The sequence below is a fragment of the Mercenaria mercenaria genome, chromosome 12, assembly GCF_021730395.1.
Source record: "Mercenaria mercenaria strain notata chromosome 12, MADL_Memer_1, whole genome shotgun sequence".
NCBI lineage: Eukaryota > Metazoa > Mollusca > Bivalvia > Venerida > Veneridae > Mercenaria > Mercenaria mercenaria.
This window is the reverse complement of record NC_069372.1, coordinates 34061988-34329516: the sequence shown is the minus strand read 5'-3', so window position 1 is coordinate 34329516 and position 267529 is coordinate 34061988. Positions and strand designations below refer to the sequence as shown.

General features: G+C 34.9%; 8 protein-coding genes and 2 long non-coding RNA genes across 20 annotated transcripts; 8 read left to right on the top strand and 2 right to left on the bottom strand.

Moving 5' to 3' along the window:
• Positions 1 to 8189: 8189 nt before the first annotated feature.
• LOC128547115 (uncharacterized) lies at positions 8190 to 10780 on the bottom strand. The gene is made up of 2 exons (XR_008366322.1): positions 9958 to 10780; positions 8190 to 9645 (listed from the first exon to the last, which is right to left on the bottom strand). It is a non-coding gene; the product is annotated as an uncharacterized LOC128547115 (long non-coding RNA).
• Positions 10781 to 32551: 21771 nt separating this feature from the next.
• Positions 32552 to 47489, top strand: LOC123534441 (aspartate dehydrogenase domain-containing protein-like). The gene is made up of 8 exons (XM_045316691.2): positions 32552 to 32694; positions 33576 to 33711; positions 37724 to 37808; positions 38002 to 38145; positions 39567 to 39672; positions 39997 to 40117; positions 43966 to 44123; positions 45503 to 47489. The coding sequence occupies exons 1-8, from the start codon at positions 32652 to 32654 to the stop codon at positions 45538 to 45540; spliced, it is 831 nt and encodes a 276-aa protein (XP_045172626.2). The 5' UTR covers positions 32552 to 32651; the 3' UTR covers positions 45541 to 47489.
• Positions 47490 to 48226: 737 nt separating this feature from the next.
• On the top strand, positions 48227 to 69478 carry LOC123533983 (uncharacterized). 2 transcript variants are annotated; one of them, XM_045315995.2, is made up of 14 exons: positions 48231 to 48808; positions 59013 to 59103; positions 59347 to 59646; positions 61690 to 61829; positions 62188 to 62308; positions 63026 to 64045; positions 64257 to 64448; positions 65866 to 66066; positions 66340 to 66492; positions 66783 to 66933; positions 67279 to 67510; positions 67898 to 67988; positions 68333 to 68412; positions 68763 to 69478. In XM_045315995.2, exons 1-14 carry the CDS (start codon positions 48806 to 48808, stop codon positions 68787 to 68789), a joined length of 2802 nt encoding a protein of 933 aa, XP_045171930.1. In that variant the 5' UTR covers positions 48231 to 48805; the 3' UTR covers positions 68790 to 69478. The 2 variants fall into 2 exon arrangements, with proteins under 2 accessions (XP_045171931.1, XP_045171930.1); XM_045315996.2 differs by lacking the exon at positions 66340 to 66492 and having other exon boundaries at positions 48227 to 48808.
• Positions 69479 to 74797: 5319 nt separating this feature from the next.
• On the bottom strand, positions 74798 to 104440 carry LOC123533753 (serine dehydratase-like). Its single transcript, XM_053519596.1, has 8 exons — positions 104407 to 104440; positions 101031 to 101199; positions 97902 to 98054; positions 96296 to 96374; positions 94154 to 94193; positions 91219 to 91446; positions 80224 to 80351; positions 74798 to 78994 (listed from the first exon to the last, which is right to left on the bottom strand). Exons 2-8 carry the CDS (start codon positions 101184 to 101186, stop codon positions 78807 to 78809), a joined length of 972 nt encoding a protein of 323 aa, XP_053375571.1. The 5' UTR covers positions 101187 to 101199; positions 104407 to 104440; the 3' UTR covers positions 74798 to 78806.
• A 19-nt stretch (positions 104441 to 104459) lies between these two features.
• LOC123533216 (non-structural maintenance of chromosomes element 3 homolog) lies at positions 104460 to 140514 on the top strand. 3 transcript variants are annotated; one of them, XM_053519594.1, is made up of 8 exons: positions 104460 to 104694; positions 120971 to 121132; positions 122657 to 122736; positions 123784 to 123884; positions 124907 to 124989; positions 125707 to 125749; positions 127439 to 127616; positions 128866 to 140514. In XM_053519594.1, the coding sequence occupies exons 2-8, from the start codon at positions 120997 to 120999 to the stop codon at positions 128959 to 128961; spliced, it is 717 nt and encodes a 238-aa protein (XP_053375569.1). In that variant the 5' UTR covers positions 104460 to 104694; positions 120971 to 120996; the 3' UTR covers positions 128962 to 140514. The 3 variants fall into 3 exon arrangements, with proteins under 3 accessions (XP_053375569.1, XP_053375568.1, XP_053375570.1); XM_053519593.1 differs by having other exon boundaries at positions 104461 to 104694; positions 120968 to 121132; XM_053519595.1 differs by lacking the exon at positions 104460 to 104694 and adding an exon at positions 105231 to 105652 and having other exon boundaries at positions 120968 to 121132.
• Positions 140515 to 145595: 5081 nt separating this feature from the next.
• On the top strand, positions 145596 to 163807 carry LOC123533649 (kelch domain-containing protein 8A-like). Its single transcript, XM_045315383.2, has 7 exons — positions 145596 to 145711; positions 148252 to 148475; positions 149528 to 149680; positions 154202 to 154366; positions 154889 to 155095; positions 155707 to 155799; positions 157304 to 163807. The coding sequence occupies exons 2-7, from the start codon at positions 148253 to 148255 to the stop codon at positions 157552 to 157554; spliced, it is 1092 nt and encodes a 363-aa protein (XP_045171318.2). The 5' UTR covers positions 145596 to 145711; position 148252; the 3' UTR covers positions 157555 to 163807.
• Positions 163808 to 168185: 4378 nt separating this feature from the next.
• On the top strand, positions 168186 to 185837 carry LOC123533677 (uncharacterized). 4 transcript variants are annotated; one of them, XR_008366448.1, is made up of 4 exons: positions 168186 to 168356; positions 169348 to 173707; positions 176014 to 176157; positions 185070 to 185837. XR_008366448.1 is itself a non-coding variant. In XM_045315435.2 (4 exons), exons 2-4 carry the CDS (start codon positions 174240 to 174242, stop codon positions 185237 to 185239), a joined length of 519 nt encoding a protein of 172 aa, XP_045171370.1. In that variant the 5' UTR covers positions 173358 to 173617; positions 174235 to 174239; the 3' UTR covers positions 185240 to 185837. The 4 variants fall into 4 exon arrangements, 3 of the variants coding, with proteins under 3 accessions (XP_045171370.1, XP_045171369.1, XP_045171368.1); XM_045315435.2 differs by lacking the exon at positions 168186 to 168356 and adding an exon at positions 174235 to 174444 and having other exon boundaries at positions 173358 to 173617; XM_045315434.2 differs by lacking the exon at positions 168186 to 168356 and adding an exon at positions 174238 to 174444 and having other exon boundaries at positions 173358 to 173707.
• Positions 185838 to 209464: 23627 nt separating this feature from the next.
• LOC128547307 (uncharacterized) lies at positions 209465 to 217337 on the top strand. 3 transcript variants are annotated; one of them, XR_008366447.1, is made up of 5 exons: positions 209465 to 209623; positions 210092 to 210298; positions 212610 to 212753; positions 213799 to 214279; positions 216936 to 217337. XR_008366447.1 is itself a non-coding variant. In XM_053519590.1 (4 exons), exons 2-4 carry the CDS (start codon positions 210094 to 210096, stop codon positions 213879 to 213881), a joined length of 432 nt encoding a protein of 143 aa, XP_053375565.1. In that variant the 5' UTR covers positions 209468 to 209623; positions 210092 to 210093; the 3' UTR covers positions 213882 to 214529. The 3 variants fall into 3 exon arrangements, 2 of the variants coding, with proteins under 2 accessions (XP_053375565.1, XP_053375566.1); XM_053519590.1 differs by lacking the exon at positions 216936 to 217337 and having other exon boundaries at positions 209468 to 209623; positions 213799 to 214529; XM_053519591.1 differs by lacking the exon at positions 216936 to 217337 and having other exon boundaries at positions 209469 to 209623; positions 210089 to 210298; positions 213799 to 214529.
• A 17051-nt stretch (positions 217338 to 234388) lies between these two features.
• Positions 234389 to 236929, top strand: LOC123534667 (uncharacterized). The gene is made up of 2 exons (XR_008366321.1): positions 234389 to 234539; positions 235383 to 236929. It is a non-coding gene; the product is annotated as an uncharacterized LOC123534667 (long non-coding RNA).
• A 5522-nt stretch (positions 236930 to 242451) lies between these two features.
• LOC123533768 (claudin-1-like) lies at positions 242452 to 265778 on the top strand. Of its 3 annotated transcripts, none has more exons than XM_045315621.2 (4): positions 242452 to 242541; positions 253659 to 253875; positions 257010 to 257156; positions 262255 to 265778. In XM_045315621.2, the coding sequence occupies exons 2-4, from the start codon at positions 253671 to 253673 to the stop codon at positions 262419 to 262421; spliced, it is 519 nt and encodes a 172-aa protein (XP_045171556.1). In that variant the 5' UTR covers positions 242452 to 242541; positions 253659 to 253670; the 3' UTR covers positions 262422 to 265778. The 3 variants fall into 3 exon arrangements, with proteins under 3 accessions (XP_045171556.1, XP_045171554.1, XP_045171555.1); XM_045315619.2 differs by lacking the exon at positions 242452 to 242541 and adding an exon at positions 248943 to 249102; XM_045315620.2 differs by lacking the exon at positions 242452 to 242541 and adding an exon at positions 249747 to 249861.
• The last annotated feature ends 1751 nt before the right edge of the window (positions 265779 to 267529 follow it).

Sequence of the window (267529 nt, the reverse complement as noted above, 5' to 3'; positions counted from 1 at the left end):
ATTGCATTCTAATATGAAATGGAATTCATCTTCTAACAAACCACAAGCATAACATTTTCTTTCATTTATAGGTGAACTGTTTGGCTTAGTCCATCTACCAGTTTCTACATGCAATCTATGAGAAGATACTCGTAAACGTGCTAGTTCGCAATAAAATTTTTTAATATTGATCAAATTGAGGTATGGCTGGACTTTAAAACATGAAATTTGTCTATAGAAAAGCGCTCTACTAGAGTTTTCTAGCCTACTTGACCAGTTTTGTACAAAATGATCTTTCAACCTGGTTTTTTACAATCGATAAAAACATATCAACATTTCCTACATTTTGCATAAGCCAGGCGTCATAAAAACCTAAAGAACACAGTAAAGATTTAACTAAAGAGCACCAATTTGTTTTATTTCGTCTGATTTCCAAATCATGTTTCAGTAAAGTATAAACTTTATTAACATATTTATTACTACCTGTATGCATAATTTTTATCCAGTATTTCAAAATATTGTAATGACGTTGTGTTTGATAAGCAACTCTACTAAGTTCACCATATATAAAATCGTTTTGAGTGCTTTTTTTAACTCCTAAAATACGTTTGCAGAATTGCAAATGAACTCTTTCTATAGCATTACCCGGTACAAAGCCCCATACTTCACTACTATAATTCAAAATCGGGCTAATAAGTCTATCAAATAATTCTAGTCTATGTAACGCAGATATGTTTACAAATCTATAAAGATATTTGTTCATTTGAAATATAGATTTCATTGCTTGGCCTGCAATTGTGTTCTGTGCTTCAGAAAACGATCCTCCTGTTGAAAATACTACACCTAAATATGTAAATTTGGTAACAATGTCTATAACAGAGTCTTTATACATAAATTGAGTATCTGCAGGTAATCTACCACCTTTCCTAAAAATCATTATTTTGTTTTTGTAGGGTTGACACTAAGCTTCCACCTGTGACAATAGTCTGAAAGAATATTAAGACTCTTTTGTAAATCTTCTTTGGTACTAGCAAAAACAACTATGTCATCAGCATATAAAATCAAAAACATTTTGAACATATCAATATCTATTCCAGGCATATCGCTGCTGATAAAACTGTCTTCTAAGTCATTGAGAAACATGGAAAAAAGAAAGGGAGATAAGCACTCTCCCTGTCTTACACCGAGTGTACATGTATATTCATCACTAAGTTCGTTACAATATTTTACTCTTGTTTTTACCGATGTATACATTGAACGTATAATATTTAAAATTTGACCACGTATTCCAAGTTTAATCATTTTATACCATAAATTGTCTCTAACAATGTAATCAAAAGCCTTTGTGAAATCTATAAAACCACAATAGAGTTGTCTCCCATTATTAATCATATGGCTATTTAATGTAAATCTATTGGTCTTTATGTCTTAATCAATGATGTTTTTTTCTGTATTTTCTGTTTTTATCGAATCATTTTTCTTCGTTCTGTATTTTTTCTTCATCAGATCAAGTTGAAAAACATTTCGAACACACCCGCCCAACCATATATCTTCTGCATAATGTTTTACAGTATTGTCATTTTATTTTTGCTTTTGGCTTAATGTGTATGGCTTAATGTGTATGTAATGATGTATATATAATTCTTAGTTTAATTCATACATTGCATTGCTACATTTTACATACAGATGCCATTTTTTATATATATTCATATACTTATTTGTAATAAGCATTTCTTTTAATATTGAAAATAATTACTGTCTTATCATTTAGTATAATCTGTATATCGTGATTATATTTACTAAGTAACCTATTAGACATTTATTATTTGATCAGCTCTTACTTCTTCTTTAAATGAAAAATACAAGTGAGCAGTTAATTGTAAAGTAGAGTATTTTAACTGATGCGTCAAAAGTAAACCTGTTGCTTGCAAAGGATGAAACTAAAAAGACAGCATACATTGTACGTTAAAAAAGACAAACATCCCACGTTTATATCCATGTCCAAATTTTACATTTTTATCTAGATGTAACTTATTGTAAAACTGACACTTGGTCATCGAAAAGAGCTCCTATCTCGATAACCATTATTAATTGCCTAGTCCCTTGCCACTTCATGTTGCAATTTGAAATGAAGACTGCCTCCCCAGTTAGACTTACAAAGTCTGTTGAGATCAAGTTATCTGTAAAAAAGTTTATTCTTTCTTCATACTGACACTAATATTATCTAAGTAAACCATTTTCTCTCTCGGCTCATCTCAACAACGTCAGAGTCAGAGGATAAACATATTGTAATTTTTTTCAGAAAGTGCCATCAAAGAGGCTTGATTTTATGGCCAAGTGCTTTACATTTCATTATTCTAACGACTGATGCCAGTCTACCTTCCCAGTATGCATCAATATTATTATTTCTATCTAACATTATGCACAAAAGTCCTACCTTTGCTTACAACGTATACACACAATTTGGAAAAGCTGTAAATAAAACTGAGATGGAAATATATCTAGCCTAAAGTGTACTTGAAGGAATAAAACTAACTAGAAAACATATGAGCCGCGCAATGAAAAAACCAACATAGTGCGGTTGCGACCAGCATGGATCCAGACCAGTCTGCATCCAGACCAGTCTGCGCATCCGCGAAGTCTGGTCAGGATCCATGCTGTTCACTTTCAAAGCCTATTGCAATTTGAGAAACCATTAGCGAATAGCATGGATCCTGACCAGACTGCGCGGATGCGCAGACTGGTCTGGATCCATGCTGGTCGCAAACGCACTGTGTTGGTTTTCTCATGGTACGGCTCATATCTAGAATAAATTGTACATAAAGTAGACTTGGGTGTTCTTATTTTGATATATTTTATACTCGTCCGTGTTATTTCATTATTATTATTGCGTTGTGTAAAAAACTTATATTACCTATACGAGATATTAAACAAATATATTGGATTATATATGGTTAATATCTAAATTCCGTTGCTATAGTTTTGGATAAACATAGCCCAGAAGAATAACTAAGCATGTCAAATCAGCCATCCAGTATTAATGTATAATCTGCTTATTTTGTATCATGTTCGAGTATAGAGCTGATAGATATAATACCTAATTGCATTCTTTACACTAAGTAAGTAATAAGTATTATTTAATATTAAAAATATATAATTAAGTCCGATTACTGATCTTATTTCATTGTATTAAAACGCTATAAAAACAACACTTGCAACGCCCTTTTTTCTGATATAAACATACATAATAACTTTAATTAATTAGGAAGAGAATGGAATTACCAAATAGTATTAATTTACACTTCAAAGCCTTCCGATTACAACATGGAACCATTAATTTGATCCGCATATCTTCAGATAATCACCATTTTCTGTGAAGCTGTCGTCAAAGTTGATTCAGATCGCATTGACATTAAAATTAAAACTTTTTTAACCATCAGCTTTACAATATTCCCTATACTCTTGATTGATTTTACTACTCAGAAACATTCTGGTGATATGAGATTCAGGATAAATATATAATTAAAATCTCTGCCTGTCGTTGCTAGCCTCTGGCATTTTAATATTAATTCGAAATGAATTAATGAAGTATTGTCAGGGTATACATGATTTAAACCTTGACCCGGTTCGTAACTGTTTGACTTGTCATAAATACCAAGTCAAACGTAAAGTATCGCTTAACCTTTTGAAAATGACAGAAAAATGAGGTTAAATTATAATGTGTTTTTTATCTTTGCCGCAGTAACGATGAATATAAACAAATGATACTTAAATAATGCTTAAAAGAGTAAATGTTGCATAATATGTAGCAAATAGCTCCATAGCTAGTAAAGACGTATCTGGGAATATTACAAATGGTTGTTTAAAGCGACTAACCCACACGTTGTGATTTGTGATTTTTAAACAAAAAAATCACCGAAAGGCAAAATGCCGCCACTGTTTCATATATTTACATGAAACTTAATGGTTGATCAGTTTCTAGTTTCTAGAATTACGGGAACATTCAAGTTTTCGCAGTTTTTCTCGTGCACTTTTACAAACCGTTGCAATGGTTTATTTTTGTAAACATTGATAAATATAGAACGAGAAGCGACAGTACTAATAAACTTTGATAATGTGGCAGTTTACCTCAATACAATCGACACTGTTTTTTTTCCAGTACAGGTAACTAATACTTACTTTACAATATAGCCCCAAGATAATTTTATGATTGATTATCTTTGAACACCCCTGGACTTTTTTGACTCAACTGCCACATTATCAAAGTTTATTAGTACTTTACGTTGGCAGCCAATCAATACTGCGCATATTTTGCTTCCGTCACTAATAATAGAGCGCACACGTAAGTATAGGTACTCAAATTATTATGGCCTTTTTATTTTTAGCAAGTCAGTAGCACTCTCTTTTAAAATAAAACATATAGATCTACGAAGTAAAATCAATAATTTGCTTGATGGCGCAGTAGGTTGAGTGGATGTATATACATATTCATTTTGTAGTGATAGTTTTGACGGTTCGAATCTTGCATCCGACCAACATTTGTTTTACCGGTTTGCATTACATACAGTGTGTAAGTTTGTTTTTCTCTGGTTTCTAATTCACTGTTTTGTTCTTATTTTCGTATAAAATCGGTGGTATCTTTAAATCAGTCGATACTGAAATTATGACCCAGCAATGCTTTTATAAAAGTGAAGTGTAAGATTGTTATAAAATTTATAAAACTAGCCCGTACAACTTTAAAATATCACAGGAAAGCTTCAAAAACGTAAGATCATATTAAAGGCGGAGTGTATTTAAACATAATTACGTGTCAATAGTGACAATATATAAGTTAGTGAACAAGTAAGAACTAGATTAACTAACTCGTTTTGTCTACGGTGAATCGTATTGAAGAAAAAGAAGTTAAATACAGTATTAAAAGCAACATGTGTACGGGTCTGAGAATCGAACTCCTAACGAAAAAGTATAATACGAATACAGTAACCGCTAACGAAGAATCACTGACTGCATCGCAAACTTAGTATACTGACTTCTTTTTATATTACACCACAATACTGTGCGATACGTGTGCGCTCTATTGATTATCATGTTTGGTGTTATTTTCTCTCACTACGTATTCGCTGACCGGAATTCCGTTGTTTTTTTTTTTTTTTGTTTTTTTTTTCTATAAACCGGGAAACCCTTATCAGAAATAGTAGACGGATGTTTTTATTTTTAATTTATTAGGAAAACAACGGTGTTCAACAGAATTCTATGAAACGTTCATTATTAGAACATCAAATATGCGACATAAAGGTGAATATAGGAAACGTTTGATTCTTTAAAAGCTTACACCACGATATGTGAGTTACTCGCTTTAAGTAAAATAACAGGTTTGATTTCAAAGTATAGACAAGTTAGATTTTTTTGCCGATAGTCTCAAACATTCTAGAAAAAATTATACATATTAGACCTTGAGCTGACAATTGACCCTGCTCCCCCCCCCCCCCCCCCCCCCCCACACGCCCCACTCCAACACCATGATTTTCTTAAACCTTATGGTAGTTGGCATTCACAGACAAAAGTTTGCAAGTTTCTGTTAGGGCTTTAACGAGTTACGGAGACTTAAAATACGTTACCATTAAAATTTTCACTTAAATCACTATTTATGCTAATATAATTATATTTTGAATATGCCAGTTGTTCAATTACTCATAATAAATAAGACATTTACACATGTTTATGTATTTTAAATTGAAATTTAAATGTATAATCATTTGTAGATATTATTTTAGGCGGACAAATGTTATGTATTATCCGTAACTTACGTTATTCTGATAATGACCAATACACAGATCAGTAATTAATATAATTATAATACAACTACCCCCAAAGTTACTTGATCCAAAATGTCATGTTTAATACGTTACCTTTCCAAAATAGGACTAGTTTTGTTAAAAACATTTTTTTTTATTTAAAATTTTGGTATTGCACATATGGTTAGGACTTTTATACATTGGACTAAGACAATATTATTTAAATATGTTAAAAATATATAGCTCTATGCATGTACCAGTATGACTATATATCATAATTATAATGCGTTTTCAGAATTCCAACATTGCCCGACATTATTGGATTTCTTGAAAATGCCCGAAATGGGCAATTCTAGAACGGTCCGTATTCTCATTAAGCTACAGTCACACATACGGATATGTCCGTGCGTTGAGGTACGGTGCGGATAGGATTAGTCTGTGGGCGTATAACTACGGAGCAGTACGTCTTAGTACGGGAAAATGGTGAGAAACAGAAAACAAACAAAACAATACAGGACGCGAATAAGTACGGATAGGTACGAGGTACTACGTTGAATTACGTTTTACTGCGCCTTGCAACTTGCCCAGCGCACGGACGGGTCTGCGTTAAACTACGTTGAACTATGCTTAAGTACGAGCGGCCTCGGATAACTACGTTCGGCTAGGCGAGGTACGTAACAGCCCGGATAACTACGTTTAAGTACGTTTAACTACTGATGAATAAGTTTCAGCCAAGTTGGACTAAAGTCACGTTCAAATGGCTACGGTTCGCTCAAACTTTTGTGCATGTTCAAAAGTTGGAGAAACTTGCAAGTTTGGAATAAGTTTTGAATACGTTTAGACCACGTTTTGGTACGGATTAATACGAATGACTACTCTGAAGTACGGCTCAGGTACGGATCGATACGGATTACTACGTTTCTGTCCGTAGCTAGACGTAGCTATCCGCGCCGTATGTGTGACTGGGGTATAATGCGCATAAGCTACGGATCAATACGGTAAGGTACGTTTCAATACGGATAACTACGTTTTAGTTCGTATAACTATGGCTGAATAAGTTTCAACCAAGTTGGACTAAAGTCACGCTCAAATGGCTACGGATCGCTCAAACTTTTGTGCATGTTCAGAAGTCGGAGAAACTTGCAAGTTTGGGATAAGTCTTGAATACGTTTTGACCAAGTGTTGGTACGGATTAATACGGATTACTACTTTGAAGTACGGCTCAGGTACGGATCAATACGGATTACTACATTTCTACCCGTGGCTAGATATCTGCGCCGTATGTGTGACTGGGTTCTGAAAAGTAGATCCCTCGGAAGCACCGAGAACAAGGGAAACAGTGAAAATTGTAGACTCTGTTTGATTTCCGCAGTAATGGAAAATGCAACACTGCCCACGCCCCCTAGTACCGGCTTAAGCAGTATTCAATCTTCAAATCTAAATGAGTTGAAATCAATGATACCGAAGGACCAGAAAATATAACAACACTGAGATGAAGTCGGGGCGACATTTTACGGCCGCCACACGGCACTTAACACCCGCTGTTGTGAAGTAAATAAAATCTGAAAAGTAGATCCCTCGGAAGCAGTATTTTGTTTTCAGTCTAAATATTTATTTATGAAACAAAAATGTCCATTAGATTCTGTCAACTACCTATTATATATTTTGTTATAGCTCACCTTGAGAACATTTATATTTCTTTTGATTCCATTTAAATCGGATTTAGGTCATGTAAAAGATTTGTTTGAAATGGTAACATGATGAGACTGAAGATTCCCATCTATTTCCGTTTACTAAGCATTTAATTATGTGGGGTATATTTTAAAAATTGATTTTCCTACCCTTGTTGCCCAACCAAAATAGAGTTATTTTGGCGTAAGTTATTAGATAATAACTTACACTAATGTGACTGCAATAATTTCCAACATTACCGCAGTAACAGCCGACAGTAATAGCAGTTGCACTGCTGAAGGGGGAATTTGGCTCCTTGTTACACACTCAGGGACCGCTAGAGCTTAAATGGAAATACTTTTAAACGACTTATTCTCAAGAACTGCTGGATGGTCTTCATCAGACTTTAGCATTATTATAAGGATTTTCCCCAGATTTGTTCAAATGGGGGCTTTTAGCCCCTTTCAAGGATCGCTAGAGTTACAAATACAAAAATGACATGTTGAAGGATCTTCATTAAACTTGATCTGTAGAATTATTACATGGTCTTCTCTCTAACTTGTCAATAGGGGCACTTGGTCCCTTTTAGGTGCTGCTAGAGCTAAAATTAGAAATACTTTTAAGTGATGTATATGTTACCCGTTCAGATAGTCGGGATTTGTAGGTTCTCTTCAGGTCTGTATGTTAGTGACCTGAAAGGGGCACGCAAACAGCACAAATAAATAAATAGTCGAGACACAAAGATTTTACGTCCTCACGTATAATCTCTCTACTGATGTGCGCATTACAACAAATGCATAATTTCAAAATACAACGAAATATGGAAAATGATGAATAGCAAAATGAAGAACATTGCTTTATATAACTAAACATGTACATAGGTTACCTGAAAGGGGCACGCAAACAGCACAAATAAATAAATAAGTCGAGACACAAAGATTTTACGTCCTCACGTATAATCTCTCTACTGATGTGCGCATGCGTGACAAACAATTGGCGGTTAGGTAAATAACGGAGGCCCGTCACCTATATTAGATACATGTTAGTTATAGGACTCTATTGGATTTAGTGATGAAATGAAAATTATGGGGTTTATAGGAGATGAATATGAATATAATGATAAATGAAAGTGGAATATCATGATATATACCTTGATGAAACATAAATAACAGAAAAGACAAATGACCCCGTGACATCCTCCCCCCTCCAGTAAAATGTCGTCCCGACATTTCTAGTCGTCCAACTACTCTACTTCTACATTATATTTTATCATTACTTACGAGAATGCACAAGAGCCAGTACTGTCTATACTCTACAATTATAGTCAATATCTCAACTTTTCACCAACATTTAAACTTGGAGAAATTTAAAGAGATTTATGTCAATATAAGGTATGAACATTTGCGTATGTTAATACGGAAATGTTTGTAACACCTTAATTCCAAATATTCGGTGTTTAACTGCCGAACTGGAAATTGATTAAATGTGGGGAATTATAATAGTCTGCAGTACTATCATAATTCAGGTTATATGAATTCCTTATTCCTCATGGAATAAAGATGGTAAACTCAATTTATTGTCTGGTAACAGCTTATATCTTGTTGTTTTATTTCAGCAACATAATCAACTGACAATGAAATGCAAGACTGATTGTACACAAGTACAATAATTACACACATATCCACAGTACTTCAAGTATTGAAGATTTAATATGTCTAATTGATATCCGGCATGAATAATTAAAAACTGAAAGAACAGCCCGAGTTATAAAAAAAAATCCAATTAAGATCCAAATTGCTGTCTATACATGACTATAAAATACAACTATACGTCTATTCACACAATGAATTATTGTAGTCACTCACTTATTAAAAGTGTCAAATACACTAACATACTGTCTGAAATGAAAGCTGTCTATCATCATAGCTGGTAGTCAAGGTAATGGGCCTAAGTAACCCAGTCAGTTGATGACAACCAAGCTGGTTTAACTCTGGTACGACTACTATTCCTTGGTCCTGAGGGTTAATATTAGTCTCACCAACACCAAATGTTACTGTAATACTTCATGCAGCTCCGTGTACTCTGTGTAGGGACTGTGACTCTCTCGGCTTTCAACACACACCAGCTTCAAACAACAACCAACTCTAACACAATTCAGTTTTAAGAAAATGTATGCAGAGTTTAAGCATACAGGAGCATCCTGCAATGCACAAAAGAAAAAGAAATCAAACACTAAAATATATATACAAACAATATGGTGTAGTGTAAAATAATATAGTCCTTATTTAATACAATGTTCAATAAAGTACTAAAATTTTAAACTGAGGTCACTGATTAACTCAACTTTGAAAGGTAACTGAATAACTACATGTAGAATTCAAATAGCTGTTATTCCTGTCAAACTGAATTTCCTAACTGCACAGTCTGCAGTGCATCAATTAGATTTCCTTGAAATTGAATGAATTCTGACGAAGAGCTGTTTATCTAAATGTAACTCTGGAGTGATTCCTACCGATAACGAAGTTTATATCCGGATATATTATTCACAATTCTAAAATATTTAATAGATTTTCAAAACTGCATGTATAAATTCCTGAGGATATCCGTGGAAAGTGTAACTATTGTATGACGTATGCACAATTTGTGCTTCACCACTTCTGGCGTTTTGATTGGCTGAATGGAGGAATGCCCTCTGACGTCATGCCACTTCGGTACCCTTTCGCACCTATTTCTGTTCGTACCGTAACATGTCGACCCAAAGTAACACTGGCCACCAATTTGTTACCCGTTCAGATAGTCGGGATTTGTAGGTTCTCTTCAGGTCTGTATGTTAGTGACCTGAAAGGGGCACGCAAACAGCACAAATAAATAAATAAGTCGAGACACAAAGATTTTACGTCCTCACGTATAATCTCTCTACTGATGTGCGCATTACAACAAATGCATAATTTCAAAATACAACGAAATATGGAAAATGATGAATAGCAAAATGAAGAACATTGCTTTATATAACTAAACATGTACATAGGTTACCTGAAAGGGGCACGCAAACAGCACAAATAAATAAATAAGTCGAGACACAAAGATTTTACGTCCTCACGTATAATCTCTCTACTGATGTGCGCATGCGTGACAAACAATTGGCGGTTAGGTAAATAACGGAGGCCCGTTACCTATATTAGATACATGTTAGTTATAGGACTCTATTGGATTTAGTGATGAAATGAAAATTATGGGGTTTATAGGAGATGAATATGAATATAATGATAAATGAAAGTGGAATATCATGATATATACCTTGATGAAACATAAATAACAGAAAAGACAAATGACCCCGTGACATATAGTTATGGACTGCTTCATGGATCTTCATCAAACTTGATCTGTAGCATCATTATGAGGTCCTCTCCCAATTAGGAAAACTTGGCCCCTATTAGAGGTCACTAGAGCTAAAAATACAAATACCTTTAAATAACTTCTTCCCATGAACTGCATATTGGATCTTCAACGCACTTGGTCTGTAACATCACTGTAAGTTCTGTTCCAATTGGTTTTCAAATGGGAGCCCCCACATGGTCCTGCTAAAAATAGAAGCACCTTTAAACGACCTTTTCTCATCATTGAACAGCTTGCAGGATCTTCATCAAACTTGGTGCGTAGCATCAATGTAAGGTTTTCTCCCAAACTTTTTCAAGTGGAGGCACACAGCCCCTTTTTGGGGGACAACTAGAGCTAAATAAGAAATACCTTTAATAATATCTTCTTTTGCATCTCTGGATGCATCATCATTAAATTTGGTATGTACGATCATAATTATGTCCTCTCCTATTTTATATGAATGGGAGCCCTTGGCCCCTTTTAGGGGCAAATAGAGGTAAAAAGTAGAACCATCATAAATATACCCTCAAAAATTAAAGAGGTAAGAACTATTCAGCTCATCTATTTTTCATCTGTCACACTAATTCATGTAGTTAAGTTCTACTGCCTGGAACTTTTCGATACTTGGAGCAAATTATGTACGTTTTACAAAGTTGTGTGCTCTCTAGCTCTGAAAGTCAGGTGAGCGTTCAAGGGCCATCATTACCACTATATCTGTACCTTGTGTACTCAACTTCTACAGTTTCCACCTTGTCTTAAATGAACCTTGGTATAAATCATCAACATATATATTGTTGGGACTTTACCTTTTTTAACTTTGAAGATTTTTCAATAAACCATTTTGATGGAGCATGCGTCATACAATGTTGACGTTTCTCTGTTGGCAAATATTTTTAAATAACTGAGTTGCTTTCATCCCGAACTTCTTGTTAGATTGCCTAATCATCAATATTAATCTTTGCTACAACTATTACAGTCAATGTCTTTTGAAAGACTCTCTTACACGTGACTATAAAGTGACCACCTGAAAAAAAACAGCCACTTGTCTTAAGCAGCAAGTCACCTAACTTTCAAAGTTGACTTTTTGTTCTTCCATTTTATTTTCACCTGATTACCCTGATTACTTGTCATAGTAAATTGATATGTTTTGTTTAAAAACAAAAGATTCTTCTTACTAACTGAGACACTCACAAAAAATGTTCTTGAAATTAGACTATTTTATAATCCCTGGCAATTTACAGTACAAATATAAAATTAACTTCCATTCGACAGAATATTGAGAGGAAAACAGAATCGATATTAGACCTATTTCTACTCAAAAAAAAAAATGTTCAAATTAGACTTTTTCCATATTCTCTGGCAAATTAGGCAAACTCACTTCCTTTCCACAGAATTGTGAGGTTAAAACGTAACCTACATTATACTTATGTCTTTATAGACATAGAATTTTATCTAATAGATCATTGATTGTTTGTCCTTCCATAAATACCAGTTGACTGTGGTAAAGGGGTTTATAGTAGTGAACTGTTTAGACAATATTCATTGCTGCGTATTCAGAAGCTGTTCTCCTAAGGAGGAGGTGAAGAAAACAACAACAACTATACCCTCTAAGTACATACACCAGCGTTATCGTCAACATGTAACACGTGGGTTATAATTTTTTGGTTCCTTTTAAACTGAGTTTCCGCCCCTAGGCCGGATAAAATGATGTTTGTTGTGTTTCATTCATTGTACATCTTAGTCCTTCCTAATCATTTAACTTGAAAGTATCATATAGAGTTCACATTCCTGATTAGACATTTATCAGAATAATGGTCTTGATAACATCTGAGCTAAGTTTGAAACTCAAACATTTCGGATGAACAACTAAGTAAGTCTGAATTTAAGCACAATCTTGTGTATGCAATACATTTCATTCCATATACCGAAACGTAGAGGTCAATTTCGCATATGGGTCATGATCAATCAATAATTAGGTCACTAAATACAACAATCAAAATCCTGCTCACACTACAAAAGCAATGTTTTTTTGTCTCTAACATTCGTGAAACACCATCAGACTGTCTGTTTGCCTAGGGTCTACAACAAAGACACCAGTAAGGTCTCCTGTTCTTATCAGTACTACATACACTGCTTTGTTTGGCGCCGAGTTTCCTTTTGCTGCATCTTGCAGCTACCCGAGAACCCTCGTTTCCGGATAGATTTTTCTATCTAGGGCTAGAGACTTGTGGTCGGTCTCATTTTGTAACTAAATGTATACGTGAAATGGTGATACGTAGTTTGTGTAATTGTCTGGAGAATTTGTTTCACAACAGTATAGGAAGTAAACCGATTTGTAGGCTCGAACCTCTGGTTTATAACCTGTACATGGAATATATCATTTGAAAGGGGCTCATATTTCACTACGTGTTCTTCACTTTGGCTTGATTTAGGACGAAAACAGGATTTTTTTTCTGTCATCATATTTCTTCCATTCGAGGTACGATACTCGTGTCTGTGTTTATGACAACGATTTTTTTCGGCGACGCCGTCTAATTTCGTTTTCGTTACCTATGCCACGTGACTTCAGTTAGCAAATCAAACTACTTGATAACGCATTCTAGATAATTTATCAAAATGGAAGATTTATGCAACACTCTGCCTGATTGGACGAGAGTGTCAATTTCTTTCACTCTGTTGATTGTGCTACGCTGAGTGAAATGTAGACAAAGCGTTTATCCTAAACGACGCTGTTCACAGTTTTAAAGCTAACTTTGGCTAAGTATATTTAGCAAGAATATTGGTATATCTAAAAATGATAAGTAAGTTTAATAAATATGATAAAAACCTGTTCAAATACCAACATGTATCAAATTAAAGAAAGAGCTGAATACGGTCTGCGTCCCACATGAATAAGGGTGTGATAAGAGTCTTTTATGTAGAGAAGTGCTTTTTAAAAGATTTTCCTTGTTACAATTGTCGTCTGTATATGAAAAAGTTTCTTGCTTTTGTGACTTATTCAGATTGCATATTAAAATAAGTACTTGTTTGCTTTGATATATTTGTTATAAATTATTTAACTGATTTATTATATATGAATATCTTTCTTTAGTATGGTATGCAAATATTGAACTCAGTTGAAATCTGTTTTATTATATATATGCTATACAATGACTGAATCTCATTACATTGAAATGAAGGTACGCTGCATACAGTTTATCTATGTGATATGACTACGGTCAAACTTTGCTTATGAAACAGAAATATTGAAATAATTACAATTGTATGTTTTGCTTGACCTTCACTTTTTTATAGGTGTGACGTCATTGTCCAAAGATTCATGAATAACGAATATGCATTTGTTAAAGCGGGATCGGTTGGCCTATTTTAGAAATAAATAAAAATAATAAATAAAAAAATCCTTTAATTGATTTTTTCTCATGTATTCTAATCAAACTTGATTTGTAGCATCTTTATTAGGCCCGCAGCCAACTTTGTTCAGCTGGGACATTTAACACCTTTTAGGGGCTGCTAGAGCTAAAACTAGAAATGCCTTTATACAGCGTCTCATGAACAGCTTGGTGGATCTTTGTCATACTTGGTCTGGAGCATCATTATAAGGTCCTCTTCCAAATTTATTTATATAGGAACTTGGGCCCTATTAGGGACCACTATAGCTAAAAGTAGATATGCCTTTCTTCGCATTAACCACTAAAATGTAATGGATTTTTATCAAACTCGATGTGTAACAATATCGTAAGGTCTCTTGCTATTTTGTTACAAATGGGGATAGGGACCAATTTAGCTAAAAGTATAAACACGTTTAATGATCTATTCTCATGAACCGCTTCATGAATCTTCATCAAACTACTGCTGTAATTATTCGTTTAAGGATAAACGAAACAACGAAACCTTTGCGAAAATTTAAAAGAGAACCATTTAAATTGTTAAAGTGCGGTGTTTAGTTTTGCAAAATGTTAGATGAAAGATGAATGTTAGATGAAAAATTCATAAACTTCTTTCCTAATTACAATTCGCCGACCATCATTTTTAAAGATATTTCTTGTTTATCTTAAAACTCACAAGAATGTAGGAGATAGCGCGTACAATATCAAATATTAGCCCGAATCATGGATTTTCAGGAAGTCCCAATGTGATTTATACCCGAAAAAATCGCGCAAAAACAATTAATTCTAAAATATAGCTTATTTTATGGAGCACACAATCAATATGTTATAATTAAATGCAAAAATAATATGTTATTATTGTATCTAATTATTGTCTGGCTAAAACACATGTGCTTGTAATTTAAATGGTGGAAGATGACTACTGCAATCCACTGACGCAGCTGGCGAAATTACAGATAATGCCGGTTAAGTGTTATTCATTGTATTTTGCATTTTAATGAAATTTATTTGTATATGACAATGTAAGTAATGAAAAATATGTAATAACATAATACCATTTAAACTGTGAAATGCAATAAGGAGCATTTATGAAATAAGAAATTATGTATTACATTGTCCTTATCTGGGCCTATTTTTATCGTTGATTAGCAGCACACTTATGTTTAAATACATTTTTATATTAATTTCTTCAAACTTTTTTTCTTACCTAGATGGCATTTATTTCAGACATGTGGTTATGTAAAGGCAAACGTTTACAATAATCTTATAAAGAAATATTTTTATGACATAAGTATAGCATTTTTAACTGGTGCTCTTTTGTGTATTAAAAGCTTACTGACAGTTATCAAATTTACCAGAGCCTGGGTTTTATTATTATCATTTAATGAATATTAGTCCTGATAGGTTTAAACTATTCTTGAGAACCGTGAAATGTTTACATATTAATTGTGTTCTGGATGATGTTTGTTGCTGAACATGAACTGTTTCTGTGAAAATTCTTATTATAATAAACTATAGTGTAATTGCTAAAGGGATTGATAATTTCTGTAATTGAGTACAAGGAAACCTGCCAGCCTTAGTTACCTCCTGTTTGTTTAACATAATTATAGAAGTTTCCCCAAGGGCTTACTACCAGCATCCTTCTCATCTCAACACTCTCCGGCTAGCAATATTGATACAGTTGAAGATCAGTATAGCGCATACGTAGAAAACGCTGTTAACATGTTTTTACAGTTTCAAAGTGGTCACGAACAGGGCTATAATCCACTACAGGATATATGTTAGGCTGTACATAGTATTGCAGGAATACTCAAAGATGTGGTTAAAGAGTTGCACACATTGAAGGAGGGCCACATGAAGGAGCATAACAGCCACAAGTCATACCTGCAGCGCAAAGTCAGCATCAATCTCATACAGCATATGAGAGACAACCGGTCAGCTGTGGCAATTATGGTATGGGATACAGCTATACAGTAGCTGATGAACATGCTTATCGTTACATGTCTCAGAGTAACAACAGGTGGGTACCTACAGATGATGCTATGAGATGAAGCCCATTTAGTAAGTATCGGGGCCAGGCAGTCGGTGAACCACAATTCAATATCAGCACACTGAATACACCGCAGTATGAGCCTGGTGAGAGATCCTTAATGCGCTCTAGAACAGATGTTAAGATACCGTCATTTACTGGAAAGGAACTGTTCTGTATGGCACTCGAGGTTTGAGGACATTGGAACCAGGTATGGGTGGAGCACTGAAGATAGGTTAGACCAACTCCTCCCTAGACTTGAGGGTCAAGCAGCCCAATTTGTGTTTGCACAATTAAGGCCAGCCGTGTTACACAACTATGCTACTTTACTTTCTGAGATGAACAGCAGGTACAGGGTCATTGGGATCTCTAGGGCATTCTCTGCCAAGTTCAGCAGACAGGCGAAACAGCAGAAGAATTTTCAGTTAATCTCAAGAGACTTTACGATAAGGCCCATGGGTTTCGTAACCAAAAAACCAGAGATGAAGATTTGATTAGGCGTTTTCTTGATGGCTTATATGATGATGAAGTGACGTTTGAAGTTGAATACCACAAGAACCCGAACAATATAGATGAAGCGGTGTATCATGTTGTCAGCTTCATACACACAAGAAATACAGGTAAAGGTATTACGACAGAAGAAATAGAAAAAGCACAAGAAGAGCAGATACAGACTGTGATGTTAGCAGTGATGAGGAAAGTTATAGCGAGGACTGTCGCCAAGCAAGAATAAGCAGAGAACAGTTTAGAGAAAATAATAAAACTCTAGTGCATAAGGGACACAAACCATGACAGAAAAGCTGTTGTTACGGATAGTCGATCAGGCAGCTATCGTACATCAACTTCTGAGAAGACTAGAGAAGCTTGAAAAAGCACTAATACAATCACCACTCAACAATACCAGATTTAATGAAACCAAAGGCCGAAAACGGAATAGTGAGTGTTTCAACTGCCATGAAACAGGTCATTTTGCCAGGGAATGTCCTAAGTCAAAAGGGATAAGAACACACAGAGAAGAATCAATGATTGGACTAGCTAGTAATCAGAAGACAGAGGAAGAGACTGATCCTTTAAATTCCAACGGACCAACCTTGCTAGAGGGAGGTCCAACTAAAGGATGAGGGCCAAGACATAGAGATACACCATGGCAAAATAGATAGGGTAGACAGAGTAGGTGTAGGCAGGGACGTAGAAACGCTTTCAGTGGATCAGGGGTCAGAAATGGAGAAGAGTCTCTGTAATGGAGTATAAGTAAGCGGCACTGTTCAGAATGTGCCTGTGGTATTTACAGCAGACACAGGGGCCTCTGCAACTGTTATCTCAGCGAAGGTTTTTGACAAGATTGAAGAAAATGCCCGTCCTGAACTCAGACTGGCAGGATGCTTTAAGGGAACTGGCGGTATACCCATTAAAGAACATGGTAAGGAAAGGTTTGCTTTGAATTAGGGACCTCTGGATGTCATTTGTGACGCTATTGTAGCTGAAATAGAATGATGCTCTATTGGGATATGATGTTCTAATGGGTGGTAAACTGGGACTAGCAGATATTCTCCTAAGTCAAAGTAAGATCATTCATGATGGTCATGAGATTTCTTGTATACAGACTGGCAAGATCCCTAAGATAAGAAAGATTGTCACGGCTGACATATCAAATGAAAATGCTGAAAATGAAGGTAAAAAGAAAGGAACATACACTATTGATGAGGCTAAAAAAGTTGAATGTATCTGGCAACATTTCACATGGACGTGAACATGCTAAAGATCAGCAAGTAGTTAATACTGCTTCAGAAAACGGATCTAGGTTTGAAGCACACGTGCTGTTCCATCCTTAGCATGAGACCTTGCAGACAGCACCAAAGAATCCCAGAAGAAGTCTCTGACCTAGATGACAATCATCAAACAAGGTACGACACCAGCAAGGACAAAGTCCTCTCAAGATTTACTAAACAAGGATCTCAGTTTCTTAAATTGGCTTCTTATAGTTAGCATGTAAACCTTGCTGTTTTTCAGTTCAATAAGCTTCAAGCTGTATTTTAGTCTTGACATGACACCAGAAAATGGTTACTGACTTGATACCGTTTGGTTTAATCATTGGCTGTATGAGTGTTCCCAATGTGAATTGATGGTCAAGTCAAAATATAAAGTTACTATAACTGAGAACTGTTATCAAATATTCAGTTCAAAAGTTTGAAAATGTAAGCAAATGGCCTTGTACAGTTAAAACAGGAAACCAAATGTTTAGTTTCTTAATTCAGATGAAAGCAGGTGATTCGTCAAGACTTGAGCCTCACACCTTGCATGCGCTGTATGAAAATCCAGGACCACAAGTTGGAGCATTGAGATATTGAGCTTACTTTAGATGCTAGTGGCAGAACCAGTGAATGGAAATATCTCACTGATTTAATCTTTTTTCAAATTTCTGCGTTGACTTTTTTTAAAAATTATAATAGGATTTATTAATGCAAAATATGACATTGACTGAAAATTTAACTGAAACATAACTGAAACTTTTTAAGTACATGTTTGGTGGACAAATAAAAGAAAACACTTTTAACAATTAAGATACTGTAATAAGTTTCTAAAATAGTGTATGGTAAAAAGCTGTAGTACAGTCGGTTTATAATATCTTAATTGATCATATTATCTGGGAATGGAAAAATAGTTCCTGATTTTTTTTCTATGCTTTAGTACGCAGGTAAATCTCTCTTGACAAGGAACTACATTTCTGAAAGATGTGCATGTTTCAGTGCACCACAACAGAGGCACTGAAGAGGCGTTTGAGCACCAATGAAAACCATTCTCCAGATGGCACAAGTTTAAATGCAGTAAAGCAGATACTACTTTAGGCACCTGACAATTATTTTGCAGTCACAACAGTTTCAACCAACCATCCTTTGGAGGAGTCGTATATAACTGTCTGGGAGGCAGTCTATTTTTACCTCACCTGTCACAAAGTGACAAGGTGAGCTTTTGTGATCGCGCAGCGTCCGTCGTCCGTCCGTGCGTCCGCCCGTGCGTATACTTTACTCTAGGGGTCATATTTTTCATGGGATCTTTATGAAAATTGGTGAGAATGATCACCTTGATGATACCTAGGCCAAGTTTGAAACTGGGTCACGTGCGGTCCAAAACTAGGTCAGTAGGTCTAAAAAAAGAAAAACCTTGTGACCTCTCTAGAGGCCATACTTTTCAATGGATCTTATGAAAGTTAGTCAGAATGTTCAACTTGATGATATCTAGGTCAAGTTTGAAATTGTGTCACGTGCCATTAAAAACTAGGTCAGTAGGTCAAATAATATAAAAACCTTGTGACCTCTCTAGAGGCCATATTTTTCATGGGATTTGTATGAAAGTTGGTCTGAATGTTCATTTTGATGATATCTAGGTCAAGTTCGAAACTGGGTCACGTGCAGTCTAAAACTAGGTCAGAAGGTCTAAAAATAGAAAAACCTTGTGACCTCTCTATAGGCCATACTTTTCAATGGATCTTCATGAAAATTGGTCAGAATGTTCAACTTGATGATATCTAGGTCAAGTTTGAAACTTGGTCACGTGCCATCAAAAACTAGGTCAGTAGGTCAAATAATAGAAAAACGTTGTGACCTCCCTAAGGGTCATATTTTTCAGGGATCTGTATGAAAGTTGGTCTGAATGTTCATCTTGATGATATCTAGGTCAAGTTCAAAACTGGGTCAACTGACCTCAAAAACTAGGTCAGTAGATCTATAAATAGAAAAACCTTTTGACCTATCTAGAGGCCATATTTTTCAATGGATCTTCGTGAAAATTGGTCATAATTTTTATCTTGATGAAATCTAGGTCAAGTTCAAAACTGAGCTCAAAAACTAGGTCACTATGTCAAATAATAGAAAAAACGACGTCATACTCAGTTCAAAACTGGGTCACGTGGGGACAGGTGAGCGATTCAGGACCATCATGGTCCTCTTGTTTCAGGACCTCGATGACACAATAATAACGCAAGAGCTAGATGTAAACTAAAAGCAGTGGGTGATTCAAGGGCTTCACAATTAAGTAATCTAATGCTAGCACTCCTTATGAAGAGTATAATGCAGCAGCCGTTAGGGGATATTCTTGAGCCATTACTGTCCGGCATGGCTATTCGTTACCAAATCTCGAACCAAAGCAATCACCATAGACTCACGGAATGGCCGTGTTAGACCACTACCTAACGAGAGCGAGGAAGGGTGATCAACGGAAGGCATCTAAAGAGGTACGGCGGATGATATTGCTTATTTTTTTTGGAGCAGTGACGTAATGTATCAGTTAAAAACTGCCATTCAAGTAGTTGATGTATGGATGAGGATTGCGGTGATAAGCCCCTGACCTGCACATGCCATGGGGACTACACATGCCAGGAACCAGGAAAATTCTGCACCGAGGAGGTCTTACCAGGAAACCTCAAGCAGTTGTGAACAATAATGACTTGCTAAAATTTGAACCTGTTCAGAGAAGTTACATTGACAGAAATACTATGATTGTCATAGATCTATTTTCCTGAAATAAACAATTTGGGTAAAATCAAAATTTGCAATGAATTACATATAAGAACTTTAAAAAGATTAGTTTAAATTGACAGTGAAAATAGTTGCTGTGCTAGACATTAGTTATTACGGATCAGATGATTTGAATTTTTGACATTGGCAGTATGATACTTTGTGAAAATATAATTTATCCACGGACATTTTAAGATGTTAAAGTTGCATGGTTATTGAAGCTGAGTATGAAAAAGACAACTGACATGATTGGAATAGATGGTTGATGAATCTGATGATTTTGTATTGAGATTTTGAACTTTAACTATTATTATTTTCACAAACAAGGGGATTTAAACGTTCACAGCCATATTCTCATCCGATCTACTGAGATTATGTGACTTTATTTAAAAACCGAAATTTATTTTCTTGTTCATGCAAAATGAAATATAGAGTATGAGTAGAAAACTCATGAACTGCGCCAGCGATTCATGGTGAATTTGGCGATCATATTCTGGCGTTTATTTGACATGAACTCTGAAAAAAAAATTCTTATAAGATACAGTAGATCTAAGGTTATCACGAACCTCTTTGTTTTCTTCAAATCTACACGTACCTTTTCTATTTGTTATATGTCATGAAAAAAGGTCCATGAAATGTTGAATTCCAAAATAAAAATTTACTTGTGGTAACAAACCTAAATGAGGATTGAGAAAATTTCGACTTTGGGGCCAAAATGTCAGTCCCATCCCCGCTGTCTATGATAAGGAAAAGATCTGCACCGTGGTGGTAGAATGCAACTTTCCCTGAGCGATGTCTAGAAGTCTAAGTACAAAAAAGTCTATTATGCTGGTCAATGAACTCCTTCGATTTTTGATTAATCACAATATCATTATTATCAGGTATTCTGGGATGGAGCATAAAAAACACAATCAGCTCATGAAAACGTGCATGATTACATTAACTAACTTAGAACAGATTACGCAAAAAAGACTATTCAATTTACAGGTTTTATAAGCAAAGCTTAATGACTCTTTATGAATAACAGCAGCGCTGATAACAGATTTTAAAAACTTCTAAAAGGACAACAACCCTGTCTTTATACTGGGTGAAACGCCATTATCTTCAGGGGCGCAACATGTGCGCAAAACTTGTCCTTAACAGAAGGGAATTTGACAGTTCTAAACAAGCACGTATGACCTACATTGGTTGCCGGTGAAAGCAAGGATTGAGTTCAAGATACTTTCTTTCATGTATAGCTGTCACCTTGGCAGCGCAGCAATGTATTTAACAGAATTGGTTACAGAGTATATTCCTAGTAGACAAGGTTTGAGATCGTCAGAAAATTCTGAATGTCGTTATGTTGTTCCGTACAACAAGTGCAAAACATTCAAATAATCTGTGATGCACCATTAACCAGAGAGTCTGAACCCCTATATGCAGCCCGTCTGGGCGTACCATGTAAGGCTTTAAGCACTGGTATTCGCAATAGGTGAAAATAACCTCGGGGTGAAGAGTGCGGTCATGATTTTTTGTTTAAATAAGGCTGTTATGATTGTTATTATTATTATTATTGTCGTTATTATTACTGTTATTATTATTATTATGTACAACGCCATTGAATTTGTCATTGTTCAGAAATAGGCGTTTAATCAAATTATGCAGTTTAACTTTCAGTTTCAGTTAGCGCAAAATTTCACAACCAATCCCGACCATTAATTTACACCGTTAACCGTTTGCAAGCAAATTAGTTCGCGGCGGATAAAACAGTTATCAATTCAGATCATGAGTGTTTGGTCCAGATATTATGCCCGTAATCATTTTAACCAAGTTTGGTGAAGATTGGATAAAAAATATTCAAGTTAGAGTGCAGGCACCGTCAGTTTTCGCAACTTTTAGTAATGCAAGTGCCATAACTCCTTAGCCACTATGACAATCCATCTATTTACGCTGAGACATTTCTTACCAAGTTTGATGAACAATGGATAAGCATTGTTCAAGTAAAGCGGACAATCTTTTCACGCCGAACTCCGCAGGTGATAACATATAAGGTCATATGGCGACTTTCTAGCTTTTCGTGGAGGAGAAAGACCTCAGGTTCACTTTCAAGCATCATTCAAAGCACGAACAGACAACTTTCTTTAAGATTTTTTTATTTCGAAAGTTTTTTTTTCAAATTTATATTCATATCGGGTTTCTGCCTTAACAGACGCCAGTAAGTTACAAAACAATCGGCACAGGTGTGTTGCTACTCTAAAAACTATCTAACATTAAAATGTTTGACGTAAATCAACAATGTCTTTTTTTCGCTGTAGAAAAAGCATTATCCTATTAGGATATAAAATAAGTTTTTTAAGGTAGGATACTGTTACCATTGACAGGCTGATTTTTTTTTCTGTGATTACATTTTCATACAGACATTTGCTATACATAATAATAATCCGATCCATTTCGTTTTTTTACTTTTAATTATGTATTCTCCGTTAGTGATATTGGGATTTAACGGTATGTGCGTTGAACTATATTTACGATAGAGGAATATCGAATTACGTACTCACATGGAAATACCAAGCACCATTATGGGATGACTGTCTGAAATTTCAATTTCTTGTTAATTATAAACAGATAAAACAGCTGCCCAGAGAGTACACATAATGACATGGTTAGAAAAGCACTACTTTCAATATTGCACGTGATATACGATTGCAGCTATAAAGGGGGGTAATCAAAAACAAAAGGGTCATGAGTGCCCTATATCGCTCACCTGAGTTTAGTTGCTTGCTTGAACAAATTTCTTTGCTAAAGCTTCAAAAACAAAAATCTAGGTGAGTAGGTCATGGTTAAGATTATTCAAAATAACTGCTGAAATCTGTAATATAATTATGCATGTAGTCCAAATCTCTTTGCTGTAGCTTCAAAAACAACAAGAGCCATGTTAGACATGGCCAATCCCCCCGCCGGGCATATTATAATTGAAGGCTAAAGTTCCTGGCAAGTTAGTGTCTGAAAGTATTAATTTTGGGGAAAACTTTGAAGAACCGCTTCGTTGTGGTCCGCATCAGGGGTTTTAAAGATGTGGAAGAAAGAATAAGTCAGTGGTGAGGTGGTTTACTGCTAAATTTTATTAATTTTCATGAACAGTATAGCTATGATGTGTTTCTATATGGCTACTGTAAAAAGAAGGAATGGAAAGCTAACAGGGAACAAGAGTGCCAGAATGTCACAATATACGCCCGTCACGGCAAATTTCTTTACTCTAGCAGCTGTATTTGCAAATGGAATTTTAATTTTGTGGTAGTTTAGTAATCATTGTAAGTCTTTTGTCTTTCTAAGTCCACAAAAAACTCCTTACCAGGTAGAGATATCTTTAAATACACCTAAAATTGGAAAGTAACATCCATGTTGTACCACAGAAAAGTGGTCTTGTTTTTTCCCTACAGTCAATTACAAAAATGTTACAATATAAATTATTTATAGTAACAACTAAGGGAAGTTAATCTTAAAAAAAAAAAAAAAAAAAAAAAAAAAAATTGTAAGTCCACACAAAAATCTTTACCAGGTAGAGATTGGTCAAAATACACCACAAAATTGGATGTAGCATGCATGTTGTACTACAGAAAAGTGGTCTTGGTTTTTCCCTACGACTAGTAATGAAAAAGTTACAATAAAAGCTATTTAATGTAACAACAAAGGGAAGTAATTCTAAAGAAGGGAACTGCGCATGACACTTCGTCTCATGATGGTGTATAATTGTGCCAAGTTACATCAAAATCCCTCCATGCATTAAGAAGAAATGCTTCGGACAAAGTCATTCTTGTATCTGACCTTTGGCCTCTAAGTGTGACCTTGACCTTAGACCTAGGGACCTGGATCTTGCGCATGACACTCTGTCTCGTGGTGGTGAACATTTGTGCCAAGTTATATCAAAATCCCTCTATGCATGAAGAAGAAATGCTCCGGACAAGGTTTTCATTCTTGTATCCTTTGACCTGTATGTGTGACCTTGACCTTAGACCTAGGGACTTGGTTCTTACGCATGACACTCTGCCTCGTGGTGGTGAACATTTGTGCCAAGATATATCAAAATCCCTCCATGCATAAAAAAGATATGCTCCGGACAAATTTTTTTAAGAAAATATGATAAAGGGGAATAACTCAAAAAATAAGCAAGGTAGAGTTATTGTTCTTGCACACTGCACTTCCTCCCAATGTGTTCTATCAGTGTATGAAGTTTGAAGAAAATCCCTCCAATACTTTTGGAGTTATGCTCCGGACAAATTTTTTTAAGAAAATAAGATAAAGGGGAATAACTCAAAAAATAGGCAAGGTAGAGTTATTGCTCTTGCACACTGCACTTCCTCCCAATGTGTTCTATCTGTGTATGAAGTTTGAAGAAAATCCCTCCATACTTTTGGAGTTATGCTCCGGACAAATTTTTTTAAGAAAATAAGATAAAGGGGAATAACTCAAAAAATAGGCAAGGTAGAGTTATTGCTCTTGCACACTGCACTTCCTCCCAATGTGTTCTATCAGTGTATGAAGTTTGAAGAAAATCCCTCCAGTACTTTTGGAGTTATGCTCCGGACAAAGATCGTTGCGGACGGACGCACGGACGGAGAGCATTTCTAATATCCCCTTCGCCTTTGGCGGGGGGATAAACAAAGTAGGTCAGTAGGTCAGGGTTAAGAATATTAAAGTTGAGTATTGAAAATCAAACGTTATACATGTGGTCAAAATTTCTATGCTGTACCTTCAAAAAACGAAAGTAGGTCAGTAGGTCAAAATTAAGACCATTCAAACTGATTATTGAAATCTGTATCAAAAATTATACAGGGGGTCCAAATTTCTACGCAGTAACTTCAAAACAAGAATGTAGGTCAAGCTTAAGACTATTTGAGACACGTATTGAAATCTGTATCAAACATTTTACATGTGGTCCAAATTTCTTTGCTGTAACTTCATAAACAATAAAGTAGGTCAGTAGGTCACAATTAATACTATTCAAGATGAGTATTGAAATCTTTATCAAAAATTATACATGTGGTCCAGACTTTTATGCTGTAACTTCAAAAACGAAAAAGTAGGTCAGTAGGTCAAGATTAAGACTATTCAAGATAAGTACTGAAATCTGTATCAAACACTATACTTGTGGTCTAAGTTTCATTGCCATTGCTTCAACAATGGTGCCAGACTGCCACAAAATACGCCCGTCTAAATATTCAGTTATGTAAATTCAAGGTCCATAATCCAAGAGTGCCTGGGGCGATTTGGGTGATTATCTAACTTGGCCGAGATATTATGCCCCTAGTTTGGTGAAGATCGGATGAAAACTGTTCGACTTAGAGAGCGGACATGCTTTTGGAGGCTGACCGAACGCCCGCCACCCTCCACGGGTGTTCACATATTACGCCACGCTCTTTCAGAGACGGACGTATAAAAACAAACAAGTCTATGTAAAACAAGGGACAGTCTGGGCATGGCCTGTATTGACCCCATGGTCTAGATTTGAACAAAATTGATAGGTGACCATTAGACAATACTAAATATCTAAGGTCTGGGCCTTATGGTTCTGGACAAGACGATTTTTAAAAGATATTTCCTATATAAGTTAATGTAAAACAAGGGACCCCATGGGCATGGCATATATTGACCCTAGGGTCATGATTTGAAAAAAATCTTGGTAGAGAACCACTAGAGCATGCCAAATACTAAATATCTAAGCTCCGAGCCTTATGATTTAAGACAAGAATTTAAAAGGTTTTTCCCTATACAAGTCTATTTAAACCATGTGCCCCCGGGGCGGGGCCAGTTTAAACCCGAGGGGTATAATTTGAACAATCTTGGTAAAGGACTAATACACAATAGTACATACCAAATATCAAAGTCCTAGGCCCTGTGGTTTTTGACAAGAAGATTTTCAAAGTTTTCCCTATATATGTCTATATAAACAATGTGACTCCCAAGGCGGGGCCATATTTGACCCTAGGGGATTCATTTGAACAATCTTGGTAGAGGACCACTAGATGATGCTACATACCAAATATCAAAGCCTTAGGCCCTGTGGTTTTTGGCAAGAAGATTTTCAAAGTTTTGCCCTATATAAGTCTTTATAAAACATCTGACCCCCAGGGCAGGGCCATATTTGACCATAGGAGGATAATTTAAACAATCTTGGTAGAGGACCACTAGATGATGCTCCATACCAAATATCAAAGCCCTAGGCCCTGTGGTTTTGGACAAGAAGATTTTCATAGTTTTTTCCTATATAAGTCTATATAAACCATGTGACCCCCAGTGCGGGGCCATATTTGACCCTAGAGGGATAATTTGAACAATCTTGGTAGAGGACCACTAGATAATGCTACATATCAAATATCAAAGCCCAAGGACCTGTGGTTTTGGACAATAAGATTTTTTAAAAATGTTCCTTTCGGTTGCCGTGGCAACCAGAGTTCTACATGGAATTCAGTTCTTTGAACAATTTTAAAAGACCATCCAAGGAACATCCCTGTGAAGTTACATCGAAATTGGCTTGGTGGTTTAGGACGGACGACGGCCGGCCGGACGGTGAGCGATCAAAATAGCTCACCCTGCTGAGCTAAAAACAAAAGGTCTATGTAAAACAAGGGACCACCCGGGCGCGGCCTATATAGACCCCAAGGTAGAATTTTTTGAAGGTTTTTCCCTATATAAGCCAATGTAAAAACTGTTGACCCTGAGAGCAGTCAATTATTTATAAGTCCAGGCGTGGCATATATTAACCCCATGGTCATGATTTGAACAATCTTGGTAGAGAACAACTAGAGTATGCCACATACTAAATATCTAAGCTCTGGGCCTAATAGTTTAAGACAAGAATTTTTTTAAAGGTTTTATATATACAAGTCTATTTAAACCATGTGCACCCACACCCAGTCTGAACTTGGGGGATAATTTGAACAATCTTGGAAAACGACTACTATACTATGTTACATACCAAACATAAAGACCTCGGCCATGTGCTTTTGTATAAGAAGATTTTCAAAGTTTTCCTTGTATAAGTCTATATAAACCATGTGACCCCCAGTGCGGGGCCATATTTGACCCTAGTGGGGATAATTTGAATAATCTTGGTAGAGGATCATTAAATGATGTTACATAAAAAATATCAAACCCCTAAGCCCTGTGGTTTTGCACAAGAAGATTTTCAAATCTTATCCCTATACAAGTCTAAATAAGCCATGTGACCCCGAGGGTGGGGCAATATTTGACCCAAGGGTGATAATTTGAACAATCTTAGTAGAGGACCACTACACACTCTAGTGACGATGGAGTCCATCAGGAATGAGGTGTCGAGAGTGATTAATATAAGTTGTACAACTTCCTTCACAATCGACCTAAAATAAATTATGTATAAACTAAACTAGATGATGCTACATACCAAATATCAAAGCCCTATAAGACCTGTGATTTTGGACAAGAAGAATTTTAAAGTTTTTCCTTTAGGTTGCCATGCAAGCCAGAGTTCTGTATGGAATTCAATTCTTTGAACAGTTTTTAAGTGAAGTTCATCAAAATTGGCCTGGTGGTTTAGGAGGAGATGTTGTTTAAAGGAAAGTGTGGACAGACGGACGGACGATGGACGAAGGCCGGACGGTGAGTGTTCACAATAGCTCACACCGAGCACTTTGCGCTCAGGTGAGCTAATAAGTGTTTCAATAATACTTCCTATTAACTGAATCATATATTCAAACCTTTGACAAATATATGTCAAAACGATTATCGAAAGTAAGATTTTACCAGAAAATGACAGCGGCCACAATATCAACAAAGCCACTGGCAGTATGCGCCCTTAGAGAAAGTATCTTTGATACATCGGTTACTGCACCATCAAAGGTCAAACCAGATACAGTTTACACACACATAGGCTAACGCTGAGCTGTAGTACTAAATGTGAACGATTTGTTTCGTGGCACGTTTACTAGATCTAAGAAATAACAATAATTTAGCTGGTATCTCTAAGGCGATTAAGCCCCGGGTTAATAACAAGATTACTAAGAATTTACCAGTATAAATATTGTAATCAGGCAGGGTGTCAATACACATCATTATCAAACAATCCTTATACATTATCTCATTTAATTAATCATCATTAGTTATCAGGTAACCTATTATGGGATGAAAATACAGAAAAACATCGCCAGCTTATGGTTACAAACGTGCATAGCTTCCTTAATTAACGTAGAAGAGATTATACAAAAATACATTATAAACACCAGGATAAAAATCACACATCGAAAGAACATCCAATTATTACAACGTGCTCTTCAATGTCGGTAGTTTTGGCATTGATTTAGTTGTATTCTGCAATATGAACAAATTAATATTCGGTAAAACATCACAGACATGCCCAGTCCTGTTTCCAATTCTATTTGGTATTTTGTCGAGGTACATATTCAGTTAAGTGACATACATTCTTCAAACATTATTCTTTCCAATTTATATAAAGAATGTGGACAGATAAAATAAATAACATACAAAACATAAATTTATGATTTCTGATGCTAACAGTTGGCATATCAACGGGTAATCATTCTCCTGATTCAGGTAAAGTACAAAAATTGTCGTTGTCAAGTTTTGTCGGCAGTTTTGTAAATTTTCTTCTTCCAACCACTGCACACAAATCGCCGTCGTTTATTTTGATTTGTACTGCAAGAGATAAATAAACATCGGGTGTACTTTCTCATATAAAAAGTGTTTTATATCAAAAATTAATATACTATAATGTTCTCAATCAAGTGTTTTATGACCGTTATTTGCTAAAGAGAATGTATTGGCCAAATATGCAATCACTTTATTAACTTTAAATACAATATTGGCTAGCAAAAACACCTGTTACTTATACTATAGCAAATTGTTTGAGTCTGGTGTCATTATGCAATTCATTTTCTCTGTATTGGCTCTTTTTAAATCAAATACAAAAATTATTCTCGTATTGGCATTGATTTTCTTATATTGGCTCAGCTAAGTTTGGTATTAGCTCTACATATTGCATATGATGTGCACGCTTGATCTAATAATGTATGTCCTTAATGTGAAGTTGAACAATAATTAACAAATGAAAAAAAACTTTAAATAGTTATAACATTTCATTAGATTTAGTTTATTAACTTGTAAAAACAATATACGGTAGCATCTCAGCATCTCAATTCGCTATTAATATCTTATTTTAACAGACGTGTACGGCCGAAAATCGGAAAACCTGAGGACGCAGGTTCGGATGCAGTTCGGACAGCTGCTGGCGCGAGAAGCGTCAAAATGCAGAAAGTACCGTAACGACAACCAAGAAAACTGCACTCATTAATTGAAGTAAACTAAAGCCACCAAGCAAAAGCCAAAGGGTCAGTTTATTATACATTAAACACCAGGTTTACCTACTGGTTGATCTCCTCTAGTTACATGAAAATAACCCAATAACTACATTGCCCACCAAACAACTAGACAAATTTGGTTCAGCTTTTGTTTGTTTGTTTGTTTTGGGTTAAACGCCGTTTTTCAACAGTATTTCAGTCATGTAACGACGGGCAGTTAACCTAACCAGTGTTCCTGGATTCTGTACCAGTACAAACCTGTTCTCCGCAAGTAACTGCCAACTTCCCCTCATAAATTATCAGAGGTGGCGGACGAATGATTTTAGACACAATGTCTTTTATCAAATCGTCACGGAGAACATACACCCCGCCCGGGGATCGAACTCGCGACCCCGCGATCCGTAGACCAACGCTCTCCCTATTGAGCTAATGGTTCAGCTTCAGTACACGTTTTGTGTACTTTTAAATTCTTCTTTAAAGGGAAGTAGCAAGATATAGACCATAGAACATGCGTTTTGTTGTCCTGCTAAAGATAAAAAAAATGATATTCACCTTGTCTAGAAGCCATTTGGAGTCCTCTAAAGATCTTGAAATTATCTGCTGGATTCTTTCTGGGTCAATTTCATCTCCATGACTTTTGAATTGCTGAAAAGAAAGACTAATATTGAAAGATGGGGAAAAAGCTCGTGTTGCGTACTGGTTACTAATAATGCTTAAATGTTTATGTTGCCGTCTACCTGTTATATTTTTCTTTCTTTGTCAAGTTCTAAAGTATTGAATTAGGATTTGCCACTGATATTATCTGACAGGTCAGATGGATGATATTATAAAGGGCAGCTGATCGACACATTACATGACAATCATTATTACTTATCAGTCCCATATGACACATGAGTATTTGCACGAGTTCAGGGACTAAATGTTCAAAGGAAAAGAAATGTATTTGGGTACTCCGAACTAGTTTTCAGAAAACTTAAATGGGACTAATGCTTCAACATGTTATATTTCATTAAAATGTATATTCGTGAATAGACGATTAAATTGACAACAAGAAGACATGATCTCATGTTTGAAATATCGATTACTTTGCCCAGTTTTCACGGTCACCGTGAAAATAGCCTTTTCGAGTCATTTCCGGCTATTCCGAATCACGATCAGTGAAATTGGCTTCGGAATGCTATGTCAACTTTATGTCAACTATATGATCTGACATGCAAAGCATACAAAACAATAAAATTACATTAAAATATAAGACCATTATGAGCGCTGAAACTTTTTATTGATATAATAATTACAATTTCAACCATTATCCAATGTAGCCCATCATGAGTATGATAGTAGCATGAAAAATTATCCAGACTAACCACTGACAGGAGATCAAGACATTTTCAAATATCTCTGGGATAGTTCGAATATCTATGGGTGATGAAAAAGATCTATTTGGGATAGAACAGAACAGAAAAAAGTATTGTGATACGGAAGTTTTTTTATATGATTTTTTATACAAACACCTTTTCACAAACGTTTTAAATCTTGTCTTTACTTTTAAAAATTGTGATACTCATAGGTATATAATGTCCTTCATCTATTTACGTACATTATCAAACAATAAAGTAAGCCAGCTCAATCGAGAAAAACATACTGAATCGGTATACGACATGCTTAAATCGTGCATATCACTTGAAAAAAATGACAGATCATAATAATCTATGGTTGTTTACTATGCAAATAGTGAAAGTTTACAAAATAACTTTAAAAATTTCCAAAATGGGAGTATAAATTTGTTGTCATCTGTTGCAAAACGTGGTCCGCATTTTAAACAGATTTGGAATACCAAAGTAGACTATTATATTTAGATATTGATGAACTCGCCCTTTGGAATAAATATTTCTTGTTATAGATCTGTTGATCATAATCTTGTAAAATGTTGAATTCTGTATGATACTGAATAGATAAAATTATTAATTAGATCAAATTTAAAATTATTTAAAATGTAGCATATTATGTAGTAGCTGTTGGGAATAATTAGAAATAAACATACTGGTAGATCATATTAGAATTTATATATAGATGCAGTGTTGAAATGTTTTAACAGTTTAACTCGGCGTGCTTTAATCAACAGATCAATACATGGTCTGAAATAGTAGACTATCTTAAATGATCCGTAGTGTTTTCATACTTCATTTGTTAAAATTATTTACCTACAAAACCTGTGAAGTAAGTTTAAAACATAGTCATAGGTCGAACAAGGCTGAGTACGAAATCATTTTCTACGTACCTGTCTGACATGGTGTTTGTAGTGACCTTGAGCAGACTTTGGTAGTTGTTTAATACATCTAAGCAGATATCTGTATAGTTGAACAGGCGTTTTAACGTTGTTAGACATCGTCATCACATAACAAACAAAAAGACTCGCAGATTATCTAACCGCATAATATTTTGTTTACATTTTTCTATGTACATGCAGCAAGGGAGACAATCGGTGTCGTATACATAATCTGACACGGCAGATTAATCCGATAACATACAAAGTTTATAAAAGAATAACAACGAACAAACTTGAGTTGGAAATGGGTAAACGACGCATTGGAATTGTCGGTTACGGGAATTTAGGTAAGTATGGTTACTTCTTTTACGTATAATTAGGTAGGAGGTGAATTACTCACATATACTAAGTGTGCTGTCTATATGCAAGGGCGGACAAGGGCGAATATTGAAGCCCCCACTCCATCCAGCTATCCTACATTTTGATAGCCCCTCAAACTTAATATCTGCTTAAAGGGAACCACCGAAAAAGGGTCTAGCGACTGTCAAACCGTTGGTCAAATTGCTGTTTTAAATATGACATTCACTGTCAAAAAATGCGGAGGGGACCGGCCTCCCTCCTACTCCATGACTCTAATATCCTAGGTTCGCCCCCCGGTAATATACACCAGTGTTGGTGTAAATTTAAGCAATAAATTAAAAGTTCACAAAAAAATTTCTTTACTGTTTCTGAATACCACTGTAATATCTAAATATGAACAGCATTTATAAAATAACACATAAGAGGGATGATACAGTTTCGAAATCTTATCTAAATATTTTTGGAATAAATATGTAGCCTAGCCTATAAACTTGTAGTACGTCTGTGAAGAAAAAATGAAACTGACGTTCTTAAAAAGTTTTAAGTATTTAGTTTGTAGGCATATAAAACTTACTTAATTAACAGAAATAGGCAGCCGTTTTTGAATTTCAACTTTGCATTTATTCTTTTGAATTTCCTCTACCAGATAATATTTGATGATGAAGCGTAAGACATGTTATAATTATTTTTAGTAGGCCTATTTGGCTAAATAAACTTACTCCGTCAAGAGTGTAGTCTCAGTTAGAAAATTGTTGACACGACACAATGTACTTTGTGGTGCGGCGTTCGAGTTTCATTTGTTGGTAAATAAAAACTGCTGTTTGCCTGCAGCATCTGTTTGGCTACATCTTCCTTCAATGTATTACAGGTCAGTACCTTGTGCAACAGATACAGTCACGTGGCGATTTGGAACTGGCGTTTGTCTGGAACAGAACTTCGTCTGCTCTAGAGGGAAAAGTGGAAAAACCGTGTATTCTAGAAGATCTCAATAATTTTGCTGAAAGGTATCGCATATCTGCGGTGTTTTCGCTTAAGGGCTAACATACGGATAGTCTAAATAATGAGACCTCGGGCAGACCGATTTTACATTTTGATATTTTACGTTGTCTACCTCGACAAGTCAAAATAATATAACGATATTCAACTCTCGAGTACAATTATTTGGACTAACATACGGAGAATCGAAAGTACGATTCAATGGCAGGATGCCATTAGAGCTACCGTTGTTTCGCCCCATTCAGATTGGTAAAAGCCAGATTGGTAAAAGCGATATAGTACCGTGAATAATACGACGCGAAGAAACGATGCGATGACGCAATAATAAGATACGGAATCACAATAACACAACACGTTAACATCGTACATTTGCATCGTGTTTTCACATCATATCAGTATCGCACTTTGTAACACACCTTCGAACTAAGGGTCATGTTACGAAAGTAAGATTGTGTAAGTAGGATTGTGTATGTTGATATCGAGCTTTTGCATCATGTTATTGTGCCCACAGGTGGCAGTAACGTACCTAGGATACAGTATGGGTCCATGAGCCATATGCACTTAAATTTATTACAATTATAATGTTTTCTTAGGAAAAAAAAATGACAAAAATCCATTTTGAAAAAAAAATTGCTCCTGTGACAATGAGCCATCTACAAGGTAGATATGAACAGTTTGACACGTGCATTGCTTCCAGGTCCGTTTTTTTTTCAAAACAATATTTCCTTATCAATGGTTGGCCGCCATTTTGGCAAAAGATTAATCTTGCAGAAAAACCTTACTTCAAAACCCAGTTCCAAACCGTTTACGCATCACGAGCGAGCAACGGCGTACAAAACGATACTGAAACTGAAACTGAAACTGGTTTATTTGCTTAAACGCCTATTTCTACATTTAAAACATATTCAATGGCGTTTTACAATACAAGTTGAAATAAAATATTAAATATAAAATATTTTAAATAAGATTAATTAAAACGAATCAAAATAGCAATTATTAATTTAAAGTCAATGATAATACTATATTTTAAAATACTACTAACATACAATTATCACAGACAAACATTAAATTTCTATCACTGTCACCAGCATCATTGTTTAAAACTCAGTCAAAACTTAGAATAATGCAAAGTAGTCTCTGAAGAAATGCGTTTTCAACCTTTTCCTAAAGATAGTGATTTCTCCACCCGAAACAATCCCACACATTTTTCGCACCGAAGTCTCCCCCCTAAAACACACCAAGTACTCCGTCCCAGTTAAAAATAACGTTACAACCTGTCAGAACAGCCAAATGCAAACTAACAAGACCGAACATCAGGTTTAACTCTTCGTAATTACTTACACATTTGCAATTTAACTTTTTCGCTTTCGAAAATTATCTTCGCCTGCCATGATTACCGTTGACAAGACGGTGGTTGTAAGGAACGTTTTCATTGGCGGAGACAGTTTACGTATTTCAAACGTAGCGATAAAATCCAAAGAGTACCCGAATATAAACAAGCAGCGATGGCTCACGAAGATTATTTACCAAATTCAAATAAATAACAACTGGTAAGTAATTAAGTAGAATTGAACCTTATTTTTAGTCTTGTTAGTTTACATTTAGCATATTCTGACTGCTTGTAGCGCAATTTTTAACTGACAAGGTGTACTTGATTTGTTTTAGGGGGTAGACTTCGGTGCGAAAAATGTGTGGGATTTTTTCGGATGGAGAAATCACTATCGTTTTGTACGCCGTTGCTCGCTCGTGATGCGTAAACGGTTTGGAACTGGGTTTTGAAGTAAGGTTTTTCTGAAAGATTAATCTTTTGCCAAAATGGCGGCCAACCATTGATAAGGAAATATTGTTTTGAAAAAAAAATACGGACCTGGAAGCAATGCACGTGTCAAACTGTTCATATCTACCTTGTAGATGGCTCATTGTCACAGGAGCAAATTTTTTTTCAAAATGGCTTTTTGTCATTTTTTTTCCTAAGAAAACATTATAATTGTAATAAATTTAAGTGCATATGGCTCATGGACCCATACTGTATCCTAGGTACGTTACTGCCACCTGTGATTGTGCCATCGCCTTTCTAACTTTTTGGCCCTATTACGAAAGTACGATAGTGAGATGTTAATATCGCATTTCTGTATCAAATTTTTGTGATTTTGTCCTTAATTCGAGAGGGCGAAATCGGCGATTATACGCGTAAACACGATGTGGAAGTGTGATGTAGATATCACGTTTTCACATCGTGTTGTTATGTTTTCGCACAGTTTTTAAATAATCACGTCATCATGTGATCGTACCTTTGCATATCCGCATCGAATTATTGTACTGTCGCTCTTATTAGCTCATCTGATTTTTTGAAAAAAAAAATGATGAGTTATTGTCATCACTTGAGCGGTTGTCGGCGTCGGCGTCGGCGTTGCCTGGTAAAGTTTTATGTTTAGGTCAGCTTTTCTCCTAAAATATCAAAGCTATTGCTTTGAAACTTGGAATACTTGTTCACCATCATAAGCTGACCCTGTATGCAAAAAACATAACTCCATCTTGCTTTTTGCAAGATTTATGGCCCCTTTTGTACTTAGAAAATATCAGATTTCTTGGTTAAGTTTTATGTTTAGGTCAACTTTTCTCCTAAACTATCAAAGCTATTGCTTTGAAACTTGGAATACTTGTTCACCATCATAAGCAGACCCTGTACATCAAGAAACATAACTCCATCTTGCTTTTTGCAAGATTTATTGCCCCTTTTGGACTTAGAAAATCAGTTTTCTTGGTTAAGTTTTATGTTTAGGTCAGCTTTTATCCTAAACTATCAAAGCTATTGCTTTAAAACTTGCAACACTTGTTCACCATCATAAGTTGACCCTGTACATCAAGAAACATAACTCCATCCTGCTTTTTGCAAGATTTATGGCCCCTTTTGGACTTAGAAAATATCAGATTTCTTGGTTAAGTTTTATGTTTAGGTCAACTTTTTCTCTTAAACTATCAAAGCTATTGCTTTGAAACTTGCAACACTTGTTGACCATCATAAGCTGACCCTGTACAGCAAGCAACATAACTCCATCCTGCTTTTTGCAATAATTATTGCCCCTTTTGGACTTAGAAAATCATTTTCTTGGTTGAGTATTATGTTTAAGTCAACTTTTCTCATAAACTATCAAAGCTATTGCTTTAAAACTTGCAACAGTTTTTCACCATCATAAGTGGACACTGAACATCAAGAAACATAACTCTATCCTGCTTTTTGCAAGAATGATGGCCCTTTTTAGACTTAGAAAATCATGGGTAGGACAATATTTCTATTACACAAAAAAAATCAGATGAGCGTCAGCACCCGCAAGGCGGTGCTCTTGTTAATCTTCAGGGCGAAGGGGCGAAACAACGATGGCTAATGACATCTCGCCATTGCACCATACCTTCGCGTCTTTGCATCTCACGATTGTCTTATAGCAGAATGTCGGCGTTCGTCACGTCATAAAGTCTTTTATATAAAATTATTATCATAATTGTCACACGATATTTACTGTCTATACATAATTGAGATAATTTCTTCAGAAATTAGAAATAAGTGATATTTCTTATATACGGTAAAATGAAATGAAAGCGGTATAAATGTTGAATGTGAACTTCCTATTATACCGCTATATTTAAAACCTATTTTAGACTCTAAGAAAGGAACGAATCATATATCTATTATACTTATTAAAAACAGATTTATTCCTATTTGTCACGATAAATGTATTAATATTTTGATATTAATTGCTTCTGCGGAAGTACGTTATACCAGGCTTTGAATTAATAAGTTCTAGTTGTCTTTTTTTCTAATTAAAAGGAAAACAGTTATAAGCAGTGAAAATCACGTGGCTGCTATGTAGGCCTACATATGTCATTTTAGCATTTTCCTGGCGTATCCATTGAAATTCAAAGTTAACACTGCGTAATTAATTAAGCTGGATTTAATTTTGATCCTTTGCGTTTTTCACGATTATTCATAGTCCGACTTTTTTGCACATTGTTCCTTTCCAGAGAAGCTGATCTGATTGTTGAAGTTGCTCATCCATGCATTACCAGAGATTATGGCGAAAGATTTCTTGCACATGCAGATTTCATGGTAAAAAATGGCATACTATCCTCTTTTGGAAGACTTATCTTACACCTAAACAAAATTCTTCAGTAGAAGGTTATAGACTAAGTAAATGTATTTTGTGTGTGTGTTAAATTGTTGCTGTACACTACAAACCGTTAATTTTACAAACTGTTTTATATTTTGATTTATCATGGTACATTTTTTTAAACTATCAAAGATCGGATCGCCAACAGCAATGGCGGATGCTAGCACTGAGCGGAAGTTGCGAGCGGCAGCCAGTCAGAACGGGCTGTATGTTCCAAGTGGTGCATTATGGGGCGGGGAGGACATAAGGCGTATGGCAGACAGAGGAACTTTACAGGTTTACAACAGAGACATTTGAGGTCAGGTCTCTACCTCATCATCCTGCCCTGTCACGTGCCCGTCAGTGTCTGAAAAGTGCCTTAGTTTGTGAAAAATATGCAAACTTTCTATAATGAAACATGTTCTATAATCTCGCCCTTTGTTCAGTCCGTTTTAAAGTCCATTTTGAAACGCTTAATCAGTATTGGCAGACAGTTGGCAAGGGAGGAGAAGGTGTTGGGGACGTGACCCAAAATATCGTTAGTTTGCAACTGTTTATGTACAGGAGTATAAGCTGTTTTTCAGAACATTTCTTGAATTTAGGCATCGCGATATGCTTGTCATAAAAATATTTACAAGAGAATAATGTCATCAACACAAACCTTTCACGAAACATGTTTATTATTTTGTTTCCACTGTCATAAGATTTTAATTTACTCACTGCTAAATCGTTATTTTTGAAATTGTATATATAGAACTCAAAAGCGAAGCTTTTACACTTTAGACAGGGTATTTTGCGAAAGTCTTCAAAGGTGTTTACCTTTCTATTATATCTAGAAAGTATATAAAACTCTACTTTTTGAAAGATCTTTTAACCTCCTTATAGATAAAACTGAATTATAGTCGTTATGGTTACAAGAAGATGTAGTCACTAAAAGTAATCTGTTAACCCTTATCATGCTGGACAAGGTTGATTCTGCCTTTGCGACCAGTGTAGATCATGATCAGCCTGCACATTCGTGCAGTCTGATCATGGTCTGCACTGTTCGCCATTCAGTCAGTATCTTTTTGGTAAACACCCCTTTTAACAGATAATGGTATTGTCCAAATTGAAAAATGGACAAGTTCATTATAGGAATTTAGCAGGGTAAGGGTTAATAAACTGATTTACAGGTCATCAGTTCTTGATCAAGGAATGACCCATTGTGTCCATTTTATACAGTATTCCCGGCTCGAGGGAACCATTGCTACAAAAGTTTGATGTTTTTATTCAAATTGATTTAATGCCCTTACATGTGCAGAACATTTTAAACCATACAAAAAGTCATAAAAACTGAAACAAATGTTCTTTTTTAATATTCTGTAACACGGTAGGGAATACTGTTAGTATATTAAATGCAGAAAAAAACTTTATTGTGTAGAGGGTTACCTGTAGATATAAGTCTTATTAAAAATTAGTTGTATATAATTTAGTGATCAACATCTCTTTGTAGGTATAACTCTCTGATCAAATTTGTTTTTATCTGTATGTGTGCGTTTATTTACTTCCGAACAGAGCAAAAAATAAACTTTTGAAGTTCTTAGCAAATAAAATTTTGTAAAGCGTTTTAGTCAGACACGTGTGAGCTGTGGACTTGTACTGCAAGATCTACTTTTCTTATCCTTTTATATAGTAACCTTTGACCCTTTGTCATGAAGTGATTCGTGTGTGTTTTTCAGGCATTAAAGGTGACAATGAAGAAGCCACCAGAATCTTTCAAATTGAACGAGCCTCTGAAGAGTAAGAATGACGCTGTAAAGAGTGATGCAGTGATATTATATGATGGTAATAGTTTTTATTATGTAAGTTATTTCAAAGTTATTTTAAAATTATTTAAATTATTTACGCGGCAGTTGAACAGTTTGATATATACACATTTATTATTTATGATAAAATGGATGAACTTATATAATGGTTCCTACATTGACCTGACAGTTGTAATGAATTCACTCATATCAAATAATAGACGTGTTTATATCGAGCTGTCCAACTGCCACGATTTCCTGACTGATTTATACTACTTTTCATTTCATAAAAAAACTGTTTTTATATGATTGTGCAAAATTGTAAATACGACAATTTTCCATAATTCGAAAGATATGCTTACAGGTCCCGTTCGTGAGTTGTGTCCCCTCGCTCCAAACAACGTTAACACAATGGCGGCAGCGGCAGTTGCAGCACACAACCTCGGCTTTGATAAGGTGCAGGGCTCTATTGTCTCAGATCCCAGGTGATTTTAGCTCGACTATTCGAAGAATAAGTAGAGCTATCCTACTCACCACGGCGTCGGCGTCGGTGTCGGCGTCGGCGTCACACCCTGGTTAAGTTTTTCGTACCAGTCTACATTTTGACAAAGTCTTTTGAGATAAAGCTTTGAAACTTTCAACACTTGTTTACCATCACCATGTCCAGTTATAGGCAAGAGTACATAACTCTGTCAAGCATTTTGACTGAATTATGGTCCTTTTGACTTAGAAATCGTGGTTAAGTTTTTCGTACCAGTTCATATTTTGACAAATTCTTTTGAGGTAAAGCTTTGAAACTTTCAACACTTGTTTACCATCACCATGTCCAGTTGTAGGCAAGAGTACATAACTCCATCAAGCATTTTGGTTGAATTATTGCCTCTTTTTGACTTAGAAATCTTGGTTAAGTTTTTCGTACCAGTCTATATTTTGACAAAGTCTTTTGAGATAAAGCTTTGAAACTTTCAACACTTGTTTACCATCACCATGTCCAGTTGTAGGCAAGAGTACATAACTCCATCAAGCATTTTGGCTGAATTATGGCCACTTCTGACTTAGAAATCTTGGTTAAGTTTTTCGTACCAGTTTATATTTTGTGTAAAGTGTTTGACATATGGCTTTGAAACTTTTATATCTTGTTCAGTATTATAGTCTCTATCAATAGGCAAGAGTTCATAACTCTGTCATCTTTTTTGGCTGAATTATGGACCTTTTTGAACTTGGAAATTGGTTCTGTTTTCGTATACATGTATATCCATGTTTTGTCAAGACTATTTGACATATGGCTTTGAAACTTTAGACACTTGTTTATCATTATGAATTCCATCTGTAGGCAAGAGTACATAACTCTGACAACTATTTTGGCTGAATTATGGCTCTTTTTGGACTTTGAAATTTTTGTCAAAACTGTTTGAACTGTGGCTTTGAAACTTTTAACACTAGTATATCAACATGATTTCCATCTATAGGCAAGTGTACATAACTCTGTCAACTATTTTGACTGAATTATGACCCTTTTTGGACTTGAAAATTAGTTAAATTTTTCATACATGTCCATATTTTGCCTAACATATAACCTAACATATTTGCCATCATGGTCACACATTGCCATTTAGTGCAAGACTAATTGAAATCCACAAATACAGGAAAAAATTTTGTTTAATCCATTTTTTCTTTTGTCTGAAATCTATGGAAATATTTTGACCCCATTCTTTAATCAGTTCTTCGAATAGTCGAGCGCGCTGTCATCCGACAGCTCTTGTTTATTTGGCTGTCTACATATCTGTATCGAATTGTAAATCCAGATTTCAGTATTTCTTTATTTAAAAAAGAAACTTGTATGATAGAATCGTGGCTATATAGCTTTGTTTGTTTTTGGTTTAACGTCGTTTGTGAACAGTATTTCAGTTATGTAACGGCGGGTAGTTAACTTAACCAGTGTTCCTGGATTCTGTGCCAGTACAAACCTGTTCTCCGCAAGTAACTTCCAACCTCCCCACATGAATCGGAGGATTTCAGACACAATACCTTTTATCAAATCATCTTGGAGGACATAAGCCCCGCCCGGTGATCTAACTCATGACCCCGCGATCCGTAGATCTGCGCTCTACGTATCGAGAAAAGCAGGCGGGCTTTTGGCTATTGGCTGTCTCAATAGATTAAGGGAATCGGTGCGCTAGTGGTTGGGTGTCGGCCACTCAGCCCAAAGGTCGTGAATCCAAGCCCCACTGGGGACACGACCAACCTCTCTCATATGACACCAGTACTGGATTTTCCAGGATAATTGGATTCCATAGTGATTCAACTAGTTTTCAAGCCGTTTTATTACAATCTAGTATAAAGTAGTATAAACTAAAATCAATTAATAATATAATATTTCGATATTTGGTATACTTTTATATCTATTTTAAAAGATGTTTATGTATGGTTCTCCTGCGGCACAGCTGTATGATTGTAGCTATACAACTGTCAAAACAAGCAGTTGTGTCAATTGTGGCGTTTAATTTTAGGTGGAGTAGTTAAATTCATATGATTAATGCACTGTGACGCTCACATAGAATTAGATATACCGGAATCTTTATAGCCAGTATAATTGTGAGGCATGAGTTTAGGAACGTTTTGCAAAACGATTCTCTGTCTTTTTACTATAGTTATTTTCGCCTAATATCAAACTGAAATGAAATGAAAGTGATAATTACGCAACGGGTTGGACTAATTTTCGCCCGTTCGAAAATGTAGCATGATTTGTCTTTTTCTTGCAAGAATAGAGATATTCAGCAAATGTTTTGAAGATTTATTATGCTTGGCCTTTGTCTTCAGTCATGTTTTCGGTTTTAAAGGTTCACGGTGGGCTATTAAAATCAGCTGATGGTCTGATAGACACGTCGTCAACAGTTTTACTGTTAATGCCATAAAGGTCATAATTTAGGTCAACTTTTAATATTACTTTGTCAGTTTTTCGGATCATTTTCTGAGTTATCTAGGGTAAAAAAACACGTCACTATGTAAAATCACAGGAAAATCTTGTTAACATTCTAGATGCCACATTTACCTTTTAGTTTAAGTGAAACTAGGTCAGGATATTTTCTCTTTTATGAAATCTTGGTCAGATTTGAATATGGATAATTTGGAGTCAAAAACTTGGTAATAAGGTCAAGTGATAGAGAAACTTTGTCCTAGAGACCACATTTTCTATCTGATCTGCATGAAATAAGGTCTGAATACCGGCCTTTATAAAATCCAGGTCTAGTTTGAAACTTAGTCATCTTGGTCACAAACTAGCTTACATTGTCACGTCATAGAAAACAATTTATAAATATTTTATATTTGATATTCATTAAATCTGGTCAAATGTTTGCCTTTCTGTATTACTGGATACGTCATGTTTGAAGCTGGATCATCTTGGATCAAAAACTAGGTCATTATATCAAAACATAGGAATACTTTACTGTCACACTAGAGGTCGCCTGATCAACATGAAATCTGGTGAGAATATTAATGTGGCATACTATCTATATAACTATATCAAATTATGGAGAAAAAAATGTTAACACTTCAGGAACGACATTTTTACCGGATATTCATGAAGTAAGTTTTTTGCATTGTAGTTCCATACTGAACGCAGTTGTTACCTCTTATGAAACAGTATATCCCGTTAAAGGGTCAATGTCAGGTTAGCGACTTAGGCCTATGATGACCTCTTGTTTCGTCTTCATGTGAATAATTTGGTCCTGTTCTGCTGATTTTAGTGGAGTTTTGGCCCTTGCATCCTCTGTTGCACTTTTTTTCGCCATATATTGGCATATTGAGCTATTTTTGGGTCATGAAGATGTGTAATGGGGGATCTGTAGATCGGTGTTATTTTGATTCCGTTTAGAATGTAAAGCTTTTTATCACAAGTTAATGTAAATGAGCCGCGCCATGAGAAAACCAACATAGTGGGTTTGAGACCAGCATGGATCCAGACCAGCCTGCGCATCCGCGCAGTTTGGTAAGGATCCATGCTGTTCGCTAACAGTTTCACCAATTCCAATAGGCTTTAAAAGCGAACAGCATGGATCCTGACCAGACTGCGCGGATGCGCAGGCTGGTCTGGATCCATGCTGGTCGCAAAGCCATTATGTTGGTTTTCTCATGGCACGGCTCAAATATTATACGGGCGTATTATGCTACGTTGGCCTTGCTCTGTTGTGAAAGTGTTGCGAAAATCTCGATAAATAAGGATAGATCTTTCTTTAAACACAATAGATGACATTATCATACATTTTAAGAATCTTAAATCGAAGATGTTATAATTCCACAAGATGGGAATACTTATATTTGTAATTTTCAGTTTAACGGACTGGCACGTGGTGCAGGTTGACGCCTGGGGACCAGGAAATATAGAAGACGACACTGCGTTCCATTGTCAGACTATCCGTAGAAATCCCGCCAAAATTGGTTTCGTCACCGGATCAGCAACTTATGCCTCATTCTTGTCAAGCATGATTGGTAAACATATCTTGTTCTATATTTTAAGAAAACTTTCGAAATAATCTCTTAAGAATTACGAAATAGATGAATAGTTTAGTAAGAAATGAATGGGTAGACGAGGGCAGCGTTGATGCCCACATCGACCTTTGACCGAGATATGATGAGTGAATCGGAAACTGATGACGAATTAGTTCAGACGTATTGTTTAGTACCATCGTCACGTTCAACATTCACGTGGTCATTTTTAGCTCATCTGATTTTTTGAAAAAAAATGATGTTATTGTCATCACTTGATCGGCGTCGGCGTTGCCTGGTTAGGTTTTATGTTTAGGTCAGCTTTTCTCCTTAACTATCAAAGCTGTTGTTTTGAAACTTGCAACACTTGTTCACCATTAATAGCTGACCCTGTGCAGCAAGAAACATAACTCCATCCTGCTTTTTGCAAGAATTATGGCCACTTTTGGACTTAGAAAATCATATTTCTTGGTTAAGTTTTATGTTTAGGTCACTTTTCTCCTAAACTATCAAAGCTATTGCTTTGAAACTTGTAACACTTGTTCACCATCATAAGCTGACTCTGTACAGCAAGAAATATAACTCCATCCTGCTTTTTGCAAGAATTATGGCCCCTTTTGGACTTAGAAAATATCAGATTTATTGGTTAAGTTTTATGTTTAGGTCGACTTTTCTCCTAAACTATCAAAGCTATTGCTTTGAAACTTGTAACTCTTGTTCACCATCATAAGCTGACTCTATACAGCAAGAAACATAACTCCATCCTGCGTTTTGCAAGAATTATGGCCCCTTTTGGACTTAGAAAATATTAGATTTCTTGTTTAAATTTTGTGTTTAGGTCGACTTTTCTCCTGAACGGTCAAAGTTATTGCTTTAAAACTCAGAGCAGTTATTCACCATTAAAAGCTAACTCTACAGAACAAGTACCGTAACTCTACATTGCTTTTTGCAAGAATTATAGCCCCTTTTGGACTTAGAAAATCATGGGTAGGACAATATTTCTGTTATACAGAGACAAAAAATCAGATGAGCGTCTGCACCCGCAAGGCGATGCTCTTGTTTGCATCGTACTAGAAACCTCTTTAATTGTTAGGTGAAGGCATTTGCTATTATTATAGTGAATGTTGGAAAAGAGCTGACAGTGGTAAATGGGGACTGGACATTGTCATATTATGTCGCTTTCAAACTTGTTGTCGCAGATTGCTACATTTTATTTCATATTATTTAAAAAGTGTTATTAAAATGTAAAGAAAACAGTCTGCTAGACAATCTAATTGTTATTGCCTACTTAGCAATGCAAATAGTCAATGTAAAAGCAAACAAACTCATTGACTTGCCATACATTTCACATGTAAACATTTTTGTTTTCTGATATTTTTCAGGTGCACGTGGCAAAGGACCGGGTGTGCATTTATGTTGAAAGTGCATTCACTAGATGAGAAATGTATAAAAGTATAACCTAAAAATCAAGGACCATAAAATACTTCACTTAAGTGATATGATGGCATTTTCCTCAATTTTCGTAGTGTTAATTTAATCAGTAGTATTGATATATTCTGGTACGGTGATACAGAAGTGTTAAGAGATGTATTTATACTAACACGTGCACACGTATTAGTTACTGTTTGTGCACGTAAATACTAATACGTGTGCATGTAGTAACTTTTACGTGTGCACGTAATAAGTAATACTTGGGCGCGTAATAACTAATACGTGCGCAAGTAATAACAAATACGTGAGCACATGATAACTTAAACATGCCCACGTACAGCTTATTACGTACATATGTATTAGCTATTGCGTGCGCTTGTATTGTTTTTAAAAACATCGGCCCACGTACTACTGTAAAAATTTGCGCAAGTAATAGAAACAAAAAAGAAACATATATCTGCGCACGTACCACTCCCCATGTTGTAAAGTGTCAGTAATTGGCTTCTTGTCACGTGCGCACATACTAGCTTTTACGTGCGTACATGTTACCGTAAGTTTGTAGGGATAACGCTGTTTTTTTCGTGTTATAATGCTGTTTTAATACGAAATGAACATGCGTTAACACTATCCTGGCATAAAACGCGTAAAAACTGATAAACGGATAAATTATCAATCAACTTCATTAAATTTCCATGAACAACGTTTTAGCTCATCTGAATTTTTGAGAGAAAAAAACATGATGAGTTATTGTCATCACTTGATCGGCGTCGGTGTTGGCGTTGCCTTGTTAAGTTTTGTGTTTAGGTCAGATTTTTCTCCTAAACTATCAAAGCTATTGCTTTAAAACTTGCAACACTAAATGATTGTCTTGTTCACCATCATAAGCTGACTCTGTACAGCAAGAGACATAACTCCATCTTGCTTTTTGCAAGAATTATGGCCACTTTTGGACTTAGAAAATATCAGATTTCTTGGTAAAGTTTTGTTTTTAGGTCAGCTTATCTCCTTAACAGTCAAAGCTATTGCTTTAAAACTTAAAGAAGCTTTTTGCCATTAAAAGCTGACTCTGCGCAGCAAGTACCATAACTCTACATTGCTTTTTGCAAGAATTATGGTCCCTTTTGGACTTGGAAAATCATTGGTAGGACAAATTTCTATTTTACAGAGACAAAAAATCAGATGAGCGTCTGCACCCGCATGGTAGTGCTCTTGTTTCACGTTGACGTTATTTCCTTGCAAATTATCCGTTGTGGGCCGTCATGCGTTTACTCTTTGCCACGGAATGCGCATATATAAATAGGTGTTTTAGCAGCTCGTGAGCGCGAGAATCTCTCTGTTAGGCTTATACACGTTTTCTCTCCTGTCACCCCCGAAAAGTGACAAGAACAACAGTTTTTATGCTAGAATTTATACTAATACGTGCGCAGATGTTTTATACTAAAACTTGCGATGGTATAAAGTAGTACAAAACATCTATCTCTGAGCCACTATGGATCAGTTGTAAATATTGTTTTGTATATTAAAATTACTTCCAATGCTTGGTTGGCATTTTAAAGTATGCATTTAAGGTACAAAAATGAGGCAAATTCCTTATATACGCCTTATCTGTGTTGAAATTCGTTTCGTTTTTTTTATGTAAAAGTAAAGAATACAAAAGTATGTGTCTAAAATTTTAGGTTGTTTTTGTTTGTGTTGATAGGTTGCCAACTTTAATTCGCAGTGTAAATGCATTTATCATCTTCGTTAATGCCTGGGTTTTGCTGCGATTTAATGTGTAAAGAATTATAGTGAGAATGAAAATGAACTTGTATTTGAAAAAGTTAAGGCGAAAAAAAATGTTTGTTTCCGGTATCCCGACCTACCCTAAATTTTTGGCCCGACCCTAAATGTTTTTATGGCCTTGGAGAATATATTTTTCAACTGCACTTTTTATGCTTTAAACATGGACAGTGATGTTAGAAATCAACTTACCGATGCCCTAAAGGCATAATCCCCATATTTGTAATCATTTTTTGACAAAAATATTCCGAAGTCTCTAAAAATAAAAATTCAAAAAAATTCCGCTACCTACCTAATTTTTAGCACGTTACCGACAAATTTTAGTAATGTTCGTAACATTGAATTACCAATGAGATGTGATAATTGACAAAACTTTTTAAGACATTTGTTCTTTGTATCTTCCTATAGGCTGTAATTGGGCGATCTGGAAAGTTTAGTGATCGCTTATATCAGATTTTTTTTCAGAAATATTCAGATTTTCACTCGGAATCTTAAAGATCCTAAAATAGGTTCAAGGGATGGACATAGATGATTCCTTTTTTCGTCCTTCCTTCCCGAAACCAATGTTAAAGTTTCCCATTCATCAGGTGGAATATTAAGTCTTAAACTCGAAATATTATGGGAAATATAAATATTTCTGCTGAAGAAGATCTTTAAACCGAAGGATTTATAAAATAGAAATTTTTCACCCGAAGAAGGCTTGAAGCCGAAATTTTGTGGAGAAAAAAGAGTGTTTTGTGCATACCAGAAATGCCTTTTAAAAAGGGCCATAGTTCGTTTGCTTATTGGTTTTTAAACTTTTTGATCGGGCTTTTGATAGACATATTATTATTATAAGGAAGATCGCTCTCTGAAATATTTTAAAACAAAACGTCATGTAGGAATCTTAACTTTGCTTGATGTACAGTATATTTTACAGATTGTAATGATGTCATGTAAGAACATCAACAATGTTTCATCATCAGCCGATACACGGAAAAAATGGAATATGTTTGCATTTTCGTGTCTAAAAAAAGATTTTCATGTAGAACTTTAATGAAAACAAAACAAGAACCACAATTATAATATTTGCACGAAGAACTCTTAAAATACTTAATCGCTTGACATTAGTATTAATATTTAATATCCTTTGACATTCAAATGAAAACTTATAGATTTGTGGTTCGTTTTACGTTCTCATTAAAATAGAGTACGAAATGCACGAAGTATATACGTTGCATGCATCTTTTGCTTCAAACAATGCGAATAGACATAAAATATTAAGTTGACGAACTAGTGACAAGATGATGTGGTGTGTTTAATCGCTAGAGTTATCACGACTTAATTAATTAACACGCATTAAAATTCATAAATCCTGGATAATTTTGCAAGTTGAAGTTGTTGGGCTCCGTGATGATTAGATATAGGAAGAACTTCTGTTGACTTTTTACTTTTTATTTTGCCGGCTGTATTTATAGGGATATAAAAAAACAATCATGGTAAGTTTTTAATTTGTAAGCGCTGTATATATAGAATATTCATGCATCGTTGGTGATTACTGTATACTGATATTTTCTTTCTATATACTCTACATGTATATATGCCCGTCCACTTAGCTCAGTAGGGAGAGCGTTGGTCTACGGATCGCGGGGTCGCGAGTTCGATCCTCGGGCGGCGCGTGTGTTCTCCGTGACGATTTGATAAAAGACATTGTGTCTGAAATCATCCGTCATCCACTTCTGATAATTCATGTGGGGAAGCTGGCAGTTACTTGCGGAGAACAGGTTTGTACTGGTACAGAATCCAGGAACACTGGTTAGGTTAACTGCCCGCCGTTACATGACTGAAATACTGTTGAAAAACGACGTTTAACCCAAAATAAACAAACAAACAAACATGTATATATATTTATTTTTTTACTTAAACGTGCTTCCCGCATTCAGCGGTTTAAACATTTATTGGAATTGTGTGATCATATTGTATGTTATACTATATTCTTGCAAGTTAACTTTGGTTTAGGCATTTCAGTTGTGCAAAGGGACGCACTTTCAGGATTCTGACAATTTAATGTAACATAATCAAAATAACGTTCCGAATTTTATACTCGGGGATTTAACTCTGCACGTGTGTAAAGTTGACTGGGCCCGTGTATAAAGTTGACGTGGCCCGTGTATCAAGTTGACGCGGCCCGTGTATCAAGTTGACGTGGCCGACGCGGCCCGTGTATCAGGTTGACGTGGCCCGTGTATCAAGTTGACGCGGCCCGTGTATCAAGTTGACGCAGCCCACGCGAATGAAAACGTATTGATCTACGGTACCGCCATCCCTACAGTAACAAAAACTGACGAATGCACTTTGCACAACGTCAAAACTTTTGACATTCAAACAATAAATCAATTTAATTGTTCAGAAGCTCGTCTGTAAATCAGCTTTTAAAACCTGTCATTGTGATAACAATAGCTGTATTATTTTAGAACGGCACTCGATATTGACATTTCAATATTGCACTTAGATCTGATATTTTTCGGACTTTATTTTCAACATTTTGTGTAAAACAGTCTTCACATTGTAAACTATTTGTCGTGACATGATTTTTTTTTCATTTTGATGGAGACCACCAAAGTTGAAACTGTCCGGAAATACAGTAGTAAAATGTTGTGATTTCTAAATATAGGAAATAACAGTTTTTTTTTCTCGTTACTATTTATTTTGGCATAAATACAACAAATACCTGGGTTTCTTTATTCTATATAAAAAAACTAACAAAATTACAAGGGCTGCAGTGAGAGCCGTTTTAGATTTCTAAAACATACAATTCTTTCTTAAATATTGCCAGTTCAGCTCAAAAGAAGAGTACTCTCGCAGAATGAGTGGTGGTTTTCTTTTTTTCTGCGCTAGCTGAATATTGAGTGGATGTGTCCCTTTTAATGCGTTTAAAGGTTTTCCTGAAAAAAAAAACAATTTTTTTTGTTTATAATCCAGCAATAAAGGTCTCCTCGAAAATTTCTATTACTGCTCCTGGACACCTGTAGTTTGATGTATATTAAATGCCAGGCTCTAACAAAACGAAGAAGAAATTCAAATAAAAGCTTTTTATTGAAACCTATTTTTCAAATAGATTCGTGGTCATTATACATTTGAATATGTAGTGAGAAGTCCCAAAAGGTCGATCCACGAGCGTGTCATTTCAGGAACTGGGCGGGTAGAGCTAATACTTCTAAGAGATCATTCAAATGCTTTATTTGTGCTGGAACCACAAGTGGTTACAATGACAAAGCTGCGATCATCACCCCCTCGGCCTCGACACAAAAATATGATGATATGCACTAGTCTCACCGCATAATGATAGATATGTACAAATAGTCTGTTTTAATAAAACGTGTTTTCACTCAAGATTTTTTCTTTAAACATAACGTTGAATCATGCATATCTTTAACATCGAAAACCTTTGTGACAAATACCTATTTTACAGTTTTGTATGAAAGACAATCTGTGCCATGTAGTGAATCAATGTGCTTTTTGACATATTTATTACGCGATATTAAATGACAATTGAAATAACTGACATACTGTTGTGTGATTTAGGTTTGAACGTTCTAATTAAACCAGGGGTTGATGACTTAAGTTATTGTACCAAGTAATAAAAGGGGATCGAGTATGGCAGGTCGAACGTTGCTAAATTCTATACATGTTATTCTTGTTGACCTTACATTTTCTAAAGTAAAAAGTTTATCTTAGTGTGATATCATGTCAATTTTTCATTCATAATTCTTGTTTAATATTTTTTATTTGCTAATTTCTTTCTTGCTTATTTGGTTTCTTTTTAAGAAAGAACAAAGTACTAAGAATAAGAAATATTCAACATTTTGAAACAAAAATTTAGGATGTTGAACTAGAATAACAAGTGTTTAATTTAGCAACATTTGGTCTGCCATAATCGAACATCTTAAATTTACATCACAGAAAACATTTTATGATGGTTATTTAAATAGATTTATGTCGGGTCGAAATATGATTAAAATTATTGTTTCGTTCACGCGTTTCAGAAAATATTTTCCCTAGATCTCCTTTTTGAGAAATAACATAAAATGGTAAGTCATCCAAAGAAAACATAATTATGTATGTAAGACCATTTTTTTCATTGTTCTATGCTACTCGAGCATTTCTGATCGATCTCCGTTTTTTATGTTGATTCTGTCACTCTTACAATTTATACCTTTTTGACAACAGAATGCAATTCTGAATCTGTTTGTTGAGTACAAGTCGTAAATTTTGAGGTTATATCGTATTTTATTAGTCAAAGTATTTGGACAGATTTAGATATATGTGTGAAGTTCTGTCAAAATAACTTTTTCAAACGTTCAAGGGTCAACAACTTACCAAGCAACCTTTGCCATATAACGAAAGACTTGAAGATGTTTTCAAAATTTTAAATGTTTCTAGTACCACTCCAGCAGTAATAGTTGCGTTCAGGCAAACTCTCTATGAAAAATAATGTTACGAAGTGAGTGAATCAAACAATATTGAAATGCAAGCATGTTTAAGGAAATGGGCGTAAAGCATATCTGTCAGTGCTTTAACATCGAATGTTTAAGAATAGATCATGTTAATGAACACTTGTTTATCCAGACTTGTCTTGTTTAATCAGCAAAAACGCAGTGGCAGCCCGGCTTTCAGATTTTTTTTCTACAATACATTGGTGGTTGATTTCGTCCAGCTTCCACTGTACCTTTATATGTAGCTATTTCGTCTTTTCAGCGGTCGTTGATACTCCCGCGATAAGACGCTAGCAGAATACATTACTATACACGGTGTTGGATTTACAATGGTATATCGGCATTGTGGCAACGTTAAATGTCGCAACGCCGCTAAATGTCGCAACCACCGTTAAATGTCGCAAGGTTGACGTTAAATGTCGCAACCACCGCTAAATGTCGCAAAATCGTCTGCCGCTAAATGTCGCGCCTTTAACGTTAAATGTCGCAAAAATTTGCCCACCGTTATATGTCGCAACACCAACGCTAAATGTCGCACTTCCTATTTGACACTATGATTATCAATTCTTTGTGTATATTTACTTTTTTGAGGGAAGAAAAATTAACAGGTTTATGTAATACAAATAATTATCTTAATGATAAGTGTTGTTACGTATAGCAACGAGAGGGCCTTGTTGGCCCTAGTCCGCTCACCTGAGTTCCACACCTTGCTTGAACAGTCACACAAGAAAAATATTTGTGAAATTATTTTGTAATAGGGCCAGTGTTTTAGGACAGAAGTATTCTGAGGTTTCTTCTAACTAAATACGATTTGGTCATAGTGTTGTATGTGTGTGTGGGTTGGGTATGGGTGGGGAACGGGGTGAATAACGACACAGAAATCTAAGACACAAACACACAGCACCAAGACAATTAATAGAACATATAAATATTTACATTTTTGAAGTGGGGGAGGGGCGGGGGGGCGGTGGGAGAGAGAGGGGGTTATGTGTGGGTAGGCGGAAAAGTAGGATAATGAGACTAAAGTAAAATAATGATTAAATAAATAGATTAAATGTAAAATAATATCAAAATTCCCGCTTTACCTGAAAGAATGTACAGAGGGCCACATAGGATCTTTCTCTGCCATTGAAGCTTGATAGTTACCTTATGACTCTAAATGTAAACCTCCAAACAAAGAAATAGAACCCATGGCTGATTAATAGAAAATCTTCGTTTTCTACAGCTGGTACAACACACAGTCTTCGTGTCGCGTAGTTGAACATCCATTTGTATAACAGGCCTGGATTGTTTCCCGAGCCGATTCCCCCCACCCCAAACCCCAACCTTGTTGGCTTACTAGTGACTTATTCTCATCAAAGTTGCACCCAACTATTTTGGAAATCATATTTTCTCAAAATGTAGACCCAGAACGCCCCAGAGGCGAACAATTTTATACTTATATTTCAAAATTCCCCAGGGGGAAGAACCATTGACCCCTTAAAATGGGGGGAGTACCCCTCCAGTACCTTAAAATGAAGAAAAAAAGTGCACCAGAGGCAACCATTTTATACCTGTTTTTCAAACTTTCCAGGGGAGAGACCCTGAGCCCTCAACAATGACAGGGATAACCCCTCCCATACACCGAAATTTTGAACAAAAAAAAAATCAATTTAGGTCCAGCATTCCATACTTGTACTTCAAAATTGTCAATGAGAAAAGACCCTAACCACCTAAAGTAAGGGGAGTGCCCTTCTAGTACGTACCTAAAAATAGACAAAAATGCACCACAGGCCAACATTTCCTACCTGTATATAAAAAACTTTCCCACAAATACGGACAGAGGAACCCCGTACCTACCGCACGTCTCCGGTGACGCTTTTGTTTTAAACTGGTGCCCCACATTCCCCCCCCCCCCCCCCCCCCCCCCCAATCTCAACAACTTCTGGCCCCCGGCCTGTTGTGTTACGAAATTCAGGTCGACTTAAGACATGCGATACAACGCGCGACAATACGGAGCGCGAGCTTAATGTCTCATGAGCTAAACAGGACTCCATAGAATTACATAGTTCAGACCTGAATTAAATCTAGTACTGTGGCGAGTACCACGTTAGTGCTCAAACCTTAAGATATGAATATATAAAGTATGTATGATGCGGAACCACTGAAAAGCAAACGTGCAGATTAGAATGAAAGGTCAATTCAGCCCTTCCCAAATCAAGCATGCATTACCCAGTCTTATCTCTAAGTTGTAAAGACTGTTTAACTTAGCTTATTTTGCTGTGCGACATTTAGCGTTGGTGTTGCGACATATAACGGTGGGCAAATTTTTGCGACATTTAACGTTAAAGGTGCGACATTTAGCGGCAGACGATTTTGCGACATTTAGCGGTGGTTGCGACATTTAACGTCAACCTTGCGACATTTAACGGTGATTGCGACATTTAGCGGCGTTGCGACATTTAACGTTGCCACAGGCATCTAAAAGTACAAAATCGGCAATAAACAATTCAATATTTGACGTCTTAGCAGTAAGCATTAAGGGGGAATAGCACTTTGTAATTTTTAATAACCCGCGTATGATTTTTATATCATATTAAAGTAGAAGTTATCCCCGGCATGAATGTGTAACTGTTTTCTTTGTTATAAGTGAAACTTTTTAGCTGTATTTAGCATTATATACATGGCATCAAGCATTTATTATTTTTTGGTTTTAAGCATTTGACAATCGGCCTAACATAGCTATGGCAGACATTTGTTTTTAAACATTTTCCTACAATGAATGCAAGTATATATTATAAAACAAAAACACTTGCGGAAAGTACATTCGTTAAAGAGTACGTTTTTTAGCAAAATGTCTGTTTTAGTCTACCGTCGTACAATTATTTATAGAAAAACTTCTGTAGTGTCTAGTTCGAAAAACATACAGAAATCCCCGTACTGCGTTAGACATACGGTATATCTAGCTTGCACCAATACAAATGAGATGGAAATTGTGTTTGCTTTTTATGATACTAATGACATATCAATAAAATTCATACTGATTTATGAGTATGTTGTTACTGCCTGTTCTGAAAAAAAAAATTTTGAATCCATTTAAACTTGAAGGTTTTGAGCTTCATATCGTTGGGTTTTTTGCCTGTGATTTTAAATATGGGGCAAACACATTTATATATGTGATGTTATCGTTGGAGACATATATAAGTGAGTCTGAGTTGAGTCTGTCCAATACTTTAATACAACTAAAATAAATCAATGAAATCTTAAATAACACCGAAATATTAAGCATATAAAGGTTAAAAAATAAATCAAAATGGCGCTGGTAATTTATATTCAATTTGTTCTAGTTAAAATTTGAAAAACATATAAACTTTAAAATTATTCGCGTGTTTTCTTTTGTCAACGAACTATTAATTATTCTTGGGTGTTGTGAATTATTGCGAATGCATTCATCTGTAGATAACCTTGTACAAAAACGTTGTGCAATGCTAAAATCTTTCACATGAAAGTCAAAACAATTTATCTCGCCTTTTCTGAAAATGAACAGCTTCATTTATCTTATCTACTGCAATACGCCATCGTCTCATTTGTAAAATTCATCCACAGCAAAAACGTGAAATACACATATACTATACTGTCTATTTCAACCGTAATAAGTTTGCATGTTTGAAATAGAAGTACGAAGTAAAAACATATTTTTAGCTCACCTGAGCACGAAGTGCTCAAAGGTGAGCTTTTGTGATCGCCCTGTGTCCGTCGTCCATCGTCGTCCGTCCGTCGTCCGTCATTTAATGGAAATTTGTGCGAATTCAAAAAGCTGTCTTGAAAATGATTAATTTTATGGTAACTTACTTCATTACAATGATCCTGTAGTATTACGATCCTCTACAATGAGCTTGTATAGATACGATCCTCTACAATGATCCTGTATGAATACGGTCCTGTACAGTTATCCTGTATGAATACGATCCTCTACCATGATCCTGTATGAATACGGTCCTGTACAATGATCATGTATGAATACGGTCCTCTACCATGATCCTGTATGAATACTATCCTCTTCAATGATCCTGTATGAATACGGTCCTGTACAATGATCATGTATGAATACGGTCCTGTATAATGATCCTGTATGAATACGATCCTCTGCAATGATCCAGTATGAATACGATCCTCTTTATTGACCCTGTATGAATACGGTCCTGTACAATGATCATTTATGATCATTTATGAATACGGTCCTGTACAATAATCCTGTATGAATACGGTCCTCTACAATGATCTTGTATGAATACGGTCCTGTACAATGATCCTATGTGAATACTATCCTATTCAATGAGCCTGTATGAATACCGTCCTGTAAAATGAACCTGTATGAATACGATCCTATTCAATGAGCCTGTATGAATACGGTCCTATATAATGATCCTGAATGAAAGCGATCCTCTACACTGATCTTGTATAGATACGATCCTGTACACTGATCCTGTATGGAAACGGTCCTGAAAAATGATTCTGTATGAATACGATCCTCTACCGTGATTTTGTACGGATAGAATCCTCTACAATGATCCTGTATGAATACGGTCCTCTACGATGAGCTTGTACAAAAACGATCTTCTACAATGATCCTGTATGAATACGGTCCTGTACAATGATCCTGTTTGAATACGATCCTCTATAATGAGCTTGTATAGATACAATCCTCTACAATGATCCTGTATGAATAAGGTCCTGAACAATGCTCCTGTACGAATATGATCCTCTACAATGATCCTGTATGAATACGATCCTCTACAATGATCCTGTATGAATACGACCCTTTACAATGATCCTGTATGAATACGGTCATGTACAATCCTTATGTATGAATACGGTCCTATACAATGATCCTGTATGAATACGGCCCTGTACAATGATCCTGTATGAATACGATTCTGTCCAATGATCCTGTATGAATACGTTCCTCTACAATGATCCTTTATGAATACGATCCTGTACAGTGATCCTGTATGAAAACGATCCTCCACATTGATCCTGTATGAATACGATCCTCTTCAACTATCCAGTATGAATACGGTCCTCTACACTGATCCTGTATGAATACGATCCTTTACAATGATCCTATATAAATACGATCCTCTACAATGATCCTATATGAATACAGTCCTCTATAATGTTCTTGTACGGTGTTCTTGTACGATACGATCCTCTACAATGATCCTGCATAAATACGGTCCTCTACAATGAGCTTGTATAGATACGACCCTCTACAATGATCTTGTGTGACTACGGTCTGTACAATGATCCTGTATGAATACGATCCTCTACCCTGCTTTTGTACGGATATAATCCTCTACAATGATCCTACATAGATAAGATCGTCTACACTGAGCTTGTATAGATACAATCCTCTACAATGATCCTGTATGAATACGGTCCTCTACAATGAGCTTGTATAGATACGATCCTCTACAATGATCCTGTATGAATACGGTCCTGTACAATGACCCTGTATGAATACGATCCTCTACCATGATCCTGTATGAATACTATCCTCTTCACTGATCCTGTATGAATACGGTCCTGTACAATGATCCTGTATGAATACGATTCTGTATAATGATCCTGTATGAATACGATCCTCTGCAGTGATCCTGAATGAATACGATCCTCTTCAATGATCCTGTATGACTACTATCCTCTTCAATGATCCTGTATGAATGCGATCCTGTACAATGATCCTTTATGAATACGGTCCTGTATAATGATCCTGTATGAAAACGGTCTTCTGCAATGATCCTGTATGAATACGATCCTCTTTAATGATCCTGTATGAATACGGTCCTGTACAATGATCATTTATGAACACGGTCCTGTACAATAATCCTGTATGAATACGATCCTCTACAGTGATCTTGTATGAATACGGTCCTGTACAATGATCCTATTTGAATACGATCCTATTCAATGAGCCTGTATGAATACGGTCCTGTACAATGATCCTGTATGAATACGATCCTATTGAATGAGCCTGTATAAATACGGTCCTATACAATAATCCGGAATGAAAGCGGTCCTCTACACTGATCTTGTATAGATACAATCCTCTATAATGATCTTGTATGAATACGGTTCTGTACAATGATCCTGCATGAATACTTTCTTCTTCAATGAGCCTGTATGAATACGGTCCTGTGCAGTGATCCTGTATGAATACGGTCCTATACAATGATCCTGAATGAAATCGGTCCTCTACACTGATCTTGTATAGATACGGTCCTATACAATGATCCTGAATGAAAGCGGTCCTCTACACTGATCTTGTATAGATACGACCCTTTACAATGATCCTGTATGAATACGGTCCTGTACAATGATTCTGTATGAATATGATCCTCTACCGTAATTTTGTACGGATAGAATCCTCTACAATGATCCTGTATGAATACTGTCCTGTACAATGATCCTGTTTGAATACGATCCTCTATAATGAGCTTGTATAGATACGATTCTCTACAATGATCCTATATGAATATGGTCCTGTACAATGATCGTGTATAGATACGGTCCTTTACAATGGTCCTGTTTGAATACGGTCCTGTACAATGAGCTTGTGCAGATACGATCCTCTACAGTGATCCTGTTTGAATACGGTCTTCTGTAATGAACTTGAGTAGATACGATCCTCTACAGTGATCCTGTATGAATTTGGTCCTGTGCAATAAGCCTGTATAGATACGATTCTTTACAATGGTCCTGTTTGAATACGGTCCTGTACAATGAACTTGTGCAAATAAGATCCTCTACAGTGATCCTGTTTGAATACGGTCTTCTGTAATGAACTTGAGTAGATACGATCCTCTACAGTGATCCTGAATTTATACAGTCATTGACAATGAGCTTGTGCACATATGATCGTCTACAATGATCCTATATGAATACAGTCCTCTACAAAGATCCTGTTTGAATACGGTCTTCTGTAATGAACTTGAGTAGATAGGATCCTCTACAATGATCCTGTATGAATATGGTCCTGTGCAATAAGCTTGTATAGATACGATCATATAGAATAATCCTGTTTGAATACGGTCATCTATAAATTAAATGTTCTTGATACGTTCTTGTATGGATACGATCCTTTTCAATTGACCTTATGTCTATCTCCAACATTAAACATGAAATGCCTTTACGTATAAACTGACTAGTTTTTTGTTTTAATTTTCAGGTTCCTAAACTGCTCAGGTCATGTTTTTTCGCCGTTACATGTTTCATCCAATTGTCATCCTTATCTCTTGCCCAGGGACCACCAAAGTCAGGTAGGGGCCTAGACATCTTCTATTTGTATTTACATTTACATTTGAACTATTTTTACCCTTCTGTGACAAAACCCTACTTTGCTTTTCAAACGAAAATTTTATTTTTATTTTTTTATTTCAAACTTTACCTCAGTGTAACTGATTGAAATAAATAGCTTTAATTTTCTTGGTACATGCGCACATATATTGCATTTAACAATACTTCGTTTGGCTTAAAATCATATTCTACAATTCTTTTTTAAGCATGTCGACCAATCGCAGATGTCATATTTCTTTTGGATGGATCGGACAGTATATCCGAGCAGGAATTTAGTGAACAGCTTCAATTTGTACGAAGTTTTGTCCAACTTTCTGACATCAGTCCGGAATCGATACGTGTCGGCTTGACTGTAGTCAGTAGTACCATTGGCGACGAGTTCCCGCTATCGCTAAACTCAACAAAAGAAAACTTGGTGCAAGTACTTAACAGTTTAAACCAACCACAGGAGGGGAGCAGGACCGATCTTGGATTGGTGGAAATGGAACAATTATTTAACAGACATGGTGAGTTTTCCCAGTCAAAATATACATTTAAAGATTGCATCGCAGGCTGGAAAATAAGAAAGCACATAGAATATGGTACAAAAAATAAAATAATAAAATTAAGAAGACAAAGTCTTAAAGCTATTACCCCCTAGTAAACTGGATTTAGTACTAAAATAAGGTACTTGCTAACTTTATTCTTACACTTAGCTCGTTAATTGTTTCTTTATTGTATTGAGAATTATACACATGGTTTCTGTGTAGTCGAACTCGAATGTAGGTATAAGACGAAGCCCTTTCCTATAAAAGAACTTGAAATCTTCCGATGGTTCCCGCCTTTAGTACTGTCATGCCTCAAGGATGGGGACCCCTAACTCACGGTTTTCGTATACTAAATCAGCAGATTTTCTCGAACGAGATTATCCGCAATCTTCGCCGCTAAAGCTCGGCGATTTACTATACAGCTGTTACAAACTGTCATAATCAGCATTTGAGCCGCGCCATGGGAAAACCAACATAGTGGCTTTGCGACCAGCATGGATCCAGACCAGCCTGCGCATCCGCGCAGTCTGGTCAGGATCCATGTTGTTCGCTAACCGTTTCTCTAATTGCAATAGGCTTTGAAAGCGAACAGAATGGATCTGCAGGCTGGTCTGGATCCATGCTGGCCGCAGGCTGGTCTGGATCCATGCTGGTCGCAAATGCACTATGTTGGTTTTCTCATGGGGCGGCTCCTTTGTTGAAACGTATACAGTACATGAATTTCAAAAAAAGCTACTATTTCCGTAAAAAATAATTAACGGTTACGACAACATTTGATTTTATAATTATAGTTTTATTCCTGTGACAAAATTAGATAACGCCCAACAGTCCTGCCGATGTGGTTTTTGCCCTAGATACTGCGTGTTCTGACGTAAAATAATGCAAATATGTTAATTTTTGCATAATTAACAAATATGAAAATAATTTCAAAAACAAAATCTCATTTTTTTTGAAAACCAGATGTCTGGTTTAGATCTCTATGCCATAATATGATAATAAATATGCCACATGACCAGCAGAAGTCGATAAACTTTAAATAATTCACCAGTTTGTGTCACCTTATGACACCAAAACCTGTCCGTTCTTGACAAACTTCGGTTTTATGCTTGGTTTGTTATATACACAAGGTAGACTCAAGCCATTCTACTGTGAGTGACAGTCTTAAATCGTATACCACTCGCACATATACCATATATATCGCATATTTGCCCGTTTCACGAAAGTTAAAAAAAATCTTTCTAAGTTCTGTCTTAAGTATGGACTTTTAAATCACAATTATTCCATAGAATATAACTTTTATCTTTTTGAAAAAAATGTGTTGTTTATTCAGTTTTAGGAAACATCTATCTTATTTTTGTTAAAAGAAATCTACTTGAATCGTGAAACGCCTTACTTCTAAGCTCTGACTTTGCCGTGAAACGGACCTCAGAGGTTTATTGTTAACTATGCACCATTAATTAATGTCAAGAAGTTTTTTATTAGCGTTATTTCATATCAAAATATATTTTTTAGTTGCCAGATTGGGATAAGTGTTGTAGAAATTGAGACCACACAAGACTGTTTCTCCTTAATGCTTCATTACTTTGCAAATGAAGCAGGTTCTTGAATAACTCAAATGAAAGTTTTCAACTTTTCCTATCTTCCAAGAACCTCGCTAGAGAGTAGTTCAAACAATGTAACGATTGAGCTGGAAGTAACTGATATATACTAAGAAAACATTAAACAGGAAAGGATAATAAAAACTAGTAATTAGGTCGGAAATTACGTGTTAGATGAAATAGAGAAAAGTGAAAACTTCACAGGTCGCTCAACACGACAAAAATGAAAATGTTGCAGGCTCGGTTTTATTGAGCCTGTTCATGGACGGTAGTGGAAATGCATGCTACCGTCCACGCCCTCTAGAAAGACTGTATTTTTAAGTAGGAAAGGAAATGTACTGGCCTCTCTATAAAAATAGTATACTGCAGATTCAAGTCAAGCATTTTCAACATGTATATAATTATGATACATGCGCTATTTCAGCAAGACGTGGTGTGTTACGTATTGGGGTCATTCTAACAGACGGACGGGCCAAATATGTCCGGGCAACTGAGGGTGAAGCACGAGTTATAAAAGACGCTGGCGTCTTTCTAATCGCCGTCGGTGTTGGTAGACTTATCAAGGTATAAATACAGTTTATGTATATTAGAGCAAGGTCTGCCGTAAGCCTTAAGGCAAACAGAGGAAAAAAATGTTTCTACAAGAGAACAAACATACATCTCGAGTAACAAATGTAACTGGCCCTGCTACAGTTGATTTTTATTTGCGAGCGGAGTGCTAAATAGTTTACTGCTGTAGGAAATTGGCCCATTACATGAAAATCAGATATACTAAAGTCTCCTAACGCAGCCATTCAAACATACTGTTGTTTATGGGAAATTTCAGGTATTTTCTAAATATTGTAAAGAAATTAAGTTTATAAATTTGAATAAACTGCTCGAACCAAGGGGTACATCTCGGTATACATCACTTGTTTTTCAGTTCACTGAATTAGAGAAAATCGCATCAACAAAAAGAAATGCATACAATTTGGAACCAATTGCTGAGTCAACTAAATACCTCGCTGACACTGTCAACTTCCTCGGCAAGGAGGCGTGCACAGGTAAGGTGTTTGTGCAAACTTTTGATATAACGTTCAGTGCTTTTGGTTTTGTTGGTATTGAGTGTGTGTGTGTGTGTGTGTGTGTGTGTGTGTGCGTGTGCGTGTGCGCCTGCGTGTGTGTGTTCGGGTTTAACGTCTTTTTCAACAATATTTCAGTCATATAAACCACGGTGTCTACTTGTAGCAGTGAGCACAATGCCCAACTTTATAGTGCTGCCTCCTGGAATATCACGCCGTAGACACATGGCATGATACCTCACCCAGTCACATTATACTGACACCGGGCTGGCCAGTCCTAGTACTATCCTCTTAATGCTGAGCGCCAAGCGAGGAAGCTACTAGTACCATTTATTTTACGTCTTTGGTATGACACGGCCCTGGATCGAACCCACGACCTCCCGCACTCGAAGCGGACGCACTACCACTAGGCTACCGAGGCGGTTTGTTGGTATTGAATGGTGCCTGTATACTGTTGTTGTTTTTGTTGTTTTGATTTGTTTATTTTTGAACAACAAAAGATTATTGTTCTAGATTTCCAGAAATGTACGATGTATCTTCTACGTTCATTGTAATAGCCGTTTGTTCCTTACACAACACTTTTTAAAGAATTTAGTCAAATGTAAACGCAATTCACGTCATGGGGCCAATACATGCTACTAATATTTTTCTAGCTGAGTACTTCAGTTAATCAAAATATATTCTCTGTCTTTTTTTCAGGTCATATACTTGTAAACGAGTTAGACATGAAGCCCCCAGGAAGGGCTTCCGGAAGTAGCATGGCAAAAAAGCCAGTGCAGACTTTAACGAGTAAAGCACCATCATTAACAACTATACCGGCAGTGCAGATAGCAGATTATTCACTGATTGATTTGAACACTTTAACTGGTGGAGTCAGTGGACATAATGTTATGGGTGATATGCTTAAAGCAAACAGTCTTATGCAAATAAAGAACACATTCGACGTAAAAATGGAGCCATTTGAAGCACTGAAATCCATAAAGTCTAAAATTCCAATACCACAGCCTGCAGAACAACTAAAAGATGTTTTACAAACAAAGTTTGCAGGACCAAATATCAATATTCAGATGTTAGGGCCCTCAAATACAAAAATGCCGTATGTTTCCTACAAGATGGGTGATGGACAGAGATCTTTCACAAGGTTTACGGCTCCTCATTTAGTAAACACTCCATCTCCTTTTTCGATCAACCGCACAACGCCCTCGAAGACCACAACGTCTGCGGCTATAAACATCCCCGTTATTAACACTACGCCAAAGTCGCCACCTACAACAATAGCCGTCACTAAATCTCATGCAAAAGTCGTGCAGTCCCGAGAACAAAGTCCAACACCAAGCGAGACAGCGGATATGATCATTAAGTCACTGACTGCCAGTAAAAACACATTTAATGATTTTCTTCTGGATATGGGTCCCGCGAATGGAGTCACACCTAAAGTAAAACCTACTATAGATATTTTTCCCGAAATCACTCCTACGAGGGGTGTTGGTGTTGAATTTCAAGGACCGACCGCTGCTGAAACTTTAGCATTCCTTAAACAGGAAATCACACCCCCGAGAACCTATGAGGAACACATGAACCCAATTTTTCAAATGTTTGACGTCACAGACCCAAATAGAAATACTAACTTGAGAACAAAAGCAGTGACTGTCCAACCAACTACGACGACAGTATCACCAAAAGAAGCCTATAAGAGGGCAGAAATGGCCGCCATGAGAGGTTCGTCTCAATCAGTTACTAAGTCATTTGCTCAAGTAAAAAATAATGTCTTCCGTTTTTGTAAAGCCAAAAGCTTTTGCGCCAGGTCAGGTACGCGGAACAAACATACTCTTCTCAAAGTGCACTTTTCTATATGTAACCAGCTTTATTGTTTTGTCACCCTCAAACTATGAAATGAATACATATACCATGTACATTTCACTTCTTTCAGATCGTTGCTCAAAAGGACGTTTTGTAGATGGTATTGCGTACATATCTAAGCCGGGAACATGTTCTGAATTTTTGCAATGTTACAAAGAAGCTAATGACTTACACGTTCGGATCGCTAGATGTCCTTTCGAAACCTTCTTTGATGACGTACACTCTGTATGTAGACATCACGAACAACTTACGTGTTTGACAGGTAAATATTTCATGCATTGCTTTCGTCCGTTCTTTATTTGAAATATAATGACAAAAATGTGTGCACATTTCCTGATCACTAAGGTTTCATTGGTAGATAATTTGAAGTTATTCTTAGGGAAATGAAAATTTCTTTCGCAAAGGTCAGTTTCTCCTGTAGCGTGCTGGGTTTAGTAAAACTTTTTTCAGTTGGGGCCTCCTCGAAGAGGAAAAGCGGTGCTTACCAGTGTTAAAGTGGCTGATTAAAAAACTGTTTGCGGGAAAATAATTTCTCTTTTGATATGTTATGATGGTAAATACACGCAAAAAACTCTTCTTTCATTGGTGAATATCGCTCGACCGCGGTTATGCAATACTCTTCTTGAATTTTATGACATTTAAAGTTATTTTAATATTTCAAAACAAATAATTTTATTGTTTACATTCATTTTAACAATTTATGAACGTCAGACAATAAAACCCGCCCGCTTAGCTCAGTAGGTAGAGCGTTGGTCTACGGATCGCGGGGTCGTGAGTTCGATTCTCGGGCGGGGCGTATGTTCTCCGTGACTATTTGATAAACGACATTGTGTCTGAAATCATCATCTGTTTCATGTAAGGAAGTTGGCAGTTACAGAATCCAGGAACACTGGTTAGGTTAACTGCCCGCCGTTACATGACTGAAATACTGTTGAAAAACGGCGTTAAACCCAAAACAAACAATAAAGTTTTCTAATTTTGTGTTGTTAAAAATGGGTCCCGCCGGTTTTTGTAAACTGGAGAAGGTAGAACAACTCGAGTTCTTCACAAATGCACAAAACGGCTGTTAAATCATTTTAGAGGATTTTTGTGCAAATGATTTGTACATCTAAATTAATCCACAGCGTTATTTTAACCTTTAAAAATAATTCACTCAAATTTTAATATTTGAATGTCGGACCCGAATTTTATGAAATTTTTAGTTATTTGACATGTTCTCTTACAAAATAATTATCAAATACAACCATCTTAATAATCTTTCACTGTTTGAAAATGCGATTTAAAATACACTGTACATGTATCTGTTTAGAAGGTAACGAGGCTATGCAGAGATTCCGAAAACAGTCACCCGAGAGCCAGTTATTCCCAACCACACATACAATGCGGTGTTAGATCCTTTGTCTTGCATACCGTATTCTTCAAATACTAGGAAAAATATTTAACAAAACGAAAACTTTTCTTTCAAGCACTGTTTTATTAAAGAAGAATACAAATTTACGCATTCATTCTTAAACTACTGCACGTGAGCCGTTTACACCCCAGGGTTAGGACGAGTTTTTCAAGCATTTTCAAAAAAACCGCGGAAAAATCCTGTTCGATATGCAATAATTATTTTTCTACAAGACAGTACAAATAAAAGCATCACTGCACCTTTTTCTACCTGAAAGAATTTTTTTCAGATCCGTGTGTCGACACTACTGTAACATCCTACGATCATCCGGGCAGCTGTCGTGCATACTGGCATTGCGAAAGAAGAAGGTCCAGACCCGCATGCTGTCCATCCGGTACATCATACGTCCCTGGGTTTGGATGTGCACGTAATGCCACGTGTTCAGACACGTGCATGGATTTCGGAAACCTTAATCAAGTCATACATGCATGTACGTTCCATACGATATCAGGCAATAATGTTTTTTAGTATCTTTCTAATAATTTTTTCAACTACATGACTATGTATATGTACATAAATTTGATAAGTTAATTATTGTGCATTGAATAACCAGTGTGAAAAAAAAATGAAAATTGCGTTCCTTATTTTGGGAAACATTGACAAATGAGAAAGTATGACATTTTTTTCTATTAATATAAGGAGTTCCTAGAAGTTCAGGAAACTGTGATAGTTATTCGGAAAATATCCTTTTTGTGTATTTTAGCAAAGTGCAAGCTGCTGGCAATGGATGCTGATCCTCATTTTTTCTTCGAGCACGTGGCCGGCATGGGATGGGTAGTGCGCACGTGCGCACAGGGGTCAAAATTTGATCAGATCCTTTGTAAATGTAAAGGGGCAAATGAAATTATAGTGGATGGTAAGGATGCATTTGACTTATTAAAAGTTACGTGTTCAAGAAATAAGTGTAAGCTATTTAAACCATTAATATAATGTTGCTGAACTATGAAAATAGACAATGATCATTTATAACAGATCACACATAGGCTTATATAATAACAACAGTTCAGTCTGTCTTTCGTATGAAATCTATCTGTACTAACTTCTGCCTCTTCAGTCACTTACACACTGAGGTGGATAATTACGTCCGCATGAAAGAATGAAAAAGATGCAATACAACTAATATGACCTTTTGAATGTTTGTTTTAGTGTGCAAGCCAGAGTTGTACATGGACTTCCAGGGTGGACTAGTAGATGTTTCAGGGAACAATCTCGCTATGGGTATATACAATGTCGAGTTGGACGGCGGCACGGGAGCATTCTTTGGGAAATCTCATCTGAAGCTGTGGCGATTTTCTGGGTAAAAATAAACATCTCATTTTCTCCGTGCAGTTTACCTTTTGCTACAAAATTGTATTGACCGAATTAATATGGCCAGACGAAACAATAAATCAGAGTCGTATTTGAATGCAGTGAATCGTAGAACTAAGGGGTAAGGAATGCCTAAACAGAAGTTAATTTTGTACGACTGAAAATAAACTGAAAAAAAATAAAATCGGGTAATTTTTGAAATTTGGAATTTAGGAAAATGGCTAATAATGGAGAAAGCCAATTTAGTGTATGGCATCATTTTCATATTGCCCAGTTATCTTTTTACTGTCAAATAAAAATGTCAATAACTTTAAGTCTTTTGTCAAACTTTCAGAATGTCTCTGGGACAGCACGTGACTATTAGTTTCCGGTTCCGGATAAGCGTTACAGCGAAAAAGGGCAGGTTGATGCACATAGTTTCGAACTGCTGTTACAGTTGTGGAGCTGAACCACAGCCGTCACTGGATATTGCTATAATTCCTGCGGACCAAGGAGGCGTGGCCGTGTTCAGCACTACGACAAAAGAAGCTGGGGAAATATTCTTATTTGTACCCTTTAAAGACACTGTAAGTATACTGGGTGCTTTGTATAGGATAGAATAATTGGAGTAAAAGCTTTAATTTATACATGAAATGAGTCCATGATTTTAGGTATACTGTCATTTTCAGCTAAAAATGGTAAACACGTGTTTTACTTTTTCACATAAGATATATTTCAGACTCGCTTTGGGAAAATTTAGATATTTGAAGATTGCTTATTCTATCGGCTAATAACTATAAGTTTAACAGTTTGAATCAAAACAGAAAGGACGTTCAAAAAAGCAAATAACACAAGCAGTGAGCTTTCAAAAACATCTACAGGTGATAAATTACAAGTTGTGTTTTGAGTACAAGGAAGTAGAGTTTAAGTTTTCAGCCTTGAACAAGAACTTATGTTTTAGTTTGATATTCTAGTTTACAGGTTGGAATAAATTAGAGTACAGATACGATGGTCAGAGTATACGAGGTACAGTAAATGGACAATCTGCACAGAAAAACATAGTCGGCAAGTCATTTCATTTTTAAGTATAACATGTTAGTTAAAAATATTTAGGTACATGTATTTCATTTTCGGGTGTATAAAACACTTGTTATAAAGAATAACTCCAACGTTAAAACACTCTTTTACAATTTCATTTCTAACATGATTCAGCTTGAAGATTTTGTCAGAGAAAAAATAATAACTGATAATGTTATGACGTAATTTGAAAAAAATATATGGATATAACATACCCACCAACTGGATATAGCCTCGTTTTGATTGTAAGGACTTTGGAAGTCTGTCAGGTAGATATGTATGTTCGCTTCCCAGGTATTACAGTTCATAAATAGATTATATATATTTTACAGGCAACATACTGGGTAGGTCCGAGCCTTTGTTGATCGGATCATGCGGGGTATCAAATGCTTACGACGGATTTCTAGATGAGGTACGACTAACATGAAGTTTCTTAAATAATTATCGCCTTTGCCCATTTTGTTTTTGTTTGAAATTCATACATTTTGTTCTATTGCATTTGCATAAATTATTGCAATAAACATAATAATGTGCGAATATAATTGAAGCGCTACAACATATTCATATTAATGAAGTTAATTAATGTTATGGAAGAATTCAAGTTATTTTACGGATATATTCTCATTGCCTCAATATAAATTTATCGTACTGTTATATACTTGGTAAAGACAGCCTTTGCTCTAAGTGGAAACTGTCTACAATTCCACTAAATGTCGAAAGTCTAGATCTACCAGTAGAAATTTATCTTTTGACTAATTTCAGTTCAAGTTCTACATGTGTAACCCCTGAGGAATACAGATGTTAGAAAGTGTGGACTTTACTGAAACTGAAATGGTGGCATCGTCGGCATGGAGCAGATTATTTGCCTCTCTTTTGAAGCCTTTATAGTTATAGTATATATGAAGAATGAGAACACTGCTCCATACATCAGGACATGTGTAACATATCTTTGTTATTTAATTTTTATTTCATCATGCAGTTATTCAGTGTGTAATAATAGCATTTTATCATAAATGCTTGTCATACTCATTAAATGAAATGTCAATAAAATGTCAGCTATCTACACATTTGTAGAAGTAAGAGTCTATTTAAATTCAAATCAAATGTTTGAAATAAATTATGAATATAAAACTGCAAATGTATTGCAGCAGAAGTGTCAAGTATGCAATGATTTACACATAAAAATGATGCAAATATGGTTATCTCTAATACCATCATTAGCACTTTCTAGCCAGAGCAGGCCAGAACTATTTCGTCACTTATGATATATTGAAAGATGGACTTTATTTTTTTTTTTTGTAAAACCGTTCATTTTGATGCGTTGAAGCATTTTTGTTATCTGTATATATTTATTATTAAATGGTGTAATGTTGTTTATGTATACATTGATAATGAAAGAATATATATATTATTATATTATATGGAATGATTATTTGATAAATGTTGCATTGTATTCATTACAAGTATGTCCGAATGGTTTTGGATTCGTGTTTTTACTGAGTACCAATCCAGAACATGTAACATGGCACCAAACAGGACTAAAAAATTGGTTTCTCATCTCATTCAAATTGTAGATGTACTACACTGAGGTATGGAATACCTGCTGGAATCACAAGTGGAACAGCAAAACCAAATGCCCAGATTCTGTAAGACCCCTCTTTCGATCATGCAAGGGTATGAGAGTGGTTCCAATTATCATAATTTGTTGGAACCTTAAAGAATGGTACCTTACAGTATACAACTGACTTCAAGGTATAAAAGAAATATAGAAACCAGTCTAAGAATGCAGCTTTGCCAGTTCAGAAACAACCAAGCAGATACAGAATTTTGAGACTGGTTTCCACTGGTATACCTTTGGGTTCTGGCCTTTGCAGAAAAAAAAACAACTTAAACGTACTGAATAACAATCTTGAGGTCTGATGGCTCCAAGTTAAATGGTTTTTTTTTGTGATAAGCACAACACAAAGTTGGACAGATGTATGGACAAGGGTAAATCTAACTTAGTACCTCCCCAAGATTTTTTGGTTGAGAGGAGTGGAGCACAAAAATGCAGAAACTGAACATTAAAATATTTGGCAGATTAATATATCACTGGAATTAGTTTTAAGATACTAACATAGAATCTATAAAGCCTGCAAGCAAATATTAAAGAAACTTTCCATAACTTTAATGGCCAGTTGTTATAACATGTACCAATACTTCCAGACCTGGCACTGTGACTAGACCAGGCAATGCAACACATTCACCAGACCTAATCTCTCACTAACAGGCACTTAAACACATTCATCCAACAACTACCTCTAGACCAGGCAATGCGACACATTCAGAAGAACAAAAACCTCAAGACCAGGCAATACAACACATTCACTAGACCTAATCCCAAAAGATCAGGCACTACAACACATTCAACGGACAACTACCTCTAGACCAAGCACTGCATTACATTCACCAGAACAATTACCTCCAGACCAGGCACTGTGCCACATTCACAAGAACAAATATTTCCAGACCAGGCACTGTGCCACATTCACAAGAACTAATTCATCCAGACCAGGCACTGTGCCACATTCACAAGAACTAATTCATCCAGACCAGGGACTGTGCCACATTCACATGACATATATACCTCTAGACCAGGCACTGTGCCACATTCACAAGAACTAATTCATCCAGACCAGGCACTGTGCCACATTCACATGACATAAATACCTCAAATACCTCTAGACCAGGCACTGTGCCACATTCACAAGAACTAATTCATCCAGACCAGGCACTGTGCCACATTCACATGACATATATACCTCTAGACCAGGCACTGTGCCACATTCACAAGAACTAATTCATCCAGACCAGGCACTGTGCCACATTTACATGACATAAATACCTCTAGACCAGGCACTGTGCCACATTCACAAGAACTAATTCATCCAGACCAGGCACTGTGCCACATTCACATGACATATATACCTCTAGACCAGGCACTGTGCCATATTCACATGACATTTATACCTCTAGACCAGGCACTGTGCCACATTCACATGACATAAATACCTCTAGACCAGGCACTGTGCCACATTCACAAGAACTAATTCATCCAGACCAGGCACTGTGCCACATTCACATGACATATATACCTCTAGACCAGGCACTGTGCCACATTCACATGACATATATACCTCTAGACCAGGCACTGTGCCACATTCACATGACATATATACCTCTAGACCAGGCACTGTGCCACATTCACATGACATATATACCTCTAGACCAGGCACTGTGCCATATTCAACTGGTGTTGCATATTTAACATGTGATGCATATTTAATATACAGACAAATACCCAAGTGCTATTACTGAATTTCAGAGAAAGTAACAGAATCTTCTGACTTGTATGAAAATGCAACCTGATTACATACCCTACAATTACTGGTAGTTCACTTCCAACCCTTGAACATGGAATTCCACAACAGCAATAAAACCTAATGATATATAAACAAGAGGGCCATGAAGGCCCTGTAATGCTCACCTGGCCTATTGACCTGAAGATCATCAAGATTAACATTCTGACCAAGTTTCATTAAGATATGTCATAAATGTGGCCTCTAAAGTGTTTACTAGCTTTTCCTTTGATTTGACCTGGTGACCTAGTTTTTGACCCCACATGACCCAGATTCGAACTAGACCTAAAGATCACCAAGATTAACATTCTGACTAAGTTTCATGAAGATACAGTCATAAATTTGGCCTCTAAAGTGTTAACAAGCTTTTCCTTTGATTTGACATAGTGACCTAGTTTTTGACCCTACCTGACCCAGAATCAAACTTGGCCTAAAGATCATCAAGATTAACATTCTAAACATGTTTCATTAAGATACAGTCATAAATGTGGCCTCTACAGTGTTAACAAGCTTTTCCTATGATTTGACCTGGTGACCTAGCTTTTGACCTCGGATGACCCAATATCGAACTCTTCTAAGATTTTATTGAGAGTATCATTCTGACCAAGTTTCATTAAAACTGGGCCAAAATTGTGACCTCTAAAGTGTTAACAAGCTTTTCCTTTGATTTGACCTAGTTTATGACCCCAGATGACCCAACATCAAATTCGTCCAAGATTTCATTGAGGGTAACATTCTGACCAAGTTTCATTAAGACTGGGGCAAAATTGTGACCTCTTAGAGTGTTAACAAGCTTTTCCTTTGATTTGACCTGGTGACCTAGTTTTTGACCCCAGATGACCCAATATCAAACTCGTCCAAGATTTTATTAAGGGTAACATTCTGACCAAGTTTCATTAAGATTAGGCCAAAATTGTGACCTCTAAAGTGTTACCAGTCAAATTGTTGACGACGACTGACGACGGACGACGGACACAGGGCGATCACAAAAGCTCACCTTGAGCACTCAGGTGAGCTAAAAACTAAATTTGCAAATCAAACAAATCAGTCGTAGCTACTTAAAATCATTAGGGAAATGGAGCTGTCATCATTTCTGTCTGAGCTATTGTGTGAGAAAAATATACAACCAGACTGAAGCTTAAACTTGTGGCCTTGGAATACTGTTCCTATGCTCTACAGACTGAGCTACCAGGCTGTTCACAAATTTTCTTCCAGATTTACATTACATGTTTCTCAACTACATTGAAATTCTTCCTCAAATTTCAGTCATATGAATTTATTACAGGTGTTGTAACCAAGTTAGAGTCGCATGTTTGATACCATATGTTACAGGGTCAGATAAATATGCAGAAGGACTTTGACTCAGACCCAGGGTTGAATGCTGACCAAACTACTTGGACTCCTGCACATTTTTCTTGCAGATTTTTTTTAATTTTTAGGAATGAGTTATTAGAACATTCAAAATATGGTAACAAGAGGGCCATGGAGGCCCTTAATCGCTCAACTGACCTATTCACCTAAAGATCATCAAGATTAACATTCTGACCAAGTTTCATTAAGATATGGTCATAAATGTGGTCTCTAGAGTGTTAACTAGTTTTTCCTTTAATTTGACCTAGTGAACTAGTTTTGAACCCGCATGACCTAGTTCGAACTTGCCTAAAGATTCATAAGATTAACATTCTGACTAAGCTTCATTGAAGATACAGCCATAAATTGAGCTCTAGATGTTAACAAGCTTTACTTTTGATTTGACCTGGTGACCTAGTTTTTGACCCCAACTGACCCAGAATGGAACTTAACCTTATGATCATTAAGATTAACATTGGTAGAACATGGTAATTCTGACAAAATGCATTCAAGTATTTCTGCTAACATGTCAACTAATGTGATAACAAGTGGCTAAATTTCAAATTGTAGTCTTAGATTTTGAAACAGGTGGCCTAAACAAAATTTTAACCAAGAAACAAGAAACTAAAATTTTCTAAGTACAAAAAGGGCCATAATTTTGCCAAAATGCATGTCAGAGTTATGATTCTTGACCTAAGTCACCTAATGATGACAAACAAATTTGCAAAGTTTCAAAGCTGTAGCTCTTATGGTTTTTGAGAAAAGGTGGACCTAAACAAAAATTTTAACCAAAGCCAACCCCGATGCATGATCAAGTGAAGACAATATCTCGTAGATTTTTATCAAAAATCAGACAAGTTAAAAATGGCACTCCATCATAACAGTAGGGCTTGATAGTGCTGTGCCTCAAGTTACATTATATTTTGCATAATTCTTTTTAGTGACAGTTTATACATACAATGTCAATTTTTTTGCAGGCAATCTTTCATGCAGCTAAATGTTTATGCATCACAATCTTAATCTTAATATGTAATAAATCAAACCTATTAGAAGATACTTTGATAGCAAATAATGCAACCAACCGAAATAGTTTTGATTTAATCCAGCCAGTCAAATGTCCATGCAAGTAAAAATAGTCTCAGCACCATTAGCTATTTCAACAGTAGAACAAAAATATTTTATACATCACTTCATTGTCCATTAAATTCATTTATTGAAAATATAATTATGTTAGAGTAAGTTAAGTAAATGATACCCAGTTATTTACTACAAACTCAAATTTTGCTATAGCACCAAACAAATTGCTCGTAATGTTTTAATTTGAAATAACAAAAGCATATTAACAAGGGAAAACAGTGTCAGTTTGACCTTCCAGCTTTGGTAGGGTGAAAATCTACTTAAACAACTAAAATTATCTGCTCTTTTCTCACATCATATTTGTTCGTCTTGGCCAGTCAGGCCTCAGGGAATCGATAAATTGGTGGTGGACTCACTTCTGCCCTTGGACACAGCTTTTGTACAATTTTATAAGACAGTTAAAAAGAAATTTTAGATGGACCTGGCAAACAATGTGCCTGGTACAAGTATTAGAAGTTTTGGCTGTAATTCTTGATTAAGATGATCAAGCACTTTTTGCTGTTATTACACTGACTTACCAATTATGCAATACTTAACATGAAAGAAATCACATTTTTGTTCACTGATAAGTTCAACTGAAGTATATTGGTAAAATCAACAATTTTATCAGTGCAATGTAAGTCCAACTCAAGTTACACTTGTCATAAAACAAAATTTTCAGTGAAATATTAGTCCAACTCAAGTTAGACTTTTATTGAGGTGATGAAAACCAACATTATAAGATAGACCTATATGTTTCTTGAGGGTAAAAAAGGGTATATTTCCCTAAGTTTTTCACAGACTGTGTATTTGATCTTGGTTTATAAAAATAGGCAAAAAAGTGATTTTGTGAAAAAAATGTCACTTGGACCAGTATTGTGCTAAGTCATCGAATTTTTAATTGAACCAAGAAAAAAAAACAAAAAGACAAAATATTGTCAAAATGTATTTATTTTCGGAATATCAGGATAGTTGCATATTTCATTAAAAATTTACCACATAATACTTCTTGCTAAAATTGCTGCTCCCAATAAATATGCATATACATCATAAACAAAAAAAGTGATTCATAAGATAAAAACTTAATAAAATGAATCAATAAAATATCAAAATGAAATGAGCAATGTTATCAGTTAAAATAATTTTGTCTCTGATAAACAGAAGTAGTCAATGTTCAAAACATTTATTTTAATATATAAAACAAGAGCTCCACCTAACAGGGCATAATAGGCCCATTTACAAGGAGAATGGGGACAGGGCAGTAAAAACAACAATTTTAGTAGAAGTATGGGGATTGGGGACTGAATGCTCAGTGAATGAGGGAAACTAAGATACACAATCAAGAAACTGAACAGAAATTGAAAATACAAGGGCAGAGGTGTGGGCAGGGGCTGGGGAAGGTCAGGATATAAAGACTTATCAGAACACTGGAACTGTAAGTAGCAAATACAGAAGCAAGAAGTGGGATAGAGAGACTGGAGGTTTGGTACAGTGAAGTTGGTGGTGCGAATGAGGATGCTAAGATACAACAACAAGAAAATGATTTGAAACAGTTGACAGCACGCCCGACTATTCTCAGTGCTCGATAGTATAATATAAGCTATGAGTAAAACTTTAACATTACAATAAGCATATTCTAAGTCGAAAAGGAGCCATAATTCAGTCAAAATGCTTGATAGAGTTGTCTGCTCCTGTTTTCAGACTGGGGTCATGATGGTAAACAAGTATGCAAATTATGAAAGCAATATCTCAATGGACTTTGAAAATATTTGGGGTGGTACACAAACTAACATTACAATAAGCATATTCTAAGTCGAAAAGGGGCCATAATTCAGTCAAAATGCTTGATAGAGTTGTCTGCTCCTGTTTACAGAATGGGGTCATGATGGTAAACAAGTATGCAAAATATGAAAGCAATATCTCAATGGACTTTGAAAATATTTGGGGTGGTACACAAACTTTAACATTTGTGTGACACTCACGCTAACGCCGACGCCAGGGCAAGTAGGATAGCTCCCCTATTCTTCGAATAGTTGAGATAAAAAAAATGCAGGGAGAGATTGGGGAAAAGAGGTGAAAGTACGTGTGTATGCAGGAAGTGGGGTACAGCATGTGGTTGAGAAATACTTAGATGCGATATCAAGAACTGAACTGAGTTAAAAATAATTGGTGGGGGATCCATGTGACCTTGACCTTTAAACAACTCTTCCCCAATATCAACAGGGATCTTCCCCAATAGGTACTTTGTCACTGGATTAAGTGTTTGAAAGCCGTAGCTATAACACATCCGACTACAGAGCCTGGAAATTAAATAACAGATATGAAGTAAGGTCCCTGTGATCTTGACCTATGAGTCAACGACTCCAATATCGGTATGGGTCTGGCTCTAATAGTGCTTAGTTATTGTGTAAAGATTGGAAGCTGTAGCTATTATACTTTATGACGGAGTCCGGAAATCATTTTCCGTCTCCTGATTACTGCTAGCTTTACCTTAAACTACTGACCCCATAATCGATCAGGATCTTCCTCTAGTAGAACTTAGTCACTGTATTAGTCTGAAAGCAGTAGATGTTATCCTTTATGCCTTAGGGTCTGGAATTGCAGGTCACTATGACCTTTAGCTTTGATCTATTAATAAAAAACAAAAAGGATCCTCCTTAAGTAGTGCTAAGTTGTTGCGTAAAGTTTGAAAGCTATAGCCATACACTTCCTGGTTTAGAATCCGAAAACAGAAAATGTTGGCTGTCAGGCAGATAAAAGGACGACAATGCCATTCCAAAATATGCCATGCTTTTCAACTGGCAAATGAAAAATTCACAAGCACAAAAACAATAAACACCATTGTAACATTGCTCCATATGTTTGTCAGTTAAACAAAGAAAGAGGTCAATCATTCTATATTCTGCAATAAACAACCTTTGATCCATGGACTGGTTAGAGAACATTACAGTATCAATTACAATGTCTGACAGCTACATAAATTTCAGTTTATTACTAATCAAATAAAAGATCAGCGTGATTTCTATCATTATGCTTTAATGAGCATTTTAGAATGAATTTAAACAAGGCCATCTTGTGATTTACCAGGTGATTTACCATGGTTAAATGTTATTGAATATTTAACCATTGGAGCTGACACACTTCCTATTTAATTCCTACTCATCTGAACTGGTGTAAATCAGACAACAAACAACACAAAATACCTGATTATGTAGTAAGTAAAACACTTCAATTCACACTTTTTTAATACATTACTGCAACACACTATCAATTTCTGGACTAACAGCTGAAGAAACTTAAGTCCATTTAACTAACATCATAACATCAACTCAGAATTCTAAAGTATGTTTTAATAGCTACAGTTTCAAAATTTACACTTCAATTACGAGAACCCTATCTATTTTAGGAGACCAAGGTCACTGGGACCTGACTTAATTTCTGGTCAATATTTAGTTTCCGAGCTCTACAGTCAGAAATTGAAGTGTAAATTTAGAGAATTTAGCTAACATACTTTATGACCTATGGTCCAGAAACCATTTTCAGACTCCTGGTTACTTTGACCTAATCATAAGTAGATTGATCCTTCAAAAAAAAGAGATCCTCTTGAAATAGTGCTAAGTTATCAAGTAAAGTGTGACAGCTGTTGTTACTATACTTTTTGACTTAAAACCTGGAAATGAAAGAAATACCCAGAAATTAAATCAGGTCCATGTGACCTTGACCTTTGAGCCAATAAAGCAAAATGCAACAAGGATTTTCCTCCTGTAGCACTAAGTCCATGTTTTAAGTTTGAAAAACATAGTCATTATTATTATTTATACTTCATGATTGATAGTCCATAAACAATTTTCAGTCTCCAGGTCAAACTGACCTGACCTTTGACTTTTTAATCCCAAAAGCTAAACCGGTCCTTCTCAAATTTTTCTCAGTTATCCTGTAAAATCTGAGTGCTGTAACTATTATACTTTGTGACTTAAGAGCCCAGAAACGGAAAATATTGACGGATGGACATTGCCATTCCATAATACATCAGTATTTTTTCAAAACGTGTTTAAAACAAACTGAAAGTTTTCTGACAATTGGCTGTTTCTGTGTGGCATTTAATTATGACTGTAGCTCTACATAATTAGTTTGTATACTTAGTGAAGTTAAACAAATCTGAAGTAAATATCTTAAGATGAAATATTTCGGTGAAAGATTGGCTGGATATCTTTAAATTTGTACAAAATTATGGCATGAATTTAACATTTTACTCCAAAATTATTTCCAGAAAAATATTCACTAAATAATTTCTTTAAAAAAAGACAAGTTTCTTTCAAATTGGTGCATTCATGTGTATTTGGGATTTATTTGTGTACAATATGAACTTAACCTGAGAAAGTAATTTCATTACAGGATATTAGTGATTATATTGTTGGTCTTTTCCTGAGAACGTAATTTCATTACAGGATATTAGTGATTATATTGTTGGTCTTTTCCTGAGAACGTAATTTCATTACAGGATATTTGTGATTATATTGTTGGTCTTTTCCTGAGAACGTAATTTCATTACAGGACATTTGTGATTATATTGTTGGTCTTTTCCTCAGAAAGTAATTTCATTACAGGACATTAGTAATGACATTGTTGGTCTTTTCCTGAGAAAGTGATTTCATTACTGGACATTCGTGACTATATTGTTGGTCTTTTCCTGAGAAACTATAAACTTCAGAATTGCCTTATTAAGATGCACAGAAAAATATAATTTTGATCCTGTGTTTTTAGAAAAAAAAATGACAAAAAGACTATTTACTGATACCAAAACTGACAAAACTTCCACTTTTTATGTCTTAAATATAAAATAAATCTTAAAAGTTTTTCGTCTTTTGTAAATTCTTCTTGAAAAAAGGCAAGATATTTAAAATTGATGATGATTATCTTAAAGTCAAACACTGTCAATGTTTCACAATTTAAACATTTCTCTCCACGTTTCTAGCTGTTTCAGTGTCACAGAACTACCGCCACAAACAATGACCAAGGCTGACTTAATGGTTCCTAATTTCCCGCTAGATTGTAAGTCCTTTATAACACTTCCATACACAGCTGCTAGGCTGGCACCACATGCTGGCTCCACGAGGAATCTGTGGTCATCTAAACAATAAAGGCATAAAGTAAGAAACAATGACTCTGCAACCTAATCATTCAATGTTTATAATAATTAAAATTAACACAATGTAAAATTTTGGCATCTGACCCTTACAAAATTAAGATTGCAATTAGTACATTCAATTTGAATAAATTCAAATGTAATGGATCTGACTGTATTTTTGATTCAATTGACAGATATTCAGTAAGTGTGGAAAAAATCACTGAATTATAGTACTTCATATGGATTATTTGATGTAACACAGACAAGGTTAGCACCTGAATATTCTCTCAGAAAGGGCATATCTGATGAAACTAGATGCTGGTGATGATGTTGAACAACTAATTTAAGTTTGAATCATATTTATTAATAACCGAAATAGAGTGAAAATGAACAAGAGCTTGTGGAACACGAAATGCCCCCCTTGATGCATTCAGTAATTGCACAAGGAACAGAAATTATTTGGTCACTGTACACAGTTCTACTGTTCTGGGTCAATGTGACCTTGAACTTTGACCTATTGATCTCAAAATCTATAGGGGTTGTCTGCTGGTCATGACCAACCTCCCTATTAAGTTTCTTGATCCTAGGCCCAAGCGTTCTTGAGTTATCATCCGGAAACCGTTTAACTGTTCCGTGTCACTGTGACCTTGACCTTTCACCTACTGACCTCAAAATCAATAGGGGTCGTCTGCTGCTCATGAACAACCTCCCTATCAACTTTCATGATCCTAGGCCCAAGCATTCTTGAGTCATCATCCGGAAACCGTTTAACTGTTCCGGATCACTGGGACCTTGACCTTTGACCTCAAAATCAATAATGTCATTTGCTGGTCATGATTAAACTCCCTATCAACTAAAATGATCCTAGGCCCAAGCATTCTGAGTTATCATGTGGAAATCCGTTTAACGGTTCTGTGTCACTGTGACCTTGACCTTTGACCTACTAACCTCAAAATCAACTGGGTCATCTGCTGGTCATGATTAACCTCCCTATCAACTTTCATGACCCTAGGCCCAAGCGTTCTTGAGTTATTATCCAGAAATGGATTGGTCTACATACACAACTGAACAACCAACTGACAGAGCAGACGACTGACCGACAGACATTTGAAGGGGGGCATTATTAACAATTTAACTTGAAATTCAATGTTTGCGGTGTGGGTGGAGGTTTGGGGGAATGGGGGTAACTACTATTGTCCCATAATACCCCAATCAATGTTACTGAACATACCAGCAAACTTGAGACAGGCAGAGACTGCATCTTTATCTTCTACGAGGACGGACTGGAACTTCTCATGCAACTGTGTGAGTTCTAGAGTTTTTGAAGCAGGTGTGAGAGCTCCGAGACATTTAGCTACACTGAAAAAAAAAACAAGATGGCCGTGTATAGCTCTCATCAGAATTTTACAACACAAACAAATATAATAAAAAACATTTCTGCTAAATAACTTTGAAAATAGCTTCTTCGAATAGTCGAGCTTAAAACGAGTGTGGTGACCTGTGCCTTTTCTGCCCTTACCTGTCTTAGAAACTAATGTTCTTCAAGCTCACAGAGAATGAAAAACTTCTTAACAATAGAAAAAAGTTGATAGGCTACAATGTCATGATGGACTTACGTGAAACAGTTTGAACAAAACAAGAGGGCCAAGATGGCCCTAGGTCACTCACCTAAGAAACACACCATAACAGTGTAAAACATGTTTGACCTAGTGATTTCATGGAAACAAATAATCTGACCAATTTTCATTAAGATTGGACCAAAAAATTGGTCTCTTATGATAAAACAAGCATTTTCTTAGATATGACCTAGTTTTTGACCCTAGACGACCCATGTTCAAACTCGACCTAGATTTCATCAAGGCAATCATTCTGACCAAAATTCATGAAGCTCAATTGAAAAATACAGCCTCTATCACATACACAAGTTTTTTCTTTGATTTGACCAAGTGACCTAGTTTTTGACCTCAGATGACCCATATTCAAATTAGACCTACATTTCATTAAGGCAATCATCCTGACCAAATTTCATAAAAATCAATTGAAAAAAAAAACAGTCTCTATCGCATACACAAGATTTTTTTTTAATTTGACCTAGTGACCTAGTTTTTGACCTCAGATAACCCATATTCATACTCGACCTAGATTTCATCAAGGCAATCACTCTGACCAAATTTCATGAAGATCAATTGAAAAATACATCTTCTATTGCATACACAATGTTTTTCTTCGATTTGACCTAGTGACCTAGTTTTTGACCCCAGATGACCCATTTTCGAACTCGGCCTAGATTTTATCAAGGTAATCATTCTGGCTAAATTTCACGAAGATCAATTCAAAAATACCGCCTCTATCGCATACACAAGGTTTTTCTTTGATTTGACCTAGTGACCTAGTTTTTGACCCGAGATGACCCATTTTCGAACTCGGCCTAGATTTCATCAAGGTTATCATTCTGACCAATATTCATGAAGAATAATTGAAAAATACAGCCTCTATCGCATACACAAGGTTTTTTCTTTGATTTGACCTAGTGACCTAGTTTTTGACCCCAGATGACCCATTTTCGAGTTCGGCCTAGATTTCATCAAGGCAATCATTCTGACCAATATTCATGAAGATCAATTGAAAAATACAGCCTCTATCGCATACACAAGGTTTTTCTTTGATTTGACCTAGTGACCTAGTTTTTGACCCCAGATGACCCGTTTTCGAACTCGGCCTAGATTTCATCAAGGTTATCATTCTGACCAATATTCATGAAGATTAATTGAAAAATACAGCCTCTATCGCATACACAAGGTTTTTCTTTGATTTGACCTAGTGACCTAGTTTTTGACCCCAGATGACCCATTTTCGAACTCGGCCTAGGTTTCATCAAGGTTATCATTCTGACCAACATTCATGAAGATTAATTGAAAAATACAGCCTCTATCGCATACACAAGCTAAATGTTGACAGACAGACGACAGACGACAGACGCCGGACATCGAGCGATCAGAAAAACTCACCTAAGCATTGCTCAGGTGAGCTAACAAGGTCAATCCAAGGATACACGTTAGGCCAAGTATGGTAAAGATCTTCCAGGCAAGTCATAAGAAGCTGTTTTTAATCATTTTTTCTATCATTAGCTCTGGCAGCCCTCAGTGAGTCAAACGGAACCATTTGAAAAAGTTGAGAGATGCTACAGACACAGTTTTGAGTAATTCTGATCAGAATTTTCAGGGTAGATATGATGAGAATTGCTGGATACTTGACTGTACCTTTGGATTATGTGAGCTTGAAAATGATTGTTTTAACATTGGACAGCAAACATTATCATGGGATACGTATATACTTTTTATGTTAAATATTGTATATTTAATATACAGCAGAATAATGGTGAAGGGACAACACCTATGGAAAAATTCAATATGTGTAAAGATGAGATTGTTTCCCTTGATGATGGGGAAGTTATCTTCCAAAATATCCGTGTTTTTTAACCCTTAGCCTGCTGGCGGCGATTGGTTTTGCCTTTGTGACCAGTGCAGACCAAGATCAGCCTGCACATCCGTGCAGGCTGATCATGGTCTGCACTGTTCGCTATTCAGTCAGTAAATTTTTAGTGAACACACCTTCAAATAACAAATGGTATTGCCCAAATTGAATGAAGGACCAGTCCATTTTAGAAATTTAGCAGGCTAAGGGTTAAAGGAGGAAATACTTAGGTACTAAATTATCATGTAAGGAGACTGTAATAACTTTATTCTTGCAAGGAAGTATATCAAACTTTTTAAATATTGCAGGTAAGAAATAAAACTAAATAAAAAAGTTTAATAAGATCAAATTATACCTTAAACTTTTTTATGCATTATTTTCCTTGTTATAAACACACTTTCATTTTCCTTGTTTTAAATGCATTTTCATTTTTAAGGACCTCTTTCTTGTAGCCTCATACTAAATAACAAAGATATGCAAAAACAAAATACCTCACAGTTAACTTTAATTACAGTTGAAGAAAAACTGGCTCAAATAATTGAATGAATGAACACGATTTATTAACTGTTTGCATAGCACAAAGCCTTATAATGGCTAGATGACATTTTAATAATATACAATTATATTAATTACTTGCAGAATGTTTTCTTTTCCTAACATTCAACAGAACCTGTCCCTGAGACTGTCTGAGGTCCTTGATGATATTGGAGTTAATGAGAGGATGGTACGTAAATGGAGAAGGGTAGTCTTATTGGAAGAAACTATGAGCACAATTACAGGACAGTATATAGGCAGGCAGTCCATTTATAAGTTTGGTAGTCGGTCTGAGGGGACGACAACAATAGGACTTCATTCAGATGCAGACTGTCTAATATGTTATCTTGATGATAATGTGATACAGGACTTTGAAGAATGGAAACATGGCTTCAGAAATCAACTGATGATCCAGGATAATACCACATCACCTGGCTATTGTCTTCTACAACTGATTGCAGGGGATGTTCCTCTTCCTGCTACACACGCACCAGATCTTTCAGATAAACACTATGTAAGAGATGCAAGTGGGAGGCTATTGCTAAAGAATACTGTAAATCAACCTAATATGCCTGCAGGTACTGTGCAACATGGTCCAGCATGGGCTGAACAGGGGAAACCTGGTATGATGGACATGGATACAGTTCCAGCCTCCCTTTGTAATTCATGGCCCTATGAAGCAACAGCCTGGTTAGACAGGCAAGGACTGGGAAAATGGCCAACAGCAGACATGAAGAGATTTGCAGCAAATAACGGGTGTTTTGTTGTTCCTGTTGGTAGTAAAGTCAGCCAGAATCCAGAGCTTGAATGGAGAATTTCTACTTCACAAGCAGAGAGATGTCTGATGTTTAGTTTAAACATTACACAGATATGGTGTTATGTGTTGATGAAAATGATTATCAAAACATTCTTTCATCATGCTGGTGAAAATCACATTTCAAGCTACATGTGCAAAACAGTTCTGTTCCATTGTATTGAAAACACATGTTCAAATGCATGGCAAGAAAGTAATTTATTTACATGTTTGTCATGTTGTTTAAGAGTGCTATACCGCTGTCTACAGCAAGAAAACTGCCCACATTTCATTATACCTGCAAGCAACCTGATGGCAGGACAGTTTTCACCTGAAGTCAAAGCTCTGTTGCTAGAGAGAATCTTTTACTTGCTAAAAAGTAATGGACAAGCATTGCTTGAGGTTAAGATTGATGACCTTGGTCGTAGACTGCAAATCAAACTGGACATATTGTATCAAACAGCAGAAAATATAGGTTCTAAAGAGGAAATGTGTTTAACCATTTCAGCAGGTGTAACAATAAATGTAGCTAGTACAATCACTTTCTATAGTAGTACAATGCTATCGAAAACAATTCAAAATAGCTCTGTAACAACTGTACAGTATTTGCTCAAGGTTTTAACAAATTATGTGAGATTTTATAGGAAAGGAAGTAGATTGGAACAGAAAGCAAGCAGTCTTCTAGCACCACTGATGTGCTCAACATTGGGAACTGTAATAGCATCATTAAACATTCAGACAAATAAGGCTGTATCTTCTGAAGCACTGACCTGGTTATCTGCAGGTTTGAATTCTGACATCACCTCAAGTAAACTGAAGCTTGCATCTGTGTTCTACAGTGTAGGAAATATGGCAGACACAGAAGTCATTCCTAAAGACACAGAGGCCCGTTATGAATTCCATAATGTTAAAACTGTACCATTATGTGGCTGCTATACAAAAAGAGGACCTACATTAACGGAAAATTTTGCCAGAGTTGCATATAATCAGAATGAAGAAGCTGTAAGAAGTGCCTGTGCATTCTGTGTCAGATTCATCCCTGCTGAAATTAATTGTGTTCCACATGAGCTGCAGTATGAGATGTTCAAATCAACCGAAGATGAATTGCAGAACAGAGCTGAAGATGGTGGTAACTGGAATAACATGGCTATTGTAGATTCTCTCCCTTATCTCTATTTCTTACAGTACAAGACCTATAGAAACCTTCAGAGATTTCATGATCAGCATCAAGCACTTGATAATCTTGTAAAATCAACTGAAAAATTAACAGACCTTCATCACAGGGAAACAGCTCTCAATCTTCTAGGGCAGTGTCTGGAACTGGAAAACCTACCAAACAAAGCCTTACTCTGCTACAAGAATTCACTGAAGGTTACAGAAAAAAATAATGCAGCAAGGATCCACATCTGCAGACTTCTAGCAAACTTAGTGAGAGCCGAAACACATAAAATAATGTCAATAAATGCAGAGTTTTAGCAAACCTTGTGAGAGCCAAAACATGACATAACGCTACAAGGTACAATAAATGCAGACTTCTAGCAAACTTAGTGAGAGCCGAAACATGAAATAATGTCAATAAATGCAGACTTCTAGCAAACTTAGTGAGAGCCGAAACATGAAATAATGTTCAATAAATGCAGACTTTTAGAAAACTTTGTGTGAGCCAAAACATGACATAATGCTACAAGGTTCAATAAATGCAGACTTTTAGAAAACTTTGTGTGAGCCAAAACATGACATAATGCTACAAGGTTCAATAAATGCAGACTTTTAGAAAACTTTGTGTGAGCCAAAACATGACATAATGCTACAAGGTTCAAGAAATGCAGACTTCTAGCAAACTTAGTGAGAGCCAAAACATGACATAATGCTACAAGGTTCAAGAAATGCAGACTTTTAGAAAACTTAGTGAGAGCGGAAACATGACATAATGCTACAAGGTTCAAGAAATGCAGACTTTCTAACAAACTTAGTGAGAAGTGGAAACAGAAATAATGCTACAAGGTTCAAGAAATGCAGACTTTTAGAAAACTTAGTGAGAGCGGAAACATGACATAATGCTACAAGGTTCAAGAAATGCAGACTTCTAACAAACTTAGTGAGAGTGGAAACATGAAATAATGCTACAAGGTTCAAGAAATGCAGACTTTTAGAAAACTTAGTGAGAGCGGAAACATGACATAATGCTACAAGGTTCAAGAAATGCAGACTTCTAACAAACTTAGTGAGAGCGGAAACATGACATAATGCTACAAGGTTCAAGAAATGCAGACTTCTAACAAACTTAGTGAGAGCCAAAACATGACATAATGCTACAAGGTTCAAGAAATGCAGACTTTTAGAAAACTTAGTGAGAGCGGAAACATGACATAATGCTACAAGGTTCAAGAAATGCAGACTTCTAACAAACTTAGTGAGAGTGGAAACATGAAATAATGCTACAAGGTTCAAGAAATGCAGACTTTTAGAAAACTTAGTGAGAGCGGAAACATGACATAACGCTACCAGGTTCAAGAAATGCAGACTTCTAGCAAACTTAGTGAGAGCGGAAACATGACATAATGCTTCAAGGTTCAAGAAATGCAGACTTCTAGCAAACTTAGTGAGAGCCAAAACATGAAATAATGTCAATAAATGCAGACTTCTAGCAAACTTAGTGAGAGCGGAAACATGACATAATGCTACAAGGTTCAAGAAATGCAGACTTCTAGCAAACTTTGTGTGAGCCAAAACATGACATAATGCTACAAGGTTCAATAAATGCAGACTTTTAGAAAACTTTGTGTGAGCCAAAACATGACATAATGCTACAAGGTACAATAAATGCAGACTTCTAGCAAACTTTGTGTGAGCCAAAACATGACATAATGCTACAAGGTTAAAGAAATGCAGACTTCTAGCAAACTTTGTGTGAGCCAAAACATGACATAATGCTACAAGGTTCAATAAATGCAGACTTCTAGCAAACTTTGTGTGAGCCAAAACATGACATAATGCTACAAGGTTAAAGAAATGCAGACTTCTAGCAAACTTTGTGTGAGCCAAAACATGACATAATGCTACAAGGTTCAATAAATGCAGACTTTTAGAAAACTTTGTGTGAGCCAAAACATGACATAATGCTACAAGGTTCAAGAAATGCAGACTTCTAGCAAACTTAGTGAGAGCGGAAAACATGACATAATGCTCAAGGTTCAAGAAATGCAGACTTCTACAAACTTAGTGAGAGCGGAAACATGACATCATGCTACAAGGTTCAAGAATGCAGACTTCTAACAAAACTTAGATGAGAGCGGAAACATGACATAATGCTACAAGGTTCAAGAAATGCAGACTTCTAACAAACATTAGTGAGACGGAAAACATGACATAATGCTACAAGGTTCAAGAAATGCAGACTTCTAGCAAACTTAGTGAGAGCGGAAACATGACATAATGCTACAAGGTTCAAGAAATGCAGACTTCTAGCAAACTTAGTGAGAGCGGAAACATGACATAATGCTACAAGGTTCAAGAAATGCAGACTTCTAGCAAACTTAGTGAGAGCGGAAACATGACATAATGCTACCAGGTTCAAGAAATGCAGACTTCTAGCAAACTAAGTGAGAGCGGAAACATGACATAATGCTACAAGGTTCAAGAAATGCAGACTTCTAGCAAACTTAGTGAGAGCGGAAACATGACATAATGCTACAAGGTTCCAGAAATGGAGACTTCTAGCAATCTTAGTGAGAGCGGAAACATGACATAATGCTACAAGGTTCAAGAAATGCAGACTTCTAACAAACTTAGTGAGAGCGGAAACATGACATAATGCTACAAGGTTCAAGAAATGCAGACTTCTAACAAACTTAGTGAGAGCGGAAACATGACATAATGCTACAAGGTTCAAGAAATGCAGACTTCTAACAAACTTAGTGAGAGCGGAAACATGACATAGTGCATACAAGGTTCAACAAATGCAGACTTCTAACAAACTTAGTGAGAGCGGAAACATGACATAATGCTACAAGGTTCAAGAAATGCAGACTTCTAGCAAACTTAGTGAGAGCCGAAACATGAAATAATGTCAATAAATGCAGACTTCTAGCAAACTTAGTGAGAGCCAAAACATGAAATAATGTCAATAAATGCAGAGTTTTAGCAAACCTTGTGTGAGCCAAAACATGACATAATGCTACAAGGTTCAAGAAATGCAGACTTCTAGCAAACTTAGTGAGAGCGGAAACATGACATAATGCTACATGGTTCAAGAAATGCAGACTTCTAGCAAACTTAGTGAGAGTTGAAACATGACATAATGCTACCAGGTTCAAGAAATGCAGACTTCTAGCAAACTTAGTGAGAGCGGAAACATGACATAATGCTACAAGGTTCAAGAAATGCAGACTTCTAGCAAACTTAGTGAGAGCCAAAACATGACATAATGCTACAAGGTTCAATAAATGCAGACTTCTAACAAACTTAGTGAGAGCGGAAACATGACATAATGCTACAAGGTTCAAGAAATGCAGACTTTTAGAAAACTTTGTGTGAGCCAAAACATGACATAATGCTACAAGGTTCAAGAAATGCAGACTTCTAGCAAACTTAGTGAGAGCGGAAACATGACATAATGCTACAAGGTTCAAGAAATGCAGACTTCTAGCAAACTTAGTGAGAGCAGAAACATGACATAATGCTACAAGGTTCAAGAAATGCAGACTTCTAGCAAACTTAGTGAGAGTGGAAACATGACATAATGCTACCAGGTTCAAGAAATGCAGACTTCTAGCAAACTAAGTGAGAGCGGAAACATGACATAATGCTACAAGGTTCAAGAAATGCAGACTTCTAGCAAACTTAGTGAGAGCGGAAACATGACATAATGCAACAAGGTTCCAGAAATGGAGACTTCTAGCAATCTTAGTGAGAGCGGAAACATGACATAATGCTACAAGGTTCAAGAAATGCAGACTTCTAGCAAACTAAGTGAGAGCGGAAACATGACATAAATGCTACAAGGTCAAGAAATGCAGACTTCTAAGCAAACTTAATGAGAGCGGAAACATGACATAATGCAAAAGGTTCCAGAAATGGAGACTTCTAGCAAACTTAGTGAGACGGAAACATGACATAATGCACAAGGTTCAAGAAATGCAGACATTCTAACAAACTTAGTGAGAGCGGAAACATGACATAATGCTACAAGGTTCAAGAAATGCAGACTTCTAGCAAACTTAGTGAGAGCGGAAACATGACATAATGCAACAAGGTTCCAGAAATGGAGACTTCTAGCAATCTTAGTGAGAGCGGAAACATGACATAATGCTACAAAGTTCAATAAATGCAGACTTCTAGTAAACTTAGTAAGAGCTAAAACATGAAATAATGCTACAAGGTTCAACAAATGCAGACTTCTAGCAAACTTATTGACTGAGTTGAAACATGAAATATTGCTACAAGGCTCAACAAATGCAAACTTAGTGAGAGCCGAAATATGAAATAATGCTACAAGGTTCAATTTATACAGACTTCTAGCAAACATTAAAACTGAGATCTGAAAGATGAAATAATGCTACAAGATTTGATAAATACAGTCTTCTAGCAATGCACACATAGACAAGTTAGTGATGTTGCATTGGTATGCACATGGTTTATATAACACAATTAGCTGTGTTATCTTGGCGCACATGTCAATAGGCACACATGTCAACCAGACATAATATAAAAATTTTGCAAGTTTTGCTCTGTCATTATGGTACACTGAGTTTTACTTTGTTGTGCTGGGGCCCATGCCAATACAACACAAATTTAATTATGGCACTTTTGGGCCCTCACCAGGATGAAACAATGAAATCTGCTATATAAATTGCAAACACACCAACAAGACAGAATACAAGAGCTGTCCGTAAGACAGCACGCTCGACTTTTTTCAGTGCTTGTCTCTGAATTAGAGCTTTGCCAGTACAAAAAAATCCAAGTTAAGAAGGGGCACAACTCTGTCAAAATTCAAATCAGAGTTATGGGAATTGTGTCTCCTGGTGTAGACTTAAATAGTAAATAACTATTTTGAGTTTCAAGTCAAAAGCTTTAATAGTAACTGAGATATTTGACTTTATCAAAAATTTTAACAAAAAAAATCTAAGTTAAAAAGGGGCATAATTCTGTTAAAATTCAATCAGAGTTATGGGGATTGTTTCTCCTGGTGTAGACTTTGATGGTAAATAAGTATTTTAAGTTTCAAGTCAAAAGCTTTGATAGTAACATCATTTTTCATAGAGAGTTTGCCTGAACGCAACTATTACTGTTGGAGTGGTATTAGAAACATTTAAAATTTTGAAAACATCTTCAAGTCTTTCGTTATATGGCAAAGGTTGCTTGAACGTTTGAAAAAGTTATTTTGACAGAACTTCACGCATATATCTAAATCTATCAAAATACTTTGACTAATAACAGGCTGTCTAGCATACCCCGACAAAAAATTAGGGCTAATTTTAGGGCAATTTGTACAAAAAAATAGGGCTAAAATAAGGAATTTGGTACAATTTTAAGGAAATTTTAGGGCTAAATTTAGGAATTTTCAAATCAAAATATGGACTTTAAAGACCATGTAATGTGCTTATCTTATGTGATTGACATAAAAGTAACTCAGAAATAGTGCTTTATTTACAGAAAAGACGTCTCCTAGCTTTCCACTGTTTTGAACTGTGCTAAATTGTTTTTTTCTGAATTAGAACTTTTAAACAACATTTAAAACATTTTCTCTTTTTGATCATTGCAAAAAAGTTAAAAAATTAGGAATCTTTGTGAAAAAATAGGGCCTTTTTAGGAATTTCCTTTGATTTTTTAAAAAAAATAGGAATTTTAGCCAAATTGAAAAAAAATAGGAAAAAGTAGGAATTTTAGGGACGCTAGACAGCCTGTAATAAAATACAATATAACCTCAAAATTTACGACATGTACTCAACAAATAGATTCAGAATTGCATTCTGTTGTCAAAAAGGTATAAATTGTAAGAGTGACAAAACATAAAAAACGGAGATCGATCAGAAATGCTTGAGTAGCATAGAACAATGAAAACAAGAGCTGTCCGTAAGACAGCGCACTCGACTTTTCTCAGTGCTTGACTCTGAATTAGAGATATCTTGACTTTATCAAAAACTTTAACCAAAAATTCTAAGCTAAAAGGGACATAATCCTGTCAAAATTCAAACCAGAGTTATGGGGATTGTTTCTCCTGGTGTAGACTTTGATAGTAAAAAACTATTTTAAGTTTCAAGTCAATAGCTTTGACAATAACAGAGATATTTGACTTTATCAAAAACTTTAACCAACGGCGATGCTGGGGCAAGTACAATTAGCTCTACTTTTTCTTTGAAAAGTCGAGCTAAAAATGTCCTAAATCAGTAACCATATATTTTTATGCTCATGGACGTACCTCACCTAGTTATGTCTGGTAGTGTAACGAGTTTCCCAGCCTGTAGCGAGGCATTTAGACAGTCTGCTCCAACTGTTTCCATAGCAACACAGGGGACATCACTCCAGCCTACTTTCTGCATTCCAAGCAGTACACCATTGAGTAGTCCCCCTCCACCAACAGACACTATGACAACATCTGGTTTACATGGCAACTGCTGGGCAGCCTCATCTATCATAGTGGAATGTCCTTCCCTGATATAAACAAAATAATAAATATCTGTTAGTTTTGTTCAGTAAATGGTTTTCTTGCCAATTTTCAAAAATACATTTGTATGAAATTGAGTGCTCTTCCAGAGAAATTATTTATGATTAAAACTGAGCAGTTCAAACTGGTTCTGATACACAGGTGTAGGAATCGAGTCGAAGTTGGACCAGGTCATCATAAAAATACCACCACCTTTTAATTCTACATCCAGCACATCCACATCTTAGTACTGGTGTAACCATTAGTGACTCTAAAGATTAATTTGCAAGTGTCCATTTCAAGTCAGTCTTTTACAAATGTAAAGTCTTTAATGACACTGCTGAGAAATGTTCCATAAGTGCAATCATGTATAAGCTGTAAGTTAATATAGTAAGTGTTTCTGGATTCTGAAAGCAAATGACAATTTGGCACATGAATGAGTAACAGCAAAAACTGAATTTGACTAAAGTGGTAGTTTTAGGTTTTCCTAGTTAATTATGTTAACAGGCAAAGGAAAATAATAAATGAAATTTATAATGTAACAACAGTGTCATGATGACCCTGGATCGCTCACCTGAGTAATTGGGCCTACAGCCTCTAGAGTGTTAACAGGCTTTTCCTTTGATCTGACAGGGTGACCTAGTTTTTGATCCAACATGATCCAGATTCGAACATGGGTGGAGAGATCATCAAGGAAAATATCCTGACCGAGTTTCATAAATATAGGATCATAAATGCATTTATTAAATGCGGCCTCTACAGTGTTAACAAGCTTTTCATGTGATTTGAGCACGTGACCTAGTTTTTGACCCAACATGACCCAGATTCAAACTTGACCTAGGGATCATTAAGATAAAATTTCTGATCAACTTCCATGAAGACAGGGTCATAAATGTGGCCTCTAGAACATCAACAAGCCTTCCTTGATTTGAGTGGGTGACCTAGTTTTTGACCCCACATGACCATGATTAAAAATTGGACCTAGGATCATCAAGATAAACATTCTGACTGAGTTTCAAGAAGATAGGATCATAAATGTGGCCTCTAGAGTGTTAACAAGCTTTTCCTTTGATTTGAGCGGGTGACCTAGTTTATAAATCCACATTACCCAGATTCAAACTTGGCCTTGGAATCATCCAGATAAATGTTCTGACCAAGTTTCATAAAGATAGGGTCATAAATGTGGCCTCTACAGTGTTATCAAGCTTTTCCTTTGATTTGAGCGGGTGACCTAGTTTTCAACCCCACATGACCCAGTTTCAAACTTGACCTAGGAATCATCAAGCTAAACATTCTGACCAAGTTTCATGAAGATAGGGTCATAAATGTGGCCTCTAGAGTGTTAACAAGTTTTTCATTTGATTTGACTGGATGACCTAGTCTTTGAACCCACATAATCCAGATTCGAACTTGACCTAAAAGTCATCAAGACAAATATTCTGACCAATTCCCATGAGTTTCAAACTCAAACTATGGCCTCTAGAGTGTTAACAAGCTTTTCCTTTGATCTGGCCTACTGACCTAGTTTTTGACCCCACATGACCCAGTTTTAAACTTGACCAAGAGATCGTCAAGACAAACATTCTGACTAATTCTCATGGGTTTCAAACTTTAAAAGGTGGTCTCTAGAGTGTTTACAAGATTTTGCTTTGATCTAGTCTAGTGACCTAGTTTTTGACCCCACATGACCAAGTTTCAATCCTGGCCTAAAGATCATCAAGAAAAACATTCTTGACCAAGTTTCATGAAGATATGGTCATAAATGTGGCCTCTAGAGTGTTAACAAGCTTTCCTTTGATTTGACAAGGTGACCTAGTTTTTGACCCCACATGACCCAGGTTTTAATTTGACCAGGACATTATCAAGGCAAACACTCTGACCAATTCCCATGAGTTTCAAACTTAAACTGTAGACTTCAGAGTGTTAACAAGATTTTCCTTTGATCTGGCCTACTGACCTTAAGTTTTTGGCCTTTTTTAACCCAGTTTTGAGCCTGAACTTGAGATCATCAAGAAAAACATTATGACCAAGTTTCATAAAAATGGGTCACAATTGTGGTCTCTGGAGTGTTAACAAAGCAAATGCCGATGCACACCGCACGACGCTGGACAATGACCCGTCACAATAGCTAGCTCACCTTGAGCACTTCATGCTCAGGTTAGCTAAAACTAAAACAACTTAATCTTAACTCAGGGAAATAATAATAATTACTGGCACTTGAATACAAAGTATAAAATAAATAAGTTCCCCATTTTTCTACTTATTAATAACATGTGCTGACATTTCTATAACACTGTTTTCATCTAAAGGGATATTGAACATGTAAAGACCAGATATCTCATGCTTTTTTACTTCATTAACATTTTGGCCTCATGACCTCTGTCAAAATGATAAATTTCAAGTATTATTCTACATCTAGACATCCCTTGAATATAACAGTAACTGAAATGCAAAGCCGGAACTAAGCAGTAATTTTATATACATGTGCCACTTTTTTAGTTTAAAAGGAGGTTCTCATATGACTGAAAGATAATGTCATTTCTAGTACAACGAAAATGACATTTATACATTAGAGTGGTTTAATCTACGTTCTGCTAAGCTGCCATTTCAATCTGGTGACTACTGCCGTTTGGCAGTATGGAGGTACATAAAGTGGCTACGAGCTATCGTGTCTCTCCAGTATCTAGTCATACTGATGTCCATTCTGTTACTTACCATATATCCGGGTGATCGAATGGATGTACATACAGGCAATCTGAAATATAAATCACACTCTTACACAACACCTCATATAAATCCCAAGTCAATAGTTTGTGCTATTGACAGTTTATTGTTCAACACAGGTTTGGTGTGCTAATATCAAAACTTCAGAAAAAAACACTCTGAAATTTAGATCTGATGTTATGTAATAAAATACTTTTTGGCTTGCCAGTCAATAGTCAAAACTATTACCCTTGGTTGTTCTGATGTCTAGCAAATAGAATACACTTACTGAATGTCTTGCCGGCCAATAGTCAAAAATACAATTCAAGAACTGAAGGGCGGAGGCCCTATAGTTTTGACTATTGACAAGGAAGCCATTCAGTAAGTGTTTTATTACAATCAGAAATTGATTTCACAGTTTTATTTTTAAATGCTCGACTTTCTAGCTCAGTAATCATGTGCTGAATAATAATTACAGCACAATCATACAAACTATGGACCAGTAGCTTATATAAACAGTCATGTAATATTTTTGATAATTTTATGACCCTTAAACTCTGCTTACCTCATTGGTAGATAACTGATTACATGGAGGTTTAGAGAAAGAGATTTTCACAGCAAATAAATGATATTTTTGTAAACAAACAAAAAAGCAACTATTTTTTCAAAACAAACTAGTATGCTATACTATATATAGATCTGTCAAACACCAGTCAGTTATATCCAGTTTCTATTAATGCGTAACCCAATCAGCCGTCTCCTCACATTTCAATAAAATTGTGTACTGATTGTAAACATTTTTTCTTGACAAGTGATCTTTCTAAACAAGACACAAGAGCACCCACTACGGATGCTACCACTCGTCTGCAAGATCTTTCTAAACAAGATACAAGAGCACCCCCTACGGATGCTACCATTCGTCTGCAAGATCTTTCTAAACAAGACACAAGAGCACCCCCTACGGATGCTATCTCTTGTCTGCAAGTGCTGGACATTATGTAAGGAATGAGTTACAGTTCAGGATTTCTAAGTACAAAATGGGCCCTAATTCTGACAAAATGCTGGTTAGAGTTATGGTTCTTGGCCTACACTGTCACCTAATGATGATAAAACAAGTGTGCAAATTTTCAAAGCTGTAGCTCTTATAGTTTTTGAAAAAAGATGGACCTAAACAAAAAATTTAACCAAGAAACCAAATTTTCTAAGTACAAAAAGGGCCATAATTTTGCAAAATGCAAATCGTGTTATGGTTCTCGGCCTACAGTCACCTAATGCTGCTAAACAAGTGTGCAAAGTTTCAAAGCTGTAGCTCTTACAGTTTTTGAGAAAAAGTACATTTAAACAAAAATTTTAACCTAAGCCGACGCTGACAATCAAGTGACGACAATACCTCGTAGATTTTTTTCAAATATCAGACAAGCTAATAAACCACACTGCTGTAATAAATTAAGTCATAAAATAAAACTTATTTAATATTATAATGTCTTTAAATATCAAAGTGACTGTGTATGACTTTGTGCTAAATTTCTATAATGAACTTGTCCATCTTCCAATTTGAACAGTACCATTAACTGTTAAAAGGGGTGCTTACCAAAAGGATACTGACTGAATGGCAAACAGTGCAGATCATGATCAGACTGCATAGATGTGCAGGTTGATCACGATCTACACTGGTCGCAAAGGCAGAATCAATTGTGACCAGTATGACATTTAACATTGACTTACTGCAGTAGCTGACAGTTATGTGACTAGATTGCTAATCTTTCAAAAAATCTTGCTCCCAAACTGCTTCATTTACAACCTGGTCAGGAGACATTTAAAACCCATATTCTCCAAAGTATAGGTCTGTCCAACACTGATGTTTAGCTGACAGCCAACAGCCAATGAAGCCGAAATGCTCCAACGAAGATTATCCAGCTTCAAATGGTTACTGCAATTAAAACTGCTGAAAACTATTTACACAATGTTTCACTAGAATCCAGCTAAGTGACTGTTTGGAGGTCTTGTCAAGTCAAAACAGCTTTAAACTCAGTTTGAGCTATAAAAATAAGAGTAATCCAAACATTTGCACTGAAAGTTACATTCTGAAACACATGTTCAGCTGGTTTGGGGTTGAATCAGTTTGCAGCAACACAGGTTAGCCATTAATTATACCTGAATCTTTTGCCAATTCTGTGGCATGTTTGTTGCTTTCATCCCAAACTTTTCCATGAATCTTAACTTCTGCTCCATACTGAAAACAAACCAAAAAGCGTTAAGATATAAATCTTAAATTATCACCTAGAGAGCAATGATTAACCCTTACCGTGCTAAATTTCTATAATGAACTTGTCCATCTTCCAATTTTGACAGTACCATTAACTGTTAAAAGGGGTGCATACAAAAAAGATACTGACTGAATGGCGAGCAATGCAGATCATGATCAGACTGCATATGCAGACTGATCATGATCTACATTGGTCACAAAGGCAGAATTAGTTGTGTCCAGCATGATAAAAGTTAACAAAGCCATTTTTTACTGACATAAATTTTGAAGTTACTATAGCCATGTCGGCAGTTATCAACACCATAACCATTGGCGGAGGAAAACAGATTTTTTACTAAATATGATAACCTTAGTTAAAACTAATTTTCAATGTCAATAATCATTCATCCATATCAGCAAATGAGCTGCGCCATGAGAAAACCAACATAGTGGCTTTGTGACCAGTATGGATCCAGACCAGCCTGCGCATCTGTGCAGTCTGGCCAGGATCCATGGTATTCACTAATGGTTTCTCTAATTGCAAAAGGCTTTGAAAGTGAACAGCATTGATCCCGACCAGACTGCGCCGATGCGCAGGCTGGTCTGGATCCATGCTGGTTGCAAATGCACTATGTTGGTTTTCTCATGGCGCGGCAAAAATATTCAGTAGAATAGCTCAAGACTATTCTTTGAATAGTTGAGCTAAAAAGACATGGAGGCATTTACAGACACCCTAACGAAAAAGTCAAATAAGTCAAACATTTACTCAGCAATTTTTTCAATTCTGAGCAATCATTATGTAAACTTAGAAACATCCACAATTAAACTTAGAAATGAAGAACTTGTGAAATCATAACAACGTCACAGAAAATGTTAAAGACCATGGTAGTAATATCAATAGACACTTTGTTAACTCTGTAAAATGCACAGGACACTGAATCTTAAAGTAATATACCTAATAATAGACTTCTCTAAAATTAGTTTTATTACCGGTACATAGCTATCAGAGAATCCATAAAAATTACCACTAGCTGTAATGGTACATCAATTTATTCTGTTAATTTGTACATTTGCCATTGCAATTATCAAACAATTTCAAATTATGTAAAATAAATTAATCAATCAAGTTAAGACGTCTCTAACCACATCCCAGAATCATAATCTGTTTCACGTTGTGTCCTAAAACTAGTCTGTTAATTCTTTATACCCACATATTGGCTGACAGGCAGTCTATTACATTTTCCAGTTAGTTGGCTAACACGACATGTGTCAAAGATGTGATAAGTCAAATATGTATAAAAATGCTTGGTTCTTTCAAAGACTATTGTATTTAATTTGATGGAACAGTCATATTTTCAGACCTGTTGGAATCAATAAACAAAGTGCTCAGATCCTATGAGTAATCTGTTACAATCATTAAAGGGTAAGGCAGTGGTCTGATTCTTTACATACACCATTTTCCATCCAAGAACAACATGGGACTTCTAATATGAGAAAGCTTTAAATTATTTTTACCTCATCTCTGAGTTTGTCTGCCACAAATCCTGGTGTACTCTGAGGCAGTACAATTGTAGCAGGAACACCGAGTGTTTTAGCTGCATAAGCTGCTGCTAGTCCAGCGTTACCTCCTGATGCACAAACAATCTTCTTACAGCCATGTTGGGAGGCCTGTAAACATTCACAATCTCACTGAATACTGTACAGTCATCAACAAAAACCTTCTGCAAGCTTTCTGCATGGATTACACAATCATAGGTTATTACATCTGAATGTAGATATCATATGCAAGGGTTCCAAGAGCACAATATTACTCCATGAATGAACAACTACAACATTAATTTTCATTTTCTTGATGGATAGATAATCATATTTTTAACATTATACTCATCTACACTTATTATACTGGTTGGGAACCATTTTCCGGATACATTTTCATATTTTGGCTCCATTATTCCCTCAAAATATATTTGACAAAAATGAAGCCCACACTGCTCAAACTTCATCTCCTTCCACATCCGATGTTGTAATCAGCATCGCGTTGTTACGTAAAATATGGGTTCCATGGGACCTCAAATGGGGTCACAAAAATAAGTTATTTTTCCCGTCAGGTAAACCAGTATCTGGACAAATATTTTGACAGTGTTTTGACAGTGTTTTGTTGTTAATTTGATATCAAAATAAGTAATTAAACTATTTTTACACATTTCTTTATCATTCATCTCTACAAAATTGCACATGAAACATAACCCGACGTTCAATAGCAGCTACGAAAGTAGACCGAGGTTGACTATAAACAAGAGGGCCAAGATGGCCCTAGGTCGCTCACCTAAGAAACACACCATAACAGTGTAAAACATGTTTGACCTAGTGATTTCATGGAAACAAATATTCTGACCAATTTTCATTAAGATTGGACCAAAAAATTGGTCTCTTGCGATAAAACAAGCATTTTCTTAGATATGGCCTAGTTTTTGACCCTAGATGACCCATGTTCAAACTCGACCTAGATTTTATCAAGGCAATCATTCTGACCAAAATTCATGAAGATCAATTGAAAAATACAGCCTCTATCACATACACAATTTTTGTCTTTGATTTGACCAAGTGACCTAGTTTTTGACCTCAGATGACCCATATTCAAATTCGACCTAGATTTCATTAAGGCAATCATCCTGACCAAATTTCATAAAAATCAATTGAAAAAAACAGTCTCTATCGCATACACAAGATTTTTCTTTAATTTGACCTAGTGACCTAGTTTTTGATCTCAGATAACCCATATTCAAACTCGACCTAGATTTCATCAAGGCAATCACTCTGACCAAATTTCATGAAGATCAATTGAAAACTACATCCTCTATTGCATACACAATGTTTTTCTTCAATTTGACCTAGTGACCTAGTTTTTGACCCCAGATGACCCATTTTCGAACTCGGCCTAGATTTTATCAAGGTAATTATTCTGGCTAAATTTCATGAAGATCAGTTGAAAAACACAGCCTCTATCGCATAAACAAGGTTTTTCCTTAATTTGACCTAGTGACCTAGTTTTTGACCCGAGATGACCCATTTTCGAACTCGGCCTAGATTTCAACAAGGTTATCATTCTGACCAAAATTCATGAAGATCAATTGAAAAATACCGCCTCTATCGCATACACAAGGTTTTTCCTTGATTTGACCTAGTGACCTAGTTTTTGACCCAAGATGACCCATTTTCGAACTCGGCCTAGATTTCATCAAGGCAATCATTCTGACCAGTATTCATGAAGATCAATTGAAAAATACAGCTTCTATCGCATACACAAGATTTTTCTTTGATTTGACCTAGTGACCTAGTTTTTAACCCAAGATGACCCATTTTCGAACTCGGCCTAGATTTCATCAAGATTATCATTCTGACCAATATTCATGAAGAATAATTGAAAAATACAGCCTCTATCGCATACACAAGGTTTTTCTTTGATTTGACCTAGTGACCTAGTTTTTGACCCGAGATGACCCATTTTCGAACTCGGCCTAGATTTCATCAAGGCAATCATTCTGACCAATATTCATGAAGATCAATTGAAAAATACAGCCTCTATCGCATACACAAGGTTTTTCTTTGATTTGACCTAGTGACCTAGTTTTTGATCCGAGATGACCCATTTTCGAACTCGGCCTAGATTTCATCAAGGTTATCATTCTGACCAATATTCATGAAGATTAATTGAAAAATACAGCCTCTATCGCATACACAAGGTTTTTCTTTGATTTGACCTAGTGACCTAGTTTTTGACCCGAGATGACCCATTTTCGAACTCGGCCTAGATTTCATCAAGGTTATCATTCTGACCAATATTCATGAAGATTAATTGAAAAATACAGCCTCTATCGCATACACAAGCTAAATGTTGACAGACGACAGACGACAGACGACGGACGACAGACGCCGGACATCGAGCGATCAGAAAAACTCACCTGAGCATTGCTCAGGTGAGCTAAAAACTCGAATTTCGTCTTATACGAATTCTTGATAATTCCAATGGATATAGAATAAAATTAGTGCAAAAATCGACAGCCTTGCATCTTACATAACTTTTAGCGTGAAATTAAAAGTAGAACATGTTATCAGCGGACAATCATTATGTAGTTTGATTATTTCTTCTCACTTGATACCTCGGCATGTGTGAACTACTGCGCAAGCGCAATGCTATCTTCATGCCCCGTTAAGACAGAAAGTTGTTTTGCAAACGCAGGTGAGTTATCATCAAAAACCCAAACATTATACAGCCTTATAAAATAGTGGTTTGTTGTAGACATGAAGAACAAACATCTAAATGATCTAGATGAAACAATCACATGAATAACAATGAAATAAAGCGGATATTACAACTGTCCGGAAACTGGTCCTGTCTGGAAAGTGGCTCCCAACCAGTATATTATAAAAAGATTTCTTTGTAAATTTGAATTTTAAATTTAATGTTCCAAATATCAATGTTGATAAATATTTTAAAGTTACAGCACACATTAAACTGATATCATTAATAAAAAAAATCTTGATGTTCAAGTTTCCACTGAAGAGCTGTTGGAGGACAGCAATGCTCAACTCTTCACTTATGGAAGATCATATTAACTTTAATCAGATTGCATGCATATGTACCTTTTTTATCAAATTTCCAATACCTCTGATCTTGAAAGAGCCAGGTATCTGCAGGTTTTCTAGTTTCAGGTATACATTGTAGCCTGTGATCTTACTTATGGGCATACTCTGTATTGTTGGTGTAACCATGTGCAGCTGTCTGTCTCCTGTTGCCATAGTGATATGGTATCTTAAAATACAGTTACGTCTACATATAATTATATCAGATTTTATACAGCACCTTTTTCATGATAAATGTGTTAAAAGGTGATATACACTACAATGGTTGCGGCCACTTAGAGTGCCAAATTTATCCTCTACCAGTACAAACACTGAGCAATCAGACCACTGCCAGGGACAGAGTGAGAGAAAGCCACCAAAACAGAGAGAGGGAGAAATGACTATGGTACAGACTTGTCTGGCTATCCTAGCCTAGCTCTTTGCAAAAAGACAGCCTGGTTTTTTAAAAAAAAAAAGCTCTGTGTAAAGCTTTGATACATGCATCTAGCTTTCTTTCCCGGGAAGTACCTGTGCCAGTGCCTAGGTTGGCTGGGAGACCCTCAAGAGAATCCCAAAATATACAGTGCTTGCACTGCACTTCATAAAGTTATGCTCCGGACACATATTATAACAGACAGACGGACAGACGGACACATGCACGCAGCGCCATCTCATAATATGTCCTATTCTTCCAAAAATTTTTTTCCAAAATGGTCGCATAAAAAGAAATCATTTTTCTAGAAAAATGCCCAATGTAGAGCCACTAGAATGGTTTGCGATCTGCACTAGATTTCATACAGCTACAGATTAAGAAATTTAGGTTTACCTATGCTAGAGTACATGAGGTTAGGGCTGCAGATATGTTACAAGTTTATAACATTCTTCATGGCATTGATATTGTTGACAAAAGTAAACTATGTCAGATATGGTCATAGTATGAAAATTTATAAAAAAAAAAAAAAAAAGAGAGGGTACAAACAAATTTAAGAAAATGTACGTATGCTATCCCAAAGGGTTGTGGACATGTGGAATAGCCTCCCAAACCAAATAGTTACAGCACCATCAATAAATGCATTCAGATCTAGATTGAATAAATTCTTGGTAGGTCTAGAACAGTGAAAAGTTATCAAATGCTGAGTAGATATAGTGAACAGTGAATTTTAACCTTTCTAACATATCATGACAGTATTGTAAATAATCATTGTGGTTTGTAAAATATTTTTTATCAGAAGTCATAAGCTTATAATTATATATATCAAACATAAAACAATGAACACACAATCAAATGGGACTAAGAAACTGAAATTTATGGTTTATATGTAGATTTTATTGTGAATGTGTTCTCCAACAGGACTGTCTAGGATTTCGTCGTTTTTACAGATATTCTGTTTAAATATATGGACAACCCAATGGCATAAATTTAACGATTTTTCAGTCTATAAATTTACAGACTGGGTATACGAAATTTGTTAAATTTAAAATTTTAAATCAAAACCGCAGGTTAAAATGAAATGTTTCACTTAAACAGTTTATAGATAAAACTAAAGTTGCTTTTGACAAAAGTACATGTCTCCCACAACTGCCTAATCGTCTGAATATAGTTATGTATCTGAGTCAACCATGCACCATGATACATGTATCACTGGCATCTGCGTGCAGAGTGATTTTTATCGTTATTCAAGGGCCATAATTCTGAACTGCCTGGGCCGATTTGGCTAGTTATCGAACTTGGCCGAGGACTTATTGGCAAACACATTTCGTTCAAGTTTGGGGAAGATCAGATGAGAAATGTTCGACTTAAGAGTGCGGACAAGTGTGTACAGAGCGATTTTCGGTAATTCAAGGGTCATAATTCTGAAGTGCCTGGGCTGATTTGGCTAGTTATTGAACTTGACCAAGGACTTTTTGGCAAACATATTTTGTTCAAGTTTGGTGAAGATCACATGAGAAATGTTCGACTCTAAGTTAGGGCACCGACAAGATTTGTGACAGACACACGGACATACACATGGACACACACGGACGCACACACAGACAGTAGTAAATCAATATGTCTGCCACACCCTGTGTGGTGGGAGACAAAACTACTATGAGAATTACAGACAGGTAGTTAGTTACTTTGATTTTTTCACTTTTTCCAAAAATTCAGTCATATATTTCTGACAGAAAACCATACAACATTTTATGCACACAGTCTTAAAACCTGTGGCTTTGATTTATATTCTGATTTTAAAAGATTTCATTTACCAAGTCTGTAAATTTATGCAAAGAAGTATAAAATACACAGAATGGCAACAGGAGATAATCTTGCGTAAGCTTGTGTCAGCGCGTTATCTTACTGAAGGGTTTGCCGATGATCAAATCAAGACGCTTATTAATGTTTTACACTGGCGATACTGCCAGCACGTAATAAACCGAATCGGGTCCGATTTTCAAATGACAACTGTTGATTTCTCGTGAGTGCACTTCCAGTCATAAATTCATTCCTTAAGTGTAGAAAATACTAATTTTAACATTAAAAAAAATTATATTATAAACAAACAATCTGATAGAAAGTTTTTCACGACACAAATTTTTATCCTTCTGCTCTCTGTTTCATACACCGGTAAAACAAATCTCATTCAGCTGCCACGTGATATTAGCAAGATTTGCTCATATGCCTTTCAAGTTGCTGGTCTATTTATTTTTATAGCTCTTTGATAAATTTATGGAATGTACAAACTTTAAATCTGGATTGTCTGTATATTTACAGAACATCTGTAAAAACGATGAAATATCCTAGACCTGTCTAAAACTTTGTGACCGAGGTAGGATTAAATTGGTACCTCAATAGTCAAATTCTAGTTATACAGATCAGATTTTTTACAAGTAAAAAAACAATGAGCATATTATAGACTACAACATTTAAAACTACATGACATTTGCCTATCTAGGGTGTCACTTAAAAGGCGAGAAATGAATCACAGAAAGCTTTAATAAAAATTGTTATATAAAAGTATATATAATTTACAGTAAGTGTATGTGGTTGTGTTTTGAGCATAGAGACCCAAGAGTGATGTTTGCAACAGATTGGCAGATATCATAGCTATAAGTAAAATTACAAACACTTCCTTCGCAAAACAACAGACAACATCCATACTGATCCTTAAACAAGGAAAAACATATAACATATAACATGACGACAATGTGAATGTTAACCGGCTGCTGGTAATATCCGTATTCTATGCTGATTGTCTTGTGACATGTCAAAGTTCACTTCCAATAAATCGTGTTTACAAGAACTTAAAAGACATCTAGAATGTTATAAAATGTTACATGAATCAAAAATAACGTTATCTCATTGGAATAAAGTGTTGACAAATAGAAATCATAATAAAACTTGATGAAGAAAAGTCACCTTGTTTGTTGTGATGGAGTTGTGGAACTTAAGAAGGTACTCTTCACAAAGAAGTTGCGCGGAAAAAAAGAAGTACATTTGATACAGAATATTATTATTAATCCCAGATTAGTTTCATTCGCTAAATGCAGTAACGTTTAAAGCGACCTCTTAACAGTTGTTTATCATTGTTATCAATATAAGGAACCGTCAAATTAAATAGTGTCTGAAAAGACTAAAAGTAATCTGATTTCGCGATGCAAACAATTTGAAGGAGGGGAAGAAACTTAAGGAATTCTTTATTATAAGGTCAGTAATTCGTCCGAAAATATGCTTCCGTGTGTTGTCGTGAGAAGTCCAAAGTAAATAGATCCTAATTTACCCATTTTTGCACAAAGTCGTGTAGAGGAGTGCTTTCATCACAGTCTTTCACTTGTTGAATGAAATGAGACAGGCCCGCTGTTTTAAAATTGGAAGTGGCTAGGGGTCTGGTAACCGGACCTCTAGACCTGGAGTCTAGAGGTATGGTTACCAGACCTCAGACAACCCATGCAGGGCAGGCTAGAAGTCTGGTAATCGATATGAATCTTGAGTTGAGAACGTTCATTTCAAAGAGCTAGGAGACAATTCTTCATCTGTAAAAACAGGAATTGATTTCAAAAATTAGTTTTCATATTTTTCTCGTTTCACATACATGGTAACTCACAGTAAACAGAAGTTGTTATCATTTTTTAATCCCGGGAAAAATATAATTGCAAATTAATCAACAAATAATTAATAGCAATTTGTACGCCGTGATCGGACACTTTTATTGTTTTTCAGGACTGATTAATTAAAATAAACTTACGTTCTTAGTATTTTAGGCTTGTATTGTGAGCATGATTGATGCAAACTTAAAAGAATTGTTCGACATAGGGTTGCATACCGGTTCCCGGTATCGGTACCGTACCGAATAATCACTTCGTAAAGTACCGGTATATACCGTTTCGTAAAGAACCAGTTCCGATTCTGGTATTTCCATAAAAGTAAATAAACAAAATAATTACCAAATCCGCGGCAAAAGAAAGCAGAAAATAAGCAAATAGTATTTGAAACACAGTAATAACGCGATCGACATTGTTTACTGTGACACCGCTCCGAGTAACATCACGGCCTGTAAACACTGGCTCGTCCTCTTTGAGGAGATGAGTTGAAAAAAGAGCCAATGATACTTCCGAGGAGGCGCTAATGACCGGAACTTTATGCAGAATGTAAACAAAGAAGAAGGGTGAGTTGATTGTTTCCTTTCTCTGATAAATATAAGGCCCTATTTCAAAAATTAGCCAATGTAGTTCCACCCACAAATAATTATACTTTTTATATATGCAGGCCATTTTGCAAGGTAAATGTATTCTTTGACGTGAGAACGTTTGAAAGTTGGAAAATGGGGCAAGTTCGAACCAAAAGTGGAGATTTACCCATATATTCCACTCCAGTTTATCCAAATAAGGGTAAACATACATTGTACCAATTTTTCCCATAATGGTATGTTAAATCTGAATTATTTATGTGTTTTAATGGCGGGTTTTACCCCTCTATGCTCAATTTTGGCTAAGAGAAGGAGCCAAAGCCTTGAAGGAGGCGCAAAAGTCCAGAGTCAGAGCCACTGACCAGTTCTTTTCCTGAGTGATTAACACTGGTATAAAGCGTTTTCGTTCTCGCAATGTAATATCTATTTTGTTTAAATGTTTGTAATTTGATGCTTTAAATTGTATTATACTATCCAAATGCACATAATCTACCTAAAATAACAAGAGCTGTCCATAAGACAGCGCACTCGACTTTTCTCAGTGCTTGATTCTGAATTAGAGCTTTGCCAGTAAAAACTTTATAAAACTTAAAAATCTAAGTTAAAAAGAGGCATAACTCTGTCAAAATTCAAACCTGAGTTATAGGGATTGTTACTCCTGGTGTAGACTTTGATAGTAAATAACAGTTTTAAGTTTCAAGTCAATAGCTTTGATAGTAACAAAGATATTTGATGCTATCAAAAGGGCTAACCAAAAGGTTAACCAGAAATTCTAAGTTAAAAAGGGGCACAATTGTTTAGAAATTTAACCAAGAGCACCCAAAATAAAAAAGAAGCGCAAGAGAACGGCTGTCACCAGCAATAAAGTGCATTCAGATCTCATTTGCACAAAAAATGTATTATCACCAATTGTTCGCTTGTACAATACACACCAGGACCGGAAATGGTAATACTTCTTGCGAAAATGATGGCGATTTATTCTGCAAGGCCATTAATCAGCTTAGTATGTGTGTAAATTAAGCAAAACAGTTGTGCTATTTGACATTTGGTTTTATACTTGCTACTAAGTAAAATGTTTGATTAAACTTTGAAGCGCTATTTCTGGGTGCATATACACGGGGCTAAAGACAACGTCCATGTGACGTAAACACAATATCATTTTGACGATTTAATTGCTAGTCATGTTAGAATGTACACTTTATTTATAAAACTCCCTCGATATTTTTGCTAATATGTTTGGGTTTTTTTATCTTTTCAGTATATTTATGTCTTTTCTAGATCATTTAGATACAATATTTTAAAGAATTATTTGAAAACATAAATAAAATCGAGTAAGGCAGTGATACGATACTATATAATATAAGCCCGCCCGCTGTGCTCAGTAGGTAAGGGCGTTGGTCTACGGATCGCGGGGTCGCGAGTTCGATCCTCGGGCGGGGACTATGTTCTCCGTGACTATTTGATAAACGACATTGTGTCTGAAATCATTAGTCCTCCACCTCTGATAATTCATGTGGGGAAGTTGGCAGTTACTTGCGGAGAACAGGTTTGTACTGGTACAGAATCCAGGAACACTGGTTAGGTTAACTGCCCGCCGTTATAAGACTGAAATACTGTTGAAAAACGGCGTTAAACCCAAGAGAAACAAACAAACAAACTGTATAATGTAAATATAAGAAATGATTTTTTTCGGTTTTCCGCAGAATAGAACCGGCAAATCAATGAATCGCGCTAGCTGGAAATTAAGTATCAATATACATGTTTCCTTACGAACGTTATTTAAGTAAAAATAGAAAACTGTATTTATAATGCTGCAACTGTAAGCTCAGTAACGGTCAATACCCATTCTTACTATGTAGCATTAATCAAAAACAAATCTGACAGCAAATATTGCCTCAACAGATGTCACCCTATTTACAAACTCCCAGTACCGTTGAATAAATATCTAACGTTATCAGTTTCATTGTTATCGTTAGAACATCTGGGAGAAGTATTTTGAGTGTTAGAATTATCATATATATGTAATCGAATTAAGCAATTTACAAGTAAACAATTATATTTATTTAGCATTTGTAAGTACCTAGTGAAGCACATATTGCAATTGCATTTCAAGACTACCACAAAGTTAACACTATTAAAAAATCCAAAATGCGTTGGACATGAACACAGTTGTGCATTAAGAAATGTCCCTTTCACAGAAAGTATCATAATTATACAACCTATAACGCCATGGTAGCCCATCATTAGACAAGTGCAAAAGAAAAGAGAAGTGCAAATATCTCAAAATACATTCTAAGGAAATGAATAGGATGTTGTTACAATATCATTCATCAGATGTTTGTCACAATCCAAGGGAATCATGATAAAGCTCTGGTATGTGAGAATTGATGATACATTAAAAACATCTCAATTTCAAAGTGCATTGGCTCCCACTCGGGTTCTTAGCGCCTCCTCTGTGGCGGTGGCTCTTCCACATGGTAATAAATGCACATATACGGGATAAACACGCTAGTAAACCACATTAGTCATGTAGTAGTAAGATATGCTTTTCAGCAAGATTGATGTAGTGACTATAAAATCTTAAATTTGTGTAAATTAGGTTGAAATATATGGGGAAATGTCTACTTTTGGTTTGGACTTACTCTATTTTCCAACTTTCAAAAGTTTTCACGTCAAGGAATGCATTTACCTTGCAAAATGGCCTGCATATATAAAAAGTATAATCATTTCTGAGTGGAACTACATTGGCCATTTTTTGAAATAGGGCCTTACATTTATCTGAGAAAGGAAACAATTAACCCACCCTTCTTATTTGTTTACATTCTGCATAAAGTTCCGGTCATTAGCGCCTCCTCGGAAGTATCATTGGCTCTTTTTCCAACTCATCTCCTCAAAGAGAATGAGCCAGTGTTTACAGGCCGTGAACATGGAGAGCTGGCCTTGCGAATTATTTCGTATGCTAAATATTATCATAAAAACTTCTTTTCCCGTTGTTTTAAACTACGTAAATCATACTTAATTGCAAAATATACGACATTTTTTGCTCTTTGTCATATTCTATCAAAACAAATGAAAAAAAATTATTTTAATAAAAAGTTACGAAACTAAGCTGTAACCTACGTAAACAAGTCATCGGTTTTCGCGAACTAATAGAAATACGTTATTGCTGGTTGTTTCAGGCGTTTTGAGGGTTATTTTTCAATGAAAATTGTGTTGAAAAAAATGTTGCAATTTAAATACAGTACTAGTTAACCTGGTTGAAGATTTATTATGAGTGACAACGAGTCTGACTTGTTAAATGGGTTATTTGAAAGCTAGTAAGTGTTGAATTTCACAGTTCTCGTCAGTGCAGAGTAAACATTAAGTTAACACAGTCAGTGAGTCCTAAATTTAAATTGCACAGTGAGCGATGTATCTACTCTTTTTTTTATTTTGGAAAACTAGTTTGTAAAATATGTTTATTTTTTTTACTCTTTCATAGTTTTAGTACAACATCAAAGTAACAGACTTAAAATGTTTATATATCAAAGCAAATTTTCCTGTATAACTACTTAAAAGGGTGTATTTAATACTAACCAAATCATTGCTTATGTGATATACTTCAAAGCTTGGTATCAGTATCGGTATCATTAAAAATACCATATCGTTTCGTTGGTATCGGTATCGGACCGCTTCGTCCTTAACGATATCCAACCCTAGTTCGACATCATCACCCTCATCATAATGACACATATTGGTTCATAACACTGGCTCAATTTTTTCATGAATTATTCCCCTTTTTACTTAGAATTTCAGGTTTAATAAAATTTTGGTGCACTTTCACTCTTTCTCAGTTACTAATAAATGGATTTCATTCAAACTTAAAATAGTTGTTCCACCTTATCACCAACATCATGTGACACAAGGTCCTTGACTCTGGCACCTATTTTTCATGAATTATGCCCCCTTTTACTTAGAATTTAAGGTTAATTTTGATGCATTTTCACTGTATCTCTATTATTAGCCCACCATCATCAGATGGTGGGCTATTCAAATCACTCTGCGTCCATGGTCCGTCGTCCTTCCGTCCGTCCGTCCTTCCGTTAATAATTTCTCGTTATCGCATCTCCTCAGAAACTATCAGGGGGATTTTGATCAAACTTTGTCAGAATGATGTATTGGTACCCTAGTTGTGTCCCCCTGAAAATCAGACTGGTTCAACAATTTTTTAGTAAGTTATGGCCCTTTGTTTATTTCTATAATTTACATAGACTTATATAGGGAAAAATTTTGAAAATCTTCTTGTCCAAAACCACAGGGCCTAGGGCTTTGATATTTGGTATGAAGCATCATCTAGTGGTCCTCTACCAAGATGATTCAAATTATTTCCCTGGGGTCTAATATGGCCCCGCCCCGGGGGTCACATGGTTTATATAGACTTATATAGGGAAAAACTTTGAAAAACCTCTTGTCCAAAACCACAGGGCCTAGGGCTTTGATATTTTGTATGTGACATCAACTAGTGGTCTTATACTAAGATTGTTCAAATTATCCCCCTAGGGTCAAATATGGCCCCGCCCCGGGGGTCACATGGTTTACATAGACTTATATAGGGAAAAACTTTGAAAATCTTCTTGTCCAAACCACAAAGCCTAGGGCTTTGATATTTGTAATGTAGCATCATCTAGTGGTTCTCTACCAAGTTTATTAAAATCATCCCCCTAGGGTCAAATATGACCCTGCCCTGGGGGTCACATGGTTCATATAGACTTATATAGGGAAAAGCTTTTAAAAACTTCTTGACAATAACCTACAACATTCAAATTTGGACCACATGTATGGTTTTGAGTGGCAAGATGAACCTTGACATGAGTTGACCTTCACTTTGACCTAGGCCAGCATTTTTTTAGCTCACATGTCACAAAGTGACAGTGTGAGCTTTTGTGATCGCGCAGCGTCCGTCGTCCGTCCGTGCGTAAACTTTTGCTTGTGACCTCTCTAGAGGTCACATTTTTCATGGGATCTTTATGAAAGTTGGTCAGAATGTTCATCTTGATGATATCTAGGTCAAGTTCGAAACTGGGTCACGTGCGGCAAAAAACTAGGTCAGTATGTCTAAAAATAGAAAAACATTGTGACCTCTCTAGAGGCCATATTTTTCAAAAGATCTTCATGAAAGTTGGTCAGAATGTTCATCTTGATGATATCTAGGTCAAGTTCGAAACTGCGTCACGTGCCTTCAAAAACTAGGTCAGTAGGTCAAATAATAGAAAAACCTTGTGACCTCTCTAGAGGCCATATATATTTTTCATGGGATCTGTATGAAAGTTGGTCTGAATGTTCATCTTGATGATATCTAGGTCAAGTTCGAAACTGGGTCAGCTGCGGTCAAAAACTAGGTCTTTAGGTCTAAAAATAGAAAAACCTTGTGACCTCTCTAGAGGTCATACTTTTGAATGGATCTTCATGAAAATTGGTCAGAATGTTCACCTTGATGATATCTAGGTCAAGTTCGAAACTGGGTCACGTGCCATCAATAACTAGGTCAGTAGGTCAAATAATAAAAAAACCTTGTGACCTCTCTAGAAGCCATATTTTTCATGGGAACTATATGAAGGTTGGTCTGAATGTTCATCTTGATGATATCTAGGCCAAGTTCGAAACTAGGTCAACTGTGGTTAAAAACTAGGTCAGTAGGTCTAAAAATAGAAAAACCTTGTGACCTCTCTAGAGGCCATATTTTTCACTAGGTCTTCATGAAAATTGGTCAGAATGTTCACGTTGATGATATCTAGTTCTAGTTTGAAACTGGGTCATGTGCCATCAAAAACTAGGTCAGTAGGTCAAATAATAGAAAAACCTTGTGACCTCTCTAGAGGCCATATTTTTCATGGGATCTGTATGAAAGTTGGTCTGAATGTTCATCTTGATGATATCTAGAATAATTTCGAAACTGGGTCAGCTGCGATAAAAAACTAGGTCATTAGGTCTAAAAATAGAAAAAGCTTGTGACCTCTCTAGAGGCCATACTTTTGAATGGCTCTTCATGAAAATTGGTCAGAATGTTCATCTTGATGATATCTAGGTCAAGTTTGAAACTGGGTCACGTGCCATCAATAACTAGGTCAGTAGGTCAAATAATGAAAAAGCCTTGAGACATCTCTAGAGGCCATATTTTTCATGGGATCTGTATGAAAGTTGGTCTGAATGTTCATCTTGATGATATCTAGGTCAGGTTCAAAACTGGGTCACATGAGCTCAAAAACTAGGTCACTATGTCAAATAATAGAAAAAAATTGACGTCATACTCAGTTCAAAACTGGGTCATGTTGGGACAGGTGAGCGATTCAGGACCATCATGGTCCTCTTGTTATTTTCTGGTTTACGGGAGATTTTTAAAAAAATTTGGGTCGGGGGGGACAAATAAAAATAAAAATCCCAATTTGGAGCAGTCGACCAAATAAATAAAAATAAAACGTCCAAAAGGATACAATTTTTTTATTTTTTGTACACCACAAAAAACAAAAGCTTGCAAGCTTAAATTGCATACACACTTCACAAATGAACTATTCTGAACTGGTTTATATCTCATCATCTCAGTGTAATGTTGTTTTCTTAATGTGTAGCTTGTATGAATATTGCCATTTTCAAAGTCACCAAGGATATGTATTATTTGTGTTTTTGTATGTATCTATTTTGTAATTAAAATAGACTTGTGGAAACATTTTTCATAATAAAATATACAGATACTACAGTTGTCATATCATAAGAACATTGCCTAATGTTTATTATTTAAACATGAATAAAAACTGCTATTAAAATGGGGATATGCAGGGACTACTTTAGGTCTTCATACTGCATATGTGCATATTAATTGGCCGGAGATGCAAAGTCTTAAAAGACAGGCATTGTCATACTAGAAAGCAAAAATTACAAATTGATAAAAATTATGCACACTGGCTTTAAAATTAAATTTATGGCTTTGGTTAAGTTTCAGTGACTTGAATATTGTTTTATATTTTGCCGATTGTCAGTGCCACCTATATTGTACGACAAGTGAAACAATCTGAATTTTGGTTCAGCTAAAATGTGTACAAAATAAAAACCTTATCGGCTGATGTTCAAACAACAGTATCGGAGATTTATAAGATTCTTCACCGAGATGGGACTTGAACTTAGTAAATTATGAGTTCGAAAAAACATTCATTACTGGATATGTCATTATGTGTTCCTCAGTGTCAAAGGCACATGTGACATATAGTGTCTGAATGTCTGTCCCAAACATACTTTCAAAGGGTCTTCTTACAGATTTTATCGGATTGAACATGGGAATGTTGCTGGGAGTTTCATGTTTGATAATTATGTTTTGAGTTACAGTACCTGGCTAGAACTTTAGTCAAACTAATTTGACCCAATCCTGATTAGATTGCCTGTCAAACATATTAAACAACCATTAATCTGACTGTCCAATTATTTTGACTACATCATGTACATGTAGTTTGAATTTTTTATCACATGTATCTTTGTCAAGCATTTGCATGGACATGTGTCATTGAAATTGCACTTTGTTTTGAACAGAACTGCTGAAAATTGTGTAATTAGTTATTTTATCTTCTCTAACCCCCAAGACTTCAAAGTAAAAAAAATGTGTTTAGCAAGTTGATACTCACTTTTGCTCCTCCATTTTGCCATTTCTTTGGTTTCTTTCCTTTTTATCAATTGTGGTATTTTTCTGACAGTCCCACATGAATTTGATCGTTGTCCAATTATAATATACAGACAACAAATCTCCTACATGTGATACGCCAGAATTTTCAACATCTGGACAGCGTTGATAGTGAAGGTCATTTTTCATAGGTGATTATTCCTAATGTTGAGCTTTATGTGCTGTAATTTCTACTCAGATCCAATTTCTTTACAATACTGGTTATCTCTGCCAACTTATTTCAAAGATTATTGTCTGTTAACTTGTATAATTTCCCACAATTTACATTCATGGAGGCCGCCATTTTTCATGCGTCTGTTGATCTTGATTAAAAACCTCTACCTTACAGTTAAACTTTTATTTTTGGCAGCAGCAATTATGGACGGTCGGCGGGTAAAATGAAAATAATAGTACTGAAAATGACTTTTATTTTTATTTTGTTTTGTCAGAAAATAGGGTCGGCGCTCCCGTAAACCAGAAAATTAAAAAATGCTGGCCCTAGTGACCTACTTTCACATTTCTGTAGCTACAACCTTCAAATTTGGACCACATGCATAGTTCTGTGCTCTGAAAAAAACTTTGACCTTGATATTGACCTAGTGACCTACTTTCACATTTTTGAAGGTACAGGCTTCAAATTTGGACCACATGCATAGTTTCGGGTTACGAAATGAAATTTAACCTTGATTTTGACCCAGTGACCTACTTTCGTATTTCTCAAGCTACAGCCTTCAAATTTGGACCACATGCATGGTTTTATATACCGAAACAAACTTTGACCTTTACATTTACCTAGTGACCTACTTTCACATTCTTGAAGGTACAGGCTTCAGATTTGGACCAGATACATAGTTCTGTATTCCGAAATAACATTTGACCTTGATTTTGACCTAGTGACCTACTTTCACATTTCTCAAGCTACAGCCTTCAAATTTGGACCACATGCATGGTTTTGTGTACCGACACAAACTTTGACTTTTACATTGACCTAGTGACCTTCTTTCACATTTCTGAAGGTACAGGCTTCAAATTTGGACCACATGCATAGTTTTTTATTCCGAAATAAAATTTGACCTTGATTTTGACCTAGTGACCTACTTTCACATTTTTCAAGCTACAGCTTCAAATTTGGACCACTTGCATAGTTTTGTGTACCGAAATGAACTTTGACCTTAAGATTGACCTAGTGACTTACTTTCACATTTCTGTAGCTACAGGCTTCTAATTTAGACCACATGCATAGGATTGTGTACCAAAACAAACTTTGACCTTGACATTGACCTAGTTACCTACTTTCACATTTTTGAAGGTACAGGCTTCAAATTTGGACCACATGCATAGATTTGTGTTCTGAAGTGAAATTTGACCTTGATTTTTTGACCTAGTGACCTACTTTCACATTTCTCAAGCTACAGCCTTCACATTTGGACCACTTGCATAGTTTTGTGTACTGAAATAAACTTTGACCTTAAGATTGACCTAGTGACCTACTTTCACATTTCTCAAGCTACAGCCTTCAAACTTGATGCACATGCATAGTTTTGTGTACAAAGAACTTTTGTCCTTGAAATTCATCTAGTGACCTACTTTCACATTACTCAAGCTACAGCTTTCAAATTTGGACCACATGCACAGTGTTGTGTATGGAAATGAAATTTGACCTTGAGCTAGTCAATAAGTCTTGAAATTTGGAACACTCAAAAATGGCACATTGGTGGGCGCCAAGATCACTCTGTGATCTCTTGTTATGAAGAGGATTTAATTTAAATTTAAAATAGTTGTTCAACATCATTCACATCATATGACCATGATGACACAAGGACCATAACTATAGCACCAGAATTTCATGAATTGTCTCCTCTTTTTACTTAGAATTTCAGGTTAAATTTTTGGTACACTTTCACTCTATCTCAGTTATTACTTTAAATGGATTTGATTCAAACTTAACATGCTTAAAGTAGTTGTTCCACATCACCACCCATATCATATGACACAAGATGCATCACTCTTTCACCAATATTTCATGAATTATGCCCTTTTTTGCTAAGAATTATACTTATTTAATGTTTTGATACACTTTATCATTATCTCTGTTATTACTTAATACTTTTGAGGCAGATTCAAACTGTTGTCCAATATCTTCATCCAAATTGGAGTCATTAAACACTCAAATGACAGCTCCAGCTCCGCAGGTATGCCCAGTTTCACAATCCAGCATCGAAATAGTTGAGCGTGCTGTCTCCTGTGACAGCTCTTTTTGTGTGAGAAAGTAAAAAGTTATAAATAATTTAAAAATGACTGACCACAGTTGAATTTTCATTCAAAAAAATCCTTAAAGGGATTTTAATATTACTTGGCACAAATGTTGACCACCATGTGACAGTGTGTCATTCGCAAGAACCAGGTTCCTAGATCTAAGGTCAAGGTCACACTTGAAGGCCAAAGGTCAGATACAAGAATGACATTGGAGCATTTCTTCGTCATGTATGGAGGGATTTTGATGTAACTTGGCTTGACAAAAATGTTCACCGTCATGAGACGGATTGTCATGGACAAGAACCAGGTCCCTAGGTCTAAGGTCAAGGTCACATTTAGAGGTCAAATTCAAGAAAGACTTTGTGTGGAGCATTTCTTCTTCATGCATGGAGGGATTTTGATGTAAATTGGCACAAATGTTCACCACCATGAGACACCCTTGTTTTTAGAATTAATTCCCTTTGTTTTACTATAAGTAGCTTATATTGTAACTTTTTAGCTATTGTGACGGCTTGATGTCCGTTGTGCGTAGTACATTGTCTGTCGTCCATCAACAATTTGTAAAAAAAACTTCTTGAAAACCACTAGGCAGAATTACACCAAACTTCACAGGAATGATCCTTGGGTGGCCCCTTTTCAGAATTGTTCAAAGAATTGAATTCCATGGAGAACTCTGGTTGTCATGGCAACCGAAAGGAAAAACTTTAAAAATCGTCTTCTCAAAAACCAGAAGCCCTACAGCTTAGATATTTGGTGTGAAGCATTGTCTAGTTGACCTCTACCAAGTTTGTTCAAATCTTGACCCCCGCCCCAGGGGTCACTTGATTTTACATAGGAAAATCTTAAAAAATCTTCTTCTCAAAAAGCAGAAGCCCTAGAGCTTAAATATTTGTAGCATTGCCTAGTGGACCTCTACTAAATTTGTTCAAATTGTGACCCCGGGGCCAAAATGGACCCAGCCCCAGGGGTCACTTGATTTTACATATGAAAATCTTCAAAAAATTTCTAAAAATAAACCAGAAGGCCTAGAGCTTAGATATTTCACATGTATCATTGCCTAGTGGACCTCTACAACATTTGTTCAAATCATGACCCCCGGGGTCAAAATTGACCCCGCCCCAGGGGTCACTTGATTTTACATAGAAAATCTTCAAAAAATTTCTAAAAATAAACCAGAAGGCTTAGAGCTTAGATATTTGACCTGTAGCATTGCCTAGTAGACTTCTACAAAATTTGTTCAAATCATGACCCCCGGGGTCAAATTGGCCCGGCCCCATGGGCTTACTTGATTGTACATAGAAAAATCTTTAATATTGTCTAAAAATAAACCAGAAGGACTAGAGCTTAGATTAGCTCAGTAGGTAAGAGCGTTGGTCTACGGACCGCTGGGTCGCGAGTTCGATCCTCGGGCGGGGACTATGTTCTCCGTGACTGATAAACGACATTGTGTCTGAAATCATTAGTCCTCCACCTCTGATAATTCATGTGGGGAAGTTGGCAGTTACTTGCGGAGAACAGGTTTGTACTGGTACAGAATCCAGGAACACTGGTTAGGTTAACTGCCCGCCGTTACATGACTGAAATACTGTTGAAAAATGGCGTTAAAACCCAAAACAAAACAAATAAATAGAGCTTAGATATTTGACATGTAGCATTGCCTAATGGACCTCTACAAAATGTGTTCAAATCTTGACCCCCCAGGGTCAAATTGACCCAGCCCGAGGGGTTACTTGATTGTACATAGGGAACTCTTCATAAATTTGCTAAAAATAAACCAGAAGGCCTAGATCTTAGATTTTCGACATGTAACATTGCCTAGTAGACTTCTACAAATTTTGTTTAAATCATGACCCCCGGGTTAATATTGGCCCCACCCCAGGGGTTACTTGATTGTACATCGGAAAATCTTCCAAAAATTTTTAAAAATCATCAGTTTGACATATGAAACATGTAGCTCGTATTACTCAGGTGAGCGAACCAGGGTCATCATGACCCTCTTGTTAATTACTGGCCATAGGGAAAAATCACTTTTCTGTGGTACAACATGCATGTTATATCCAAATTTTAGGTGTATTTTGACCTATCTCTGCCTGGTAAAGAGTTTTGTGTGGACTTACCGTATGTTATATATGTCTTTTTAGCATTGCTCAGGTGAGTTTTTCTGATCACTCGATGTCGGGCGTCCGTAGTCTGTCTGTCGTCTGTCAACATTTAGCTTGTGTATGCGATAGAGGCTGTATTTTTCAATTAATCTTCATGAATATTGGTCAGAATGATAACCTTGATGAAACCTAGGCCGAGTTCGAAAATGGGTCATCTCGGGTCAAAAACTAGGTCATTAGGTCAAATCAAAGAAAAACCTTGTGTATGCGATAGAGGCTGTATTTTTCAATTGATCTTCATGAATATTGGTCAGAATGATAATCTTGATGAAATCTAGGCCGAGTTCGAAAATGGGTCATCTCGGGTCAGAAACTAGGTCACTAGGTCAAATCAAAGAAAAACCTTGTGTATGCGATAGAGGCTGTATTTTTCAATTGATCTTCATGAATATTGGTCAGAATGATTGCCTTGATGAAATCTAGGCCGAGTTCGAAAATGGGTCATCTCGGGTCAAAAACTAGGTCACTAGGTCAAACAAAGAAAAACCTTGTGTATGCTATAGAGGTTGTATTTTTCATTTGATCTTCATGAATATTGGTCGGAATGATTGCCTTGATGAAATCTAGGCCGAGTTCGAAAATGGGTCATCTGGGGTCAAAAACTAGGTCACTAGGTCAAATCAAAGAAAAACCTTGTGTATGCGATAGAGGCTGTATTTTTCAATTATTCTACATGAATATTGGTCAGAATGATAATCTTGATGAAATCTAGGCAGAGTTCGAAAATGGGTCATCTCGGGTCAGAAACTAGGTCACTAGGTCAAATCAAAGAAAAACCTTGTGTGTGCTATAGAGGATGTATTTTTCAATTATTCTACATGAATATTGGTCAGAATGATTGCCTTGATGAAATCTAGGCCGAGTTAGAAAATGGGTCATCTGGGATTAAAAACTAGGTCACTAGGTCAAATCAAAGAAAAACCTTGTGTATGCGATAGAGGCGGTATTTTTCAATTGATCTTCATGAATATTGGTCAGAATGATAACCTTGATGAAATCTAGGCCGAGTTCGAAAATGGGTCATCTCGGGTCAAAAACTAGGTCACTAGGTCAAATCAAGGAAAAACCTTGTGTATGCGATAGAGGCTGTATTTTTCAACTGATCTTCATGAAATTTAGCCAGAATGATTACCTTGATAAAATCTAGGCAGAGTTCGAAAATGGGTCATCTGGGGTCAAAAACTAGGTCACTAGGTCAAATCGAAGAAAAACATTGTGTATGCAATAGAGGATGTAGTTTTCAATTGATCTTCATGAAATTTGGTCAGAGTGATTGCCTTGATGAGGTCTAGGTCGAGTTTGAATATGGGTTATCTGAGGTCAAAAACTAGGTCACTAGGTCAAATTAAAGAAAAATCTTGTGTATGCGATAGAGACTGTTTTTTTCAATTGATTTTTATGAAATTTGGTCAGGATGATTGCCTTAATGAAATCTAGGTCGAATTTGAATATGGGTCATCTGAGGTCAAAAACTAGGTCACTTGGTCAAATCAAAGAAAAAACTTGTGTATGTGATAGAGGCTGTATTTTTCAATTGATCTTCAGGAATTTTGGTCAGAATGATTGCCTTGATAAAATCTAGGTCGAGTTTGAACATGGGTCATCTAGGGTCAAAAACTAGGTCATATCTAAGAAAATGCTTGTTTTATCGCAAGAGACCAATTTTTTGGTCCAGTCTTAATGAAAATTGGTCAGAATATTTGTTTCCATGAAATCACTAGGTCAAACATGTTTTACACTGTTATGGTGTGTTTCTTAGGTGAGCGACCTAGGGCCATCTTGGCCCTCTTGTTTAGGATTTACATCCCTCTGTTGTTACTATAAACATGATAAATAACAGTAGAGAAAATAAGGTGTCCAGTAGAGGACTTATGTATCTTTCACTTATTTTTAGCTCGACTATTCGAAGAATAGGGGAGCTATCCTACTTGTCCCGGTGTTGGCGTTAGCGTTAGCGTGAGCGTCGCACAAATGTTAAAGTTTGCGTACCACCCCAATATTTTCAAAGTCCATTGAGATATTGCTTTCATATTTTGCATACTTGTTTAACATCATGACCCCAGTCTGTAAAAAGTTGGAGGTAGCTCTATCAAGCATTTTGACTGAATTATGGCCCCTTTTCGACTTAGAATAAATGTTAAAGTTTGCGTACCACCCCAAACATTTTCAAAGTCCATTGAGATATTGCTTTCATATTTTGCATACTTGGATACCATCATGACCCCAGTCTGTGAAAAGGAGGAGGCAACTCTATCAAGCATTTTGACTGAATTATGGCCCCTTTTCGACTTAGAATATGCTTATTGTAATGTTAAAGTTTTACTCAATGCTTATATTATACTATCAAGCATTGAGAATAGTCGAGCACGCTGTCCACTTACAGCTCTTGTTTGACTAAGCAATTGTTGGTTAACTTTTTGTATGTGAATTGGTATCTCAGTACCCACTAATGGGAATGGATTGAAACTTGAAATGCTTGTTAAATGTGATAATCTAACATGCACTCACAGGTTCCGCTACTCTACTTTGCATTCTTGCAAAGTTATGGCCAGTTTTTGACATGCATTTTATAGGTTACAACATTAAATAGCTTTTCTTTATTAGATATTTAAAACTGACATATTTCCAATGGCTGCAGCGCACATCAGGACCAATTTTAAATGTCTGTTACTTGCATTTTCTTGAAGAATATTGTCAGTGATGAATAAAAATCAAAAGGAAAGTGGGGGTCATGTTTGATGCAAGAAAGCTATTTTCAGTGAAACAAACTGCAAAATCAGCTAAAAACTGAGACTCGAAATTGTAGTGGTTGTGTATACATGTTTCCATGACAAATTCTGTCATGTTATTAATTATTTACATGTCAAGCATAGATCTGTCATGTTGTTCAGCAAAAAAAATGCAATGAAAATATATATAAAAAATGGCTCTATAGACAAAAAAAAAACCGGAGACTGTTTGAATCCATCAAACAGCTCTTGTTTTCTGTTCTTGTCTTATGTCAGTTTACCAATCTACATCAACATGTTACTACATACTGAGCTTGCACTTTTTTGAAGACTCCAATACAGTCAAAATAGTAAGTCAGCATGTTCTGTTCTAAATAATTGATTATCCACTGCTTAACAGATTTATTGACTATTAGCTATCCAAGAGCAAATTTCAAGTTGATACTTTTATATCATCTTTCAGTAGAAGAAAAAGTGATAAAAGACAGTACAATGGCATCACAGTCTTTAACACAATCCCAGAAGGCCATTGCAAGTATGGACAGAGGAGAGCAAGAGAGAATTGTAAATGATACAGTGAAATTCCTTCTTGTTCTCGATCAGAAAAAAATGCCTATCAAGAAAGCAGGTTTGTTAATTTCTCTGCTACTAGTATTGTTAAATGCACATTGAACTACCAAAACGTCACTGAAAAAGTTTCTTGATAGCTCAGTGCTCGTGGTGAGCCAACAAAAAAAATTCTAAATAGTGAAGCCATCATGGCAGTCTTATTTTACTAGTTCATCTGAACATTGGGTTGCTTATCATGATATATTAGTCTGATATGTGGTGTATGAAACAATATTTTTAAGATTTTTAACATGGAATATAGTTTAAAGTTTTTCCAGCCCGATGTTAACAGCAGAAAATAAACACACTATATTGACAGTGCTTAGTGGTAATAGGAATGGTGTAAAGTCAGCAAAGTATTGTTTTTTAGGAACAGATGAAATTTTTTTTACATCATTTAGTACAGTATTTCTTAAAATAAAGTTTTAACCTTTAGCCAGCTGACTGCAAGTGATTCTGCCTTTGCAACCAGTGCTGACCAAGATCTACAAGGCTGATCTTGGTTTGCACTGTTCGCTATTCAGTCAGTACATTTTCAGTGTATAGCCCTCAGAATAAAGAATGGAACTGCGCAAATTGAATGATAGACCAGTCCATGTTAGAAATTTAGCAGGGTAAAGGTTAAATTACTTATCCTCTAACTTTGTTGGATACTTATGATAATATGAGCCGTGCCATGAGAAAACCAACATAGTGGGTTTGCGACCAGCATGGATCCAGACCAGCCTGCGCATCCGCGCAGTCTGGTCAGGATCCATGCTTTTCGCTTTTAAAGCCTATTGGAATTGGAGAAACTGTTAGCGAACAGCATGGATCCTGACCAGACTGCGCGGATGCGCAGGCTGGTCTGGATCCATGCTGGTCCCAAACCCACTATGTTGGTTTTCTCATGGCATGGCTCAATTAATTATATGAAATTATATGGATGCACATGATTAATGTTACTGTATATACCACAATCAACCAACACTGATTTACTGTTGAAAACCAATCATTCCTAGTTTATATTGTAAAATATATATAATACTGTTCAAAAAACCTTTGAGTGAATTCTAAGGAAACTTAACAAAAAGACAAGATTTGAAATTTGTTAATATAGTCATTTTATACAAATCAGGAAGCTGTATTAGTGTTTGAAGTTTATAAGAAGAGCGTTTATTTTATGACTTTAGTTTAAAATTTGTAGTTATCAACATAAAAGATACGTTTGAAATTCCCGAAGATATACTGCTAAAATTTGTTTGCACTATGACTTATCAAGTCAAGTTCGATGAATCCTGGCTTAGAGTTATGAAAATATGGGAAATGAATAAACTATATAATTATAAACTGTGAAATTATTTCTATTTTTTGGACATTAATTTTGGCAGATTTTGCCATTTCTTCAATCCATGACATTAAATCTCTATGAAAAAGGCAGAAAAACATTTTATAATTATAAATACCGCTTTGGTCAAAATTCTTAAATTTTATGAAAACAATAGATTGAGGATTCCTAATTACCTACTCTGAGGGTTTAAGTTGAATTCTGTTGCATTTTCAGATATAAATAAACATGTATTGAAGGAGCATTCTAAAGCTTTTCCAGTTATTATAGCTGAAGCTGCTAAACGACTTTCAAAGGTAAGTCTTTACTATGTTGCCTAAAGCTATAATCAATCAAGCCAGGTATTAGGTTCAAACACCAATTCTAAAAGTTACACTTCACCGAATCTGGGTAGGTAATTCCTAACCCTGTTTCCAAAAGTTGTACTTGTCCAACTCAGGGTAGTTAGGTGCTTAGCCCAATTCCCAAAGTTATACCTGACCAGACTAGAGAAGGTAAGTCTTGACCATATATCATATGACTTCCTAAACCTATACATGAGATAAATCTTAAACCTATTTCCCAAAGCTATACATAAGTTTAGACTAAAGGTTTCGAAGTAGGCCTTGAGAAACAAAAATCAAACAGCACCAAATCATCAAAACGAACATGTGTAACTGTTTTTTGAAAATGGTGAGTTTTTAAAGGCGTTTAACTGTCCGGAAGTGGGGCCCCTATAGGCAGTCATTTTCTGGATTTCAAAGTTTCTATTAGTATACTGACACTTGTTTCGTAAAGTAATATACATGTTTTACCTGCTGTTCAATTTTCATGTCAAACAACTCTTTCTTTCAATGATTTGGTGTTGTTTGATTTTTGTTCCTCAAGGCCTACTTCAAAACCTTAAACAGGGTTCCCGCAGTCATGTATACTTAAGTCTTAAACATACTTCACAAAGCTATACTCAAGTCTTAAACTTACTTCTAAAAACTATAAAGTCCTAAACCTGGCACTGCATCTGTATATATTTTACTTTTGATTGGTTGGAATCAGTGATATATCAATGTTATTTCTATAATTGGCAGGTCTACTCTGTGATTATTATGTAATTTACTCAGTGTGTGGCTTGCCAGTCAATAGTTAAATCTATTGCTCGAGGTCTGAAAGACCATGGGTCAATAGTTTTGACTATTGACTGGTAAGTCATTCAATAAGTGTTTTACTACATGACATCAGAAATTAGTTTTCACAGTAATTTTTTAAAGTTTTTACTTTTAAGTCTAGACAATTAAATATAGTCACTGTTATAGCACAGACAGGCTATAAATATAAGGAGTGGTGTAATAATCACTATTTTATTGAAGGTGTTTGGTATAGAAGTGAAGGAACTAGAGGAGAAACAGAAAGGAAGTTATATATTACTGAACAAGTTAGAAATCAGTTCTGATGATAATCATCTCATATGGTAAGACACGTTTTGAATACTTCTTACTTTTTTGTTTTCACTAACATTGTCGTCAAAGATCACAAACAACTTCTTCAACTTTTAAGTGTGAAGGAAGATGCCCTCTGTGCATTATTTCATTCATAAATTGTCATTTGATATTGACTCCTCCAATTTTTTTTTGTTGGGGTGGTAGGGGGGGCCCTTGTCCATCAGTCCGTCTAATTTTTGTTATGCTTATCTCAAAACATATGTGACCTAGAGTCATCAAACCTCACAGGGTTGTCATTCAGCATGTGAAGTTTTGCACCTTGTGTTTTAAATAGGATTCCACATAGCCTCAGCAGAGTTATGGCCCTTGGCTTGGTCTAAACTATGCAGAAGAAAGCCCTAAAAGTTTGTGTTGCCTGTATTTCAAAAAGTATTTGACCTAGGATTATGAATTTCAAACATTTTACGAATATTATTGTGCACTTGGGGTTTTGTTTTGAGATTTTACTCAAAGATTTAAAAATATGCATAAAAGAGCATAAAAGTTTGTGTCACCTGCATCTCAAAAAAAGTATTTGACTTAGAGTCATAAAACATTACAGGATTGTTATATAGCCTGTGATGTTGTGAACCTAGACTCAAGAAATCTTGCAGGAATGTTATTCAGCGATTGAGAGATTTGTGCAACTGAGTTTTGTTTTGGATTTGACTCTGCAAGACCAGAGTTGTGGCCATTGACAAAGTCAGAAATATGCATTAAGGGCATAAAACTTTGTTTACAAAAAGTATTTGACCTAGAGTCATAAAATATTGGAAGATTGTTATATAACATTTGTTGTGCACCTGGTGTTTTGTTTAGGATTTCACTCAGCCAGATCAGAGTTATATTCCTTGACTTAGTTAAAAGTACACATGAAGTGCTTAAAAGTTTATATTATAGTTATTTTGAAAAATATTTCACCTAGAGTCATGAAACCTTGTACAGTGAAAGAGAGGGATCACCGGTATCCTCACCAGTTTGAGATAATATTGTGTAATGCAATGTGTTTCAGGGGAGAGGAGGATGATAGCAAGAGGGGTTTGTTGATGGTTGTACTCAGCCTGATCTTTATGAGTGGCAACGTTATCACTGATAGTAAGTATTTATATTTTATCAAGGGTTTATTAGGGCCAAGTTCAAAATTGATAGGTCAGAAACCAGATCACAAGGTCATATCACAGAAAAGGCTTAACAACAGCCACAGACTTCATTTTCTATTTGATCTTTATGAAGCATAGTCAGAATATTTGTCTTTAAAAATCTAGGTCAGGTTTGAAACTTGGTAATCTGGGATCAAGAACTAAGTTATCAGGTCAAAAATTGTTAATACTTCAGTGGCAGAATCTACCTGATGAAACTTTGTCACAATGTTTGTCTTAATGATATCTCGGTCAGTTTGGAAACTGAGTTATCTACGTTCAAAAACTAAGTCTGTACGTAAAATCATAGGAAAAAATTGTTTTATTAGCACTCGTTAGGCCACATTTTCTAACTGATTTACATGAAATGTCGTGAGAATGATTTCCTTTATGAATTCAGTATTAACTGCAATGCCACGTCACACTTGCTTAAAATCAAAGTGTCTCTGTCAATTCATAGAAACACATTGTTAACACTAGGAATCTCATTTTTGATTGGACCATCTAGTTTCATACTAAACACAGGTGTTAGTTACCTTTCATAATTCAGTGTGTCATAACATATTTCTAAGGGCAGTCAAGTTTAGGTTAGCTATAGGGTCATCATGGCCCTGTCATATTTAAAGTATAGCTACTGCTTTAGAGAAATGATGAAGCAATCAACTCTTTTCAGACCAGCTATGGAGTGGATTGAAGAAGTTCGGCATAGAGCCTGAGTAAGGCAATATTTTTGTTATATTGTTAGAATGATTTGCTTAACATATAAAAATCTTACTTATCATGATCATTACATCTGAACACAGTAAAAAGTAACTATAAAAAGGTTGATGTAAGAGGTGTACCATCAGCTACTAGCTACATGTTGAGTTCATTAAGAATGTTTTTATGAATATTTTTAGTTTAAAATTGCTAAAAAGTGTTTTCTGTATGCGGCTTTCCCAGGGATTCAGATCTCAGACAATTATATTGGCACATGCAGATTCCACATAATTTATCTGATCAGTTACCTTGGTTACTGACATATAAACTTTACCAAGCAAAACATTGAGAAATATCTATAAACCATAAGTTCTGCAAAATGTTTACCAGAAATAGTTCATGAGCTTTACACCCTGACATATTTATCTGGAACTTTCTCATCAAGCAGGACCTTCTGATTGGTTGGTCGTTATTATACCCTTGGATACAAAGTGTATTGGGGCTATATTGGAGTCATTTAATGTGGATCCTTTACCCTCACCGTGACTGCTCCATATCTTCTTAACTGCTTGGAAGATTTTCATAAAACTAGCACCAGTTGTTAATCTCATCAAGATGATTTGCAGAGCTCACAATGCAAGTCAGTAGGGCCAAGGTTAACGTCAAACTTGGAAGATCAAAGGTCAAATAGCTTAAGTACGTGTCTGCTCCATATTGCCTAACCGCTTGGAAGATTTGCATAAAACTAACATTTGTTTACCTCACCAAGATGATATGCAGAACACACATCCTAGGTCAGGTGGTCAAAGGTCAAGGTCACTGTTGGAGGTTAAATTTCAAATAGCTTAAATTATGTCCTCTCTATATCTTGTAAACAACCGAGAACCTTTTCATAAAACTACATACCATTGTTTTCTTCATCAAGATACATGCAGAGCCTACAACCAAGGTCAGTAAGTCTAAGGTCAGGGTAGCCTGTTTTAAACCGCTTGAAAGATTTTCATAAAACTTTCATCAATTGTTTACTTATCTAGACAGTGTGCAGAGCACATGACCTGGGTCACTAAATTTAAGGTCACACTTCAAGTTTTTGTCCACTCTATATTGTCTTAACCACTGGAAGATTTTTATAAAACTGGCATAAATTGTTTGAAGAAATTTTCCTGGAGCATAACTCCAACAGTTTGTAAAGATGCATTATAGCTTTATAGGCTAAAAATGTGGTTCTGTATAGTAACAGTATTTGATATATGCCTGGAACTTCAGATAATATATTTTAGGGTCTCTGTGGCTGAGTAGTTAAGGTCTCTGCCTTGAATCACTTGCCCCATACCTCTCCGAGCCAAGCTTGGGTCATCATGTAAGGAAAACACACAAGCTTTCTCATACATTACAGCTGAAAAAGCCACCATATAAAATGTACATGGTCCATGTGACTTAAAAGATAACATCATTGCTTACGAGAGATACAGACAGTTTCAAGCAATTGAATATATCGAGGGTTGAACACAGTACTGTCGTAAGTCCTTCTTTATTTAATAGGAGTTACTACAGTATTGCGTTCAGCCCTCGATATGTAATACCTTTGGCAGATTTTGTTCTGGTCTAGCATTCTTAGAATGGATCTTTCATCTGTAAAAATAAGCATTACGAAAAGTTCTCTTTTAAAGATCTTGCTTTTAAAACTATATATTGTATGTTAACAGTGTACCCCATGAAGTGTTCAATGATGTAAAGAAGTTGATAATGCAGGAATGGGTGAGACAGTGTTACTTAGAGATAACAAGAATGCCAAATACTGACCCACCACTCTCAGAGATTAAATGGGGTCAGAGGGCACAACAAGAAATCACAAAACGTAATGTGCTCAGCTTTGTCAGTAAGGTAAGTCAGTTACGCTTTTAATTTCAATTTAAACATATTTATTTTACCTTAAAGATAAAGTCATGAGTTCATCATGTTGGGTAAAGCTTACTGTAGTGTCAGAATAGGAATTTCAGACTTGTTAGCTGCAGAAATAGCAGTCAGTAGTACTTATTGATATTCTTTTCCTTAAAAAGAGCTGTTGTATAACAATAACCTGTTGGCAAAAATGGCAAGCATCAAAACAAATGATCCACATCAAGCAAGAGTAATGAATATTTTGTGCGGATCATAAGGTTGGACTGTACATTTTCTTCATATGTATTAATGGAAGTCATACTTACATAAGATAGAAATGCACCATCATGTTTGTTGCAAAATTATTTCTGTAACTGTTTAGTAAATATTTAATAATCTATTTAGAAGTTATTTTTAAAAATAATCAAGGTGTTTGCAATGTTTATTGTCTGGTTCACCATTGTTCAGAGTTCTCATAGGCTGGAATTGAACCGCAATTAGCTCAGTAGGGAGAGCGCTGGTGTGCGGATCGCAGGGTCGCGAGTTCGATCCCCGGTTGGGATGTATGTTCTCCGTGACGATTTGATAAAAGACATTACGTCTGAAATAATTCGTCCTCGACCTCTGATAATTCATGTGGGGAATTTGGCAGTTACTTGAGGAGAACAGGTTTGTACTGGTACAGAATCCAGGAACACTGGTTAGGTTAACTGCCGGCCGTTACATGACTGAAATACTGTTGAAAAACAGTGTTAAACCCAAAACAAACAAACAAAGATACACTACAAGATGGTTTTGTTTATTTTCATTAGAGCATGCTCATTGAAATATGATAAAAATTGTGTTGAGGGGTCTCAGTGGCCAAGTTGTTAAGGTTTCTGACTGAATCACTAGCCTGTCGCAGCTGTTCATTAGAATCTCTTCACTAACTGCAGAGTTATTTGCCCTTTAATTGTTTTGAAATTCATAAATTCCCAGAAAACAAAGTAATCCATTGATGGATCTTCATGAAACTTGTAGATCACTATAGGGCAGAGTTTTTCCCTTGATTTTGTAAAAAAAAAAAAAAAAGGAACGAACAAACCATTGCACAGTCCTTTAGAACATAACTTGTGTATATCTGGAAATTAAATATTTTTCAAAATATACTCCACTCATTCACAAAACAACTTATTTGGCGGGGGATATAAATTCACTGTTTGCTTGCTTATCAAAAAGTCATAAACAAAATGGTATCATGTTTATATTTCAGATATACAACATTGAAGAATTGTCACAGTGGACTAGTCAGTGGCAGGATGTCCTATCATCCGAAGGACAAGATGAGAACCAGCCAGCTAATTCTTAGTGAAAACTGTATTCTCAGACACATTTGAATCCGACTCTTTCCTGAACAAAATTCTCATGAACAGGGGACATGAAGTGAAAACTGAGTGTCATGTTCTGATAACCATTCTTGTCAGGGATTCTGGGAACCAGTCAGTGAATTCTGGATATTGATGCTTCCAGATACGAACAAAAAAGGGACCTGATTGTATAGAATTATTGTATGGATGTTGTACCTGACAAGTGAATGTTAAATTTCTGTACAAACAGATACTGTTTGACAGGGATCCACTGTTGTAACTACAAAAGGTTATTAAATTCTTCATGTTTATATTTTATATATTTCTGGAAGAGTTATCACCCTTCAATTGTTTTCATATTTCAGTTTATGCTGAACTGAAAGTGAGAGATTTTGTAGTTGTGCTTTATATAAGGAACTTAAAGGACATGTGTTCTATCAGACTATCACAAGTCATGTATGTTTCATGTGAATTTTGTCACTTAGCCATGGCCCTTTACAGACATGTTTAGCAGGGTATTGATTTATTTTTCAAAAAAGAAATCATCATGTGTAGATACTAGTTCTTTTTATCAGCAACAACTTCTTCATGATATCTTAGGTTGTGTATATTTTCATACCAATGTTAAGCAAGACATATCATGCCTGTGTGATGATTCTGGGCTCTGGTGGAAGGGCTAAAGCCCTTTTTAAGCCCCCTCTTGATCTGAAATTGATGCTGCATTCATCTCAGTTTATATATTAGAAAGGTGACAGATCTGCTCGTATTGTCAATTTAACTGTAAAAGCAGTTTACAGCTCAGTGGTTTAGTGTCTTATTATGCCCCCCTTCGAAGAAGGAGGGGTATATTGTTTTGCAGATGTCGGTCGGTAGGTCAGTCTGTCTGTCGGTCGGAATGTAGACCAATCCGTTTCTGGATGATAACTCAAGAACTCTTGGGCCTAGGATCATGAAAGTTGAAAGGGAGGTTGGTCATCACCAGCAGATGACCCCTATTGATTTTGAGGTCTGTATTTCAAAGGTCAAGGTCACAGTGACCCTGAATAGTAAAATGGTTTCCAGATGATAACTCAAGAAAACTTGGGCCTAGGATCATGAAAATTGATAGGGAGGTTGGTCATGACCAGCAGATAAACTCTATTGATTTTGAGGTCAGTATGTTAAAGGTCAAGGTCACAGTGACCCTGAATAGTAAAACGGTTTCCAGATGATAACTCAAGAACACTTGGGCCTAGGATCATGAAAGTTGATAGGGAGATTGATCATGACCAGCAGATGACCCCTATTGATCTTGAGGTCAGTAGGTCAAAGGTCAAGGTCACAGTGACCAGGAACAGTAAAATGGTTTCCGGGCAATAACGCTTGGGCCTAGTGTCAGGAAAATTGATAGTTAGGTTGGCCATGACCAACAGATGACCCCTATTGATTTTGAGGTCATTAGGTCAAAGGTCAAGGTCACATTGGCCAGGAACAGTTAAACGGTTTCTAATCTTCTTGTCCAAAACCATAGGGCCTAGGGCGTTGATACTTGGTATGTAGCACAATCTAGTGGTCCTCTACCAAGATTATTCAGATTATTTCCCTAGTGTCAAATATGGCCCTATCCTGGGGGTCACATGGTTTATATAGACTTATATAGGAAAAAAAATTGTAAAACCTCTTGTCCAAAACCACAGGGCCTAGGGCTTTGATATTTTGTGTATGACATCATCTAGTGGTCCTCTACTAAGATTATTCAAATTATTCCCCTAGGGTCAAATATGGCTCCGCCCTGGGGGTCACATGGTTTACATAGACTTATATAGGGAAAAACTTTGAAAATCTTCTTGTCCAAACCACAAAGACTATGGCATTGATATTTTGTAATGTAGCATCATCTAGTGGTTCTCTACCAAGTTTGTTCAAATTATCCCTCTAGGGTCAAATATGGCCCCGCCCCAGGGGTCACATGGTTCATATAGACTTATATAGGGAAAAACTTAGACTATTCATGTCCATAACTTACATCATTCAAATTTGGACCACATGTATAGTTTTGAGTGGCAATATGAACCTTGACATGAGTTGACCTTGATCTTGACCTAGTGACCTACTTCCACATTTCTGTAGCTACAGCCTTCAAATGTGGACCACATGCATAGGTTTGTGTACTGAAAAAAAATTGACCTTGTTATTGACCTAGTGACCGACTTTCACATTTTTGAAGGTAAGGCTTCAAATTTGGACCACATGCATAGTTTTCTGTTCCAAAATATAATTTGACCTTGATTTTGACCTAGTGACCTACTTTTACATTTCTCAAGCTACAGCCTTCAAATTTGAATCACAAGCATTGTTTCGTGTACTGAAATGAACTTTGATCTTGAGATTGACCTAGTGACCTACTTTCACATTTCTGAAGGTACAGGCTTCTAATTTGGACAACGTGCATAATTTTGTTTTCCGAAATAAAATTTGACCTTGATTTGACCTAGTGACCTACTTTCACATTTCTCAAGCTACAGCCTTCAAATTTGAACCACATGTATAGTTTTGTGTACCGAAATGAAGTTTGATATTGAGATTGACCTAGTGACCTACTTTCACATTTCTGAAGCTACAGGCTTCAAATTTGGACCGCATGCATATTTTTGTGTTCAGAATTGAAATTTGACATTGATTTTTACCTATTACCTACTTTCAAATTTCTCTAGCTACAGCCTCCAGATTTGAAGCACATGCATAGTTCTGTCTACCGAAATGAACTTTGACCTTGAAATTGATCTAGTGACCTACTTTCACATTTCTCAAGCCACAGCTTTCAAATATGGACCACATACACATTGTTTTGTACCAAAATGAAATTTGACCTTGATTTTGACCTTGAGCTAGTCTTGAAATTTGGAACATTCAAAAATGGCTCAATGGATGGCACCAAGATCACTCTGTAATCTCTTGTTAGGTTAATAGGTTGTAATCTCTTGTTAGGTTAATAGGTTAAAGGTCAAGGTCAGATTAAACCAGAATGGTAGAACTTTTGTTTACAGTGAGCATATAATTTCTGTTCCATGTGCAATTACTGAATGCACCAAGGGGGGCATTTCGTGTTCGACGAGCTCTTGTTTTGTATAGTCTTTCCCGGACGGTGCTTATCTAATCTTTTTGTGCCCCCCCATGAGTGGTGGGGGCATATAGATTTGGTCTTGTCCGTGCGTCCGTCCGTCTGTCCGTCCGTCCGTCCGTCCGAAGTTCGTGACACTCCTAGCTCAAATAGTATTTGATATAAATTCATGAAACCTTGCATGAGTCTTTATCATGATATGAACTTGCGCACCTCCTATTTTTCGTCTGGCTCCGCCCCCTATTTTTAGAGTTATGGCCCCTGAAATAGTCAAAAATGCACATTTTCACCTTGTGACACTCCTAGCTCAAAAAGTATTTCATATAAATTGATGAAACCTTGCATGAGTCTTTATCATGATATGAACTTGCGCACCTCCTATTTTTCATCTGGCTCCGCCCACTATTTTTAGAGTTATGGCCCCTGAAATAGTCAAAAATGCATATTTTCACCTTGTGACATGCCTAGCTCAAAAACTGTTTGATATAGATTCATGAAACCTTGCATGTTTATTAATCATGATATGAACTTGCGCACCTCCTATTTTTCATTTGGGTCCGCCCCCTATTTTCAGAGTTATGGCCCCTGAAATAGTCAAAAATGCACATTTTCACCTTGTGACACGCCTAGCTCAAAAAGTATTTGATATAAATTGATGAAACCTTGCATGAGTCTTTATCATGATATGAACTTGCGCACCTCCTATTTTTCGTCTGGCTCCGCCCCCTATTTTTAGAGTTATGGCCCCTGAAATAGTCAAAAATGCACATTTTCACCGTGTGACGCGCCTAGCTGAAAAAGTATTTGATATAGATTCATGAAACCTTGCATGTGTATTAATCATGATAAGAACTTGCGCACTTCCTGTTTTTCTTTGGGTCTGCCCCCTATTTTTAGAGTTATGGCCCCTGAAATAGTCAAAAATGCACATTTTCACCTTGTGACACCCCTAGCTCAAAAAGTATTTCATATAAATTGATGAAACCTTGCATGAGTCTATATCAAGATATGAACTTGCGTACCTCCTATTTTTCGTCTGGCTATGCCCCCTATTTTTAGAGTTATGGCCCCTGAAATAGTCAAAAATGCACATTTTCACCTTGTGACGCGCCTAGCTCAAAAAGTATTTAATATAAATGGTTGAAAAATTGCATAAGTCTTTATCATGATATAAACTTGCACACCTCTAATTTTTTGGCAGGTTCCACCCCTATTTTTAAAGTTATGGCCCCTGAAATAGTAAAAAAATGCACTTTTTCACCTAATTATGTGCCTAGCTCAAAAAGTATTAGATGTAAGTTCAGGAAACCTTGCAGGAGTCTTTATCATGATGTGGCCTTGCACACTTGGCATTCTTCTTGAGAATCTTACTCTTATTACAGAGTTACGGCCCTTGAAATAGCCAGAATAGTGGATTTTTTGTTTGTGATGCTCATAGCTCAAAAAGTATAGGGCCTAGAATAATGAACCCTTTTCATAAAATGTTTGTTGAGGCTATACCCCATTAAGACTGCAAACATTTGAATTATTGCCCCTTATTTGTGACTAATGTACCTGTGGGGGGCACACCCTGTGTCCTACAGACACATTCTAGTTTTAACGTCATTTACAGTTCTGGCATCTAACAACTTGTGATGGTAATTCATTCCATGGTTTAATCACTCAACAAGAAAACTGGTTCAAGCAAAATGTTGTTCTAGAATGTGGCTATTCAAGTTATAGGTTATGACCTGTCGTTGAAAAAATTCTCAAAAGGACAGTCACCAATTCCTTTAACGATTTAAAAAAAAACCTGTATTAAGTCACCTCTTAATCTGCGATGAGCAAGGATAATTTCAGGGTTTTTTGTTTTCAACCGAGATCAAAAGTTAAATGGCAGAAGGAATTGTCAGTAGCACTGTGACTATCATAAACATGACTAGGATTTTTAGTATACTGTCCAGTATCCCTTGATCAAAGTTAATGAGATCAAAATTAAAAATAGGATTAACAGAATTACTATCTGAATTAACATCAACAGTAGTAACAGTACTATTTACACTTTGTCCATGTTGTACATGTCCTTTAATCACAAGTCCTCTTACAAACGAAATGACACAGAGCCAGTCGCAGGAGATTTATCCCTGGCTGACCCGCTCACTGCTGAGTTTACAGATGCATTTGATCAGCACTGGCACAAGCTTTTGGTTTGGCGTTCAACAATCCCTCCACGAAAAATAATCAAGTTGGGATTTTTTTTTCATCCTTCTTTTTGCAAGTTCTTTTTTCAAATTAATACTCTTTTCCCTTTCTTGTTTAGCCTGGTCTGGTGTGATAAAGATTTTACTCCACCCATTAGCATATTCGTGGTCCTGTTTTTCCCTAAGGTAGTTTGTGCCCTCCAATACTCTGTGTTTATCTCCTGTTGACTTTAATTAATTTTGCCTTAGACCCTGGGTTCCCCAAAAGAAAGCAGACATTTTCAACATCAGGGCACCTAACTACTCTAAAAATCCCTCTCAACGCATCAACATTTTTCTCGCATTCAGTGATTTTAACATTTTATCTACTTAAACCCGTCCCAAATTCTGCAAGTTTTGGCAATACTCTGGTGCAGCCATCACAATTAAAAGGCAAGATTTTAGTTGTTTCGTACAACTTGACAGAAATATTGCTACAATCAAAACAGAACCAGTAACTACAGATCTGGCAGTTCATTGCCGCCGCCCCCCCCCCCCCCCCCCCCCCCCCCATGAGTGGTGGGAGCATATAGATTTGCTCTTGTCCGTTCGAAGTTTGTGATGCGCCTAGCTCAAAAAGTATTTGATATAAATTGATGAAACCTTGCATGTGTCTTTATCATGATATGAACTTGCGCACCTCCTATTTTTCATGTGGCTCTGCCCCCTAATTTTAGAGTTATAGTCAAAAATGCACATTTTCACCTTTGTGACATGCTTAACTCAAAAAGTATTTGATATAGGTTTATGAAACCTTGCATGAGTCTTGATCATGATATGAACTTGCGCAGCTACTATTTTTAGCTCACCTGTCACAAAGTGACAAGGTGAGCTTTTGTGATCGCGCGGTGTCCGTCGTCTGTCGTCCGTCCGTCCGTGCGTCCGTCCATCCGTCCGTAAACTTTTGCTTGTGACCACTCTAGAGGTCACATTTTTCATGGGATTTTTATGAAAGTTGGTCAGAATGTTCATCTTGATGATATCTAGGTCAAGTTCGAAACTGGGTCATGTGCCTGCAAAAACTAGGTCAGTAGGACTAAAAATAGAAAAACCTTGTGACCTCTCTAAAGGCCATATATTTCTCAAGATCTTCATGAAAATTGGTCAGAATGTTCATCTTGATGATATCTAGGTCAAGTTCGAAACTGGGTTACATATCGTCAAAAACTAGGTCAGTAGGTCTAAAAATAGAAAAACCTTGTGACCTCTCTAGAGGCCATATATTTCACAAGATCTTCATGAAAATTGGTCAGAACGTTCGCCTTGATGATAGCTAGGTCAGGTTTGAGACTGGGTCACGTGCCATCTAAAACTAGGTCAGTAGGTCAAATAATAGAAAAACCTTGTGACCTCTCTATAGGCCATATTTTTCATGGGATCTGTATGAAAGTTGGTCTGAATGTTCATCTTGATGATATCTAGGTCAGGTTCGAAACTGGGTCACGTGCGGTCAAAAACTAGGTCAGTAGTTCTAAAAATAGAAAAACCTTGTGACCTCTCTAGAGGCCATATATTTCATGGGATCTGTATGAAAATTGGTCTGAATGTTTATCTTGATGATATCTAGGTCAAGTTTGAAACAGGGTCATGTGCGATCAAAAACTAGGTCAGTAGGTCTAAAAATAGAAAAACCTTGTCACCTCTCTAGAGGTCATACTTTTGAATGGATCTCCATAAAAATTGGTCAGAATGTTCACCTTGATGATATCTAGGTCAAGTTTGAAACTGGGTCAAGTGCCTTCAAAAACTAGGTCAATAGGTCAAATAATAGAAAAACCTTGTGACCTCTCTAGAGGCCATAATATTCATGGGATCTGTATGAAAGTTGGTCTGAGTGTTCATCTTGATGATCTCTAGGTCAAGTTCGAAAGTGGGTCACATGCCGCCAAAAACTAGGTCAGTAGGTCAAATAATAGAAAAACCTTGTGACCTCTCTAAAGGCCATATTTTTCATGGGATCTGTATGAAAATTGGTCTGAATGTTTATCTTGATGAAATCTAGGTCAAGTTCGAAACAGGGTCATGTGCGGTCAAAAACTAGGTCAGTAGGTCTAAAAATAGAAAAACCTTGTCACCTCTCTAGAGGCCATACTTTTGAATGGATCTCCATAAAAATTGGTCAGAATGTTCACCTTGATGATATCTAGGTCAAGTTTGAAACTGGGTCACGTGCCTTACAAAACTAGGTCAGTAGGTCAAATAATAGAAAAACCTTGTGACCTCTCTAGAGGCCATACTTTTCATGGGATCTGTATGAAAGTTGGTCTGAATGTTCATCTTGATGATATCTAGGTCAGATTTGAAACTGGGTCAACTGCGGTCAAAATCTAGGTCAGTAGGTCGAAAATTATTTAAATCTTTTGACCTCTCTAGAGGCCATATTTTTCAATGGATCTTCATGAAAATTGATCTGAATGTTCACCTTGATGATATCTAGGTCAGTTTCGAAACTGGATATCTAGATAAAGTTCAAAACAGGGTCACGTACCTTCGAAAACTAGGTCAATAGGTCAAATAATAGAAAAACCTTGTGACCTCTCTAGAGACCATATTTTTCAATGGATCTTCATGAAAATTGGTCAGAATTTTTATCTTGATAATATCTAGGTCAAGTTCAAAACTGGGTCACATGAGCTCAAAAACTAGGTCACTATGTCAAATAATAGAAAAAACGACGTCCTACTCAAAACTGGGTCATGTGGGAAGAGGTGAGCGATTCAGGACCATCATGGTCCTCTTGTTCATCTAGGTCTGCCCCCTATTTCTAGAGGTATGGCCTCTGAAATAGTCAAAAATGCACATTTTCACCTTGTGACACGCCTAGCTCAAAAAATATTTGATATAAATTGATGAAACCTTGCATGAGTCTTTATCATGATATGAACTTACGCACCTCCTATTTGTCGTCTGGCTCCGCCCCCTATTTTTAGAGTTATGGCCCCTGAAATAGTCCAAAATGCACATTTTCACCTTGTGACACGCCTAGTTCAAAAACTATTTGATATAGATTCATGAAACCTTGCATGAGACTTAATCATGATATGAACTTATGCACCTCCTATTTTTCATGTGGCTCTGCCCCCTAATTTTAGAGTTATAGTCAAAAATGCACATTTTCACCTTGTGACATGCTTGACTCAAAAAGTATTTGATATAGATTTATGAAACCTTGCATGAGTCTTAATCATGATATGAACTTGCGCAGCTACTATTTTTCATCTAGGTCTGCCCCCTATTTCTAGAGGTATGGCCTCTGAAATAGTCAAAAATGCACATTTTCACCTTATGACACGCCTAGCTCAAAAAATATTTGATATAAATTGATGAAACCTTGCATGAGTCTTTATCATGATATGAACTTACGCACCTCCTATTTGTCGTCTGGCTCCGCATCCTATTTTTAGAGTTATGGCCCCTGAAATAGTCAAAAATGCACATTTTCACCTTGTGACACGCCTAGTTCAAAAACTATTTGATATAGATTCATGAAACCTTGCATGAGACTTAATCATGATATGAACTTGCGCACCTACTATTTTTAATCTGGGTCCGCACCCTAATTCTAGAGTTCTGGCCCCTGAAATAGTCAAAAATGCACATTTTCACCTTGTGACATGCCTAGCTCAAAAAGTATTTGGTATAAATTGATGAAACCTTGCTTGAGTCTTTATCATGATATGAACTTGCGCACCTATTATTTTTCATCTGGGTCCACCCCCTATTTCCAGAGTTATGGCCCATGAAATAGTACAAAAATGCACATTTTCACCTAATTATGTGCCTCACTCAGAAAGTATTAAATGTAAATTCATGAAACCTTGCTTGAGTCTTTATCATGATGTGACCTTGCACACTTGGCATTCTTCTTGAGAATTTTAGCGTTTATTACAGAGTTATGGCCCTTGAAATAGCCAGAATAGTGGATTTTTTGTTTGTGATGCTCATAGCTCAAAAAGTATATGGTATAGAATAATGAATCCTTTTCATATTTTTTTTGAGGCTATACCCTATTAACCCTTTACTCCATATACATTTAGCCTAATTAGGCTTATCATATCCGTACAGCTTTACTGATAATCAGTACACTATCTCCATACAGGATATTGGGGAAAAATGCAGAATTTATACCTGTGTTATTCAATTCAATATTACTATATTTAATATTGTTTTAAACACTTAGTAACCAACATAAAGTTTTTTCACAATTAAATTTTCTTTCTAATGGTACATTTTACATAAAAGTGTGATAAATATTTCTTGACATACAAAGCTTTAAACCCATTAGTTTACTTTTCTATAATAATTTTAGCTACTTTTCTATTGATGGTACTTATTTATTTCTGTTTTTTTCCCCTGGTATATTAGTTACATAATGTTTTTATAAGAATAATTGATCAAAAGCAATTTTATCAGCTTATAAAAACACTTATCAGTAAAATTTCTTCTCAAAGTTGCCTACAATTATCCATAGCACACGCCAATTATCCAAAGATCACCCCAATCAACCATACCCCACACTGATAGGTAATATACAGACATATGTCATAAAATTCCTTAGTGCAGCAGGTAATTAGCTATTAATTTGTCTTCAGGGTAAATCAGACCAATATGTATTTGCAACAGTTACTTTTTTAATCCATCATAAAGTGTATATCTTTTTATATCCATTGAAAAAAAAAAGTTCCGCTTTCTAAATCACCTGGGAAATGCAGAAACCTAAAAAAAATTACAGTACTATTTTTAGCTTGCACAAATACACAATTTGTACAAATAAATACTACACAAATTCATAATTTGTAAAGATAAACTTGGGGGTATAATTAGCCTTGATCAGGCTAATTTTAGCTCAAGATGAAACTTTCCTCACAGTAATTTTCCATAAATACACTACCTCATTTCAGGTTTAAATTACCATTAAAAATCAAATATAAACCATATATTTTTTTGACAGATATCATTTGTACATGGTTTAAACTTTACAAAAATGCTTTTATGGGATTCCTTGATGTTGTACTTTATTCATAATTTGCTTTTAAACTTGAAGGCGTCAAAAAGAGTATCTATCAGGGAATGGATAGAGGTGGTAAAAAGCGTATCTATGGAGTAAAGGGTTAAGACTGCAAACATTTGAATTATTTCCCCTTATTTGTGACAAATGTACCATTGGGGGGCACAACCTGTGTCCTACAGACACATTCTAGTTTTAACACCACCACACCAAGCACAGCTCTTGTGGTTTGGGGTAGGGGTTGCCATTGTTAAAAATTTATTGCTGTATGATGGGCAATTGTATGATCTGTCACCAGCACAATTTTCAACACAAATAATTATAAGTCTGTTGCACAGGATTGGAGAAGATTCCACCGTAACTGAAACCTGTGGCAGCAGGGGGTGTCACAAAAATTATTTACTGTCTAACTTGACCAGTTTTTATTGAATGTTCATATGTTTATGGGCATAGTGTATCGACCAGATTCAATAGTAAGCTCGATCTTCTCAAGTTTTTCTGTAGTTATGGCCCTTGAATTTCTCAAAAACTGACTGGGTCTGCTCTTTAACTGGAATAGTTCATATCCAGTGCATACCAAACAGTGTTTATTGGCATAATATCATGGAAAAGTTTACTGACCAGCCAGATTCTTCTAGTGTCTTGAATGGCTCTTGAATTACGTAAAATTGTGAATATTGAAAGTGGCCAGCAAATTACCTAAGCAGTTTTTATCAGATGTTCACTAAACTTGGAATGTTTATGTACATATTGTCTTGGTCAAGAATCATACACACAGCTAAAATGTTATTTTTGCATACATGTTATGGAATTTCATTGGTTAAAAATTAAAATTGTTCAGCAGCTGTTAAATGACTTTAGAAATATATTTGGTCTTGATAAACAGTTCTTAAATCTTCATGAAGACATATCTTGAAACTAAAAACTGGTATAAAAGATTGTGATCTGTAAAGTATTCTAATGCAGCCAGACTTCATTTTTCTGACATCACATATTACGTCAGGCTGCACAATCGTGATTTAATTTCTTGGCATCTAAACTCCAGACAATGATTTATTCAAAGACAAATCACTGTTTAGGATATATTGTTTCTTAATTTTAACTTTATACAGTCATTCTCCTATAAATTTATTTGTAGAATTAGTTTTTGTTAAAGAACTGAAATATTATCTTTTACATCTATGTTTGGAACTTTACAGTTGACAGAAATTAAATGTTTGAAATGGAATATGTTTTGGTTTATGCAACCAAATTACACTTTGCTCTCAATCAGTGGACCACCATGTGACACTGAAATTGTATATTAAGATAATTACTGGAGTAACTCTGCCTGATAAACCAAGCCAGCGACTGGACAGTGCTGCTCTTCCTTGTTCATCGTTACACATTAACAAAATTCCAAATTTTGCACACACATGACCAGGTCTACTTTCATTTCATTTTGTGTACACCAAAACTTTTGGGGATGCACTTAGATTTGCCGTTGTCTATCCGTCCGTCTGTTTAAATTTGTGCTATGCATGTACCATAACTATTTCACCTGGAGTTGTCAGACCTCAGAGGATTGTTATTCAACATAGCAGTTATGTACCTGGTGTTTTAATTGGGATTTTACACACCAAGACCAAAATTTAGACCTAAAAATGCATCAGAGGCCGCCACTTCATGCCTGTATTTCAAAAATTTCCAGGGGGAGAACCCCCTGACCCCACCCATAAATTGAGGGCAGTACCCTCACCAGTAAATGCACCAGAGGCCACCATTTCATACCTGTATTTCAAACATTTCCAGTGGGGAGACTCCGAACCTATTAACATGGGCAGAGGCTCCCCCTTCAGTACCTACCCGCTCTCGGCGCTACGCGCCTCGGCCATCCAGTCAAATATTTCTGGATCCGGGCCTGAATAGCCTACCCCTTCCCAAACCCACTCCCTCCGCCGCCCCAATGCTCAAATCGTCCCTACGCCCCTGCACTTGCAAGTCTTACGGAAATCTTCAAATCATGCTTTAGACGTGGTTCCTGACAAAAGGGCAAAGCCCACTCTAAATGAAATTTGGTCAAAGTGACTGACTGATATGAAATGGATCAAGTATGAAATGAATCATCTGTTCAAAATCTAGGTACTATCTTGGAAAAACCTTGTTGACATTCTGCAGGCAATATTTTCTTCTTTATCTATGTGATCAAAAACAAATCTGGCCAGAGTGTTTGGCCAGGTCAAGCTTGAGACCGTTTCATCTGGGGTTAAATTTTTGGCCACCAAGTTAGATGATAAAGAAAAATTTTGTAAGCTCGCTCGAGGCCGGAGTTCCTACCTAATATATATGAAACCTGGTCAAAATCTGCATAAAATCTAGGTCAAGGTCGAAATTGGTTCATCTGGTGTAAAAAAGTGGATGGTTATGTCAAATCATAGAAAACCTCATACACTACAATGGCCATAATTTCTACCTGATCTTTACGAAATCTGGTCAAACTGTTTGCCTTTACAAAACAAGGTTAAAGTCGAATTGGATCATCTAGGATCAAACACAAGGTCATTATGTAAAATCATAGAAAACCCTTGTTAACACTAAAAAGCCATATTTTCTACTAGTCTTCTGGAAAGAATGATTGTCTTTATGAAATATATGCCAGTTTTGAAACTGGGTCATCTAAGGTCAAAAATTGGGACACCATGTTAGCTCAAAGAAAAATATCCCTTTTTGCACTAGAGGCCCGATTTTCTACCTGATCCTTATAAAACTTAACAGAATGTTTGCATTTAGGTCAAGATTAATTTGGGGTCAAGAATGTTTGTCTTCATGACGCCTAAGCTGAGTTCTCTATTAGGTCATCTAGGATCAAAAATTAGGTCAAATAAAAAAACACTTTGATATCATTCTATTGGCTATATTTTGTACCTGATTTTCATGAAATATAGACAGAATGTTTGTGCTTTCGAAATATGTCCTGTTTGAAACTGGTCTCCTAGAGTGAAAAACAAGGACATGTGCACTATACAAATTAGAAAATCTTTTGCAACACTATAGGCTATATTTTCTACTTGATTTTTATGAAACACAGTCAGAATTTATTGCTTTAGGAAATTCAGGTAAAGTTTGAAACTGGGTTATCTGGGGTCAAACACTAGGTCACTGGAACAGATCGTCATAACTTATGCCAGATGATTTTCGTTAAACTGTCAGAATGTTTGCCTATATGAAATCAAGTTCAAGTTTTAAACTGAGTCAGCTGAAGCTAAAAGAAGTCGGTCACATAGTAAAACCTTGTTGAGAATCTGCCTAAACCACCCTCAAAACTTGGGTGTTCAAGAATTGTGTCAGCTTTAAATAAACAGAAATTAGATGAGCTAGTATCAAGTCATGTACCGAGCAATATTGTCTCAGATAGACAACATCTTTCATGGTTGAACTCTGAAATTAAAAAACTAATAAAAAAAACGTGACAGACTTTATAGTAAAAAAATAATGTCTCATTGCTTTCTAAACTTAAAAAGATTAAAACACTTATCCAAATGAAAACACGTTATTCATACTGGGACTACATGAATAATATTGTTTGTAGCTCAAAAGAACATAAACATGGCACAACTTTAAAACGTTTCTGGGGTTTAATTAGAAGTTCGAAAAATGACTCTTGTGGTGTTGCTCCTCTGAGAGGAAATGGTGTCTTGAAATCTAGTGCCAAAGATAAGTCAAAATTTTTAAATAAACAGTTTTCTTCAGTATTTACAAATGACCCCAGTCCAAGCTGATCTTGGTCCTAGCCCATTTGCTAGCATGCCCAGAATAAAAGTAACTGAAAATGGTGTTAAGAAATTGCTTGAAAATTTAAACCCATACAAAGCAGCAGGTCCAGACCAAATCAAGCCTAGAATTTTAAAAGAATGTGCCACTGAAATAGTCCCAATCTTTACAATATTGTTTCATAAATCTCTTGATCTTGTGGTATTGTTCCCTCAGATTGGTCTTAGGCTTACGTAACACCAATCTTTAAAAAAGGTGAAAAGTTTCAAGCTTCAAATTATAGACCAGTCTCATTGACATGTATAGCATGCAAACTATTAGAACACATTGAGGTCAGTAATATCTTGGATAACTTAGACAAATCTAACATCCTGGTGGACAACCAGCATGGTTTTCGTGCCCGGCGGTCTTGCGAACTTGTGGGTTTTATGCATGACTTAGCTAAATCAGTACAGCGAAGCCAAGTTGATGTTGCCACCATGGACTTTAGTAAAGCATTTGATGTAGTTCACCATGGCCGGCTCTTATTAAAATTAGATCATTATGGCATCAGGGGCTCTGCACATTCCTGGATCAAAGCTTTCCTAGGACATAGAACACAAAGGGTAGTGGTAGATGGGGCAACATCTGGCATGGCTCCTGTTATATCAGGCGTCCCCCAGGGGTCCGTCCTGGGACCTCTGCTATTCCTGCTTTACATAAATGACCTATCTTCCAATGTGCGTCTTTTTTGCAGATGACTGTGTTATCTACAGAACAATTATGTCACAGGCAGACTCAGCTCAGCTGCAACAGGACCTTAACAGTCTGTCATTATTGGGGCAGAAATGGAAGATGTCCTTTAACGTGAGAGCAAACGTCATATTATGTGTTTCTAGATCCAGAAAACCAGTAAATACTGTCTATACCTTACATGATCAGCATCTGTCTGTTGTCAGTCAAGCTAATTACTTACCTAGGTGTAGAAGTAACATCTGACTTATCTTGGTCCCCTCATATAAACAAAATATCTAGTAAAGCATGTCAAAGTCTTGGTTTCTTAAAACGTAATATACATTCCGCTAAGAGTAGTACCAAAACAACTGCCTATAACACCATTGTTAGACCAACTTTAGAGTATAGTTCCAGAGTTTGGGATCCTTACCATCAGAAGGATATAGATAAATTAGAAAATATTCAGAGGCAAGCTGCGAGATTTGTAGTAAATAATTATAGCAAGACCCCGAGCACAGTCACAAATATCCTAACAAGTTTAAGTTGGAATTCCCTCCAATCCAGAAAGAAATACAGTAGGTTCAGGTTTTATTTTATTTTATAAAATGGTTCATAATCATGTTGATGTCGATCCTAAACAATATCTCGCTCCAATCATTACCATCACTTAGCTCTGCAAATACCTTGTACCACAGCTGACTACTACAAGTACTCATTCTTCTCCAGAACTGTAGTAGAATGGAACGTCTTATCAGTGCTGTTCAAAACAATCTTCGGATTCAAATCAGCACTGGCTGCATCGATGTTCCAACCACAATTACTATATATACTTGTTTTTATTCTGTTTTTAACCTTATTAATATTTCTCTTTTCCTGCACAACAGCTTATAAATGTATGTACATGTTTTACACTTAGTGCTATAAGGTGTTAGATCTTTGCATTTTTTTTATCACCAACTGTCAGGGAGTACTATATAGGTGGACTGAGTAGCTTGGAAAACCTGATAGACTTTCACTTTTTTAACACCCCCTCCACGCATGGCCAAAATGTATTAGTAATTGAAGGAGGCCATTATCGTAAAAGAAAAGAGCTTGACTTCCTCTTTTTTATCTGGCAGTCAAATTAAACCATGTTAGAATTAAATGTTAATTGAATTATATATAGTGCAAGGTATAGACTCTCCAATTCCAAGAGATTCCCTAGTTCTTTAACGTGCCAGGTGTAAAGCACAACTATTGGTAATTTAGTTAGAGGACTCGCAAGTTTCCTAGACAAAATTTACTTTTACCGAACTAAAGTATTCAGGCATGAAGGGGGCAATTAGCCGGATATGCCTCCGTGGTCCACCTCGAATGTAGTCCATATCAATATATAGTGCAATTTTCCCTCCTAGTAAAGGCCATTTTCATGCCAGATATAAGCTTTATTGATGCTTGATTGTAAAAAGGAATGTCCGCAGATGATTTTAAGCTACGTTATATGCTTCAAAAGTTGATTGGAAGCTGCCTTGTAAAATGAAAGTGAAAGTAGGTATTTCCTGATGTCTACCTACGCAATATTAGCGTTTTCATCACGTGTCTCAGTCACGTGACCATGGTTTCACTGCATTATGGTCAACCCCATATGTTCTGGGTATATTTTGATTGCCTAAAGAAAGACCTTCAAGACAAGGGTAGTCTCGCAGGAAGTGAAAGGCTAGAAATCTTGATAAAAATATGTTATAAGTTGTTAATTTTATATAGAAAATAGTAGCGGAGACATTTAATACCTTCATACCTTCATATGTCTGTAGAGCGCAAAATATTTAGTATCATCTAACCATGACCATGGAATTTTACTAATTTCTTACAACTATCAAGTCTCACAAAGCACCTGTCATTTTGAGCCGGATGTAAACAAAGATAAACAAACAGTTTCTAAAGGGTTTTAAGAAAAGTTTCTGGTATTTCTTTTGCGCAAGGTACTTAACATTTCATAACCGTATAACTTGAACTCATTTCAATGTCATGCAGCTTTATTAGAACCACAGTTTTTAACACCAATGTAGTATCATAGTAATCGGATACTATCACTTCTATAATCAGCTCGCTTAATTCGCTTCTTTAAAAATGTTATTTTGACATCTAGAATCATGTCAGATTTTCAGAGACCAATAGTCCCATAAAGAACTGGTCGCTGGCTAGATAAACTTTTTTCTATGGAAATGTCTGTAAGCATGAAGTTGTGAAGGGATTTTTCTAGAGCGGAATAGCAGGGCGCTGCGCCCTGCACTTTTTTAGCGCCGCCCTTTTGCCTTTCTTCAGCGCCCTTTTTCCGTTTCCACACTGCCCCTTTGAACTTGCCGCAAATCATTTGTCAAAATAGTAGACTTCCCAAAAAACTGTCAGCCGATATGCAGATATGACACTCGCTGACTGCTGTGTATTTGCCCGAGATGTGTATGCAGAATAACTGTAATTACAACGATTAAAAGATGATGACCTACTGAAGTGGAAACAACAGTTAGAGAGGTCTGCAATCAAAGCAAACTGGAAAACATAATAAAAAGGGAGGAAAAAAACATAATTAGAACAAAGTCAGTCAGTAATTATCGGCAGTTAGCGTGACACCTCGTGCCAGTTTTGTTGTTCACAGCAGTGTTTTTTCCCACTAATTTGGGAATGGGGCTGTGGCCTTTACAGTTGGGAAAAATGCATCATAAAAAAGCCTAAATTGGGAATTGTAAAGTCATATTTTTATTAAAATGTCACATTTAAGAAAAAAATTGCCAAAAAAAGACAATAAATTTAACTTTGGGAATCTAAGCTTTGAAATTGGGAAAAAAAACATACTGTTTGCCATTGTGATTAGGGCCCAATTTCGGCCACAAATTGGCTAGAAAGAAACACTGCACAGTTTGATCTTGGTTGAAGATAATACTCGATCTTTAATTAGTATCATAATATCTATGATTATTTTTATATTTCTTTCATCAAAATGATATTAAATTTATATAAAATTAAAATTGTTTAAGAAAAAACAACAACAAAAAAAACCCCACTTGATCTTTTACATTCGGCAATCTTAGATTTTAGCCTAAACAGTTAGTGCGAAGAGTAGTTTCCCTTTACAGAAATTGCGAAAATCATAAAATAAACTTATTTTGAAGTTGGAACATCATCTATACCTATGTATACAATTATGCACTCACGATTCGGGGGTGGTCCGGAGGTAAAAATCTGTGCATTTTACACGAGTATCAATGGTATGTTCATTAATATGATAAATGCATAATGACATTAAATTTTATTGAAAATGTATTCAGATTTGCACTAGAAGAAGCTTGCAATGAATTTGAATGAAAAAAAAAACAAACAAAAAACATTATTCCTGTTTGTTTAAATATAACATTCTTATGATTGATAAATACATACTGTTTGTTTAAGATTGCATTCATTATATAGTAAAGACCTAATTTCACAGTCCCGTACTCAATACCACATGAACTCCTTCTTCCCCCGTACAATCAGACTATGGAATGGCCTTCCTCAATATGTACAGTCCAGCCCCAGCCTCAACATATTTGCTGAGCGGCTGGCTACTGTACATCTGCAGTAACTTCCTTCACTATGTTTTTAACTTAGCACCTGTAGTAATTTTTATTCTTTGCACCTAATGAGTTTTCTCATTTTTAACACTGCCCAGACAAGCGCCTTCCAGTCATAATTGTTAATGATTGTTGGAAGAATCATGTAGATGTAGATTTTTGTCTTGCAAGTTTTCTTGAATAGAAATACCATAAAATGTTAAGTTCTGCATAAAGATTGTATTGCACAACCTAATATACAACATAGTAACTTACAAAATAGACATTTATAACCAAAAACTATGAAAATCTACCTTTTGATTTTTGTAGACAAAGGTGCGCAATGTGAAAAATGCACCCTGCCCCTTTTTAGCAGCACCCTGCCCTTTTTAGAGCTTTAGAAAAATCCCTATTGTGTTGCTTTTTTTCTTATTAGCACGACAGTCATGCAGATTAGGATCCTTTAACAGGTGTTGAATATGTTTTTATATTTTGGCATAAGGTATACTGCAGACCTGGGGTCATTTACTTTAAAATGTATTTAATTAAACTACAATTACATTGTGAAATGCTCAGTTAACTTACAATTACCATTACATGAAATTTAGCAATGTAATTAATTGAATTTCAATTACACTGCAAATTGTAATTAATTACATTCAATTACAATACCAGATTTGGAAACAATCTAACATCCTTCTTAAATGAACAATGTTGCAAAGTCTTTACTTTGTACTACATGTACATCTGATAATACACCCACCTATAAACTGATTTCAGTTATTTCAAAATTTTCAGCCAAACTTCCCAGGAATATTCCTTGCGTGTCCCCTTTCATATTGCTTCATATCTTGGTAATCTGTGCTGAATTCTGGTTGGCATGATGATGTAACTGAAGAATTTGTAGAGATACATAATTATTACCTTTATTTCAGGATGGCTAGCAATAACAATTGTGTCTTTAAGTCCGAGTCATTACGGAAGATGGTTTATCCCCGTGTGTTTTCTAGTCCAGTGGTACATGAAAATACAATCTATGTAGTGGGTGGATGTGACCAGATGGGACAACCTGTGGACAGCTTTGAAATGTTTGATATCACTAAGAAGAAATGGACAACATTGCAAAACATGCCAACAAAACGTGCAGCCCCTGCTGTTGGTGAGTGCTTATTAAATGTATATTGAGAATGATCGCATGGTTTTAAATCTGATTGAACTAAAAAGGATCACATCATAGTGATTTTTATTCACTTTACATGTACGCAATTTTAAACCAGATTTTACTGAGAATCTTTGTACTGTAGTGATTTTAAATCAGTGTTTAAAAAATCATATTCTACTGAGACTGACCATACTGTAGTGATTTTAATTGATACATGTAGTTTTGACAGTCAGTAGTCAGAACTCTTGATTGAGGTCTGAAGGACAAGGGCCAATAGTTTTGACCCTAGACCAGCAAGCCATTCAGTAAGTGTTTTATTCCATGACATCAGAAATATTTAAATATTTTTCACAATTTTTGTTTTAAATTTTTGTCTTATTAGCCAAGTAAACATGTGTTGAATATAGACAGTCATATAGCCCAAACTATGTACTGGTGATGTAAATAAATAGTCATGCAATAATTTGCTAAAATGACATCAGATGCCCTTACCTGTTCACACTTTTTAGGTGAAAATGTTTTTCTCTTAGAAATCCATAAAAATATGGGTTCTGCAAAAGTGAACGGTGATACAGTCTCATTAACATATGATTTTGTCAGAATGTTGAATACCCCCCCCCCCCCCCCCCCCACCCCCAGACAAAGCCTCCCCGTCCTCCTAAGTTTGACAAAGGCAGACAGAATCCCCTCTCTGTTTTTGTTGAATAAAAACTTTGAAACTTAACAAAGAAAGACAAACAGAAATGAAAAAAAAAATATTCAGAAGTAATAATTGACTCTGAATTGAGTGAGGTAAAAATTTAGATATTACTGGAAAAAATGAAAGTGGGGATTTTGTCTGCCTTGATCAAATTGAGCACGGGGGACTTTGTCTGGTAGGGGGTTGGGGGAGGGGTTGTACCCAGTTTCATGCATTGTCATACCAAAGGCTCTTGTTGCCTATGTTCCAACATCAGTTGTAGGAAGTTTCAATACAAATGATGTGAATTAAATTTAAAAGGAACAGATAAGAATAGCCAGAAATGCATCATTTATCTCTGATATTCCAGGACTTGTTGGAGACAAGATTGTGGCTATTGGGGGAGTTGGAGATGTACAACAACCTGTTGATGCTGTTGAAATGTACAGTATCAAAGAGAAAAAGTGGACAAAAATGGAGAGTTTGCCTGATGGTCTTCTTGGGATCTCATCTGTGTTGAGAGGTAAGTAACAGTTATAAGATATCTGACCTGAAGTTAGAAGTAATATACATTGATCTTGGAAATTCACCTGCGATGAAAGATAAGGTATCTAAACTGTGCTGTGAGGCTGATATTTGTCTACGAGGTATCTCATCTGTGCTGTTAGACTGCTATTGGTCTGTTAGGTATCTCAGCTGTGCTGTTTGGCTGATACCAGTCTGTTAGGTATCTCAACTATGCTGTTAGGCTAATATTTGTCTAGGGGGTATCTCAACTGTGTCATGAGGCTGATATTGGTCTGTTAGGTATCTCAACTGTGCTGTTAGGCTGATATTGGTCTGTGAGGTATCTTAACTTTGCTGTTAGGCTGATAATGGTCTGCAAGGTATGCTGTTAGGCTGGTATTTGTCTTCAAGGTATCTCAACTATACTGTTAAGTTGCTATTGGTCTGCAGGGTATCTCAACTGTGCTATTACGGTATGCTGATATTGGTCTGTAAGGTATCTCAACTGTGCTGTGAGGCAGATATTTGTCTGTTAGGTATCTCAGCTATACTATGAGGCTGATATTTGTCTGCGAGGTATCTCAGCTGCTATTAGGCTGATATTGGTCTGTGAAGGTATCTCAACTGTGCTGTTAGCCTGATATTAGTGTGTGAGGTACTAGTATCTCAAATGTGAAATGTGGCTGATATTGCTCTGTAAGCTGTCTCAATTGTGCTTTTAGGCTTATATTGGTCTGTTAGGTATCTCAGCTGTGCTGTGAATCAGATTCTGATCTGCTATATGTATCTCAATTGTGTTTGAGACTGATACTGATCTGCTAGGTATCTCAATTGTGCTGCAAGGCTTATATTGGTCCGCTAGATGTCTCAGTTGAGCTATGAGACTGATATTAGTCTGCAAAGAGTCTCGGTAATGCTGTCAGGCTTTTTAGCTCACCTGAGCACAAAGTGCTCGGGGTGAACTATTGTGATCGCTCACCAGCCGGCGTCCGTCCACACTTTCCTTTAAACAACATCTCCTCTGGAACCATTTGGTGGAAGTTGATGAAACTTATCCTGGATGTTCCTTGGGTGGTCGCCTTCAAAAGTTGTTCAAAGAATTGATTTCCACACAGAACTTTGGTTGCCATGGCAACCGAAAGGAAAAACTTAAAAAATGTTCTTGTTCAAAACCGCAAGGCGTAGAGCCTTGATATTTGGCATGTGACATCATCTGAAACTGAAACTGCTTTTATTTGATTAAACGTCTAATTTTACACATAGTATATTTACCGGCGTTGTACATTAAATTATACCAGATTTATATAGCGCCAAAGGCGCTTTACATAGTTCAAATGCAGCCACACAGGGAGCATAATTCATCCTCTACTAGTACAGACACTGAGCGATCTGACCAGAGGGACAGAGTGAGACAAAGCCCCCACGACAGAGAGATCAGAAATCAGATACAGGCTTATCCGGCTAACTTAGCCTAGCTCGTTTCGAATCGACAGCCTGGTTCTTTAACGTGCCCAGTGTATAGCACTGATACACGCAAGGATTGCCTGGGTTCCTGACCAGTACACCTCTAGTTGGGTGGGAAACACTGAAAAGCGTTTCTGAAAATTCCCAAGTAGCTGTCGGGGATCGAACCCCGACCTCAGGATTGGAAGGCCAGTGTGCAAACCACTGAGCTATCCGTCCACCCATCTAATGGTCCTCTATGAATATTTTTCAAAATTATGCCCGAGGTGAAAAAACGCCCCACCCCGGGGGTCCCAAGTTCTACATAGACTTGTATAGAAAAATCTTTAAAATTCTTCTTGTATGGAACCACAAGACCTAGGCCTTTGATACTTGGTGTGTATCGTTGCATTTTGGTCCTCTACCAAGATTGTTCAAATAATTACCCTGGGGCGGAAAGAGACCCCGCCCCGGGTGTCCCAAGTTTTGCATAGAGATATATAGGCTGAAACTGCAAGGCCTAGGCTTTTGATGTTTGATATGATGCATTGTCTTGTGGTCCTCTACCAGAATTGTTCAAATTAAGTCCCTAGGTTGAAAAGAGGCCCTGCTCTGGGGGTTGCAAGTTTTACATATACTTATATAGGAAAGAACTTTAAAAATCTTCTTGTTTGAAAGTTCAAGGCCTAGGCCATTTGATATTGGGTATGTAGCAGTGCCTAGTGATTCTCTAACAAGATTGTTCAAATTATGCCCCTGGGATGAAAAGAGGCCCAGCCCTGAGGGACACTTGTATACAAGTTAAATAGGAAAAAATACTGAAAAAATTATCTGAAAATATTTCCTAGACTGCTTAATTATAATTACCTAATGACCCCAGTAATTAGGGGTCACTTGACTATGACCTTGACCTACTGACCTACTTTATTGTTTTTAGCTCGACTATTCGAAGAATAGTCTAGCTATTCTACTCACCCTGGTGTCGGTGTTGGCGTCGGCGTCACACCTTGGTTAAGTTTTTGCATGCAAGTATATACAGCTATCATTTAAAGGCATATAGCTTTGAAACTTATTTTTCTTTTTCTAGGTCAATTACCAACCTCACTGGGTCAAGTTCCATAACTCTGACATGTATTTTGAGCAAATTATGCCCCCTTTTGGACTTAGAAAATTATGGTTAAAGTTTTACATGCAAGTTACTATTTCCAAAACTAATGCAGATATTGAATTGAAACTTCACATGTGTCTTCGGGGTTATAACACTAATTGATAGCAGCAAGTCCCATAACTCTGACCTTCATTTTGGCAAAATTATGCCCCTTTTTGGACTTAGAAAATTCTGGTTAAAGTTTTGCGTGCAAGTACATACAGCTAGTACTTAAAGGCATATAGATTTGAAACTTATTCTTTCTTTTTCTAGGTCAATTACCAACCTCGCTGAGTCAAGTCTCATAACTCTGACATGTATTTTGAGCAAATTATGTCCCCTTTTGGACTTAGAAAATCCTGGTTAAAGTTTTACATGCAAGTTACTATTTCCAAAACTAATGCAGGTATTGAATTGAAACTTCACATGTGTCTTCGGGGTTATAACACTAGTTGATAGCAGCAAGTCCCATAACTCTGACCTTCATTTTGGCAAAATTATGCCCCTTTTTGGACTTAGAAAATTCTGGTTAAAGTTTTGCGTGCAAGTACATACAGCTAGTACTAAAAGGCATATAGATTTGAAACTTATTCTTTCTTTTTCTAGGTCAATTACCAACCTCACTGAGTCAAGTCCCATAACTCTGACATGTATTTTGAGCAAATTATGTCCCCTTTTGGACTTAGAAAATTATGGTTAAAGTTTTACATGCTAGTTACTATCTCCAAAACTAATGCAGGTATTGAATTGAAACTTCACGTGTCTTCAGGGTTATAAAACTAGTTGATAACACCAAGTCCCTTAACTTTTACCTTCATTTTGGCCAAATTATGTCCCCTTTTGGACTTAGAATATCCTGGTTAAAGTTTTGCGTGCAAGTACATACAGCTTTTACTAAAAGGCATATAGATTTGAAACTTATTTTTTCTTTTTCTAGGTCAATTACCAACCTCGCTGGGTCAAGTCCCATAACTCTGACATGTATTTTGGCAAATTGTGCCCCCTTTAGGACTTAGAAAATCCTGGTTAAAGTTTTACATGCAAGTTACTATCTCCAAAACTAATACAATTATTGAATTGAAACTTCACATGTGCCTTTGGGGTTATAAAACTAGTTGATAGCAGCAAGTCCCATAACTCTGATATGCATTTTGGTCAAATTATGTCCCCTCTTGAACTTAAAACTCTTTTGATATTTAACCTTTCTGGGTAATATTTTCCTGCTTCTGGGACAATATTTCGAATAGTCGAGCTTGGCTGTCTTATGGACAGCTCTTGTTTAAGTTACAGCCTTGAAATTTGGATGACATATACAGTTTTGCATACCAATCTTAACACTGTCTTTCAGTGACCATGAATGTGACCTACTTTCTTAATATTTTAGCATCAGTTTGACATTTGAAATATGTAGCTCATATTACTCAGGTGAACGACTTAGGGTCATTATGACCCTCTTATATTGGTCTGCTAGGTATTTCAGCTGTTCTGTGAGGTATGTAGACATGAAAAGTTTGGTTGAAGTTTTTATAGAAGAAGCCTCAAATGGAAAGAAATTCATCTTTTAACTTATATTGAATTTCATGGAAACTGAAAAAATATTAAAAATAACTCGGATGTACACAGAATGAAATTTATTTTGAAAAATACCAAAATTTAACAGCTGAATAAGTGATTTGCATCTAGCTAAATTCATTAAGCTGTTAGCAGGTTTTTATAATTCTACAAATATTTCTAGTTTTTGTAATTAGTCAGTTGTACATTCTGAATGATTTTTCAGACATTTGCAAACAAAGATTCTAAAAAGCATTGCATAATACAAATCATGAATGTATTCTGTTACATTATACTTGCTGAAGAATTTCAAGCATAATTTTGAATTTCAGTAAGAAATTACAGAATGTAGACACACAATGTCTGCTAACATAATAAATTCACATTTGGTTTCAGATGGCAAGGTCCTTGTAGTTGGAGGCATGGGCACTGACACAAATCCACATGATTACTTTCGGACGATTGATCTCGAGGAGAATAAATGGAAGGAACTTAAACCTATGCCTACTGGCAGATATGCTACTTTCTCTTTCCTTGTCAATGAAAGGTTGTATGTAATTGGTAAGTCAGAACCAAAATTCAGTCTTTATTTATAATAAGTAAAGGACGTCTGAAGGGGAAAGGTGGCATATTGGAAAAGGTGTAGGTTGGTCAACCTTGAAAGTTTGAACCTCAATGGTGTCAAACCTCTACTTTCTCATTTAACAGCAATTTGAGCATATCTTTTTGTTATATTTTAAATGAAAAACATTGATAACATTTAAACACTGACTGCTCTACCGTTACAAGGGGATTAGGAAAAGGCTTGATTTTTCCAGGGCATTGAGTGATCCAAGCATAGAGAAATAATATAGAATATAACAGGGAGTCCACATGAATTGCTCAAGGGGGACTGGGTAGTTTATGCTACGAGGAGCAGTATTTCATTGTTGTATAAACTAAAGTTGAAAAAACTGGCTGCCCTGGAAAAGGTATATATTTGATTTTGAAATATGACGATGGATTAAAGCATATTAACTTGATCTCATGAGGCGTTTATAATTACCACGGGTGGTTACTCTTAATTGAGACTTTGTTTTCCAGGAGGAAGAGTAGGAAAAGAACCTTGTCTTGCCTTTGAGGTTTATGATTTTGCTGAGGATACGTGGCGTAAACTGCCAAATGTTCCATCTAAACGTGTGTTTGCAATGTACGCTGCCACAGATAAATATATTGTCAGTGTTGGAGGTCTGATTCAGCCTGGGAAGAAAGGCTTCTCAGATGTTTGTGAAGTTTTTGATCTAGAAAAAGGTAAGGTTTCCACAACCATATTGTGTTTTTTCTTTGGTCATCAGCTGTAGTTCTACTCCAACTTTCTAGGTTTAATAAGAATGATTCCTCCAACTTTTCAGCAGGCCAGCTGGATGGCTTCCTCACTAGAAAGATGTGTAAGGCAGAGGTTGTTCAAATTAAGTAATTATAAAAACTTTAAATAACTTTTGTAACAGCATCAGTGTCAGGATTCCAATTTGGTTAAGTTTTTGTATTTAAGCTGGAAACTCAGTAATCATGTCCAATGTAATGATAGGACATGCGTTGCACAGGTTCCACAACTCTACTTCGCATTTTAACAAAATTATGTCCTTTTTTCGACTTTGCAGTTTTTGGTTATTTTTTTTGTATGTAAGCTAATGTCTCAGTACCCACTGAAGGGAATAGATTGAAACTTCAACCACATGTTAACTGTGATCAACTGATATTTAGTGCACAGTTATTGCATGTGGATAAAATTACGCAGCCCTCATTTTTAGAATTTTGTATTCTTTCATTTATCTTTCTTTAGTGACAAGGCTGTTGAATAATTGAGCGTTACTGTCCTCCAACAGATCTTGTTTTAATAAAAATATGTTATCTTTTATCAGAGGTGTGGAAAAATGGCCAGAACATGCCAACTAAACGTGGAGACTTTGCTATAGGAGTTATAGAAGATAAGATTGTGTGTGCTGGAGGTCTAGGTATGTGATGTTTCTTCATATTTGTGTGTTGTCATAAAAAAAATCCATCTGGTCAAGATTTAGTTTAGAAAGTGCAAAAAAATGCTAGAGAATCATGATACATCCATATTGTTTTTGGTTGATTTTGACTTATTCTTTTATTAGTCCCCATCTGTTACGGGGTCTATAGGATTGTGTTTTTCCATCAATTTGTCTGCATTTTCGTGTCTGGATGTAAGTGAGATATGAAACCAAAATTTGTAGTCCTGTTTGACGCCATATAACCTATACTGTGTTGGTGCACCGTAAAACCCAAATAAAATAAATAACTTTATCATTCATCAAGATAATTTTAATGTTACTTGGCACAGATGTTCTCCATAATGGAGGACATATCAGCCACAAAATTCTGACCACTGACTCAAAAATCAAGATCACACTAAGAGGTTAACATCTATAGGACTTTTCTTCTGTTTGTTCCATAACTCTGTCATCCGTTAAGGGATTTGATAGTACATGTACGTATTTCCAAAATGAGACAACATGTCTTGTGCAATACCAATATCCCTAGCTTAAAGGTTAAGGCCAAAGTCGGAGGTTGAAGGTCAACAGGGTTTTTTCATATATCCATCAAGGGATTTTAACATTACATTGGGAGGTTAAAGTTCAGTAGTGTTTTTTTTTCCTGTCCAGTCTATAACTTTGTCATTCATCAAGGGATTTGAATATTTTTTGGCACGTGTGTCCCCCATAATGAGACTAAAGATCATGTACAAACCCAGGCCCCAAGCTCAGGTTTCAGGGTCACACTTGGATGTCAAAGGTCAGTAGTTTTGTTTCCTGTAAGCCCATTATTCTGTTATTCATGATGGATTTTAATATTACTTTGCACAAAATTTTAATGTTCCCCATAATGAGATGATGTGTCATGCCCAACATAGCTCAAAGCTCAAAGGCAAGGTCACAATTGAAGGTCAAAAGTCAACATTGATCTTTTCTTGTCCAGTTTGTAAACTTAAACATGCATGTATTATGGAGTGTGCTGTCATTCTAAAAATGTCAGCAACAAGGAAAAGGCATTTTCATCTCCTGTGTTTTATTCCCTGATGTGAGTAATTTATCTCATTTGTCTATGTTTTATATACATTTTCTTTTTGTTTGCTTATCCTGGTGAATTTTACCATTGATAAAAGTGAGATGTAGGTGCTACTTAATCAAAGCAAATCTGTTCAGTTTATTTATTTACAAATATGAAATTTATTGGTGTAGTAGGTGAAAAAAGTGAAGTGATTTTTTTGTCTTTGAGTTGTATTTGTACCCACCATACTGATATATATGTATGACTTGATTATTTAAATCAAGATGTTGACATCTGATGTCTGTAAAATCCCAACGAAAGCTGTGATTTGGTTTGTCAGAGTGCAATATACTGGTATTACAAGGTTGCAGACAAGAATTTTTCACTGTCACTAGAGCATAGATTTGTAGAAACAAAAAATCTATGATTCTCTTGTTTTTCTTACAGGTAATACAGGGAAGCCATTTGAATCTGTAGAAATCTATGACATTGAAACTGATACTTGGTCAAAGGGTAATGATATGTCAATGACACATTGTTCATGTGCCTATACAACACACCATGGGAAACTGTATGTGATAGGTGGCTTATCAGCACAGGGCCCTACTAACTGTATGGAATGTATCAGCTTTGGCCCCATGGAAGATGACAGCAAAAATAGGAAATCCCAAAATGCCAGAGGAAAAAAGAAACAGTGATAGTTATTTCTTAGTTCGTAGTTTGTAGTGCGTTTTTAATTGACTCCAATACTCTTAACATTGGTTGATTTATTTGTTATTTAAACAAAGAAGGATGTCCAGTGTTATATATTCTGCAATAAAGCATGGATTTGAAGCATGACCTAGCAGGAGACCATTATTATATTGAGTTTTGCAATATGTCAAGTATGTTACTATTATATGAATGTAGATCAATTTATTTGTGGTCACAACATTTTTATTTGCCATTGATATTAGAATGAAAATAATCAAGGCCTTATAGTGGTTTATCATCTGATATACCACAGTTAATTGTTCTGATGTTTATATATCTATCCACTACAGCTAACACCCTCATGGTTAAGTTCCTGGGTTTCTGAACTGTAGTAAACCAGACAATAAGCCATGCAGAGGTCCCGTTTATTCATTCTACATGCAGTATCCATAATGTGCAGCAGATTGACTTAAATATCTAAATACAGGGGTGTTCAAAAAATACCTGAAAAATCCTCTAAGATTTTTATTTTTGGTTCTTTTTTTTTCTGAATTTTGAAAATGTTATAGATAAGAATATATTGAATGTCAGTGCAAAGGCAGAAGCATTTGTTACCATCCAGTTAAATGCTTTTTTACACCTTCCCTCAAACAAATTGAAATTGTTCTTAAAATATTTCTGTTGTATTGATGAACACTGAACTTTAATGCAGCTATCCATATCAAGGACCTTTTAAATTTACAAAACTTTTCTGACGTCTGAACTGTAAATGGTCAGCAATACTGTACCAGCCCCTTTCAAACCGCCAGTGCCATTTACAAAGTATTTTTTTCTTTAGGCTTTTGCCCCTTAAACATTTAGATGATGTCACATGAAGTTGCCATGAGGACTAGCATTTACTTACTATTTTTCCAAAGAGAGTATGATTTTGACATATCAACTAAAAATGCCTTTTGTATACATTTTGTAACAATTGCATCATTTTTTCATGATATGAGAGGAAATGAGAGCACTTTTCTAGGAATTAATTTCAAACCTCTGGTGTTTGTGTGTATATAAGTTCTAACTCATAATATTTATTTATGAGTGTGTGTTTACGTTAGAAAACATGAAAATTGATTATTACAGTCTAAGCCAAATGATTAAAGTGTATAGAGGAGCATCTTAAGGATATGCCATTTTGTTTGTTAAATATTCTAAACCATAATTATGGAGTCATCTGTAATTAAATTAGAACCAAGAGAAAATCTGTACGGAAAGAAGATGGTTGTCTGTCTGATGTTTATTTATAAATTTTTTCATATCTGTAGAAGTATTAGAATCTGTACACATATTATTCTTGGCACTGCTTGATAGAACTATTTGAGTGAACATTTTCTAGTTGCAAATAGAAAGTGAATATAAAACCATAATAAATATCAGTCTACTTTTATATTCAATATGATTAAGATAGTTGACCGATAATGATGTTCTGCAATTCTCTATATGCAATTTCAGCTTTCTCCTGTCTTTACAGAGAGTCGTGCTGGCTTTCAGCTACATATACATATAAATATATAATGTATGAAGAAATGAAAGTACGTAATTGAGCCATGCCATGAGAAAACCAACATAGTGCATTTGCGACCAGCATAGATCCAGACCAGCCTGCGCATCTGCGCAGTCTGGTCAGGATCCATGCTGTTCGCTAACAGTTTCTCTAATTGCAGTAGGCTTTGAAAGCGAACAGCACTATGTTGGTTTTCTCATGGCGAGGCTCAATAATACAAAAACTGCCGAGTACCATTATAAGTCCACTACCTTATAATTTGTATGAATGTTTACAGAAAGTCTGGGTTAGGATCTAAGCTGTAGTGACTGTTGGTATTAGATGTATCAATTTATAGGATGGAGAAAATTTGTCAAATATCGTAGCTATGTTTTCCTTGTTTAGAGTCAATATCTTTTTTATGCATTGAAATTTTTTGAAGTGCCTTGTAGCCATGGTCACCATCTAGTTTTATTTTCTTATTGAATAGTTGTACTGTGATTATTATGTATCTACCCGGTAGTTACCATGGTTACATATAAGAGCACATGTATGATTACTTCACAAAAGTGATATCAGTATTAGTGCATCTAGATCGTATACTGCTCACTTAACATGATTGCCATATTATCAATGTTCTTAATGTATTCGTGCACTTTGATTATAGGAATATTGTATTAGAAATCCTTTTTCAGTTGTATTGATTTTTTCGATCTTTGTTTCATTAAAATATTGTACACAGATTGTGAAATATGCTGTTACAAATGTAATTTTGCAATCAGTATTAAGTGACTGTTATTGATCTAGGATAGCAGACTGCCTGGTTACCATGGAAATTGTGCTCCAAGTGTTTCCTACACTTCTTAACACACACACACGCCATAATGTAGTAATTAGACCGTCTGTTCATCTATCCACTCGGTCTTGGATCAAGAAATTGGTGTGCTGGTTGTTTGTGACTTGCAGATGACCCCTGTTGATTTAGACTTTGATTGTTCAAAGGTTAACATCACAGTGACCTTGATAGGATGATTGCCTGTGGCTCGTTTTTGGGGTCAAAGGTCAAGGTCATAGTGACGTTGAGCAGAAACTCAATCAATAAATGCTGAACACTTTGGCCCGTAGTCATCAAACTTAATAGAATGATTGCCTGTAGATATTAGGTGATTTCTTTAGTTAGGAAGTCAATAGGGCAAAGGTCAATGCCACAGTAACCTTGAGACTGAAAACAGTTTCTGCTTAATAACTAAAGAAAGCTTTTTCCTAAGTTGTTAGACTTCATGTTTAATAATTGCACATGACTATTGGCAGTTGCCATTCAGTAAGTGTAATACATGTATGCACAAAGTAGAGTAAAGAAAAAGCTAGTAGATGTTTCTTACTTCCCTTACATACTTTAGTTCCAGAATTAAATGATTCAAGCACATTTGCATAGTATTTAAGTGGTACATAAACAAGTTATCAGAAGCCAGATAGGTTAATTGCTATTTTTTCTTTCCAAGATAACCACATAATCTGCATGCTTTTTAATGTATAAAGCTATCTGAAAGATGACAGACAAACATTGTCTTTAACCTGTAGCCTGCTGGCAACAAGTGATGCAGCCTTTGCGACCAGTGCAGACCAAGATCAGCCTGCACTTTAGTGCAGGCTGATCATGGTCTGCACTGTTCGCTATTCAGTCAGTAAATTGTCAGTGAACACCCCTTTGAATAATAAGTGGTACTGCCCAAATTGAATGATTGGCTAGTCCATTTTAGAAATTTAGAAGGGTAAGAGTTGAGGACACATCTGTAAAAGAATATATTTATCTTTGATAATGAAATACATGTACCAATGTATACAGAAGCTTTTCTTTGCCCTGAGGTTTCAGTGGAAAATAAGCACCTACGTATATACAGTGTATCTTAAATTAATCCCCTATCCTTCCTTTTGATAATTTCTTTGAAACCCTGATTGTGTTTCTCTATTGTCAGGTGCTTTTTACTTATTTTGTATATCATTTTATAACCATATATTACATTATTATATTTCATCTGATAATCATATTTATTGCTCATCTGAGTACTTAGGTAAGCTATTGTGTTACCCCTGTGTCTGTTGTTGAGGTTTGTTGTCTTGTGTCTGTAACATTTTACTGTTAATACGCTAGAAATCGCAGTTTCGGCTCTATGGTAATGAAACTTGGTAAGAATGTTTGACTTAATAAATTCTTGGTTAAGTTCAAAACTGTTCCATCAAGGATCAAAAACTAGGTCACAGGATCAAATTATAGGGAAACATTGCTTACACTCTAGAGATCATTTTGAAAGTGGACATTCTTACAGTTAAAAATTAGATCACAAAGTCAGACCATAGAAAATGTTGTAAACTCTCTAGAGGGCAAATTTTCTACCTGATTTATATGAAACCTGATGTTCTAAAAGAAACTAGATGGTCTATATGGCCACAATATTGGTTTTTAGGAAACTGATACCAGGTTAGAAACTGATATATCTAGGGTTAAAAAGTACACCAGCAAGTCAGATCTTAGAGTTATTTTCTGTCTGATCTTTGGCAAAATGTTTGAATTTATGAAATCCAGGTAAATTTCAAAACTGGATTATCAAAGATAAAAGTAGTCCCTTTTTCAAATATGCCTTGTTAGCTGACTCACCAGAGACTAACATTTCTATCTGATAGTTGTCTTTCTGAAAGCTAGGTCAAGTCTGGAGAGGTAAGAAGTATGTCAGGTGAGCAATACTGGACCTTCATGTTATCTAGTACTATTTAATATGTAAGGAATGATTTGTGCTACTTACATCAGTAGTTTCTTATAAGCAGGCTGAAACTTGAAAGAACTTTTTTTTTCAAAAGGTAGTAGAAAACACAAGTACATAATTTTCCTAATAATTAGTAACAATGGTTATTTTTGGGGAGTTTTTGGGTTACGTTAAAAGCATATAGGAAAAAAATCAATATGTCTTTATAGTCTCCTCTATTTTAAAGGATTTATTTTCATGCAGAATCATTCTGTTTAACCTTTAGCCAACTGGCGGCAGGTGAGTCTGCCTTTGTGACCATTGCAGACCAAGGTCTTGGTCTGAACTGTTCACTATTAAGTCAGTAAATTTTCAGTGAACGCCGCTTTGAATGATGCTGCCCAACTTAAATGATGGACCAGTCCATTTTAGAAATTTAGCAGGGTAAAGTTTAAAAGAGATCATGGTTGTGCTTGTTTATGTCAAGGTTCATGTGTTGTAAAAGACTAGTCTTTAAATTACATAAGTCAGTTACATAAGCCTTGCCAAGTTATAGCCTTTGTTTGACTTAAAAGCTATTGACTAGTCAAGCACAGGCCCCATGGACAGCTTTTGTTTATCTTGCGATCTTTTTTTTACCATGTTCTGAGGTGTTTCATTGAAGGGAGCTTTTGATTTGTCCCCTGTCTGTCTGTCATATGAAGTGGTATCCTGCGATAATTTTAAAATACATGTGAGCCGCGCCATCGCGCAGTCTGGTCAGGATCCATGCTGGTTTCAAATGCACTATGTTGGTTTTCTCATGGTGCCGCTCATATATTATAATATTTGTCAGTAACTTTGCCCATCTTCCAGTCACAAAAGATAGATACTGTAATTTCAAAAAAAAAATAAAAATTGTATGAAATCTAGGTTGTAGTTGGCGGCTGTTAGAAAACTTGCAGGTTCTTTATTTTAATGTCAGTATTAAAAAATGTGGCTTCTGTGGCAGTAGTTTGACCATTGGCCCTTTCTTGAGAGGACATTTTTTGGGCAATAGTCTTGTATTATTTTTGTTTCTCTTCATTTACAGGATCCCATCACATTATTTAAAACTTAAATCTTTTTGTCAGTGTTTTTTTTTAATCCCTTGTGAAATATCAATTAACTTTATTATATTGTTCAATGTTGACCCTGTTGTAGGCCAGATAATTTTCTTCTACTGGCCTCTTGTTTAGAAAACCACTCGTACAACTTAGCTTGTAACAACTTCGCAAGTGTTTGTTTGAAGCAATTCATTTACATTTTGTCATGTGAAGATGAAGATCTTTTGACACTTGTTAAAATTGTCTTTAGTAATAGTTGCCTTTGGTTTAACCTTACCAATGTGTGGAACAGTTCTGAAACAATATTCTGTAAGATTGTAAAGCAAATTGAAACTGATCTGTAATAATGTTTTCTTCCATTCTCATGTGATATGCTCATTTTATCAAAGTCAATAATCATATGAGCCGCACCATGAGAAAACCAACATAGTGGCTTTGCGACCAGCATTGATCCAGACCAGCCTGCGCATCCACGCAGTCTGGTCAGGATCCATACTGTTCGCTTTCAAAGCCTATTGCAATTAGAGAAACCGTTAGCTAACAGCATGGATCCTGACCAGACTGCGCGGATGCGCAGGCTGGTCTGGATCCATGCTGGTCGCAAAGCCACTATGTTGGTTTTCTCATGGCCCAGCTCAGTTATTAAAACATCATCACAACTGAGTATGGGTAAACTTAAAGACATTAAATCCCCTCTTCTGTATTTTTAAAAAATTATTTTAATGGTAATATACTGCTTTCAGCTTTTTCCCTGTTATTGTTAGTGCTTCTTTAATAAAAACAGGGGAGTAAGTATTTTCCTTATATTTAAATGCTCAATATATATTTCAAACCTCGTTGTGTTTGATGCATTTATAATTCATAATACATGTATTATCTTAAATAAATTGCAAAAACACCAGTTTTACAGAGTTTGTTTGCTCTTTATGGTACGTTTTCCCCCTCTGACCAGACAAGTATATAGATTTCTTTCAATCATCTGCATTTTGATTGAGGTCTTACAAGAATTTTATTACAGAATTCCAGTAACCATTGTTTTATAGTAAAACGAACCTCATTTCTTTAAATTACTGCAATACGCACACTCCAGTATATATTTAAACGGAACAAATAGGGCAGTTAGGCTCACCAGTTATTTTCCCTAAGAAGTAAAGAAAGTCATAGACTGTTAATGCAGTGGCCGTGGAATTGGCTTCCATGGTCCAGTGTTTAAGGTTTAAGATTTAACAAAAAGCATTTATCCTGCACAGCTGTTTAAAGTTGAAAGAATCAGACTGGCAATGCAGATGTAATGGCAAGTGCTGATCATAGTCGCAAGTCCTATATCAAAAAGGTAATTATTTATTTAATAATATACTTCAACAATGATGGGAAATTTTTTGCAAACATAACGCATTTTGATACACTGTAGGTCTAGTTGCGTTTGTGCAATGGCGCGTAAATATGATCGGAACGAGTGTTTATTTTAATCAACACTATCCATTAGCCCATGTCGCATGTGTTCGTTTGTTTGTTTTTGCTAATGTAGACTGAACGAAGCCTCAACCGGAAGTCCCTCATTATTCACGTGTTTATGAATTGTTCGAAGTTACCATGTAGGCGGATATCATATGATCAGTTATATTCACATGAGTAATTGTGTATTAATTAAGTCATACTCTTAACCGCAATATAAATTGCTAAACATAATTGTATGTTTCTTGCTATAAGCTAGAGAGAGTGTAAGTTTTATGTGTTTCGGTATAGTGAAGAAATATGATAAAGTTTCATAAATTAAGATATGCACACTCATTATGCGAGCACACAATAACTTATAGCGCAACACTGTTATAAATTGCCGCAAAGTTTATTAGTCTACCGAGTCTGACCAGGCGACTGCCACCCACTCTCCTGTTTGTCAATCCTTTCGTCTTTGCTATGATTGAAAAGTTTTAAGTATTTTTAAAGAAAAGCTGAGTGATGATTAAGGACCACGAAGAAATTATGCAAGTCATTTTATTGTTATGCGACGAATAAAATCTGGTTGCTGTGGCAACAAGAAGTTAAAATCAATTTAAATTATTTTGTCCATTTTCTGCCCGTTCGTTTGTTTGACAGACAGATCCTGATGTCGTCCATGTTTTAATTTACACGATTTTTGTGTTAACAATAACGATTCATACAGCGTATCTCAACATGTTTTTTTTCCTCTGGAGTTATTCGCTCGAACTATGACTAATAAACTAAAAATAAACTACAGTTATTGTTTTTAATTGTTTTTTTTTATCTCGTGATTAACTCATCTCAACAAACAATTTGCTTCCGCGTTCAACTCCGACTGGACAATTTAGACTTGTTGATAATACGTTTGGTGAAGGTAAGACACTATTTCAGAGATTCGTTTTCTTAATTACATATGTAAAGAATAAGTAACATTCAAGGAAGACTTCTTAAAGGTATAGTTGACATTATTGAAAATATTATCAATTTCTACATGTGGTTTACATGTACTACCACAGTGTTTAACAGTCGACTGTTATTGCACGTAGCTCTGCATAACCAATTTATTTATATATTTAGGAAATACAATGCACTTCATAATGATTTTCTACATTTAAAAGTAAATATCTAGACAAATCATTTGAGTGAAAGATATTAATTCACGTTCTACTCGTGTTTGGGGACTGTGTTAATTTGTTTAGGTCTACGATGTGATGGTGTCCGTTTCAAAGTATTTTATTTCCAGAAATGTAATTTTTCATGTCTTACGACTTTGTGTTTAAACATTAACAGTGTCTGTCTTTATTACAGAAATATTTACGATGAATAAACTTTTCATTGCGGGGTTAATCCTGTGCGCTGTGGCTACCATAACCAGTATAATAAGCACAGCCATTCCATACTGGTTATATGTCAGTGTTAGCCGTGCAGGCGTAGAGGTGGCAGTTGCTACGGGTTTATGGAAAGTATGCGCAAGATATACTGACCATTCCTCGAGCCAAACATCATGTGTCAATAATATAAATGGTAAAGTATCCATTAATTAACTCAATTTCTATGTATCTTTACATGTGTCATGATTGGTTTAAACATACACGCAATATATATTTAGCAAATAAGCAAGGCTTTCGAGTTGTTTATCGTCTGATTTACCACGGTTCAGAGTTCAGATGCGTAGGAATTGAACCACGAGGGCGTTAGCCCGAGTGGTTAAATACTGAAGCATCTGAACGATGAACCGTGGTAAATTAGACGATAAATAACAAGAAGGCCTTGATTGTTTTCATTCTGACATGCTCATTGATATATTTTAATAGATATTATACTGGACTTCGTTTACGCGAGGAGTAATGTATCGAACATGTGGCAATATGACGTAATAATTGACGTCATAATGCTCTCTTACCGGTCCGCGCGTCAACCGTTGTTTATCGCAGAATATATAGAGCTTGATTTTCTTCTTTGTTTAACTGGAAATAAAATCGAGCCATGTTAGAATAGGCCATTTTAAGACAATTTAAAATTGCAAAAAAATATAAAAAAATATAATAAAGTAACTATGAAGGAAACTCTTAAATCTTTATAAATTATGAAAATTATACCTGTCACGTAGTGATAAAGTGAGCTTTTGTGATCTCCCTTCGTCCGTCGTCCACAATTTCTTGTGAATAGATAGAGACCAAATTTTGCAATCGATTTCAATCAAACTTGCACACAACTTGTATTGGCATAATATCTCAGTTCCTTTCGAAAGCTGGACAGATCCCGTAATGGGTTCCAAAGTTATGGCCCTTTAAGCCTTAAAGGGCCAAAATTTGCTATTTTGGCTTTTGCAGCCATATCGAGTTTGATTTGATACAAACTTGCGAATTATCTTCCACAACAATAGATCTTGGATTCCTTGGAAAATCCCTAGACTGACCCCTGAAAGAGCCAAAATTTGTTATTTTTTAGCTTGAGAACACGAAATAAGTGACATTTTACATTCGATTTTAATCATAGTTACATACAACTTAAGTCACAGTAAGATCTCGGTACCTTTCGAAAACCGGCTAGATTCCATCATGGGTTCTAGAGTTACTGCCCCTGACAGGGGCAAACATTTTTATTTTGGCTCTTCCAGCCATATAGAGGTTTCATTGATACAAACTTACACAGCATATTTATCTTGATGATCTCTAGGCCAAGTTCGAAACTGGGCCATGTGGGATCAAAAACTAGGTCACCAGGTCAAATTAAAGGAATAGCTTGTTAACACCCTTGAGGCCACAATTATGATCCAATCTTCACAAAACTTGGTCAGAATGTTTATCTTGATGATTCCTATGCCAGTTTTAAAATTTGGTCATATGGGGTTAAAACAAGGCCACCCGGTCAATTCAAAAGTAAAGCTTTGTTAACACTCTTGAGGCCACATTTATGACCATATCTTCATGAAACTTTGCCAGAGTCTTTATCTTGATGATTCCTAGGCCATATTTGAAACTGGGTCATGTGGGATCAAAAACTAGGTCACCACTAAAATCGAAGGAAAGGTTTGCTGTAGAGGCCACATTTTTGATCCTATCTTCATGAAACTTGGTTGGAATGTTTATCTTGATGCTTCCAAGACCAAGTTTAACAGGTGAGCTTTATAGGGTCATCATGATCCTCTTGTACAAAGGTGTTTAAATATTTCTGATGTCATAACAACATCAATATTTGTTTTTGTAAAATGTCGTAGAGTTTATTTTGTCTTTGATAACTAAATTCCAGTGTTCTAGTTTCTAGTTTCTGCATGAACATAAAAGCACTGATGTAATCCAGTGCTTCAAACTATTTATTACGGAATAATTATACCATGTCGAGATGATTTAAGGTAAAAAGAGCGTATCCTAAATACCAGCATAGAATATATCTATTATATGATAATATTAAAAAAAGAAGTGGCAACATAATGTCACCCTGGCTAACAGATTAAGACATACATGTAAACCCTAAATTACACGATTGTTCTGTGTTGTACAAAAAGGAGTCCGTGTATCGGTATTTCTGATACTTTCCATAATTTGGGATGTAACGGAATACGGATCATCGGATTGATCAGTCTCAAATATTAGTATCTATATTTGTAATTTCTGGAAAACCGTTTGTGAATGAGTTAATACAATGATAATGACTTGTGTTCTTGTAATTGTTGTTTTACGCGTGAATCAGTCATGTCGGAGTCCTAGACAAAATTGACCACTGTTTAGTTATACTTCTTGTTTTTATGCATTTCTCATCAACAACACATTTTGAAACAAAATAACTATCTCAAATTACCACACGTTGAATTTTTACAGCCGCACCTGACTGGTTGAAAGCTGTTCAGGCACTGATGATCCTTGGGATTCTGGTTATGGCATTGAGTACACTTCTTGGGTGCTTGTTTTCAAAATACAACTCGAAAAAATATTTGTATTTAAGCACGATTCTTACGGCTGCTCTTGGAGGTTTGTATTGTGTATAATCATTTGCATACAGACTAATGTTTAGGCTTGCTCAAAACAATGAACAGTGATGTCAAAATACGAGGGATGTTCGAAAATATATGCATTCAATCTTCGAATTGTCCGTCTTTTAAAATAGATAAGGAACTGGAACCAATTAACGTTTTAGTTATATTCAGTACAAACTTCGACAATAATTTTGTTATATGTTAATGTCATACACCTAGTTTAATCACCCCGCTGATTTGACGCAAATGCTTTGAGTGACTATGAAATGTGGTTTAACAAACAAAGGTGGAATTATGTAATTTTGTCTATAGCAAACTCAAGAGTTGTTATTGACTCTAAAACGTAGTAAAAATATACAAAAATCCGAAGATACGTTTTTCGTAGGAGAAAAGAAACCTTAATAAAATAGATATGCAACAAAAAGGATCCACACACATGATTTTAGACACTTTCTGATGATGTTTTTCCAAACATATGTCCTATATCCGCACTGTTTTTTTTAGAAAAGTAGATCTACATTCTATACATTGTTATAGGAGTGTTCCATTTGGTAGGGTTTTTTTGTATATGACGTTTAGTGCTGTTTGTGTAATATGAATACACATCTCACTACAACATTTTTTTCTTTTCTTATATGTAAGATGTAATATATTTGGGCCACGCCATGAGAAAACCAACATAGTGGCTTTGCGACCAGCATGGATCCAGACCATCCTGCGCATCTGCGCAGTCTGGTCAGGATCCATGCTGTTCGCTTTCAAAGCCTACAGCAATTACAGAAACCGTTAGCGAACAGCATGGATCCTGACCAGACTACGCGGATGCGCAGGCTGGTCTGGATCCATGCTGGTCGCAAAGCCACTATGTTGGTTTTCCCATGGCGTGGCTCATTTCATCTCTGATTACTCATATAAAGCAATAAAACATTTTAATTAAGTGATCATGAAATACCATGCATGTACATATTTTTTCTTTTCTTTTAAAGGTATTGTAATCATTATAGCGGTGGTAGTGTTTGGAGCTGAGGAGACAAAGTTGCGTTCCCAGTTAAGTGCTGGCTTCTACTTGGCAGTCGTTTCTGGTGTGCTGTCGTTGGTTGCTGCTAGTCTTCTGGCTGTTTCATCAAGATCTACCGGAGGATATAGCCTTATATAACATCCACGGTCGTCTCTGAAACATGTCTATATCACAAACTGACAAATTGTGGAATTTATAACTTTTATACGTTTGATTACTTTAAAAATCTTCTATTTTGTCTTGATTAGAAGTTATAATTGAAAAACAAATAAGATGCATGCGTATGTGTTTTTTTGAGAAAGCTAAATTAGATATGAAAAAAAAATAAATTAACAAATATTAATAAGAAATTAAAAATTTTAAATCTTAAATTGAGTCGTAGAACAACATATGTTTAAATAGTATATAAATGTTAATTTGAAAGCTTTTGCACGACACAAAACTATCCTGTTCTTTGAAATTTATACGTCTAATGGTAAGGATGTGATGAAAATCTCTGATAACCTTTGTTTGATTGTACTAATACAATGCGTAGTAACTAGAGAGTAACTGCGAGTCTTGAAAATAAATAGTAAAATAGTGCATGGAAATTGAAATATAACATGGTATGTTTTGCTGCCTTTATTGACTTTAAAAAGGCATATGATTCGGTCAGTACGTGAAGCGATGCAATATGAGACAGCCTCATATACCGCAAACAGTAACAACAGAGTGTTTCACCGTGACAACAGGCCTCGTATTCTTTACTATAAGATATGGGTAATTAAGAAAATGTATTTTAGAATTTTACATATCATTAAATTTGTACATGTACTATATTGATTCACACATATTTGTTCAGGTTTTGCATATGAACCGCATTGACATTTCCACTTCTCCACTTATTTTCAGAGGTAGTTCATATATGTAGGAACATACGCACGCAGGCAGGCACGCACGCACGCATGTACACACGCAATTCATACAAGTAGGCACATACGAATGCGCGGGCACACACACGCACGCACGCACACACATTAGTTTTACTGTGATTTATCCAAATGTTTTATGTAAATAAAGGACGATAATTAACATTTTATGGAAATTGCAATTCTTTATTAAAATGGCGATTTACTTGTATGATATGTGCGCTATTTTATGGTATTATATGTGTATAAAATGTAAATGGATGAAGCTTTCATTGAACAAACGATTTAAATCAATCTGTGAATGGTTTGTGTAAACGAAAATCAGATAAAAACCATGTTCCACGGAAGTTGCAAGTGAAACTATCACGAGCATTGTCAGTCAAATCGCAACTATCATAGCCAGTCAAATTGCAACGAACGTAGCCTGTAACCCAATGCGACATATGTATACACAAAAATACACAGACAATGTCACGGATACCTCGATTGCAAGTTAGCTCGGCATGCACTATCAAACATACCTCAGATTCGTATAAAGTGTATTTTAATGCATCGCTAGCTAAATAGGCTAATTATTATTCAAGAAACAGAACATACGGGTATTCATTTTTATTATACGAAAGTATTAAATTCCGTAGTCACAAAAATGCAAATCAAGAAATGTAGTTGTAGTTCATCTAAATCCAAACAGTTTGTGAGTGTTTCTTCGGTGACTAGATGCAATGTTTTTTTTTAGTTTTTTTTTTTAAATACATAAACAATCTGTTGATTCTTCTTTGTTTAGATTAAAGATTTATATGCATAATGGTTCATGAATGCGTTTGATATCGTAAAGATGTATCTCCTGTACTCACGTGCATTTCTCTATACATTGTATAAACTTCATTTATTGCAATAGGTTACAGCATGATGATATACCCCTAAATATCACATAAGCCGTAAGCAAACACATTTGAAAATGTTAATACCACTTAAAATAGCACATAAATAAAATATAAATGTTAGGTATGTTTTGATACTTATCGCCTGGGTTGACAGTGTATTGATACACTCAAATGCAAATGATATAAACTTTTAAAGTTGATATTGGTTTGTTTCGGTGTAAGATTGCAATATTAATTTGTCAGAGACTGTATTATCACGAGTGGTGAGCCACGAGTAAAAATGTAAGATATGGTGTTCACGAGTGAACGATATTCTTATCTTGCATGCATGAAAACACCATTTCTTTATGTTTCGTGATTTTGTCATTTGGTTTAACCAAATTTTACCCAGATTTAAGTTCCGTCAATAACTCTAAGAGAACATATAATAAATATTTTTTTTATTCACTACTACTATAGAAACATGCTGAAAATTGACCATATATAGATTTATGCATACACACATTCGAAGACCTATTATTTTGTAATATGATAGAGTCATACACATTGAGTTGTTATCAATAATCAGGGATAATCAGGGGCATAACTTGCCAAGTCAACGATATTTTAGAAGGTTCGTGGTCACCTCCCCTAGCAAAATTCTATAGGTTATAACACACTAAATAGTTGTTGTTCTTTATTCTATATAAAATTGACCTAATTCCAATGACCGCAGCACACATCAGGACCCATTTTAAATTTCTGTAAGCTATATTTTCTTGAAGAATATTGTCAGTACTAACTAAAAATCAAAAGAAAAGTGGGGTCATGTTTGATGCAAGAAAAATAATTTCAGTCAAACACACAAACTGCAAAATCAGCTAGAAAATGAGACCCCAAATTATACTGGTGGTGTATGATCTACGTTTCCATGAAACATTTTGTAATGTTGTTATTTCATTATGAAAATGCTACTTACACGTCAAGCATAGATCTGTCATGTGATTTTAGCAAAAAAATTGCAAAGAAAATAAGGAAAATAGCTCTACATAGCAAAAAAAAACTGAGGACTATTTGTATCCGCCATTATGCGACTACCATTTTTTCTCGCGCCATTTTTCTTTTAGTGTCTGTATGCCTCTATAATTCTGTTTCACCACAACAGCAGATTGGGGGCATTTTGATGCATACGAGACAGTGGAGAAAAATACAATAAGTAATTTCACAGTTTTTGTCATGCATGTAAGAAAGTATTTTTCCATACACATGATACATGTGCTCATGATATAAATTTAAGACATAAATGGAACCGAAAACTTTACGTTCTATATTATACATACTATAATAACATAATATAAATAACATAATATAATAACATAATATAACTAACAAGCCCGCCCGCTTAGCTCAGTCGGTAAGAGCGTTGGCCTACGGATCACGGGGTCATGAGTTCGATCCTCGGGCGGGGCGTATGTTTTCCGTGACTATTTGATAAACGATATTGTGTCTGCGATCATTAGTCCTCCACCTCTGATTCATGTGGGGAAGTTGGCAGTTACTTGCGGAGAACAGGTTTGTACTGGTACAGAATCCAGGAACACTGGTTAGGTTAACTGCCCGCCGTTACATGACTGAAAAACAAACAAACAAACAAATAATATAACTAACAACGACAAGAAATGTATACCTACCTGTCGAAGTCCAAGCAGCACAAAAATGATCAAAAGAGCTTTGCACCCGTTGTTATAAGGCCGACTGTTAGATATCATTGATGAACGGATTACGCCCATTTATTATCTAAGTTTTTAATATCTTTTTTGTTGGCGTTATTGTAAATGTTCTTTTACGATACAGTTTAAATTCCACGTAAAGTTATCAGCCAGTTTTCGAGGAATTACACAAAATAATGCATATCTTATTATCATGTATATTTTATTTTTTTGCGAAAATGACTGAAATAGTAATATAGCGAGTTAGCGGCTTCTTCGGATTGGTATAATATTCATACTTTCAGTAATTGAAGTGTAACGCAAAGCTCATAATAACATATGTTATGGTTTTGTTATGGTTTAATAATAGATATGCAGTCATTTTACATAAAGTCAAGCTTTCTGCACTTCCTTGAATCAAATGCATTCATTTAAACATTACTGATTTTGACGTCAATGTGATTGTGCCTAATCAGTATTGCCGACGTTGACACCCAGTCGGGCGCAGTTTGTATTGATGGTTGACCGCAATTAATTAGTTATTGATTCGTTCAATAGCAATAAATAATTTTATCGGGATTATGTCAAAAGATTTTACATTTTTATCAAAAGCTCATTACTGGGCAAGGTTAATAGTTATAGACACCGAGCCTGACTGTGTTACAAAACCATTATAGTACCTGGTCGATATCTATTTTCACTGTTCATTTTAGTACATATATAAGTTTACTACAGCGTGAACACAGAACACAGAAGTGGTAGGTAACAAACATAACTGTGTATGAGATACTTGTAACAGCTACTGAAAACGGTGAATTATTAATGTGATTTTAACTTGTCAACTGAAGGTTAGTAGATTTTTATGCTTATGCATTGTTCAGCAATTTATCTCATAATGTACCATTTGTATTATGAACATGGAAGACTAAGAAAAGACACCCTATATTCCATTTTAAAGGTTTATTTAGGCGGAAGCAATCAAATATATTATGCGCACTTATGCCTATACGAATGCATTTTGAAATACATCTTCGGTTTGTATAATATGACAGTCACATCATTTAGGAAAGGTGTTTTTGATTTTACGTAATATACTGATACATCAAAAGAAGTTCATAAAACTGACATATTCAAGATTAAGTCTGCCTTGTTTCAGGTTACTTAAAGATTTAAATGACACAGTTTCGGTATGTAAATAGTGAAGGACATACTGAATGTATGTAGGCTTATCATGTTCAGTGAAATTGTTTGTAATCTACTGTTATTTATCAGTATTTCAAAACTATTAATTTCATATTTTATTTAGCGAACACCTAATACATTTCGTTACATAAACTTTTTACATACTGAATATCAGTATTATATTCCTTTTAAGCAGCCATGAGTAAATTGTTAGTTGTTGGTATACTGGCGTGTCTATCGGCTACCATAATCAGTATAATAAGTACAGCTATTCCATACTGGGAATATCTACATGGCAGTTTCCTTGGTCAAGAGGGTACACTCAATATCGGATTATGGAGAACATGCATAAAATATAAAACCTCCATTGTGAGTGGCTCCGCATGTTCTGATACACAAAATGGTAATACTTTATGTTCTATGTTATATATTTGTTATATTTTTTTTGCCTAGGTATGTAATAGACATTTATTGTATGACCTATAAATAAATGAATTCTAACTGGCCAGAGTGACCCCTTACTGTAGAAAATATCACATGATATTGCAATATGTTTAGATCGGCATCATTACTGAAAAACACTGTGCATAAATTTACGATATTAGACAATTACTATTAATACTCTATGAAATTCTTGTATAATGACGTGAAACGCATTACACATGGCATTGAACATAACTAAAAGACTGTGCGTAAAGCTGTTGATACACCGCATACTAAACAACTGAACAACTGAAAGACTTATAATTGTATTAAATCAAATGAATGTGCCTCCAAGTTGGCACAATGCAACCGTAATTTATCAAAATCTTGCAAACTTGGCCCTTGGTCGGAAAGAAGTTACATCGTCTCGCTTGCAATTTTCGACAATGTGTTTTGATGTTTGCTAGGTGTATTAATTTTGTAAGCGTTTACTAAAAAGCCGACAAATTTAATATCTTTGATCAGAGCGCATGACAGAATAATTGACACATCATATGACATAGGCGTATCACTGAGTAATATCGCTGTTTCACTATGCATAAGAAAAGTATTCTATCCTGTTAGCTTCATTTTCAAAGTGATTCTATATCGAGAAATGGAGACTGTACAGTACCGTATTTGTTAATTGTACTTTAGTATATTTGTACAGTAAATAACAGTTAATATATTCAAAATAAACGGAATCGTATAGTATACTGATCAATTACGACATTTTCTCGGATGTTTAAACACAGAAAGTATGTTTCACTTGATTGTAGCTGTGATTGTAGATAGTTATCAGTATTACATAGATTGATACTGGCATGTATTAGAATTCACAGCATAAATATGCATTCATAATGCACCTTTTGCAACCAGTGTCCAGAAGCCTGCTGTCCGAGTGGCCGCTGATTTCAAATCACTTGCTCCTTACCGATGCGAGTTAGGGCCTCGCTTTGGGCGTAGAATTCTTCATGTTAGGAAGCCATCAACTACGGTGGTTCAACCCAGGTGTCTGCCCGTGATGAGATAATGCCCGGAGAGGCTGCAGGGGTATTCCTCCACTATTAAAAGCTAGAACGTTGCCAAATCACATAGAAATGTGTCACTGTGACGTTAAAAAAACATAGCAAAAGTAATCACTGTCCACTAAGATTCTACAAATTCTCGAAGGTTCTTTCCCTATAATAGTATAAATTGCTTCAAATCCTGATTTCTCAAGAATGCCTTGTCTGTCAAATTAAAGAATAAAAGAGACGCGAATATTTCCTGTTTTGTAGTATTTCATTTCATAGGAATATATTTATGTATTTTGGGGAGTGAATTATGAAAAAAACCCAAAAAACATCTAAAGTAGAGATCGTATTTAAAATGGATATGTATTGAATAGTATGCTAATTTATTGATTCATGCGTAACAGTTAAATAGGTTATACATTAAAGTGTGTCATTATCTAACTATGTATTATACTAATATAATATTGATGTTTGTACATTTTGTATTAACACAGACGAAGACTGGTGGAAAGCGGTTCAGTCATTGATGATATTGGGAAATGTGTTTTTGGCACTGAGTACGCTTCTCGGCTGTCTATATTACAAAAACAGCACACAAAGCTTCATACAAGGCACGGTTTTCACGGCTTTACTTGGAGGTTTGTTTATCGATTATTATACGAGCCGCGCCATGAGAAAACCAACATAGTGGGTTTGCGACCAGCATTGATCCAGACCAGCCTGCGCATCCGCGCAGTCTGGTCAGGATCCATGCTGTTCGCTAACAGTTTCTCCAATTCCAATAGGCTTTAAAAGCGAACAGCATGGAGCCTGACCAGACTGCGCGGATGCGCAGGCTGGTCTGGATCCATGCTGGTCGCACACCCACTATGTTGGTTTTCCCATGGCACGGCTCAATTATATTAGTTATGAAACAAAGACAGCGTTAAGTGAGCAACAATGCTTATGTATTTGTGTTGTAAATTATGCTAGATGATGTTCACTCGCTTAATGCACTGTGTACGTGTACTGATTCGAATTGAAAAACAGCGGTGTTGTTCAAATATTACTGTTGATATTCCATTCTATTCTTTAAGGTAATCTTAAATCATTGCAGGCAGTGAAAAGATGTTCAAAATAGGGTATGAGATAATTAAGGAGTTTAGGGACATTTACAAATGTGATGGGAATGACAGCCATTTTGTTTCCTTGACAACATCAAATAAAAAAATGGCGGATTAGATTATGCACAGATATTTGTTTGAACTGTATTTCCTTAGTTCTGTAAACTAATTTCCAACTAAAACAAATTAATACATTTCAAACGGTACCTGCTAAATAAATAATTCGACAATATACAAATGATGTCATAAACACGCAAACAATGCTGCCTCCATGATTACGTATTTTCTAAAATTTCAATATGCATGCCCGTAGCCAGAGATATAAAATAGGGAGGCATTTGGTAGGGGGTGTGCTCCTCTGGATTTTTTTTCGAGGGTGCCATTTCGTGCGTTTTTCTGCATTTCAAACATGTTTTTGTTGCTTTTAAGATACCGATTTCGGAAAAAAAAAATGAATGACGTTAAAAAGATTCCCGTACATTTTAGTTAGTATAGTTAATATAGATCTACAGAAAAATAAGAATTTTGAAATAGCCAACGTATTTGCGATTATTGTCACTCTAAAACGCTAATTTAAAGGCATATGGTCATGTTTGCTTGGTTCTTACATCTTCAGTTGAGTAAATGTATATATGTTCATGTATAAACCTTTTAGCATGGCTGATATGAAACGAAAATTTAAAAGAAGCAACACAGTTTATGCATTTACAAACTCAATACAGACATGTAGTACAAAATTAATGTATTTAATACATAATGTATTTTTTAAAATAATATTACATTTTAGAAATTCAGCACTTTGGTAAAAAGTGCGTATCACATGTCAGATCTAAAAGATCAAATGTTGTCATAAAGTTATACTTACAAGTTAATCAAAATGTAAAAAGTAACACAGATATAAAAAGGTATAAACGGGAAGATTCCATACTTACGAACAATTAATAAGTGTATCTGATATAAGTTCTTAACTTTCAAGTGAGAGAAACCTTATAACGAAGTTTTGAAATGCTGTACGTATAATTGTGACTTTTGAGAAATGATATGTTCGAAGGTGTGTATAAAGAACAAAACCGCATGATTGCAATACTTCATTCTGTTGTAATGTCAAAATGAATCAATTTAGAAAAAAACCCATCTACATTCAGTCAGATAAGCGCCACGTTTTATTTAGGTATGCATACCATAAAACTTCTTTCGCAAGAAAATGGACCAACTGTTCAATTTTCATGTGAAACAACTCTTTCTTTCTATGATTTGGTGTTGTTTGATTTTTTTCTCTCAAAACGTAAGGCTAATGTTATGTATCTTTCTAGTGTCTTATTGTTGTAATCTACAATATTTTCATCAAGCTTGTTAAGAAAAAAAAATGCAGGAAGTTGCTGAGCACTCTCGATGCACTTTTGACGACTTAATTGCTGATATACACATATTTCGAAATTGTCAGCAAAACACCTGTCTTATACGTCTTTTTTTAATGTTTTTATTCTTCTATATTATGTCAGTAAGAATATAAGACACATTATAATCCAACAAGTTCTTGCTTATATACATAAGAGTAGACTAACCTAATCATAGGCTAACGAATAAAGTCAATTTGATTATATTAAAATCCAAAGAATTACTATTACACAACTGCACATTGTGACATTAAAACAAAAACAAACGCACATGTTCTACACAGCTGTTTTAGTAGGTCATAAACTTCTAATAATACCTGTATTATAGTATATAAATAGAATATTTATAGTCTATTTGAGTTTCAAAGAAGGCTATATAATTGGTGATTACATGTTTACAACATTTCACCCTCTCCCTCTCTCTGTTCTTATTACATAGTTTCCTTCTGTAAGCATTCAATTTTTTCACTCAGTTACTTTGAGCAATTGATTGTTACTTAATGTGTCTTATTTTCTTTCCCGAAATTGTACCATGCTATATGTAAACCTTTTTTTCCCAATGTACACACAACAATCACCATGTCATGTGAATCTGTATAATTGTATTGCATTGTATACTCATATAACTGTAATGGTTTTTTTGAGTTAATAAAGGTATGTTCTGTTCTGTTCTGTTCTGCTAAACGTTAAGGCTTTGAATTGATTATTTTGCGCATGTTGTTTTAATGTTTTTAATTTCCATGTAGCCGCTGCTGCAGATAGTCCTACCTATCAAGCTATTGATAAATATTTCGTCCCGATTATTGCGGGAATAACTTCTCTCAATGACGGAAAAGTGTAAGATACATGCATATTGTATGATTTCAGAAAATGTTGTAAGTCTAATAAAACAAATTCAGATCCACTATTTAATCTGAAATTTAGACTATAATGTTATTCGAACCATATCATATGTCATTTATAAAAGAGATATAGAAAGAATTCAAGAAACCGATATGTAAGAATATTTATTGCATTATAAGCACTGTATGTGAACGGTTGAAAACCGATATGTATAATAATAAAGTAAACTGGTGAAATGCAAGTTACCTCAGTATCGTAAGTGATAAAAGATACCGAACATTGTTAACATAATTCAGAGTATCTGCACATTATCTAAAAGTTAAAATTGGACGTTATGGTCAAACAGAATTGACAGAAGTGAACGAACCTGTGATGTCTGTGGTTCTAGAGACATAGAAGATGAGTTTCATATGATATATGTTTGTCCGCGTTGTAAAATGTTGAGAAAACGTTATACTAACAGATATTACTATGAACGACCAAATATGTGGAAATTTATTAAATTTTTGTCATGTACAAACAAAGAGACACTTAATAATTTAGCCTGTTTTATCAACTGTGCATTGAAACTAAGAAGGAATACGTAAGGACATTAAATAAGTATTTCAAAATGTATATATTCAAGTACATGTTATTTATCAATACCTTATACTGATAATACCTTTATCTTACAATTGGTGAATGTTTTATATTTTGTATTATAACACATTTAATTGACACTGATAGCGATTACTATATTTTAAATGTTTTGAAAATATGTTTTAATATTTGATGACCTTGCTTTAGTATGTATATATTGTAGGCATGAGGAGCTCAAAGCTCAAATCTGAATAATGCTTTCTGTATTCTGTATAAAAACAAGAAAAAACTATTCAGTATTTACCAAGAAAATTAACATTACATTGAAATTTCTTTTCACTAAGCTGTGACATACAGATGACTGTATGGATGAATGCAAGGTAGAGTCATTATTTGAGTCATTGGTTGTTGTGGTCTCTCGGGCAAGTTTGATCGTACTTAAAATTAAAAATCTAAAAATAGCACTAAAGGCTACCTTCCACCCTACTACCTTATCACATTCTTACTGACGTTTAATTTGTACAGTGAGTGATTTTCAACAAATGATTTTACAACTATAACAATATATTGATGTAGGTTGACATATTAACATATCATTTCATGATTCAGATACGCAAGTAAAGAAAAGAAATTTTAATAATCTTCAAACGGTTTACCAAATATAATACTAAATCAAATTTTGCAGTCAAAAATGTTACTCATTAAGTTACACTTTAATCGTAATCTAAATCCGTTAAATGGAATAATATATACAATACTGTGGGGAAAAAATGATCTTAAAATGTATGAAGCGTAATGAATGCCGCAAAGTAAGTTTTTATGCCTTTTTAGTTTTTTTGATCTCATTACATGGTAATATGGGCATAAGTTGCAACTTGTCATTGAATTTGTGAAATACAATAAGAATAAAAAGCACATGATAACTCCGTTCGAATAATAGAAACAGACAGCAGTCTCATACTGTAAATGAAATGATTTAATGGAAGATGTGAATTTCAAAAGATTGCCGTCTTGTAGAAATGGGAAACGCATTTAGCCACGAAGAGTAGCGAAACAATTTTCCGATTCAAAATTTAAACATCTTTCGGTCACTGGTGTGGAGTCTAATTGCTACGTTATATACAATGCATTGTTCAAGATTGTACGATTAATTTATACGAATTTATCATACTTGAAAAGTATATACGCGTATAGCACTTTTAGTTTTCATAGCTTTAAATATGTCCATAATATTTGTGTCAAACAAATTAAGTAATTCATTGTAGATACCAAATTCAAACTTTGATCTTTCCCTTTTATTTTCAAATATGCTCCTTAATTGTAGCATCAGGGCCAAGGATGAGGGCTCGTGGTGTTGCCCATATATGAAAACAATATTGAAGTACTTTCCATTAAAAAACAATAGAGTTTTTAGCAAACAAAGTCGAATGGGCCTATAAACTATCTTAAGCAGCCATCAAAGGGATATACATCTATTACGGTTTAATAGATTATATTTTATCTAATGTGTGCAAAATGTCTCCCTCAAGGGGGGTATTCGACCTACTCCTTACCATGGAAAAAAATGGCGGCAAAAATTGAAAATGTGAGTTTTTCTTACTTTTTATCTTTTTCAAGGATTTCTAGACCATGACACATGGCTATCAGCCTGCTCCACCGTTTTTTTCTATCTATCGGTACCTTTAACTTTGGTAACAGTGTTGTAATTTGTCTGGAATGCTGGTCATGGGATTAATGCAGATTTTGGTACTCCTAGTCCTACAGCTAAGTAAATATTTCACAACTGTCATTCATTTAATAATTTCTACTGTAGACGCGCACTTTTATTTCACTGTAAATGTTCATCTTGCTTAAATGTAGATGGTACCATACTGGTTAATACCAACAAAAGTTGTACCACTATTACAAGAAGTGGATGTCAGGTAAACATTATTTGATATTCTTTCATGACTCAGACACTCCAGTAAAGAAATTTTAGTAATCTTCAAAAGATTTATAAGATGTAATACTGAATCAAGTTACCGGTCAAAAAATGTTTACTGTCAAAATAACAGTATACAGTATCAGATATCTGATATCAGATACATTTGCGTCATAATCTAAATGCTACTAAATGCAAACAAAAATTATCTAAAACACTATGAAAAAATGGTGAAACTGCTTTTGAATGTAAATAGCGAAATGCATACCTATGACAAGGTAAGTTTGCCCTTTTAGTTGCTTGGATCTCGTTACTTGGTAATATGGGCATAAGTTGCAGAGTCATTGCAAACATAATGAGAGAAACATCTCCTAATAACTGCGTTCGAATAATATAAACAGAAAAAACCGTTATACTGTAACTGTAGGGTAATAAAAAAATAGCAGGAAAAAACAGTGTCTTTTACCAATGGGAGATGTAAGAGAAAAGCTCGTAATAACTGCGTTCGAATAATATAAACAGAAAAAACCGTTATACTGTAACTGTAGGGTAATTAAAAAATAGCAGGAAAAAAACAGTGTCTTTTACCAATGGGAGATGTAAGAGAAAAGATCGTAATAACTGCGTTCGAATAATATAAACAGAAAAAACCGTTATACTGTAACTGTAGGGTAATTAAAAAATAGCAGGAAAAAACAGTGTCTTTTACCAATGGGAGATGTAAGAGAAAAGCTCGTAATAACTGCGTTCGAATAATATAAACAGAAAAAACCGTTATACTGTAACTGTAGGGTAATTAAAAAATAGCAGGAAAAAACAGTGTCTTTTACCAATGGGAGATGTAAGAGAAAAGCTCGTAATAACTGCGTTCGAATAATATAAACAGAAAAAAACGATAATAATGTAAATGTAAGGTAATTCAAAAATAGCAGGAAAAAAAACACACTATCTTTTACCAATGGGAGACGTACACGTATTTAGCTATTTTTATTCCTAAGAGCGTGGCAGAATAAGTTTCCCGTCAAATTTAGAATTTAAATGATCAATAGCAAAACTATTCCAGTCGGATGTGTTGAATCTAATGATAACTTCTTGTTACACGTTTACTCTTACCATTGCTTCAAAATTGTACTCGGGAGTATTTCATACGATTAAAAATTTATAGAGGATATTACATGAGTTTCTTTTCATATTGAATTTATTAAACGAGTTGAATAAAATAATAAAATGCTAGGCTCTGCGAGCATTTTATCAATTTTATTCAACTCGTTTAATAGCATTTTATTATTTTATTCAACTCGTTTAATAAATTCAATGTAGAGCCTCGCACTTTATTATTTTATTCAACTCGTTTAATAAATTCAATGTGGAAAGTCACAAATGTAACATTCTTTTTATCACATTTTGACCTTACCTGTTGGAACATCAAAAATTCTACTTTCTTTTACTATATAAATAAGTCATTTTGACCGACGTCTCTTACACTATAAATGACGTTGACGTCAAAGCTTTATTACACTATAGTGTATTATCATTTTTATTTAATGGCTTTATTACACTCCCCCGACGTCAAACATGTGATCAACATATTTATCATGCTAGAAAAAGTATATTCGTGGAGTACACTTTAAGTCTTACAGCTTTAAATATATCCATTGTGTCTGTCTAAAACAAATTATGTCAAACATTGTAGATACTAGTTTTAGCTTTGATCTTACCTAGTATTCAGTTTCAAATAAGCTTCAGTATTGTAACATTAGCCAAAGTGTTGCCTGTAAGTATATCAAAACAATGTCTTAGTATTTTTTATTCGGCACAATAGAATAGTCAGTTTGGGAAGTTTCTTGACTTGCTACTTAATGTTTAATACCTGTAATTTACCTCTAAGGCGGAATGTACAGCTATTTTAAATGGGTCAGCCGTGTTGTTGCACTTATAAAATGGACTTGCCCGGTTTATAGGTTTGTCAGGGCTACGGATATGCATTGTATTTTGCCATCGAAATATTTCTATAAAATGCTTCTTCCCCTTCCGTTTGGATCCGTCCATGTTTACAAACACGTTTGTTTATTTTATGGACTGTACTGTAAACTTCTATCACAGATCAACATAAATGTCCTATATATGTAATAAAACAGGCCTGTTAAACCAACCCAATAGCTATTTTCAAATATTTACAAGGATTGCATTTTTCATGCATGTAACATTCGGATCTCGAATTAAAATTCGCATCCCTCCCATCGTCATTTCGTACACTGGCACTTAGATTTACGGAACCTTGGGATCGGGAGGTAGGGGCACTAGAAAAGTTTACATACCTACATTTTCTAGCTACTTTATGTCTAATTTCCTACTTCCAAACCTAATTTATTTCAAAGTATAGTCATCATTATAGTTTATATATATTTCATTTTTATCATAATATCATTGATGGAGAACTGCGCGGTTTATTTTTTTATTTATTTTGAAGAATATTAAGCGCGAAATTCTTGTTGAAGCAGACGATAGGTAGAACATGTGGTATCGTGATCAGTTGATGAAACTCCATTAAGTTTTATGCTGTAATCATTAATTGATATGGATTTAAAAGTTCTTTTCAACCTAATGAAGTTTTGTTTTAATTTCATTTCGCAAACAATTTGTTAAAACGCATTTTTTCCTTACCTCTGAGGTGAGTTATACTGATATCCAGTCTTTGTAGCAACATCCTGGTCAATGTATGAAAGAAAAACTTTTTATAGAAAACTAATGTCCTTTTCAGCATGAAGGCAACATTGGACGGAACTTTGATTTTAGGGAAAAGTATGGTTTTCATACCATATATCCTATTTTTTGGGGGAGCCCCAAGACACCCTCCTATGGAGGAGGCTGGGACACAACCTTCCAAATGAATGCCTGTCGGGGCTTTGCATTTACCAGTCAAATTTTCCTAACAACTACGAACAAACGCACGTACTCGTTTGCCTCTGTAAAATTTAGTATTTCGTTACGTCCATGTATAATGTAATTATCCGTGATATTAAAAAATTGGCGGAAAATAGTTTAACAAATAAAATGAAATAATTGTGCCTCAGTTCGGTTATGCCTTTTAAGATGGTGACTCAAAACATATCCTTTTTTCTCATAATCTTGGCAGAAAAACAGGGAGGCACCAGCCTCCCTGTGCCTCAGTGTAGCTACGGGTCTGATATGTAAAATCTTTTGCAATAATAGTTCAGATTTAAAAAGTCTTTCACTGTTATGAAAAGTAACATAAATCATTTTATAATTAAGTTTTTCTTCCCCTTGAACAATACAAAACACTTTTATTAATTTATACAGTTATTGTCATATTTGGTTGAGCCCAGACAATGGAACGTTTAGGAAACATGCTAAGTAATTAAACTGTCTAAAAGCCTTTAAATGTGGACTTGACCTAGCGTTGACATAAGCGTCGGAATCTAGCGCGCGGCACATCACTTCATTACAGATCAGTTACATTATTTTTTAAACATTAACATTCCACGTAACTCTACCAGGAACAACACTTACTGAGGGGATACGGATGGTCTTGAAATAGACTGAAATTCATTACGAAATAAACACAAAGGGTAATGGAATATAAATGGAAATACTTCATTACTTTTCCGAAACGAAAATATATTAAAATTTGTAACATACTTAAAAATGACATACATATATGTACAACAATTTTTGTATCATTTAAGGTGTTGTGCTCATCACAGCAGTAATCGTGTTTGGAGTGGAGGAAAAGGAGCATAAATCATCTTTCAGTGCGAGTTTTATCTTGGCAATCGTATCTGGGGTGCTGGCGTTCATTGCTGGAGGACTTGTGGGGATTTCAAAGCGAGGTCATCCAGGATACAGCTCTATCTAATCCACATCAGAAGGCGATTAACTGAACATTATTTATTTCTACGTAGTGTTCTCTTCCAGTCATCGATTCGCATTTTTAAAGTGACCTTTCATTATATTACTTTAATGGATGTAATATATTCCATACTGGACGATGTGACAAAGCAACTTTAGTTCGAATCGCCATGTTAACCAAACGGTTAAGCCATGAATCGATAAAAATATTCGCATGACTTTACGGGGTATTTCTATAAATGTTTTGTAAACCAGATCGTGCCTGTCTGTATTGCTGTCCGTATTGATTCCCCTCTGTTGACTGAGAAAAATAAGCATAAAATGATGTATATAACATTTCCCAGTTCAGTATTGGGTATATCTTGGCGAGTACCCGTATGAAAACATATTGGATGAGATTTGTGTTACAAAACGCCTAAATATATAGCGTATTGCATGGAAAAATGTTAAATAACCAATTAGTAATTACTTGGATTCACATGTTTTCTTTTAGTAACAGAATATGCTGTCGAGATATCTTCTTCAATATATCAATAGCTTTGTGTAATGTCTTTACCATTGTATTTGCTTGTGCACGTGTAACAATAAAATGACTATGTATTATATATTTATGTCCAACTAGTAGTATCATTTCTAGAAGAGTCTAGTAAAGCACTGTTTACCAACTTCTTTTTATGGGCTTTAGGCGAGTTATATCTGTTTTGTGAGAAAGACAGACAACTATTTGGTTCGTAAGCAAGCACGTCACGTTTCGTTATAAATGAAAGTTTTTAAACAGCCCAATGAAAATAGAGGATAATCAAGATTTTGTTTTCATGAATACGGATTTCATTTTTATCGAATGGTATGAAAATGATATATTTCATGAGTGGCGTAGTAACTCGAAGCCACTATCTAGTCCCAATTATTTTCCTGTGGCGAGTTGAGTATAGTTTATAGTTCTTGATACAAGTACTTAGTCTTTAGGTTTAAAGAAATAAAAAAGCGGAAACCCACAGATCGCCCAACAAGACAGAAACGAAAATGTTGCAGGCTCGGTTTGAATACTCAGTCACGAAGAAGTCTGTTAAAAAGCTAAGAAAATCTGCAAGATGGTCTCTTGGAGCAGTGTATATGGAGAATAAAAGTGTTGTAGGTATTTCATTTCATGTTTGAAAAATGGTGGAAAAACTGTTGTTGAGCCTATTCTTTTCCTCTAATATGCTGGTTTAAGGGGTTACAGAAAACTTTCCGTCCGTAAAAACACATATTGACCTCAACATAAGTCAATAACTGTATAATATATACTGTCAGATAAATTGTGTAAAGCAACATGAAATAGAAGTTACTAGATATTGACATTGTTAACTAGAACAACAGTTCATATAATTTTTTGCAGAAATGACAGTAATGGGAACACAATTAACCAATTAACGTCTAGCGTCCTATTTTTAAGACACTTTAGGAAATCTGGTTACAGTTCATTGTTATTAATATAAATTAACTATTATCTCTGTATTGTGGTTGAGCTATCAGTCCCATGTAACAGGTAACACCAATTAGAGATGAAACATACACAGATTTTTGGCATTCACAAGGCCAAACTTACACATAATGGACAAAATTATGGCTCGAGAAAGGTATGTATTTATTCATTCTCCATAAAAACTGTTTATGAAAATAATCAAAATTAGCAATTTGTAATATTGATATATGTGTCTTTGATATAATGCCATACTTGAAATATAAATATTTGCTAATTTTCCTTACACTTTTTACTAATCATTATGCTGTCCCATATTTGGGACGCTAAGCACTTATGTATTCAAAATGCGATATATTATTATGTATTTGAACCATATCAGAATGTTTAATACTTGAATTTTATATACATTCATGTTTACAGATTCACCCTAAATGAGGTGTTAAATCTCCTTGAAGACGACACAGACTTTCAAGAAGCCAATATATATATGACTGGGCCAGAGGATGCCACAAAAAGTGACGAAGATAGTGGTGATGAAGATCTTGGTGACAACATAAACAATCTGACCGGGAACCAGTTTCTGTGCGAAATGCGCCAAAAGTAATAGCCGAGTACAACCGGTGCATGTGTGTGTGTGTGTGTGTGGGGGGGGGGGGGGTATGGATCAAAACATAAACACGTACAAAATTGGGATTCGAATCAAAAAATGGTGGTGGGCGCTGTTCGCATTTATTCCTGATATGGTGGTGCAAAATGCATGGATCCTGTACAGATTATCCACCAAATATCAAGTCCAACCCCTAGATTTGCTAGATTTCAGGCGGGAAATATGCAAAATATATCTAATGCGATATTCACAACGGGCAGTGCGAGGACGTCCGGTGGAAGAGTCTTACATCTCGATCGAAGAGTACCAGCAGCTGTCCGCCAAGACAGTCGTGATCACTATATAGCGCCAATCAACACACAGAGAAGATGTGCCCATTGTCAGGGAAAGTCAACACTGATCTGCGTGAAATGTAATGTTGGGCTTCATGACAGATGTTTCATCGCCAGTGATAAACGGAGAAAAAAACAACTATAGACTGTTGTGGCAGAAGTGTGTAAACAGCCTGAAACATGCAGAAGCCTTCATGCATGCTTATTTACTAGTGCCAGTATCAAGAAAAAGAAATGGAATTTTAATGAATTCTGATAACTCAAGTGGCTAGTGTCCCAAATATGGGACATGACTAAAATGCGTAAATCAACACTTTTCAAGTAGAATTGATGGTTAATATGTTGTTTTCTACTATGATTTAATAATATCTGTTAGTTTTTAGTAAAAGTGAAAAAAAATCAATGTGGTCATTAATGGGTTAAGAATATATAGAACCTATAAAGATGTATTTAAAGCTGAAACATATTGTATTGATAAACATGTCAAGGGAACAACGCTGTATTGTTGCAAAATTTAGGGTGTTTGTAATTACAGGATATCTATCATTGTGACCTCTCTCTTGCAATAGAAACTTGACATTTTGCCGAGCCAAAAATCCCTGTTAATGGACGCCTCTGTATAAACTGTGACTCTAGAGACGTTGAGGACGAGTCCCGCTTTCTTTCTTTCAAGTCAAGTCAAGTAAAATTTATTTAAAGTCGGATATCACAACAATACAACACAAGCTCTGCAGAGCTTTTAAACCGACTAGTAAATAACATGCATTACATGATAACAAAAGCAAAGCATAGCAAAACATAGCGCATTAAGCATATTAAGATAAGCAATCTTAAAACTAAGAAACACATATTAAATTCACGATGACAACAGAGTTAAGACTACAAGCATAAGCTATAAAATGGTAATTATAAGTATTAAAGACTAGCAGTAATAAGACCTTCACAGCTAAAAACAGACTAGCATACTACTAAAATATATAAAGAGGTTACGACCCAACTGTTTTGAGACATACCGCATGTTTACTGTTCAACCCGTTTACAGTTGGACACTACGCTTCCCTCTTTGATTGCGTCTGACGGAAGAGGGGGAGGACTCTATGATGAGCAGTTTTTAAATCCTACCAGGACTGAACTGTTTTGATATTTGTCTTCTGGCCTGTTTCGTCGGGCCCTTAAGGGTGTTTCTCTTGTTGCTCTGTCTTCTGAAAAGGCATTGAGTACATACGTTTTTGGTTCTTAAGGTTTGCTTTTTATATATTTATACACGAGCATTTTTGTGTTTTACATGCCATGCCTTTTTGTTTCCATTACGTGTGTTAGAGATTCACCTGGAGGGGATTACTTTTATTTACACTGTCCCATGTCTTTGGAACATGGTGGGGGTAAGAGTGAGGTTGGGTGCGCACCATAAACCGGTTTAAGCTCCCCAGTGGTGTTTTTGCCACTGACCGTTCCAAGGCGGTGCCCCACTGTGTTCCTTTGTTTGTTCGTTTTGTCCTTGTGTGTTGACTTTTTGCGCGCGCGTGTTTGTATGCTTATTGTTCGTCTTGTCCTTATGTGTTGGCTTTGAGTGTGTGTGTGTGTGTTGTTCGTTTTGTCCTGATGTGTAAGCTTTGAGTGTGTGTGTGGTGCACGCGTTTGCGTGCTGGGGGGTTCGTTTTGTGGAGGCTGCGCTTTTGGTGCGTGGCACTCCCTGTTTGATATTTTCTTTGTTTTTATAGGTAAAACATACCACATATCTTAATCGCCTTTAATCAATAAACAGAATTCAAAATGACATGATACCTAACCAGTACATAATTTTGTTGCTAATGGCAAAAAACACATGCAAAATAATTATGATTTATGCTGCTAATATGCAAAACACAAATACAAATGGCACAAAACATTGGAAATTCACAAACCAGTTCATTCACAAGATCACAGGAGTTAAGAAATACAAATGGTAAGCCAAACTATGTAACAAGGCATGCAGGACGAGCAAGACTCACCATCCCACTGAGAAATCATTGATTTAAACTGAGAAAATGAAGTTATTTCTCTAAAATGATTTCTTATAAATTGTATTCTTTTTACAGTGATCTTAGATATGAACTGTATGAAAAAGCATATACATATATGTTAGACCCGTTGCAAACTGTCTTAACCTGATGTTGAAAAGAAGAATATATACAATATATAGTTTAATACATAAACATGGTTACTTTTAACGTTTAAGGGGAGGCAGATTTCTGTTTTCAGAATTCATGCAAAGAAATGGGAAAGAGATTTTAAAGAAATTGTTATTTGGTCATGTTGATTGGTGAAATATTTATTCATAAGTATATGAAATACACATGTACATCTGTATATTGTAAATTTAGCAGTCTTATTAAAGTTGATTTATTAATAGATTCTACTGAAGAGAAACTTTGGGTTGTCTTTCACCAGTTACCCTCATAAATTGCTTGGGACTGGAGTGTGTATCATTTTGTATCATTTTATCAGGGAATGTTGTCATCATGTACCATCGTAAACATGTCTGGTTTGTTAGAGTTAGAGGTTGCTCCGTATTTGGGATGGTACCATCAGTCAACGGTTATCCTCATAAATATTAGGGGTAATCTTTGTCTTTCATCACTCTGATACACCCCAAATATGGGAGGGTACATACTTTTGTATATAAACCTTGGTCAGAACTTGGGAGGGCATTCTTTACTTTTGGTTCGGACTTTGAAAATGACAGATCATAGAAACAAGAAATGAAGTATTTTACAGTTTTAATTATAAGTGACTTTATACCAGAGGAATGAGAGAATTATAATTTTGATGTCTATATTTCCATCACCATCACATAATAAACTAACATAGAAAACTGGAATTGAAGTGTTATTTTATCAATGAGTATAAACCCTCACCCCGAACCTACGTTTTTCAACACTGGTGGCAGCGGTGGGATTGGACTTACACACGTGCTTATCAGAAATTTGGACATATATATTTCTATTTAAAATACTTGTGGTGACAATTAAGTGACAATCATGGGACCTAAAAAGCAACAAGAAAAAGATTCTGTCACAACTGAAGATGATGACAGTCATAAACAATTGTTAGCTGAAGTTGAACTTTTGAGACAAAAACTTAAATCGGCAGAAGCTGATAACTTGACCTTAAGTGAGAGACTACGCAAGAACGAACAGGAAAGTACTTTACAAACAGATGAATTAGTACGCAGTTACCAACAACGAATCAATGACATTTCTATGGAAAAAGACAATCAGATAAGAAATTTAGTCAATGAAAGGGACACAGCTTCGAATGAAAACAGTAATACACCAAGGAAGCAAAATCAACAGATGAGAGGCCGTGATAAATACGAGGTTCCTCTACCAAGGCAAATTATCTTTGATGGCAAATCATCCTGGGAGAGTTTCATTCACCCATTTGAAGCTATGGTTGATGCATGCAAGTGGGACAATAGTGAACGTTTGTTCCGCCTTAAGAACAGTTTACGCGGTGATGCTGCGGAATACGCTTTCAAGCAGCTGGGAGCTGATGAATTGTCAAGTTATGCAAAGATAAAATCATCTATGGCGACGCGATTTCAGGAAAAGCGCTCCACTTCCTCCTATCTGGCTGAGTTAGAAAACCGGAAATACAACAGGGAAAGAGAATCATTGGCTGAATATGTGGCAGAGGTTAAGAGGTTGGTAATAAAAGGTTACCCCACAGCAAACAACGAGACGAGGAAAACGATAAACCTTCGGCACTTTCTTAAAGGACTTCAGGATTCTCAGGCGGCTTTGTTCATTGGGATGCAGGACCCAAAAACTATCGATCAGGCAAGAGAATTGCTCGACAACTATTCCAGCATCAGAGATGACGTGAGAGGGGCGAGAATTAGGAACATTGACACGGACAGGGAACCTTATGTAACAGAAGCAAGACTGCAAGAATTTGGTAGGGATCTGAAATCCAACATAGGCAAAAAGATTGATCATCTCGCGAACCAGTTGAATGTTAAAAATAGTAGATCAGCCTCGGATCGTAAAGTAAATCAGCGCCCAAGAAAAAATGCGCAGTGTTTTAGATGCCAGCAGTTTGGTCACTAAGCGGACGAGAGTAAGGCAAACCTTCGGGAAGGTAACAAGTCTGAAAACTAGCTTCGACCAAGCCTAACGGCCCAGACTTGGTCAATAACAATGAAGTTGAATTTAAGACTATTAAATGTAGGAGTGCTAATACAGATGGTGTTTCCATTATATTGCCTGTAAATATTTTTCAAACTGTGCGTGCGAACTTAGTAATAGATACTGGTGCCTGTACTACGATTTTTTCTACTGCATTATATCATAGAATACCAGAGGATGTGCGACCTGAGTTGTGTAAAGTTGACCCTTCAATACGTCTTGAAGTTGCGGATGATGGTTTATTAGCCATAGATGGACAATGTGGATTTTCATTTAGTGCATCGGGTCAAACTTTTAATTACACTGTATTTATTGCACCTATTCATGAAGATGGACTAATTGGATCAGACTTCTTGTACGAAAATGATTACCAACTTAGTGCTAAAAAGGGATTAAAATTGAATGGGAAAATATGTAGAACTCTAGTTGAAAAAGTTCCTTTGAGGGCTGTCAGAGTGACCACAAGGTCAAGAGTAACAATTCCAGCGAATTCAGAAAAAATAATACCTGGTGAGGCTATAAATTTCGGTGCAATTAATTCATCATTGGGCATCATTTACCCTTCAGAGAATAAACAACTGGCTAACAATGTTTTGATGGGAAGTGTGCTCATTGCTCCAAAGAGAATTCAGGGTGATTCAGTTCCCATTAGACTAGTTAATACCTCTGACAGAAAAGTGAAATTATCAAAGGGGTCATTATTGGGATATTTGCATGAAACTAAACAGGAGGATTTATTGAGAGAAAATGTTGATTTAATTGACGACTGAAATATTGGACAATAATATCAAAACAAGTGAAAATGACATTAAACACAACATGATTTCATGGAGAGTGGGTTAAAGGACCTGTACCATAGATCCTCAGAAAATCTCAATGAGTCACAAAAAGAAGCATTGAAGTGTCTATTGGAGAAACATAAAGATGCTTTTTCCAGTTCCTCGACAGATTTAGGGCGAATTTCTATAGTGCGACATACAATTGAAGTGCCAGAAAATGTTCGACCTGTTAAAATACTACCTAGACGGGAGCTAAAGCGTTCGAAGGCCGAGAAGAAAAAAATATTCAACAACAACTTGAAATGGGAATAATTGAAGAAAGTAAGAGTCCATGGTCTGCACCTTTATGCTTCGTAAGGAAAAAGGACCCACAAGGAGGAGTGCGTGTCGTTGTCGATTATAGAGGTTTAAATGATCTAAGGAAAAATGTGCCTATCCATTGCCAAGAATTGACAGTTGTTTAGAAAGTTTGGGAGGAAATAATTATTACAGTTCATTAGATCTTTTGTCAGGATTTTACAAAATAGAATTAGACGAGAGAGATTGTGAAAGGACTGCATTTGGCACCAGCAGGGGCGGTTTGTATCAATATGTTACTATGCCGCAGGGCCTTACTGGGGCTCCACATACATTCCAGCGGTGTATGGAATTAGTGTTTAAGAACTTATAATGGAGGACAATGATTATTAACATGGATGATATTTGTACTTTTGCCGAAACCTTTGATCGGGCATTGTTTAGGTTAGATGAAATTTTAACCAGATTGGAGAAAAATAACTTGAAATTAAAACCGAGCAAGTGCAATCTACCCCAAGAGTGTTGTAAATTTAGCAGTCTTATTAAAGTTGATTTATCAATAGATTCTACTGATGAGATACTTTGGGCTCTGCTACTTGAGTTGTCTTTCACCAGTTACTCTCATAAATTGCTTGGGACTGGAGCGTGTATCATTTTGCATCATTTTATCCGGGTATGTTGTCATCATGTACCATCGTAAACATGTCTGGTTTGTTAGAGTTAGAGGTTGCTCCGTATTTGGGATGGTACCATCAGTCAACGGTTATCCTCATAAATATTAGGGGTAATCTTTGTATTTCATCTTATGATACACTCCAAATATGGGACGGTACATACTTTTGTATATAAACCTAGGTCAGAACTTTGGAGGGGATTCTTTACTTTTGGCTCGGACTTTGAAAATGACAGATCATAGAAACAAGAAATGAAATATTTTACAGTTATAATTATAAGTGACTTTAGACCAGAGGAATGAGAGAATTATAATTTTGATGTCTATATTTCCATCACCATCACATAATAAACTAACATAGAAAACTGGAACTGAAGTGTTATTTTATCAATGGAGTATAAACCCTCACCCCCGAACCTACGTTTTTCAACAATATTCAGTAATTTGTGGATAAGGATGTGGTACCATGACCGTAATAAAAAACAGAAGGCTTTAAGTAAGTACATACGGACGAAAAATATTAAAGTTTTGTTTGTGTTTTGTACATACCAGTATAACAAAAATGTTTTACCGTTATATGTTTTTCTTTCTGATTTAAATAACCAGGTTTGCTTAAACACGCTTGGATTTTACGTCCCGTCATCTCAACATTGGATGGACGCCACTTTTCTCACTCTCTCACACAAACTTTCCAGAGTGGGATTATAACTTAAGAGGCATAACATAACAGTCTATGAAATGCATACTTTACTGGTGGGTATAATACATTATGTCGATCATTTGAAATTAATCTTGAATTATTTACATGGCTTTGAAGTTTGCCACTGCTTCTTGGTGATTCACTGTGAACAGAATCAGTGCGCTGAACGAACGGTTACACTAATCATACAATGCATATATTAAAAAAAAACATTGCTTATTATTCCTTATTTAACAATGAATTCTATTCATTAATTTGTCTTCAAATCTGCAAATTGTAATTTTAATAGATCATTGTATGAAAACATGGAATATCTTCCAAATCGAAGTCATTTCCGCTATCAGTTGTGAGGTACTTCCGGCATAAATTGGAATAATCAATTCACAATATAAAGTGATTGTATCACGGATCAGAGTAAGTGTTGTTATTAATACAACATTATACGTGGTATAACATTTTTAGATAAATATTTCATTGGTCTGCATACGTTTGATGATAAAGTTGCATTTTCAACTTGTCTGGCCCTGCATCATGTTTTAAGAGAATAAGAGCAGCCCGAAACAATTAATGAAGAGTATGGTGAACAATTCGGGGCCAAATTTTATGTGGCACAAGTAAGGATTTTTGTGTTGTTTAGGTCGAGTTTTGATCTTTAACATTCTGTTGTGTTTTGCTGATAAAAGATCAAAGGAAAGTTCAACAGACATGTGAAAAAAAAGAGAATTGTTTTCTGAAATACATGAGGACATATTTAAATTTATTTATTTATTTAGGTTTTACGTTAAAAATTCAAGAAAGTTGCATTTCACAATTATGTTGCAATAGACACTTGAAAAAAATTGCTTTGTGATTTTTTTTTGTCTTAAAATTTTCAATGCAAAATATGATAAGAAATGAGAAAAAAAATTAATTAATATTTTAGTGTCATAACATTTAAGGTAAGCCAGGTATAAATATCATTTATTTTATCCGTACACGCATCGCTCTGACTTTTCAGCCTTGTTCAATCCTATGCGAAGATTTTCTAACAAAACATTTGTGTTCTAAAGTTTGTTTTATGTGTTTTGACATTAAATTCTTGTATTTCGTACATGTAAATATCAAGTTCAAAACTGTTTACTGAATCCTTTCTAAGCCCGGTTTGCAAGCAACTCAACTTCTGTAACCATTGCAGTTGAATATATTAAGGACACTAGCAGCAGTAGAGGGGTGGCCTGCTTTAACATGATTTTTCTCCATATTTCTGAAGAATAAACATGATATGTAATATACCAAAATGAAGATGAAAAATTGAAATTATACCATGGTACTATTTTAATAAATTTTATGCATCATGAGTCTTTTAAAGGGAATTCTTATAGTTTTTAATGCGCATCTTTCTGCGCAGCCGACACTTTCTATGGAAAACTGAACTGAAGTCAACATTTGTTGAAACATGTTACAGACAATCTTAAATATGAGGAATCTTGAATGAAATAACATTTTTGATAAGTTATATCAGTAATCAGATGTTGATACTGGTTTATGTTGTGTTGACAAGTATCATGCCTGACGGGTATCTTGCTATTTTTGTGGTTGTGTTTTCACATCGCATTTTAGTATAAAGACAGTGTTGTTCATATAATGTAAGATAATTGACTTAGTACTGATAAAACAATATCACCTTTCAGATTATTTAGTATGCAATTATAGAAAGAATTAAGAATTTTTAAAACTTTTTTAAAACTTTTAGTAGACATACATGTAATCAATTTGGGTAGGTTCGCGCCATTTCCGTCCGAACAGGTGTTTGTATTCTAGAGGTCTTAACATAAAATTTAGCCTGGTGACCCATACATTTTTAGCCATTTTTATGCTCAAAATACAATTATCTATACACAAGAAAAAAGGAAAAAATTCTATGAAAGAGTTTTTTCAAAATTTAAAAAAATATTCTTCACTATGGGTATTTTTCATTGAAAAAAGTTCACAAAAGTAAATATGAAACAAAATTTTTTTTTCTTTGTACCCATCATTGTAAGGATAGAGTATTACAAATATGACTATGATATCAAGTAAGTATATGATAAAATCTGTAATAAGAAAAAAACCGTATTGTGCTGCCTGGATGTATATTTTGGTTGGTATTTATAAAAAAGCAGAAAATTATGAAAATGTTCAAAAATCGCTGGCAGTTTCAGCAACAGTGGGTGTGTTCAAAGCAATTTTACACAAAAACAAGCCTGGTGACCTATTATTTTTATTTGTTCATTGTTTTCAGCACACATTTCTATTAAGAATGTACGTGCTATTGTAAACACAATTAAAGGGTTAGTGTGTATTCTAAAAACTCATCAAATAAAGGTCTTATATATATTTGAACCCTTAAATCCATTTTTTGCCATGTGATAAACAAAGGTCTCATGAGTTGAATTCAACTAGTGCAAGAAAGTCATTCTACTCCAGCTAGTGTTCTTAAAGAGAATGTATTACCGAGATATTTTTATTATTTTTTTTATTTTTGGAGCAAGACGTTCCTTGACCACACTATCATTTCATATGCACTACCTTGTAAACAAACTAAATAACTGTGTTAGTTTACGGTAAGCAACATGAAAATAAAGAAAGTAAACTTGTTTATTTTGTTTCTTTAAACTGGTTTTTGTAGGATAAAATGTTCGCCAAGGTATAGACCATATTTAAAAAAAAATATTGTTTGTTTGGCTGTTCACAATAAAGTCATATGTAAGTCAGTGTAAATCAACTATAGCTTTCTTATTTGATTACCTTTCTTTATTTAGACAGGTATTCCTTTGTCTACTATTACTTCAAGTAGTATCTATTTCGTATACTAAAATCTTGTACTTTTTGCAGATAAATATTATCACACCCGACCAATTTCTTTTCCATTTCTTACTACGAAATCTGCGCCCCCTTAATATCTTGTGCAGCAATATTTTAGTCTTTATTATCATCACAATGTAAAACGGTCTTTTAGTCAAGATTACCTTTGTATATTTTTAAAACATGTTTTTTTACAATACGCTATGCCGCAACTGTGTTAACTTTTTAACTATTAGAAGGCTTACAAATAGTTTTGGATATCTGTTAGTGTAAAATAGAGTGTAAAAACATCAATAATTATTATTGGTATGATGGTGATGGGGATAACCCTGGATTGTACATTCCAGCCGATAAGGCCACACCAAACGGAAAAGTTGTTCATCGGATTTTTTGTTTTGTGAAAAAATTGAGGCGGCGAGCGTTGAAGTGTCTATTGGAGAAACATAAAGATGCTTTTTCCAGTTCCTCGACAGATTTAGGGCGAATTTCTATAGTGCGACATACAATTGAAGTGCCAGAAAATGTTCGACCTGTTAAAATACTACCTAGACGGGAGCTAAAGCGTTCGAAGGCCGAGAAGAAAAAAATATTCAACAACAACTTGAAATGGGAATAATTGAAGAAAGTAAGAGTCCATGGTCTGCACCTTTATGCTTCGTAAGGAAAAAGGACCCACAAGGAGGAGTGCGTGTCGTTGTCGATTATAGAGGTTTAAATGATCTAAGGAAAAATGTGCCTATCCATTGCCAAGAATTGACAGTTGTTTAGAAAGTTTGGGAGGAAATAATTATTACAGTTCATTAGATCTTTTGTCAGGATTTTACAAAATAGAATTAGACGAGAGAGATTGTGAAAGGACTGCATTTGGCACCAGCAGGGGCGGTTTGTATCAATATGTTACTATGCCGCAGGGCCTTACTGGGGCTCCACATACATTCCAGCGGTGTATGGAATTAGTGTTTAAGAACTTATAATGGAGGACAATGATTATTAACATGGATGATATTTGTACTTTTGCCGAAACCTTGATCGGGCATTGTTTAGGTTAGATGAATTTTAACCAGATTGGAGAAAAATAACTTGAAATTAAAACCGAGCAAGTGCAATCTACCCAAGAGTGTTGTAAATTTAGCAGTCTTATTAAAGTTGATTTATCAATAGATTCTACTGATGAGATACTTTGGGCTCTGCTACTTGAGTTGTCTTTCACCAGTTACTCTCATAAATTGCTTGGGACTGGAGCGTGTATCATTTTGCATCATTTTATCCGGGTATGTTGTCATCATGTACCATCGTAAACATGTCTGGTTTGTTAGAGTTAGAGGTTGCTCCGTATTTGGGATGGTACCATCAGTCAACGGTTATCCTCATAAATATTAGGGGTAATCTTTGTATTTCATCTTATGATACACTCCAAATATGGGACGGTACATACTTTTGTATATAAACCTAGGTCAGAACTTTGGAGGGGATTCTTTACTTTTGGCTCGGACTTTGAAAATGACAGATCATAGAAACAAGAAATGAAATATTTTACAGTTATAATTATAAGTGACTTTAGACCAGAGGAATGAGAGAATTATAATTTTGATGTCTATCAATATGTCCATCACATAATAAACTAACATAGAAAACTGGAACTGAAGTGTTATTTTATCAATGGAGTATAAACCCTCACCCCCGAACCTACGTTTTTCAACAATATTCAGTAATTTGTGGATAAGGATGTGGTACCATGACCGTAATAAAAAACAGAAGGCTTTAAGTAAGTACATACGGACGAAAAATATTAAAGTTTTGTTTGTGTTTTGTACATACCAGTATAATAAAAAAGTTTTACCTTTATGTTTTTCTTTCTGATTTAAATAACCAGGTTTGCTTAAACACGCTTGGATTTTACGTCCCGTCATCTCAACATTGGATGGACGCCACTTTTCTCACTCTCTCACACAAACTTTCCAGAGTGGGATTATAACTTAAGAGGCATAACATAACAGTCTATGAAATGCATACTTTACTGGTGGGTATAATACATTATGTCGATCATTTGAAATTAATCTTGAATTATTTACATGGCTTTGAAGTTTGCCACTGCTTCTTGGTGATTCACTGTGAACAGAATCAGTGCGCTGAACGAACGGTTACACTAATCATACAATGCATATATTAAAAAAAAACATTGCTTATTATTCCTTATTTAACAATGAATTCTATTCATTAATTTGTCTTCAAATCTGCAAATTGTAATTTTAATAGATCATTGTATGAAAACATGGAATATCTTCCAAATCGAAGTCATTTCCGCTATCAGTTGTGAGGTACTTCCGGCATAAATTGGAATAATCAATTCACAATATAAAGTGATTGTATCACGGATCAGAGTAAGTGTTGTTATTAATACAACATTATACGTGGTAATAACATTTTTAGATAAATATTTCATTGGTCTGCATACGTTTGATGATAAAGTTGCATTTTCAACTTGTCTGGCCCTGCATCATGTTTTAAGAGAATAAGAGCAGCCCGAAACAAATTAATGAAGAGTATGGTGAACAATTCGGGGCCAAATTTTAAGTGGCACAAGTAAGGATTTTTGTGTTGTTTAGGTCGAGTTTTGATCTTTAACATTCCTGTTGTGTTTTGCTGATAAAAGATCAAAGGAAAGTTCAACAGACATGTGAAAAAAAAGAGAATTGTTTTCTGAAATACATGAGGACATATTTAAATTTATTTATTTATTTATTTAGGTTTTACGTTAAAAATTCAAGAAAGTTGCATTTCACAATTATGTTGCAATAGACACTTGAAAAAAATTGCTTTGTGATTTTTTTTTGTCTTAAAATTTTCAATGCAAAATATGATAAGAAATGAGAAAAAAAATTAATTAATATTTTAGTGTCATAACATTTAAGGTAAGCCAGGTATAAATATCATTTATTTTATCCGTACACGCATCGCTCTGACTTTTCAGCCTTGTTCAATCCTATGCGAAGATTTTCTAACAAAACATTTGTGTTCTAAAGTTTGTTTTATGTGTTTTGACATTAAATTCTTGTATTTCGTACATGTAAATATCAAGTTCAAAACTGTTTACTGAATCCTTTCTAAGCCCGGTTTGCAAGCAACTCAACTTCTGTAACCATTGCAGTTGAATATATTAAGGACACTAGCAGCAGTAGAGGGGTGGCCTGCTTTAACATGATTTTTCTCCATATTTCTGAAGAATAAACATGATATGTAATATACCAAAATGAAGATGAAAAATTGAAATTATACCATGGTACTATTTTAATAATATTTTATGCATCATGAGTCTTTTAAAGGGAATTCTTATAGTTTTTAATGCGCATCTTTCTGCGCAGCCGACACTTTCTATGGAAAACTGAACTGAAGTCAACATTTGTTGAAACATGTTACAGACAATCTTAAATATGAGGAATCTTGAATGAAATAACATTTTTGATAAGTTATATCAGTAATCAGATGTTGATACTGGTTTATGTTGTGTTGACAAGTATCATGCCTGACGGGTATCTTGCTATTTTTGTGGTTGTGTTTTCACATCGCATTTTAGTATAAAGACAGTGTTGTTCATATAATGTAAGATAATTGACTTAGTACTGATAAAACAATATCACCTTTCAGATTATTTAGTATGCAATTATAGAAAGAATTAAGAATTTTTAAAACTTTTTTAAAACTTTTAGTAGACATACATGTAATCAATTTGGGTAGGTTCGCGCCATTTCCGTCCGAACAGGTGTTTGTATTCTAGAGGTCTTAACATAAAATTTAGCCTGGTGACCCATACATTTTTAGCCATTTTTATGCTCAAAATACAATTATCTATACACAAGAAAAAAAGGAAAAAATTCTATGAAAGAGTTTTTTCAAAATTTAAAAAAATATTCTTCACTATGGGTATTTTTCATTGAAAAAAGTTCACAAAAGTAAATATGAAACAAATTTTTTTTTTATTTGTACCCATCATTGTAAGGATAGAGTATTACAAATATGACTATGATATCAAGTAAGTATATGATAAAATCTGTAATAAGAAAAAAACCGTATTGTGCTGCCTGGATGTATATTTTGGTTGGTATTTATAAAAAAGCAGAAAATTATGAAAATGTTCAAAAATCGCTGGCAGTTTCAGCAACAGTGGGTGTGTTCAAAGCAATTTTACACAAAAACAAGCCTGGTGACCTATTATTTTTATTTGTTCATTGTTTTCAGCACACATTTTCCTATCATATATATGAATTTAAAAAAATTCTATGAAAGGAAAAAAATTATCGGAATTCTCTTTAAGATAACAAAATATGTAAAAGTCTATTGTTATCTTCAAACAGATTCAAATCTCTCATCAGTACTTCAAATGAGCCAAAATTTTGTGTGCAGTATAAGAAGCCCATAAACAACCATAATTTACTCAGAATTTACCAGAATAGATTTATTGCAGTGAATAATTTTATAGCTCATTTGTTTATATTAAGAAGGTACGTGCTATTGTAAATACAATTAAAGGGTTAGTGTATATTCTAAAAACTCATCAAATCAAGGTCTTTTATATATTTGAACCCTTGAATCCATTTTTTTGCCATGTGATAAAAAAAGGTCTCATGAGTTGAATTCAACTAGTGCAAGAAAGTCATTCTACTCCAGCTAGTGTTCTTAAAGAGAATGTAATAACGAGATATTTTTATTATTTTTTTATTTTTGGAGCAAGACGTTCCTTGACCACACTATCATTTCATATGCACTACCTTGTAAACAAACTAAATAACTGTGTTAGTTTACGGTAAGCAAAATGAAAATAAAGAAAGTAAACTTGTTTATTTTGTTTCTTTAAACTGGTTTTTGTAGGATAAAATGTTCGCCAAGGTATAGACCATATTTAAAAAAAAATATTGTTTGTTTGGCTGTTCACAATAAAGTCATATGTAAGTCAGTGTAAATCAACTATAGCTTTCTTATTTGATTACCTTTCTTTATTTAGACAGGTATTCCTTTGTCTACTATTACTTCAAGTAGTATCTATTTCGTATACTAAAATCTTGTACTTTTTGCAGATAAATATTATCACACCCGACCAATTTTTTTTCCATTTCTTACTACGAAATCTGCGCCCCCTTAATATCTTGTGCAGCAATATTTTAGTCTTTATTATCATCACAATGTAAAACGGTCTTTTAGTCAAGATTACCTTTGTATATTTTTAAAACATGTTTTTTTACAATACGCTATGCCGCAACTGTCTTAACGTTTTAACTATTAGAAAGCTTACAAATAGTTTCGGATAACTGTTAGTGTAAAATAGAGTGTAAAAACATTAATAATCATTATTGGTATGATGGTGATGGGGATAACCCTGGATTGTACACTCCAGTCGATAAGGCCACACCAAACGGAAAAGTTGTTCAACGGATTTTTTTTTCTGAAAAATGTGAGGCGGCTAGCGAATTTAATTTTTTTTTATTTTGAGAAAATCAGGAGGGAGCGAAGAGCAAAGAAATATACTTGTCTTGTTTTGGCTCTTGATTACTTATTGAAAACGTTAAAATAGAATGTACAGTCCTTTTACATTAAAATAATTCACCAGGGATTGAGTAAACAGGGGTACATTTTGGTTTGGGTACGTTTTGATTTGAATTTTGACAGTTATTTTTTTATAATTTATTTCCTTTTCCACATCAAAAGCATCATACATTCATCACAAAATTGATTTTTTTTTGCCAGAAAAGATATTTACATATATAATATCAAGCGTAGTTGGAAAACTAAATCTACCTACATAAACCAGAATTGTCTGAAAGTGCATAAATGTACATGTCTATGCAAATAAAGATATACATTGTTCAATATCAAGTGGTACCTTCTAAGCCATGTAATTTTAAGAGATGTCATAAAGATTTCTAAGTTCACCACTCTAATGCCACCATATTCATAAGATTGTGTTATGACTGTTCTCTTTATCTTATCAGGTCCAGAATTCCGCAGAAACTTATAAAATAGGCTTTGTATTGATTTAGTTACAATGTATTTCTATGTTTGGGTTTGGTAAACTTAATATTAGATTATTCAATTTTGACATAGCTAATGTCTTAATAACTATATTCTTGCCTATTGGTGTGGTCATTCTTTTAGACCATTGTGTTAATAAGTTTTTAATTTCCTCTATTTTTGAATAGTAGTTTGCAATAACAATATTATTCAGATTTAGTGTAAAGGTTACACCCATTAATTTAAATTGTTCTTGTTCCCAGTGTAGATCGAGATCAGTACATAACCTTAAATGACTATTTTTCATTGCGCCTATCCAAGCTTTTGTTTTTTCTACATTAATACATAATCTAGAAATTTTGGCATAGGAGTTTAATGTTACCATTGTGTTTCTGAGAGATGCTTCACTTCCATCTAATAGTACAGTTGTGTCAACTGCATATTGTGACAGCAGAAATTACTAAGGTTAATGTCATTTATTCTTGTGTTTTATTTTAGCATAATTGAAAGAACTTCAGCACAGAGTATAAAAATATAAGGGGACAGCGGGTCCCCCTGACGACATCCATGGTGAATATGGAACCAATCTGAGAGATGACCGTTTATAATAACACAGGATTGAATATCGTAGTAGAAGAGCTTAATCCACTTGATGAAATTTTCACCAAAATTAAATAATTTAAGACTTTTATACATGAATGACCATGACAGAGAGTCAAAAGCAGTAGCAAAGTCCAATAGTAAAAGCATGCCTGGTATATTATTTTTTTTCTGTAAAGTACATTATGTCATAGATATACCTTATGTTGTCTCTTATATACCTGCCCGGTAAAAAGCCTGTCTGGTCTTCACTAATCAGTTTATGTAACACTAGTTTTAAACGTTGGGCAATACTTGCGGATGTAATTTTGTACGATACATTTAATAATGATATTTGGCGCCAGTTTTTTTATATATTGTTTGTCTTTACTTCCTTTTGGAATACAAGTTATGACCCCTTGTTTTAAAGTGACTGATAGTTCGCCTGTACCAAAAGCATGGTTAACTGACCTAACAAGAAAATGACCTATATCTATTTAGAAAAACTTATATAATTCTGTTATAAAACCACTGCTACCGGGCGATAAGTTATTGGACATTTTTTTGAGACTTGCCAACATCTCACCATAACTCACATGCCATTCTAATGATTTTTTTTCTTCTTCATTAAGTTGAGGTATGCCTACATTTAGAATATCCTGTAATTCTGTTTTTTTCTGTCTGTCTATGAGAGTATAATTTTTTATAATGATTCTCTAATTCACTTATGATTTCTTCTTGATTCCTTAGCAGAGTTCCTGATTTTGAATAGAGTGAGTTTATTATTTTTGAAGTATAATTCCTATTTTCTAAGTTACAGAAGTAATTAGTTGGTTTTTCCCCTTCAGATACCCATTTGGCCCTTGATCTTATAAAAACTCCTTGCATTGTTTTGGCTCTTAGTTCCCCTAATTCCTTTTCTTCCTTTCTAACAGATTGTAGTCAATGGGTTCTTGTCCTTCGAGAAACTTAATATCTTTTTCTAAATTTAATTGTCTTTTGTCTTCTTGTTTCTTTTTATATGAAGAATAAGAAATGGTTTACCTCTGATTTCCATAAGTAAAGTTTTAAAAAATAATTTATCATTTATTTGATCTACATACTGTATATCTGTTACAAGAGAGTTATTAGATTTCCAATATGATCGGCCTTTTTTAAATTTACTATTAAACAGTTGTTTTCAATTTTTGATAGTTTATCTCTTAATGATGTAAAAAGGGCAGGTTCATCTCTGTTTGGTCCATACAAACATATAACTGTAAAATCAACATTTTCAATAAGAGCATTTAAAATAAGTAAATTCCCATTTTCATCTTTTTCTAAACTTTTGAATTTAAATACAAAATTGGTATTAATAAAAATTGCTACCCCTCTTGACTGGCTACTAAAGTTGCTAAAATAACACTCAAAACCCCACTGACTACGAATAAAATTTATCTCTTTATCAGTAAAGTGAGTATCTTGTAAAAAGTACATATTAAATTTTTTCCCTTTTAGGTAATTTAACACATCTTTTCTTTTCCTACCATCTCCTAGAACTTGTATATTCATAGAAACTAAGGTCAGACACTCAGTCATTGTCGCCTAAGTAACTAAAGTAAGTAACTGACACAACCCACACGAAGTACAGTGAGTCAAACAGTGTCGGACAAGGATTCGTAACTCCATAGAGACTGCGTAATCGTTTAAAAAAAAGAGACAAAGTGTAAGCATCAATGTTTTGCCAAAACTGAAAGCTATTTAATACTCTCTTATTATATTGAAGAAATTATTCTCTTTATTAAAAAATAACAGTCCAGGTCCATAGCTAAATATCGAAACTGGATCTCGGTTAAATTTGCTAGCCTAGATCTTGACAACAAGTTTATTGTTTTACATGTGCATATACAGTATCTACCGTTAAAGGTCTGTACCTGAATATAATAAATATATTTTAATTTAATAAGACTTCGCAAAACAACAGATACACAACAGACATGTCAAAAACCTGTGACATGTGATTATATGTAAAGTAAATCTTTTTTTTTCTATATAAAGTATATATAAAGTATAATATATCCTGCTACCGCAGCAGAAGTATATTGACCTCCTTGAACAATCAGGATAAAACGTTACAGGCACATATACTGTCACGTAATATAAATCATTCTATACTTAGACCACATTCATATGAAAAAAAATAAATAAACGGCAAATAAGTATCTATCAACAACAAGCTAATTTTCTGTGAAAGTGCACGGTTAAACCTCTAAAGTGACATGTAATTACAAATTTGCAATACATAGAGTAAGCAATAATTTATTTCCCTATAATGGCAACGTTTAAAGTAAGCCATCATTTATTTCTATATACTGACAAATGTCTCGCGTTTCTATCCGAAGAATCTAAGGTAACAGCGGCAAAAGTTTATCAGCCTAACTGTACAATCAGAGACGAAACATTTATAGGTGCCTGTGAATGACACTTGCCATAAAACATAGAGCAGAATTCGTCATTGCATGTTAGCGACACGTTTGCCATAAAGTAAACACTTTCAAAAACACAATTTCTAGTTATCACTGTCACGCTGTTTCTATGTAAATTTATTATATATTCAGACCATATAGTGATATACAATGGAAATTTACCTGCGATGTATATAATGTCACATGGACATGGCCACTTAAGATTGTACCAAAAACTACGCAAAGGACATTTTAACCAGTCAAAATTTAACATTTGACAAGTTCTGCCACTCTTTAACTTAGAATGTTTTTGGTTAAAATTTTGATGAAGTCAAATATCTCTGATACTACCAAAGCTTTTGACTTTGAACTTAAAATGGTTATTTACTATCAAAGTCCTCACAAGGATAACAATCCCAATAATCATGATTTGAACTTTGAGAGAGTTATGCCCCGAATTAGACGGTACTCCAGAAGGTTCGGGGACACCTCCCCTTGCAAGAATTCTATTATTCTATATCACCACAACTGCATTCCGAGGGCGGGGGTGAGGAGGGGGGGGGGGGGTATTTTGAGGTATATTTTGAAGAAAAATATGGTAAGTAATTTTACATTTCATATGCATGTTGTCATTCATGCAAGAAAGTATTTGAAAACTTAACGTTCTGTATACATAATATAATACCTAATACCCACAAGGACAGTATACAATTTGATAAAAAGAGTTAACCCAACAGTCGTTATGAGAACTACTTTGAGATATGGCCGATACGAAGGTCTTTCTATAAAGGATCTATCAAATCTGTAGAAAAAGAAATTCACGTTCTTTTACATTGTGCAGCTTATGACATTAGAAAATTAATGAACTTATAATAAAGCAACAGATGTATGTAACGGGTTTCCAAATTTATCAGATTAGCATAACTTGTTATTTATGTTAGCTAATACTGATATTGCCAAGCCCGCTGCAAAATCCTGCTAATCAATGTTAGATAATAGAACAAAATGTTTGTATCAGTGTAATTAATCATGGTGTTGAATCTGTTGTGGATTATAGGGGCTTTGTGTTCTTGGGGAGGCAACTATGTTATGGCGTTAGCCCTTGCTCCATACAAGTCTCTGTTGTTCTGATCCAATAGCAAACGATTAATACATCTATATAAGGAAATTTTATAGATTTTAATAAATACATATAGGTAAATTATTTAATTGCAATGTATGTAAATGGTATTTCTTAATAGCATGGCATACGTCTTAGGAACACATTTACGACACTAATGTTAATATACTGGTATATTCATACCCTTTTTGAAGTTGATAAGAAATTTAGTGTATATAAATGTAAACAACCACTTTTGCAGAAATATAAAAATGAAATATTTTATCATCGCTAACCAGTTCACCCTTGATCTAATCATTGATGGTATTTGCTCTTTTAAGGCATGTTTTTATAACGCGCATATAGTGTCACGGTTTTCAAATCTCAGTGTGTCAGAATAATTTGTATTTTATATTGATAACGTAACACGTAAGCACAGATAGTGCTTGTCTCCCTTTTCATGTTGTCATTGCTATAATTTTTGTTGAATTGCTGCAATTAATAGAATTTGGGTCATTTGTGGCTGATTTGGGTTCATTATGTGGATAGCTGGAACGCAGCTTCGCACATTAAGTCATATACAAAAGTTAAAGGGAACCAGATATTTGATAGAGCAAGTACTCATTGTAAAACATTATGTTTAAATTTGGACCAATCAGAAACAAGTTCTAAAAATAGCACGTCTGCTAGGGTAAAAATAGGTAGATGGATGTCAGAGAGTTCATTCGGTATCCAGCGGTGGAAGAAGACACATCGAGGATTCAACTAATAATTTATCCAAGTACCTTGATAAGGAGACTATTGCAGTTACCCTGTCAGGGCGGATAAATTATTAAAAAGAAGACGTTTGAAGTTCATAGACTAAAGAAGAGATGCAGAATTTCAACAAGATTTCGAGCTATAGAGCCTGCGCATAGGAGTTTTACCTTAAGGGTAGTTGAATGCTATAGACGATAGCAAATATAGGCTGAGCATCGGAAAGCTGAGACAGAGACCCAGAGTTTTGTAATCTACTGAGAGTAGGAGAGTTCCAGCTTATAGACGGTTCAACATTACTGGCGAAGTACAGCCAAGGCATCGGGGATAATACCTATATGGTAGTTGATAGGAGTCAGGGCAATCTTATAGAGTTTGAGAGGACAGAGGCCGAGCATCTATGCGATAGGACTCGTATGTTGTTGATTCAAAGACATTGTCTGACGGGAACTTCAACAAAAATACCAGTCGAGTATAGAGTCTCCAGCCTATAGGAGTTTGAGCTATCATTTTTAATTGAAGATTGTTAGTTTGAAACAGTGATTTGCCTGATCCCTGAAATTGTCTAGCTCATAATAGAAATCATTTACGAATCACTGGTACATTAATCATTTAGGCAAGGTAGCCAGAGGAAAATTCTATATACGAGATATTTGGTCTCACCAGCTCTACGTTTTAACAAAGGACATTCTACATCGTTTGTCAGCTAGTCTAAGACATAGTCACCTTAGCGATTGGACCCACACCATTGTTCAAGATACTAAAGGCGTAGGCACTTCCCTGGGTCATATGACCAGTATCCTGACACAGTGTCTTATTGGTACTTATTTTATTGCAGTTTTTAAATAAAGGTTAGTGAAGGTAATCTGTCTTTTATGTTGTGTAATTAGTCTAGGAATGTTAACTGATTTTATGTCTCTTATAATTCATTTATTGAATGACCAATAACATGTTACATACATTCGTTATATTTAATCAAATACAAGACAGTTTAGAGACATTCTTCCTAACATTCTTTCAACCGTTTCTCCGTGTTTGCGATTTAATAATAATTATTATTATGTGTATTGAGAAAATTGTGACATGTATATTGGATAGACTTAGATAAACTATAAACTATCATAAATGGGATTACGCCCATTTGTTATTTTAGCTTTAGATATCTGTTTTTGGTTGGCGATACAGTTTAAATTTCACGAAAAGTTTTCAGCCATAATATATTCTATTTTTGGGCGAAAATTACGGAAATGGTAATATGCCGAGTTAGCGGCTGCTTTTGATCGGATTAATATTCATACTTGTAGTATCTGATCTAATTAAAAATTTATACACAATGTCACAGAGCTATTATTTAGAGTGAGTGATATGCACGGAATGATATGGATTATATCTCACTGATAAAACACAATATTTCATCAGTTAGCATAAAATTAAGTGTTTTACGCAAAGCTCATAAATAACATTTATCAGTGTTCGACTATAAATTTTTAAAGTAGTGTTTTTGTTCAGTTGATATTTGTTTGAAGTAGAGATAAAACTTAACCGCTTTTATATTATGTTGAAAATAAAGTGTACATTTCTTTCGTAATACATTGTCTTTCTTTTCTTTGAAGAAATCTCTAAACGACTGCGACAATTTTTGATGCCCATTACATAACGCAGAAGGTTAGTGTATTTTTACGCTTATTCTTTGTTCAGCAATGTTTATCTCATAACGTACCATTTGTATTATGAACATAGAGGACGAAGAAAATACAAAACAGGTAACACATTATTTGCAATTCATGGCTATATGTATGCATTTTTGAAATAAAACTATGTATAATACGATAGCATTTAGGAAAGGTGATCTTGTTTTTCACAAAACTGACTATTCAAGATTTTAATTAAAGCCAGCCTTGTTTCATGTAAGTGACACAGTTTTGGTATGTAAATAGTGAAGGACAACCTGAATGTATGCAGGCTTATCATATTCAGTGAAGCTGTTTGTAATCTACTGTTAGTCATTATTCCAAAATTATTAATTTCATTTCAGCTCTATAGAATTTTGTTTAGCGCAAACACTTAATAGATTTCGTTGTATAAACTTTTTACGTGCTGAATATCAGTATTATATATATTCATTTTAAGCAGCGATGAGTAAAGTGTTAATTGTTGGTATACTGGCGTGTCTATCGGCTACCATTATCGGTATTATAAGTACAGCTATTCCGTACTGGGAATATCTACATGGCAGTTTCCTTGGTCAAGAGGGTACACTTAATATCGGATTATGGAGAACATGCATAAAATATAAAACAATCGTTGCGAGTAGGTCCGCATGTGCTGATACACAAATTGGTAATACTTTATGTTGTATGTTATGTATTTGTAAAGAAGTTACATAAGCAGATGAAAACAGTTTCGTCTCGCTTGCAATTTTCGTCAATGTATTTTGATGTTTGCTAGGTCTATTAATTTTGTAAGCGTTTACTAAAAAGCCGACAAATTTGATATCTTTGATCAGAACGCATGACAGAATAATTGACACATCATATGATTTAGGCGTATCACTGAGTTGCGAGTGGGTCCGCATGTGATGATACACAAATTGGTAATACTTTGTGTTGTATGTTATATATTTGTTATATTTTATATCTAGGTATGTAATAGACATTTATCACATAGACTATAAATAAGTGAATTTTGACTGACAAGAATGACCTGGCACTGCAGAAAAAATCGCATAATATTGCACAGTATTTACTACATTATTGAAAAAGAACTTTGCATAAAAGTATACATTAAGCTGTTACTATTAACAGTCTGTGAAATTCATGCATAATGACGTTAAACACATTGCACATGGCTGAAAGACTGTGAATAAAGCTGTGATACTTCACAGTCAGTTTTTAACTCATTCATTTTTACCATGTATAAAAAAACAGTGCTGGACATGTTCATGTCTGTAATATGATATATTTTGAACCAGAGAAATATATTGACCTCTGATACATTTATCACCTCCGTCAGTTGTATTTTTTTCGGATGTACATCATATACTATACAACTGAAACGCTATAATTGTATGAATATCAAATAAATGTGCCTTCAAGTTGGCGCAATGCAACCGTAATTTAGCAAAATCTTGCAAATTTAGCCCTTGTTCGGAATTAAAGAAGTTACATGAGCGGATGATAACGGTGGCGCTTTTTCGTCTCGCTTGCAATTTTCGACAATGTGTTTTGATGTTTTCTAGGTCTATTAATTTTGTAAGCATTTACTAAAAAGCCGACAAATTTAACATCTTTGATCAGAATGCATGACAAAATAATTGACACATCATATGACATAGGCGTATCACTGAGTAATATCGCTGTTTCACTATGCATGAGAAAAGTACTCTGTCCAGTTAGCTTCATTTTCAAAGTGATTCTATATGGAGAAATGGAGACTGTACAGTACCGTATTTGTTAATTGTACTTCAGTACATTTGTACAGTAAATAACAGTAAATATATTCCAAATATACGAAATCGTATAGTATACTGATCAATTACGACATTTTCTCGAATGTTTAAAACAGAAAGTATGGTTAACTTGATTGTAGCTGGGATTGTAGATAGTTATTAGTATGATATAGATTGATACTGGCATGTATTAGAATTCACAGCACAAATATGCATTCATAATGCACCTTCCTCAATCAGTGCCCAGAAGCCTGCTGTCCGAGTGTCCGCTGATTTCAAATCACTTACTCCTCACCGATGTGGATCGAAGCCTCGTTTTGGGCGTAGAATTCTTCATACATGTGAGAAAGCCATCCAACAGGCTTGCAGAAGGTCGGTGGTTCTACCCAGGTGCCTACCTGTGATGATATAATGCCAAGAAAGGCTGCTGGGGTCTTCCCCCACCATCAAAAGCTAGAATGTTGCAATATCACATAAAAATGTGTCGCTGTGACGTTAAACCGAAAAAAAAAAAACATAGCAAAAGTAATCACTCTCGACTGTAGATTAAACAAGTTATCGAAGATTATATATATATAAGTATAACCGGTAAGTTGGTCTCTTTGATTATAACTGATTGGTGGGTCAAATCTATATATATTTGGTTAATTGAAAGGTCCCTGTAAAATTTGTATATAAAATTTTGACCCACCAATCAGTTAATATCAAAGAGACCCACTTGCATATTTGGTTAATTAAAGGGTCCCTATAAAATGTATACATAAAATTTTGACCCACCAAGCAGTTATAATCAAAAAGACCCAGTTACCAGTTCTTAGACATTTGGCTAGTTGCATAGGGGTAACCCCATTGGTGAAGTGGCAAACTACAGTTGGATGCCAAAAGACACCGTTTTCCACTTCTCGACCCGATAGTATAAACTGATTCAAATCGTGATTTCTCAATAATGTCTTGTGTGTCAAATTAAAGAATAAAAGGGACGCGAATATTTCCTGTTTTGTAGTATTTTATTTCATAGGAATATATTTATTTATGTTGGGGAGTGAATTATGAAAAAACACTTATAGTAGAGATCATATTAAAATGTATTGAATAGTATGCTAATTTATTGATTCATGCTAACAGTTAAAAGGTTTTACATTAAAGTGTATCATTATCTGTTACATATATACTAATTTAATGTTGATGCTTGTATTAACACAGACAAAGACTGGTGGAAAGCGGTCCAGTCCTTGATGCTATTGGGAAATGGGGTTTTGGCACTGAGTACTCTCCTCGGCTGTCTATATTACAAAACCAACGCACAAAGTTATGTGCAAGGCACTGTTTTCACGGCTTTACTCGGAGGTTTGCTTATCGAATATTTAGTTATATATATAGCATTATTTATATAACATAGACAGCATAAAATGAGCAACCATGCTTGTGTATTTGTGTTGTAAATTGTGCTGAATAATATTCACTCGGTGGACGCACTGCCTACACGCACCAATTCTTAGCATGGTCAGAGGCAACATACGTAAATGGAAAAACAGCGATGATTATTAAATATTAATGTTAATATTCCATTCTGTTCTATAAAGTCTTCTAAAATCATTGAAGGCAGTGAAAGAAGAAAGAAATAAGAGTTTAGGGACATTTCAATATGTGATCAAAATGACAGCCATTTTGTTTCCATAACAACATAAAATAAAATGGCAGATTAGATTATGCTCAGATATTTGTTTGAACTGCATTTCCTTAATTTTGTAAAATAATTTCCAACTAGAACAAAAGAATTATAATGCTTTACATCTTAAACTCAAGAAATTCTAGAAATTAATATATTTCAAACAATATGTGAATGACGTCATAAAGACGCTAAAATTGCTGCCTCCATGATTTGACATTTTCTTAAATTTCAATCTGTTATATATTGCAATAATGGTCAAGATTTAAAAATTCTTTCAGTGTTATTAATAGCTACACGATGGCTTCATATAAATCATTTTATGATATAAGTTTTCCTTCCCCTTGAACAATACAAAACACTTGATTAATTTATACATTTGTTGCCATATTTGGTAGAGCATAGTCAATCTTTTAGGGCACGTGGCTAAGTAATTAATGTATCTAAAGGCCTTTAAGTGATGACTTTACCTACTAACTGAACCTAGATCGTGGCACATCACTTCAAATTACATTATTTTTTTTGAACATGCTCTTCCATGACCACCACTTACTGAGGGCATACAAATGGTCATGAAATTGACTGAAATTTATGATGAAATAAACACAAAGGGTAATGGAATATCGATGGAAATACTTCATTACTTTTCTGAAACGAAGATATATTAAAACTTGTAACATACGTAAATGTGACATATGTACAATAACTTTTGTATCATTTAAGGTATTATGCTCATCACAGCAGTAATCGTGTTTGAGTGGAGGAAAAGGAGCATAAATCATCTTTCAGTGCGAGTTTCATCTTAACCATCGTATCTGGGGTGCTGGCGTTCATTGCTGGAGGACTTGTGGGTATTTCAAAGCAAGGTCATCCAGGATACAGCTCTATCTAACCCACATCAGAGAGCGATTAACTGAACATTATTTATTTCTACGTAGTTTTCTCTTCCAGTCAGCGATTCGCATTTTTTTAAAGTGACCTTTTATTATATTACCTTAATGGATGCAATATATTCCATACTGGACGATGTGACAAAGCAACTTTAGTTCATATCGCCATGTTAACTAAACGGTTGAGCCATGAATCGATAAAAATATTCGCATGACGTTTAAATAAACCCTTGGCGGTGTATTGATATCCTTTGTTTACTGAGGAATATAAACATAAAATAAAGTACTAGTATATAGCATTTCCAAGTTCAATGGTGAGTATATCTTGGCGAGTATTCGTATAAAACCATTTTGGACAAGTTGTTTTACAAAACGTCTAGATATATTGCCGTATTGCAAGGAAAAATGCTTAATAACCAAATAGTGATTACTTGGATTCTAATGTTTTCTATTAGTAACAGAATATGCTAACGATATATCTTCAATATATCAATAGCTTTGTGTAATATCTTTACCATTGTATTTGCTTGTGCACGTGTAACAATAAAATGACTATGTATTATATATTTATGTCCAAGTAGTTGTATCATTTCTAGAAATATCTGGTAAAGCACTGTTTACCAACTTCATTTGATAGGCTTTAGGAGAGTTATCTCTGTTTTGTGAGAAAGAAAGAAAACTATTTGGTTCGTAAGCAAGCACGTCACGTTTCGTTATAGATGAAAGTTTTCAAACAGCCGAATGAAAATAGATAGAGGATATTGAAGATTTTTTTCATGAATATGAATTTCATTTTTATACGCCCGTTTGAAAAACGGGACGTATTATGGGAACGCCCCTGGCGGGCGGATGGGCGGGCGGGCGGGCGGCGTCCACAGACCTTGTCCGGAGCATATCTTCTACATGCATGAAGGGATTTTGATGAAACTTGGCACAGTTGTTCACCATCATGAGACGGAGTGTCATGCGCAAGAACCAGGTCCCTAGGTCTAAGGTCAAGGTCACACTTAGAGGTCAAAGGTCAAATTCAAGAATGACTTTGTCCGGAGCATATCTTCTTCATGCATGGAGGGATTTTGTTGAAAGTTGGCACAATTGTTCATCATCATGAGACGGAGTGTCATGCGCAAAAACCAGGTCCCTAGGTCTAAGATCAAGGTCACACTTAGAGGCCAAAGGATACAAGAATGAAAAATTCAAGAATGACATTGTCCGGAGCATATCTTCTTCATGCATGGAAGGATTTTGATGTAGCTTGGCACAGTTGTTCACCATAATAAGAGGGAGTGTCATGCGCAAGAACCAGGTCCCTAGGTCTAAGGTCAAGGTCACACTTAGAGGTCAAAGGATACAAGAATGAAAACTTTGTCCGGAGCATATCTTCGTCATGCATGAAAGGACTTTGATGTAGCTTGGCACAATTGTTCACCATTATGAGACGGAGTGTCTTGCGCAAGAACCAGGTCCCTAGGGGTAAGGTCAAGGTCACACTTAGAGGTCAAGGATACAAGAATGAAAACTTTGTCCGGAGCATTTCTTCTTCATGCATTGAGGGATTTTTATACAACTTGGCACAAATGTTCACAAGCATAAGACGGAGTGTCATGCGCAAGAACCAGGTCCCTAGGTCTAAGGTCAAGGTCACACTTAGAGGCAAAGGTCAGATACAAGAATGACTTTGTCCGGAGCATTTCTACTTCATGCATGGAGGGATTTTGAAGTAACTTGGCACAATTGTACACCATCATGAGACGGAGTGTCATGCACTGGTCCCTTCTTTTGAATTATTTCCCTTTGCTGTTACTATAAATAGCTTATATTGTAACTTTTTCATTACAAGTCGTAGGGAAAAATCGAGACCACTTTTCAGTAGTACAACATGCATGTTACATCCAATTCTGAGGTGTATTTTGAGCTATCTCTACCTGGTAAGGATTTTTGTGTGGACTTGTAATTTTTTTTTTTTGATTTTTTTTTTTTTTTTTCTCTTTAAAGATTAACTTCCCTTAGTTGTTACTATAAATAACTTATATTGTAACTTTTTTATAATTGACCATAGGGAAAAACCAAGACCACTTTTCTGTGGTACAACATTGATGTTACTTTCAAATTTTGGGTGTATTTTAAGGTATCTCTACCTGGTAAGGATTTTTTTTGTGGATTTAGAAAAATAAAAGAATTACAATAATTTCTAAAAAAACAAACATTGTAAACAACTAGAAAATTAAAATTCCATTTGCAAATACAGGTGCTAGTGTAAAGAAATTTGCTGTGACGGGCGTATATTGTGACATTCTGGCACCCTTGTTATCGAATGGTATGATCTAGTCCTCTATTTTCCTGTTGCGAGTTGAGTATAGTTTATAGCTCTTAATACAAGTACTTAGTCTTTAGGTTTAAGGTAGTTCTGCACGTTTGATAAACCGGAAGTGATAGCGTTACGTCATTTATCCGAAAAACGTAGAATAAAGCCTGGATTCGGCGTACGGAAATGAAAATCATTTTATGAATTATTCGAAACCTGTGAGTAAATTTATTACAATGGCACTGTTTCTATATTTCTAAAGTCAAAATATGATATTAAAACATATGGCTCGTTAAAAAATCAAAATTATGTCTTAAAATTAGCGTGAAATGTCCGGTTCACTTTAATTCTGGTCAGATATCTCAAAAATAAGCACACGGACCTATACATTTTATTTCACCAAATTATAGGCCATGTGTTTATTTACAACTGTGAAAAGTTTCATCAAAATCTACATTGTAGAAAAAATTCCATTCGCGAAAATGTTATGAAAAGTTATGATTTTCCCATAGAATTCCATTGTGAAATATTGCATGAGGTCCAAATTTTTCAAATCAGTCTAGCAAAAAATCAAACAGACGACCCTATCATTTTTATTTGCTGAATTCTCTATGTATATTCTGAAGTTTTGAAAAATCAGAGTTCAATCAAATTCTACATTGCAGGAAAAAATTCGATCCAAACGTGGAGAACTACCTTAAAGTAATAAAAAAGCGGAAACCCACAGGTCGCCCAAAACGAAAATGTTGCAGGCTCGGTTTGAATACTCAGCCACGAAGAAGTCTGTTAAAAGCTAAGAAAATCTGCAAGTAGGGCTGTTGGAGCAATGTACATTTGTATATGGAGAATAAAAGTGTTGGAGGTATGTCAGTTCATGTGTAAAAATGGTGTAAAACTGTTGTTGAGCCCATTCTCTTCTTCTACAGTGCTGGTATATGGGGTTACAGAAAACTTCAAGATGTTGACTTTTTTAATAAGGCGGAACGTTCATTTCTGGGTGTAGGTGAAAATGCTTCATGGAGACTTGAACAGCTGCATCCAAGTAGCAGGCCGATGTGATCGGATTGTGGTGTAAATGAAAGGAAAAAAAACAAAAACAAAAAAATCACATTAAATGTATATATATGGTGTCTGTTAATAAAGGCAAATCTTGGAAAAAATGATGCACCAAGATTGTTCGAAAGGATTGGTATATGTGAATATATACTGTCAGATAAATTGTGTAAGGCAACATGAAACAGAAATTACTAGATATTGACATTGTTAACTGGAACATTATTTTACATAGTTTTTGCAGAAATGACAGTAATGGCAACAACATTACGAATATATAGAACCTATAAAGATGTATTTAAAGCTAAACCATATTGTATTACTAAATATGTGAAGGGAACAACGCTGTATACTTGCCAAATTTAGGGCCTGTATCCTCTCTCTTGCAATAGAAATTGGACATTTTGCCGAACCAAAAACCCCTGTTAATGAACGCCTTTGTATAAACTTTTTTGACTCTAGAGACATTGAGGATGTATGAAAAAGCTTATAAATTGTATTTTTTTTACGGTGATGTTAGATATGAACTGTATGAAAAAGCATATGCATATATATGTTAGACCCGTAATTTTAAGAAATGAAATGATTTTTTTCGGTGTTCATGCGAATTGAACGACAGAATAGGATCGGCAAATCCACGAATCGCGCTTGCGATAACACAAACATTTCAGAGTGGGATTGTAACATAATCTGATGGGTGTCATACATTATTTTGTTACTTGAAATCATTCCTAGATTACTTACATGGCTTTGAAGTTTGCCACGGCTTCTTGGTGATTCACTGCAAACAGAATCAGTGGGCTGAACGAACGGTAACTCTAATCATACATGCATATATTTAATAAATATCATTGCTTATTATTCCTTCTTTAACAAGGAATTCTATTCAATAGTGTGTCTTCATGTCTGCAAATTGTAATTTTAATTTATCTTGACATGAAAGAAAACATGGACTTCCAAATCGAAGTAATTTCCGGCATTATGTGTAAGGTACTTTCGGCATAATTTGAAATAATCTATTCACAATATAAAGTGATTGTACCACGGATCAGAGTAAGTGTTGTTATTTATACAATATTATACGTGGTAATGACATTTTGAGATAATTTTTTTCTTGATTTGCATACGTTTTATGATAAAATTGCATTTTCAACTTGTCTGGCCCTGCATCATGTTTTACGTGAATAAGAGCAGACCGAAACAAATTAATGAAGAGTATGGTGAACAATTCGGGGCCAAATTTTAAGTGGCACAAGTAAGGATTTTTGTGTTGTTTAGGTTGAATTTTGATCTTTAACACTCCTGTTGTGTTTTGATGATAAAAGATAGGAAAGTTCAACAGACATATGAAAAAAAGGGAGAATTATTTTCGGAAATACATGAGGACATTTTTAAAGAGGCGTCGGCAATGTTAAATTATAGAAATTAAAAGAAAGTTGCATTTCACAGTTATGTTGAAATAGACATTTGAACAAATTTGCTTTGTGATTTTTTGTCTTCAAATTTTCAATGCAAAAATATGATAAGAAATGAGAAAAATGAATTAATATTTTAATTTCATAATATTTGTTTTATAATTTTAAGCGTAAGCCTAGTATAGATACCAGTTATTTTACCCGTACACGCATCGCTCTAACTTTTCATCCTCGTTCATATCCTATGCGAAGATTTTCTAACAAAAAATCTATGTTCTGAAATTTGAAGCCTGGAAACAACTCAACTTCTGTAACCATCACAAACAGTCAATGTTGTGCAATCAGCCACCTCTCAAGAAAGACCATTGTTCTGATGTTGCTAAAGATCAGCCTGTAAGAAACATACATTGAGATAATAGAGCAAGGATACTTTAAAATGCAAGTCACCTTGGTTCAAAGGCCTGTTTTTGCCTTATTGTTATTGACATTTGTTAAAAGTTAGACTATAATTATGCATATCAAACATTAAACAATAAATACTTGACTTAAAAAGAATAAAATAATCAAAGTATAAAACTAAAGATATAAGACACTGTTTATGGATGTTTGTTACAGAGGTACTTACTGTGTAATAAGTTTGGTGTTGATTCCCGAAAGAGGAACAGGCATAGCCATGCCTACATTAAGATGACGGAGCCTTGTACCTTTAAGGAGTTGCTGAGTGAGTTACAAACTTAATACATAGAAACAACGACATATTAACAATACGATACACAGCATACAACAATCCTTAACAAATGCTTATAAGAATTAGTATATGCATACCAATAAAAGTAACGCAATAAAGTGTGTTTAAAAATACGCATAAATTATGTTTCGCTTTAATAAGCGTCTAAGTTGACATATATGAATATATGATATGCAATTTATGAAATAAGGAACTGACGTCGGAGCGCCAAATGGAGGTCGACGTTTAGACGCTACAAATCGCACATTAACGTACATTGTGAAAAAAATCTTCGTACGTTCACATACTACACATCATGTAAATAGTTGTAGACGTTATAATTTAGGTAATGCATACACATAAAATCACCATTAATTAACTTGATCCAATGGTGTATAAACTTCCACAGAAACTAGGTTAGTGAAGTTGAATTAACTAGAACAGTATATTATTTTGTACTTATCTCTTTATTATTAATACCACAAATAATGTTTATAAGAAAATTCACTACAAATCACAAAATATTTGATTTCAAAAGTCATATTCGACAGGGTGTATAAAATGTGCTGGTTTTATTTTAACTGTATGTATTTGAATATATATACACTGTACATACAGCTATACATAAACACCTTATTATCCAATAAACATGCAAATCAAATATCAAATAAATCTAAGGCAATGTTGCATTACATACTCATTTTAACCACGTTAGATACATAAACTCTCGCGGGAAGCATCTCAAATTGAACAAAACACTCACATCACATTAATGAGAATTTCAAAAAGAGAGAAAGGAGGATAAAGTGCAATATAACAACTACAGTGTGATTTGAAAGATATATTAAATTAAAGTAACTTTACTGACGTAAGAAATATTACTGACATTGGAAGATTTTATTGACGTAAGAAGTTGAAAAATGCTTGAGAATGTTTTAATTTTTCAATAGTTTGTTGACATATTGACTTTAAAGAGAATAGGAAACGAGAATTGGAGGAAAAAGAACAGAAGAGGGTTAAGGTGCTAGAGAACATGACACAGAATATGTGCGATTTTGGTTTATTGCAAAGTGTTCACCAAGTTCAAGAAGGACTAGGTAGGTTGGAAACAGAAACTCAGAAAAGGAACGCATTACAAGCACAGTTAAGATTCCGTAAAAATGCTTTGAAGCAAAAGCACAGTGATAATAATTTTTATAACTTTACCATAAAAAATGACCAGGGAAAGTATATGAAATTAACAACAGGTCAACATAAGGAGAATGTTTTACAATTAATTCAGGATAATTTGACTGCTCCTACACATGAAAATGAAACATTAGGGATTCCTTCCATTTCTTGTTGGAAAAAAAATTGAACATAAATTCTTATATGGAGACAATGAAAGAAAATCACTGACAAAGTGATTTCAGTAGTGCCTGGATTGGTATAATGTGAAGTATGAAGCTGATTATAATGCTATTCATGCAAACAATTTACAAGGAGACTATAGAACAGGTGATCTGAATACACTGATTCCAAGTGTTTCAAGCAGTGATTGATATATGATCATTTCACAAAATGTGCAATACTATGTCATGTGATAAAGTCATGTGATAATGGACTTACTACGTTTCTTGGCATGAACAGATCTTTCCATATTTGAATGTCAGCCGATGATTTAATTTAAGTATGTATTGCAGGATTTAATTTTACATTCAGCACCAAGAATATCGTCATCATCTAAGTTGTGTTGCTAGTTTAATTACAAAGATTTGGAACAATGATGCAGTTGCAGTTTGATTCATTTAACCTTTAGCCTGCTAAATTTCTAAAATGGACTGGCCCATTATTCAATTTAGGCAGTACCATTTATTATTCGAACCAGTATTCACTGAAAATTAACTGACTGAATAGCAAACACTGCAGACCATGCTCAGTCTGCATGCCAGTGCAGGCTGATCTTGGTCTGCATTGGTCGCAAGCCTCCAGCAGCCTAAAGGTTAATTAATGTAAGCCACGTTATGTCATTTCAGCAGTTGAAAATTACAAAATCGTTATTATTATTAGTTCACAAAGCTACAAGTAATGTCATCTGTGAAAATGTGGTCTTTAAAACAGGTTTGATCATGTATTATTTTTTTACAGCTAAGTCCAGTTATATATGTTGGTTTTAAATTCGAAATTTATTCGCTTCTCTTTGCATACTTTAACACATTACTTATTTCAGGGTACTTATTCTGTCAAGGAGCATTATAGAACTTTCTCATTGACAGAGTTCAGTGCAGAAGATTTGTATTTCTAGTAACTTAAAAAAGTGTCTATTTTTGGCCAATCCATTTATTCATTATAGCAAAGCAAAATGTTGTTACAAATAATATAATATTAATTGCACTTAGTTTAGTAACTCAGTTAGTTTTAACGCAAATGAATGATTTCTGAGTTCAGACCTATTTCGTATGAACCCATGAATGCTATATGTTGAGAGAACGTTTGGAAGGTGTCAAGTACAATCAGACTGTAAGTAAATTTAAACTGTAACAGTACAGAATGCTTAAAAGTGTAAAATATCAATATCATAATTTTCTTCCAATTTTTCATAGGGATTAGTGGTCTTATATATGTGTTGCACATTTGCCAGCTTTCTGTCAAGGTTAATCAATTTCTGTCTTCAGAAATGCCTTAAAACAAGCTTGTTAAAACTGTATTCATCAACACTGAAAACAGGATGAAATACTTTTTTTATCTTTCAGGTCCGTTTCGTGAGACCCCAGACATTTTAGATCATCCGAACAGACAAAATTATCTTCCACAACTGACAGGTACAGTTAGAATTTGTGTATAAATAAGTGACCAAGATATAGAACAGTTTTCATGCTTGCTGTGCGTTTATTTGTTAAAAAAAAACAACAAAACACATGGGGTCAGAATTTCAGTGAAAATGAAAAATGGTATTTTTTTTTGATATGCGGATTTTTTGTTATTTGTGGTATCTATTTTTTTTTATTTTGCTATATAGGCAACCTACATATTTTCTGAATTGTCATAAGTAACTGTTTAAAAGAAAATGTTAACCTTTGCCAATATTTTTTCACTTATGAAAATAGGTGGTAGTTGCTATTAAATGTTATGTTGTTAGGGCGGTAGCGATTACTAGCGGATATTGCTATGTGTACTTCATGGCTGTGTGTATGCATTTGAAATACATATCTGTATAATATTACAGCATTTGGAAATTCAAAGGTGCCTTTGTCACAATCACATGAAGATACTGCTTTGTGTACTTCATGGCTGTACGAATGCATTTTGAAGTACATATATGTATAATATGACAGCATTTAGAAATGTCAAAGGTACCTTTGTCGCAATCATATGGAGATATTGCTTTGTGTATTTCATAGCTGTACGTATGCATTTTGAAATACATATCTGTATAATATGACAGCATTTAGGAATTTCAAAGGTCACATGAAGATATTGCTTTGTGTACTTCATGGCTGTATGTATGCATTTCAAAGGTCACATGAAGATATTGCTTTGTGTATTGTATGCATTTTGAAATACATATCTGTATAATATGACAGTATTTAGGAATTTCAAAGGTGCCTTTGTCGCAATCACATGAAGATATTGCTTTGTGTACTTCATGGTGGTATGTATGTATTTTGAAATAATGATATCATTAGGGAAATGTCATTTTGTGTTTACATACTAATTGATCATATGAAGTTTACGAAACCTACATTACAAGTCAGGAAAAAACAAATGATTTAAATTCATGCCTGCCTTGTTTCAAGTTAGTTAGATATTTAAATGATACAGTTTTAACATGTAAATAACTTAACTTCCATCTTGATTTACTGGAAAATAGTGACACAAAAAAGTTTAAAAGCAGTCTAGATGCATGTGACATGCGTCAACATGTACTAGAACCAACACATGTTGCTGGGCATACGTTGGATGTAGTGATAACCAGAGATAATGATAACACTGTTTCGAATATCGAGGTCATAGATCCTGGACTCTCTGATTCCAATGGAAAGGTGTCACGTGATGATTTTGCTGTAATATACGACGCTTAAGCTTCCAAACCACCCCAGTACGAAAAACAGTCGTACAGGAAATTACGTTCTATCGACATTGATTCATTCCGAGAAGATAAACGAAGAATAGATTTCTTTAACTCTCAATGCATTCCATCTGATATTGATGAATTTGTGGAGGAATATTCGGATCAGTTAATTTATATAGTAGACAAACACGCCCCTCTGACTATCAAGACTATTGTGTTAAGACCTTCATGTCCTTGGTATACCGAGCAACTCTACGAAGCGAAACATCAGAAACGAAAATTAGAGCGCGAATGCGTGAAAGTAAACACACAATCGATCACCAAATTTACCGAACACAGTGTGCTGACGTGAATAAGATGCTAAAACAAATTCGTGTTGAATATTATACAAGCAAAATTGACTCTAGTGGGAGTGACCTTAGGAGTCCATCTAAGATTACCAAAATCTTCTTGGCGATACAAATGATACATTCATTTCCACAGCATCTCGCACAAGATTTCAGTGACTTCTTTATTGGAAGATCGAAACAATCAGAAACAATATAACATCGCAAACACAATCTGTATCTGATTTAGATGAGATAAAAACTGAATACACAGGTGTCAGTTATGCTGAGTTTGCTCAAACCTCAGACGACGAAGTGAAATCAATGATTAAAAAGTCAGCAAACAAATCTTGTGAACTAGATCCTATCCCAACATGGTTATTAAAAGAACGTCTTGACGAACTACAGTCCCTGGCTCGCGGATTTTTCAAAGTCCGCGCTTCCCCGCGATTGGACCCTAGCGCGGACAATTTCCTGAGCCACATGATGCGCGTTTTTTCATGCATCTCCGCAATACATTTAACAGCGTCCGCCGCGACCAAATGCAATAAAATCGATTGCGGTGTCCCGCGATGATGGTCGCGGCGCATCGCGATGAAGTGCCGGTGGTTCGCGGTGAATTGCGATGAATCGCCACGATTTACAGGTAAATGCAGTGGCTTGTTGTTATGTATACAGTTAAGTTAAAATTTCAACACTACGATGGGATAGGAAATGAAGAAATTAAACAATGTTTTATATTTTTGAATAATTTATTTCTTCTTACTTTTCTATTTCAGGTGTTATTTCCATTAACTCATATAATTTAATAAATGCAAGGATTATATTTTCAAAACATCAGGGTTATGAAATTTAATATCATTATGTCTTTGAACTTGTATAATACATGTATATATACATGTACTACTGTATAATTTGTTAATTCATTTAGACAATATGAAAATAAGTAGTATTTTGTATTTTGCAAGCATTTATATCTTCTAACTATTCTATTTCAAGTATAATTTCCATTAAATTCTATAATTTCATAAATGCACAAAAGACTGTCATTGCTTTTAAAATTCCGGCGTTATGTAATTTCATTGAACTCGTATACTATAATTAGCTAATTCATTTTAACCAGATGATTTTGGTTTTGAATAATATTGCAAGAATATTTATAAAACACTATTTATGTTGAAGTAATTGATGTTGATGACTGAGTTGCGAAAATACATCACACATCGAAAATTTGATTTCATTCATCAACGTATTGTGGTCGATAATTGCCCCAAGTTCAATGATGCCCTTTTGTTTTAATTCCGAGATATGAATTTAATTATAGTTGATTACTTATTTGGGTGTTTAATGTTCCACTGATCAGTTCGTTAACAAATAAAAATGTTACTAGTCAAGCATTAAGTACACGTGAAAATTAAAGACTTGAAAACAGTCATTTTTCAACATTTTGAACAGTTGTGATATTGTGTTTAACTTAAAAGTTTAAAAATCATATATTTACAGCTTTCTGTAATATTCTAGTGATCAAGTCTGCTACATGTTAATAAGACGTTGAAGGTGTTACATAGTGAAATTAAAAAAAAAAGTGTCGAAAATGATTTTTATAATGTAGAGCTCTATATAAAGTATCTGTATTTAAAACGGAATTGACTTTCCACCCGATAATGTTCATGAAACATTTGCAATAATAATGATTGATTTAATAAAAACTAGAAATATATATAAATTTTCCATGGATGAAAAATAAATATCATAAATATATTTTTAAGTCAGTGCTTTAAACTCCAACAGAAATACGTATGTTTTCATTATATAAACTAACATTTTATGAAATTAGAAAAAAAAGCGATCCATCTATCCATTTTATTGGCCCAGAATTGCCACTAAATAAGGAGCGTTAAAACAACACAGAGATTACAACACTGATAAGCTATAGATGCGCTTTGAATTTAATTATAATGCCATTTTACTTTTTCGCATCATTGTTTTGTTATATTTATTTTGGAAACAGTTTGGTGAAATCTGTTACGTTACGCAAGAAAAAGACTGCCACTGCTCATGAACTAAAGTCTATGCACTACTACTTTATTTACTAACTTTAAAACATTTAAAATATATTAAAACTTTAAAAACACATTTATAACAACAGTGTTTTTACGTCCGATACCTTCCATTCACAGGTTTATTTTTAGATTACACGCCACATCTATAATTCTGTCATAATTTCTTAAAGTTATTTCTTATTAAATTTTTATTACCTTTGTTTCCATTCTATGTAAAACATGTAAACATTGTGTAAAATTTGGTTAAAACTGTTAAAGCTAGCTAAAATTGGATAAAATAAGAGTAGGCCTTTGCCGAAAACGAAAACACAAAGATTCTTATTTCTGATTTTTCTTGTGCCCAAAGATTTAATAAAATTTTATTATAAAATTATATTTTAAACTAATTTGGTAAAAACAGGTGACCATCCTTGCCGAAATGTAAAGTGGTTTACTTAGAAAGTACTTAAACAACGATTTCTTTATATATTTTATATAATATTCTATAAAAAATGCCTGATATAATGTCTGTTGATAATACATATCACATTGTGCAACTGTTTCTTTACAAAAATATAAAAGTGTCAAGTGTCAAGTACGTGTATCATACAGTATTTGACTATGCTTAAAATATTGATGACAGTATACAGTATGAAAAGTGACACTTCCTGCAAGTGTGAAACAGGTCAATTTTTGTTTCTCCAACCTAGGTACTCCACAATGACATCAGACAGTTTTTGTGAAATGCTATATATTACTTATATTTCTGTTTTATTTTGCGAATGAATATAAACATTTATCCTCTACAGGAAATCATTAAATTTCAACATAAAACTACAAAATTGCGAAATTTTGAAATTTATCCAAAAGGTAAGATAGGAATAAATTTTAATTTGTTAAATACTATAGATAAATTATTAAACTAATGGAATGATTACATATCAATATTAATTTTATTTATTTGTTCATAAACCCTATTATTTGTCCATTTTAACAGAAAAAAACTAATGCAATTATACATGTTTATATTATATTATAATTATTCGCGGTGATTGCCGGTGGTTCACCGCGATCCATCGCTATTCACCGCGACCCGCTGAGATTATTCCTCGTGACTCGCCGCGGGCATTTAGTGATACTTTTATTGCGGTGTATTATATAATCATCGCGATTTTTCGCTCTTGTGAACAGCCGTTCAATGTGAAAAAATTATCGCAATTTTCCACTCAGGGCAAATATTTGTGCCGGTGGCAACGCGGAAAAAGCAAAATCCGCGAGCCAGGGACTATAACACCAGTGATAACAATAATAAAAATTATAAATGCATCTCTAGACGCTGCGTATGTGCCCAAAGCGTTCAAACATTCACGAATAAGACCTCTTCTAAAAAAGCCAAGCCCTAGATGCTAATGTCCTAAAAAACCATAGACCTGTGTCAAATCTGCCTTTTTTGTCTAAAATCTTAGAAAAAATGGTAGATGTTGGAATTGAAAATCATCTGAGGAACAATGAACTCCATGAAGTCAATCAATTTACTTATAAGAAATTCCACTCGACCGAAACCGCCCTATTTAAAGTCCAAAATGACATTATTCAATCGTTGGATGAGAAAAATATGACTATTCTTGTGATGCTCGATCTCTCAGGAGCATTTGACACTATATACCACGCTACGTTGATTCATCGCCTAGAACGTCACTTTGGTATTACAGGCAAGCCACTCGCATGGATGATGTCATACATTAGTGACCGCTACCAGACCGTATGCATAGACGATGCGCTACCACAGCCAGTGCTCATGAAGTACAGTGTACCCCAAGGGTCTGTCCTGGGGCCAAGGAACTACACAATGTACACAAAACCAGTCGGAGCTATCTGCAGAAAGCACGGACTGAACAATTATTTCTATGCGGACGATTCGCAGTTATATCAATCCTTCAAACCGATACATGTCTATCGAAGAGACCATCCATCGCGTTGAAAGTTGTCTAAAGGATATAGTAAGTTGGATGAATACCAACATGTTGAAACTCAATGCTGAAAAACAGAATTAATCATATTTTCATCTTAACATAAAGCACAATCCGTTTCAAACATATCTGTGACAGTGGACGGCTCTGAAATCCAACAATCAGGCAGTGTCAGGAACCTCGGTGCTTTCCTGGACTCTAACATGAGGATGGAGCAACATGTGAATAGTGTGTGGATTCCAAAACAGTCAATGAACAAACTACAATGTGTCCAAAATACGGCAGCTAGAATCTTAACCAGAACATCAGGTACGACCATATAACACCTGTGCTGCGTGAACTCCATTGGCTTCCTGTGCAATGCAAGGTAGAATACAAAATTCTAACACATACATATAAGGCACTCGATGATCAATCACCAGCTTGTGTAGTGAACATGTTAGAAATATATACGCCATCCAGAAATCTGAGATCTCAAAATAATGCATTAAGACTTGTGGTGCCCAAATGTCGGACAGTGCGATTTGGTGGCAGGAGCTTTCAGACAGCAGCTGCGAGGTTATGGAATATCCTCCCATCTGGCATAAGAGCCTGCAAGACCTTGCAAAGTTTCAAAAAAGCGCTAAAGACGCATTATTTCATACAACTCTTTGGAAACTAATCTCACTATTTGCCTGATAGAATAATGTAGGCACTTGGTCGGCCAATCAAGAACTCTAGTGTGACGGAATAATATAGACAGTGTTTTCCTGTGGGATGTATCATGGATGTTCTCCGGACCGTTTAGGTAGGGACTGACCCAATCATCCGGAACGGTTTGCATGCTGTGATGCATTTTACAGGCATCATACTGGTTAATTCTATCTGTTAAAAATGTAGGATATCTTCTGTTCTATTCTGTTCTAACCTGTTACTTTGATAGATCAGTTAATTTTTTACGCTATCGTATTTTGTTTCATGTTTTCATCTGCTTACCTTTAATTTAAAACGCTATGTATCTTATTACCGTAACGTAATTTTAAATTCATATTACTATTTTTTTTATTGAATATTATATGAATGCTTTTATATTAAGCACTTTTGAACGGATTTTTATATGAAAAGAGTGCTATATAAATGTGGTATATAATAATAATAATAATAGTGTCTGACATACTAAATTATTTTCAGTGAAGATAACATATTCGTTATCAATTATCAATCTATCAAAAATATTAATCTTATCTTACGACTCCATAGAATTTCAATTAGCGATCACATAATACTACGGATTTCATTTTTTTTTTGCTAAAATGTTTATTAAGAATTTTTTGACATACTCTATATCAATTTATTGTTGTCATAGATTCTTCTTTGAAGAACTCAATCTAGAAATACTTCTTAAACATAAATTGTTTTTCTTAACTTAAGATCTAATAACTTTGGCACAGCTAAACTGTATTGTTGTTGACTCAATTAAACCAAATAGTAGCCTTTACACTATCAGACATCCGTTTTGAATAACACCACTTTTCGCAAAATAGTCATTCCCCAGTCATTTTTATAATTGGAGCTGCTTTTAAAATGTGCTCTTCACATTTCACGAACAGAATCATTTCTAAGACGGGAGAAAGTAAACCAATGCATGACACAAAACCAATTTGATCAAAGAGGTGAATTAAAACACAGTATGATCGATAATATCTGATACATTTAGTTTTTAATATTGTACATTCACTATGAAATTAAACAAGATCGTTTGAAACATAGCATACATATATTATAACATTCAATATAAAATATAGTTTTATTTGGTTAGATGTGGTTGTTACAGAATATATTTAAAATGACTTTGTCACTTCAATTATCCGCACTATAGCAATACTAATTTTGCTTGTTTGTTTTCGGTTTAACGCCATTTTTCAACAGTATTTCAGTTATGTAACGGCGGGCAGTTAACCTAACCAGTGTTCCTGGATTGTGTACTAGTACAAACCTGTTTTCCGCAAGTAACTGCCAACTTCCCCATATGAATCAGAGGTGGAGAACGAATGATATCAGACACAATGCCATTTATCAAATCGACACGGAGAACATACGCCCCGCCCTGGGATCGATCTTGCAACCACGAGATCCGTAGATCTATGCTATCCCTATTGAGCTGAGCGGGCGGGCGAATATTAATTTTATAGTTTTTATATAGATAAATATTATGCGCAGAATGACTTTTGTAACAAATAAATGTACCCGACAGTATTGAAACACATCTGCACAGTTTTATTTTGTAAATATGTATAGCTGTTTTAAATTCCTTTTAAAGGTCCAGTATAGCTTGCAGCGATGAGTAAAGTGTTAGTTGCCGGTATACTGGTGTGTCTACTGGCTACCATAATCAGTATAATAAGAACAGCTATTCCACACTGAATATATGTACCCGGCAGCTTCCTTGGTGATAGGGCACACTCAATATAGGATTTTGGAGAGTATGCATAAAATATAAAAACCCCATTACGACTGGTTCCACATGTGCTGATACACAGATTGGTAATACTTCATGCTCTATATTGTACATATTAAGCTATTTTCTTCTTTTGTCCAGATATTAATAAACATTTATTGTATGAACTATAAATAAATGAATTTTTACTGGCTAGAATGCCCCTTACTGCACAGGTACCACATTATATTGCACCGTTATTACTCCAGACTAGCAGAAAAACAGCTGTTCTTTCCGGGGGTGTTTTAACAGGAGAGTAACCGTTTGATAACAGAAAGATTCTCGCGCTCACGTGCTGTTAAAATGCCCTTTTACATATACGTGTTCCGTGGCAAAACGTAACCGTATTACGGCCCTAAAACGGACAGTTCAAAAGTAAATGACGTCAACGTGAAAAAACGTAGACATTCCCGCGCATTTCATGGAAATTTAACGACGTGGACGGAAATATATTCATTTACTTGGTTTTTACGCGTTTTATGCTAGAATAGCGTTAACGCATGTTCTTTTCGTATTATAACATCTTCAAAATTCCTCAGGAATCGTTGTTACCCTCGCCCTAATGGGCTCGGGTACCAACCAGTCCCTCGGAATTCTGCAGATGTTATAACACTAAAAAATATGAGAAATCCCTACATTTTTGACAAAAAAAAAAAAACAAACTAAAAAAACAGTGCATAAGATAATGGTATTGCAGTAAGTATAAATAGTCCGTCAAAGTCATGTACACTGACCTTAAACTCATTTAGTTTAATCATATTTTATTGTACATATATACAGAAACACAAACAACAATCACATACATCAAATATGTCATATATACAAATGGGTTGGGCCAAAAGTTATTACAACATTATCAAGGGCCCTTTCCAGATACACTCATTGTGCCCCCCATTGTGCCCCCATGAGTGGTGGGGGCATATAGATTTGGTCTTGTCCGTGCGTCCATGCGTGCGTGCGTGCGTGCGTCCGTCCGAAGTTCGTGACGCGCCTAGCTCAAAAAGTATTTGATATAAATTGATGAAACCTTGCATCTTTATCATGATATCAACTTGCGCACCTCCTATATTTCGCCTGGCCCCTGAAATAGTTAAAAATGCACATTTTCACCTTGTGACGCGTCTAACTCAAAAAGTATTTCAAATAAATGGATGAAACCTTGCATGAGTCTTTATCATGATATGAACTTGCGCACCTTCTATCTTTTGTCTTCCTCCGCCCCCTATTTTCAGAGTTATTGCCCCTGAAATAGTTAATAATGCACATTTTCACCTTGCGACGCACCTAGCTCAAAAAGTATATGATAGAAATGGATGAAAACTTACATGAGTCTTTATCATTATATAATATAGAGCACCTCTTACTTTTTGGCTGGCTCCACCCCCTATTTTTAATTTTATGGCCCCTGAAATGGTCCAAAATGCACATTTTCACCTAATAATGTGCCTAGCTCAAAAAGAATTTGATGTAAATTCATGAAACCTTGCTTGAGTCTTTATCATGATGTGACCTCGCACACTTGGCATTGTTTGTTTGTGATGCTCATAACTTAAAAAGTATATGGCCTAGAATAATGAATCCTTTTCATAAAATGTTTGTTAAGGCTATATTACACCCTTAAGACTGCAACCATTTGAATTATTGTCCCTTATTTGTGGCACACCCTGTGTCCTACAGACACATTCTAGTTTTTATAAATAGTCCGTCAAAGTCATGTACACTGACCTTAAATTCATTTTTATAGATAGTCCGTCAGTCATATATAATGACCTAAAACTCATTTTATGACATTCAACATTACTGAAAGACTGTGCATGAAATTGCAATATTGCATATTTACTTTTATATTGCTGTATTCATACCTAACGCAATAAATCATTGATGGACGTAACTTCATGTCTGTAATAAGATGTGTTGTGCATAAGAAAAATATAAATATTGACTTTTGCTGCCTCAGTCAGTATATTTTTCTACTGTACATCACATCATACTGCAAAGTTGAAAGCTCCATAATTGTATTTATTATCGAATGATTTTTTTTTCTCGCAATAATGCAGTCTGATAACATCTTGCAAGCCCTTGCTTAGAAACAAGTTAGATTAATAAATTCCCTACACGGATGGAGCCATTTGTGTGCTTTTGTCTCGCTTGAAACGTTCGACAATGTGTTTTATTATGTTTACATATCTTTCCTAGCTATATTTATTTGTCAGCATTTACTAAAATTTATCCATGATCAAAACGTATGATATCATGATCAAAACGTATGATATCATGATCAAAACGTATGATATCATGGCATTTAGGTTTATAACTAAGTAATCGCTGTTTCACTATGCATGAGAAAAGTACTGTATCCTGTAACCTTAATTTTCAATGTGATTTTATATCGAGACGTTTAGTCTACGTCAGTACCATTTTTGTTAACTATTCCTAAATACAATACTTTTACAGTAAATAATTGGAAACATATTCAATTACTAAATGATAAATAACATGAAATCTAAAAGTATATTGATCAATTACGAAAATTTCTCGGAAACTTTGAAAGTAAGGTTTGACATCTTTGTTAACTTGATTACAGATAGTCATTAGTATTTCATAGGTTGATACTCACATGCAAAAGAATACACCTTCTTAAAAATACATTCGCATAGCAATCAGAATACACTGGTCACTGAAGTGTGAACAAATTCTCAGATGTTTTATATAAATCTCATGGATGATAAAAGGCATTATCTCATATTATAAAGAATGCTAGAAAGCGTGATTTCTCAAGAAAGTGTAGTGTCTATAAAACTGGAAAATAACAGAGGAACGGGATTATTTCCTGTTCTGCTTTGTTTGTTTTGGGTTTAACGCCGGTTTTCAACAGTATTATAACCTAACCAGTGGTCCTGGATTCTGTACTAGTAAAAACCGGTTCTCCGCAAGTAACTGCCAACTTCTCTACATGAAACAGAGAAGGGGGCGAATGATTTCAGACAGTGTCTTTTATCAAATCGTAACGGAGAAGATACGCCCAGCTCGGGGATCGAATTCACGACCCAGCGATCCGTAGATCTGCACTCTCCCTATTGAGCAAAGAGGACGGACTTCCTGTTCTGCAGTATTTCATTTCAGAGGAACATGTGTATAGAACTCAAATGACAAGATGAAGAGTGAATTGCAGAAAAAATGAGATCGTAAAGTGAATATTTAAAAAATAATAATTTCCCAAACTTGGTTTATCGTAGAATAACCCGAGTTTTGAGTTCTTATGCGTAAAAATATATCACGTAGGCTGTAGGCCTGAGTGATTATATTGTTTCGTATAAGAACGAAAAACTCGGGTTATTCTACGATAAATCACAATTGGGAACTTATTATTTCAATTCTAACACGACATACTAGTATCAACAGTGTTAGAAACAAATGGTAACTACTTTTTACGACCGTGCTACGCACCTGGATCGGATGACGTCATTGCACGCGAGTGGTTTATTGCAGAATAACCTGAGATAGATTTTGCTCTACATGTATGTAGGTTATTTGCTGGTCGTGTTAGAATTATAGATAAGTAAGCTTATTTATTGATTCATGTGAACTATTTAAGAAATAATAAGTTCGTGTTAGAATAAATAAGATTTTATCAAAGTGTGTTTTTGTCTGTATAGACTAATGAAATGTTGATGTTTCTGTTAACACAGACGAGACCTGGTGGAAAGCGGTTCTGTCCTTCATGATATTGGGAAGTGTGTTTTTGGCACTGAGTACACTTCTTGGCTGTCTATATTACAAAACTAACAAACGAATCTTTCTGAATGTACTCAGAGCCAGGAACAGAATCCCCAGAATCATCAGCGCCTGAACTGATGCATGCATATGTAATTAAAAGGTTATTATCTTTGCATCGGCAAAGATGCACTCGTTCTTCAGCGGAAGAATATTGCGCTCCTGAAGTCACGCAATATTTCCGCTGAAGAACACGTGCATATTTCCCCGATACAAAGCTTATAACCTACAAATATCGTACATCAAATTATAGTCATTATTAAATACATCCTCTTTTTATTTTCTTAGTGTCAGACTGGTTGAAATCAGTTCAGGCACTGATGATTCTGGGGATTCTGTTCCTGGCTCTGAGTACATTCCTCGGATGTCTTTATTGCAAAGACGACTCCAAACAAAGCCTGTTACATGGTGCTATGTTCACAGCCGTACTTGGAGGTTTGTAGTTCCATTATGATAACGTTAGATAAAACATATTCTTTAAAGTGTAGTTAATATATATGTCAAAAGAAACAACCGAAAGTATCGAATACTTTCATATAGTTTCTTGTATGTAAAGCTATCGCCCACAGTTCAGATTAAGTTTTTAAACTAGTTCATTCCACCAACTTTGGCAGACAATGTATATATGACACTAAAATGATAAAGTGAATGAAAAAAAGATATTGGTAAGAATGCAAGAAGAAAGTAAATTTTCTGCATTATTACAAAAGCGTTGCAACGGTTTAATACCTTCTGCACATTATATTTGGTTATTTATAGGAATATCTTGCAAAACTTTTCTGTAAAGAAACTTTGAGACTGCTCATTTTTTTATGGATTTTTGAAAGAAAGTTTTCGCCTTGAATGTGTGGGTTAGTCACTTTAAGAAGTAAAGGCTATTTTGGTTTTTGTGAGTTTTGACGGGTATATTCCAGGAGTAATCATATAGTCGTGTCGATTCGGTTCTAATATTTATCGACGAAAATTACTTTTAGCTATAAAATTAATGTTTTTTTTTTTAAATTTAGGTGTCAAGTATTGAAAAATGTTTTTGAACGACTCATTGGTGTTTAAGTTTTCCTTTGTATGAATGACATCAAAATAAAATCTTACGGAAATCGCAACACTTGATATTTTTGCACCAATGTTGCTTTTATGATTTAAACGCATTTTTCTTTCTGTACAAAACATAAAGTGAATGTGAATAGATCTTATTACATATCCTCTATGAAATCGGCTTTACATCACAACAAATTTTGTGTTTTGATTGGTGCTAACGAAAGTGATTTCTCTTTTAAGGTATTGCGCTGATCGTAGCTGTAATTGTGTTTGGAGTGAAAGAAAAAGAAATCAGCTCAAAATTCCACGCTTGTTTTTACCTAGCCCTGGTGTCCGGAGCAGATGCGATCGTAGCAGCAGAACTAATAGCAATTTCGAAACGCCGTGGAGGATATAGCTCTATATAACATTTGCAGTTGAATAAAAAACTTGAATAGTACTGTTCTGTTTGTAATCTTGAAATCTTGAACGGTTTACTTTCGTTCAGGTAGTTTGCACGTTAGGATATTTTTCTACTATGTAGAATTTGGACCTCACACAAGCTTTAAAATCAAAAGTTTTCATAACGGAAGTCTAAGGGAAAAATCACAATTTTGATCACATTTTCTCAAACAGATCGTTTTACCATGAACGTATTGTCTGTAATATGGTAAAATAAAATGAATAGGTCTATACGTTTGTATCTGAGATATTTGCTGCTGTTAAAGAGATCCGGACATTTCAAGCTTAATTTAAGATATTTTTCGGAAGTATTTATGTGTAAAAAGTTTTGATATAATATCCATAAAAAGATCATGTCCGTTTTAGTGAATTTACTGAATTGTTGCTATGCGTTCATTGATTTTTTTTCATTTCCGTATGCCAAGTCCAGGTTTTATTCTACGCTATCTTTTCTTCCAGTTTATCAATCGTGCAAAACTATCTTAAACATAACTTGATCATTACTAGTATTATGATTTTTTTCTGTATCTGTAAACAACACACTTGCTTTTAAAATAAGTAAGAATATTGAAACCATCCATTTAACATTTGCACAATCTTTGATCAATGTTGTAGTGACAACAATAAAAGCTTGCTACATTGTCAAAATATGACATGGTATACACAACAGAAGGTGTTCTACAACCGTCACTATATCACAACTCAGTGAGGAGGAAATAGCAGTTATGGAATAGGATAGAAACGACCAAAAATCAGATAAAATTGAACAGTTGTTCAATGGAACGTCACACAATAATATATGGGTCAGCCCTGCATTCTAATTGAAATGTAAAGACGTTAACATTTCACAGAGTCTGTATATAATATAATGTGTGTGTATTTACGGAAAGATGCGTGCGTACTAGTTAATATTTTCATGAACATTGCTTAACTGATCACTGTTAAATATTTTTGTTTGGTTTGCAGTTACACAAACACCAGTTAGGTCATATTACGACTTTTACAGCTTTTGATGGCGGAGGAAGACCCCAGGATCAATGAACCACGGAGGTCCAAAAGTCTATTAAAAACAAAAACAAAACTTAAAGCCGTCTTGATACATACTATATGTGCGACAGCGTTTGCTTTAAGTTTACGTTCCTGAAAAATAGAGTAAGGTATTAACTGTTAGATGCATTCAGAATAATTTATAGGTAATGAATTATAATTGACATTGAAGATAATTCCACTTTACATTGATTTGATGTATTTAATAACTAAGGTGTATTTACACATTTCTTGTGCTTTAAGCTGGCAATATTGTTATTTTAGCAGATGATAAAAGGTGCATTTAAAAATGTTTATAACGAAGAGTTAATTTGTGCGATTATATAACAGTTGTTTACATTGTGATGTCACAAGATTATAATGTGTATATTAACAAGAGGCAATATGCAAAATCCACAAAATATTGATTAAATTCTCTAGATTTAAATCATGTTAGGGATGTGCTGCTGATAAATAGGTGTCATTTATGTCAACACAGGGTGACAATTTGTCAATCTGACTAAAGTACTAGATCTTCCTAAATGTAAGATCTGAAGGCTGCCTACTCACATTTATCGTATATATAATCGGATATTTAAGAAATGAAATGATTTTTTCGGTGTTCATGCGAAATGAACGACAAAATAGGATCGGCAAATCCAAAATGTTTAATCTGCCGATACTATTCTGTCGTTCATTTCTGTATCCCTATCAGCCGTTTAAAACGTTCGTTAGTCGATCGTATAGTGGATTTTATTTAGTACATAAAAACCGAAGTAGTTCTTTAAAATAAAATAAATTTAATAATAATAATAATAATTTAGAATCTTAAATGCCAAAACTGAGAGACACCCATCATTTTACAGCTTTGTTCGAAAGCTGAGGCGCTCTGCAGCAGAAGTGCTGCCTAGCTAAGGTGCTCTTCACATCCTACCTTTTAACTCATCACAAAGACCAGGGTTATATAGCGAAATCTTAAAGAGAATTCCTATAGTTTTTTTTCTTTCATAGAATTTTTTTAAATTCACATATATGATAGGAAATTTGTGCTGAAAACAATAAACAAATAAAAACAATAGGTCACCAGGCTTGTTTTTGTGAAAAATTGTTTTGAACACACCCACTGTTGCTGAAACTGCTAGCGATTTTTCAACATTTTCATAATTTTCTGCTTTTTTTATAAATACCAACCAAAATATACATCAACACAGCACAATAAAGTTTTTTCTTTTTACAGATTTTATCATATACTTATTTGATATCATAATCATATTTGTAATACTCTATCCTTACAATAATGGGTACAAATGAAAAAAAATACTGTTTCATATTTACTTTTGTGAACTTTTTTCAGTGAAAAATACCCATAGTGAAGAATTTTTTTTAAATTTTGAGAAATTCTTTCATAGAATTTTTTCCTATTTTTCTTGTATATAGATATTGTATTGTGAGCATAAAATGGCTAAAAATGTATGGGTCACCAGGCTAAATTTTATGTTAAGACCGCTAGAATACAACACCTGTTCGGACGGAAAATGGCGCGAACCTGGCCAAATTGATTACATGTATGTCTGCTAGAAGTTAAAAAAAGTTTTAAAATTCTTAATTCTTTCTATAATTGAATACTAAATAATCTGAAAGGTGATATTGTCTTATCAGTACTAAGTCAATTATCTTACATTTTATGAACAACACTGTCTTTGTACCAAAATGCGATTTGAAAACACAACCACAAAAATTACAAGATACCTGTCAGGCATGATACTTGTCAATACAACATAAACCAGTATCAACATTTGATTACTGATAAAACTTATCAAAAATGTTATTTCATTCAAGATTCCTCATATTTAAGACTGTCAGTAACATGTTTCAACAAATGTTGACTTCAGTTCAGTTTTCCATAGAAAGTGTCGGCTGCGCAGAAAGATGCGCATAAAAAACTATCGGAATTCCCTTTAATATATTCTAACAAGGTATTTTTAAGGAAACCTATCCAGTAACATCTTATAATAGGGATAGATATCTGCACGCCGAATAGATACCACGGTGGCACTTCTCATGCTTTATCTAAACTTGCTGACCCTTAAATTAGTCTGGCCTTTACTATAGTCTGGCTACTTTAAAGAAAATGAATATGATTTTAAGTTTAGAAAATAGTTAAAATCAAAATCTTATTGATTACAATAACGATACAGTCATAGTATTATATTTCGCATGAACACCGAAAAAAAAAGTTTCATTTCTTATATTTACATTATATTTCCTTTCCATTTGTAAACAAGATAATATTACAAATTGCACATATTTTGTGGCATTTAACATTAAAATCAGCTTCCCGGCCATTCTGTGCACCAGACGGAATAACTGCGACGTCATCTAAGGAACGTTCTCCCTGACTATACCCGGACGTCGTCAAAACTGCGGCCTGTTATCACTAAGCAGTGATGATGTAAATTTCGCGCCTTTCCTTTTGCTGTTCATACGAAATGAACGTCATCATTTTCAATGGAAAAGAATAGGGCGAATGTAAATATTAGATATTGCTATTTGTATTTCCACCAATCTATTTTTATTTAAACAAATCAGACGACTCATTTCAACAAGATTTGGCTTACCCTTCAACCAGATCGTACGACAGCAACAAGACTATTGCTATATTTTAGAAGGCTTTGACACTTAGGTACTGACATATTATATGTTATAGAAACACATATGAGTTAATTGGTTTTTGTTACTTATTTTTCCATTCAAATTTGAAAAGCGTTTGTAACTTGGTACCGTCTTAATTATTAAGTTTTATATTTTACTGCCGGTAACTACGTCTTCTTCCACTGTGTATTGGTCAAGAACGAAGGAAAATGCTATTGCCGAGGTAGCCCAGGCTCGATTCCTGACTTTGGCTTTTTTTTTTCTTGACCTGGCATTTTCTAAAACTTAAGTTCTAATGTTTATAATACGAACAAACTTCAGTTTTATAGAAAGATCATTTTTAAAATTAGCGAGGTCAGTGCCTTTCACGAAGATGCCCTGAAGATGTTATTTCAATGTTAGAAAGAACAAAATGCACAAAACACATTTATCGACTGCAATGTGTTGTTTCCTAGGAGGGGTTTCTGCCATATCTATCTTCATTTTGCTTTATTATGGTAAAATGCACGAGGGAACAGCCCTGATGTTGTTGTCATAAGAATTATAAACCCGAGATAATCACATACCGAAACTAAATGTAGATCGTTTTAAATTCTACGTTCACTTTCAAAATGTTGAACGCAAGGCTCTGATTGGCTAGCGGAAAGGTCGTCTGAACGTGACCGTCTATCGGCTGTCCTCAGATCCATTGTGTAGCGTTAATATTAGATGATTATAATCAGATTGATAAAGGGTAGTCTTCAACAAGTAATGTACATATTACTTTCATGTTAAAGGAATCAACCATTGTTAAGCAATGAAGATAAACAGGTGTAAAAGTGCTTATGTATACATGACAAAAATTAGAGATATAACAAGTCACACAAAGTAGCATTTGAGAAAATGTAGTAGTCATAATGTAATACCCTGAAATGTTATTTTTTTGTTGTTGGAGCGAGTCCATTATGAAAGGTGACTAAGAAAAAATAGATATATCTTAATTCAAAGATTGTTACTGTCTGATATATAAATGTTTTGGAAAACAAGATTTTTTCGACTGTATCCACGTCTATTTACTGTTGTGTACATTTGTATTTATGTTACATATAGAGAATCTTTTTTGTATCTGATATACTCTCGTATTCTCACATAGAATTCACAGAATCAAGTTATTTCAAATTGATGTCGACATTCGGTTGTGGGAAGCAGGCAGTCGGTAGTGGAAACTTCCGAGTCGGGAATAAATCTATGGGGTTTTCACTACTTTCCCAATATATTAAATATAGTAATTTGCTTCACCATTTTACTTGTTTCCTTCAAAGAACATGCACCGTACCTTTGCACTATTGTGAGAGACATTTCTAAAATTTTACTTTTCATTTTTTAATGTCCCCAAACATTTTTTTCATTTGAAAAGTTGTTTATGTTTTTATTTGTGCATAGAAAAATAAAGAAGATATTGAACTTTATGTCTTAATAAATGAATATACACATTTATTTTATGCTAACTGATGAAATACTGTGTTTTATCAGTGAGATATAATCCATATCACTCACTGCATATCACTCACTGTTTATATATCTTTGCCGATCTACTTGTACATTGAGTATGAATTTTAAATTATTTCCTTATAAAAGAACGAAATTGTAGTCGCACTTTGTTTTTATAGTACATTTCTCATGTATGAGTTGATACTGACTTCAGCATGTAATAATCGTTTTTTTTTTTTGAAAACTGTAATTTAGTAGCAGGAAGATATCATTTCTTTTTCATTCAGGTTCAGAGACTAGAATAAAATGTTTTCATTGTTAGGTATTTGATATTTCTACAAAAATGATCTGCTTAGTATTGTTTTTCTGAACTTTTCTGAAACTGATTCAAAATTAAAGAATGGATGGATAAAATTAATTTTAGAACTTTTTTTTATTATTGTTCAATGAAATGCCACATCTCGGCGTCATTTAACTTACGGAATAAATCAAACGGTACCAGAAATCAAAAGGACATTTATGGAATATAACTCTGTTTAGGTCGCAGTTTCTTTATGTTCGGACTCAGAATTCTTTTTTGGAAAAAGTATAATATATTATAAGCTTTGTTATTCAAATACATTATCAAAGTCGAAAAGTAGTGGACTATGAAACTTCCCTTTTAAATAACTATGAGTGAAGCAGGAACAAAATTGTCTTTAATCGTAAACTTTTAATCCATTATCACCCAGTAATGTCATTAAATTACATGGTCATGGTGTGATGAAGGTTATAAGAAACTATTTTTTCCTTTTACATATGGTAATGAAATGTATGTGTGTGATCCCTGGTATTGTTTAGCAGAGGTTTGTCTTTACGCTAAAAATTTTGATCCGTGATATTTGTGACAAAGGTCCTTTTTGCATGGTGCTAAATTTCAAACGCCATTTTTTTTCTTATGAACTATCATTTAAAATAAATAGAGTATTTGATTTTAGTAGGAGCTACCGTAATCAATATTATTAGAACCATAACTCAGTGCTGTTTGTATCAACAGACGGCAATTTAAAGGTAACAATTTCTTGAAGGCTTGTAAAGAAACGTTATCTCTGCTTCAGCTTCATATGCAGGTATAAATCTGGGTAATGTATGTAACATGTTATATCAACATTTCTGTATTTGTAACACGTTTATATTTCGATTGACTATGCAATTCATAAAGAAATACAAGATGCAAGATCAAGATAAGTCTGATCATTATAACCTAATTCTGGTACCAAAGTGATTTACAATATGTTGCCAATCAGTAGTCATTTCCTACTAGCAGCTGTGCTCAAACTGACAAAAGTAACACTTCACAGTTCTCAGTTCACATTACATTCAGCTATCAAAATAATATGCTTTAACAGTTAACCAGTCAATAACTACGAAATCCTGTAAGAACTGGCCACTGCAAGAAAGAAAGATATGGCTTTAAGTTCTGTAGATTAACCAGATACCACAAAACAATCAAAGCAAAAATTTAAATGAAAAAAAATACAAAAAAAAAAACAACCCCACATAAAAACAAAACGCACGCACGTACGCACGCACACACCCGACATTAAATACTCGATAAAAGCGGAGTGGGTAAGAGCGATACAAAATTTGAAACATAAAAATAAAACATTGAGACATGGTCAGGCTACTACCTCGTCGTTTTTTTAACTTCCCCATACCTTGAAATTCAAGCTCCTTTGCACACGGGTAAATAATAACTAGAGTTAATATTTAACAAACTATTCAATTCAGTCAACAAAGACAAAACATTTAAGTTTCAGGATTGTCTAGGGTGGGTAGTTTTTATTTTTATTTTTGAAAAAAATCTGATAAGATGACATTGTAAGAGATCTAGGAATACTGGTTAGGTTCAGATTGAGCACCAATTATAAGGACACATGTAGTTAAATGCAAAAATCTCTACAAACGAACAAATCAGCGACAAGTTGCGGATTTGATCCCCGGGCGAGACGAGTGGTGTCTGAAATCGTTCAGCATTCGCTTCGGATGTGTGCAGGAAGGTTTTCATTTAATCAAGAAAGACAATTCCAACTGGTTTTAAATTCTGAAACGGTCAGGTTAACTGAGACTTATAGACGGCGTTTAAATCAAACAAACCAAATAACCAAACATAATGTAAAACTGCAAAAGTTTGTGCCTTTGTTCCTCTTCAACAGATCTACTTCTGTAATTCAATTAGAAAGTATGACATTGCGTAATATAAAAATATCACAACATTTTAGTATTATAATAAAATTTGAGGTAATTTTAAAATAAAGTACATGGTGTATAGATTATCTAACATTCGTTTATGTTTCAAAACTGTAACAGACCGTGAACAAATCTACAACTAGACAATTAGAGCACTGTACCACAGGTTGGATTTGTATAAATTTTAACAATTTGACTTCTACGCGGATATATTTTGATTAAACGATTTAACGTTCGGTATTTATTTAAGGACTTTGTCAATTTGGAACATTGAGTGGATGTGGTCGGGGTACATGATATTATCGCTGTGGAATTTCAAAGCCGATGTAAACAACTCTATTCCGATGTGACAATAAGTTAAAACCATGAAGTACTGAACTCTTTAAGTTCAATTAAAAGACTACAGCTAAAAAAGTTATCCGTAGTTTTGTTTTCGGTACAAGCACTAGAATTTTTCATCATCAGGCAGTATAACATACATAATAAAGCTGAATTATCCGTATAAATGAGCTGAGCGCTATTGAATGGATTATACAATGAGGAAGTCTGAGATAAAGCACTTCTTTTATTTCTTTGATTGACGAAAATATGGCGGACATTTTTTATTAAATCAGTGCACGTGTGATTCGCGTTAGAAAGCTAGTCGATTCTTAGAAAAATAACGCTCAGCTCATTTATTCAGACATAATTATCCTCCATTAATGAATATGTTTTTGTTTGAATTTGAGTGACATACGATACCGAAAATTTTCATGCAATTTTCCTGTAGTATACTGTCAGGACAAGCTTTTGTATTTCATAGAATACTTTACAATATACTTAGAGAGATTGTTAGATCTAATTTCTTTTTGATTTCCAATTATTTCTCATGCTGTTCGACGATCTCAGTGTTACATTAAAATTTTACATGGTGAATTTTTTCTTGAAACAGATGAGAATCGAATGAAAACTTTATCCCATTTTTATTAAATTAGTTCAAAATCATATTCTCATCATCAGATCTTTGTTAAGAAGAACATTTAATTCGTATGAAGTTTTGGTAAGTATTGACAGTGATTGGTACTGATATAGGAAGCCAAACTCTTCAGTTAATTGATCGTACTTGGTTTGGACGAAATATTTGTTCTGCTTTTCATAAGTCGTATATTTTAAGCTTCAGATAATTTTCAACATTTACTAAAACAAACAATGCTTATAAATTAACTTTAATAAAAATCATTAAGATATTGTTACTAAGAACGATTTTCACGTGTCTAACTGTCAGAATCTGTCATAACTAACATATTATAGGAAAAAAGTATGTCGTTACTGTCCATTAACTTCTTAAAGACGCACCACAAAACAACTGTATCTTGTTGCATTTCTTTGATGTTATTTACACATAATTTACATGAAAAATTGAGACATACAAGTATTTAGTTACAAATTGACTGTAACATATATTGGGTCAAGACAATTTGTTTAATCTGTAGGTAGTAAGGTACGTTTAGAAAACACTTTCTTATACAGTGTAAGATAGTTATTTTTGTTTGTTTTTAAAACTTAACTGAAAAGAGATTTACTGAATAAGTTTGCAGATGAAGTTGTGAAATCACATTAATTCAGGGAGGTTCTAAATTGTTCACCTGTCATCATGTAGTATAGTATTATCAGAATGATTGTGACACAGGGTTCATGTTGGTGAAGGCTGTTCTGAGTCTTTTATCATGTTGTGAAGTGCATTGACGTTACTAGGTCTTTTTTTATTAAACAAGGATGCGGCTGTGTACAAGTATGCACTTGTTATCCTGTATTGTTTTAATGTGACTTGAGCAATATATTTTTATGCCGGTGTAACATTAAATATTGACAATTGACTCCATGGGTCCTTTATCAACGGTTGACTTATCAATTTTCAACGTTGAAAATTGACCCCGTCCGTTATTGACCCACGCCTCGCTGAAAACTGATCAACTATAGTCAGGTCATATTTCGACGTTCAAAACTGATCCCCAATAATCTTACGCAATTTGTCTATTACCATACATTTAGAGAATCTTTTGTGAATTTGATATATATTATGTATTCTCACACAATTCACAGAATCAAGTTATTTCAAATTGATGTCTACATTCGGTTATGGGCAGCAGGCAGTCGGTAGAGGAAACTTTCGATTCGGGAAAAAATCTATGTTTTTTTCACTACTTTCCCAAAATATATTAAATATAGTGACTTGCTTCACCATTTTACTTGTTTCATTCAAAGAACATGCAAAGTACCGTTGCACTATTGTGAACCTGAGAGACTTTTCTAAAATTCTACTTTTCATTTTTTTAATGTCCCCAAACATTTCTTTTATTTGACAAGTTGTTTTTGTTTTTATTTGTGCATAAAAGAATAAAGAAGATATTGAACTTTATGACTTATAAAATGTGTATACACATTTATTTTATGCTAACTGATGAAATACTGCGTTTTATCAGTGAGATATAATCCATATCATTCACTGCATATCACTCACTGTTTATATATCTTTGTCGATCTAATTGAGTATGAATTTTAAATTGTTTCTAGTCGCACTTTGTTTTTATAGTACATTTCTCGATTCAAATTATTTTACTTAATGTGAATTTCATAACGTTATGCAACACGGAATTAAACTTTATGTCGTGTGCGTCTTTAACGCCACAACACGTCTGACGTCATGTTCGTTTATGCGCGTTTGTTTCCCGCGCTAAGATTAAAATTTGTTGCAAATGCATAACTCTACATAACTAAGCATAAAATAAAAAGAAAATTTGTTTGTTTTTCGTGAATATGGAATATATCTCACCTCAAAGTGAGAAAATGTTCACATTTCCACTCACGCTACGCTCTCGTGAAAAATATATTTTTTTTTCTCACTTCTCAGTGAGATATATTCCATATTCACTCAAAACAAACATACATGCTCTATATGTGTATCTCATTTCAAGTTCAAACATGAATACATGTCATTTAAGGTAACCTGTCACTTGAACAGAAATGTATTATTAAACACGTTTATTTGAAAAGCTTGCATGGTGATTCTATATTATAATTTTTATTTACTTGTGTATAAAGTGATGACATTATGCCTAGGGTTTAATTCACCAATATTTAACAAATGTGTTTATATCATTCATTCTGTAATTATACTGCATGATTAGTGCTAAACACAGACATCTTTGAAACAAGAGTAGTTTTTATGAGTTGATACAGACTTCAAAAGGTAGAAACCGTTTCTTTTTTATTTATGAAAACTGTAATTTAGTAGCAGGGAGGTAACTTCGGATCATTTCTTTTTCATTCGGGTTCAGAAACTAGCATAAAATGTTTTCATTTTTAGGTATTTGATATTTCTACGGAAAAAGATCTGCTTAGTATTATTTTTCTGAAGTTTTCTGAAACTGATTCAAAATTAAGGAATGGATGGATAAAATTCATTTTAGAATTTTTTTTATTAATGTTCAATGAAATGCCGCATCTCGGCGTAATTTAACTTATATTGCGGAATACATCAAACAGCACTAGAAATCAAAAGGACATTTATGGAATATAACTCTGTTTAGGTCGCTGATTCTTTATGTTCGGACTCAGACGTCTTTTTGGGGAAAAGTATAATATATTATAAGCTTTGTTATTCAAATACTTTATAAATGTCGAAAAGTAGTGGACTATGAATCTTCTCTTTCAAATAACTATGAGCTGAAGCAGGAAAAATGTCTTTAATCTTAAAATGTAATCCACTATCACCCAGTAATGTCATTAAATTACACGGTCATAGTGTGACGAAGGTTATAAGAAACTATTTTTTTCTTTTCACATATGGTAAAAATTAATGTATGTGTGTGATCCCTGATTTTGTTTAGCAGAGGTTTGTCTGTACGCTCAAAAGTTTGATCCGTGATATTTGTGACAGAAGTCTTTTTCGTACATCACATCTTTGTCGTATACATCATAGTCGAAAATGACATGGTGCTAAATTTCAAACGCCCTCTGTTCTCCGCAATAGATAGAGTATTTGATTTGAGTAGGAGCTAACGTAATCAATATTATAAGAACGATAATTAAATGCTGGTTGTATCAATAGACGGCAATTTAAAGGTAACTTCCATTCTGGAAGGCTTATTTATTTTTGTAAAGAAACTTTATTTCTGCTTCAGCTTCATTTATATGTATAAATCTGGGTAACGTATGTAATATTGTAACATGTTATATCAACATGTCATGTATTTGTAAAACTTTTATATTTCGATTGACTATGACATTCATTAAGAAACATAAGATGCGTTATAACATAATCCTAATGTTAAAGTTATTTGAAATAAGATGTCAATCAATAGACATTTTTTACTAGCAGCTCTACTCAGACTGACAATCCTAAAAAAGCAACACTTCACAGTTCACATTACAGTCAGCTATTAAAATAATAAGCTTCCCCAACCGCTTTGACAGTCAATCTGTCAAAGAACTACGAAAAGCTGTATGAACTTGCCATCTTGTTGCGCATTCAACATCCTGTACCGCTTACCAGTAAAGTCAAGTCAAAAGTTTTTCCGCCGCCATATATATATATTCAGATCAGTCATAATGAATGGCCTTTTAATGATCTCAAAAATAATTGGGGACATCTGCAGGTCATGCCAATCTAAATATATTAAATTATATCCTAAAAAATCTAATATCTATAGTTCATGCAAACTAACCACACTTTCTTTACCAGAATCCTAACAGAAGTAATGTAAACACATTTCCATTTACTCATCTCTATCAAAGGTTATCAGCTTACTGAACAGCTGATTATTTGTTTACATGTTATGTACGCGGATATTGATGACGTCATACACAACCTGTTTTTACAATTTAATATTAAGAAAAAGCATAATTCCACAAATCTCCGATAATCGTGGTAATCCTACATCACCACCAAATTATAAAATTCTTGTATCTATGTCAAATGTACCACATGAAAGGCGAAAATTTTAGAAATAAAAATGTAAACAAAAGGCTCGTGTGAATTAGGTCACGGTCATCCGTTTTTTTCTTATTTTCTAAAAATAAAATTTATATTTATAAATAGAATATTTTATCATTTAAATAAAGTATTAGTGTATCACACATCTACGAACAAAAAAATTCTGTACAGGATCGAAAACCTGTTACGTGATTCGCTCCATGTCCCAAATGCTAAAATGTTTAAGCATACCAATAAACCCACCGTCTCCTGGCGGCGGGTAATAAAGGAACTAAATATATGGTCATTATGAATAATATTTTACAGTGCCGTGTGGCGGCTGTAAAATGTCTCCTCGTACTTGAGAATTCCGCTTGACTCTGAGCTTGAGGGGTGTTGTACATTTCTTCCCCTCTCGTTGAAACACTCAATAAAACCAAGTGTGCTTTTATGTTGCATGGTTGCGTTGTATGCTTTCAAGGGATAATTTCATAGATTTTATTACATGTTTACCGGCACACTCCAGGAAATATCTTTATTTTCCATCACATTTACACATCTTCATAAGGTTAATACGAACATTTACATCGAGCCAGAAATATTACATTTTGTAATTATGAGTCACTAGACCAAAATAACATTCCACTGTGTATATTGTTACAATGTATATAATGTAAAAACACTTTGTATATTTGCATTCAGTTCGAAATAAGCATAAAATCATAATTCTGTGTAATAGAAATTATTCTAGAAATACCTGAAATACTCGATAACTTAGTATGACAGTGTATGAAATTATCCTTAAATGTACACCTAAATACATTATGAGAGGCCAAGACTTGTTTCACTATAACAAAAAAAGAAAGGTGTGTCTTTGAGTTTTAAAGATTAACCAGATACAACAACAACAACAACAACAACAGAAACAACAACACCAACAACAAAAGACAAAAACAACAACAACAACAAAAAAGAAAAAAAAGGAAAAAAACCACAACACACACACATCGCCGACCAAAGCGTATCGGGTAACAGCGACATAAAACATTGTCATATACTACCTCTTCTTAGTTTTAACTTCCTCATGCACATTTGCACACGGGTGAATAATAACTAGAGTTGACATTTAACTACATTTACCAAGGACTTATATACAGACAAGACATTTAAGTTTCAGGATTGTTTAAGGTGAGTGGTTTTTAGTTTTTTTATTTCGGAAAAAACATGATAAGATGGCATTGTATTTAAAGAGATCTAGGAATACTTGTTAGGATTAATGTGAACACCAATGATAGATATACATTTAGTTAAATGCAAAAGTATCTGCAAACGAACACGTCAGCGAAAGATTGCGGATTTAATTCCCGGGCTAGACAAGTGGTGTCTGAAATCATTCCGTGTTTGTGTGTGCGGGAACGTTTTCCATTAATCAAGACTAGTTTTAAATTCTGAAACGGTCAGGTTAACTGAGACTTAAAGGCGTTTAAATCAAACCAAATGGTCAGGTTAACTGAGACTTTAACGGAGTTTAAATAAAACAAACCAAATATTCAGTAACGGTCAGGTTAACTGAGACTTTAAACGGAGTTTAAATAAAACAAACCAAATATTCAGTAACGGTCAGGTTAACTGAGACTTAAACGGCGTTTAAATGAAACAAACCAAATTAACAAATCGTATAAGATCACCCCTAATACTACTGCAAAATTTCCTGCCTTTGTTTCTCTTCAATAGATCTACGTGTGTAACTCAATAAAAGAAGTATGACGACATATTGACATTTTAGTATTATATTAAAATTTGAGGTAATCTTAGACTAAAGTACATGTTGTATAGATTATTTTACAATCGTTAATGTTTCAAAACTAACAGGATAGGTTATTGTATCATGATTAAATGTACAACTAGACAATTAGAGCACTGTACTTCATACAAGTAAATTATCTGGTAGGTTGGATTCGTATACATTTTAATAATTTGACTTCAACACGGATAGATTATATAGTTTGATTAAACGATATAACGTTCGGTACTTATTTAAGGGCTTATTTAATTATGTTGATGTGGGTGGGGTATATGATATTTTTTCTGAGAAATTCCAAAGCCGATATAAAACAAACTCTATTCCGATGTGATAATAAGTTAAAACAATGAAGCACTGAAATCTTTAAGTATAATTAAAAGACCATAGTCTGAAACGGCATCCGTATTTTGGTTTCGGTACAAGTAGTATTAAATACATAATAAAGCTAAATTATCTGTACAAACGAGCTGAGCGCTTATTGAATGGTAAAGTCTAAGGTACACCTTTTATTTCTTTGACTGAAGGAAACTTGGCGGACATACTTTTTTAAATCGGTGCACGTATGATCCGTGGACATTTTCCTAGAAAAATAATGCTCAGCATATTTATTCAGACAAAATTATCATCGATTGATGTATATGTATTTTGTATAAATTTCAGGAATATATGCATGCAATTTTCCTCTAGTACACTGTCGGGACACGCATTATTTGTGTTTCATAGATACTTTACAATATACTAAGAAAGATGTTTTTCAAGTTTGTTAATTTATTGTTTATTCCCTATTTTTTTCGCATGATGTTTGACGATCTCAATTTAATGTAACACTGAAATTTTACATCTTGAAAATTTCATAGCCCTTGAAACAGATGAACCGACTATGACATCTTTTTCATCAAATGAGCCGCGCCCTGAGAAAACCAACATTGTGACTTTGCGACCAGCATGGATCCAGACCAGCCTGCGCATCTACACAGTCTGGTCAAGATTGACGCTGTTCGCTAACTGTTTCTCCAACTTTAAAAGCAAACAGCATGGATCATGACCAGAGTCCGCAGATGCGCAGGCTGGTCTGGATCCATGCTGGTCGCAGAACTACTATGTTGGTTTTCCCATGACGCGGCTCAAATATAGTTTAAAATCATATTTTCATCATCAAATCTTTGTAAAGAAGTACATTTCATTTGTATGATATTTTGTAAGTATTGACAATGATTGGTACTGATATTTAGGAGGCCAGAATCTTGAATTATGTGTATCGTATATAGTTTTGACCAATTATTATTTCTAGCATTCAGAAATCGTATTTTTTAAACTTTAGAAAATTTTCAACAAATACTGAAACACAACAACAAAAAAAAAAAAAATAATAAAATAAAAAAAAAAATAAAAAATAAAAAAATAAATAAATAAACAACGCTTATTAGCCTTATATACGATTCCACTAGTCTAACTGTCAACTGGAAAAGTGTTATTCAGAAAGTTTCATAACTAACATAATATAGGAAAAAAGTAATTAACTTCTTAAAGACGCAGCACAGAACAACTGTATTCTGTTGTATTTAATACATAATTTACAAGGAAAACTGAGACATACTAGTATCTAGTAACATATATTAGGCCAAGACAGTGTGTTTAATGTCTAAACATTTTATTAAATGAATGTAGTATTATATAGTAAGATGCGCTTAGACTACAAGTTTTATACAGTGTAAGATAGCTGTTTTTTATGTTTTTTAAACTATACTGAAAACAGATTGACTGAATAAGTTAGCAGACGAAGTCGTGAAATCACAATATCTAAGGGAGGACCTAAATCTTTCACCTGTTTTTGTAGTGTAGTTGTATTATGTCAGTATTATCAGAATGGGTTCATGTGGGTGAAGGTTATTGTGAGTTATTTTTATCATGTTGTAATATGTATTGACTTTACCAGGTCTTTCTTTTATTTAACAAGGATGCGGCTGTGTACAAGTACGCACTTGTTATCCTGTTATTGTTTTAATGTGACTTCAGAAATATATTTTTGTGTCGGCTGCGTAGCATTAAAGATAAATATATGTAAAGACAAATAGCATCGTCAAGAAAATACACGACCACACCAGACTAACTGCATTTATGTCCCTCAAACAGTCTGTTTGCACTAATATAATCAAACAGTAAATAACATCTCTTCATTTTAGTATCCCTGACACAAGTGGCAAACACAAGTGCCTAGGTCACAGTGACTTTGAACTAAAAGGTTTGACCGCTCCTTGAGAACTGAATGTCGAAATTTGCGATGTTCATCCATGCTATTTGCGTTTTAGCCATGTTGACTGCTTTGTTGATGTTGTCGTTAGCCATATCTAGTGTGTTTTAGCCATGTTGATTGTGTTGATTGTGCGACAAAAACTCAATGTAAAACTGAGCTTTGATATAAATACCTTGTCCACTAAATTACTTGAGAGTACTTGTGATCTCTCAATATTGTGTAGTTATTTGTTCTGGACAGCAAACGAACTTACTCAAGACAAATGTCAGGGTCATAGTGACGTTTGAAACTGAAAATTGTGCTTTCTAGTAATGAATGCATTTGCGACGCCCAGTGTTGAAATTAACATTTGTACTGAACAGACATTAGTGACTCATTGATCAAAGTGACCTAAAGTGCTAAATGTTTATATTTAAATAAAACATGCCTTTTCGATCTTCACACTTGTCATGTTTTTTCTATAGACAATAGACTACCTTATTTTTCAATTTTGGTCACTGGCTCAAAGGAGCAACGTCACATTGAAAATTCTGTCGACTTCAAATCAATCTTGAGAATACTTGCACTATGTAATTGCTATAAAATTTCTCTTGTTCTTTGTAAGTACTTAAGACAAAGGTCAGTGTCACATAGACTCTTGAGAGTTGAAAAGTGAATGCATTTTACTGAGAACACAAGCGCTTGCGATCCTCACAACAAAATAAAGTTAATGGCCAAGATTACATTGCTGTTAGATCGAAGCTTCTTGCATATCAGATTTCCGCTGATTTTACCCATGCAAACAAAATGCCAGATGACTCTCATGCTTTTAAATTACAACTAACAATCCATGCACTGATTATATATTGCTTATTTAAAAAACCAAAAAAAACAACAAAAAAACTTGATAGTTTGTCTTCGGGCCTTATGGAACATTTCTCGATTCAAACTACGGTAAGAACATAACGTTACGAAAGTGAAACTATGTAATTGTGTGTCACTGAAACGTTATGACGTCACTTCTGCTTATGGATGTTACTTTTCCGCCGCATAGTGTACATAGTATTACTCTACTATAAGAAAGAGTGATCTGAACAGAAGAAAGCTATTTCTTCCACAATATGTAATCTAAAAAGTAAAGTAAAAAAGTAAAGTAAAATATAGAACTTCTACCGCATGTAACTCAGTATTTTAAAGATGTGTAACTCTACCCCTTCTGTTTCAGAGGTAAATTCACTTTGAACAGCAAGAAATCGCTTATCAATGAAAATTTTCCACTTTTGTACAATAAATCAATAATAAGTCTTGAAAGAAATAAAAACTTACTTGAAAAAATAAAAAGGAAAAACATTTTTGGTTCCAACCTACGCACCCCTCCATGAAAATTGCAGTAAAGGTAGGTTTATGATAGGAATTTAATACTGTTCAAAAAGGAGATACCCAATAACGTGTCTAACCTCTTAAGTAACAGATTACTTCAGTCACTATATCTTTTCTTAAATTATTTTTAAGTGCACATGATTATGAAATAAAATATTGACGTGCGCATAACACGTTACAGCATAGTGATTTACTTTGGATGACATACCATGCAAATAAGATCACAATATTCCTTTCACGTCAAATTTACTCGCCCGGATGGCAACCAAATCAGTCGTTTTTTTTTATAAAATGCAAATCGTTTAAAGATATGTTTGTTTTCTTAAGGTATACTCGGCAATGAATAAAGTGCTGGCAGTCGGTATCCTGTGTTGTCTAGGAGCTACAGTTGTCAGTATTATAAGTACTGCAATTCCATACTGGCTTCATCACGAAGAAAAAGCTGGTGGCCAAAGCATTACTTTATACCTCGGCTTATGGAAGACTTGTGTCAAATACTCAGTTTCTACAACGAAAGGATCTACATGCGTGAATATAGAGAATGGTAAGACGATAACATTGAAATAGTTTTGATTCGTATATGTCTATCAATGATATGAGACATCACCAAATAATTTGCTTAATCTTTGCAATATAAAATCCTTGAACTTATATCATCTCAAAAAACCTTTTAAGACAAACAGATTTAAATGATATACCAAGCTCTGTAAGTGCCACAAGCCACGTCTAGTAAAATTGTTAACCACAGAAGTGAGGAATGAAGTAATGAAATTGTACTTATAGAAAGAAAGTTTATTTTTGAAGGAAAGGAATGATCTATGGTACAAGGAGGTAGTAAACCTTAACATTTGTATGTTCGCTTGCCAAGCCGGAAGCTACCGTAAGGATTACGAAAACGCTCTCGACAAACTAAATATGTTTGTATATTTATTCTTTTGAAAGCATCTGATCTGATGCTACATGGCTTAATAATGCTGCTGAAATAATGAATAAGTTACCACAGAAAGTCTACAAAACAGTAATGCCTTAAAATGTGTCATCACTTACCGCGCAAAATTAATATTATTTTTCTCTTGAAAATACGTAACTCTAAGCTTCTTAGCATTTTCATAAGTTGAGCTATTATTTAACAGCCATTATTTCCTTTTAATAATGATCAATAGTTTGTTGTTTTTATGTGTTGATATGTAGGAAATGGGATGATGGTAACTGATGTTAATGGAAATATAGTTGGGTGTAAGGTGACTTATAACAGCCATTTTCAAATAAAAATTGAATACTTTGATTTGTAAAACATAATTTACGCTTCTATTATTGATTTGGTACTTACATACTAAAACTATGCTCTAAATTCTTAAAAGTTCATAGAAAATAGAAATTTTTGGAATTAATTTAATAAGGATCACAGCTTTTGCTTTTTATCTGTATTTCAGCACTATCCATAAGAATAATGATTGCAAGGATAACGATTTTCCCATGAAAATATCAGACGAGGTTTACAGCTGTAAACATTTTATGCGCCGAAATATGTTTAAATAAATGCATTAATCACATGTTTGACGTCGAAGAGTGTAATAAAGTCATTACATAAATTTGATAATTACACTACTGTAATAAAGCTGTGTATTTATAGGAGACGTTGGGCGAATTTACTTGGTCTATAATAGGTAAAAAATGAAGAACTTTTGAAGTTTCAACAGGAAAAGCTTACATGTTATAAAAATGATATTACATTTGTATCTTTCCACATTAAATTTATTAAACTCGTTTAATAAAATTGATAAAATGCTCGGAAGAACCTCGCATTTTTTTATTCAACTCGTTTAATAAATTCATTATGAAAATACGCTCATGTAATATCTTCTATATAACACAAACATATTACTTACATTAGAAAATAAAGTGTTTCGAAGCTAATTAAACGAGAAAGCTAAATTTATTCAATATTTTGCTAAGAAATTACGATAAAAAGCATGATATAAGATATTTTAAACATCTGTTTTGCCATGTTTACTTTAAACGTAAAGATACATAGGCTATCATGTAAAGTGTTTGGTATTCTGCTAATACTATTACCCTCGCTAATATTTCCTTTAGGTCATAAGCAGAATAACTTTGAAGCCATTAAAATCTCGTTATCATACATAGTTCTTTAAGATTAAAGAAAATGCGTTACCATAGAAACACGATTCCCCCGAAATACAAAATATGTGGTTTTATTAGCAAGCTAACGCGCATACTAATAAAATTATCAACTACGCAGACCTCTACGGATAACAGTGAAACTGAAATACACTGATAAGTGTTAAATATCCATATTTTCCCGCTTCTTTCAATATAAAATGCCTTTGGAGGGTCATGTTCTTCAACCCTGAATAAATTGTACTTGAAGGGACTGAAATAAACGAACCTGAGTTGTAGCAGCTAAACATTAAATTACACGAAATACAATAAATTGCTACGGTTCATCCAATTTGAATCTACACCGGTGACAAGGTATACCACCTCCTTAAACTTTCAAAGATCTTATACATTTACTTACATTTGACTACTACTGTAACTCCGTATGGCATCAATAACAAGTCACTCCATATTAATGTTGGCATTATTTTAAAGACCGTTTCGATTAAACCGGGGCTAGTTGGCATTATAGGTGTTTCACTTTTCAATACCTCAAATGAACAGACTATGTCAAACTGTATCTGCATTGTTTTGTTGCGCTGTAGCTTCCAATGATTTGAATAGCCCGCACGCTTAGCTCAGTAGGTAGAGCGTTGGTCTACGGATCGCGGGGTCGCGAGTTCGACCCTCGGGTGGGGCGTATGTTCACCGTGACTGTTTGATAAACGACATTGTGTCTGAAATCATTAGTCCTCCACCTGTGATTCATGTGGGGAAGTTGGCAGTTACTTGCGGAGAACAGGTTTGTTCTGGTACAGAATCCAGGAACACTGGTTAGGTTAACTGCCCGTCGTTATATGACTGAAATACTGTTGTAAACAGCGTTAAATCCAAATCAAACAAACATATCATTCTAAAAAATCAAAAAGAGATAATCCTCCATCAAAATAACTGATTGTTAAGACGACACAAGATACAGTCTAAGTATACCTACTTAGGAGGGATACCCTCAATCAAGCAAACTTTTGTAACTTCTGTTTTTATTACTTTATGGACATCAGAGATCAATGATAATTTTTAAATTTAGAAAGCAAATGTTTAAAAATACACAAAGACTTGGCTATGAGATGATCCCTATTTAAATAGCTTTGGAGAAGACTGTTGTGTAGGTCTCCACTTACATGGCTAATTACATTCCTGCCGATGGGTGGGGTAAGTCTTTCTTTTTTATCTGGCTAAACTGAGACCCTTTAGATGAATGGTGTTCACTACAGTTGGATAAAATCTCTAGGGCGTGAAAAAATGCTGGTACATGTGCTGCAAAACTACATCTCGTTAATTGTAACTTTTAATAAATTTAACAACAATAAAAACAAGTTTTAGTTCTCAAGTGCTGTTTAAAAAAAAAGCTTCTCTTGCACAAAATTTGAAGTGCATCACTGTTTCCAAGACTTCGTTAAAACATGATAAGAATAGATATTCTGTTGGTCTATAGGAACAAATAGCGTACATCAAATTGTGGTCATTATTAAATATATTTACTTCTTGTGTTCTTAGCGCCAGACTGGTGGAAATCAGTTCAGGCCCTGATGATTCTGGGGATTCTATTCCTGGCTCTGAGTACATTCCTTGGATGTCTATATTGCAAAGACGACTCAAAACAAAGCCTGTTACATGGTGCTATGTTTACAGCCGTACTTGGAGGTTTGTAGTTCTATTATAAAAATGTTAGATAAAACATATTCTTTAAAGGGAATTCCTATAGTTTTTATGCGCATTTTTCTGCTCAGCCGACACTACCTATGGACATTGAAGTGAAGTCAACATTTGTTAAAACATGTGACAGACAATCTTAAATATGAGGAATCTTGAATAAAATAACATTTCTTAATAAGTTTTATCATTAATCAATTGCAAATGTTGATATTGGTTTATGTTGTATTGACACGTTTCATGCCTGACATGTCAGGCCTAAGACCACAGTTATTTTTTCTATATGTTCTATATAGGCACTGGACACTATAGCAATTTTGCATGCATTCCAACCCCCATAAAAATACCTGAACTCAACAGAACTTTCAAGAGAAAAAATTCCAGCTACAGTAAACATTGGGTTGACCGACTCTTTTCTCCACCAGTTTGAACCAAATCACATGCGTATGAAGAATACTCTCTAGATGGCCGCAAACAGGCAAAACAAGCCATATCAAAAAGTCAGGTTATGCATATTCTGACATTCTCATTCTGTCAAATTGTACATGTACCTACCATTTCATATCCTCCATTAAATCATGCCATTTATTGCAGGTCTTTCACTCAAAAATTCACCAATATTCACCATCAAACAGAAGAACTATTTTCCGCGTAACCACTTCCGTATTATGGTCAACCAAGGGCAAATAGCTGTGGTCTTGTGCCTATTTAGACATATTTTTCTGTTCAAACTAAAAAGATTTTTCCAGTACAATCTCAGATGTATAGCAAATTAAATCTGAAAGTTACACCTTTGTTGAACTATGCACTAAAATTTGACAGCTTCCAATGTTACACATGGTATATCGGTCAAATCTGAGCAAAAAAAAAATTCGCGTACTTTTGAGATGAAAAAAACGCAAAATTCTATAACTTTTTTGTTTGATGAAATTTTCACCCAAAATAAAAAGCAGCATGTTTCCTTATTATACATCTATCCAAAATAAGAGCCACTTCAAGTCTGATTACAATATCACTAATCCAATTTTAAGGAAAACTATTCATATTACAAAAAGCACGTCGAAACGCGTAATCTACTCACATGAAAAAGTAAAATGTGAACTAAGAAAAATCCTGTAGCTGTCAAATTTGCCCTTTTTAAGCAGCCCAGTATGTGAAAAATATGAGAATGAATAGCTTTTGTACATATATGTGTCATATACTTTTCAGTGATCATTCATTAATGGCTACCCTAGGTAAAATGAGCCAAACAGCTTTGAAAAGTCCAATATGTGAGCTTACTAAAAAGCTTGAGTCTTTCTGGAATGAATATTTCACTCAAATCTTACAGTTTACAGGCATTAAGTGCACTCTGTAAATGAAACATGCACACCATGACTATTTACACTGCACAAAATCTTACACTGTGTATCACAGCTGAGCTTTCTGGCAAAAACAGCCCCTATCTCTATAAAGAGTGATTTTAATGTATATCACTGCCAGCTGAATGTTCCAAACTGGCTAAATTTCAGCAAAAACCTTAATAAATATCAACCTGAGAAACTAAAACTCGTGCTCCTAATTTTTCCGGTGACTAATATCAATAGAAGTGACACTTCGTGCGACCGAACCAGGATGTTCTGTATGACTGGAAGGTCTGTGGCCGAACAACATCTGAAATATGAGTCAAGCTAGTCATAATTTCTTAGATTGAATACTTAATCAGTTTACATGAGTGTATGTCTGTGCAAACTATATTTCAAAACAATCTGACTCCAAAGAAAGTGTGAAATGCTAAAAAGTGCCCCCTCAAAGCAATTTTTCTATGAATATTTATATCACAATCTCCTTTCCCCATACTGAAACTGTCATAATGTAATATAAAACCTCAAATTCAAGTCTTATGTATGTAACATGTGTCATAACAATCAGTCTGAATAACAAAACTATCAATCACTAAGCAGTCTGTCCAGTTTCCTTGCTTTACTGACTGCTAGATCTGAAGCAGTATTTTCAGGTAAATTTAGCTACAATCTGAACTGAGTATTCACAGTATTCACACTGGGAATACAGCTTACTGCATCAACTATTATGAACAAATTCCTGTCCAGTTTCATGGTAACTGATTATAAATGTAATCTCACTACCACACATGATTTAGAAAGTAGTCATTATGGCAAAACTGGCTGAAATAATGTTATTCCACTACAGTTCTATTTTCTGGCCTTTGTTTTTCGCTTGCCGGTGCAATTTAACGAAGTCTATTAAAATTTACAAAATCACAGAAAGTACCTGATCTTGATTAAAAGCATCTAAAAAGTAATTATTTACCCATTCACAACACCAAACAACTGTCTTCGGTCAAATCTGAGAAGCTGTAGACATATATGTACAAAGGCGGTCAATCCCCGTCTATGCGACAAACTTCACATTGTCCGAGCGCTCTCATTTCAGATTTTTAGGTATTAAAAGTGTACGAAATCCAACAGAATAAGTAAATATACAATTCAGGACCTCAGATATGATGATTTATGCTCAATTAAGCATTAAGGAAACCAATATGCAAGTCTAGTGTGTGAAAATCTGTCTGTTTTCCTTCAAAATCAATTAAAATATGCCAATTTCAGGCCCAATCTGTCCAATTTTCAAGCCTTTGAACTGATTTTTCTTGCACAGATTATCATTTCACATTTTCTCTATTCAGACTGTGTGTACTGTGTAAACTCAAGTAACCAAAAGAGCAATTTTATGTAAACAAGAATAGAAAAAATACATATCTGACCTTAGGTCAGATTTCCTCAGTCGCAGCTCAAATTTCATGAAAACCTGCAATATTAGAAAAAATCCAGAAATATGTAAACTGAAAGTAGGATTTTTCACAAGTTTCAAGTGCATGTATACATTTCCCAAACTGAAGCAATTTCAGCAAATGTAATGATTAATCTAAATATTTACCAGATTTCTATGCCTACCAGCCACTCACTGTCAAAATTTCAGCCATGAAGATTGAAAAATAACAAAAATATTGACAATTTACTTTCTGACATTTTCCATTATATCAGACCTAAGACCACAGTTATTTTTTCTATATGTTCTATATAGGCACTGGACACTATAGCAATTTTGCATGCATTCCAACCCCCATAAAAATATCTGAACTCAACAGAACTATTCAAGAGAAAAAATTCCAGCTACAGTAAACATTGGGTTGACCGGCTCTTTTCTCCACCATTTAGAACCAAATCACATGTGTATGAAGAATACTCTCTAGATGGCCGCAAACAGGCAAAACAGGCCCTATCAAAAAGTTATGTTATGCATATTCTGACATTCTCATTCTGTCAAATTGTACATGTACCTACCATTTCATATCTCCTCTATTAAATCATGCCATTTATTGCAGGTATTTCACTCAAAAATTCACCAATATTCACCATCAAACAGAAGAACTATTTTCCGCGTAACCACTTCCAAGGGCAAATAACTGTGGTCTTGTGCCATGTATCATGCAACTTGTCATTTGTGGCTGTGTTTTGACAGCGCATTTTAGTACAAAGACAGTACGGTTCATATGTTAGACAATTAAATTTGTATTGATAAGGCAACATCTCCTTTCAAATTATTTAGAAGTCAATTATAGAAAGAATTAAGAATTCGTTAAGCTTTTTTTAATACTGATAGCAGATATACACGTAATCAATTTGGTCAGTTTCGCGCCATTTTTCGTCCGAACAGGTGTTGTATTCAAGCGGTTTAACATAAAATTTAGCCTGGTGACCCATATATTTTTGGCCATTTTATGTTCACAATACAATTATCTATACACAAGAAAAACAGGAAAAATCTATGAAACATTATTTTTTTCAAAATTTGAAAGAAAGATTCTTTAGTATGGGTAATTTTCATTGAAAAAAGTTCACACATGTGAATATGAAACAAGATTTTATTTTCATTTGTACGCAAATAATATAGTATTACAAATATGACTACGATATCAAATAAGTATATAATAAAATTTGTAAAAAGCATAAACCTTATTGTGCTGTCTTGATGCATATTTTGATTGGTATTTATAAAAAAAGCAAAAAAGTATGAAAATGTTGAGAATCGCCGGTAGTGTCAGCAACAGTGGGTGTGTTCAAAACAAGTTTTCACAAAAACGAGCCTAGTGACCGAATATTTTATTTGTTCATTGTTTTCAGCACAAATTTTCCTATCATATATGCGAATTTGAAAAAAAAAAATCTATAAAAGGAAATAAACTATAGGAATTCTCTTTAAAATGTAGTAAAATATATATGTTATTAGAAACAACCGAAAACAATATAAAGGCCTTGAGTATTATGACTACTCAGATGCGTTTGTCTTTCAAATTAGTACAATAATAAACTTGTACTAATCTTTTAAATATTTTCTTCATCTTGAAAATTGTATTTTTGTATCGAATACTTTCATATACTTTCTTGTATGATAAAGTGGGTGAAAATTAAAGTAAGATATTGGTAGGAAGAAAGTAAATTTTCTGCATTATTACGAAAGAGTTGCAACGGTTTAAAACATTCTGCAAAATATATTTGGTTATTTATAGGAATGTCTTGCAAACCTCTTCTGTAAAGAAATTTTCATACTGCTCACTTTTTATGGGTTTTTGAAAGAAACTATGTTCGCCTAGAATATGTGGGTGCGTCTCTTTAAGAAATAAATGCTATTTCTGTTTTTGTGAGATTTGATGGTATATTCGAGGAGTAATCGTATAGTCGTGTCGATTCAGTTCTGATCTTTATCGACGAAAATTACATTTACCTATGAATTAATGTTCTTTTTGAAATTTAGGTGTCAAGTTTAAAAAAATGTTTTTAACGACTCATTGGTGTTTAAGTGTTTTCTTTTGTATAAATGACATCAAAATAAAATCTTACAGAAATCGCCATCCTTGATATTTTTGCACCAATGTTTTTTTTTGTATGAAAATAAACACATTTTTTCTTTCTATACAAAACATACAGTGAAGGTGAATATATCTTATTACACATTCTCTATGAAATCGACTTTACATCACAACAAACTTTGTGTTTCGATTCGTGCTAACAAAAGTGATTTCTCTTTTAAGGTATTGCGCTGATCATAGCTGTAATTGTGTTTGGAGTGAAAGAAAAAGAAATCAGCTCACAATTCCACGCTTGTTTTTACTTAGCCCTGATGTCCGGAGCAGATGCGATCGTAGCTGCAGCACTTATGGCAATTTCGAAACGCCGTGGAGGATATAGTTCGATATAACATTTCCAGTTGAAGAAAAATCATTTATCGCTTATACTGTTTATGATTATAAGTTACTGTTTGTATTTTTGAACGATTTACTTTCGATAAGGTAGTTCTGCACGTACGGATATTTTTCTACATTGTCGTATTTGGACCTCACACAAATTTTTATAACGGCAGGCAATTATGATCACATTTTCGCAAAGAGATTGTTTTACGATGTACGAGAGATAGAAATAAATGTATTGTCACAGTCGTAAATGAGTGCATTGACATATATTGAATAGGTTCATACGCTTGTTTTTTTAAAATATTTATTATTATTAAAGAGATCCAGACATTTAAGCTAATTTTTAAGTTATTTTCTAAGTATGTTTTAATAAAATATCCATAAAAAGATAATATCGTATCCGTTAACGTAAATTTACTCAGTTGTTGCTGTGGGTTCATTACATTATTTTCATTTGCCGAGTCCAGGCTTTACGTTATCTTAATGAATGACGTTACGCCATTTCAAAGGTGCAGAGATACCTTAAGTATATCTTGATATTGCTATTCTGATTTTTCTGTATCTGTAAACAACACAAACCTACTTTCAAGATGCAGTAAAAATACTGATGTCATCTATTATATAAGCATTTGTACAGTCTTTGATCAGTGCTGTAATGACAACAATTAAAGTTTGCTATTTTGTCAACATATGACATTGTATACATAACAGAAATGCTGTGATGACAACAATAAAACTTTGCTACTTTGTCAACATATCACATTGTATACATAACAGAAATGCTGTATACCGTAATGACAACTATAAAAGTTTGCTACTTTGTCAACATATGACATTGTATACATAACAGAAATGCTGTAATGACAACAATAAAGTTTGCTACTTTGTCAACATATGACATTGTATATATAACAGAAATGCTGTAATGACAACAATAAAAGTTTGCTTCTTTGTCAACATATGACATTGTATACATAACAGAAGGAGTTTCTACAATCGACACAATCTCAACTCAGTGAATTGATGAAATAGCAGACATAGAATAGGATCGAAACGACCAAAAATCAGATGAAATTGAACAGTTATTAAATTCAATGTCACAAAATAATATATGGGCCTGCATTCTAATTGAAATGTAAAGACATTAACATTTCACAAAGTCTGTATATAATATAATGTGTGTGTATTTAAGGAAAGATACGTGCGTGCTAGTTAATATTTTCATGAACATTGCCTAACTGATTACTATTACATGTATATGTATTATATGAGGCCATATGCAAATAAGTGTTGTAAATACTAATGTCAAAATAGGGTGAAAATTGGTCAATCTGACTAAAGATCTAGATCTTCTTAAATGTAAGATCTGAAGGCTGCCCATTCACGTTTATCATATATATAATCGGATATTCGATATTGCTATTTTTATTTTCACCAATCTGTTTTTATTTAAACCAATTCAATGACTCGTTTCAACAAGATCTGGCTCCCCCTTCAACCAGATCGTACGAAAACAAGAAGATTATTGCTATAATTTTAGAAGGCTCTGAAACTTAGTTTACTGATATATTATGTTATAGAAACACGTATATGTTAATTGGTGTTTTTTACTTATTTTTCCATTTAAAGTTGGTACCGGAGGTAAGCTGCGTTAATTATTAAGTTTTATATTTTACTACCGGTAACTACGTCTTCCTCCGTTGTGTATTGGCCAAGAACGCAGGAAAATGCTATTGCCGAGGTAGCCCAGGGTCGATTCCTGACCCAGGCATGTTTTTTTTCTTGATTTGGCATTTCTAAAGCTTAAGTTCTAATGTTCATAATACGACCAAACTTCAGATTTTAAGCGAAAATCTAGAGGTCAATTCGTTTCACAAAGATGCCCTGAAGATGTTATTTCAATGTTAGAAAGAACACAACTGCACAAAACACATTTATCAAATGCAATGTGTTGTTTCCTAGGAGGGGCTTTCGCCATATCTATCTTCTTTTTGCTTTATTATTGTAAAATACACGAGGCCATGTTTTTGTCATAAGAATTATAAACCCGAAATAATCAGATACCGAAACTAGATGTAGATCGTTTCAATTTCTACTGTCACTTTCAAAATGTTGAAAGCAAGGCTCTGATTGGCTAGCGGAAAGGTCGTCTGAATGTGACCGTCTATCGATTGTCCTCAGTTCTATTGTGTAGCGTTAATATTAGATGATTATAATCCGATTGATAAAGCGTAGTCTTCAAGAAGGAATGAACACATTATTTTCATGTTTAAGGAATCAATCATTATTAAGCTGTGAAGATAAACAGGTGCAAAAGTGCTTTAATATGTATACATGACAAAATATGTTAAGTGATTTTAGAAGAATCTGAGAGAAAAAACAAGTCACGCAAAGTAGCATTTGTAGTAGTCATAATGTAATACCTTGAAAATGTGTGATTTTTTTGTTGAACCGTGTCCATTATGAAAGATTAGATATATCTTATTTCAAAGAATTGTTACTGTCTGATAATGAATGTTGAGAGAAAACGATTTGCATAAAGAAATGTTTTGGAAAACAAGATGGTGTGTTTTTCGATTGTATCCATGACTATTTACTATTGTGTACTTCTGTATTTATGTTACATATAGAGAATCTTTTGTGAATTTGATATACGTTCGTATTCTCACATAAAATTCACAGAATCAAGATGTCGACATTCGGTTATGGGCAGCAGGGAGTCGGTTGTGGAAACTTCCGATTCGGGAAAAATATATGGGTTTTTCCCTAAATTTCCCAATATATTAAATATAGTAATTTGGTTCACCAATTCTACTTTAAATTTTTGTAATGTTTAGAGAAATGTTTTATTTGAAAAGTTGTTAATTTGTGCACAGAAAAATAAAAATGATACTTTCTTCGAAGAAAAAGTTGTTTGGGTTGACCTGTTGGACAGTTTAACAATTCAGTCTACCCTCATGTGTCGTACTTACTGAACATCCCTTTTAGTCGGGTGCTATTTATCACGGTGTGAAGATTGTATGGAACCGCTGCGTGACCAGTACATGATTCCTTTGATAAGTGACCTAATTACGGCGCGTGATAGGGCAGTAAAAGCTTGATTGTGTCAGTAACCATTTTGGATCTTATGTGAACGGAGAAAGCGCAGAATTGATATATTAATAATAATAGTTTAATACTGTTTAAACTGGTGCACCTCCATCTCCCCACCACCACCTTGGTGTATTGTTCCCATTCGCCTACTTCAAGGCGTGTTCAGTAGTTAGTAAATCTCTTTTAGTGTGAAAATCTGAATAACAGCTTCTTTTGTTGTATGATATTAATGCACGTCATTTTAAGAAATTAAAAATGACAGTTTTCACTCATATTGTGTTACTCTGTTTTACTGCATCCAGTATCGCAGCCATTGTTAGAGATTGCCTATTGTTTTTGTTGAGAATATGTTATAAATATCTTGATAATGCCCTGTCCAACTGGCTCAATTCAAAAGATATTGAATTTTATGACTTGAGTATAAGTGAGTATAATCTTATATGTGTATCTCATTTCGTATTCAAATATAAATACATATCATTTAAGAAACCGGTCACTTGCACAGATCAGTTTATTTGCAAAGCTTGCATGGTGATTTAATATCATAATTTTATTAACTTGTGTAGAAAGTGATGACTTTATGCCCAGGGTTTGATACACAAAAATTTAAAAACATGACTGTCTTTTTATTATTCTGTTATACTGCATGATTAGTGCAAAATATAGACATCTTTAAATCAAGAGTAGTTTTTATATGAATTGATATTGACTTCAACATGAAGTAACCGTTTCTGATTTATTTTTGAAAACTGTAATTTAGTAGCAGGAAGGAAACTTCAATCATTTCGTTTTCATCCAAGTTCAGAAACTGGAATATTAATTACCGATACATTTTTGTTACATATTTTCTTCTGTTGTACACTTTTATCCAAGTTTGAAAGATAAAGTGTATTTCACTTTTACTTCAGTTATGATAGTTTTTTTCTTAATACCTGAAGATAATTTTAAATTAAACATGGCAAATCATTGAATATTATTTCCACGTTTAAGTTAATCTGCTGAAATCTTTTCATTTTCAAATAATTGATATTTATATGAAATAAAAAAAAGATCTGTTTAGTACATTCATGGAATATAATTCTGTTCAGGTCACTTTTTCTGTATTTTATGTTTTTTTCGGATTCAAACTTCATTTTGAGAAAAAAAGTATATTTTGTAAGATATGTTATATAAATGCATCCTCGCATTTGTAAAGTGGCGGAAAATGAAATTTCCATTTCAAATGACTCACATAAATTTGTCAAGAAAGAAATTGTCCGTACTAGGTTCGGAGACTAGGATGTTGCCAGGGGCGTAGTTGGCATTTTATAAATTGCAGGCCCGATGTGCCGAAGAAGCGACTTTGGTAGTTGGGTATTGGGGTATCCTCCCCACGAAAATTTGGAAAAACTAAGAGTGTCTATGGTGCATTCTGAGCCATTCTGGAGGAATAAAACCAATGCTAAGCGGGGGAGTTTAATTCAATAAAAACACACAAAAAACGATCAAAGTTCAGTTTATGACTAAGTTATCATAACTAAGTATAACTGACCCAACATCAGTATTATCAGTTCCATATCAGTCACACTGTGAGTGATATAGGTTTTCTATTTCTTTTATTAGCATTCAGCAAAACAAAATAAACAGAATTTGTTTGTTTTGAGTGGATATGGAATATATCACATTGACAGCTGATGCAATTAAATATTTTCATGAGCAGGTATAGTGGACGCAACTTGACTCCGATGGTTGACCTTTGTATTATAATACATAATGAGGCACAACCTATTATTGAAAAGGAGTGTACGTAAAACACGAGCTGCACGAGAAAAAGGAAATATAAATTTGTGTAAATATAAATTAGTGTATTGGAAAGTTTTACATGATCAAATGTAAGTTTACATACTTTGATACTGCAATGTTTACAAATTAATTCCATATAAATATACACGGATACCCTAAGCACCCTTGATTTCTACAATGAAATAATCGATATGAATAATCAGCCTAAGGTCATCCATCGCGGTCAAGTTGCGACTACTAT

Excerpts from the sequence above, each read along its gene's own strand:
- LOC128547307 (XM_053519590.1), top strand. The coding sequence starts at position 210,094 with ATGAGTAAAGTGTTAATTGTTGGTATACTGGCGTGTCTATCGGCTACC. Across the intron at positions 210,299-212,609 it reads ATGTGCTGATACACAAATTG|ACAAAGACTGGTGGAAAGCG; the intron begins GTAATACTTTAT and ends GTATTAACACAG. Across the intron at positions 212,754-213,798 it reads TTTCACGGCTTTACTCGGAG|GTATTATGCTCATCACAGCA; the intron begins GTTTGCTTATCG and ends GTATCATTTAAG.
- LOC123533768 (XM_045315621.2), top strand. The coding sequence starts at position 253,671 with ATGAATAAAGTGCTGGCAGTCGGTATCCTGTGTTGTCTAGGAGCTACA. Across the intron at positions 253,876-257,009 it reads ATGCGTGAATATAGAGAATG|CGCCAGACTGGTGGAAATCA; the intron begins GTAAGACGATAA and ends TTGTGTTCTTAG. Across the intron at positions 257,157-262,254 it reads GTTTACAGCCGTACTTGGAG|GTATTGCGCTGATCATAGCT; the intron begins GTTTGTAGTTCT and ends TTCTCTTTTAAG.
- LOC123533649 (XM_045315383.2), top strand. The coding sequence starts at position 148,253 with ATGGCTAGCAATAACAATTGTGTCTTTAAGTCCGAGTCATTACGGAAG. Across the intron at positions 149,681-154,201 it reads GATCTCATCTGTGTTGAGAG|ATGGCAAGGTCCTTGTAGTT; the intron begins GTAAGTAACAGT and ends ATTTGGTTTCAG. Across the intron at positions 155,096-155,706 it reads AGTTTTTGATCTAGAAAAAG|AGGTGTGGAAAAATGGCCAG; the intron begins GTAAGGTTTCCA and ends ATCTTTTATCAG.
- LOC123534441 (XM_045316691.2), top strand. The coding sequence starts at position 32,652 with ATGGGTAAACGACGCATTGGAATTGTCGGTTACGGGAATTTAG. Across the intron at positions 37,809-38,001 it reads TTGCACATGCAGATTTCATG|ATCGGATCGCCAACAGCAAT; the intron begins GTAAAAAATGGC and ends AAACTATCAAAG. Across the intron at positions 38,146-39,566 it reads CAGACAGAGGAACTTTACAG|GCATTAAAGGTGACAATGAA; the intron begins GTTTACAACAGA and ends TGTGTTTTTCAG.
- LOC123533983 (XM_045315995.2), top strand. Across the intron at positions 62,309-63,025 it reads CGGCAAGGAGGCGTGCACAG|GTCATATACTTGTAAACGAG; the intron begins GTAAGGTGTTTG and ends TCTTTTTTTCAG. Across the intron at positions 66,934-67,278 it reads AAGCTGTGGCGATTTTCTGG|AATGTCTCTGGGACAGCACG; the intron begins GTAAAAATAAAC and ends TCAAACTTTCAG.
- LOC123533753 (XM_053519596.1), bottom strand. The coding sequence starts at position 101,186 with ATGGCAACAGGAGACAGACAGCTGCACATGGTTACACCAACAATACAG. Across the intron at positions 80,352-91,218 it reads ACACTACCAGACATAACTAG|TGTAGCTAAATGTCTCGGAG; the intron begins GTGAGGTACGTC and ends TTTTTTTTTCAG. Across the intron at positions 78,995-80,223 it reads TGCCTGTCTCAAGTTTGCTG|ATGACCACAGATTCCTCGTG; the intron begins GTATGTTCAGTA and ends TTTATTGTTTAG.
- LOC123533677 (XM_045315435.2), top strand. The coding sequence starts at position 174,240 with ATGAGTAAATTGTTAGTTGTTGGTATACTGGCGTGTCTATCGGCTACC. Across the intron at positions 174,445-176,013 it reads ATGTTCTGATACACAAAATG|ACGAAGACTGGTGGAAAGCG; the intron begins GTAATACTTTAT and ends GTATTAACACAG. Across the intron at positions 176,158-185,069 it reads TTTCACGGCTTTACTTGGAG|GTGTTGTGCTCATCACAGCA; the intron begins GTTTGTTTATCG and ends GTATCATTTAAG.
- LOC123533216 (XM_053519594.1), top strand. The coding sequence starts at position 120,997 with ATGGCATCACAGTCTTTAACACAATCCCAGAAGGCCATTGCAAGTATG. Across the intron at positions 122,737-123,783 it reads CTGCTAAACGACTTTCAAAG|GTGTTTGGTATAGAAGTGAA; the intron begins GTAAGTCTTTAC and ends ATTTTATTGAAG. Across the intron at positions 124,990-125,706 it reads TGGCAACGTTATCACTGATA|ACCAGCTATGGAGTGGATTG; the intron begins GTAAGTATTTAT and ends AACTCTTTTCAG.